General features: G+C 43.4%; 3 protein-coding genes across 4 annotated transcripts; all 3 read right to left on the bottom strand.

Annotated features, from left to right (window-relative positions):
* Positions 1-33,423: 33,423 nt before the first annotated feature.
* Positions 33,424-118,805, bottom strand: LOC129824415 (MORN repeat-containing protein 1-like). The gene is made up of 15 exons (XM_055884052.1): positions 114,414-118,805; positions 114,195-114,266; positions 113,680-113,778; positions 112,056-112,166; positions 111,442-111,532; positions 111,038-111,125; positions 105,693-105,789; positions 91,757-91,867; positions 91,416-91,542; positions 90,450-90,661; positions 83,850-83,921; positions 64,826-64,968; positions 64,479-64,555; positions 40,300-40,370; positions 33,424-36,720 (listed from the first exon to the last, which is right to left on the bottom strand). The coding sequence occupies exons 1-15, from the start codon at positions 114,484-114,486 to the stop codon at positions 36,578-36,580; spliced, it is 1,587 nt and encodes a 528-aa protein (XP_055740027.1). The 5' UTR covers positions 114,487-118,805; the 3' UTR covers positions 33,424-36,577.
* Positions 118,806-121,814: 3,009 nt separating this feature from the next.
* LOC129824420 (probable glutamate receptor) lies at positions 121,815-129,504 on the bottom strand. Its single transcript, XM_055884066.1, has 10 exons — positions 129,227-129,504; positions 128,133-128,213; positions 126,697-126,728; positions 125,984-126,163; positions 125,529-125,755; positions 125,044-125,141; positions 123,638-123,855; positions 123,176-123,395; positions 122,645-122,892; positions 121,815-122,349 (listed from the first exon to the last, which is right to left on the bottom strand). The coding sequence occupies exons 2-10, from the start codon at positions 128,194-128,196 to the stop codon at positions 122,251-122,253; spliced, it is 1,386 nt and encodes a 461-aa protein (XP_055740041.1). The 5' UTR covers positions 128,197-128,213; positions 129,227-129,504; the 3' UTR covers positions 121,815-122,250.
* A 3,874-nt stretch (positions 129,505-133,378) lies between these two features.
* On the bottom strand, positions 133,379-282,691 carry plch2a (phospholipase C, eta 2a). Of its 2 annotated transcripts, none has more exons than XM_055884038.1 (22): positions 282,111-282,691; positions 194,848-194,994; positions 191,333-191,576; positions 190,357-190,486; positions 180,480-180,650; positions 171,907-172,000; positions 170,999-171,202; positions 170,550-170,670; positions 169,044-169,215; positions 166,596-166,703; positions 162,094-162,246; positions 161,065-161,163; positions 155,910-156,010; positions 153,651-153,739; positions 153,258-153,443; positions 152,721-152,828; positions 152,352-152,476; positions 152,062-152,146; positions 151,364-151,510; positions 147,663-147,742; positions 143,471-143,855; positions 133,379-137,082 (listed from the first exon to the last, which is right to left on the bottom strand). In XM_055884038.1, the coding sequence occupies exons 1-22, from the start codon at positions 282,235-282,237 to the stop codon at positions 135,329-135,331; spliced, it is 4,830 nt and encodes a 1,609-aa protein (XP_055740013.1). In that variant the 5' UTR covers positions 282,238-282,691; the 3' UTR covers positions 133,379-135,328. The 2 variants fall into 2 exon arrangements, with proteins under 2 accessions (XP_055740013.1, XP_055740003.1); XM_055884028.1 differs by lacking the exon at positions 282,111-282,691 and adding an exon at positions 204,098-205,139.
* Between the last annotated feature and the right edge of the window lie 5,667 nt (positions 282,692-288,358).

Raw genomic sequence — 288,358 nt, 5'->3', positions numbered from 1 at the left:
ATCCATAGCTGGGACGCTTTGGATTACAAATCAAAGGAAGAATTTCAAAAAGTGAATATTTAATTGTTATATGTGAATGTATGAAACCTGTGCCGGTGGAAAAATATTTTGATGTTGTCACGTTCGCTGGAATAATTATCGGACCAAGCTGCTGCGTGATCTGGGTTCCACATCTTTTTTATTTAACTTCTTTGGGGTAGGGGGCAGTATTTTCACGAAAAGCATGCCCAGACTAAATGGCCTGCTACAAATCCATAAAAGCTAGAATATGCATAGTATTAGTAGATTTGGATAGAAAACACTCTGAAGTTTCTAAAACTGTTTGAATGATGTCTGTGAGTGCAGGCAGGCAAAAAGGCAGGCAAAAACCTGAGAAAAAATCCAACCAGGAAGTGAGAAATCTGAGGTTGGTCGATTTTCAACTCAGCTCCTATTGAAGATACAGTGGGATATTGGTAATGTTGCACTTCCTAAGGCTTTCACTAGATGTCAACAGTCGTTAGAACCTTGTCTGATGCCTCTACTGTTTAGTGGGGCCGAAGGAGAGAGGAATGAGTCAGGTCTGCCATGACCTGAACATGCTCTGACCATGCGCGTTCACGTGAGAGCGAGCTCTGTTTCATCGCAATTCTGAAGACACAGGAATATTTCGGTTGGAACATTATTGAAGAATTATGTTAAAAACATCCTAAAGTTTGATTCAATACTTCGTTTGTCATGTTTTTACGGATTATAATAACTTTTTTAACTTTTCGTCCGTACTTTCCGCTGGACCTGCCCGCGCGTCGTGAGTTTGGAAAGTGTACTGAACGCTAGAACAACGAGGAATTTGGACATAAATGATGGACATTATCGAACAAAACTAACATTTATTGTGGAACTGGGATTCCTGGGAGTGCATTCTGATGAAGATCATCAAAGGTAAGTGAATGTTTATATTGTTACTTCTGACTTTTGTTGACTGCATAATATGGCGCTATATTTGTCTTGATTGGGTTCTGAGCGCCGACTCAGATTATTGCATGGTTTGCTTTTTCCGTAAAGCTTTTTTGAAATCTGACACAGCGGTTCCATTAAGGAGAAGTGCATCTAAAATTCTATGCATAACTGTTGTATCTTTTAGCAATGTTTATTATGAGTATTCCTGTAAATTGATGTGGCTCTCTGCAAAATCAAAAGGACGTTTTGTGACTTCTGAACGTAAGGCGCCAATGTAAACTCAGATTTTTGGATATAAATGAACTTTACTGAACAAAACATACATGTATTGTGTAACATGAAGTCCTATGAGTATCATTTGATGAAGATCATCAAAGGTTAGTGATTAATTTTATCTATATTTCTGCTTTTTGTGAATCCTCTCTTTGGCTGGAAAAATGGCTGTGTTCTGTGAATAGGCACTCACCTAACATAATCGTTTGGTTTGCTTTCGTCGTAAAGCTTTTTTGAAATCGGACACCGTGGCTGGATTTACAACAAGTGTATCTTTAAAATGGTGTAAAATACATGTATGTTTGAGGAATTTTAATTATGGGATTTCTGTTGTTTTGAATTTTGTGCCCTGCACTTTCACTGGCTGTTGAAGAGGTGGGACGCTAACGTCTCACGTACCCTAGAGAGGTTAAAGTAAGTGAACCACACAACAAAACAATAAAGAATGAACGAAACAAACAACGAACCGTAACAAAGAGGTGTAACATACACTAACTCAAAACAATATCCCATAAAACACAGGTGGAAAAAATGCTACTTAAATATGATCCCCAATTAGAAACAACAATAGCCAGCTGCCTCCAATTGGGAATCATACCAAATACCAACATAGAAAAACTAAACTAGAACCCCACATAGAAAATAATAACTAGAATAACCCCAGTCACGCCCTGACCTACTATACCATAGAAAAACAAAGGCTCTCTATGGTCAGGGCGTGACAGATGTGGGGCGCCGTCCTCAAACAATCGCATGGCATGTATTCGCTTTAGTAGTTACTGTAAATTGGACAGTGCAGTTAAATTAACAAGAATTTAAGCTTCAGCCAATATAAGACACTTCTATGTATCTAAATGTTTAAAATCCATAATATTTATGATTATTTATTTGAAGTGCTCACCCTCCAGTTTCACCGGAAGTTGTCCCGCTAGCGGGACACTGATCCTTAGGTATATTTTCAGCAGTTCTAAATGCTGGCAAATCATTTATAAATGTTCAAAGGGCTGTCACTTTAAAATAAGGTATACTTTAAGCAGCTATACATGTTTGTAAATTGTTTATAGACGATTTGGGAGTTTCAGAGCTTAGATATACTTATAGGCAGTAGTTGGGGTACTCATCACTACATTCAGAAGTATTCAGACCCCTTTGACTTTTTCCACATTTTGTTACTTTACAGCCTTATTCTAATATATATATTTTTAAAATCCTCTCATCAATCTACACACAATAACCCATAATGACAAAGCAAAAACTGTTTTTTAGAATTGTTTGCAAATGTATAAAAAAATGTAAACTTTAATATGACATTTACAAAAGTATTCAGATATTTAATTCACTTAGCTAGCTACAGTATGTCAAGTTACCTAACTAGCGAACATCATGTTAGCAGCTCACTTGAGTTAGCCTTCACATTAAGTTTATGTAGCAAGCTAGCTTGCGAATAATACATTGATCATTTTCTAAATATATTTACTTACTTGAATAAGTTCTCCCACTGCCTACATTTTCTGGGTCCTTAGAGAAACTAAATAATGGGCAATCTTCCCAAAGTTTCCGGTGGAAAATGCAGCCAGCCATGTAGACATTCGGAGGACTTCCAACAGACCGGCTTCGGTCTTCCAACATGGCGCATGGTGCGGTTGCTAAGGGATTTGTGACGCAACTGCAAGCCCTTTATAGTAAACCGCTTTTGTTGCTTGTGCCTGGGGACAGGCCTGCATAAGGGGTCAGGGCAGCGGGGGACGAAAGGCTGAGGCTGTGGTGGGATTTCGCTAATGTGCACCAGGCAGGCAGGAAACAGGAGAAAGGCATATCGACCTAGAAACGGTTTCCCTAAATCACACGGGCAAGGCCGCCGAGTGATAACCTTGAGGTCGACGCTAATGCCCAACCCCCTTTCCTCTCAAACAAGGCCATTATACGACTCCAGTCAAGTTTATGCATCTCCACGGAAAGGCAGCTACATGTCTTTCCTTAGTTACATAACGGTGGTTGTGTTGACAGACCAAATATTTTCAATAATTGGTATTTTTGACCAACCAGATCAGTTCTGAAAAAGATCTAACCTGAAAAGATCTGATGTGATTGATCAAAAATGTGAATGCAGAGATGCTCCTAACTCGCAGCTCCCTGTAAGGCATCCCTCCTTTCTAATTTAGTATCTCCCCAAAACCAGACGGCAGAAAAATGACTGTGATGCCTTTTTCAAAAATAGAAAGATGTTTTGTAACCAGAATCACAAACATAGCACTACTCCTTATGTTGTTTTCGGGTGCTTTTTTAACCGTTGAGAACTTTGTCCAATCAACTTGCCAGAGAGGTTAGCATTTGCATGTATAGAAAAAACACAGCACTTTGCTCTGGGTGTGCCCCCTCTATTTTCTCCACTTGGAGACACGGCTGTAACGGCTTGTTTAAGGATAATAACAAGGGAAGACTTTGAGAAGCCCTACACCGCAAACGCCAGCCTTGAGGGGAACGCCGCAACCGCAGTGCATAGGGGGAAGAGGAGAGGTGAGGAAAGGCAAACTGGGGTAGTTATTATGGGCTTATTATCCTGCTGACTCGAGTGCATCTGCACTCCTCTCACCTGCTCAGGGGGATGTGTTGGCTCGCCTACTGCAAGAATAACAGAGTGTGTGTGCATCTGTCTCTGTGAGTGTGTGTGTGTGTTTTAATGGAATGTGGGGCTGGAAGCCAGAGCATACAGCAGGCAGACCCGACAAAGACAAGGGGGAGAAAGCAGGAAGGTAATTAAATTAGGGGTGGCACACCGGGAACCCAGAGCTTAAACGAGGCTCCAGGGATTGCGGGAGATCTGAGGCATTCAGTGTTTCCCTTATCTGAGAAACATAGGGGAAGACGGCTACGCAGGGGCTCTGTGGCATACATACATACACAATACAGTAAATGCGCCACAATTGAAAAGCAAATCATCATACTGCTTACAATCAGTGTGTGCTGCTTGCACTTTGGCACACAATTGCTGGGTTGACAAGCATAAGGTAATGTTAATTTGTTGGGTTGTCGACCACCAGTGATATGGAGCGACTTGTCAGGGAAAACTTTGTCAGGAGACTCGCAGAGGTGAACATTTTTCTGAACACATTTTTCCATTTCAACTAATCAACTGATCATCAAGCCTTTTAATAGCTACAGTGCATTTGGAAAGTGTTCCGACCACTTGACCTTTTGCAAATTTTGTTACGTTACAGCCTTATTCTAAAATGGATAAAAAAACATTTTTACAAATGTATTCAAAATTAAAACAGAAATACCTTATTTACATAAGTATTCAGACCCTTTGCTATGAGACTCAAAATTGAGCTGAGGTGCATCCTGTTTCCATTGATCATCCTTTAGATGTTTCTACAACTTGATTGGAGTCCACCTGTGGTAAATTAAATTGATTGGACATGATTTGGAAAATAACCTGATGGTCACTGACAGAGCTCCAGAGTTCCTCTGTGTATATGGAAGAACTTTCCAGAAGCACAACCATCTCTCCAGCACTCCACCAGTCAGGCCTTTATGATAGAGTGGCCAGACGGAAGCCACTCCTCAGTAAAAGGCACATGACAGTCCGCTTGGAGTTTACCAAAAGGCACTTAAAAGACACCTCAAACCATAAGAAACAAGATTCTCCGGTGTGATGAAACCAAGATTGAACTCTTTGGCCTGAATGCCAAGCGTAACGCCTGGAGGAAACCTTGCACCATCCCTACGCTGAAGCATGGTGGTGGCAGAATCATGCTGTGGGGATGTTTTTCAGGGACTGGGAGACTAGACGGGATCGGGGGAAAGATGATCGGAGCAAAGTGATGAAAACCTCCTCCAGAGCGCTCAGGACCTCAGACTGGGGCGAAGGTTTACCTTCCAACAGGACAATGACCCTAAGGACATAGAAAAACCAATGCAGGAGTGGTTTTGGGACAAGTCTATGAATGTCCTTGAGTTGCCCAGCCAGAGCCCGGACTTGAACCCGATCGAACATCTCTGGAGAGACCTGAAAATAGCTGTGCAGCGACGCTCCCCATCCAACCTGACAGAGGTTGAATGGGAGAAACTCCCCATTTCACTTAATTCACTGTATCACAATTCCAGTGGGTCAGAAGTGTACATACACTAAGTTGACTGTGCCTTTAAACAGCTTGGAAAATTCCAGAAAATTATGTCATTGCTTTAGAAGCTTCTGATAGGCTAATTGACATCATTTGAGTCAAATGGAGGTGTACCTGTGGATGTATTTCAAGGCCTACCTTCATACTCAGTGACATCATGGGAAAATCAAAAGAAATCAGCCAAGACCTCAGAAAAAAATTGTAGACCTCCACAATTCGGGTTCATCCTTGTGAGAAATTTCCAAATGCCTGAAGGTACCACGTTCATCTGTAAAAAACAATAGTACACAAGTATAAACACCATGGGACCACGCAGCCGTCATACCGCTCAGGAAGGAGATGCGTTCTGTCTCCTGGAGATGAACGTACTTTGGTGCGAAAAGTGCAAATCAATCCCAGAACAACAGCAAAAGTGAAGATGCTGGAGGAAACACGTACAAAAGTATCTGTATCCAAAGTAAAACGAGTCCTATATCGACATAACCTGGAAGGCCGCTCAGCAAGGAAGAAGCCACTTCTCCAATACCACCATAAAAAAGCCAGACTACGGTCTGCAACTGCACATGCGGACAAAGATCGTAATTTTTTGGAGAAATTGTCCTCTGGTCTGATGAAACAAAAATAGAACTGTTTGGCCATAATGACCATCGTTATGTTTGGAGGAAAAAGGGGGAGGCTTGCAAGCCGAAGAACACCATCCCAACCGTGAAGCACGGGGGTGGCAGCATCATGTTGTGGGGGTGCTTTGCTGCAGGAGGGACTGTTGCACTTCACAAAATAGATGGCATCATGAGGTAGGAAAATTATGTGGATATATTGAAGCAACATCTCAAGACATCAGTCAGGAAGATAAAGCTTTGTTGCAAATGGGTCTTCCAAATGGACAATGACCCCAAGCATACTTCCAAAGTTGTGGCAAAATGGCTTAAGGACAACAAGGTCAAGGTATTGGAGTGGCCATCACAAAGCCCTGACCTCAATCCTATAGAACATTTGTGGGCAGAACTGAAAAAGTGTGTGTGAGCAAGGAGGCCTACAAATCTCACTCAGTTACACCAGCTCTGTCAGGAAGAATGGGCCAGAATTCACTCAACTTATTGTGGGAAGCTTGTGGAAGGCTACCTGAAACATTTGACCCAAGTTAAACAATTTAAAGGCAATGCTACCAAATACTAATTGAGTGTATGCAAATGTCTGACCCACTGGGAATGTGATGAAAGAAATGAAAGCTGATGATTCTCTCTACTATTATTCTGACATTTCACATTCTTAAAATAAAGTGGTGATCCTCCCTGACCTAAGACATGGGAGTTTTACTAGGATTAAATGTAGGGAATTGTGAAAACCTGAGTTTAAATGTATTTGGCTAAGGTGTATGTAAACTTCCGACTTCAACTGTACTTGCCAAAGATGTTGTGGCGCCTTCCTCTCTTTCCTTCCTCAAATAACTCGGCAGAACGTCTTCGTTTTTACGACAACACCGCCACTTGACAATACCACCGCTTGACGCAGATGCCGCTGAAAAAACAGGGGAGACTGAAGAACTAACTCTAATTGCCTAGCAGAGGTGAGACACCTCCCACACAAAAAGGCCTGAAATCTAAGTCTACAACGACAGTCACACGTACTGAGCAATCAGATATTTCAAACAGCAATGATTAAGTAGGCTACTATTCAAAAGACAGCACTTAAATCCAATTACACTAGCAAGACAATACCAACAGCTACTTATTGAATCAAAAAATAAACATGCTCCTCTTGTAGGAGCTGATGACGCATTAAGACTGGGGCCAAGTCAGGCTCCTTAAATAGTCAGGGCAAACAGGTAAGGTCACTCCCTCTTAAAACACTCAACAGTTACAAGACAATACCAACAGCTATTTATTGAATCAGAAAATATACGTTCTACTTTGTAGAGTTGATGTGCTTCCAAACTATAGATGACCCTCAATATTTATTGTAAAGGAGCATCACGCTTATCACTGTACACTTTCACCACCATGTGAAGTTCATTATAACTTATTTAATCTGTAGCCTAATAAACTGCATGGTTTCCCGAGTCATAGTGGGAGGACGACACACTATTAAAGAACAAGAAGGCCCGCACACTGTTAAAGAGCCCAATTCCCCACTTTATTGACAACGTTTCGATACGAAAGGGATCTTTGTCAGGTCAAACAGACAGAGTGCTCACATCCCAGGATACATTTCACCTCACATGACCAATGCGGACATGACACATGGTGGGTGCTAACACAATTTGTGTATCTCTAATTTGATATCAATGAGATGGGCAAATGTAGTAGTTACAGAAAAATATATATATTTAAAAAATGACCAAGTAGGTGACCTGGAAGGCAAGACAATTCAAAGTGACATATTCATGTAAGAAAGGGTCTGATATCAAACTCTTGGTTCAGGACTACACACCATATTATCGTGTGACTCCAAGTTTACTTTGATATGATGGTTATTATATCAATATTTGCATTAAAGGCAATGACTTTACTCAGCTGGATGGAAATATAGTTCCAGTTTATTTTATGTGCATTTTACATTTACTGTATTTTTCTGTTGATGACGAAATCTGAACTCTGGATACATTCAATAACATGATAAGAATATTCCTGTAAAATGTGGGGTAGGTGCAACATAGGGGAGAGTGGGGTAAGTTGAGCCAAGGGGTTAGTTGAGCTACCCCTTGTTTCTAGGAAAAAAGTAATCATGTGACCAAATATTTTGGAAGAGGTCATCATTTCATGGAATCTGTGATTGAAGAAACCACATGGAAAAAGTGGTAAGTAACTAAGTTAGGTTCTAAAGACTGATTTTCACAAAGTCAAATGAATGTATTGTGTTACAGATTTTATGATGCTTGTATCTAAATGCATTCAAACTTAATTTGCCACGTGCGCCGAATACAACAAGTGTAGACTTGCTGAAAATGCTTACTGAAAAGCCCTTAACCAACAGTGCAGTTCAAGAAGAAGAAAATATTTACAAGGTAGGCTAAAATAATAAAAAGTAATACAATAACGAGGCTATATACAGGGGGCACCGGTACCGAGTCAGTGTGCAAGGGGTACAGGCTAGTTGAGGTAATCTGTACATGTAGGTGGGGGCAAAGTGACTATGCATAGGTAACAAACACACAGTGAGTAGCAGCAGTGTACAAGAGGAGGGGGGGGGGGGGGTGTCAATGTAAATTGTCCGGTGGCGATTTTTATGAATTGTTCAGCAGTCTAATGGTTTGGGGGTAGAAGCTGTTGAGGAGCCTTTTGGTCCTAGACTTGGCGCTCCGGTACCGCTTGTCGTGTGGTAGCAGAGAAAACAGTCTATAACTTGGGTGACTGGAGTCTCTGACAATTTTATGAGCTTTCCTCTGCTACACCGGTTCTGACGGTGTGCCTATTATGTAGGTCCTGGATGGCAGGAAGCTTGGCCCCAGTAATGTACTGGGCCGTTTGCACTACCCTCTGTAGAGCCTTACGGTCAGATGCCGAGCAGTTGCCATACCAGGCGGTGATGCAACCGGCTCTCGATGGTGCAGCAGTTGTAGAACCTTTTGAGGATCTGAGGGCCCATGCCAAATCTTTTCAGTCTCCTGAGGGGGAAAAGCTTTTGTCGTGCCCTCTTCACGACTGTCTTGGTATGTTTGGACTATGATAGTTCGTTGGTGATGTGGACACCAAAGAACTTAACTCTCAACCCGCTCCACTACAGCGATGTTAATGGGGGTGTGGAGTGCGATTGAGATTGCGTCATCTGTGGATCTGTTGGGGCGGTATGCGAATTGAAGTGGGTCTAGGGTGTCCGGGAGGATGCTGTTGATGTGAGCCATGACCAGACTTTCAAAACACTTCATGGCTACCGACGTGAGTGCCACGGGACGGCTAATCACTTAGACAGGTTACCTTCGCTCCCTTGGGCACAGGGACTATGGTGGTCTGCTTGAAACATGTAGGTATTACAGACTCGGTCAGGAAGAGGTTGAAAATGTCAGTGAAGACACTTGACAGTTGGTCCGAGCATGCTTTGAGTACACGTCCTGGTAATCCGTCTGGCCCAGTGGATTTGTGAATCTTGACCTGTTTAAAGGTTTTGTTCACATCGGCTACCGAGAGCGTTATCACAGTCATCCAGAACAGCTGGTGCTCTCGTACATGCTTCAGTGTTGCTTGTCTCGAAGCGAGCATAAAAGACATTTAGCTCGTCTGGTAGGCTCGCGTCACTGGGCAGCTCGCATCTGAGTTCCCTTTGTAGTGCTTATTAGTTTTCAAGCCCTGCAACATCCGAGCGTCAGAACCGGTGTAGTAGGATTCATTCTTAATCCTGCATTGACGATTTGCTTGTTTTAATGGGTCGTCTGAGGGCATAGCGGGACTTCTTATAAGTGTCCGGATTAGTCTCCCGCTCCTTGAAAGCGGCAGCTGTAACCTTTAGCTCGATGCGGATGTTGCCTGTAATCCATGGCTTCTGGTTGGGATATGTATGTACAGTCACTGTGGGAACGACTTCGCCAATGCACTTATTGGTGAAGCCAATGACTGAGGTGGTGTATTACTCAATGCCATTGGATGAATCCCGGGAACATATTCCAGTCTGTGCTAGCAAAACAGTCCTATAGTGTGCATCTGCATCATCTAACCTGTTCCCTATTGAGCGAGTCACTGGTTTTTCCTGCTTTAGTTTTTGCTTGTAAGCAGGAATCAGGAGGATAGAATTATGGTCAAATTTGCCAAATGGAGGGCGGGGGAGAGCTTTGTATGCATCTCTGTCTGTGGAGTAAAGGTGGTCTAGGATTTTCTTTCCCCTGGTTGCACATGTGACATGCTGGTAAAAACCTGGTAAAACTGATTTAAGTTTGCCTGCATTAAAGTCCCCGGCCACTAGGAGCGCCACTTCTGGGTGAGCATTTTCTTCTTTGCTTCTTTGTTTCTTTGCTCTAAACTAGATTAGATTGTTTATACTTTAGTTGGGGTCTCTTTAAGCTACAATATGAGGTCCTAAACCTAGCATGAAAGTGCATCCTTATAGCTGTGTGGTCTAATATAGTCAAAATGTTTGCCGTGGGGTCAGTTGAGCGAATGGCCATGGGGTAAGTTGAGCCAATGGCCAACATACCCATACAAATTATTATTACATTTGTTCAGTTTTATTCATAGTATTTTTGCAATGTGTCATGCATATGAACTCAAGATAGTATTTGTATTGCTTGAGAGCAGACATCAGCCCCCCTTGAGGTTTTTGAGTAAGCAGCCAAGGAAGTGAGAGAAGGGAAGATGTCCATTCAAGCAGCAGAAAGGGAGGAAAAAATAAAGTGAATGACACTGAAGAGGTACAAAAAAAGAAAACGAACATGTACCTATGTGAAAGTGAAGGATATGATAGAGTAGCAGAGAAACACAAGGTCTTATCTGTTGGCATAGAGACTGAGCTTGCTAAACATATCAAGAATTTTGCGGACGAGTTTCAAGGGCTTAGTAGCCCAGCTTACAAATTGGCACACCAAAACAACATCCCTGTCCCAGACAACTGGAAGTGGAAGTGATATTGAACAGAGATCTATATCTAAAAGTAGGCGTACATTTAAGATATACAGAATATAATACCCCCATTCCATGAATTAAACTTTCACCTACCAGCACCATCATCCCAGTGGCGGTCAGTGCCGTTTAAGATGAGGGAGCATTATTTATTTTTTTATGAGTGTAACCGATGTGAAATGGCTAGCTAGTTAGCGGGGTGCCCGCTAATAGCGTTTCAATCGGTGACGTCACTCGCTGTGAGACCTTGAAGTAGTTGTTCCCCATGCACTGCAAAGGCTGTGGCTTTTTTGGAGCGGTGGGTAACAATGCTTCGAGGGTGGCTGTTGTCGATGTGTGCAGAGGGTCCCTGGTTCGAGCCCAGGTAGGGGCGAGGAGAGGGACGGAAGCTAAACTGTTAGATTGATGCTGTTGACCCGGATCACTTGTTGCTGCGGAAAAGGAGGAGGTCAAAAGGGGGGTGAGTGTAACCGATGTGAAATGGCTAGCTAGTTAGCCACATAAAAACAGCATGCTCACTTTGCTCATTGAATATATAATTCCATCACGCAACTAACTACACGCTCTTCTCCTCTCACCTTTTCTCTTCGCTTGAAGACTTCAGGGCACAACACATCAGCTATCTGTGACCAGGCGAAAAACCTTTCCAAGCCAAAGCTTCATATCATGACCGCTAACCGCTACACTTAGCCTACATCATTGTCACATCATAGTCAACATCGCTACTAGAACTAACGTGTTAGTAATCCCACTACAATCATGCAGTACAGTGTACAGTCAGAAAGCAGTTTAGCAGTTACACTGGCCGGCCCCGGTGGCAATAAATTAATAAAACTAAAAGCTTACCTTGACTTGGAAGAGTTCCAGTGTTGGATATCATAGCATCTCTTTTTGTTTGAGCCGGGTGTTGTAGTAGGCTAAACTAGCTAGCTGCATTCGCTAGCTAAGTGAAAGTAAAAAAATACAACCAAATATAAGTAGCTCTCTCTTCCTTTCCTTAATTTTCAAAGAAATTAATTACTCACCACATTTTATGCACTGCAGTGCTAGCTAGGTGTAGCTTATGCTTTCAGTACTAGATACATTTTCTGATCCTTAGGGTAGATAACATGTCAGTTCATGCTGCAAGAGCATTGAAAGGTTGGAGGAGGTCCTCCGGAAGTTGTCATAATTACTGTGTAAATCTATGGAAGGGGGTGAGAACCATGAGCCTCCTAGATTTTGTATTGAAGTCAATGTACCCAGAAGAGGACATAAGCTAGCTGTCATCTGGCTACACCATGGTTCTACCCTACAGAGTGCTGCTGAGGCTACTGTAGACCTTCATTGCAAAACAGTGTTTTAATACCTTTTTTGGTGATGTGAATATATTTAGTATAGTTTTATCTAAAAATAGTAACTTTTTAATGTTTCACTATTTGTATTTTTATGAAATTCACTGAAGAGGATGGTCGTCGCCTTCCTCCTCACCCACCTACCCCAAGGCGGCTCAACTTACCCTGTCCCTAAGCTCAACATACCCCACACCCGAAGTAAGATGTGACAAGAGACAACTTAAAAAATAAAAATAAAACTTTTATGTTTATTTCCAGGGATACACCATGTTAAATATATGTTGATATCTTTGTTAGAAAGAATACTATATTTTCCATGATGTAGGGATGCTAAATATAAAAAAATTATTAAACTTACTCCATTCTCCCCTAAGACCAAAAAATTACAAGGGTTTGAGTAAGAGGATTAACTGTTGTCTCCAGTGTGCACAGTTCCTAAGTAATTTCAATGCACTTTTATGACTCAAAGAAGAGTTCAACTATAAGATGCTTATTTGAGCTCTCCTAGCTGTGCTGTTGAGGAACTAGAGTAAGCACACTTGTTTTTCAAATCAAATCAAGCTTTATTTATACAGCACATTTCAGACATCGAATGCAACGCAATGTGCTTCATAATTTTGGTGCTCCTAGAAAGGAGACGTGTGGAGGCTGCTGCGTAGATGCAGGTGCGTGTTCCGCTTCGAATTTCCTTCACAATAGACAAACTGGGTAATTCTGGTCAGAACAACCCATGGTACTTCGTCATGTCATCTTGTACATCAAACATAGTGATCATAAACATTGACACTGTATATGACATGAGTTTTATGATATGGATATGTGAAGTGCAAATTTGGACTGTTTGGCTTGCTTGTATGACATCAAGGCAGTATTTATTATAATCCTCAACATCTCATCTTTCAAAATACATAGAGCCCTCTTAATTTACAGCATTTCTCTCACTCAGAACATTTACAAAAGTTGCCAAATGATCAGTGTCCAAATCTGCCATTTTCAACCCGTATACAGGTATGAGCGTGAAATGCTACATAATGGGTTTTTTTCAAAAAATTATAACAGTTTTACAACCCTGTTTGTAAGCTTTTAAATTAAATCAATCTCAACCGTTTGTCTTTTCCAGTGATGAAGTAGGGTATGCAAAATAGGTCAACTTTGAGCACCTTTATCTCTTGAATGTTTTGGCATTCAGGTCCAAAAAGTCACTCACTTTCTGAGCACTTCTACGATCGGAAAATATGTATGGAAGGTTTTGTTCAAATCAAAAAGGGGTGCTGTCAAAAAGTGACTGAATTCAGATGGATTTACCCATAGTGAAGCATCTCAAGGCTGTACTTATAGTTAGCAACAGACGTTGTGATCAGCCGATCCACCACTGTATCGCAATGCAGAATCGAGCACAGAAACACAGCAGTGCAACCCGTCTTAGCCAGCCCCAGAGGACACCAACCAACCTGTGCGGCGGCCATAGTTAATAAATTAGCCATATAATTCCATCTGACTGCCGTACTGCACACTTGGGAATGAGGGTCCGGTATCCTCCCACCCAGTGGGGCCTTCTTAGCTGTGTGTCTCCCAGGGGCCACGGCCGCCACGCTATATCAAACCTTTGATCAGCGGTGGGTGGTGACGGTGATGGCCGTTGGAGCAGGTGTGTCCTTGTGCAGATGCCAGTCCACCATCCCCTCCCAAGCCAGTCCAACCGTTCTACCGCCTCAACCACTGCCCTTGAATACACAGGGAGGCCCCCTATTAATCCTGTTATGAAAATGGTAGTGATAAATCACACCGTTTTTTTGTTCCATCCACACTATTCACAAAGCCTCCACACAGGGCTTTCCTGGTAGTCAATTAAGACAGAGGAGCGGGGAGAGGAGGAGGAGGGGTCGGTGTCCAGTGTTGGAGAGAGCTCAAAGGCGTCTCAGACATCTGGAGATTAGTCAAACCTGTGCTGCAGAGGGGATCATTTGGCACCGACACCAACCATTCCTCTTCAGAACACCATGCTCTGTGGTGGTGTGGAGCAATACGGCCCATAGCGTATTGCTTTCAAAATGGATGGCATTAGAGTTTGTCCAAAGTATCCTTCCTGAATGTCGTTGACTAAGATCAATGCAGTCGGCCGTTGATGATGATGGCACCGGAGGTGATGGCTGCCGTTTTACGGGCTCGTAACCACTTGTGTTATTTTGTGCGTTTTTCTCGTTATTTGTAATTTAGTTTGTACATAATGCTTTTGCCACCATCTCTTATGACCAAAATTAACTTCTAGATATCAGGACAGCGATTACTCACCTCGTACTGGACAAAGATTTTTTCTTGAACGAGTCAGACGCAAAGGATTTATTTCAGACACCCAACAATGCCCAAATCACCATCATTCTCATGAAGAAGAGACGGGGACGTATGTCGGGTTGCCTTGTAAGGATCCGACGACGAGTGTGTAATCCGCCTTTACCATCAGTCCTATTAGCCAATGTGCAATCATTTAATAATAAAATGGACAAGTTCCGATCAAGATTATCCTATCAATGACCTTTTAAGGCCTTTAAACAGGTCAACATTCACAAGGTCGCAGGGCCAGACGGATTACCTGGACATGTACTCCAAGCGTGCGCTGACCAACTAGCAACCTGTCCCTGACCTGGTCTGTAATACCAACATGTTTCATGAAGACCACCATAGTCCCTGTGCCCAAGAACACCAAGGTAACCTGCCTAAATGACTACCGACCCGACAGCCTGTAGGCAGAGACCTGCCAGTGTGGTGCCAGGATAACAACCTCCCACTCAACTTGATCAAGACAAAGGAGATGATTGTGGACTACAGGAAAAAGAGGACCGAGCACACCCCCATTCTCATCGACGGGGTTGTAGTGGAGCAGGTTGAGAGCTTTAAGTTCCTTGGTGTCCACATCACCAACAAACTATCATGGTCGAAACACACCAAGACAGTCATGAAGAGGGAACGTCAACGCCTATTCCACCTCAGGAGACTGAAAAGATTTGTCATGGGTCCTCAGATCCTCAAAAAGTTATACAGCTGCACTATCACGAGCATCCTGACTGTTTACATCAACACCTGGTATGGCAACTGTTCAACCTCCAACCGCAAGGCACTACAGAGGGTAGTGCGTACGAACCAGTACACCACTGGGGCCAAGCATCCTGCCATCCAGGACCTCTATACCAGGGAGTGTCAGAGGAAGGCCCTAATAATTGCCAAAGACTCCAGCCACCCTAGTCACAGACTGTTCTCTCTGCTACTACACGGCAAAAGGTACCGGAGCGCCAAGTATAGGTCAAAAAGGTTTCTTAATAACCTCTTGGCGCACAGATCCCTTGAGCGGGATAATTTTCGTAAACATCCGCTCAAATGCAAGGTGCCAAATTATTATTCTTTTTTTTTAAATGTTTTATTTCATGAAATCACAAGTGCAATATACCAAAACACAGCTTAGCTTGTTGTTAATCCACCTGTCGTGTCAGATTTTGAAAATATGCTTTACAGCTAAAGCAAAATAATCGTTTGTGTGAGTTTATCGATCAGTAGACAAAACATTACATACAGCTAGCAGCATTGGTCACGAAAGTCAGAAAAGCAATAAAATGAACCGTTTACCTTTGATGATCTTCGGATGTTTGCACTCACGAGACTCCCAGTTACACAATAAATGTTCCTTTTGTTCGATAAAGATTATTTTTATATCCAAAAACCTCCATTTGGTTGGCGCGTTATGTTCAGTAATCCACAGGCTCGTGCAGGTCATGAAGGGCAGACGAAAATTCCAAATAGTATCCGTAAAGTTCGTAGAAACATGTCAAACATTGTTTATAAATCAATCCCCAGGTTGTTTTTAACATAAATAATCGATAATATTTCAACCGGACGGTAAACTATTCAATACAAGAGAGAAAGAAAATGTTGAGCTACCACTTTCGCGCGCATGAACTAATCGAATGACATTTTTCTCGCTCATTTTTCTTCTCGCTAAATCTCGATCATTTTTCAGAATAAAAGCTTGAAACTATGTCTAAAGACTGTTCACACCCTGTGGAAGCCATTGGAAACGGAATCTGGTTGATATCCCTTTAAATGGAGGAAAGGCAGGCATTGGAACAGGGATTTTTCAAAATAAGAGGCACTTCCTGGTTGGATTTCCTCTGTTTTTTGCCTGCAAAATCAGTTCTGTTATACTCACAGACAATATTTTGACAGTTTTGGAAACTTTAGAGTATTTACTATCCTAATCTGTCAATTATATGCATATTCTAGCATCTGGGCCTGAGAAATAGGCCGTTTACTTTGGGAACGTTATTTTCCAAACATTAAAATACTGCTCCCTAGCGTCAAAAGGTTTTAACAGCTTCTACCCTCAAGCCATAACACTCCTGAACAGCTATTAAAATGGCTATTCGGACTATTTGCATTGCCCCTCCCACCACCCACTCCCATTTTTACACTGCTGCTACTCTCTGTTTATTGTACTTGTAATCTGTTGTACTCACTTCGCCTCCATGGCCTTTTTATATTTTTATTTATTTATACATATATCTGTTTGCCTTCACCTCCCTTATCTCACCTCACTTGCTCACATTGTATATAGACTTATTTTTTTTCACTGTATTATTGACTATATGTTTGTTTTTACTCCATGTGTAACTATGTGTTGTTGTATGTGTCGAACTGCTTTGCTTTATCTTGGCCAGGTCGCAATTGTAAATGAGAACGTGTTCTCAATTTGCCTACCTGGTTAAATAAAGGTTAAATAAAAAATAAAAAAAAAAATAAAAATTACTGAAGTTTTTTAATACTATATCTCTTGACACATTGATTAAAATAATCATGGCCTCTAAACCTTCAAGCTGCATACTGGACCCTATTCCAACTAAACTACTGAAAGAGCTGCTTCCTGTGCTTGGCCCTCCCTTTGTTGAACATAACAAACGGCTCTCTATCCACCGGATGTGTACCAAACTCACTAAAAGTGGCAGTAATAAAGTCTCTCCTGAAAAAGCCAAACCTTGACCCAGAAAATATAAAAAACTATCAGCCTATATCGAATCTCCAATTCCTATATCGAATCTCCAAAAATTCCTTAAAAAAAAAAGTTGTTGCACTGCAACTCACTGCCTTCCTGAAGATAAACAATGTATATGAAATGCTTCAGTCTAGTTTTTGACCCCATCATAGCAATGAGACTGCACTTGTGAAGGTGGTAAATTACCTTTTAATGGCATCAGACCGAGGCTCTGCATCTGTTCTCGTGCTCCTAGATCTTAGCGCTGCTTTTGATTACATCGATCACCACATTCTTTTGGAGAGATTGGAAGCCCAAATGGGTCTACATGGACAAGTTCTGGCCTGGTTTAGATCTTATCTGTCAGAAAGATATCAGTTTGTCTCTGTAGATGGTTTGTCCTCTGAAAAATCAACTGTAAATTTCGGTGTTCCTCTAGGCTCCGTTTTAGGACCACTATTTTCACTATATATTTTACCTCTTGGTGATGTCATTCGGAAACCTAATGTTAACTTTCACTGCTATGCGGATGACACACAGCTGTACATTTCAATGATGATTGAACATGAACATGGTGAAGCCCCAAAATTGCCCTCCCTGGAAGTCTGTGTTTCAGACATAAGGAAGTGGATGGCGGCAAATGTTCTACTTTTAAACTCGGACAAAACAGAGATGCTTGTTCTAGGTCCCAAGAAACAAAGAAATCTTCTGTTGAATCTGACAATTAATCTTGATGGTTGTACAGTCATCTCAAATAAAACTGTAAGGGACCTCGACGTTACTCTGGACCCTGATCTCATTTTTGACGAACATATCAAGACTGTTTCAAGGACAGCTTTTTCCCATCTACGTAACATTGCAAAAATCAGAAAATTTCTGTCCAAAAATGATACACAAACATTTATCCATGCTTTTGTCACTTCTAGGTTAGACTACTGCAATGCTCTACTAAACTTCAGTTAGTGCTAAACACGACTGCTAGAATCTTGACTAGAACCAAAATATTTGATCATAATACTCCAGTGCTGCTAGCCTCTCTACACTGGATTCTTGTTAAGGCTAGGGCTGATTTCAAGGTTTTACTGCTAACCTACAAAGCATTACATGGGCTTGCTCCTACCTATATTTCCGCTACACGTACGCTACGGTCACAAGACGCAAGCCTCCTTACTGTCCCTAGAAACATAGTCAGGTCCCCTACATAGTCAGGTCAGGTCTCCTACATAGTGAGGTCTCCTATATAGGGCTTTCTCCTATAGAGCAACATTTTTATGGAATGGTCTGCCTATCCATGTGAGAGACGCAGACTCGGTCTCGATCTTTAAGTCTTATTGAAGACTCATCTCTTCAGTAGGTCCTATGAATGAGTGTAGTCTGGACCAGGAGTGTGAAGGTGAAGGGCACTGGAGCAACGAACCGCCCTTGCTGTCTCTGCCTGGCCGGTTCCCCTCTCTCCACTGTGATTCTCTGCCTTAAACCCTATTACAGGGGCTGAGCCACTGGCTTACTGGTGCAATTCCATGCCGTCCCTAGGAGCGGTGTGCCACTTGAGTGATCTTCTTGTCCGGGTTGGCGCCCCCTCCTAGGTTTGTGCCGTGGGGGAGATCTTCGTGGGCTATACTCAGCCTTGTCTCAGGATAGAAAGTTAGTGGTTGAAAATATACCTCTAGTGGTGTGGGGGCTGTGCTTTGGCAAAGTGAGTGGGGTTATATCCTGCCTGTTTGGCCCGGTTCGGGGGTATCGTCGGACGTGGCCACAGTGTCTCCTGACCCCTCCTGTCTCAGCTGTAATAGTTTGTGTCGGGGGGCTAGGGTCAGTCTGTTATATTTGGAGTATTTCCCCTGTCTTATCCGGTGTCCTGTGTGAACGTAAGTGTGCTCTCTCTAATTCTCTCGCTCTCTTTTTTTCTCTCTCTGTCTCTCTCTCTCTCTCGCTCAGAGGACCTGAGCCCTAGGACCATGCCTCAGGACTACCTGGCCTGATGACTCCTTGCTGTCCCCAGTCCACCTGGTCGTGTTGCTGCTCCAGTTTCAACTGTTCTGCCTGCGGCTATGGAACCCTGACCTGTTAACCGGACGTGCTACCTTGTTCCAGACCTACTGTTTTCAACTCTCAAGAGACAGAAAGAGCGGTAGAGATACTCTGAATGATCGATTATGAAAAGCCAACTGACATTTACTCCTGAGGTGCTGACCTGTTGCACCTTCTACAACTACTGTGATTATTATTATCTGACTCTGCAGGTCATCTATAAACATTTGAACATCTTGGCCATGTTGTGTTATAATCTCCACCCGGCACAGCCAGAAGAGGACTGGCCACCCCTCATAGCCTGGTTCCTCTCTAGGTTTCTTCCTAAGTTCCAGCCTTTCTAGGGAATTTTTCCTAGCCACCATGCTTCTACACTTGCATTGCTTGCTGTTTGGGGTTTTAGGCTGGGTTTCTGTACAGCACTTTGTGACATCAGCTGATGTAAGAAGGGCTATATATATACACATTTGATTGATTTATTATCCATGCATAGTCACTTTACCTACATGTACATATTACCCGCGACTAACCTGTGCCCTTGCACATTGACTCTGTACCGGTACCCCCTGTATATAAAGATTTTTTTAAGTTTTTAAGTCTACACCTGTTGTATTAGGTGCATGTGACAAATAACATTTTATTTCTTTGAAAAATGACTTACCGAAAGTTAAAAGAAACAAGAACTAAGGTAGGGAAGCATCAAAAAAGCGCACAGAGAACACTTATCAGACTTGCTTTCAATGAGAATGCCAGATCAATAACTCACATGTCTATGTGAATTTTGTCGGATTTTCGTAGACATTTGCATATTGCACCTTTAAGTCACTGTTAGAATATGAATACACATAATTATAGACGACCATAGTCATACCATTCCATCACTGCCTCTTCATTTCATGACCTAAACAAGATGGATGATGAACTTTTTCTCCAATCTGTGGCCTACGTCTTTGTGCCAACAGTAGATGAAGCGATACAATGAAGTAAGCGCCGCTCTAGTCTTGCTATCCTGCTCCAATACATTAGTCAGTGGAGGATGACAGCACCCTAGTCAAGCTGGTCTGGAGAAGGCAGTCTGGTTGCACTGAGTCACGTCAGTGTTTGCATCCCAAATGGCACCCTATTCCCTACATATTACTTTTGACATTGTATCAACCGTGCGTACATTTCTCACTAAATTCTGGCGTACGTGGAGATTAGAGGATTTGCGTATGCAAATAATTATTGGGATTTATCTAACTGCCGCATGCAACATATACACGCTTTCATTGCTAAATCAAAGCAATACTATATGCGCTAATAAACAAGCATTATAACCTCACCTGGAAAACAGTCCCTTCCATTCACCTTTTTGGTGACAAGAATGCCTGATTTCCTGTATGATTTGGGGACGTTGGAAGTGGGACATGACAGTTCCTAAAAGAAAGCACAATTTCATCTTCTCACTTTTCTGTAGAAGTATGGGCAGAATGTTTTCATATTTCTCAGTGACTTTTTCAAACAAAAAATGCACATAGCGAGTGCCAAACACTGGCAGCGCATTCCGCAGTTCGAGCAAAACCTAACTTTTCCACAAAATAACAATATTTTCTTGCCAAACAGTTGATCAACCACTAGAAGTTATGCTTACGCATGGTCTGAGATTTGCGTGGAGATACTTACACTTTCCTCTCAAGTTAAATATTTATACATTTTGCGGGAAAACTGGTGCCTGCAAGGTTTAAAGCATTTGTTGATAAATGAGGCCTCAGACACCTTAGGGTCCGGGTCAAAAGTAGTGCAATAAGGCTGCGTTTACACAGGTAGCCCAATTCTGATAGTTCTTTCTCTAATTGGTCTTTTGACCAATCAGATAATCTCTGGAAAAATCTGATGTGAAAGATCTGATTGGTTAAAAGACCAATTAGTTGGGAAATGATCAGAATTGGGCTTCCTGTGTAAACGCAGCCTATATAGGAAATATGGTGCCATTTGGGACACACTCATTCTGGGTTGAAGTGAGAGTCCATCACAATCCAGGGGAGAGAGAACTTTGATAGACTGCAGAGTGACAAAATAATGCTGGCTTCCCAAGTGACCATGGGGAAAAATACAGTGGAGCAGACATCCATTCAGCAAGCCATACAGACAGACAGACAGACAGAGGGTAGAATGGGGGAGGGGAACATCTATTACAGGAAATATTAAATGTGCACCACCTTGCTCTACCGCCATCTACCCCTTCTCCATTTCCCTATTTCTCCCTGTATCTGAGGGCAGCATAATGGGGAGTTATTTTACCGCAGTTTGGCACAGCATGGAGCATTCAGCTCCCCAGATGGTCCTCCTGGTGATTCACTTTGCCGCCTTGTCTGTTGCTGGGCAGCATGGAGGGCTATGATAACATCACACACTTTTCAGGCCAGACTTGAATAAATGAGGCACATTTGTGTGTACATTTTAACAAGCATGTTCTCAAAAAAATATCCCCTCATCTGTGGGCTGTCATCCTATACTGGTACAGCCACATAGCATTATGAAAGGTAATCTCTTAACAAGTTTAATGACGGTCTGGATTTAAAAGCACTACAAATCTCAGTCAGAAAATAAATTGTAATAATTATAGCACGGCTGGGCTGGGGCTTATAGATTGCTGCAAGCCAGAAAAGCACACAACTCTTACTAGCCTCCACTAATTTATTAGGCCAGGAATATGCAACTCAAATCCAGATTGGTATTACACTTCTCTCCCAGCCCTACAGCTAACACACTAATTGCATTCTAAAATGAAGACCATGATTAGTTGATTATTGGAGTCACGTGTGGGACTGGGGCAAAGGTGTGGCCCCCGAGGACTGGAATTCACCATCCCTGCATTAGGCTATGTCACTAGTCTGGGCTAGCATGCTACAGTGCTAGACATGCTGCTCTTCCAGCCAAGTGAGCATGCTGTCCAGCTTGCCTACTCTAACTCTTAACTACTCCACTAACATTGGCTCACGCCCCACAGCTAAACATGCTGCTAACATAACGCTGTCCTAGCAGCTACTGTACCTAGCCTATGATAACAGTCCTCTATGCTAGCTAGTGTGGGACTAACAGGCCTCTCAGCTAGCCAGGCTAACATAACGTTGTCCTAGCAGCTACTGTACCTAGCCTATGATAACAGTCCTCTATGCTAGCTAGTGTGGGACTAACAGGCCTCTCAGCTAGCCAGGCTAACATGCCATTTCCTGAGTCAGTGTGAGTTTGGCAGGCTCTGGCAGGGGCACCTCCTGCCCTTTGCAATGTGGGCCAGTGGGGGTGCGAGAGCAGACCTTGGCCCGGTATCACCTCCGTCCGATCCAGCGATAGTACGGCCAGGAGCCAGGAGATGACAGCATCTCATTGCTGCCATCTCTGGGACCGATAAATCTTCCCCAGGCTCTGGATTTGTGCAGGCATGTTTGAGAATACACCATTGTCTCTAACTCTGCCACAGCTGTTCAACTCATAACACCAAGTTTAAACCATGCAGGCCAAAGTAAGAGTCGAGCCTGCAAAGTTCGGGGAGAAGTCAGACGTGCCAACTATAGCGCGTTTGACAATGGAGATTTTGTACACACAAATCAGCCATTTCTAAACGATGCATGGCATAGAGAGGTCTCTTAATGGCTATTAGCAATGCGGTTAAATACTTCAGAACCGAGCCTGTGTGATTCCTTTGATTTTGCCTTTGCACCGCACTGCATGTTTTTCAGATAAGCACATCCCCCGTTTCCATGGCAAAGCAGTAAACTGTGGCTGCACTGGATTTTCCACCTGGTCATGTTAACCTGATTCCACACTGCACATACTCCACAGAGAATAGTTTCATAAACTATAGACCCATTTTATATATACACACACACACACACACGCATCCCACAGTAGAAATGTAGCATATAGTAATTTCTGAACATACTCTCTGTAAAGAGTGGTACCCATAGCCAACGCAGCACCACAGAGAAGACATATCTTTGTTGTCAGGTAGAGTTAGGCCTGTTTTGTGTCCACTTACCAGCTAGGACGCTAGCTAGATGACTAATGAATACAAATGTTCTAAATTGATCCTACGAGCCAGACAGCTTTCATTGTTCCATACTAAGAACATTTCCTTCTCTCAGAAGCAAAATAAGGACACTGCAGTCGACTGAGTTAGCTTCTCTGTCTCGCGATGGGGTTGCCATGTTGAGATCTGCATACCCGGGCAATGGGCACAGACCGCATTCATTGAAACTGGCTGGTGGTAGTGAGGCTAGCAGGGGTGGGAGTGAGAGTGAGGAAGGCTGTTGAGAGTGAGCCTCTGCCCGCCCCCCTTGCGCTCTGGGCGGCTGTCTAGGACAGATTATGCTGGCAGCCGGCCAAGCCAGTGCCAGCCCCTTTCTTCTAGTGTTCCTGATCAACAGAGCACGCTTTGTGCTGAAATGACAAACCACAAAGTCAAGCCAACATCTGCAGGATGAAGGGGGGGGGGGGGGGGGAAGGATAAAGGGCTAGGGGGGGCTGCAGGAAGGGCCAGACATGAGTGAAAAATCATTTCAGATTCAGCCGGTTGTAGTCGGTGGATGTGATACATACTCAAAATATCTGTTGCATTGCCATACAAAATGTTTGATAAAAGAAGGGTGGGAAAAATGGTATTTAAGCAAAGACATTAATGTACAGTGATTAATATGTTACCTATACAACAATATGACAAAGGATTAAGTTAAATCCGACCGCTGAGACTTAAGACTTGTTCACACTACAGGCCTTAATGCTCAAATCAGTTTCGTTTTTTAAATCAGTTTTGGAATACTGCCTGTCCAAATCAGATTGGTAGCAATTTGCTGACATGGCCACGCTAGTTGTCATGCTAATTGTGTGTGTGTGCAGTGGCGTAGCATGATTGGTGATGGTGCTCGTGTTTCCTCTCACTCAGAAGTTGTTGTGTAGCAACTAGCAAGCTAAGGTGACAACAATTCCTATGAAGGTGGTTTGAAATGTGGCTTGAAATATCCGATTCCATGTGCTTTTTGGCTGCAGGAAAAAGATCTGATTCAGATATGCATTTTTTATTTTATTTGAGTCACTTCAAACTGCCAGTGTGAACAAAGCTTTAATGTACCTTTGGGGCTTGACATCTAGAGCGATTGTATAGAATCCACGTCTAAATGCAGATATAATTTGAGGCAAGTTGCTGATTGTATATAATGGCTGTACACAAGGCTACACTCTAAATGTGACAGAGTGAATGTGGTGTGAAAGCTTAGCCATCCACGACTACACAGAGACCTTTCCAAGAGGATTTAGATTTGAGCAAAAAAAAACAGATATGAAGAATTTGTAATTATGTGTACTACCTAGTACCTTTCCAACAGGGGGTGTTGTCTGTGCTCCTTAAAGTAAGCAGGCCTGATCTTTACTGAAACGAGCATCTAACACATAATCGTTAGATCCAAGACAGAACACAACAACCAAATGTCAAAACCACACAGCAACAGGCTTCAAAAGAAACCAAGCAGCAGCATACACCACAGCTAATAATAATAATAATAACACATTGAATTTGAAGCGTCTTTTTAAAAAAACACAGTACTGGAAAAAATGTGCAGCAGCTAACAAGCCCATAGCCAAAGGTACTCCCAATGCTCCAAAGTAGTGGCGGTCGGTGCCGTTTAAGATGAGGGAGGATGATTATTTTTTTATGGGCATGGGCTTATTTCTATTGCAGCATATTGGATGGCTGTTATTCATATTCCATTCACCCATCATGAGGTTGCTACAACCTAGCCTATGAAAGAAAGTTTACAAAGCAGGTGCACAGGTCAAAATAATTTTGAGCAATCAAGGTGACAGACAGTGACACATTCAATACCGCCTTGCACACTCTTGCCTGCATCTAGCTGATCTAGGGTGTAATCATTAGTCCAAAAGTTGCAAATGAGAGTTTCCATTGGACAAATTCAGGTATGTTTATCCCCATTTTGTTCCGTTTCTTCTGTTTAAGAAACGTTTTTCAAAAGAATCGCCGGACTGAATTCACCCTGATCACAAGCAAACACTACACTTTCATAGCAGCCACATAAAAACAGCATGATACATTTGCTCGTTGTATATATAATTCATTTTTGCAACTATCTACGTGGTCTCTTCACCTTTTCCCTTGCTTGTGGACTTCAGTGCAAAACTTTCCAAGCCAAACCTTCATATCCTGACCGCTACACAGAGCCTACATTGTTGTCATGTCATAGTCAACTAGAACCACTAGAACTAACGCATTAGTAAACCCACTACAATCATACAGTGCAATAGGTACAGTCAGAAAGCAGTTTAGCAGTTACACCGGTGGGCCCTGGTGGCAATAAATTAATAAAACCAAAATATTACCCTGACTTGGAAGAGTTCCAGTGTTGAGTAGCCATAGCCAGCTAGCTAACATAGCACCCCTCTCTGTTTGAGTAGGGTAAACTAGCTAGCTGCATTAGCAGTTTAGCAGTTTTTTAAAAATGTAACCTTTATTTAACTAGGCAAGTCAGTTAAGAACAAATTCTTATTTACAATGACGGCCTACCGGGGAACAGTGGGTTAACTGCCTTGTTCAGGGGCAGAACGACAGATTTTTACCTTGTCAGCTCGAGGATTCGATCCAGCAACCTTTCGGTTACTGGCCCAACGCTCTGACCACTAGGATACCTGCCACCCCGTAGTTACACCGGTTGGCCCCAGTGGCAATAGATTAATAAAATCTAAATCTTACCTTGACTTGGAAGAGTTCCAGTGTTGGAAAGCCGTAGCCAGCTAGCTAACACAGCATCCCTCTCTGTTCAAGTAGGCTAAACTAGCTAAGTGAAAGTGAAAAAAAAACTACAACCAAATATACTGTAGCTAGCTCTCTCTCTCTCCTGCTTCTCCTTAATGTTGTAAGTAAATAATTTGTTCAAAACTGTTCAACTATTGTATTTCTCTCTCTTTGAGTCAACTACTTATCTACAATTTATTAACTTCAGTGCTAGCTAGCTGTAGCTTGTGCGATCAGTACTAGATTCATGCTTTGATCCTTTGATTGGGTGGAAAACATGTCAGTTTATGCTGCAAGAGCTCTGATAACTTCCGGAAGAGGTCCCCCAACCTGTCATAATTACTGTGTATGTCTATGGAAGGGGGTGAGAACCATGAGCCTTCTAGGTTTTGTATTGAAGTCGAATTACCCAGAAGAGGACAGCATCTAGCTGTCCTCCGGCTAGACCATGGTGCTAACGTACAGAGTGCTGCTGAGGTTACTGTAAACCTTCATTGCAAAACAATATATTTTAATCAATTATTTGGTGACGTGAATATATTTACTATAGTTTTACATAAAAATGTTAACTTTTTTAATGTTCACTAATTCACTGAGGAGGATGGTCCTCCCCTTCCTCCTCTGAGGAGCCTCCACTACTCCCAAGCCATGTAAAACATTGTCAAACACATTAATGCAAACTTGCATATGCATGCATATGAAACACATTCAAAGAAGCATGCATCTAATCATAGGACATGGTAAAACATTTGGGATGTAACGGTACACGTATTCGTACTGAACCGTTCATTACGGGGACCTCGGTTCGGTACGCACTGTGAACCCGAATGAATACGTCAAATATATACACTGCATTCGGAAAGCATGACCCCTTCACTGTTTCCGCATTTTGTTACGTTACAGCCTTTATTCTAAAATGTATTATATAGTTTTTCCCCCCTCATCAATCTACACACAATACCCCATTATGACAAATGTTTTTTTTTTTACAAATGTATAAAAAAATACAAAACTGAAACATTTGCAGAACTATTCAGACCCTTTACTCATTACTTTGTTGAAGCACCTTTGGCAGCGATTACAGCCTCTCTTCTTGGGTATGACGCTACAAAATTGGCACACCTGTATTCGGAGAGTTTCTCCCATTCTTCTCTGCAGATCCTCTCAAGCTCTGTCAGGTTGGATGGGGAGGATTGCTGCTCAGCTATATTCAGGTCTCTCCAGAGATGTTCGATCGGATTCAAGTCCGGGCTCTGGCTGGGCCACTCAAGAACATTCAGAGACTTATCAGAAAAGCCAATCCTGCGATGTCTTGGCTGTGTGCTTAGGGTTGTTGTCCTGTTGGAAGGTGAAACGTCGCCCTAGTCTGAGGTCCTGAGTGCTCTGGAGCAGGTTTTCATCAAGGATCTCTCTGCACTTGGCTCTGTTCATCTTTCCCTCTATCCTGACATGTTTCCCAGTCTCTGCCGCTGAAAAACATCCCCAAAGCATGATGCTGCCTCCACCACGCTTCACCGTAGGGATGGAATTCAATCTTGGTTTCATCAGACCAGAGAATCTTGTTTCCCATGCTCTGAGAGTCCTTTAGGTGCCTTTTGGCAAACTCCAAGCGGACTACCATGTGCCTTTTACTGAGGAGTGGCTTCCATCTGGCCACTCTACCATAAAGGCCTGATTGGTGGGGTGCTGCAGAGATGGTTGTCCTTCTGGAAGGTTCTCCCATCTCTACAGAGAAACTTTGGAACTCTGTCAGTGACGATCGGGTCACCTCCCTGACCAAGGTCTATCTCCCCCGATTGCTCAGTTTGGCCGTGCGGCCAGCTCTAGGTGGTTCCAAACTTCTTCCATTTAAGATGAGGCCACTGTGTTCTTGGGGACCTTCAATGCTGCAAAAATGTTTTGGTACCCCAGATCTGTGCCTCAACACAATCCTGTCTCGGAGCTCTACGGACAATTCCTTGGACCTCATGGCTTGGTTTTTGCTCTGACAACTGTGGGACCTCATATAGACAGGTGTGTGTCTTTCCAAATCATGTCCAATCAATTGAATTTACCACAGGTGGACTTCAATCAAGTTGTAGAAACATCCAGGATACATTTCTTTCTGGCTATTCCGTTAAAACAAATAGAGCCTATGTGCATGCTGTAATCAAAATGTAAACATCATTTGCTGCATTTCAAACTGAGGCGCAGCCGGGAACTAGTTCTCTATGATGGCGAGGGGTGGGGTCGATAAACCAGTAGGATTCTCCGTTATCTATTAAATCTCCAGTTTGGGAATATTTTGGCTTCCCAGTAGATTACAACGACGACGGAAAGAGAGTGTATGTCGCCAGCGCTCAATGAGAATAGCCTACGCAGCTGCCAACACTTTAAACATCTTGACACATTTAGGGGCCAGCTGAGTGGCTACGTGGTCTAAGGCACTGCAGATCAGGGTTTGATTCCAGGCTGTATCGCAGCAGGCCGCGACCGGGAGACCCATGAGGCGGTGCACAATTTGCCCAGCGTCGTCCGGGTTAAGGGAAGGTTTGGCAGGCTGGGATGTCCTTGTCTCATCGCGCTCTAGCAACTCCTTGTGGCGGCCGGGCACATGCACGCTGACTTCAGTTGCCAGCTGTATGGCGTTTCCTCCAACACGACTGGCTTCCGGATTAAGCGAGCAGTGTGTCAAGAAGCAGTGCGGCTTGGCAGGGTCGTGTTTTGGAGGACGCATGGCTCTCGACCTTCGCCTCCCCCGAGTCTGTACGGAAGTTACAGCGATGGGACAAGACTTTGACTACCAATTGGATATGATGAAATTTGGGAGGAAAAAGGGGTACATTTGTTTTTAATAAATAATAATAATTACACATTTAAACCAAGTATTCCTACCACTGGAGCAAGACCAAATCCTCCACTCTTCATTCAGCCCTTTGCAGATGACTCTGAATTCAAGCTGCCCTTCGCAGCTGATTACAAGAGCGATAGGCATGTTTATAGCTGTGGATATGTGCTCATTATGGGTGGTTGAGAAGAATAGGGGGTTTCAGCACCTTGTGAAAGTGCTCGAGCCACGTTATGAACCAAGTTCAGGTAGTACCCGCTTTATGTAGGCAAGCTAAAAGGCGAAGTTGTCAATGAATTGGCCAATGCACCCTGTGTCGCACTTACTACAGATGGATGGCCCTCCGGGGCTACAGCGAGTTAGCAGTGACAGCCCATCACATTACCCCAGAGTGGTACCATGCTACAGACACGCCCCCTTTATGAGTCACCGAAGTGGGCATACTTTTCTCTTTGTAAGAAGACATTATAGGCCTATACAATGTCTGAGCCATGTTTACATATTGATTTCACACGCATATTGCACTTTATTTTAGTGTTGTTGAGTAATCGGGTTTTCATTTAAGAAATCATCTTCTCATCAGGCATTATATCATGATATATATGGAATCAGGTAAACCAATAAATTGTAATTTCTTAAATAAACAAAAATCAACTACAGTAACTCATGGCATTTCATTTTCCCGCTGTACCGAAACCTAGCCTAACCGTGACCCCAAAACCACGTACCTAACCATGGGTTTGGTGAACCATACTGGTATTTACTGTTATTACAGTACACACGAGGACAAACCCTGGGGCTGGGTATTTCACACATGTCTGTTCTGTGAAACCAAGTCAAAATGCAGAGGAACACAGACGGGTAGCTAATTTCAGAAAAGCATGGGTACTATCTAGCTACGTACGTAGTATACCCAGAGTGCCAATTACACCATGATATTCGGGGGTCTCTATTGGGTGAAATTTGTTTAAGTGTAAAAATGTAATTTAACGGTAAATGAATTACCTTTTAATATGGCATGAACACAACCAGTCATGATGCTTTCATCTGATTGTCAAATAAATCACTGCAAAAAGTACCTGTGCATGTTAGTCTACTCCAAAATAATCCAAACAGTGCAATGCATGTACACTCGCGCCATTTGATGGATGGAAATAGACATCTGTTTACAAAACCAGAAAGTGTGCCTAATGACATTTGGCGATTGCCATTAATTGATGCGTCTTGCTGATAAATGTATCTTTCTTGTAGCTTGAAAAGTCGGGACACCTGAAATGGGGCTGACCTGAAATTGACACATTGTCAATTTACTACATATTGTAGCCCTATTAACATGAACTTCAAATAGCCCAAATAGCCCGGTAACCAGTGATGTAGTGGTGAAAAAAATAGGTGGGCAAACTCTGATTGCCGGTTGCGGTGAAAAGTAAAGCTCACCATCCTTTCGATGCATTTTTCTGAAAAAGGTGGCTAAACTGCGTTTTGTTGCGTTTACCCTCCACTAGGCCCACCCCACTTCACTGACACAAACCACGGTCTTTCTTTCCTTACATTAATTACATTTCACAGTATTATTTGTAATTACTAAATATTTAACAATTGAATTAGAAGATTGAACTTAAACCCTGTATGATTCCTGGATCTTGGAGATCTCGGAAAATGCCCTGTACGTAGTGAAAACAGTTCTCATGGGCACACAAATCCAAAATAATGTAGGCCTATGCCAATGCAAAATCAAACGCTTCTAACCCGAAAGAGTCAACTACAGGTCTACTGTCATTAATGTTGGATGGATTGGATATGCATTGGTGTTTAGCTGTTGTCTAGTGATATTGGAGACAGTCATCAGCTGATCCAGGAGAGAAAACAAAATGATAGAAAAGAATCAAGCTAAATAAATGGTCTACTCTTCTGGCCACGGACGGCACAGAGAACATCAATAAAGCAATGAAAACAATGCAATGAGTGCCCTAAACAGCTGACTGACTAGATCAAACAACGATAAAACAACGGATAAATTGAATGCATTGGAATAATGGCATTGGTTATTGTTATCAAGGGCACATGGCAAACAATTGGCAAAAATGACCAAGTACAAAGAAAAATCTACTCGTTAATTAAAGGAGCTCAGTTGAGGCCGAAATTCAGCCCTACTGAGTGGACAGCGCCTTGGACAGGGAGATGGTTTGTGCAGGGAAACAGCGCCCCTCTTTCTCAGTATGTGTAGCACACGTATCTGATGCTGTCTGGAACTTGTGTTGATATCCTGTAGTAGCTAGTTTGCTAAATTGGCCCTTAAGCCATGGATGGGGATTTGAACTTCTGTATAATTCTCTGTACAGGCCCATGATTAGGACGGCGATTCTGATCCAACAATAAATTAATATATTGTGCCACTGGCCTGAGACTATTGAAGTTCATTATGTAGCCTAGTTAACTAGCTAGCTCTCTAACTTAGCTGGTTCATTGTTGCCCATGCGAGGAAGTTAGGCTAGCAAGCATTTTAGCTAAGTAGCCTATGACAACAAAAACAAAAAGTGTACTGTATGACAGAGCCATAGACCGTTTTGCCAACATGAAATGGAGGATGGCATTGGCATTCAACTAGTCTACAAGTAGGGTGAGTCAACTTTTTAAAGTTTTACTTGCGCACATATACATACATACATACATACATACATACATACATGCATACATACATACACACATACATAGACATACAAAAATAAGTGCCATGGACAGCCACATGATATTTAGCAATATTGATGGACTAAATGGTTTTTGGTATCTTTAAGTGTGTTTTCAGTGTAATAAACGAAGCATATATAGCCTTGTTGATTTGATGATGTTTAAATGTTTAACTCGAAATGCTGCTGAAATAGTGGAGGCAGTGCTCCTGTCTTTGTGCGGACTTGCGGTAACTCCGTTGTTGTTTAGTAAACTGTCCAAAACATTAACTTGCTTGACCGTGCTGCAGGTCATATAACTGTTTGTTACATGCAATATTTGCTTTGTGGACTTCACTAGACAGATGTTGCTCTCCGGTTTTATGATGAAACAAATGTATGTATAGTTACATTTATTCCGCCACTGTGTGACTTGTCTTTTTGTTGTTAGGGCCTTATTGTAGGCCAATGTCACGCTGGCGTATGAACGAATGGGTTATAGAGCAAACAACGCAAATATCACAACATAGGTTGTAATGTGGCTTTTTTACTGGCTTCCCTAGTGTTTTTACACACACCGCTACTTACTTTTGTTGTATTTAGGGGAGCTAATGCCTCGTTCAGGGAAGCTGAACCCCCCCCCCCCCCCACAATACGCACCCTGAGTATACCCCTCTGTACATTGCAGTAGGATGATGCAAAAGCAGGCAAGTGATGCACATAATTGGAATCATTGGTCAAGCGGCTCCAACTTACAAGTCTCAGGCAGGTTCTTCATGTAGGGATCTTTCATTGAAGTAAGAGCGTGCAACTGTTTAAGTCGCATTTAGCTTGGACCATGAAGAGCATCCACTTCCATTACATTGAACCTGGCATGGTTATCTTTAATGTTAAGTTGTGGATGGATGACAATATACACTGAGTGTACAAAACATTAGGAACACCTTTTGTCCACCCACTTGTCATCAGAACAGCCTCAATTCGTCGGGGCACGGATTCTACAAGGTGTCGACAGATGCTGGCCCATGTTGACTCCAATGCTTCCCATAGTTGTGTCAAGTCGGCTGGATGTCCTTTGGGTGGTGGACCTTGATACACACGGGAAACTGATGCAGTTTCCAGCGTTGCAGTTCTTGACACACTCAAAGCGGTGCGCCTTGCACCTACTACCATACCCCGTTCAAAGGCACTTACATTTTTCTTGCCCATTCACAGCTAAATGGCATACATACACAATCCATGTATCAATTGTCTCAAGACTTACAAATCCTTCTTTAACCCGTCTCCTCCCCTTCTTCTACGCTGATTAAAGTGGATTTTACAAGTGACATCAATAAGGGATCAAAGCTTTCACCTGGATTCACCTGGTCAGGTGTTCCTAATGTTTTGTACACGAAGTGTATATTTGCCTAGTCTCACAAAGACATGACAAGAACATAATACCTGATTGGAAAGCTAATAAACTATGATGATCAGCTGGTGCCACAATATGGCTTTTCTAGCCCCTCTTTGGGCTAATCAATCAATGTGCAGTCTGATTGGCTACACATTAAACAGGTGACTAATCCACCGCCAACTATTGTGCGGTTTGATTGGCTACTCAATAATCACATGATTGATCCACTTCTGGATTTGAGGCAATCTGTAACATGTCTCGACTGAAATTAAATTGAAAAGCTCGTCTCTGATGCAGTGCCAATATAATTATCTAACTATTGTCAGATGTTTAATTGAATTTAGATTACTCAACACCCTTTTTATACAATAATACATGATATCTACGTAGGAGTTGTACATTTAATTTCACAATTATGGTTTACCATGTCATGGCTTATGCTCAATTATTTATCCGAATGCATGTATAAATAAATGAATAGATAAGAGGGAAGGATGAATACATTTTATTTAAGTATTGCAAAAAACTGAGCCAGGATAACTTCTGCTGTTGTACCTTGGGGGCACAAGTCATGTGGGAACACTGAAAACTTAATTACTAAACATGTTGTTGTTTTCTAAGCAGTGAAGTGCACATGTTAGTTATCCTTGTGTTTCATTACGGTGCATTATTAAACTTTTAAATCTAATTGAGTCCAATTACTTTCATTAGAGCCGAACGCTTGAACTGAGGCAGGGGCTCAAATGCAGTCTGTTATAAGCTATTGCTGTTCCTTTGGAGAGAAACACAGGGGAGAATTCCAGCACAAGGTTAATGTCAGCCGTGATTTAGGTTCTCAGCTCGACCCAACGTTAATGAGCTGCACATGACACAGTCCAGGAGTGGAACAACAATATACAGGCCTACCTTGAGAACAGAATTGGGTAACACTTCCATAAATGTTTCCTCCCATTAGCTTGTAAATAGCTGGTACAAGGTTAAATTACTTATACTGAGTGAAAGATATTTTTTAAGTACTTATGGTGTTATCCCCCTTCCTCTCATGCCAATTATTATCACATACTTCATTTTTCATTGACTGTAGTAGTCTGACATCCTGGCCTTTCAAACATACTAAAATGAACATTTCTCAGGAATGACACCGTTCAGCACATGTATAACGAGTGAAAATAAACACACAGCCCTGGAATAACCTCAATCGCTCGCAGCGTAAGGTTAGGGTTGGTAGTTAAGGTTAGGGGAAGGGTTAGCTAACATGCTAAGTTGCAAAGTAGCTAAAAAATAGTAACTAGTTGCAATGTTGCTAATTAGCTAAAACGCTAAAGTTGTCTGTTGTGTGATTCGAACACGCAACTTTTGGGTTCCAAGACGCTTGCGTTATATGCCCACCTATCCTCCACGACTAACCTCCCTCCTTTGGTTTTCAAGTCATTAAAAAAATAAACATTTTGACATAAAGAGCACATATTCAACTTCAGGAAAAAAAAACATTTTCACATCTCAAGAGGTTAAATAAAAAAATGACTATAGTAATTGCATATTAACTGCCAAATAAAGTAACAGTGTAGACCGTAACAGGGTAGATGTAACAACGTTGACGATTTCATCTTAAATCAGCCATAAATCCTCATCTGACAGGGGATATGGAAGCTTGTTGTGTGCAACAAGGTGTGGCAATTGAATGCAAGCTTCAGATTTTTTTTTTTATTGCTAACCTGTCTCTCTTTGGGTAACAGAGGTTGAAGTGTTATGCTTGACCCACTCAGTTTTTAAGCATAAAACATCAGAAAAGTTACAAAAAGAGTAGAACTAACTATGTTCAACATTTCTTTAGAATATTTTTTTTCAAAAGGAATATTTTCGCCATATTAAAATGAGAGTTTGGTTCACCTAACAGGGTTGAACTTAAAATGAGGAACAGATGTGAATCACTAATCACATAAAATAAATAATAATCAAAGTAACAAAATAACTAGGGCTTTGCAATGACGGTGGAAAAAATTTGAATTTTTGGGGATGAGTGGGTTAAAATCTTCCTAGACGGTTCATAGAGGGACATGTCAAAATGCTGAATTTGAGCACTTTAGCAAGTCTTTATTTATATATAAAAATTCCCCATGTGATCTACATTAAAGGGCACTTCATTTAACAAAACAGGCTTTTATTTTATTTTAATATGAGTTCCAAATATCTCTAACGGTCGCCCCAGCGTGAGTTGTTTTATGCACGTGATGTCAGAATGCACTCACTGTTCTAAAATGTGATTGTTACGGAACAGGACAGTTAACCCAGGCTGCCCTCACACCAAGGCACGCTGCCTGCTAATTATTCATAGGCTGTTTTTCAACCTGTCGATTTCAAATTATTTTCTAACAAGTTTTACTTCCTAAGAACAGTTTGAATTGAGGTGTGTTCCACCTCCTCATGAATTCACAAAGAAGTAGCCCATTCCACTTCAAAAGTAGCCCATTTCACGGACAATTTACGTTTGAGGCATTACTGAGCCAGATAAACTTCTCTCTTCAAGGAGAACCCAAGCACTTCCCCAGATCAAGTATGCAGACATTTGCACATCTCCAGTCAGAACATAATTTGCATGAACTTTTCCGCATGAACCTCAGTTAGCGCTACGACTAATGTAGCCTACAATTTGCAGTTTGGAAGAGAATTGTGTTATGCTGTCTCTACTTCTGTGAATGTCTGAACATTTGAGGACATAACATTGTAAAGACTGTGTTTGTGCCAAAACAATTCTGTGAAAAAACAGTGTAACCAGCTCAAACGCTGACTGTTGTATCAATCGTAACGTTCTAAATAAGTGTTCTAATCACACCGGTTTGAGCGTACGCTGCAGCGACCACTGTAGAATGGTCACCCGTGTGTTCGTATTTGTCAAAGGGTTAAAGGTCTACTTTGGTCAAACCCTGCAAAAATAAAGCCTTTAAACTGTATAACTAATCAATGCACCATCATACCAGGTCATTTAATGTTTAAAAACAAACAAAAAGATATTTGGCTACAGAAGTGCCCTTTCTTACCAATCTCTACAGCTCAACGAATCCTGTGAAATGACGTCAACACATACTGGGGGAGTTACTGGCTAGCTTAGCTGACGAACTAGCTACGTCGTTTGTGGCGCGCATGACCAGAATGACACAGACAAACCACCAAAGGCACACCCTATTTCTGTTTGAATATTGAGAAAGGGGTGGAGTTGGCCAGTTTTTCGTGCCCAAAGTCGACCTTAAAAATATCAAAAAGGCACTCATTCCCCGGAACGACCCTTTTGGCTTAAGTAACCTTCTGTCATACCAAATGTAACATATCATACTAATTGGCGGGTCAGAGATTTACATTTACTATGTTATGTCTATTCTTTGAGGCCATGCTGGTCGTTGAGTAATTGTCATTCACCAGTCATTTTTATTTCACTCATTTTTATTTGAGGTTAAATGAGGCTGAAAATCTGACCATGTATAAACAATTTGAAGTAATAAATGCCAAAGTTGATGTGACAGTTGATGCTAGAACAAACATGTTTATGTCCCATTGAAGAGTTTATTGTGAGGTTCTGAGTGCTGAAGGTCGTGTCGTGCTTCTCTTCTAAAGTCTTCTATGAAAGTCTCTGACGTGTTGAAGGACGTCACTTACTCTTGGTTTTGTCCATCTGGCTGTTTTTACTTTTGGTCTTGGCAGGAAACAAGCGCAGCAGGGCAAATGCTGGGGGTAAGGTCTGGCCTTGAAATGGTGGGTTGGTGACATCTTTCACCATAATCACATATTCACCTATGGCAGAGAGAAAAAAGCAATTCAAATGTAAATATTAAGTGACATTGTACACCCAACTCACAAAGGTTGAGGAAATATGGGTCTAGTCGTCAATGGGTTAACAGGTTGGCTGGTGGCTTCAGACTCAGTGCTCCCTGGGGTCAAAGGGACTTTGTTTGATACAGAAGGTTGGCGTTGGCTGCTGCAGTGATATGACCTTGTCTGAGTTACATTTCAGTTACATTTCCATAATGTTTAACACTATCAACACAATCATTTTGATCTGGATTAAATAGTATTTAGTCCCTGAAGAAAATGATGGAGCTAATGCTAACTATAGCTGGTTGAGTTCATGCTTTATGCTGGATTCCTGGTACATAGCACCATGAATGAAATCAAACCATGAATGACAGCACATAGGCAATGCAGTACCACAGCAATTGCACAGATAGAAAGGCTGTTCAGAAGCAAATGGTTCGCCACATGTGCAGAAAGATCAAATCTGAGTTCACTTTCTTTCTTCCTTTGTCCTCTGGTAATAGGGCGGCGCACAATTGGCCCAGCGTCGTCCAAGTTTGGCAGGGGTAGGCCGTCATTGTAAATAAGAATTTGTTCTTAACTGACTAGCCTAGCCTATAAAAAAAATATTAAATGGTCAATCCGCCTTGCATATATAGTCACCAGAAAGAGAGAGGCGGAGAGAGAGGCGAAGAAAGGGAGGACTATCACAGCTGACAGGGCATATCCCATGACATCACACTGTGCCCTGTAAATCCGCTGGGTTAACATGGCACAAAGACATCAGAGCCCTGGCCCTCTAGGCCGATAGGTTCCTCAGCTGTTGTCCTCTGGCCAACTGCTCGAGTCCACAGAGAGCTCAGCAGCAGTGGCAGCCAGGCGATCGTTTTACCGTGGGGCAGGCATTCTTCCTCCGGGCTATCACTTCATCATGGGTTGCATCCCAAATACCACCCTAGTCCCTATGTAGTGTATTACTTTTGACCAGGGCACTATATAGCCCCCATAGGGCTCTGGTAAAAAAAATTGTGCACTAGGTAAAAGGGTGCAATTTGGGACGTATACCATGCCTCCACACACAGAGGCACAGGTAGTGTTATGGGATGGAGGAATTAGGTCTGTAAGCTTAGGGGGTATAGTATCTATAGCGGGTAGGCTTCCCCGAACATAAGCCCCACTTCCTGAGTTATGGGCCCGCCACACATGTCCCCTGACGTATGAAATATCACTGTCGCGGGCTGAATGATTTGCTGAAGGAGAGGTTTGTGTTTGTTGTGTGTCTTGTGTGTGCGTGTAAGAGGGTATAAAAGGCTACATCTAAAACAGTTCGGAGAATATTCTTAACTTAAAGTGCAAGTCAAATTATTTTGCATTGTATATTTCGTATAGATATACATGGTATATGAGTTGTACATAGTATAAGTAACTAGGGGAACATCTAAATGTCACTTTTTTTGTTCACAATTGGTTGAACGTGCAAATGTGTGCATGTGTTTGCACGCAGACAGTATGCTAGTTAAACATAATGCAGAGTGAGATTTCTCACATTTTGTATTGTTTTTGATCCTCCATCTTAGATAACGTGTCCTTAGGCAAGGCTGGAAATATCATAAAGGCAAAATAAATCTACAAAAAACTGAAAAGAGAGCATCTTTAGTTCCAAAAGCAGGAGGAATGCAAAATTACAGAGCTGCTGCCTGTTCCCTGCTCCTCGCCGAAATGCTCCCAGAGCACTCATTGAAGGGAGAAGACCATGGAAAACATCCACAGAGGTCGACACCACTGGAAATAAAACGCCAGCATGCAGGTTACTTCAGAGGGGAAGGGATATTTGCGGACAGGTGCTCAGTTTCTGCATGGTCGTCACCAGGCACAATCTATTTTCATATCCCAACATATATTTATATAATGAGTCTTTTTATACACGAAACACTGTGAAAGGAGAGGGTAATGGAATTGCTGTAATAAGTTCCGCTCTGTTATTATCTGTTAAACACTTGCTTTATACTTGTTTCATTTTTGTTTTTTGATTTCCTTTCCGCTTTGTTGCCAGGGGTCTTCAAGTTTCAATTCTTGAAAATGGGCAAAAGGCTTTACCTTGACCATAGGGCAGATCTGACTCAATCTCACTTGGCAGAAGAGTCATGCCCATAGGGCACGTGCCCCCTCACATTTTTCAGATGTTAAAGGGCAATTCCACCACTTTTCAACTTCATTTTCATTATCTCCAGCACAATACCAGTCAAGTCTAGGTCCAAAAGGCTTCTAAACAGCTTCTACCCCCAAGCCACAAGACTCCTGAACAGCTCATCAAAGGGCTACCCAGACCCCTCTTTTACACTGCTGCTACACTCTGTTTTATCTATGCATAGTCACTTTACCTCTACCTACATGTACATATTACCTCAATTACCTCAACTAACCTGTGCCCCCACACGTTGACTCTGTACCGGTACCCCCTGTTTATTTATTTATTTAACCAGGAAGGGCTCATTGAGATTTGAAATCTCTTTTTCCAAGAGCGTCCTGCCAATGATAGGCAGCACCATGTCATTACACAATTACAGACAGACAACATGAAAAACTACAAGTAATCTAGTAAAAACCATTGAATTCACAAGAGTATAACAAAATCATAAAACAGCAACTTAAAAACATTGACAGGTCAAGGAATCAGCCTCAAAATATAGCCTCGCTTGTTATTTTACTGCTGCTGTTGAATTATTTGTTTTATTTTCAATTTTGTTTTACTTAACACCCAATAATATAACTAATATATAATATAATTAATATTAATTAATAATCCATATAACTAATATTAATATAATTTAACTTTTAAAAGCATTGTTGGTTAAGGGCTTGTAAGTAAGCATTTCACTGTAAGGTCTACTGGCTTGGGGAGCAATAAAACGTCCTCCCTCTTACTTTCTAATCCTACCCTGGGATGTCACAGAGAAGCATTTTTTAAGACCTTTATTCTTATCTTTTTAACCAGAGATCATAGAAACACACCATTTTCACATATCTAGACAGTGGTATGGAGCTGGAAATAATGAATTTGAGGTTAAAAAGTGGCGGAATTAGCCTTTAAATTAATTACTAAACTTCATTTTCAAGCTCACGTTTTATCATAATTATTTAGAAAAATATCTGTCATCTGTACTTTGTGGAGGGGGCACACTGACTGGACCACGCAAAGAGTACCCCCCCCATTCTCCCTAGTAAGCGGTTCACTCCAAGGTGCACCACAGAGCAAAAGATATGCTACGGTAGTGGAGGAGAAGAAAGAGTTTTGAATGACACACACAACGTTTGATTTTCGCTGCCGGTGATGGGCAGGACTCACAGGAGGTATGTTTGTAAATTAATTTGATCAAGCTATTGATTCCTTCTTGATGAATAAATAAAACAAAAAGGTTTTGTTGTTTCTTTGTAATACTAGCCACCTAGCAATTTTATGAAGTTGGCTTTAGCTAGCCAGCTAGATACAGTTGAAGTCTCAGACTTCCGGAGCCCCCTCCCCATCCTCACGTACTTCGTGCCCCCTCTAAAATAATGGGTGCAAGACGCCTGTGTCACCTGGCCTCACACTCCTGCTGTCAATGGAGCTTTTCTTTATGTTGCTGGTAAAACAAGACCCCGTGCTTGACCTGCAGAGAGAGAGAGAAAGAAGAGCTTGATCAATTAATTTAAAGAACATCACGGAATCGGGGCCTACAAATCAATCGATTAAACATGGCACAGAGCCCATTCTATCCACTGTTATCCATTGCCACAAAAAACCCATAGTGTACCTTCACAAATATTTTAGCATGGGAAAGATAGAATCAAACAGTACATACTATGTTTTGGGCGGAGTACGGAAGAGCGGAAAGCGATCTTACAGTGTAGTTAGGGTCTTGCTATCTCGACTGCATCCATACATACATGTATATGAACGCTGCATGAGATCAAAAATATATTGAGAGGGCCATAAGAGAGGATTATAGACCTCACCAGTTTGTAGTCCTAAAATCCGGAAATGAGTTACCTCTGTTCGTTCAGCTATTCCTATGGCAAAAATGAACGGGGAAAGAATAGGTTTTTGGGTAAACACTGACAATAAGGTCTGAGGTTAACACACGCTTAGGAGATCTTATAGGTTTTGTTCAATGAAATAATATCCGTCAGTTAACATGACCTTTATGAAGCCTTTATGTGCTTTTTTAAGTTACATAAATGTTTGAAATTTTAAGTTTGCTGATGAAGATGATCTCATAGAACAAAACGTATCAGATCTCCTAAGCCTACGTTTACCACAGACCTTATTTTCTGAGTTCATCCAAAAACCCAGGTGGCTTTCACTGGGGATGGGGGGGGGGGGGGGGGGGGGCATGATCCGCACACATTCTAAAATTGCTTTATCATTGCACAGTGATACAAAAAGCACCTCAGAGTAGTTGGGTAGGCTGTTTGGCGTGCAAAGCTTCTGAAAGGCTGGCTTATAAGACCAGCACAGTGCTGCTGTCTGCAGCTACTGTCTGTGTACGTGTTGCGCCTTTTCTCCAAGTTGTAAAAGCAAACAGAGCAGAAACTGGCTACTCTTTATTTGATTGATGTAGCCGGCAAGGTAACTGCTGTTTGACTTAAAATGTTAAAAAGCATTTATTCCCAGGGCTGAGTATTGTAACTGACATGTACTGTTAGCTAATGTTTCATCCCCTCTCAACTGAAGTTCTGTCTGAAGGGAATGAACTAGCTAGCTAGCTAGCATTTACGGTAGCTACTACAGCCAGTTCAGCTCTGTTAGGCAGCAGTATCTAACAGCTGTTGTGTGTATGGAAAAGTTTTGTAGTCGTTTTTTTTAATGTACCATTAGCTAACTTTAGCTATTATTTTTTTGTCTCAATCACACTAGACCTGAATCAAACGATGAAACCAGCAGCCAAACAATTGAAGACTGATTTTCTGATGTTTTTTGACAGCCCAATGTGAGTTTTTATTAGAGTCAGTATAGCAATGTAACGTTATTGATCTGTCAATTTCCCTAGCTATTTCCCTATCTTTTCACAATGACACGGTATAAACAGCACTACAGGCTACACTGTCATGGTGCACAGTCAGTACACAACACTATACTCATCATGTCTTAGCAGGATCAGATGGTGACAGGTGTCCCAGCAGGGTCATACAGCCAGGGAAGACCAGTCTACGGAACTCAGTTGAAATTTGCTGTATATTATAACAATCAGTGAATGGATACAAAGTTCCACACAATACCCTATAATGAAAATGTAAATAGGTTTTCAGACATGTTTGCAAATATATAAAAAATGTTTCAACTGAAATATTCTATTTACATAAATATTCAGACCCTTTACTCAGTACTTTGTTAAAACATCTTTGGCAGTGATTACAACCTTGAGTCTGCTTGGTTATGATGCTACAAGCTTGGCACAACTGTATTTTGGGAGTTTCTCCCATTCTTCTCTGCAGATCCTCTCAAGCTCTGATAGGTTGGATGGGGAGCGTCGCTGCACAGCTATTTTCAGGTTTTTCTAGAGATGTTCGATCGGCATCAAGTCCGGGCTCTGGCTGGGCCCCTCAAGGACATTCAGAGACCTGCGTTGTCTTGGCTGTGTGCTTAGGGTCGTTGTCCTGTTGGAAGGTGAACCTTTGCCCCAGTCTGAGGTCCTGAGCGATCTGGAGCAGGTTTTCATCAAGGATCTATCTTTCCCTCAATCCTGACTATTCTCCCAGTCCCTGCCGCTGAAAAACATCCCCATAGCATGCTGCCACCACCATACATGACGCTTGGCATTCAGGCCAAATAGTTTTATCTTGGTTTCCTCAGACCAGAAGATCTTGTTTCTCATGGTCTGAGAGTCCTTTAGGTCCCTTTTGGCAAACTCCAAGCGGGCTGTCATGTACCTTTTACTGTGGCGTCCGTCTGGCCACTCTACCATAAAGACCTGATTGGTGGAGTGCTGTAGAGATGGTTGTTCTTCTAGAAGGTTCTCCCATCTCCACAGAGGAACTCTGGAGCTCTGTCAGAGTGACCATCGAGTTCTTGGTCACCTCCCTGACTGAGGCCCATCTCCCCTGATTGCTCAGTTTGGCCGTGCGGCCAGCTCTAGGTGGTTCTAAACTTCTTCCATTTAAGATGATGAGGCCACTGTGTTCTTGGGGACCTTCAATGCTGCAGAAATGTTTTGGTACCCCAGATCTGTGCCTCAACACAATCCTGTCTTGGCTTGGTTTTTGCTCTGTCATGCACTGTCAACTGTGGGACCTTATATTAGACAGGTGGGTACCTTTCCAAATCATATCCAATCAATTGAATTTACACAGGTGGACTCCAATCAAGTTGTAGAAACATTTCAAGGATGATTTGGACTCTCATAGCAACGGGTCTGAATATTTATGTAAATAAGGTATTTCTGTTTATTTTTAATACATTTACAAACATTTCTCAAAGAAGGGGTCTGAATACTTTCCGAATGCACTGTAAGTGTAGCTATGACAGCAGTCAGAAAGAGTAAACTATTGTCAGCTCATGCGTACATTGTGTGCGTCTTCACGCAATAACATTAGTTGGATTTAATTTAGCTGTTATCCCTCGTTGACAAATCTTCATAACTTTCACTTGCTTGACACACGGTGACATACACATTTTTTTGGTTGTAGTGTGTAATAGTTTCCGGTTTTCTGTCTATTGTGTCCCTGTTGTCTTGTCATTCTTCAGCACTGTTGTGGAATACAATGGCTGTGCAGGTTCCTTATTTTGAGCAGAGGGTGGGAGCTCCCGTCTCACTTTGTGGCTTGTTTTCTTTGCAAGCATCTTGTTCACCAATGACAGTGAAGTGAACAAATTGTCCACGGTGGCATTTCTCTCCTTGCCAATGTGAGGCTCCACAAGCCTCATCACCACATTTTACGACACTGCTGCCTGATATGAACCTTTTCCCAGATATTGAAAGCTGTTCAGCATGCACGATTACGCACGCTCTCAATGTGTAGCCTACTTCAAGTAGGCCAAGAGTAGACTGATAAGACTGCTTGGATTCTGTTGACTGATATAGGGTTCATACCATTTTGAGATTATAATTACGCTGAACAAAAATATAAACGCGACATGCAACCATTTAAAAATCTTACTGAGTTACAGTTCATATAAGAAAATCAGTTAATTGACATAAATTTATGAGGCCCTAATCTGTGGATTTCACTGGAAATACAGAAATGCAACTGTTGGGTCAAAGATACTGTACCGTATAAAATAAAAGTAGGGGCGTGGATCAGAAAAGCAGTCAGTATCTGGTGTGACCACTATTTGCCTCATGAAGCGCGACACATCTCCTTCGCATAGAGTTAATCAGTCTGTTGATTGTGGCTTATGGAATGTTGCCCCACTCCTCTTCAATGGCTGTGCGAAGTTGCTGGATAATGGCGGGAACTGGAACACGCTGTCGTAAAGGTCGATCCAGAGCATCCCAAACATGCTCAACGGGTGACATGTCTGGTGAGTATGCAGGCCATGAAAGAACTGGGACATTTTCAGCTTGCAGGAATGGTAGACTTGCGACATGGGGCCATGATTTATCATGCTGAATCATGAGGTGATGGCTGCAGATGAATGGCACGATACTGGATCGGATACAGGATCTCATCACGGTATCTCTGTGTATTCAAATTGCCATCGATAAAATGCAATTGTGTTAGTTGTCCGAAGCTTATGCCTGTCAATATCATAACCCCCCCCCGCCACCACGGGGCACTCTGTTCACAACGTTCACATCAGCAAACTGCTCACCCACACGACACCATACGTCTGCCATCTGCCTGGTACAGTTGAAAGCGGGATTTATCTATGAAGATCACACTTCTCCAGCATGCCAGTGGTCATCGAAGGTGAGCATTTGCCCACTGAAGTTGGTAAAGGCCCCGAACTGCAGTCAAGTCAAGAATCTGGTGAGGACGACGAGCAAACAGATGCGCTTCACTGAGATGGTTTCTGACAGTTTTTGCAGAAATTCTTCAGTTGTGCCAACCCACAGTTTGTCCAGGTGGCTGGTCTCAGATGATCCCACAGGTGAAGAAGCTGGATGTGGAGTACTTGGGCTGGCGTGGGTACACGTGGTCTGCGGTCTGCCATATTCTCTAAAACAACTTTATGCTAGAGAAATGAACATTAAATTCTCCGGCAACAGCGCTGATGTGACAAAACCGCACAACTAGTCTAAAGAAGGCCAGTTTTATTGCTTCTTTAGTCAGAACAACATTTTCAGCTGTGCTAACATAATTGCAAAAGGGTTTTCTAATGATCAATTATCCTTTTAAAATGAAAAACTTGGATTAGCTAACACAATGTGCCATTGGAACACAGGAGTGATGGTTGCTGATAATGGGCCTCTATACGCCTATCTAGATATTCCATAATAATAAATCAGCCGTTTCAAGCTACAATAGTCATTTACAACATTAACAATGTCTACAGTGTATTTCTGATCAATTTGATGCTATTTGAATGGATTTTTGTTTCTTCTTTTCTTGACCCCAAACTTTTTCAACCAGGTTCCATTATTTTCTCGAGCTATGCTTATAATTGAGGGATGGTTGATCCCTTGGTCATGCCGGGACCTACCAAAAAGAGCAAAGGTGGGTATCAAATCATGCCCAGCAATATGATTGGAATCGTTAAGCCACCTCAAAAAATAATTTCATTAACTGATCCCTTGCTATTTTCACAGCTTGTCAGGCAAGACCTCAGAATAAACGTGTGTCATGTGACATAAGTACCCTTACTGTAACGTTCGTCTGGTGGTGTATTAACGGACCAAGGCGCAGCGGGTGATGAATACATACTGACTTTAATGAACAGACGAAAACACTGACAAAAAACTAGAACAAACTACAAAACAATAAACGAAGGCAACAGACCTGAAACAAACAAACTTACATATAGACGAAGGACGCAAGAACAGGAACAGACTACCTAAAACGAACGAACGAACGAAACAGTCCCATGTGGATTACACAGACACAGGAACAATCACCCACAAACAAACAGTGAGAACAACCTACCTTAATATGGCTCTCAATCAGAGGAAACGCCAAACACCTGCCTCTAATTGAGAGCCATACCAGGCAACCCATTAACCCAACATAGAAAACACATAACATAGACTACCCACCCCAACTCACGCCCTGACCAATAAAACACATACCAAACAGAAAACAGGTCAGGAACGTGACACTTACGACACCTCCTCCATTGTTGCCAGAGTCTCCCTCGACTCCTATGAAAAGGATACGCCATCGTGAGGCCTCCGATAGTGCTCCGAGTTACTGCCCAGATAGCACAGACGGCTTCCTCAACAACGACAGGTAATGTATGTTGTGTGAAATCTGAAGAGTTGTATACACGGCTTGACAAAATAGGAGGCTAATTCCCCAGCCAAGCAGATACAATTAGTAGACTCATTTTGGTTGTGAAGTGCATTAGCAAAAAGCTTTGTCCTTTCTTGAGAACAAAATGCAATTTTGTTCATGGAGACTTGCAAGATGCTGTGAAGTCCAGACTGACAGGCTTGATACTGATGTCTCTGATTGGAGAGAGACCTGGAACTCTGCATAAAACATTTTCTAGACACAACTTTTAATTGTATTGTCTTCTGCACTAGGATCAGGGAACTCCTGTTGTATACAGGACACCACACAGGAAGATATGACCACTCTGACATGTTTGCCAAGGTAACCCCTTTACCACCAGACAAAATGCCGACAGGCACAATATCTGTATCGGGTGGAAATGACAATGAACGATGAAATGTGCACATTGTTACATTAGCAGAACACTGATGCTATGGTATTAGGTAAAGTGTTGTTTATTCTATACATGGACCTCACTACATTTGAAAGGTATCAAAACACTTCATTTAGAATATCTACGTAAATTCAGCAATTGCATTCTCATGTTACTCTGAAGGCTACTGACCTATTCAAAGCTTCCTCCAGCATCTCCTCATACATCTGCCTGTAGTTATTGAACTCAACCTGCAGGAGGTTTGTTTGTGGTTATTGAGTGGGGGGGAAACAGCTGCAGGCAAGTTTCTGACAGATGGGTGTGTCTTAGTGGTGGCAAGGACACAGCCAAGAAACACCCACATCAAACCACACCACCAAGCCAACTGAAGTTTGGCTTCTGTCATGGCCACCACCATTTCTTGAGGAGCAAGCCAAAAAATGAAGCCAAGTTCCCCTTTAAGTGTCCCGAATACACCCATGTTACACATGTAACTTATTTTGCCGATTTCAAGATACATTTAAGGACATTGAGTTGTAATAAGGCGAGGTTACATTCTTTCCATTCCTTTTGGAAATGAAGACTGTTGAGGTTTTGGGCGGATATGCAATACATGCCTTGGAAATCAGGCTGACTGGAGGACACTTTTACGATATGGAAATGACAGAAATGTTGATTTGAGCTGACCTATCTCTAGGTAACCCTCTAATAGTGACTTGTGATTTAACATTCTGTTCCTGCCCCCAACAGCATCGTTGGGCAAGTACATAACAATCCCAAGGCTGACATCTCCTAAAAAAAAAAAATATTCAGAACCTTTCTTTTGGTATTTAATGCCTCTATCATCAATATCAGCTTAATAGAAAAACAGAACAGTAATATAACAGTAACTAAACTTTTGAGAAGTACAGACACACTAAAGTAGCCAACATACATACTATATGTAATGAAATAGACAGGTAAAACTCTTCATTTCAAGAGCTCTACATACATTAACGCCCACTGTCCACATGGGGTTCATTAATATGGTGGACTTCGAGCTATTTCCTTCCAGCAGTGGAAAATCGTGTCAGAAGACAGATCCAAGCTAAGTTATATAACCCACTCAATTCAATAGGAAATAATTAACAGGACTCAAATCCTGTACGTAATAGGTTACTCAAGGTCCCTCATTTCAAACAAAGCCTTTTTACTTCGGCTCCAAGCTTACATTTTTTGTATTTTCTTTAACCTGAGATTGACTGAAAGGCTATGCAAGCCTATACTTTGGAGAGGAAGTTGAGGGGGAAGTCAAGGCATTGCTGAAGGTTGAAGAAAGAGCCACAGAAACTGAACCAAGATATAGAACACCGCCCCAAAGGCCACCGACTTTTCATACTATAATTCATATTGTCCATAAACAACCGATGTGACATTTTGGAGGGAACTGTCGGTGTGTGAATAATTATTTTCCCTCATTTAGGTTTTAGCATTGTAAATTTTAAAAAGCTCGGCAAGGATTTAAGGGACTGGGTTCTAATGATGGAATTACATTGGTTAGCAGTAGTCGTGCATGAGAGTGGTCTGGTTTTCCGAGGGAGTACAGCGATTATTGTGGGGCTGTTAGGCTTTGGAATCCGAGACTCTGTCGCATTATGAAGCCGTCACATAACGGCTTTCCTGTCACAAGGCTGTCTGTTGCCATTCATCTGCTTTTTCCGCAACATTCTCGGAGGCTCCGTCTATGGCATTATGCTGGCGTACCAATGTGAGAGATTTCACTATTGCGGTTGAAAAGCTTTCAAAAGATGAGAACGCTGCAGGACTAAAGGAATGGGAGGGTTCAAACCTGTGGTTTCAGACATGGGGCCTTCAAAATACGCAGTGGTGCCATTCTGAGGAAACTAGCCCTAGACCTACTTCTGTGAATAAGAACATGGAGATGGAGCTGGGGGTGTAAGGAGGGGGGGGGGGGGGCATTGTTAACGCCCACGTCAGCCACCTATGGTTCCTACAGCTGGAGAGCACATTCCAAAGATCTTTACGAAAAAAGACAGAGGGGGGAAAAATTAAGGTTACAAAGGACCCCCGGGAGATACAGTCTCTCCCCCCCCCCCCCCCCGGCTGTTCCTTTTCAATGAATACACAAGGTGATGGGTATGTCTTTGAGAGTGTGCTTCTCTGTCTGAAACTGCCCCTCGGGGGGGGGGGAGAGAGAGGATCCCTTTCCTTTACGTCTTGTCGAGACAGCGGCAGAAGACGAAAGAGACGGAGAAGCGGGAGAGTGAAAGAGCGAGAACCCATGGAGTGCAGAAGTTTATTGTAAACAGGATATGGAGCTGCCTTTTGAGAGGGGGACGTCACTCAAGGGGCGACCAATGATCCCTGTAAATCGCCTTTACTCAATTCACCTGATGCAACAAATCAAAGATGCACACTTCAGGTTCCACCATCTAGGTAGGATGTAACTTTTCACAGTTCCACCTGCAGGGTTTTACCTTTTCTACAGAGTCCAGATTTATATCTGAGAGTTGGGGGAACTTTTCTTCAACACTTCTCCTGCCGTTGCCTAATGGTTTACTGTGTTCTACCCTGGGTATGTCTCAGGCACGCATGCACGTACATACACACGCATGCACGTACCAAACATGCACACTCCATACAAGAGGCTTTTTTTATTCAGAGGGGGTTAGCTAGGTCCCCTTGCAATACTATACAATCCCCCCTCAATATGTTTGGCTATGAGTTTTTTTTCTTCAGCTCCCTCCCTGCATTACGTCACAGAAGAGCTATTCCAACAGAGCTGAGGGGATTAGGGAGTGAAGACAGTGAAACCCCAGAGTAAACCGAAGCTCCCCCCCAGCGCACATACTTTGAGTTATTATCCCCCACCGCCAATGGGAACAGAGCCTAGCTTTTCAGACCTATTCAGTAGGTGTATAAAAAGCCACTTTTTCTTCTCTGGTATTGTTAATGTACAATGTATTCTCCTGGCTGGTGCATAGAGAGTGGTGGGAGCTGTCTCGCTTGTGCCATTGTGTGTTTTCTTATGATTCAACCTTTGTGTGCAGCCTTTGGAGGAGGAGAATGTGTGTATGTGGGGTTGTCGTGCCCGCTGGTTTACCTCCTGCTACTGTAAATCACGTCAGTGAAAGACTGCGCGTAGAGATGGACCAACTGCAGAAGCAATAGGCCCTTCTGAGCCACACAGAAATATGGGGGGAAAAGTATAAAGTATCAATATTGATGACAGATTAAGTACATAGACTTGTGGTTCTGGTAGTGGACAGAGCATACAGCACAAACATACACTGAGTGTTCAAAACTTTCAAAACACTTTCCTAATACTGAGTTGCACCCCCGTTTTCCCTCAGACCAGTCTCAACTCTACAAGGTGTCGAAAGCGTTCCACAGGGATGCTGGCCCATGTTGACTCCAATGCTTCCCACAGTTGTGTCAAGTTGGCTGGATTTCCTTTGGGTGGTGGACCATTCTTGATACACATGGGAAACTGTTGAGCGTGAAAAACCCAGCAGCATTGCAGTTCTTGACACACTAAAACCAGTTGCACCTACTACCATACACCGTTCAAAGGCACTTCAATATTTTGTCTTGCCCATTCACCCTCTGAATGGCACACATAACAATCCATGTCTCAATTGTCTCAAGGCATAAAAATATGTTTTTAACCTGTCTCCTCCCCTTCATCTACACTTATTGAAGTGGATTTAACAAGTGACATCAATAAGGGATCATAGCGTTCACCTGGATTCACCTGGTCAGTCTATGTCATGGAAAGAGCAGGTTTTCCTAATGTTTTGTACACTCAGTGTACAGTGGGGTCTGAAATGATTTACACCCTTGCAAAAATAACTATAAAATAAATAATTGAAATAACGAACTGTATTGTACACTCAAAAGCATTGGGAAATTATATTATTTTAATTTACTACAATTGCTCAGAGAAAGAGAATTTGTGAAAAAGTGATAAAACATAAAAAATATGGAAGGAGTCAAAATGATTTGTAATACCTTCCAATGCCTCACCGTGCGAGGATAACAGCACTGAGCCTTTTTCTAAAATGTTTTATGAGTTAGAGAACAGTGGGAGGGATCTTAGACCCTTCATCCATACAGAACCCTTCCAGCTCCTTGATATCCTTCGTCTGCGCTGATGGACTGCCCTCTTCCATTCAAACCACAGATTTTTAATGGGTTTCAAATCCAGAGAGACTGAGACGGGCATAGAACAATTTTGATGTTGTGGCTAATTAACCATTTTTGTGGATTTTGATATGTGCTTGAGGTTATTGTCTTGTTTTAGCCTCCTGGCAGAGGCAGCCAGGTTTTTGGGGTAAAATGTCCTGGTACTGGGTAAAGTTCATGATGCCGTTGACCTTAAAGTGGAACTGCCTCCTAGAATCAACTTCTTGGTTACAAATGGCCTATGTGCCATCAGTATGAATCAGAAACATTAATTCTAGTGTCAAGATTTACTAGAAAGTGTAAATAGGAACATTTTGGTCATAACGTCAGTCGTGTCCAAAACAAGATGTGGAAGTGAGTGTGTCATGACGGGTATGGATGGATTACGTACATGCCCACCTTTGCCAATTACACTACTGTTCAAAAGTTTGGGGTCACTTAGAAATGTCCTTGTTTTTGAAAGAAAATTTTAAAAAATTGACCATTCAAATAACATCAAATTGATCAGAAACACAGTGTAAACATTGTTAATGTTGTAAATGACTATTGTAGCTGGAATGGTATATCTACATAGGCGTACAGAGGCCCATTATCAGCAACCATCACTCCTGTGTCCCAATGGCACGTTGTGTTAGCTAATCCAAGTTTATAAGGCAAGTAAAGAAATTTATACACAAAATTTAAAAGAAATAAGCTTTTTGTGCATATGGAAAATTTTGAGGATCTTTTGTTTTCAGCTCATGAAACATGGGAACAAAACTTTACATGTTACGTTTATAGTTTAAAGACATACTTACCAAATGTTTTATTACAGTGTGTATCATTCATTTTTGCTCATCTTTATCAAGGATGTCAATCATTTCAGACCCCACTATACATACAGCACAAACATTTATAGTCAGAGCAAAATGACCCTTGAAAATGACAATTTGCTGATGTACTCCATAATTTCCTACACTTAAAAAATACTAATCCAATACATTGCAACATCTCTTAAATTTTTTTACAACTTCCAACACCCTTGCTTTAGTTCAAGAAAACAAGTGAAATCTCAGCTGCCAACAACTCTGAACAGTAATACATGCAGCTGTATTCTATGGAATGGAATTTCACAATGGGAGTAATTACCAGACAGTGCTGCAGACCGCAGTGAGAGAGGGAATGTAGTATTTGATGGAGCGGCAGCCCAGCTCTCATTGTGTAGTTCATTAAAACAGAGCAGCAGCTGTACTGTAAAACATGAATACTCCCAGTAGTGGAGGCCGGGCGGGCGGTTAGCCTCCCCGTGGTTACACATTATTTATTTAGTGTTGATCATGTCGCCAGTGCCCGGGGCTCCATTACCTGAGTTCCAGACTACACTCTAAATGTTATTGTTTGCTTTAGTTCTCTTGTTAAAGTCTGAGTTTTTCAAGAATATTTGGGGGAAAACGGTTGGTGGTGTCACCATATCGTTAAGGGTGACATTTTTCTCTCGCAATGGCACCACACGCTGTGTGTGCGTGAATATTTTCAATATACAGAATGAGTCAAATCTATCCAATGTAACCTAGAGGGGTTGGGTTTAATGCACATTTCGGTTGAATGCATTCAGTTGTGCAACTGACTAGGTATCCCCCTTTCCCTTTATGCTGTAACTTTTCCTCTCTGCAAGGATCCATAAGGATCTTGCTCTTTCCCAACAACGCAGTAGTACTAGAAAACATTTACAAACAAGTCAAGTGGAACAAAAACACAAGAAATAGAAATAAGAACAACACAGGAAAGTAAGTGAGCTATATGCAGGGTCAGTGCCAATACCATATTTGCAGGGATACTGGAGTGGTAGGGTAAGGTAACTAGGTATGCGTGTGTATAGAGTCAGTATGAATGTGTGTGTGTGTGAGTGAGTGTGTGAGTGAGTGAGTGAGTGTGTGAGTGAGTGTGTGAGTGAGTGTGTGAGTGAGTGAGTGTGTGAGTGAGTGAGTGTGCATAGAGACAGTGCAAAAATAAAATAGAAGGGTTAATGCAGATAGTCCATGTCGCCAATTTACACAAAACATGTTATTCAATCATTTCATCCAAACTGCTCTTCGTAGCCAGGCACTAAAGTAGAACTTGGTTCTATTTTTGATGCTTGACGCGCTGCAAGTCCTGCCTCTTCCATCTCCTCATTGGTTTATAGGAGCATATGTGACTCACCACCTGGATTCGGTCTTATGTAGCAAAATTTGAAATTGTGTTCTTTACATTGCAGAAAAGTAGAGACTCAGAGCTACAAAATTGTATATCATACACTGCATTTTTGAGGAACAATGGGAAAGTAATTCTGCTTTGAAAGTTGATAAACTTGTAAAGTCACTTGAGAAAATGGCCTTTGAATGTTTTGTTATCTACTGAAGAGCTATTCTTTGTCTACACCCATTCAACATCGTTCACACCCTCTTAAGCTTTAGCCTCACCCATCTTGTTTCGCCCTTGGAGTGTTAAGAGCGCACACCAGACGCTCTGGCCAATGGTTTGTTTACCTCTGGATAACACGAAAACAGCCAAACCAGCTCTGCTGGCAACAATTTCATTACACTTTTTTGCAGACGTTTACTGACACCTGTAGCTTGTTAGCTAGGTAAACAATGAACCTAGCTAGGTAAACAACGTCACGTAACGTTAGCGAACGAGCCAGCCAGCTAATGTTAGCTAGTTAAACAACAATGAACATAGTGCCAAATCATGTCGTTACTACCCTGCATGAATCTGCTGGGAGCTAACCAACCAGGTTCAATGTTTGCTAGCTAACATTAAGCTCTAACTAGCAAAGCAAACGGTTCTGGGTTACGAATAATAATGTCATACACATTTCGTTAGCTAGGGAGCCTTGAAATGAAATGAAATGAAACAACTTTCTGTCAAAATTAGAAACGTGTAATATACCCACGTGGGTGATTGAAAGATGAACTGTGGTCCACACTCCAGTCCAGTTTGTGATGGTAATGCAATGGCGCACGTGGACGCTCGCACGCCCGTCTAGTCAGCATGTTATTGCTTGGGGATAGAAACTGTTCAGCAGCCTGTTGGTGTCAGACTTGATGCGCCGGTACCGCTTGCCGTGCGGAAGCAAAGAGAACAGTCTATTGCTTGGGTGGCTGGAGTCTAACAATTTTCTGGGCCTTCCTTTCACGTTGCCTGATATATGTCCTGGATAGAAGGGAGCTGTGCCCCAGTGATGTACTGGGCTGTCCGCACCCCCCACAATCAGCTCCTTGGTCTTACTGACATTGGGGGAGAGTATGTTGTCCTGGCACCACACTGCCAGGTCACTGACGACCTCCCTCCCTCCCTCCTCCCTCCCTCCCAATTGAGATTGCATCGTCTATGGATCTGTTGGTGCGGTATGCAAATTTGAGTGGGTCTAGATTGTCTGGGATGATGGAGTGCCATAACCAGCCTTTCAAAGCATTTCATGATTACAAATGTGAGTGCTAGATGGCGAAGCCCAAGATAGCACCGACAGAGATGGTCGCCTCGCTTCGAGTTCTTATGAAACTACGCAGTATTTAGTTTTTTAAATGTATTATTCCTTACATTGTTACCCCAGGAAATCTTAAGTGTTATTACATACAGCCGGGAAGAACTATTGGATATAAGAGCGACGTCAACTTACCAAGATTACGACCAGGAATAAGACCTTCCCGAAGCGGATCCTCTGTTCGGACCACCACCCAGGACAATGGATCTAATTCCAATAGTCGACCCAAAACAACGGCTCCGCAGAAGGGGCAGACAGCGGCGGCCACTTGGTCAGGCTCCGTAGACGTGCACATCGCCCACCGCTCCCGAGTATACTACTAGCCAATGTCCAGTCTCTTGACAACAAGGTAGACAAAATTGGAGCAAGGGTTGCCTTCCAGAGAGACATCAGAGATTGTAACATTCTCTGTTTCACAGAAACATGTCTCTCTCTGGATATGTTGCCATAATCGGTTCAGCCACCGGTCTTCTCCATGCAACGCGCCGACAGAGATAAACACCTCTCTGGGAAGAGGAAGGGCGGGGGGGCGTATGCTTCATGATTAACGACTCATGTTATAATCATAACAACATACAGGAACTCAAGTCCTTCTGCTCACCCCACCTAGATTACAATCAAACCATTTTACCTACCAAGAGAATTCTCATCTGTTATAGTCACAGCTGTGTACATTCCTCTTCAAGCAGACACCAAGACAGCCAATCAAGGACTATAACAAGGACTTCACTGGACTATATGCAAACTGGAAACCATACATCCTGAGGCTGCATTTATTGTAGCTGGGGATTTTAACAAAGAACATTTGAGAACAAGGCTACCTAAATTCTACCAGCATATTGATTGCGCTACGCACATGGGCAATACCCTCGACCCCTGCTACTCTAACTTCCACAATGGATACAAAACCCTCCCCCCCCTCCCTTCGGCAAATCCAACCACAACGCCATCTTGCTCCTACCATCTTTATAGGCAGAAACTCAAACAGGATGTATCAGTGACGAGAACCATTCAACGCTGGTCCGACCAATCGGAAGCCACGCTTCAAGATTGTTTTGATCACACGGACTGGGAAATGTTCCGGGAAGCATCAAGAGAACAACATATGCTGACTCGGTGAGTGTGTTTATAAAGAAGTGCATTGGAGATGTTGTACCCATTGTGACTATTAAAACTTACCCTAACCAGAAACCGTGGATGTATGGCGGGGACTACAGGAAATCAGGGACCACAAAAAGAAAAACAGCTATGTCCCGGACACTGACTTCACGCTTCCAGACAAACTAAACACCTTCTTTGCCCACTTTGAGGATAATAAAGTGCCACCGTTGCGGCACGCTAACAAACTGCACAACCCCCTCTTCTCCGATGTGAGAAAAACGTTTAAATATTTACATTTAAACGTGTCAACCCTCGCAAGGCTGCTGGCCCAGACGGCATCCCTAGCCGCGTCCTCAGACAATGCGCAAACCAGCTAGCTGGTGTGTTTACGGACATATTCAATCACTCCCTATCACAGTCTGTTGTCCCCACATGCTTCAAGATGGCTACCATTGTTGCTGTACCCAAGAAGGCAAAGATAGCTGAACTAAATGACTACCGCCCTGTAGCACTCACTTCTGTCATCATGAAGTGCTTTGAGAAACTAGTCAAGGATCATATCACCTCCACCTTACCTGCCACCCTAGACCCCCATCAGTTTGCATACCGCCCCAACAGGTCCACAGACGACGCAATCGCCATCACACTGCCCTATCCCATCTGGATAAAAGGAATACCTATGGGTCCTGGACTTTGATGGGCCACCCCCTGGTGGTGAAGGTAGGAAACAACATCACTTCGCTGACCCTCAACACTGGGGCCCCACAAGGGTGCATGCTCAGCCCCCTGCTGTACTCCCTGTTCCCCCCCGACTGCATGGCCATGCACGCCTCCAACTCAATCATCAAGTTTGCAGACGACACAACAGTAGTGGACTTGATTACCAATAATGACGAGACAGCCTACAGGGAGGAGGTGAGGGCACTCGGAGTGTGGTGTCAGGAAAACAACCTCTCACTCAACGTCAACAAAACAAAGAAGATGATCGTGGACTTCAGGAAACAGCAGAGGGAGCACCCCCCTATCCACATCGAAGGGACAGCAGTGGAGAAGGTAGAAAGTTAAGTTCCTCGGCGTACACCACAGACAAACTGAAATGGTCCACCCACACAGACAGTGCGGCGAAGAAGGTGCAACAGCGCCTCTTCAACCTTAGGAGGCTGAAGAAATTTGTCTTGTCATCCAAAACCCTGACAAACTTTTACAGATGCACAATCGAGACCATCCTGTCGAGCTGTATCACAGCCTGGTACGGCAACTGCACCGCCCTCAACCGCAAGGCTCTCCAGAGGGTGGTACGGTCTGCACAACGCATCACCGGGGCAAACTACCTACCCTCCATGATACTGAAGGGATTAAACCAAGGCCTTATACCTTTTAAAGGGTTAATAAAGTGTGTTATGATAAACTGTTATGTCCCCTCTCAGGAGACCTCTGTGTGTGTGTTAACACCTGTTTTGAGTGTTGTGCCCTTCAGACACTATCAGAAGGCGGAAATTGCCTACGCTCAGACTCCTCCTGTCTGGGCCCCACCGTGGCTATCTGAGGTTCTGAGAATACGACTGGTTTTCTGAGAACACAAGGCTGCAGCAGGCCTGATGAAAACAGCCACCTGTCAGAAGATGCTTAGACACGTTCACCTTGTTATGACCCTATACTTGTGATGAAAGGTCAATAAGATGGTTGCTGCTGCCAGGGGGAGGTTAGATTTATTAAAATGTTGTTTCCAGGGATAGTCACGCAAGGGGAACTGGGGATGCTATAAGTTACAGGATGTCTTAAGACACTTTGCAGAACCTGGGGAGAGCTATCATATACTGTACTCTGTACCAACTTCTGCCTACAATTGTATTGCTAAAGGATATATTTAATACTTAAACAAAGAGTCTGTTTCCTTTCCATTACTAATATATGTTTCATAATTATATAGATCTGATCATCTGTTGAAGAAATTGACCAACACCTACAGCACCCGATTACACAGGAAGGCCAAAAAGATCATCAAGGACATCAACTACCCAAGCCACTGCTGGGACCGAGAGACTGAAAAACAGCTTCTATCTCAAGGCCATCAGACTGCTAAACAGCAATCACTAATCAGAGGCTGCTGCCAACATTGAAACCCAATCACTGGCCACGTGAATAAAGGGATTACTAGTCACTTTATACAATGCCACTCTAAACAATGCCACTTTAATAATGTTTACATATCTTACATCACTTGTACGTATATACTGTATTTTATACCATCTATTGCACCTTGCCTATGCCGCTCGACCATTAGCACTTGTAAATGATGCCCAGTGTGTGCAGTCTAAGGCAAGAAACAGCATATGCATTTTTTTCAAATCATAGTCGCATGCACCATATAGCCTAACTCCTAGGCCTATATATTTTGATAAGGTTTGTATCACAACTGAAGGGGTTGCAGAGCCCATAGCCTATAGAACCTAGTAGTGAAACATGTTCCTATAAGCCCAGTAATTGCACATTTCCGTGTGAAAACAGAGTTTTAACTGGACACTATTTAAAAGAGGATCCTAACTTTCCGGTGCTGCTATATTTATTGCTCAATTCTTAGAATTAAGCACATTAATCTGCTTTACAACCGGTGTCCCATCAGCTTCTATAGGCTAGGCCTGTTACACCCTGATCTGTTTCACCTGTCTTTGTGCTTGTCTCCACCCCCCACCAGGTGTCTCCCATCTCCCCTCTTTAACCCCTGTGTATTTATACCTGGTTTTCTGTTAGCAGTTTGTCTTGTCCCGTCATGTCCTACCAGCGTGTTCCCATGTTCCCTGTGCACTAGTTTTTCTTAGTCTTCCCAGTTCTGACTTTTCTGCCTGTCCTGATCCTGCCTGCCGTCCTGTACCTGCCTGACTCTAATTTGGATTACGACCCTACCTTGACTTACCATTTGCCTGCCCCTTGAACTATAATAAACTCAGACTCGTACTATCTGCCTCCTGTGTTTGCATCTGGGTCTTAGCCTGAGCCTTGATAAGGCCTAATATATTTATTTCTTAACTTTCCTAATATTAAGCACATTGCTTCGCTTTAGAACCGGCGTAGCCTACTTGGCTGGCATATTATTTAAAAAACGTAAACGTGGGAAGAGCTTCCTCCATTCGCTTTCGAGTGCAGTCTATGGATGACATGTTTTTTTTTTGTGGCTGAAAATAATTCCACATATATATATATTAGTAGGATATATGTAAAGACCAGATTAAATTGAGAATAGTCTGCTGGTTGAGAATATTATCAAATGCTTGTCAAACTGTGAATGACATGCAACTTTTTCAAAAAAAGAATGTTTGTACCTTTATTTAACTAGGCAAGTCAGTTAAGAACAAATTCTTATTTACAATGACGGCTTAGGAATACTGGGTTAACTGCCTTGTTCAGAGGCAGAACGACAGATTTTTAGCTCAGGGATTCGAGCTAGCAACCTTTCGGTTACTGGCTCAACACTAACCACTAGGCTACCTGCCACCCCAAAAGAGTTGCATCGATCAGCCTTAGGCAACATGTTTTGAGTTCTAATACATTCTAAGGTTTGTATCACAACTAAAGTTGCATAAATAACTATACTAAGCATATAGGAGGACCTGTTTCAAAAGCACTTTGTTAAATGCTCAACACAGAATAGTTGCATGTGCACACTCCCTTGCACTGCTTCTTGACACACTGCTCGTTTAACCCGGAAGCCAGCCGCACCAATGTGTAGGAGGAAACACAGTACAACTCGCGACAGGGTCAGCATGCATGCGCCCGGCCCACCACAAGGTGTCGCTAGAGCGCGATAGGACAAGAACATCCCCTAACCCGGACGATGCTGGGCCAAAGGGTGCGTCGCCTCATGGGTTTCCCGGTCGCAGCTGGCTGTGACACAGCCCGGGATTGAACCTGGATCTGTAGTGACACCTCAAGCACTGCAGTGCCTTAGACCGCTGCGCCACTCTCAGGCCCTTACATTTTGACTTTTGATTGAGCCAGCAGCAAACCTTCACTGTGGGGACAATGTTGGCTATGCATTTCCTAATGAAGCCAATGAAAAAAGTGTTTAGCTCGTCGATGCTATCGGCGGAGTCCCAGAACATATTCCAATTACCGCTAGTTGTGTCTTTGCGAGAGGAAAGTGTCAGTTTATCAGAAATTGATAATTTTGTGTTTCTTCAAATACAAGAATATCATGCGCATTTGTTCCTTAGATAATGTACTGTATGTAATATTTTGAAAAACAAAATCACCAAAGTCATCGGACATGAATTGAGTCAGAACTTGCACACAAACAACAACAAATCTATGAGCATTAAAGCATTGGTTCAGTACTTTCCCCCCCAAACTGCTGAGAAGTCTTACAATTTGGCTGCATGATTTAGGCTGAATAGAGTAAAAAAAACCTTGAACATCATTCTCTCTGGGTCTGTTGGTTAATGGAACAAACAGATCCATACACTTCTGGACCTACTGTAGAGAAACTCAATGTTTCCCTTGTGGAGGGAGGTAAGAATGGTGCATAGAAATGCCAGGTGTCCACAGGAAAGAAAAACGTGGCTAATATGACAGGATTCTAAGCTCTGCAGTATGCAGTAAAAAAAAGGCCATTGGGGTTGTTTGAGTTAGTTGAATAATTGAGAACGTTTATTTGGCATAGAGACATGTTTAGCTCTTTCAGTGATTCCGCTCTCTCATTCCAACGTTCTATAACTTCATCCCCTATAATAGTGACCTGGCGCCGTTTTGGCACCGGTGTCAATCAAAAAAGTTGGTCGGTATGAAGTCACTCCTTTTGTAACAGTGTTCTTTCAGTGCTGGCCTTTCTTCTGGGGAGAGAGCGACAAGGTTGTCCAAATTAATTGGATCAATGATTAAGAGGGAGCCATCTCACTTGACTAGGCTTAGACAATAGGCGCAAAAATACTCTACATAGGAGCCAGTGGTAAATTTACACTTGAATTACATAAGGAAGAATAGGCAGGATAAAGCAGTGAATGCCTATCTGTGTGGGGTCTACATGGAGGTCCTTCGCCTTTGCTCACACATTGTTGTTGACACGAGGGACTTGAACCTCTTGGGATATTGATTAGGGGGAAGAGATGAATGTAGGACAATCTCAGTAAATGTGTTTTTCCCCTCATACAAATACTTAACAGGCTGCCTTTCCCAGTATTTCTAATGCTCAAGTCTTGTTACAAATTGCATAAAAAGTCATTTGTTTGAAATGCATGGGTTTCTGTTGTTTAAAACATGATATTTACATTCAGTGATTTGTCCCGAATGAACATGGTCTGACATCAGGCCTACAGATGTACTATCAGAAAAACATCTCGCTTTGAATGGGAAGGCAATCTCTGCAAACCAAATGTAACTGTATGCTTGAGATCGAAGGTTGTCGATATTTGCAGTAATGTCAATGGATAAAGTGCATGGACGCTTTGTGTTTCTCAATGAAGAACGCTGTCTTTAAAGTTTGCAACCTGGCAACTCGTACTACCATAGCCACTAAATCACTACCAGCTCCTACATCCTCTTGCTGTTGAGAGAATGCACTTTCAGTCAACCTAACTATGAAAAATAAAGGTATACAGAGAGGGCACTCACTGCCGGGTTTCTAAATGAGTACATTAATGGACTTCATAACAACATGATGAATGAAGAAATTCCACATCGCATTCCTTTGGGGGAAAGCATAAGTGATTTTTTTCTCTCTCAAAAGAACCACTCGTAATTGTATTTGAGTTGACTAGCTTAGACACAAAGATAATTCAGCAAAAAAGGGAAAAAAATGTTAAAGAAAATATCTGGTTTCAAATCACACGTTCATAAATCGGTGGGAATGTGTATTTCCTTGATACTAGTCACTATTTGATCGAGCTAGCTAATTGGGTGCATTCCACTAGGGAAGAATATATGATTAGACCAAAACAAACCAGTAAGGGGCATCTCTCGCAATTCTTCTAAAATATAAATACATCATTCTAAATTCTCAACCCCGTGGGGAAATGTCAAACCAAGCATCTGTTGGTATGGCAACAGAACCGCCCTCGACCGCATGGCACTACAGAGGGTGGTGCGGACAGCCCAGTACATCACTGGGGCAGAGCACCCTGCAATCCAGAACCTCTGTATCAGGTGGTGTGAAAAGAAGGCCCAGAAAATCGTCAAAGACCCCAACCACCCAAGCCAAAGACTATTTTCTCTGCTGCCGGTACCGGTGAATCAAGTCTGACACCAACAGGTTCTTGAACGTCTTCTACCTCCTATCAATACAACTAATAAATAGCTAACAAAATAGCTACACAGACTGAGTTTACCTTGTATTTTTATTGACCTTTGATCTCTGCACACTCACAGGGCCCTATACACTCGCACACATTGTCACTCCCACACACACACAAACACACCATCATTTGCTCACTCACACATACTATGCACATACATTTACACATACTATGCACATACATTTATACAGACTCTACACATCCGCACACCCACTCACATGAAAACTGTTGCTACTCTGTTTATCTTATAGCCTGTTGCCTAGTCCCCTTACGCCTATACACATCTACCTCTAACCCTCCAGTATGCCTGCACATGTAAATATGGAATTGGATATGACTTTTAAAATATTTTCTGTATACAGTATGCATACCTAATTACTTTGTGTATTTAATATTCTTATTTCTTGTGTGTTTCTTTCTTTCTAGCAACACATTGTTATTGATTATTCCATTGTTGGGTTTTGACTTTGCAGGAAAGGCATTGCACTGTAATTGTGCATGTGACATTAAAACTTAAAAAGGCACCCCTATTTCAACGCAATTCACGCCATCAAGCGGAAATGCTTGTTTAGGTTCCACCTCCGATGACGGTGATTTCCACGTGGAGTCCAGAAACATAAACAAATAGGGAGCTGACAGCTGCCAGTGAAATTAGCTAGCTTCCTAACCTTATCTAGCTAGCTAATTTCTTATTTGTCATAAGCATTTAGTGAAGACTTCACCACAGATGGAAACCAGTATCTTTGTCATCTATTGTTACCTTGGGTATCTTGTATAACAGACATACGTTTTTCTACATTGCAATGGACATGACGCAACCTTTGGTAGGTAGGCTGCTGGCAGGCTTCAGCTGCGGTACAGCAAAGCCAAGTCAGTCCTTGCTCATGGTTCTCACAGGGGAAGTGAAATGATAGACTACAATGACTTTGCACGTTGCAAATAACATGTAACGCCATGAGTGCACTGGACATGAAACACCAATACAAATGTAACAGCACAACAAAATAGATCAACAAGTTCCGTGAATTTTCTTCTGCGTGCACCTGTTCATTATAAGATAGACACTGTGGTTTCTAGCTGCACCAATCATAGTAAAGTGTGCAATGAAGCAAGACTTTAGTGGTCAAAACCAGTCATCTTGGAGCGACGGGGGGAGCAGGGTTGCAAAATGCAAACATATTACGCAATTATACCGTTTGTTAAATGGCCAGATATATATACATATATATGTTTTTAATACAGAATAGCTCAAACATAAGTGAAAATTTACACATTCGGAACATTTTCTGGTAAATAAAAATAGAGAGGTGCAAAAACATGAACTTGCACCCCATATTTTTATTTGTTCCATAGCTCAGGTGACCAAGTGGACGCAAGACTGTTTGGCTAAACTCAGTCGCGAAGAAGAATAACTTTGCCACTGTTTCTGATTAATAAACAATGCCATGCTGGTGGGTGGTAACATTCAAATAAACCCCAGCCTTGAAAAGAATCTGAAAAGTACTAGCCCTTCGGATTTCCCACTTCACGCCCAAATATATCATCATTTGACTAAAACTATGACTTATTGACTTCAATCGTTGTGCAACATCATGGGTAAGCTCTAGGCATTGTGTTTCAGCGGAAAACAATAGAATTTCTGCTCTTCCAAAAAATCTCTATAATAAAACATGTTTTTATTGTCAGTCAAAGAGGAGCTGGTTCCCCAATGGTTTGTACAGCTCTCAAAGTATGTGCAGATGGTGGAACACAGGAAGGAGGGACAACAAAGAGAAGTGGGCGGGATGGAGGGATGGGGAGTTGGAGAAATGAAAATGTATTGTGTATTAGTGTCAAATCTGCGGGAGAGAGCGCACAAAGGCCTCCTCAACCTCCATTGGCAGGCTAATTGAGTTAATGATGCACGTTCCCTATTCCAGTACCCCCAGCCATCTGTCCCTACAGTACATGATTCCATTAAGTAGCTGCAGGTGAGTGCGCTGCAATTACCTTAAATCCACCATTTTGAAATGCTAGCGCTACAGAGTGGCTGGTCATGGTCTACAACTAATTGTTCCATTACACAAAATGTTGAGTGCACAAAGGATAATCAGACGGCTCTGTTGGTTCTTTGCCGCCAAATAACATGCTACATAAATACTGTTTGTCTGTTTCGGGTGCTGATGTGTATATAGCATCAAACAATGTCAAAACACCTGCATGCTGGGTCATTGTGGGTCAGATGTGGGTCATTCCATGAAATTAGTCCCTTTGATATTTTAAGTAGAGAATTCAATAAATCGTTTTTTTAATATGAATATGCATTTTGACATGTCCATCCATCAATCCACTTTATTCACACATTTCTCCAAGTTTCACCATCATTGTAAAGCCCTAGTTTTTCTGTTGCTTTGACAGTCATTTCTGAAGATTATTATTGATTTAATATTGATTAGTGATTCATTTACGTCTGTCCCTCATTTTAAGGTCAACCCTGTTACGTGAACTGAACTCTCGTTTTAATATGGTAAAACTATTCCTTTTCAAATATTTTTCTCAAAGGAAACATTTAACATATAGTCAAACCATAGAGTAAAAGCAGGTGAGCTGCTTCTATTCTTTTTTGCAATTTTCTGGTGTTTTGTGGTGGGAAACTAAGCGGGTCGAGCATAACACATCAACCCTGTTACCCATAGACAGAAAGGCTAGAAATAGTTGACTAATTACATTTTTTGGGGTGAAGCTTGCATTCCCCCTGTCACAAGGCATATTTAAGCAGAAATCATCAACCCTGTCACAGTCAACCCTGTTACTTTATTTGCCATTTAATATGCAACTACTGTAGTCATTTAGTTATTTAACCTCTTGAGATTGGAAAACGTGTTTTTCAAGTTTTCAAGTGTGCATGCGTGGTACATACCTGCGCTCTGAGTTCTTGTCCTGGGAGAGGCCCGGTCTATCAGTTGGGGCTCTGTTGGACGGCTTCTTTATGTTTCTCTGTGAATAAAAATGTCATAGAAATGAACCATCTTGATCATCAACACTTTACATAAGTATAGAGACAACTACACTTGGTCATACAAAGAACTGCAATATCAGTGCAAGCTGTGGTTAATGATTATCTACCCCCCCAAAATGAACACCTCAGATTATTCAAAAAGAATTATGCAACGGATCATCTACAACTAATTCCTAATATGTGGCTGTCTGACTTTGATTGAAAGCTAGACAATAATTTGTGAGAAAGGTCATAGTAAAACCATTCACCTTCAGCTCATCCATCAGCTGATAAGGGATGAAGTCATGAGGGGGAGGGGCCAACAGTAGATTTTGGAATTTAGCTTGGCCTTCTTCCACCCTCTGATTGGCTGGAGGAGGGGTGGAGTCCTCCTCTTGTCCAGCATAGAGTCCTGTGATTGGGGGATATATTTTTTTTTGTACAAAAGCAGATGTGTAAGACACAAAGAGCATAAACCAATTAAATACGCAATGTGACATCATACATCCTTTTTATAATCCTTCTGTTCCTTTTCTATTATATTATAATTCATTGTAGCTAAACAGTTCAAGTGAAACCCTACAGTACAAGTCTGCCTTATACTTTGTCTCAGTCAGGCTGTTATTTATTTTCCTTTCGTTTTTTTGGTATTGCGTCTCCCTGGAAACCACGGGCACGGTGACTCCGTATGGCATCATTTAAGGAAGCGTTAAGTGGATGAGAGCCCTTTTCTGGCAGTGCTCAGGCAGCGCTTTCTCTGGTCGAGAGGCTCATTTACTTAATGCATCCGACGCTGAAATAGCGATGACTTCAGCTAGCTAGCTCACTGAGAGTGGTGGAGTGGAACCATTGGTACTGTACAATAAGGCACAAAAACACAAAGGGAGGGAAATAGCTCATTAGTGCAATTTGCCGTTGTTTTTAAGGAAAGAAAAGAACTCAAGAGGATACCATTTTGCAGAGAAAAATAAGATTTACCTTGATGGGGTTGGCGCTAAAATAGGGGCTGCATCTCCAGATATAGAAGACCACACGTATCTTCAGCAACTAACATCAAGTAATATCGTTACATGATGCTAGCTCACATGTACGACAACTGATGATATCCTAATATGAAAGCCAAACACATCCCATGTGTTTATTACTGATTGGATTTATATATCGCTTTTCTACCAAACGAGGTACTCAAAGCACTTTACATAGTAAGGGGAAAACGCACCTCATCCACCACCTGGATGATGCACAGCGACCGTTTTCTTGTGCCAGAACACTCACCACACATTAGCTACAGAGGTGAGGAGTGATATAACCAATTAAGGAATGAGGGGGATGATTAGGTGGCCATGATGGAATGGGGCCAGGTTGGGAATTTAGTCATGACACCAGAGTTATCATCCCTACTCTTACGATAAGTGCCATGGGATTTTAAATGACCACAGTCAGGACACATGTTTAACGTCCAATCCGAAAGACAGCACCCTACACAGCGCAATATCCACTTCACTGCCCTGGGATCTCCTTAGACCAGAGGAAAGAGTGCCCCCTACTGTCCCTCCGACACCACTTCCAGCAGCATCTGGTCTCCCATCCAGGAACTGACCAGGACCAACCCTACTTAGCTTCAGAGGCAAGCCATCCGTGGGATGCAGGGTGGTATGCTGCTGGCTAGGATCGTTTGACCTCCCGGCACTGCGCAGCCAGCGGCTAATTAGCATACTCTCCTGCACCCCAGGAGAGTGAACACTGAGGGAAGAGGCAGAGCGAGAAAGGAAGCGTGAGTGAGGGGAAAGAGAGACGAGAGGATAATGGAAGGGAGAGAGAAAGGGGTTGAGGAGGAGAGAGGGGTAGAGAGGACACTGAGGGAAGAGGGGCGGGGGTGTGGGGAAAGGGAGGGAGAGAGGATAATGGAAGGTCAAGAGAGAAAGGGGGTAAATACAGGGTTGTTGCCAAGAATCGGGGATGAAAGAGTAGGTACGGAGAGAACAATTGAGTTATGGAGAGAAGGTGAGAAAGGAGTAAGTAAACTAGAGGAAAATGAGAGATAAAAGATAGAAAAGTAGGAGAGAAGGAGTAATTAAGAGTTTACAGAAGCAGCACAATGGAGTACATTAGTGCCTGTAAAAAAACATATTGTTCAGACATAACATTTTTGAGCATTAGCTTTGATTATATCCCATTTCATGGGCTAGTCATCACATAAGAGGTGGGCATTCTCCTCAGAGAAAATTGATTGGCTTTATCGACCTAGCAGGCTGGATTTAACCATTTGAAATGAGGTTTACAGTTAAATATTACTCACGTCTATGTGTCAGCCACTCTGAATGTAACCAGCCCAAGTAGACAGATTTAGCTGCAATTTTTTTTTATATATATACTAAATGCTCACCCACCACCAATTTGCAGCTGTCATGCTCATTGCTCTTTGATGTCTGAAATACAACAAATCCTCACCACCCTCAATTCAAGTGTTCCGTCAACAAATACTGGGGAAGATGCCTTGAAGAGTGTTTGCTTCATAGTATGGGAAGTTGCCCTTTTGGTGAGAACGTGAACCATTTGACTTGTCACTAAAAATATTTTATGTCTTTTACACAAAGGTTATATACTGATATACTGTAAGATAAAATCATATCCAGATTCCCGACACTGCTCTTCCTTTATCCAAAGCATTGAAAAAGGCCATAATTTCACCTTATGAGGGAGTCTTTTTCCAATCAAGGAACAATATTCATGACCAAAAAGATGTTCGTTGCAATAATAGAAAATTGCATATGCCTACGCTTACTTTTTACCGGAACAGTAAAAAAATATTAGTCTACGTCCCGTAAGTTATTTTATATGACTTCAATAGAGTAACGTAACCACTGAATATTTGTGACCGAAAAGTTGTTCATTCTGATAACAGAAAATCGCACAAGCTTCCGCATAGCCTACTTTTTCCAGGAACAGCAAAAAAATAAATGCCTACTTTGAGAATAGCTACACGGGTGAAAATGTTTGAAGGACATACGTTTTCTGCAGAAGAAAAGCATCAGTCTCTGTACTGTAAGTTCTTTAATATGACTTCAATAGTTACAGGGGGGTTTGAAAGGGCTTCATTAAATGACCTGCCACATCAAGTCAAGTCAGAACAAAACAGACATTTAAGGACAGACAGTCTTACTTCAGGTGAGCTGCCATGTCATCTTGATAAGTCGTTTTTGTACTGAACTGTCATTACTTGCTGTTACTGAAGTTGAATAAGTCATGAAAATGAAATGTAAAGGGGTGATTAATTGATATCTGGATGTGAGTGTGAAAGAATTTTGTTTTCAATAGACACATGCCAATTATCATATAGTGATTTATCAACCTTGAAATTCGAGATTCACTCAGAGCCTCTATTGCTTTAATTATGCTGTGCGGTCTTGTCATCACTTATGTCACCAAACTGCTGTCTCTAACCTCTTCCTTTTCTTCAGTCAACAGTCAGTCAGTCGCTCCAAATCCATTCTCCAACATCCGCCCTTGTACTGACAGGCTATTGCGACTCAAATCTCTTTTCAAAACATTGTTTTTAGTGGGGTTGTGTACTCTGGCTGCTGGTGTCAGATTGTTTGGGTGTGAGAGCCCAGCAGGTCCTGTAACGGTTCAGTTCAAATGTAAGCGATAGGGTCGTGACCTCAACATCAAGGTGTCACTTTTAATAACACTGAAACCCAAGATGAAAGCCAGGTGAAGGACTATCGCACCGAGCTGTTTTGCCAGAGAAGAGCGTTCAAGACAGTCAAAGTCACCTAGAGCCTCAACTGATCTGCCCGTGATAATAAAACATCTATTCAGCTAGACTGACAACTCACGTTGGAAAAGGATCCATTAAAAGGTATCTGTTCTCAAAACTTTCATGCAATACCTTCCCTTTTAAAGGTTAGACAAAGCCTGATTGGTCAAAATACAGAGGCATACACAGCTGGGGTTTTACTTTTAAATTCAGACAAACCCATAAACCATGAACCCTAAAAATCCAACAGTTTGGTCTGCATGCACGACTCAATCAAAATCTGCCGGGCACCTCCCACTGCACTAGCAACAAGGACACACCAATATTTAATTAAATTAGCAGCGCTATAACTGCAAGGAGGGAGGAGGGACGTTGTGGCTGCAGAAGCAGTGTAGCACTTATTTCCCAATGCCAGAAATGCATATAACTTAGAGCACCCCAAAAAAACATTTCCAAATTACAAACTTTGAGGTTTACTTCAAATCAGCTCTAACTTCGGAAACAATCCCACAACGCCCTGCGGTCAGCGTCACATGGTGAATGAAAAACGTTGTAAAAAAAGTGGGATACATTTGTGAGAATGAGGTGGGTGAATTGGACGTCTCCTCGTCAATCTGCGAGGCAAATTTCATTCCTGAGAACTTCCACAGCTATCAATAATGGAAGGAAGGCTTCAGCAAGAAGTTGCTTCTCAAAGTAGATGCTGTCCCTACCATTAACATGGCTTCTAAAACATCTCAAACAGCCAGTAGCACCAGCAGTGACTGAGCATTGTCACTGGCATGGAAGTAAACCGGGTAAATGCAAGCAGCATTTCAGAGAAGCCCAGCAGCCAGGCTTTCTTTGGAGGTGTGGATTGTGGATTTTGGTCAATCTGGAAAGTTCATTTCTGGAGCTCACCGTGAATTGTGTTTTGGGAGCTGCTGGCTGTCTGTACTCGGGCTCTGTGTGTGTGTGTCTGTGTGTGTGGATGGTTCGTCAGATGGATCCACACAGGTTGATGGAGACCTCCAGCATCATTTTATTCTGCTATATCTGCTATGGGCTAGGGCATCTCGAATATATTGCCTACAGTCCAACAGATTTTAGGAATGGAATATGGAAACCATAGTTTTTAATGTGTTTGTGGGGGCTGCAAATTGCGATAATTCAGTCGTTCTGTGGCAGTTTTCTATACGGCCTTTCTGAGTGCGGGCTAAACTGAAATGCAATCCTTCGGGCCATGGATCTGATCGTGGATCGGGTAGCATTTCGGAGATGCCCCGGAGCCATGCTTTCTTTGGAGGGGTGGATTGTATATATATATTTTTTTTGTTGAAGCAGATGACGTTAGCTTGCCTCTTCCTCCATTTCTGAAGGAATTTGTGGCTATCCTTTTAGCTATCAAAATAAGTGAGCTAGATTTTGTTTGTGTACTGCCATATGTCAATAACATAGCTATGTTTGTCACTGGTATGGACTAGAAAATATCCCAAACCTATCCAGTTAGACAGTGATAGACACAAGCTAAAACCGTGGAGAGGAGGATAGAATTCACTTTGTTTCATCTGCTGCTGGCTTAATGTTCACTCATAACTTTTTACACATGTAATTGATGAAATTAGATTTTTATTCTATACATTTCGTAATTGTGTCAATATATTATACACACAACAATAATATGTTGTGAATATTGTAGAAACATCCTCACAGCCACTGGGTGAGCACCAGCTTGCCATGTACAGTAGGCTATAGGCAATATGTTCCTCCACCGTGTCATAGAAATTACCATCTTGCATTCGGGACTTTCCGGCAGTCTTCGTGGATTTTATATGCAGAGAGCATAAATTGTACAATTGTAAACTTACAAAATAATTGTTCAAGTTAGAACCCATGCAAATTAGTTAATATACAGCACCAACTACATATCTGATAAGGTCCGGTATCTACTACCTGGACTTGAAGCGGCAGAAGAGGGGGGGGAAACACGGCCCATTCATTTTCAAATCAAGCATTCCCTTCCGTGCACCAGTTTTGTCCTTAGCCGTAAAGGGATTGACATGGAGCATATGGTCCCTGTGTTTCAAATCCGAGGCCTTGTTTTACCAACTCCCCTCAGGTTTAATGCCTGTGTCTGGGTGTCTGTGCTGCGCTACAGCCAATTAACATGCTGGAGTAACAAGCTGCACCTCACAGCTTAGAATATGCCTGAGCCTGCTTCTCTGATTGCCGGGCTTTCTCATTAACTTAAGTATATAAGAGTGTTGGTGCAGGACAGCTCAGCGGGTGTGCATGTTTTCCCTTACACAGTGCAACCAGTTTTGTCAATAATTGAGGGGAATATGGATTGCTTACATGTGGACGAGAAATGTATTTTTGATGCGTTTTGACAGGGACATGCATAAAACGGGCATTTAGATTTGACTTTTTTAATTTTTTTTAATTTTTTTATTTTACCCCCTTTTCTCCCCAATTTTCGTGGTATCCAATCGCTAGTAATTACTATCTTGTCTCATCGCTACAACTCCCGTACGGGCTCGGGAGAGACTAAGGTCGAACGCCATGCGTCCTCCGAAGCACAACCCAACCAAGCCGCACTGCTTCTTAACACAGCGCGCCTCCAACCCGGAAGCCAGCCGCACCAATGTGTGCGGAGGAAACACCGTGCACCTGGCCCCCTTGGTTAGCGTGCACTGCGCCCGGCCCGCCACAGGAGTCGCTGGAGCGCGATGAGACAAGGATATCCCTACAGGCCAAACCCTCCCTAACCCGGACGACGCTAGGCCAATTTGCGTCGCCCCACGGACCTCCCGGTCGCGGCTGGCTGCGACAGAGCCTGGGCGCGAACCCAGAGACTCTGGTGGCACAGCTAGCGCTGTGACACAGCTAGCGCTGTGACCACCCTAGACCACTGCGCCACCCGGGAGGCCTGGATTTTACATTTTAGCAGACGCTCTGACTTACAGTAGTGAATGCATATATGTTCATCATACTGGTCCCTCCTGGGAATCGAACCCACAACCCTGGCGTTGCAAATGCCATGCTCTACCAACTGAGCCACACGGAACCCTTTTAGTTTTAAATTTTAGTTTGAGCATTTACTTTGTAACCATAATGAATGATGAGTGGAGCACAAATGGTGATGTGTTCCACTTTCAATGGATCAGAGTATGTGAGCAGAGCATGCCCAATATGACTGGAGTGAGGCCTTCTCGCCCGCTTCAATTTCGCTCCGGTACCGCTCAAGTACCGCTCACTTCACTTCGCGAGCTCAAGGCATGACCAGCCCAGCATGCATTTGTAGGCTACTTGTGTGCTGCTATAGACCCTTGCTTGAGCTACTGTCATGTAGTTTTCAGAAAGAAACTGTTAAAACAGGTGCATAATCAAGGTGACAAAGATGAGGAGGACCAAGAGCAAGAGCGGGAGTGCGGCGATGTAGTGTCCACAACTAAAGAATCATTCTAGAATCTGGAAAGTTATTTGCCTAAAAACCACTTTGGCCAACCACTCTGCCCAGCCTGGCAAGAGTCGCCTGAAGGGTGTTTAGCATCCTCAGTGTCTCAGCAAGGGCGGAGATGGTATTCTCTGATGCTGGCCTGATCTCCAGGCACCATCGCATGAGCCTGAAGTCACAGACTCTGGCCAAACTCGTGTTTCTAAAAGTGAACTGAAAGGTACTGAAGACTGAACCTGAGGTGAAGGTTCACCTTCCAACAGGACAACGACCCTAAGCACACAGCCAAGACAACGCAGGAATGGCTTCGGGACAAGTCTCTGAATGTTCTTGAATGGCCCAGCCAGAGCCCAGACTTGAACCCGATCTAACATCTCTGGAGAGACCTGAATATAGCTGTGCAGCGATGCTCCCCATCCAACCTGACTGTGCTTGAGAGATTCTGCAGAGAAGAATGGGAGAAACTTCCCAAATACAGGTGTGCAAAGCTTGTAATGCCAAAAGTGCTTCAACAAAGTACTGGGTAAAGGGTCTGAATACTTATATCAATGTAATATCAGGTTTTTATTTTTAATACATTCGCAAAAATGAAATAAAAAACTGTTTTTGCTTAGTCATTATGTGGTATTGTGTGTAGATTGATGAGGAAAATGTTTTATTTAATCCCTTTCAGAATAAGGCTGTCTCTAAAAACCATATTTGATAAATAATTGATCAAACTAGGAATTTTTATGAGTTTGTCCTTACCCAGGTCTCCTTTAAGACTCCATAATGTAGGTCGAGGTGCTACACTTAACAAAAATATAAATGCAACATGTAATGTTGTCACGCCCTGATCAGTTTCACCTGTCTTTGTGCTCGTCTCCACCCCCCTCCAGGTGTTGCCTATCTTCCCCATTATCCCGTGTACTTATACCTGTGTTTTCTGTTTGTCTCTTGCCAGTTGGTCTTGTTTGTCAAGCTTACCAGCGTTTGTCCTGTCAGCTCCGGTCTTTTCCCAGCCTGTCTTTTTCTCGCCCTCCTGGTTTTTGACCCTTGCCTGTCCTGAACCCTTGCCTGACCACTCTGCTTGCCCCTGACCGCCGTCCTGTGCCTTTGCCTCTGTTGCTGTAATAAACATTGTTACTGTCACGTTCTGACCATAGTTCTTGTGTGTTGTGCTTGTTTTAGTGTTGGTCAGGACGTGAGCTGGGTGGGCATTCTATGTTGTGTGTCTAGTTTGTCTGTTTCTGTGTTCGGCCTAATATGGTTCTCAATCAGAGGCAGCTGTCAATCGTTGTCCTTGATTGGGAATCATATATAGGTGGCTTGTTTTGTGTTGGGGATTTGTGGGTGGTTGTTTCCTGTCTTTGTGTTTTCTCTGCACCAGATAGGGCTGTATCGGTTTGCCACATTTTGTTATTTTGTATTTGTAAGTGTTCACTGTTTATCGTCATAATTAAACATGTTGAGCACTGGCTACGCTGCGTGTTGGTCCAATCCCTGCTACACCTCCTCTTCTCGTGAAGAGGAGGAAGGCTGCCGTTACAGTTACTTCGACACGGTCTGCATCTGGGTCTTACCTTATCCTGATAAAAGTGTTGGTCCCATGTTGCATGAGCTGAAATAAAACATCACGGAAATGTTCCATACGCACAAAAAGCTTATTTCTCTCAAATGTTGTGCTCAAATTTGTTTACATCCCTGTAAGTGAGCATTTCTCCTTTGCTAAGATAATCCATCCACCTGACAGGTGTGGCATATCAAGAAGCAGATTAAACAGCATGATCATTACACAGGTGCACCTTGTGCTGGGGAAAATAAAAGGCCACTCTAAAATGTGGAGTTCTGTCACACAACGCCACATATGTGAGAGACGGCGCCGGAGAAGATGGCTGACGTTTTACGTGCTCCTAACCGATTGTGTTTTTATTTTCACTTTTTGCAAGTAATTATTTTACTTATTTTGTACATAATGTTGCTGCTATGCATATATGTAAGGAACTCAATGAGCTGTATTCCGCCATAGGCAAACAGGAAAACGCTCATCCAAAACGCGCTCCTAGTGGCCGGGGATTTTAATACAGGGAAACTTAAATCTGATTTACCAAATTTCTATCAGCATGTTAGACCACCGTTACTCCACACACAGAGAAGCATACAAAGCTCTCCCTAACCTTATTTAGGCAAATCTGACCATAATTCTATCATCCTGGTTCCAGCTTACAAGCAAAAATTAAAGCAGGAAGCAGCAGTGACTCGGTCAATTAAGTGGTCAGATGAAGCAGATGCTATACTATAGGACTGTTTTGCTAGCACGGGCTGGGAAATGTTCTGGGATTCTTCCGATGGCATTGAGGAGTACACCACATCCGTCATTGGCTTCATCAATAAGTGCATCGATGACGTCGTCCCCACAGTGACCGTACGTACATACCCCAACCAGAAGCCATGGATTACAGGCAACATCCACACTGAGCTAAAGAGTAGAGCTGCCACTTCCAAGGAGCGGGACTCTAACCTGGAAGCTTATAAGAAATCCTGCTATGTCCTCCGACAAACCATCAAAATAGGCAAAGTGTCAATACAGGACTAAGATCGAATCGTACTACAACGGCTCCGACACTCGTCAGATGTGGCAGGGCTTGCAAATCATTACATACTACAAAGGGAAGCACAGCCGAGAGTTGCCCAGTGACACGAGCCTACCAGACAAGCTAAACTACTTCTATGCACGCTTCGAGGCAAATAACACTGAGCATGAGCGCATCAGCTGTTCCGGACAACTGTGTGATCGCGCTCTCCGCAGCCAATGTGAGTAAGACCTTTAAACAGGTCAATATTCACAAGGACGCAAGACCAGAAGGATTACCATGAAGTTTGCTGATGACACAACAGTGGTAGGCCTGATCACCGACAACTACGAGACAGCCTATAGGGAAGAGTTCAGAGACCTGGCCGTGTGGTGCCAGGACAACAACCTCTCACTCAACGTGATCAAGACCAAGGAGATGATTGTGGACTACAGGAAAAGGATAACCGAGCACGCCCCCATTCTCGTTGACGGGGCGGTTGTGGTGCAGAAGAAGAGCTTCAAGTTCCTTGATGTCCACATCAACAACAAACTAGAATGGTCCAAACACATTAAGACAGTCGTGAAGAGGGCACGACAAAGCCTATTCCCCCTCAGGAGACTGAAAAGATTTGGCATGGGTCCTCAGATCCTCAAAAGGTTTTACAGCTGCACCATTGAGCGCATTCTGACTGGTTGCATCACAGCCTGGTATGGCAACTACTCTGCAAGGCACTACATAGGGTAGTGCGTACGGCCCAGTACATCACTGGGGCCAAGCTTCCTGACATCCAGGACCTCTATACCAGGCGGTGTCAGAGGAAGGCCATAAAAATTGCCAAAGCCTCCAGCCACCCTAGTCATTGACTGTTCTCTCTGCTACCGTACGGCAAGCGGTACCAGAGCGCCAAGTCTAGGTCCAAGAAGCTTCTTAACAGCTTCTATCCCCAAGCCATAAGACTCCCCCCCTCTTTTACGCAGCTGCTACTCTGTTATTATCTATGCATACTCACTTTAATAACTCTACATACATGTACATATTACCTCAACTAACCAGTGCCCCCGCACCGGTACGCCCTGTATATAGTCTCGCTATTGTTATTTTACTGCTGCTCTTTAACTACTTATTACTTTTATTTCTTATTTTTATTTTTTAACCTGCATTGTTGGTTAGGAGCTTGTAAGAAAGCATTTCACTGTAAGGTCTACACCTGTTGTATTCGGCACGTGACTAATAACATTTGATGTCTCAAGTTATGAGGGAGCGTGCAATTGGCATCCTGGCTGCAGGAATGCCCACCAGAGCTGTTGCCAGATAATTAAATGTTTATTTCTCTACCATAAGCCACCTCCAACGTTGATTTAGATAATTTGGCAGTACGTCCAAACGGCCTCACAACACATGTAACCACGCCAGCCCAGGACCTCCACATCCGGCTTCTCCACCTGTGGGATCGTCTGAAATCAGCCATGAAACTGTGGGTTTCCACAATCGAAGAATTTCTGTACACACTGTCAGAAACAGTCTCAGGGAAGCTCATTTGAGTGCATGTTGTCCTCACCTGGGTCTTGACCTGACTGTCGTCGTAACCGACTTCAGTGGGCAAATTCTCACATTCGATGGCCCCTGAATTGCTGGAGAAGTGTGCTCTTCACGGATGAATCCAGGTTTCAACAGTACTGGGCAGATGGCGTTAGGTGGGCAAGCGGTTTGCTGAAGTCAACATTGTGAACAGAGTGCCCCATGGTAGCGGTGAGGTTATGGTATGGGCAGTCAAAAGCTACGGACAACAAACACAATTGCATTTTATCGATAGAGATCCTGAGGCCCATTGTCGTGCCATTCATCCGCCGCCATCATCTCATGTTTCAGCATGATAATTCACGGGCCCATGTCGCAAGGACCTGTATAAAATTCCTGGAAGCTGAAAATGTCTCAGTTCTTCCATGGCTTGCATACTCAGACATGTCACCCCAATGAGCATGTTTAGGATGCTCTGGATTGACGTGTACTACAGCGTGTTCCAGTCCCGCCAATATCCAGCAACTTCGCACAGCCATTGCAGAGGAGTGGGACAACATTCCACAGCCCACAATCGTCAACCTGATCAAGTCTATCCGAAGGAGCAGGTGCAAGGGGCTGCCATAATCGTCTTCGGCGCCCAGGGAATAGTGGTTAACTGGCTTGCTCAGGGGCAGAACGACAGATTTTTACCTTGTCAGCTTGAGGATTCTATCCAGCAACCTTTCGGTTACTGGCCCAACGCTCTAAACACTAGGCTACCTGCCACCCAGTCATGTGAAATCCATCGACTACGGCCTAATTAATTTATTTCAAATTGACTGATTTCCTTCGAACTGTAACTCAGTAAAATCTTTGAAATTGCTGCACGTTGCGTTTATATTTTTGTTCAGTGTACAAAGCAAACATTGGTGTCAAAGTTCTACCGCTTGCTCTGTAATACAGTATGAGTAGTATTTTAATTTCAATAAAATGTTGTTGTTTTTTTACATTGATCAAAATATTTAAAAATATAAAAATGAATATTGATAACACACCACTTTGGATTTTGCTAATTGTTCTAAATTGTTGAACATATTCTATGGGTATTTCAAAGTTTCAGAGTGGGATCTCTGCTAGTTTTAAAGTTATGGCCCATTTTATACAGAGAAATTGGAATAGAAGGCAATGTAACCAATCACAGCCCTTCTTTTACTTGTATCATTGCACATCCTGCAAATTACCAGCAGAGGGTGATCATTTTGAATCCATTTTCCCATTCACTCTGTTGTAATGCTTACAAATTGGATCATAACCCTTAAAGGAGCAGAGATCCCACTCTGGGACATTGATAGGCCTTTACCGTATATTAGCCAAATCCAAAATGTGTTTTTTCAATATTCATGTTTATATTTTACAATATTCATAAATTCATGTATTTTTTTTTCCTGAAATCAAAATACTACTCATATTACAAAGCAAGTGGTAAAGCTTAATTTGACAACAATTGTTTCTTTGTAGCACCTACAGATTAAATATTATGGAGTCTTAAAGGAGGCCAAGGTAAGGCCAAAATGTCAGAAATATGCCAACTTTGATACATTATTTCTCAATTATGCTTTTATATATAAATGTCATGAAAATCCCCCAAATCCTTGTCTTTTTTTGTCCTGGTTTCATATGGAATCACTCTAAACCACAATAACGACCGTTCGTCTTAAGCCACAGCCAGGAAAAAGCCATTACGGTAGAGTAAAGTACTGCTTCTTTAACATTACTAACCAGGTTCAACATCTATCAATGAAGGTATAAAAAGGATGAAGAATTTGGGGGGACATTTAAATGCATGTCTGTTTTCTGTTCCAGTCGACCGGGCACCCTTTAAGATATACATCATTTTCAAGGTATGGTCCCTAAGCGAACGCCATGATTAAATCATCAGAGAGAGGGTGAAAGAGAGAGGAATGGATGGATGGATGAAGGAGGTTGAGGCTCACCTCTACAAGCACCCCACCTCTGGAGGCCAACTGAAATTACCTTGATTTATCAGGTCTGAATCACGTCTGCACCCCACTCTCATAAATTCAAGGCCAAAGCTTCCAGATAGTTTTGATGATCAATAAAACGTAATTGGATTTTTCGCACATATTTGACCAGAAGTATTATAAAACCAGATGGAAAACTGTAAATTCGGTGTTTTAATGCCTGTCAATGGCACCTTCGGTAAATAAATCTCTCTGAAATGGCTATGGGCCTTTTATGTGTGATGTACTGTACCGATAAAAAGTTATAATTGTTTCAAATTGACACCTCCAATCTCTGGGTCTTTTCTATGGTGAGAGAAACATTCTCTCCTTGATACAGAAATAAATAAGCAGATGAAAAATAGAACACCCCTTACAAAAGGATCTCCATTTATGACATTTACAATCCACATTAAATCCCATTCAGATTTCAATAAAAGTGTTATGCGGTGTTGTACGCCATTAATCAAAAATGTATCCCAATCTTTAACAAGAGAAAACATACTCCTGAGCGTCGTAAAAGAAGTGGAGAGAGAGAACACTCCATTAAATCAATTATGTCTGCTGCCAGAGTCTAGGCGAGGGATAATTACTTAGGGAGGGCGATCAGAGACTAACCTAATGATGATGCCCTTTCGTATGCTCCTAGACTTGATGAAGCTGTAGCTCCTATGGGAGTGGCCTGATGGTGAAAACGCAGCAACCATATACAAAGATAGAGAGGAAGAGAGGGGGGTAAGAGAGAGGGGGAGAAAGAGTGGTAGACAGATAAAGAGAGGGGAGAGAGAGTGAAAGAGAGAGAAGGGAGAGAGAATGAAAGCGAGACAGTGAAAGAGGTATGAGAGAGAGAGAGGGGGGGCAGGTGGCAGCGGGGGGGAGGATTAGCCTTAGGGGTCAGTTGCTTTCTCACCTAGCTTAACTGCTGCGAAATGAACCGAGGCCGTCAGGAAATTAACGAGGCGAGTCGGAAGCAGCCTCGCCGGCGCTCTGACCTTCTCTCTTTTGACACGCACACGCACACAAACCTGTGCGTACAAACAAACACACGTCCTCGCAATTCATCTCGGTCTCTTGCACTGCCTCTCTCTTCCTCACACTCCCATTTCTATGTCCTGATACTTTATCAAAGTTAATACAATTTAAGCTCTGTTTTAGTAGTCACGAATGTACTCAGTTGTGCTGCTTCTGTAAACTCGTAATTACTCTCTCGCTCCTACTTCTCTGCCCTTCATCTCTCCTTTTCATCTCGTTTACTCACTCCTTTCTCTCCTCAGTTACTCCATTACTTACTTCATCCTTTCTCCCTCCCTCTTTCTCTCTCGCAGCATGGAGAGCAGTGAATTATCATCCCCTGTGCATTTCCACTTAACTGAAAGGGCTTCCTTTGAACTTTGCGGGCGAAGCCCTGCACAGTCCACTGTTGTTCAGTGCAAATGAATGGGAGATGCGCTTGGGGAGCAAGAAAGAGCGAGAGAGATGAAGTAAAAGAACTGCTCGTGCTGTCCGAAGAGAGCCTCGATGGATTTTCACTATCAGTGGCACTTTGAACAGAGATAAGCACAAGTTCTCGACTCGAAGTAGAGCTCAGGCTCGATCAAAGAGCATTGATCCTCAGAGCTTGGACAACAGAGAACAAAAATAACTGTAAAATCGGTCAAAAAACAAGGCCCGCAAAAGAGCCCCTTAAGAGGAAAATAAAATACACTAATATTGTGTACTTTCACTTAATTCCGAGAGAACATCTTAATGCTGTCAATAACAACTTAACAAGAGGACTAAGCGACCATAGGGAGGAACATTGTTCAGACTAAAAATTGGATTTCATTGGTGGTGAGGTTGAGAAAGGACTCTCCTCAGAATTCTGCTGTCTATCAAAATGTACCCATATAATTGGATAGAGGGCACCAGGCCTCGAATTTCCCGGTGGCAACGACGGCTATGGCCGCCGATGACCCCTTGTGTGGATGTAATGTCCCCAAAAACAATCCATGCCTTGCAGAAGAAGTGGCCATTGTGCCCTTGGGCTGAATATAATAACTATAATTCCCTTCTCCCGGCTGCTAATCGCAGTGCTCCAAAGCACCTATCACTCAGGTGGCTCACTCAGATATCTCAATTCTTATTAGCCAATGCCATCATATGATCGGTTCCTTTCCACAGGCCTAGCAGCTCCGAAGTAGGCTACAAGTGAAGACAGAAACATCGGGGATGCAACGGCACACGTCCTTATCGAATTCCAAGGTGCATCTTGAAGATGTTAGAAGAACTGTCCACATTTACTTTTTGTCAGGCAACAGGATAAGTAACGAACAGCAAAAGCACAAACCTACTGTATGTCAATCTACTATCCTCCATAGTACAAAAGTTGACCTATTCTATTGGTCAGCTTGTCATTCTGTGAGATAAATAAATAACAGACTCAACTGGGACAGTTGTGGGATGATAGATCCCAAATGAATACAACAGCTGTACATAAACTACAACTTTTAAAAGCAAATGAGGCTGCTGCTACAGATCAAAACGTTTAACTTCACATTTTGATAAACTATTAGGCTTTCTTCACATTATGAATGCAGCAATGTGCGCACGGCAGTTGTCTATAAGCGCAAATGTTCCAAAATTAAATGATTGAAAAGCGCACGGCAAATGCAAGCGGTTTCATATGGCAGATGAAAATATCCTTTAGAAATGTAGAAAGAGATAAGATCTAAAGATGGGTTGTTAATATGACTCGGATTGTGTCTTTGGCTGCTGGACAACAAAAGACAGTAGAGAACATGACAGATATTCTGGGTTCAATGGCATATGAGGAACTGTTTATAAAATAATCCTTTTACCATTCCTAAGGTCCGAACACAGAAAAATGATGACAAAAACAGTACAGTTAAAAAAAAAAAATACTTTTATGGTTTCAAAATGTTGACTGACCGCTCAGATTGCAAGATGACTGAGGTTGCAGTGCGCAACAGGCACTGGCCTTTCTCTCCTATCTGAATGAACAGTGCCTCGAGTATGTCAACAGAAGCCTTTAGATGGGGAGCGCCAATGTAGGCTTTCACCATTTAAAAACATTTAGTCCCCTATTTCAAAATCCAAAAAAATATAATTTGTCACATGCGCCAAATAGAACAGGTGTAGACCTTACAGTGAAATGCTTACTTACAAACCCTTAGACAACAATGCAGTTAAGAAAAATAAGTGCTAAAGTATTTACTCAAATAAACTGATGTAAAAAATAAATAACTTTTTTTTGGTGAAAAATAAATAATTTATGAGCAACAATAAAATAACAGTAGTGAGGCTATATACAGAGGATACCGGTACAGATTCAATGTGGGGGGCACAGATTAGTCGAGGTATTATGTACATGTAGCTAGAGGTAAGGTGACTATGCATAGATAAATAGAGAATAGCAGCAGCGTAAAAATGGGGGGGGGGTTCAATGAAAATAGTCTGAGAGGCCATTTCATTAGCTGTTCAGGAGTCTTATGGCTTGGGAGCCATAAGCCTTTTGGACCTAGACTTGGAGCTCCGGTACTGCTTGCCGTGCGGTAGCAGAGAACAGTCTATGACTAGGGTGGCTGGAGTCTTTGGCAATTTTTAGGGCCTTCCTCTGACACCGCCTGGTATAGAGGTCCTGAATGGCAGGAAGTTTGGCCCCAGTGATGTACTGGGCAGTACGCACTACCCTCTGTAGTGCCTTGCAGTCGGAGGCCGAGCAGTTGCCACACCAGGCGGTGATGCAACCAGTCAGGATGCTCTTGATAGTGCAGAGGTATAACTTTTTGAGGATCTGAGGACTCTTAGCCAAATCTTTTCAGTCTCCTGAGGGGGAATAGGCGTTGTCGTGCCCTCTTCACGACTGTCTTAGTGTGTTTCGACCATGATAGTTTGTTGGTGATGTGGACACCAAGGAACTTAAAGCTCTCAACCTGCTCCACTACAGCCTTGTCGATGAGAATGGGGGCGTGCTCAGCCCTCCTTTTTCTGTAGTCCACGATCATCTCCTTTGTCTTAATCACGTGGAGGGAGAGGTTGTTATCCTGGCACCACACTGCCAGGTCTCTGACCTCCCTATAGGCTGTCTCATCGTTGTCGGTGATCAGGCCTACCACTGTTGTGTCGTCGGAAAACTTATTGATGGTGTTGGAGTCGTGCCTGTTCATGCAGTCATGAGTGAACAGGGAGTACAGGAGGGGACTGAGCACTCACACCTTAGGGGCCCCCGTGTTAAGGATCAGCGTGGCGGATGTGTTGTTACCTACCCTTACTACCTGGGGGTGGCCCGTCAGGAAGTCCAGGATCCAGTTGCAGAAGGAGGTGTTTAGTCCCAGAGTCCTTAGCTTAGCAATGAACTTTGACTGCACTATGATGTTGAACGCTGAGCTGTAGTCAATGAACAGCATTCTCACGTAGATGTTCATTTTGTCCAGGTGTGAAAGGGCAGTGTGGCGTGCAATAGAGATTGCGTCATCTGTAGATCTGTTGGGCGGTATGCAAATTAGGGTGGGTCTGGGATAAACTGTGTTGATGTGAGCCATGACCAGCCTTTCAAAGCACTTCATGGCTACAGACGTGAGTGCCTTGGGTCGGTAGTCATTTAGGCAGTTTACCTTGGGGTTCTTGGGCACAGGGACTATAGTGGTCTGCTTGAAACATGTTTGTGTTACAGGGACAGGTTGAAAATGTCAGTGAAGACACGTCCAGGTGATCCGTCTGGCCCTGCAGCCTTGTGAATGTTGACCTGTTTAAAGGTCTTACACACATCGGCTACGGAGAGTGTGATCACACAATCGTCCGGAACAGCTGGTGCTCTCATGCATGCTTCAGTGTTGCTTGCCTCGAAGCGAGCATAGAAGTCATGTAGCTCGTCTTGTAGGCTCGTGTCACTGGGCAGCTCGTGGACGTGCCTTCCTTTGGAGTCCGTAATAGTTTGCAAGCCATGCCACATGCGACAAGCGTCGTTGCACTTATTGACGAAACCAAATCAAATGTTATTGGTCACATACACATGGTTAGCGGATGTTAATGCGAGTTTAGCGAAATGCCTGTGCTTCTAGCCAGTGACTGATGTTGTGTACTTCTCAATACCATCGGAAGAATCCCGGAACATATTCCAGTCTGTGGTCTACAGCTTATCATGAGATACTCTACCTCAGGCGAGCAAAACCTTGAGACTTCCTTAATATTAGATTTTGTGCACCAGCTGTTATTTACAAATAGACACGTACTGCCACCCCTTATCTTACCGGAGGCAGCTGTTCTATCTTCCCGATGCACGAAAAACCCAAGCAGCTGTATGTTATTCATGTCGTCGTTTAGCCACGACTCGGTGAAACACAAGATATTACAGTTTTTAATGTCCCATTGGTAGGTTCGTTTTGATCGGAAAAAATACAAAATAATTTTGTAGAAGACCACTTTCTCTTGGTAACGAGTCAGCAGGCAATTGAATGGCGTCTGTGCTTCGCTCAGAGGACGCTGGGCAGAAATACTCGGTCATCAGTTATATGAAATGGTGCCAATGTTGTACTATCACTAAGTATGATCATATTTATTTTACAGTTATAAGAAAGGTGAAATGTTTTAAGTAGTTTATCATTTGATTGTTACTATATTTAGAAAGCATTTCAAATCAGTTCAAGTCCTATTCCCATATAATTTTTCAGATTTTTATCATATTTGTACTGTGTACTTGAGCTTGTCCTTAAATGTGACTACATCTCAGCAATTTATAACTATGTTTTACCAGAAAGGTGAGATTTTAATCTTTCAGACAGTATAAGCATTACTAGGTATTGTTGATGGCCCTCTCAGTAAATAATTACTTTTGGGTACGTCTATTTAGGTGTAAATCTACATTTTGACAATTACATTTAAAAGGTTTTAAAGGTAGTGAACTTGATGGACCCTCTTGCCAACTCTAGCCTATAACTTATTTGGCAATCCAAATCTCCAAACCATTTTCATGAATCTTGAAGAAGTTAAAGACACAGATGTGTTAACGAGAGGCATAATTACCTGAGAAGAACTCGGTGATGGTGGTCGATTCCACTTCTCCTGACTGATTCTGCTCCCCACTCACTTCCTTTCCTGAGCAGAGAAAGCACACTCAACTCTAATCATGGTCCTGACATACAATATAATACACTACTAGACAGTATATCGATAAGGCTCTGGTATATATGATATAATGCATCATGTCCAGATAGTATATCGTCATTATCTTCCTAATTCAGAAGAACACAGAATCAGAACTCTGCAGGCCATAGAGTGACAGTGTCTCAGTTTGGTTAGGGAAATGGAATGTGTAGGGTCGGCTATAATATTATGGATACTAGTAATGGAATTTGAATACACTTCCCTCACAAAACAAAAAACAACCAAGCAGTACAGAGTGTAGGGAGGAACAATGGCAGACTGAAGACAGCGGAACAGAATGCCTCAAGATAAAAATGTAATATTCAATATCTGTAAATCCGACTAAATATTAGCACTTCACTCCACATACTCGTGGGCAATAAGCTTCAATCTGGATAACAACACAAAACAATGTATACGTGTAGAGACCGTCTTGCTAAAGACGATGAATGATACGTTGGGCATACTTGAACTAGTCGGTAAAGATCTAAAGGAGTTAAAGTCGAGCCTCGAGATGAGTGACGAAAAATCTACGACAATGGAGAAAGAAACAAAAAATCTAAACGCTACAGTCCATAGTATTGAAACGGATGTTAAAGAACATGTTTCTGAGAGGAGCCTTACTTGAAATACAGACTAGATCTATGAGAGAAAATATGGTACTAACGGTATTAAAGAGAATGAGGGTTTAGATCCAGAGAGTGTTACAGATTCCAGGCAATACTGTCAACAAAATCAAAAGTGTACATCTTTTCGGACAGAGAAACGAGCACCCGATTGTTGCCAGATTTGCATTCTTTAAGGATAAAAATAATGGTTAAAAACCTGGGCAAATTGCAGAACGGCGCAAAGTTCTGTACCCACTCTTCAAAGCGAATAGACTAAAAGGGAAACGTGTAGCTCTCGCAGTAGATAAACTGTACATTGATAACCAGCTGTTCTGAGACACCAAGACTACTCCATGGCTATTCTAAATAACACCAAGTTCCCATAGAGGAGTCGAATAATGGAACACCCAATACTATCCATGGTACGAATTGTAATAAAAAAAACGGAAAATAATCAAATACATAAATAGATGAAGAAATAAACCACAAATACACTATACCATTCAAGATAGGGAATGTTGTAAAATAATTTAGAGTATTTAGAAACAGATTAAAGATAGCATTAGAAGAATGGATCATTATTGAAATAATAACAATAATAATCTTCAAATATAAGGCACTGGAACACAAAAGTACTCAAAAGCCCAAAATTAAGTAGGAATCAACATAGTAGGGATAAAAACACAGCAAACAGAGGACATAGACGGCACAGTGTGGGTATGTGCGGGTGTATATGTGGGGGAGAGTTATTGTAATGGAAGATGGGGTGTGTGTTTTAGTGATTGGAAAAGTGTGGCAAGTGACTGAAAAAGGAAAATGGTTGCAAATGCCAGAGCCCCTGTGTGTCTGCGAACAGGAGTTGTGACAGTGAGAGTTTTACAGTTTGTGCAGATATGGGATACACATTTAAAAATAAATTACAAATAGTCTATTTATTTATTGTCCTATCATGATGGAACGGTCCCGAACCCTATACCCTAGACACCCATCTGAGCGACCGACACACTAAGGAGAAGTCTTTATCTGTTTTATAGGCTACTGCAAGCAGCCTATACAGAAAGATAAACGTGGTCAGAGGCCCACTAAAGCAGAATCCTCAAGAGTCTGAGCCTGCCTGGCAGTGTTGGTCCAACAAAGCCAAAGTGCCCGGGTGGGTAAGCATAATATACAAGGATTTCTCAAAGCTGCTAATGAGAACCTTGACGACCTTGTACCTAACCGGTGGGAATTCCGGTGGAAACCCCCACGCAGGTAGTGGCAGGGCTGGCAACACTAGCTGCAGTAACCCATGGGGAGGGGGTCACACTCAGACAATCAGAGAAGGGGCAAATTATTGTGACCCGAGCGGCACAAAATAATCCAAAGGTCTGACTACTCAGAGACACTTGGGAAAATGGTCACAACGGGGGACCAGCGTGTGTTTGTGTTTCAGGGGAAAGGGGTGTATCTGAGCTCCATCGGCTAGGACTTGACATTGGTTAAGCAAATCTCCCCATTCTTGCTCAAATTTGCATGCAATCTCAAACAGCTGCAACTGTATATGCATTCACACATCAAGTCTTCTGTTGAGTTGGGCTCGGGGATTGAACAACTGTTGAACATCTGAGCTTGTGGTTGTTTGTGGGGGAAGGGTGTGTATGTACCCCACATCTGTTGCTAAGGGGTAATGATGTCAGGGACAGAATAGGATGAATCACAATAATTGTTTCCCCCCAAAAATATATTTTTGTAATGCCGGTTCTGGTTATAGATAACAATCCTTCGTATGAAGTGCCTACATATTAGTGTTTGTTAATTGTGGAAATAATTTAAGATATGCACAATTTCTTTACATATATATATTTTTTAATAACAGTATACAATACAATGGAGGTGAGTGCGTTGGAAATGCTTTGGCAGTTAAACTGCTTCTGTTCTGTAGGTGGCACTGTGTGCTCTTTTTAAAGGATGGGCCCTAGGATACAGGTGGACAGGGGTGGTCTGTCAGTCACTGGGACGACAACCCGTGTGGTCTTTTTAAAGGACGGGTCTGTGATTCCTGGGATTCCTGGGAGTGCATTCTGATGAAGATCAAAGGTAAGTGAATATTTATATTGCCATTTCTGACTTCTGTTGATTCCACAACATGGCGGGTATCTGTATGGCTTGTTTTGGTCTCTGAGCGTTGTACTCAGATTATTGCATGGTGTGCTTTTTCCGTAAAGCTTTTTTGAAATCTGACAGCGGTTGCATTAAGGAAAAGTTTATCTATAATCCCATGCATAACACTTGTATCCTTTTAGCAATGTTTATTATGAGTATTTCTGTAAATTGACGTGGCCCTGCAAAATCACCGGATGTTTTGAAAGCAAAACATTACTGAACATAGCGCGCCAATGTAAACTTTGCTTCACGGTTGGGATGGTGTTCTTTGGCTTGCAAGCGTCCTCCTTTTTCCTCCAAACATAACGATGGTCATTATGGCCAAACAGTTCTATTTTTGTTTCATCAGACCAGAGGACATTTCTCCAAAAAGTACGAGCTTTGTCCCCATGTGCAGTTGCAAACCGTAGTCTGGCTTTTTTTATGGCTGTTTTGGAACAGTGGCTTCTTCCTTGCTGAGTGGCCTTTCAGGTTATGTTGATATAGGACTCGTTTTACTGTGGATATAGATACTTTTGAACCGGTTTCCTCCAGCATCTTCATAAGGTCCTTTGCTGTTGTTCTGGGATTGCTTTGCACATTTCGCACCAAAGTACATTCATCTCTAGGAGACAGAACACGTCTCCTTCCTGAGCGGTATGTGTCGCGACGGCTTGAATAATTGAATAATCTATTGGTTAAAACAGTGTTGATGACACATGGTATGGTAGTGAGTGGATATGACGAATATGATTATTATACATCCACAGGTACACCTCCATTTGACTCAAATTATGTCAATTAGCCTATCAGAAGCTTCTAAAGCCATGATATCATTTTCTGGAATTTTCCAAGCTGTTTAAAGGCACAGTCAACTTAGTGGGTGTAAACTTCTGACCCACTGGAATTATGATACAGTGAATTATAAGTGAAATAATCTGTCTGTAAACAAATGTTGGAAAAATTACTTGTGTCATGCACAAAGTAGATGTCCTAATCGACTTGCCAAAACTATAGTTGGTTAACAAGAAATTTGTGGAGTGGTTGAAAAATTTGTTTTAATGACTCCAACCAAAGTGTATGTAAACTTCATACTTTCAACTGCATGTATATATGGGGGATTTGAAATTATGCAGGCAATTTCATTGATAGAAGCCACAATCTATTTGCAATATTAAAGCTGATCCACCCCCTAAAAACAAAACAAAAACTACCAAGCACCCAGAACACTGACAAGAACAATGGAGTGTACCAAACAGCACAACACAAATTAACTTTAAAAAAAACAACATCTGTTTGAAATATCACTGATCCCCCGCCTTCTCCCTTCAAACCCTCCTACACACACACACACACACACACACCCTTCTACCCCTGCACTACACAATCATTAACATTCTAGACAGCGGGATGCCTGGCCTCTCATCTCGATGAAGAGGAGCCTCTTGTGTCTTTAATGGACGCCCGTATGAAAAATGTATCACCCCTACATCCGGCCTGCCAAGGTAATTGTCTCAAGAATTCTAATGGTAAACGAAGGGCGGCACGCTAGCTCCCGGAGTCAGGGTGATGGGCTGGTAGCATGGTGAGTGGGGTGGAACAGCAGCTTAAGTTTAAAGTGGCATTTAGCTGAGATTAATGCTGTTGATCAAACAGCGTCTGAATTGGCGTCTGAATTGCGGAGAGCCTTTTTTGAAACTGGGGCAACTTAGACGTGATAGGTCGCATGTGTCGCGATGGCTTGAATAATTGAATAATCTATTGGTTAAAACAGTGTCGATGACACATGGTATGGTAGTGAGTGGATATGACGAATATGATTATTTGCGTTTGTTCACAAGCTTTTCTAAATAAAAGACAAAGTCTATTATGTGTTTGCGATTAATTAAACAAATTAAGACATTTCATTTTTGATTCATCAAACACAACATTTTACTGCCAAGACCTCTGTAGCTGATTGAGATGTCTGGACTTGAAACGCTCCATAAAATGGGACCTCCCTGAGGAAAATCCTAAGTAAAGTACATTACAGCAGCCAAAACATTAAAGACATCTTTATAGGCACAGCTACTGATAGAGACTCTGCTCTGCAGGCATCTCCTATAACTTCTTATGGCTAGGGGTTCCGCTCGAAAACATTCCGCTGAAAAGGCAGAGTGCGAAATTCAAAAATATTATTTTGAAATATGTAACTTTCATACATTCACAAGTGCAATACACCAAATTAAAGCTCAACTTCTTATTAATCTACCCGTCGTGTCCGGTTTCAAAAAGGCTTTACAGCGAAAGCACATCATATGATTATGTTGGGTCAGAGCCTAGTCACAAAAACACATACAGCCATTTTCCAGCCAAAGAGAGGAGTCACAAAAAGCAGAAAGACATAAAATTAATCACTAACCTTTGATGATCTTCATCAGATGGCACTCATAGGACTTCATGTTACACAAATCATTTATGTTTTGTTCGATAAAGTTCATATTTATATCCAGAAATCTCAGTTTACATTGGCGCGTTATGGTCAGTAATGTTGTGCCTCGAAAACATCCGGCGAATTTTCAGAGAGCCACATCAATTTACAGAAATACTCATCATAAACTTTGATAAAAGATACAACTGTTATGCACAGAATTAAAGATATACTTCTCCTTAATGCAACCGCTGTGTCAGATTTAAAAAAACTTTACGGAAAAGCACACCATGCAATAATCTGAGTACGGCGCTCAGACACAAAAACAAGCCATACAGGTACACGCCATGTTGTGGAGTCAACAGAAGTCAGAAATAGCATTATAAATATTCACCTACCTTTGATGATCTTCATCAGAATGCACTCCCAGGAATTCCAGTTCCACAATAAATGTTTGTTTTGTTCAATAAAGTCCATAATTTATGTCCAAATACCTCCTTTTTGTTAGCACGTTCAGTTCACAATCTAAACTCACGAGGCGCGGGCAAGTCCAGGCGAAAGTTCAGACGAAAAGTTCAAAAAGTTATATAACAGTTCGTAGAAACGTGTCAAATGATGTATAGAATCAATCTTTAGGATGTTTTTAACATAAATCTTCCATAATGTTTCAACCGGAGAATTCCTTTGTCTTTAGAAATGCAATGGAATGCAGGTCGCTCTCACGGCCATGCGCCTAACCAGCTTATGGCATTCTGCCAGACACCTGGTTGAAACAGCTTTCATTCACTCCTCCTTCACAGTAGAAGCCTCAAACAAGGTTCTAAAGACTGTTGACATCTAGTCAACAGCCTTAGGAAGTGCAATATGACCCCATAGACACTGTATATTAGAAAGGCAATGAGTTGAAAAACTACAGAGCTCAGATTTCCCACTTCCTGGTTGGATATTTCTCAGGTTTTCGCCTGCCATATGCGTTCTGTTATACTCACAGATATCATTCAAACAGTTTTACAAACTTCAGAATGTTTTCTATCCAAATCTACTAATAATATGCATATATTAGTTTCTGGGCCTGAGTAGCAGGACGTTTACTCTGGGCACGCTTTTCATCCGAATGTGAAAATGCTGCCCACTATCCCAAACAGGATAAAGAAGCCATGTTTTTTTTAAAGAGAGAAAGAAAGAGAAAGCAAGAGAAATAGATAGAGAAAAATAGAGACAGAGTGAGAGAGAAAAAGAGAGAGAGAGTGAGTAAATAACAGAAGGCCCAGTAAACAGTGTGAGAGAAAATAAAGGGCGGCGTGGCGAATGACTTGCCGTGACTATCGCGCTATCCCTTACCATCCAGGTAGCTGGGGGTACCCCCCACGAGTGGCGGCCCGTCTGATCCGCTTCCAGACTCCCACTCGCCCTCGGGAAGCAGTGGCGAGACAGCCTGCGCTGAGCCTGATTTAGCCGCCACCGCAGCCACGGCTAGGGGGGCTGCAGTGTCTATGAAGACCTGGCTTCCAAAGGCTCTCTCCATCAAAGGGTAGCTGACAACCTGAAAGCCACTGAGTGGGGGGAGAAAAATAGATATAAAATAGGAAGAGGGGGAGACGGTGAGAAAAAGAGAGAAGAAATAAGGAGAAATAGGTAGAGAGAAAGGCATAGAAGGGGTAGAAAAATAGTGTGACAGAGCGAGTGAATGAAAAAGAATGAAAACAGCGAATTCGAGATATGACACATCCGTGTAATCCACACAGCTCCCAATCTCTAGACTATGCCAAGAGAACTAGAGACCATGCAATTCAAACACAGCACATCCTGCCAACCATGGGACAAAAAAAAAAGATGAACAAACATGGGCATGGCGGAAGGAGTGGAAACATGGAACTACGTTGGAATAAAGTTCCGTCATAGAGATTATACTGGAGCGGATAATGTCATTGACCTGCATAGCTCTAAAACAGGGATAGGCAACATCAAGGCTCGAGGACTACACCGAGACTTGGAAATTGAACATAGTGACGCAAAAACAAATGTGGACCGATTTGTTTGTAAAAATGTATTTGCAGTCTGGAAAAAAAAGGACAGTTATTTCAAAATACATCGGCCCATTCAAAAAATTATTATAATCAGGTTTTAGAAGTTCAAGTGTTGTTTCCCCAATTTATTTATTTTTACTAAATTGACCGCCGGCTGTATTTAAATCGGCTTTCCGGCCGCATCCACCTGTTGCCCATCCCTGCTCTTATGTGCTGATAAAGGCAGCCATCTTGGTCAGGGATACATTTTCTATTTAATTATATGATCGACATATCCTACAATGGCGTGGGGATGGGTGTTTCCTTGATGTCTTCCATCATCTTCAGCAGGCTCGCTGGAGTTGTTGACGGGGAGAGATCACAGAGTCTGATAGCAGTGGATATTTGTAAGACTCTGCCATTTTCACCTGGAAAAAGAAGAGAAATTGTACATGGTTTACAGTTCACACTTCTCAATCAAATGTAAACGTTGTATTTTTAAAAACGGCATTTTTGTGTAACAGTCAGTTTAGAATTTTCCTCAATTTACTGAATTGAAATGGAATTGACCCAATCCCCAACCCTGGTAACCGTAAAGTAAACTCTGTGATATTCCTATCTGGCGTCCATTTTGTGTCTCACCCGTTGCCTTCTCTCCCGCCTCCGTCTGCAGTTGCACTTCCACACAAAATGGAGTCTCTTGGAAGACCTCCAAGACATCTCCTCCCTCTATTACAACTTTCGAAGCGCCACCTGCCGTGGTATACAAATGGGCTTCAATGAATAATCAAGGCCATTCAGTTTTCCATGCACCACATCACCAAAGAGACTTCTTTTCAATACCACTCGACATCCAAAACCACGCTCTCATTAAAACCCCTTGATCGGAGCTACGCTAAGACAGGTCAACGTGTTAGTGTATAACAAAAGGAAACTAGCTCTCTCACTCTTTCACTCTCTCTCCCCTCACTCTCTAGTTTGAGTAAACTATTTTTCTTTCTCTCCCTCTGTTGGTTTCTCGCTCTCCCGTTCTCTCTCTCTCTCTGCCCTCAGTAGGATAGGTAATTAGCATATGTCACTGTTCTGAGTCGTCTCGAAGCGCCTGCCAGGTCCCACCTCATGAATAGATCCCCAACTACATCCCATCCCCACCCATTAGTTGGCATGCAGATCAGACGACTCCATTAACAAACCTTGTCATGACATGTCAAGGAAGTCATCACGCCACGTCATGTACACTCATGTACCGCCGCTTCAAATCTACCAAGAACAAAAACAGACGCCAAAAGTCGAAGAGCTGGGCCTGTACTCAGAAAGCATCTCGGAGTAGGAGTGCTTATCTAGGAACAGCGTTGCCTTCCCACAGTTGTGACCATAATGAACACGATTACATGGGCCTGATCCTAGATCAGCACTCTGAGACGTTATTAATATGGGCACAAGAAGTTGTGTGTGGTGCATTGCCATGCAGGACGGTACACTGGCTTAGCATTCAGTAGTGGGCAGCACTATGAAATCATAAATCTGCCATCTCCTAGTGCCAAGAAGCACTATGTGTTCTATCTACGATGGGCATTAGCATTCAACGCCGGGCGCGATGCATAGTAGTCTTATGATTGGAGATGATCACCCCTGTGTTGTGCGCCTGGTGAAAACAACGGGCAGAGAAGAGTGGTAGATCAATAACGTTGGGAGCGATGGCGCCTCGTTGACAGCAGGCATTACCGATGAAGAGTAAACAGATGCCACAATCCTCAGAATCCTAATCAGAGCAATTTACAACCTTGTCAGCTCAGCGCTGGTTCAAATGAATCAGGTGTAAGTAGCCTGTCTCCTCCAACATGTGCATGTTTGCATGTACTCATGCACAGGAAATCCCCCCGATGGGAGTGATCCCCCCACCTTCACTCCACACCTGCCTCACCCTGGGCAGCAGCAGCCTGCCAAGGAGAGGAGACGTCAGGCCTGCTTGGAAAAAAACGGCTACCTAGAGCTGGTCTGAGCAGTTGGCTGGATATGCCCTCACCGGCTAGAACTTAATAATGCTGATCAGTTTTGGTTCTGCCCACTTTACTGCTGTCCGGTTAGAACGTGATGTTGAGGCCCATTACTGTAACTTGGTCACCACCACACACACTGCTGGTTCCATTTGAAGATGTTTTATATGCATGGTGTGTGGTGGTGACCAAGTTACAGTAATGGGCCTCAACATTGCGTTCTAACAGGGAAAGGCAGAGTAAAACAATCATTAGGCTCCATTTCTAAGAGACTACCGAGATAAATATACATCATGCAATAGTAAATGTGGACTCTACATAATTAAGAATGCAATAACAATATGTGCAAACAGAAAGTATGATGCTCTAACAAGGCCTGCTATAGTGTAACATATTCACACATCAGCAATGTAAACTTATTGCCAGTGAGGGGGAGAGAACTGAGCCTAGGGTTATTAAGATTTATGGTTCTTGCTCAGGCCTGGCAACAGATTTTATCTGATGGCTTGGCTACTGCACATGTTCTAGAGCACGAGAGCAGGCTGGATACAGTCGGAAAGCTACAGACATTATGCAACAACAGCCTGCTAACAGTACCATAAAAAAAACGATAGAAATCACTGAGGTAGCATGTGATATCGACACTACAAATATAACAGTTAAATGGCCACACTCAACACAGGTAGCAATGCAGTAGGCAAATGATAATATGGAAATACAAAAGGCATGCATGAACAAACAATAAATAAACCTAACAACTCGGCCTAATCCTGCTAGGGTCAGACATTGCACACACCAATATACATATATACACTAGATGACCAAATGTATGTGGACACCTGCTCGTTGAACATCTCATTCCAAAATCATGGCCATTAATATGGAGTTGGTCCCCCTTTTGCTGCTATAACAGCCTGATAATAAATAGTCCCCACTAGCTGGCCTCCGCCCAGTACCCTGCCCTGAAATTGAGTCACTGTTACTAGGCAGCTATCACCCGGCACCTTAGAGACTGCTGCCCTACATAGTCATTGAACACTGGTCACTTTAACAATGTTTACATACTGTTTAACCCACTGCATACAGTGGCAAGAAAAGTATGTGAACCCTTTGGAAATACCTGGATTTCTGCATAAATTGGTCCTAAAATTTGATCTGATCTTCATCTAGATCACAACAATAGACACAAACAATTTTACGTTTTCACGTCTTTATTGAACACGCCGTGTAAACATTCACAGTGCAGGGTGGGAAAAGTATGTGAACCCTTGGATTTAATAACTGGTTGACCCTCCTTTGGCAGCAATAACCTCAACCAAATGTTTTCTGTAGATACGGATCAGACCTGCACAACGTTCAGGAGGAATTTTGGACAATTCCTCTTTACAAAACTGTTTCAGTTCAGCAATATTCTTGGGATGTCTGGTGTGAACTATTCTCTTGAGGTCATGCCACAGCATCTCAAAATTGTGTTGAAGTCAGGACTCTGACCGGGCCAATTCAGAAGGCGTATTTTCTTCTGTTGAAGCCATTCTGTTGTTGATTTACTTCTGCGTTTTGGGTTGTTGTCCTGTTGCATCACCCAACTTCTGCTGAGGTTCTATTGGCGGACAGATAGCCTAACATTCTCCTGCAAACAGTCTTGATAAACTTGGGAATACATTTTTCCGTTGATTAGAGCAAGCTGTCCAGGCCCTGAGGAAGCAAAGCAGCCCCAAACCATGATGCTCCCTCCACCATACTTTACAGTTGGGATGAGGTTTTGATGTTGGTGTGCTGTGCCTTTTTTTCTCCACACATAGTGTTGTGTGTTCCTTCCAAACAACTCAACTGTAGTTTCATATGTCCACAGAATATTTTGCCAGTAGCGCTGTGGAACATCCAGGTGCACTTTTGCAAACTTCAACATGCAGAAATGCTTTTTTATGGACACCAGTGGCATCTTCTGTGGTGTCCTCCCATGAACACCATTCTTGTTTAGTGTGTTACGTATTGTAGACCCGTCAACAGAGATGTTAGCATCTTCCAGAGATTTCTGTAAGTCTTTAACTGACACTCTAGGATTCTTCTTAACCTCATTGAGCATTCTGCGCTGTGCTCTTGCAGTCATCTTTGCAGGATGGCCACTACTAGGGAGAGTAGCAACAGTGCTGAACTTTCTCCATTTATAGACAATTTGTCTTACTGTGGACTGATGAACATCAAGGCTTTTAGAGATACTTTTGTAACCCTTTCCAGCTTTATGCAAGTCAACCATTCTTAACCTCAGGTCTTCTGAGATCTCCTTTGTTTGAGGTATGGTTCACATCAGGCAATGCTTCTTGTGAATAGCAAACTCAAATTTTGTGAGTGTTTTTATATAGGGCAAGGCAGCTCTAACCAACATCTCCAATCTCATCTCATTGATTGGACTCCAGGCTCCATTTAACTTTTGGAGAAGTCATTAGCCTAGGGTTTCACAAACTTTTTCCAACCTACACGGTGAATGTTTAAATTAAGTATTCAATATAGACAAGGAAAATACAATAATTTGTGTTATTAGTATAAGCACACTGTTTGTCTATTGTTGTGACTTAAAGGAAGATCAGATCACATTTTATGACCAATTTATGTAGAAATCCAGGTAATTCTTAATTAAAGGGTTCACATTCTTTTTCTTGCCACTGTATGTATATACTGTATTCTAGTCACACCTTTTCTATTCATATACAGTCCATAATGTCTATCATATACTATTTATATTCCGGCCTCTAACATTGATTATTCTAATATTTCTATATTTCTTAATTCCTTTCGTTTTATTTTGGGATTTGCGTGAATTGTTTTGTATTGTCGGGTATTACTGCACTGTTGGAGCTATGAACACCCGCGATAACATCTGCAAAATTTGTGTACGTAACCTGACAGGGACAACTGACTCTGGACCTGACAGGGACAACTGACTCTGGACCTGACAGGGACAACTGACTCTGGACCTGACAGGGACAACTGACTCTGGACCTGACAGGGACAACTGACTCTGGACCTGACAGGGACAACTGACTCTGGACCTGACAGGGAGAACGACTGAGAGGAACTGGTAACTCTGAACCTAGCCGGGCAGGACCCTGATGACCCATCTGAGCTAGGGTCTGAGGGCCGATTAGTGTTGGCGACAGCAGACCAACAGTTGTACAGCTGGAGACTGAGGACCTAGTGCTAGGGACTAAGGGTAGATGATAGACTGGGCCTACCAGGAAGGCAAGGAACTTAAACCTACAGCAGGGGCAGGATACACTGGACCTACTTGAGGGGCAAGACATTCAAAGCCTGGACACTTTACACCTGGCAGGAAGGCAGGAACTGAAAATCAGGGCTTGAACTATCACAGTGAATGCAGGCGGGGATGGAGAGGCCCCAACGTCCTGACAGCACTTGAAATCTGTAGTAGATGCAGGCTGTGGCTCCATCCTAGGAGCAGGTGAATAATCCACCACTGGCTTCGTGGTTGAACGTTCCAGGACAGCAGAAAGTCGAACCTTGGGCACCCGAGCGTCTGCCTCAACTAGCAGGGGATCCCACCTGGGAGGAGAGGATGACTCCGCAAATGGCAACTTGAATGGACCCCATGGCAGCAACTGCGTGTGGCTCCACTATTGGAGCTGGGGCATCCTTAAATATGGCTAGTAAGGCTCTAGCTGAGTGGGGTGCAGATCTCGATGTGGTGGACTGTGTTGTCATCTGATGGGGAGCTGGGCCGCTCTGGAGAGCAGAAGCGGACCCGGCTCTCTGGTGGCTCATGCCCGGGGTGGCAGCAGCTCCCGATGTTCTGGTAGATATGGAGTATGCTCCAACCGGGAGGGCCTGGAGTGCCGTCAATCTGGTGAGTAGCTAGGCTACCTTGGGATATAGTGGAAGTCCCAACAGTACCGTGGAGATGGTGAACGCTCAGGCCGGGGGCCCCGGTGTAGTGTTTCTCAGGGGAGTAGCCTAGCCGACTCAGGGAGTAGAGGCGGTGATGGTGCTCCCGTGGCGTTGACGATGGTTCTAAGCAGGGGGGGGGGGGGGGGGCAGAGCGGTGGTAGTCAGGAGATTAGTGGCGGTGCTCCCGGGGTGGTGACTCTGACTGGGAGGTCCTAGACAATGCGCGCCTGATCTCTTCCCTCTCAAAGAGCAGCTCCTCATAGTCTCTCTGCATCTCGCAACAGGAGAGGGTGTGATCACTCCACTCAATGATCACTGAGGAGGCCTGATGCAGGGCTTGTAGTATCTTGGATGAAAGAGAGGTGAGAGGCCTCGAAGGGGTGAATGAGGCCTCGCAGTTCATCTGGTGCGTGACGGCGTCTTGTGGCAGTGTGGGCTGAGGTGGGTGGTGACAGGTGTCTCGTGGTGAGACGCACAAAGTCCTCGTCGGGGTACCTCAACATCAAAATCATAGCAGGTCAGAATCAGGCTATATGAAGGACCATGAAAAACACAGTTGGATGCTAAATCAGGCTCGAAGGACCATGAAAAATGGCTAGCTGGAGCTCGTCTTAGCGGTCAGCTGTGAATGCCCTCACCCACTAGTACACTTGAACTGATTCACTAAAATCTGCCCACTATAGTGCTGTCCAGTTAGAACGTGATGTTGAGGCCCCTTACTGTAACTTGGTCACCACCACACACACACTCACGCGTGGACACAGGTAGCAATGCAGTCGGCTAATGATAATATGGCAATACAAAAGGCATACATGAACAAACAAGAGGGCCAGCCTTTTTTTACAATGCTTAAGTACCAGATCCCTACCTGCCTGCTTCCCAGAGGAGGAATACCATTTCCTCTCAGCCCCAGAGGACGTGGGCGGAGAGGAGCGGAGCGTGTGTAGTTTGGCTGGATTTTCCAAAAATTGGAGCTTTGGCCTTCTCTCTCGCTCCAATTTCGCTCAGCCACCAGCTTTGGTCATGCTTGGCCCAGCATTTTCCATTTCCTTCATCATTGTTCTTTTAATTATGCCTATTCTGATGTATTTATTTAGCCTACCACACCATTAATGCGCAGAGATGTTGATATGAATCGACCAAGAAATAGGTCAAACAGCCTATGGACCTGAGCCCTAGGACCACATGTCAGGACTACCGGGCATGATGACTCCTTGCTGTCCCCAGTCCACCTGGCCTTGCTGCTATTCCAGTTTCAACTGTTCTGCCTGCAGTTATGGAACCCCTACCTGTCCCAGACCTGCTGTTTTCAAATCTTAATGATCGGCTATGAAAAGCCAACTGACATTTATTCCTGATTATTATTTGACCATGCTTGTCACTTATGAACATTTTGAACATCTTGGCCATGTTCTGTTATAATCTCCACCCGGCACAGCCAGAAGAGGACTGGCCACCCCTCATAGCCTGGTTCCTCTCTAGGTTTCTTCCTAGGTTTTGGCCTTTCTAGGGAGTTTTTCCTAGCCACCGTGCTTCTACACCTGCATTGCTTGCTGTTTGGGGTTTTAGGCTGGGTTTCTGTACAGTACTTCGAGATATTAGCTGATGTACGAAGGGCTATATAAAATAAACTTGATTTGATTTGATGTAATTGATAGCAAGACAATGAATGAGTGCATTCCGCAGCTCCAGAAATGTATAAAAGAAGAGGAGTCTAAGTTTGTAACAGTGCTAAAGTTGTCTATAAACACAACAGAGCCACAGTGACAACTGAATTAGCTGATCATTAATAGATTAGAGAAAAAGCAAGTAGTTGTTGAAATGTTTAAGCACAATATGTTTATTGTTGTGACTTAGATGAAGATCAGATACATTTTGATGTCCAATTTATGCAGAAATCCAAGTAATTACAAAGGTTTTACATACCTTTTCTTGCCACTGTAGCAATGCTCTCTTGGGTAAATAAATGAAACAAGATCCAGTTAAGCTTCTTACGATAGTCTACTTCAAAACCAACTGGTACATGATATCTTTTTTATTTTTTATTTGGAGTGACACTTTTTTTTCCTGTGAGTGATGATTGATTTTTTGGCAGAGCAGGAGAAAGGCCGTTGAGCCCGTAGCGGTGTGCAAAGACCGCTCCATAAACGATGAGTGGGTTTTCCTACCGTGCAACTTCATCTCACATGCTCTGCTCCCCCCTAAGCCTCAACCCCCATCCTCCTCATACACCACCCCCCTCTCCTAGTCCCAGTCCAACCCCTGTCCGGGTCTTGCAACTAGCCCAACACCGACCAGAGGGGGATCAACCTGTGGATGTCTGCAGCAGGCAGGACTATGGAATGTCTTAAAACAGCCCCCCCTCCCCCGCTGCTAGTAGGCACACTCATCCCTCCCGAAGGACCATCAATAATGCAATACGAATCCCTCCCTCCCTTGTCCCTTCCCTGTGTGATTTATACGCTACTAGGGTCCCGGATAGCGGCCGGCCTGTCCCGCTTAATATTTCCCCACCTCAACCATGAGTCATCCAGCCAGTCAGTCATCCAGCCAGCCAGTTAACCACTCAGCCAGTTAATTAGCCAGAAATTCAGCCTGCCAGCCAGAGAAAAAAGACAAAGGGCTGAGCCTAACTAGACGTATTACTGTATACATTCTTGTTGTGTGTTTCCGGAGGGTCGCTTCGAAGTCATTCATAATGACAAAGTATTTTCTACATTATGTATTTATAGCTAAACTTTCTGTAACGTTCCGCCCTCCTAAATAAGCCTCAGGTTCGACCTGTGACAACGACAATGTGATCCACTCCACAGTCTGAGTGGTGTGTAATATGGTGGTTTGTGAAATGGCTGAGGACAGAGTAACCATTAGGAGGACGCTTTATTTATTGTACGAATTCTAAGTACGAATATGAAGGATGCAGAGCGTCGAGATGTAACAATGGTATAGTTATAGTTGTCATTGAAAAACCAATCAGGAGACGCACATCATGGACGCTCCTTCGATTTTTCTGGATGAAAAAAGGCATAGACTGATCATAATTCAAGGCCAAAAAACAGCTAAATCAATGACCTACTCAGTCTACTATACAAGGTGCAGTGTATGTTAGACAGGCTCGTGTCTGTCATGTACGGGATAGGTTAGCCTAGGTAGGTAACATACTGTTCCTGCTTTGTCACTGGCTATCACAAATGGCACCCCATTCCCTATATAGTGCACTACTTTTCACCAGAGCCCGCACTAAATACAACAGCCGAAAATCTGGTGTTTCGATTTCAAACGGTTTTGTTATATTTCAATCCTTTGTGATGTACAGTGAACAAAAACATAAATGCAACATGTAAAGTGTTGGTCCCATGCTTATTTCTCTCAAATGTTGTGCACACATTTGTTTACATTACTGTTCGTGAGCATTTCTCCTTTCCCAAGATAATCCATCCACATGACAGGTTTGGTATATCAAGAAGCTGATTAAACCTTGTGCTGGGGACAATAAAAGGCCACTAAAATGTGCAGTTTTGTCACAGCACAATGCCAAGATGTCTCAAGCTTTGATGGATTGTGCAATTGGCATGCTGACTGCAGGAATGTCCACCAGAGCTGTTTCTAAAGATTGTAATTTTCCATTTCCATTTCTAAGCCGCTCCAATGTCGTTTTAGAGAATTTAACATTACGTCCAACTGGCCTCACAACCCCAGATGCACATGTAACCCAGTCCAGGACCTCCGCAAACCAGCTTCTTCACCTGCGGGACCATCTGACACCAGCCACCCGGACAGTTGATATAACTGTGGGTTTGCACAACCGAAGAATTTATGCACAAACTGCTAGAAACCGTCTCAGGGAAGCTCATCTGCATGCTCGTCATCCTCACCAGGGTCTTGACCTGACTGCAGTTCGGTGTCGTAACCGACTTCAATGGGGAAGTGCTCACCTTCGACGATCACTGGTACGCTGGAGAAGTGTGCTCTTCATGGATGAATCCCGGTTTCAACTGTACCGGGCAGATGGTACCGGGCAGATGGCCTGCCCATACTATAACCCTGACACCACCATAGCGCAGGCACTCTGTTCACAACGTTCACATCAGCAAACCGCTCGCCTACACGGCACCATATAGTTGCCGTGTAGGCGAGCGGTTTGCTGATGCGAACGTAGTGAACAGAGTGCCTGCCCTATGGTGGTGTCAGGGTTATAGTATGGGCAGGCATAGGCTATGGATAACGAACACAATAGCATTTAATCAATGGCAATTTGAATGCAGCGATACCGTGACGAGGTCCTGAGCTCATTGTCGTGCCATTCATCCGTTCACCATCACCTCATGTTTCAGCATGATAATGCACGTCGCAAGGATCTGTCCCAGTTCTTCCATGGCCTGCATTCTCAGACAGGACACCCATTGAGCATGTTTGGGATGCTCTGGATCAACGTGTACGACAGCGTGTTCAAGGTTACGCCAATTTTCAGCAACTTTGCACAGCCATTGAAGAGGAGTGAGACAACATTCCACAATCAACAGCCTGATCAACTCTATGCGAAAGAGATGTGTTGTGTCCAAGATAATTGTGTAGTCTAGAGTAATTGTCGAGGTTACCTAGCCAGTTAGAGGTTACCTAGCCAGCTACACTTTCAAACAAAGTCAACAACGCAGCCACTGCTAGCTAGCCTATTTCACCAGCCAGCAGTACTATATCATTTTAGTCAATAAGATTTTTTGCAACGTAAGCTTAACTTTCTGAACATTCGAAACGTGTAGTCCACTTGTCATTCCAATCTCCTTTGCATTAGCGTAGCCTCTTCTGTAGCCTGTCAACTATGTGTCTGTCTATCCCTGTTCTCTCCTCTCTGCACAGACCATGCAAACGCTTCACACCGCGTGGCCGCTGCTACTCTAACCTGGTGGTCCCAGCGCGCACGACCCACGTGGAGTTCCAGGTCTCAGGCAGCCTCTGGAACTGCCGATCTGCGGCCAACAAGGCAGAGTTCATCTCAGCCTATGCTTCCCTCCAGTCCCTCGACTTCTTGGCACTGACGGAAACATGGATTACCACTGATAACACTGCTACTCCTACTGCTCTCTCCTCGTCTGCCCACGTGTTCTCGCACACCCCGAGAGCTTCTGGTCAGCGGGGTGGTGGCACTGGGATCCTCATCTCTCCCAAGTGGACATTCTCTCTTTCTCCCCTGACCCATCTGTCTATCGCCTCCTTTGAATTCCATGCTGTCACAGTTACCAGCCCTTTCAAGCTTAACATCCTTATCATTTATCGCCCTCCAGGTTCCCTTGGAGAGTTCATCAATGAGCTTGACGCCCTGATAAGTTCCTTTCCTGAGGATGGCTCACCTCTCACAGTTCTGGGTGACTTTAACCTCCCCACGTCTACCTTTGACTCATTCCTCTCTGCCTCCTTCTTTCCACTCCTCTCCTCTTTTGACCTCACCCTCTCACCTTCCCCCCCTACTCACAAGGCAGGCAATACGCTTGACCTCATCTTTACTAGATGCTCTTCTTCCACTAATCTCATTGCAACTCCCCTCCAAGTCTCCGACCACTACCTTGTATCCTTTTCCCTCTCGCTCTCATCCAACACTTCCCACACTGCCCCTACTCGGATGGTATCGCGCCGTCCCAACCTTCGCTCTCTCTCCCCCGCTACTCTCTCCTCTTCCATCCTATCATCTCTTCCCTCTGCTCAAACCTTCTCCAACCTATCTCCTGATTCTGCCTCCTCAACCCTCCTCTCCTCCCTTTCTGCATCCTTTGACTCTCTATGTCCCCTATCCTCCAGGCCAGCTCGGTCCTCCCCTCCTGCTCCGTGGCTCAACGACTCATTGCGAGCTCACAGAACAGGGCTCCGGGCAGCCGAGCGGAAATGGAGGAAAACTCGCCTCCCTGCGGACCTGGCATCCTTTCACTCCCTCCTCTCTACATTCTCCTCTTCTGTCTCTGCTGCTAAAGCCAATTTCTACCACTCTAAATTCCAAGCATCTGCCTCTAACCCTAGGAAGCTCTTTGCCACCTTCTCCTCCCTCCTGAATCGTCCTCCCCCTCCTCCCCCCTCCTCCCTCTCTGCTGATGACTTCGTCAACCATTTTGAAAAGAAGGTCGACGACATCCGATCCTCGTTTGCTAAGTCAAACGACACCGCTGGTTCTGCTTACACTGCCCTACCCTGTGCTTTGACCTCTTTCTCCCCTCTCTCTCCAGATGAAATCTCGCGTCTTGTGACGGCCGGCCGCCCAACAACCTGCCCGCTTGACCCTATCCCCTCCTCTCTTCTCCAGACCATTTCCGGAGACCTTCTCCCTTACCTCACCTCGCTCATCAACTCATCCTTGACCGCTGGCTACGTCCCTTCCGTCTTCAAGAGAGCGAGAGTTGCACCCCTTCTGAAAAAACCTACACTCGATCCCTCCGATGTCAACAACTACAGACCAGTATCCCTTCTTTCTTTTCTCTCCAAAACTCTTGAACGTGCCGTCCTTGGCCAGCTCTCCTGCTATCTCTCTCAGAATGATCTTCTTGATCCAAATCAGTCAGGTTTCAAGACTAGTCATTCAACTGAGACTGCTCTTCTCTGTGTCACGGAGGCGCTCCGCACTGCTAAAGCTAACTCTCTCTCCTCTGCTCTCATCCTTCTAGACCTATCGGCTGCCTTTGATACTGTGAACCATCAGATCCTCCTCTCCACCCTCTCCGAGCTGGGCATCTCCGGCGCGGCCCACGCTTGGATTGCGTCCTACCTGACAGGTCGCTCCTACCAGGTGGCGTGGCGAGAATCTGTCTCCGCACCACGTGCTCTCACCACTGGTGTCCCCCAGGGCTCTGTTCTAGGCCCTCTCCTATTCTCGCTATACACCAAGTCACTTGGCTCTGTCATATCCTCACATGGTCTCTCCTATCATTGCTATGCAGACGACACACAATTAATCTTCTCCTTTCCCCCCTCTGATAACCAGGTGGTGAATCGCATCTCTGCATGTCTGGCAGACATTTCAGTGTGGATGACGGATCACCACCTCAAGCTGAACCTCGGCAAGACGGAGCTGCTCTTCCTCCCGGGGAAGGACTGCCCGTTCCATGATCTCGCCATCACGGTTGACAACTCCATTGTGTCCTCCTCCCAGAGTGCTAAGAACCTTGGCGTGATCCTGGACAACACCCTGTCGTTCTCAACTAACATCAAGGCGGTGACCCGTTCCTGTAGGTTCATGCTCTACAACATTCGCAGAGTACGACCCTCCCTCACGCAGGAAGCGGCGCAGGTCCTAATCCAGGCACTTGTCATCTCCCGTCTGGATTACTGCAACTCGCTGTTGGCTGGGCTCCCTGCCTGTGCCATTAAACCCCTACAACTCATCCAGAACGCCGCAGCCCGTCTGGTGTTCAACTTTCCCAAGTTCTCTCACGTCACCCCGCTCCTCCGCTCTCTCCACTGGCTTCCAGTTGAAGCTCGCATCCGCTACAAGACCATGGTGCTTGCCTACGGAGCTGTGAGGGGAACGGCACCTCCGTACCTTCAGGCTCTGATCAGGCCCTACACCCAAACAAGGGCACTGCGTTCATCCACCTCTGGCCTGCTCGCCTCCCTACCTCTGAGGAAGTACAGTTCCCGCTCAGCCCAGTCAAAACTGTTCGCTGCTCTGGCACCCCAATGGTGGAACAAACTCCCTCACGACGCCAGGTCAGCGGAGTCAATCACCACCTTCCGGAGACACCTGAAACCCCACCTCTTTAAGGAATACCTAGGATAGGATAAAGTAATCCTTCTAACCCCCCCCCCCCCCCCCCCCTTAAAAGAGTTAGATGCACTATTGTAAAGTGGTTGTTCCACTGGATATCATAAGGTGAATGCACCAATTTGTAAGTCGCTCTGGATAAGAGCGTCTGCTAAATGACTTAAATGTAAATGTTAAATGTTGTGCTGCATGAGGCAAATGGTGGTCACACCAGATACTGACTGGTTTTCCGATCCACACCCCTACCTTTTTTTTTTAAGATATCTGTGACTAACAGATGCATATCTCTATTCCCAGTCATATGAAATCCATTGATAAGGGCCTAATGAATCTATTTCAATTGACTGATTTCCTTGTATGAACTGTAAGCCTTTGAAATTGTTGCGTTTATATTTTTGTTCAGTGTATATTAAGTGTAATATTGGGATGCAAACTCAAAATTGAATACACTCTATATCTGAGAGGGTACAGATGTCTTTTTTTTTAAGCCCATAACCATGTGTGTGAGGTGTATACTTTTGATTCAAAGTAGATTTGTTTAAGACTACCAAGAAACACTGTGTGACCCTGATTTAGCACACTGCAGTAAAAGGTTAAAATTGCATCACAAATGGCACCCTATGCCCTTTTCAGTGCACTACTTTTGACCAGGGCCCATAGTGTTATTGTCAAAAGTAGTGCACTAAATAGGGAATAGGGTATAATCTGGGATGCAGTCCACTGTCTTCTTGGACTGGGCCAGAGCCATTAGTCTAGTCTTGTTAAAAGGCCAATAAGCTTACGCACATTTTATCCTTACAGATCTATTAGATGGGCCTTTAGGGGTAGAGTCTAGGGGTTGATTTGGGACTTGGCAAACCGCCTGACACTCAGGCTGTGTGTGTGAAGTTGCGTGCATATGTTCGTAGGTACAGTATATTGCAGTCCTACTTACCTAGCGGTCTGCCGTTTGTCCACACCCCCTCATAGATAATCCCAGAACAGTGGATCATGGTCCCCTGGCCGTTGAAGAGGTTATTACGCCATTGGCCCTTTAAAGGAGATTTTATTTTAGGTTTGAGGCATTATATTTATACTACTGTACTATTCTTAGTGTACAACTTGTTAAGAAACAAAGAAGACATGTACATCAGGAGACGCTGAAAGCCATACTTCTGAGATAAGAGGGGAGGAGTGTGTGTGTGCATGCATGCATGTATGCGTGTGAGTGTGTGTGTGTGTTTGAGAGAGAGAGAGACAGAGGGGGGAGAGTGAGTGAGAGAGAAAGAAAGAAAGTAAGAGCGAGAGAGAGAGAGGGGAAAGGGAGACAGAGAAAGAGACTGTCAAAGTCAAACATATTCAGGGGGATCAATGCACAGACTTTGCCTGGCAGATCCAAGGGAGCTCCAGACTCAAAGCTCTCGAACACTACTTCAAAGTGGTGACACGTCCATTAGAATTTCTAATTCTGATCGCATCGACAGGCCTAAGGCTATGGCACAGGCAGAAATGCGCAGAGAAAAACTAGGCCACTGCTCAGTGAGAGAGGGAAACAGAGACTACCATGGGTATTCTACAGTATGCACCGTTTCCTTTAACTAATCTAAAGAAAAGAGTCACGATTTACATCAATCATAACCTTTGAATGTCTTGAGGCCTTGAGAGGTGGTGTAGATAGAAAGTTGTACAACAGGATACAGTACAGTAAAGAAATAAAGCTTTAATTGCTGCTGGACCATGTTCAGTGGGAATTCTGATGACCTACAGTACCAAGGGGAAGAACTGGAGGTTTGACTGCAACCTTGCAATTTTAACGTTTGCGTCTTTTGGACAACCGTCACATATATCAATGAGTTCATGTTGGTGAACTACGTTGATCGTTATCTTTCCAAATGAAAAATGATCTTCACCCCTATGCTTTCAGTTGACAGCATATAAGGCTAGATCATTTCAAAGCAGATAATATTTCCACATTCATAATCATCAATAATACGACTTTTAATGTCCTAGGTGAAATCGACTGGGATTATGGCTTCATCTGCTTAGGCAATCTCTCTCTCTTCCTCTCTGGTTGGAAGCTTAGTGCAGCTGTCAAGAAGCTGTGTGGTGAATAGTCAATACTTGTCTTTCCTGGGTCTCTACCCCCTGGCTCCCCATAGCCACAGCCTGCTGCCAGTTCTAAATCAATGAGTCCTGCAACTCATTACAAAGTTCAAGTTCAGGTCACAGAGGAGAGATATGTTTCCTTTAGATTTTAATAGAAACACTGGATCGAGGGTTAGGTGGGGGTAAATATCCAAACAACTGTAGTTAAGTTTACTGTGAAAGTAGGTAGTTACTGTAGGGTACAAGGCTATTTTCAATGTACAAATCTACATCATATCGCCAAGTCTACCTTTAAACCCTCATACCTGCTGTCCCATTTGACCTAGAGACTCAAAACTTTGTATGTAGGCGTCTTCCCTCATGCTGAACAAATTTTCCGTGAGGACCCATAAGGTCCATCAGGTTCGATTGTCCTCCATCTTGACCATTTTTGAAAACCTTTGAAAAACGTATTGTCATGGGCCATAAATCCAAATTCGGTATGTATGCCCATGGTACATATGTTTTTTTTATACGATTTTATTTGATAAACAATACAAAATATACACATACAAATGACAAACAAACTACCTCTCCCCCTACTGTATTTATTTATTTATTTTGCTCCTTTGCACCCCATTATTTCTCTCTACTTTGCACATTCTTCCACTGCAAATATACCATTCCAGTGTTTTACTTGCTATATTGTATTTACTTCGTCACCATGGCCTTTTTTTTCTCTTTTTTTTTGCCTTTACCTCCCTTATCTCAACTCATTTGCTCACATTGTATATAGACTTATTTTTCTACTGTATTATTGACTGTATGTTTGTTAAACTCCATGTGTAACTCTGTGTTGTTGTATGTGTCGAACTGCTTTGCTTTATCTTGGCCAGGTCGCAATTGTAAATGAAAACTTGTTCTCAACTTGCCTAACTGGTTAAATAAAGGTGAAATAAATATAATAAAAAACATCAACTACATCACACCCCCATCTCCAGCGCCCGCATCACTTTACACCACACGGCCCGAAACTGCACCATTTTATTTCTCTTTGTGGTACATATCTTAACTTACTTTGAAAAAAGCTAAGGGATTGGATAAGAGTTATTGATAAATCAGAAAATCTGATTTTACGTGTGCATTTAAATCCTTTGTAAATCCACTTCACAATGGCCTATCAACTTGTTAGGGTCAACAGTGACATTACCATAATGAACCATGTTAAGTTTGGCATTGATATCTTAAAAAATAAGGAACCTATTAACAATTAACTTTGACTATGTAACGCTAATGCTTAAAATAATCATACTTTTTTTTCTCAAGGACTGAAAGTCAGATTCGCTTCAAATTTGGTCTTTGGACTCATCACAATAGTCCCTAAAGAGTTTGAGAAAATAAAGTTGATGCATTCAAAGATGGCCACACTATACCTGTAGATCAAGGTTTTCCCAACTCGGTCCTCGGGACACCAAGGTGTGCACATTTAGGTTTTTGCCCTAGCACTACACAACTGATTCAAATAATCAACTAATCAAGTTTGATCATTTTAATCAGCTGTGTAGTGTTAGGGCAAAAACTAAAACATGCACCCCTTGGGGTCCCGAGGACCGAGTTGGGGAAACGCTGCAGTAGATGCATATTAGCACATAGGCTAATATGTTAAAATAGGCAAAAAATACTTTGCTTCTGGTGCAAGACATGTATTTTGGGGTAATCTCAGTTACCCAGAAGTAAATTCTTGTGAAAGTGTGTCACTCTGTATACAAGATATTTTTTTTTCTGAGAAGCTGGGTTATCGCATATTCGGTCGCAAAATCTTGTTTTGTAGGATACCCGGAGGCAAAGTCATTAATATCCATCAGGTGATTGGTTGAGGCTTCTTCGTTACGTGACGTCACTCTGAGCCCTTACCAAAACACAAAACATGGCAGACCGTTTCTCTCGCCTCAGATCTGAAACCAGTAGCAACAAACCAACTTAAATGACAGTTAACTTAAAATGAAAAGATCTAACATTCCTGCGCTCCAATAGCATTGTCGCCAAGGAAGGCACGCTAACTAGCTACAGTGTTTGAGTCATCTCAACCATTTTCTTTTAAACAGCTCAGCTAACTAGTGAAATGCTCATTTGCAATGCTAGCCAGCTTACGCATTAGCTAGACGGCTTCTAGACTCTGGAGTTCATGGGGGCTTCAGGAGTCAGCGGGCTAGATGATTCCACCATGGGCAACAACAACCGGCTACTGGAACTGAACCAATGGACATGGAGCAATGACATTTGATATGTAAATCTTCTGTACAGTATTTGTCCTTAGAAGCTGTGTGAATATAAAGTCACTGCAACCTTAGATGGCTGGACCAGACTAGTTGGTGGCACTAGAGATGTCATTGGCACCAGTGGCACTATAGGATAAAATTGCTCTCGAGAACCCAAGGCATTAACAAGGAATTCTGCCTTATCCCAAGGGTTCTCAGACACTGCTTACCGGTGTGAACTACATTCCCAATGCTCTGTTTTAACATTTAGAAATGTCAATAATCATAGCTTGCGATATGGTTTCCGAAACATTTTACCTTTATAGATAGATCTTTCCTATCAGCGAGAAAGAATCTTTCAAATAAAAAAATATACACTTACTGTAGCAGGTTTGCACAGATCAATATGGCTGTGTGTGCCTCCAGTGATTAACTACACTTCCATTACACTTCCCAGTTACGCTTACACACAGGTGTTCAAGCACGCTAGATATCTAATTAGCACAGTTGGACGCCTCTGTCTTCTGTCTGACTTCCGTAAAGAAGCACGGTAACATGGAGACATGGCCGTGTAGGAACCCTAACCCTATGAAGTTGTGCTGTAATTTAAGTGCGTTTTAACGTTCAGACCAAGCATCGGGGCTCTTAAACTCCCCTGGCCAGAAGATACCTTAATGAATCCTTAAATGAATAGATGCTGGAGGTACAGTAGTTAGTGTCTATGAATGAGCTAAGGATACTAGAGCAATAACTACTGATCAAGTGGGCTTTGTCTTTTGCAAATTAATGTTAGATATAAAATATGCAGATGAACAATGTGAAATATCGTGATTAGTATAATCACATACTGTTGCCCTATTATGTGGTCTGAACGTAGTGAAATGTGTATTTTAGTTGGCAAAATTAAAAAAACGGAAGTCCTGCCATTTGTGCAGTCAGCGTATTGCAGCTGTGTGTGTATTGAAGTGTTTTGTAACGCTGATGTACTTTAAAATGACTAAAACCAAATCTAAACTGTGTAGAAATGATACTGGACTTACAATCATACATTTTCTTGACTGTGTTCAGCTCGCTAATAATCACTGAAATGAAAGCTAGACAGTCAAGGAGCATCCACATCTTCCAAAAGGACTGCACATGTGCACAGCTAGGAAATATAACACATTTTCAGTGTGGCCCTCCGGACCTCGTTGAAGACCGAATGCGGCCCCCGGGGGCAAAATTAGTTTGGCACTCCTGTCCTAGGATGTAGTGCAAATTACGGTATGCTTGACATACTATCTGATCCTCAGTAGAAATACAATGGTGACCCGCAGTGGCAATTTGGATGAACAGCAGCTAAATATTGGTTCTAATTATGATGAACAGCAGCTAAATATATGTTCTAATTATGATGAACAGCAGCTAAATATATGTTCTAATTATGATGAACAGCAGCTAAATATATGTTCTAATTATGATGAACAGCAGCTAAATATATGTTCTAATTATGATGAACAGCAGCTAAATATATGTTCTAATTATGATGAACAGCAGCTAAATATATGTTCTAATTATGATGAACAGCAGCTAAATATATGTTCTAATTATGATGAACAGCAGCTAAATATATGTTCTAATTATGATGAACAGCAGCTAAATATATGTTCTAATTATGATGAACAGCAGCTAAATATATGTTCTAATTATGATGAACAGCAGCTAAATATATGTTCTAATTAGGAGGCGCTCAAAACAGCAACATGTTTATTTGTGGCCAGCTTGAGGACAAATCAAATCTTCTTTTTGGGAATAAAAGTTTGAGGACGCGAATAGTACACCCCAATAAAAACTGTGTCATCTGGACATTATATCACATCGAAGAAAGAAATAAAAATAAACCACGCATGTATCGATCATATGATTTGACTGAACATACATGCATTGTGAAGAAATTGAAATCAAAATGGACACCCACCTCGTACACTGATCCATCCCCAAAGTGCATCACTCCGTGGCCTTGTTGTTGGTCCAGAAGCCAACCTCCTTCATATTGATCCCCATTCCTGTCAAATTAAGCAAAGTTCATCTCGAGGTCATCTGAACAACAACCGGACATTTCCAACAGGATGGCTCATTGGGTTTGGCATACTTCTGTCCGTGAACATGTTCAAACTTAATCTGGGTATGTTTTCAGTTTGAAACAACTTCGCCCAGCCTATAGGGTTCAAATTTCCAGTGTGATGAAAAATGCGTAATCTAATGAATACTATTGACTGGTATGAACAACATTTAGTACTTGCAATACATTCTTGAGACAGTAATATCTAACTCAGAACTCTGGTCCTTTGCAACGTAATCAAGAGGGGGACAACGTTGTACCTGTAATGCATTTGTCCTTCACCATGCCGCTTGTTTTGATGAAATGATCCCTCGTATGTTTGTCCATCCTTATCCAACAGAAACCCATTGCCTGGGTGATAGGAGTATGCAAAATATAATTGAATGACACAATCTTGACGTTTGACTTCACATATCAAGGTCAGACAGAAGTCCTGGCTACATCTGAAATGGTACAGTGCTATTGGTGCTGTCATTCTGTTACCAAACGTTGCATCTGCACTGTTCTTCAAGTAAATGTGTTTTTGTAAAATAGTCAGTGGAAATTGTTAAGTCGTCCTTGTGCACATAGTTGTATGGTTTGTTTAACTTTGCAATCATTGGTCTTTGTTTGGCATATATTTTAAAATGAAAAATCTGATCTCAGCATCACTCTGTTACAATGGCATTTTCCTGCACTACATAAAAGGTGCCATTGCAGACACACCCAAAGAAGTCCTATAGATATTTTCCTTTACGCTACAGTAGATGATATTTTCCTTTACGCTGCAGTAGATGCAGATTAGCACATAGGCTAATATGTCAAAATATGCAAAAAATACTTTGCTTCCGGTGCAGGACATGTCTTTTTGGGACATAGGTCTAGTATTACCCACCATCTCGGAGTCCGTAGGAGAACTCTCCCTTGTATCTCTCTCCATTGCCTTTCTGCATCACACCACATCCATGAAGCTCCCCTCCACTGAACTGGCCAGAATAGGATACACCTGAGAGATTCATAAATACTTTGTTCATTGAAACCACTTGATATTACATTTTAGGCTACAAGTCTGATGCTTTATACATATATTCTAGCACTGAATTCTTAATGAATTTAGGAAGTGGACTGACCAGAGTGTGTGTGTGGTACACACACTAATGGATAAAAGTATGTGGACACCTGCTTGTCGAACATCTTATTCCAAAATCATGGGCATTAATATGAAGTTGGTCCCCCTTTGCTGCTATAACAGCCTCCACTCTTCTGGGAAGGCTTTCCACTAGGGACTTGCTTCCATTCAGCCACAAGAGCATTAATGAGATCGGGCACTGATGTTGGACGTCCAAAGGTGTTTGATGGGGTTGAGGTCAGGGCTCTGTGCAGGCCAGTCAAGTTCTTCCACAACGATCTCGACAAACCATTTCTGTATGGATCTCGCTTTGTGCACGGGGGCATTGTCATGCTGAAACAGGGAAGGGCCTTCCCCAAACTGTTGCCACAAAGTTGGAAGAACAGAATGGTCTAGAATGTCATTGTATGCTGTAGCGTTAAGATTTCCCTTCACTGGAACTAAGGGGCCTAGCCCGAACCATGAAAAACAACCCCAGACCATTATTGCTCCTCCAAAAACTTTACAGTGGGCACTATGCATTCGGGCAGGTAGAGTTCTCCTGGCATCCGCCAAACCCAGATATGTCAGTTGGACTGCCAGATGGTGAAGCGTGATTCATCACTCCAGAGAACATGTTTCCACTGAGTCCAATGGCAGCGAGCTTTGCGCATGGTGATCTTAGGCTTGTGTGCGGCTGCAGTTTGGAAATCGGCAGTGAGTGTTGCAACCGAGGACAGACGATTTTTACAGGCTTCAGCACTCGGCGGTCCCGTTCTGTGAGCTTGTGTGGCCTACCACTTCGCGGCTGAGACATTGTTGCTCCTAGATGTTTTCATTTCACAATAAAAGCACTTACAGTTGACCAGGGCAGATCTAGTGTAACCGATGTGAAATGGCTAGCTAGGTAGCGGTGGTGCGCGCTAGCAGCCTTTCAGTCGGTGACGTCACTTGCTCTGAAACCTTGAAGTAGTGGTTCCCCTTGCTCGTGGGTGACTGTTGTTGATGTGTGCAGAGGGTCCCTGGTTCGCGCCCGGGTCGGGGCGAGGGGACGGCCATAAAGTTATACTGTTACACTAGCAGGGAAGAAATTTGACGAACTGACTTGTTGGAAAGGTGGCATCCAATGGCAGTGCCACGTTGAAAGTCACTGAGCTCTTCTACTGCCAATGTTTGTCTATGGAGACTGCATGGCTGTGTGGTCAATTTTATACACCGGTCAGCAACGGGTGTGGATGAAATAGCCAAATCCACAAATTTGAAGGGGTGTCCATATACTTTTGGCCATGTTGTGTACATATGGCTCTGGGACTGACTAACCTAGGTGAGTGCTAGCTTCGATGCAACCAAGAGAGTCCAGCACAATGTGAAAACTCTCTTGGTTCCATTGAAGCTAGGTGAGTGCATGTACCTGTTTTTGCCCAGAACCTTGACCCATTCCCCTCTATTTCCCCATGAGCAAACTCTCCCTCGTAGTAACTTCCATCTTTCATCAAGAGTTTTCCATGCCCTGGATAAAACAGTAGGAGTTTCATTCAAGTGCATAGCCTAGCCTAGCTTCAATGCAACCAATATAGTTTACCTCCAACACAATGTAAAAACTCTGTAAAAACGATCTTGTTTGCATCAAAGCTAAGTCTTTCCCTCCCTTATACAACATTATATAATTGTGTTTAATTAGCTATGTCAAACGGTGATTAGCTAGATAGCATAGGCTAAACATATAGTTTGCATTTCATTATAATATAACAAGCAAACATGGTGGCAAAGTCACACTATGCGACATAAGGTTCAGCTATGTTTTTCATTTATTGTTGTTTCTCATTTCATCAGCAATCATATTGTCAGCAACATAGCTAAGTGTAACCTTCTGCTATTACCAAAAGAACGTAGTTAGTTACTACCAAAGGCATAGGGCATACACACCATGTTTTTCGCCCTTACTCCACTCTCCCTCATAGCGAAAAAAGCTGTTTGGATACACATACACGCCAAACCCTGCATGGTGGTGGGGATAGATAAACAGACAGATTCACGCACCTGCTGATAATACGCTTTTTATAGCAAATATTTGACGGGTTGTCATTACTTAAATCATGAAGAAAATCAAAAGTGTTCTTCTGAGCGTATACTGTCTAAACTTACCGTTCCGGGTAAGATTTGTTACTTCTCCGACATAGTAGCGAGAGTTTCTTATTTGTTTTTTGACAGCAGCCATCTTGCTTGGGAAATGCGTCCTTAGCAACAGTCATCTCTGGCGGGGCAGGGCTCAAGCATAAATTTAAAGGGCACGTTCAACACAAATGGGTTTCGGGGGAAAAAACGGGATTAAATCATGATATAAGCGATCTTCAGGTCGGAAATTTTGAGCTCTAGAAAGCTCTTGACCGTTCTAAAGAGGTTTCCCAGCTGGAGCTCGTTTCTATGAGTTCCCAGTTGTCTTGGACGCACTGTACTCGGAAGTCGTTGATTTCAGATTTCCCAGTTGTTTTGAACGCGGCAATAGTTCACAGACGCTAAAACGCGATAGTCCGATTTCCAATTTGTGACATACCTACCAAACGTGCATCTCCCCAATAAGGCGGCTCCAGTACGAAATAACAACACAAATACAGGTAGCCTAGTCAAATAATTAACATCCAATCATATGAACCATTACTCTCTCACGGAAATTCCACTAACAGTCCGTAAGTAGCTAAACGTAGCTGTTGCTCATGTTGGTATCTGTACTGATGGCGCAAAAGCCATGACAGGGAGACATAGTGGAGTGGTAATGCTTGCTCCCAATGACACGTCAGTGCACTGCAGCATCCGCCCGACTTCATGCCAAGAGAATGCCTGACAGCTTGAAAGATGTTTTGGACACTTCAGTGAAAATGGGTAACTTTGTTAAAGCAAGGCCCCTGAACTCTGGTGTATTTTCTGCACTATGCAATGATATGGGCAGCAACCATGTAATGCTTTTACAACATACAGAAGTGCGCTGGTTATCAAGGGGCAAAGTATTTACATTTTTTTTTTAATTGTGAGACAAGTTTAAAGTTTTCTTTACTGACCATAATTTTCACTTGTCTGACCGCTTGCATGATGATGAGTTTCTCACATGACTGGCCTATCTGGGTGATGTTTTTTCTCGCCTGAATGATCTGAATCTAGGATTACAGGGACTCTCTGTGCGGGACAAATTTGAGGCTATGATTAAGAAGCTGGAGCTCTTCTCTGTCTGCATTAACAAGGACAACACACAGGTCTTTCCATCATTGTATGATTTTTTGTGTGCAAATTAACTCTAGCTTATGGACAATGTCAAATGTGATATTGCAAAGCACCTGAGTGAGTTGGGTGCGCAAATACGCAGGTACTTAACTGAAACGGATGACACAAACAACTGGATTCCTTATCCCTTTCATGCCCTGCCTCCAGTCCACTGAACAAGAGAGCCTCATCGAAATTGCAACAAGCGGTTCTGTGATATTTAATCAGAAGCCACTGTCAGATTTCTGGATTGGGCTGAGCTCAGAGTATCCTGCCTTGGCAAATTGTGCTGTTAAGACACTGATGCCCTTTGCAACCAGGTACCTATGTGAGAGTGGATTCTCGTCCCTCACTAGCATGAAAACTAAATACAGGCACAGACTGTGTGTGGAAAATGATTTAAGACTGAGACTCTCTCCAATACAACCCAACATTGCAGAGTTATGTGCATCCTTTCAAGCACACCCTTCTCATTAACCTGTGGTGAGTTATTCACATTTTTCGATGAACAAATAAAGTTTTATATGTAAAATAGCTAAATAAAGAGCAACATTTTTGATTATTATATTATTATTTGTGCCCTGGTCCTATAAGTGCTCTTTGTCACTTCCCATGAGCCGGGATGTGACAAAAACTCACACTCATTCTTATGTTTAATAAATGTATAGTGTGGCAGGCTTACAATGATTGCAAAAAACAACATTTGAGAGTGCGCTGACCCTGGTGCTGGAGGGGGGACTCAGCTGGAGGTTGAATGTTTGAAGGTGTACAGGACTATAAAAAGTTTGGGAACCACTGTATAGAACATTGCTGTGCATACACATACATGTTTTGGACTAAGATAGAAGCTTCAGAAAGGACATGCCTCAACCAATGGGTTGCGTTCCATGTCATCAACTGTGTCATCAACTGACAGATTGCGATAACATTTTGGTCATGTTCCTCTGCCCAGAGGTTGCTGACGCCTGCCAGATCTTACAACGCCTGGATAAGATATTTTACATTTCAGATAACCGCAATCTGTCAGTCAATGACACAGTCGGTGACGTGGCACGCAATCATTGGTTGATGCATGCAACGTCTGAGCAGGGGAAGGCGACCATGATGTGGTTAGCTGATATGTAAAATAGCTATCCAGGCGTTGTAATATCTGGCAGGGGAATGTGCCCAGTCTCTCGAGTCCATTGTGAAATAAAATAATCCTTGAGAGTTGATAGCCTGGTGTCCCATAGGAACGCAGACGTTCCATTGTCCAGATTGGCGCACAATCAACAAATGTGGTCTAACAAAGCGGGTATCTGTCAAATCTGTCATGATTTATGTAATGTAACAGGCCCGCAATGTGCATACTTAAATCTGTTTTCACTGCATAGAAGAAGTGACTGCTAAATGCTAACTCCTGTTATTATAACTGGTTAGCATAGCTAGCATAAAGAAATTGTTGATGGTAGTCAAAGTAGTTTTTAACTGTAATGCAGTTGATTGGTAACAATGACGTGATGAACATTTGTTGGGGTTGACATCCATGCAAGCGTTATACTTAGATTTTTACCTCAAAATGGTGTGAAATAAACATATAAAACAATAGCCTAAATGTAGGCAAATTTTGCTGGGGGGCAATGAGGAGACTCTGGATCTTTCACCTCGACCCTTTCCCCCACGTGTTTCCATGCCAATTCCATTGTTATGGTCAAGTTAGATTGACCTCTTTAGAACATCAGCAGGGACTTATAGCCCGAATACCCACCTCCCCACAATTCCCAACCAATGTGTCTCTATGCCTGACTCAACACAGGCATTAGAAATTGAGAAGTTTTTAGCTCATGTGAAAAGTCACTCCCATTGCCACCCAGTTACAGTGAGTGCACAACAACCCTTACGAAAAAGACTGCAATCAGAGTGCATGTTAACTGCAGTTATTCTGAAATTACTGTGTCCAAAATACCAGTTGACTGCAGTTACTGCACTTTTACTGCAGTTTCAAAACTGCAATATTTTATCGAACATTGGCTTGCGAATAACTTTTTATTTTTGTGTTGACAACAACTGTAAAGTTTAGTCATGGTGTGGTGCTCAGTACCTGCATGTGCAAACTAAAAGCAAACGTAGGGTAACATTTCATCAGTTACCTTACTAAGAAGAAGTCGGACAGACGTAACATAGCTAAATTAGCTAGCGAACTCCATTTGTTTACCTAAACCAAAATCTAGCCAGCTTTCATAATACACTGGTTAGACATTCCAAAGCAAATCAATATTGTAGCGACCCGCACAGACAGCTGTGTGTTATGTGTTAGGCTAGTAGGTGGTTGTGTTCGCGGGGTCCGACATGTCAATCAACCTGCTATCTGCCAATCACGGGAATGCCTGGAATGTTCTGATGCCGGGCATCCTGGCGGTTGGCGGAGTGGCGTGGAGGGGGGTTGGGCAGGGGGATGGAGCATTGGAAGTTAAGACCGGGTTTTGCCTTTGTTCTCTCTCTTACGTCTGGGCTTCACAAGAGAAGGTCACGATTGGCTTGTGGGTTATCTTTCATTTATTTGGCGTGGGCTACGGCCAAACAGTAGCCTGTGTAAAGTTGGTTTAATAAACCGTCCATTCGTAAACTCAATCCTCTGTCTGGACAGTTGTTCTTTTATGATCTAGTCAGGTCATTACATTGGTGTCAGAAGTAAAAACGGTGATAAAAGTTAGCCAGCTAGCTAGCTGACTTCTGTGGCTAGCTACCGTAGGTGAGAACGGGGGTGAAAATGCTTCGAGGGAATCCGAAAGTGAAGGTGGAGGTAGGGGACGATTATGGCCAAGGAGGTGCGTGTGCATGGACGTCGGGGGTTCTGGCTGAGGAGATCGCTAGGGCGTCGGAGCCCAGAGGCCGCTTGAGGGAGGACGTTAGAGTGATGGCGGCTGAAGCGGGCATGAGTGCTTCGTCGACTGTGTTTCACGCGGATTCTGGTGGGCGGGCCGAAGTGGTGACGTCGACGCGGCGGGACGAGGAATCTGGGGCTCAGGATGTAAACAAACATGGGGGCGCCCAGTCCCCGGCTGCGTCCGTATCTGTTAAGACCCCGAAGTATTCCGGTAAGGCGGATTGGGAAGCTTTTCATGCTCAGTTTGAACTGTTAGCTCATTTTAGGGGGTGGTCGGATGAAGAAAGGGCACTGCAGTTGGCTTTATGCCTCACGGATGAGGCTCTGGCCTGTTTGATATTGATTAGCCCCGAGGACAGACATGATTATGGTGCTTTAGTGGGAGCACTGAGGAGGCGCTATGGACAGTGTGTACAGCCCGGGCTACTGCGCTCCGAACTGAGTAATAGACACAGGCAGCCTGGAGAGCCTCTACGGGTGCTAGCTAATGACATTGAGAGCCTCTCTCGGCGGGCATATGCTCACATGCCCCCCTCCGTGCAGAGCGAGCTAGCACGGGAACAGTTCATACAGGCGCTCTCTCCTACGGAGCTGCGCATACAGACCCAGCTGGCTCATCCTGAGTCATTGCAGATAGCCTTGGAGATGGCTTTGGAGAGGGAGCTGGTGTGGGCTGGGGCTTTGGTGGGGGTGCAGGGAGACACACCCTCTGTGCAAGCTGGGGGGCAGAGCAGCCCGGAGCCGGAAAAGCCTGCATGGGTGGCTGAAATGACAGAACTCATTCGTGCTGTGTCGCTACAGGCGGCACGAAACACACACCCTGGTCCCAGGGTCTGCTGGGGTTGTGGCCAGCCAGGCCATCTGCGCCGAAATTGCCCCATGTCCCCCAGAGCTCAGGGAAACGGCTCGGGGTCCGCATAGACCGGGTAGTGCGGACCCCTGGCTTTCTATCCCAACCACCATCATCTTCAGGAGGAGCCCACCGGCACAGACGGGGAAGCAAGGCTCCACTTCCCCCAGAAGCAGACGAGAGCAAGCGGATGGAGCCTGTTGTTGTGGTGGGCCGGACCTGTGTTGGGGACTTTTGTCATGTCCCTGTCACTGTGGAGGGGGTGCCCTGCTCCGCCCTGGTGGACACTGGGTCCACAGTAACCCTGGTGAGGCCGGATATTGTGCCAGGTTGGACTCAGTGTGAGCCTACAACTGTGCAGCTCCGCACAGTCACAGGTGAGCTGGCACCCATGAAAGGGAAGGGAATAATGACTCTGACAGTAGGGGGCAGGACTGTGCGTCATCTTGTGTGGGTGGCGGCTGTGCAGGACCCTTGTATCCTGGGGTTGGACTTTCTTAGGAGCACAGGCTGCCAGTTAGACCTAAATAGGGGCACACTGAGCTTCCAGGGAGGGCCGGAAGTCACCATGGCCCCCCCTAATGTCACAATCACTCAACCCAACAAACCCTTTACTCCAACAGTTAAAGCAGCAGAGACTCATGGCTGCCCCCCCCTCCCCCACAGATGTGTGTGACTTTTCCCCAGCCCCCCTGAGTTTAAAATTGTGTTAAAATCCACCCCACAGATAAGAGTGCCAGAGGTTTCTGTGGCAATTAAATCAAACACCTTCCCGTAGAAGACCATATCACTCCCTGGGGGTGCGTATACATTAAATAATGTAACTTCCTTGTTATACAGTTTAGATTTAACAAGTATAAATCTACCCTCATTGTCTTTTATTTCTGACAAACTCAAAATTAACTGAATTTGGGATCAAGATCGCAACTCCCCTTCTACCCATTTTGTAAGAAGAAAAAAACTATTCCTGTATCCCATTTTCTTGAGTTTTTCGTGTTCACGTGTGGATAAGTGAGTTTCCTGCCAGAATAGTATGTCACCTCTCTCCCGTTTCATCTTTGCTATTACCTTAGTTCTCTTGATGGCACTCCCCAGTCCGTTTACATTGAGACTTATGACCTTACATTCCCGATGATGGCATCGATATCAATAGAAAAACCTGTGCACCATATCTGTGATAGGAGAAAAATGATGGATCAACAACATTAGTTACTCCACAATACTAACCTAAATGACAGAGTGAAAAGAAGGAAGCTTGTACAGATTAAAAAATATTCCAAAACATGCATCCTGTTTGCAACAAGGCACTAAAGTAATACAGAAAAAAATGTGGCAAAGCAATTCATTTTTTTCCTGAATACGAAGTGTTATGTTTGGGGCAAATCCAACACAAAACACCACTGAGACAGCAGTGGGGTCAAATTGTAGAACCAAGTTCCTACATTTGAATATAAAAATGGATTTTATCAAACAAAACTATGCTACATTTTTATCTCTGGGACCCTCAGGAGGACAGTTTAGAGCAAGATTACTAAATGTAAGTACATGATTTACCTTCAGAGGTGAATGTATCAAACCAGTTGCTGTAATAAAAGTGTTTTGTTGTGCACTATCCTCAAATAATAGCATGGTATTTTTTTTGCTGTAATAGCTACTGTAAATTGGACACTGCATTAGATAAACAAGAATGTAAGCTTTCTGCCCATATAAGACAATTCTATGTCCCAGATGGTAGGCTGTTTACAACATCATTCTAGTCACATTATTGAATATTGACCAAGAACTGTCCATAGAGGTTAATTGCATTGTTGGTTAAGGGCTTGTACTTAACATTTCATGGTAAGGTCTACCTGTTGTATTCGCATGTGACAAATACAGTTTGATTTGAAATTCACCTTTCAGCAGGACAGTAACCTAAAACACCAGGCCAAAAGTACACTGGAGGCTTACCAAGACGACATTGAATGTCCCTGAGTGGCCTAGTTACAGTTTGGACTTAAATTGGCTTGAGAATCAATGGCAAGACTTGACAATGTCTGACTAGTAATGATCAACAACCGACTTGACAGCTTGAAGAAGTCTTTAAAGAATAATGTGCAAATATTGAACAATCCATGTGTGCAAAGCTCTTAAAGTAATTTTGTAGTTATTACTCAAACCGATAGAGTCACTGTTTCAAACAAAATGACTCCACCCTAAATGTATGTAAACTTCCGACTTCAACTGTATTTGCTAGAATCTCCTTTGGCAGTGATTTACAGCTGTGAGTCTTTCTGGGTAAGTCTCTTAAGTGACTGTACTCAGATATATTATGTACAATGGGTTTCCTGAAAAGTTTTGACTAATGACAGCACATTGGGGTTTACAGTGTATGCATTGCAGCGCCATCTTACTTCCATCTTGCTTCGCGAGACAACACGCCAAGGGGGATGGAGAATGAGCCCATTCGTGGAATTTGGTAGATCTTATTTGACCCCACAATGCAACAAAAAAATGTACTGATCAGTTATCACAATAACTACCTCTAACCCACAGTGCCTGTTCACTCCTGGAAAGCAACCATTTTACAAATCCATAAAAAAATCTATTGTATTTATTTCTATCCATCCAAAACACATGAGAGAGCTTAGGTGTGAAACTTAACAAAACTAACAAAAAATCTATGCATTTGGGACGTCTAGGGATTTAATTTGGTTAAAGTAAAACATATAGAACGGTTAATGAAACAACTCATAAGCCACCAGATTTAGTAGCACATGAGATATTTTGGCAGTACATATCAACAAAAAAAACAATTGAAAATACAGTTGCCAAAAGAATTTATCTGGAGGTTAGTTGCAAAGCCTGTATCAACTTAATATATATAAAATACAAACTGTTAGTAGTCTATTTCTACTAGGATGCGGAAGATACTGCTGCTCCCAAGGACAGGTCCAGGGTCCCTCACACATGGTTAATATGCGTATCAAACTATATGGTGCTTTTCGGAGCCAATCAGTAAAACAGATCCTTTACGCTTTGCTCTTCTCTGATGTCTCTGTGCCTGCATTCGCCCTGCCCGATCTGAAACGTTGACTCAGCTCTGCCGACAATACTGAGCAGCAGGATTTCTTTGAGGAGAGAAAAAGGAGACAGAAGAGAGGATAGGAGAGAAGAAGAAATGTGAGTAGTAGGGGGAATTATAGGAAGATAAATCATTCTCTACTATTATTCTGAAATTTAACATTCTTAAAATAAAGTGGTGATCCTAATTGACCTAAGACAGGGAATTTGTACTGGGATTAAATGTCAGCAATTGTGAAAGACTGAGTTTAAATGTATTTGGCTAAGGTGTATGTAAACTTCCAACTTCACCTGTATATATTTTTTAAGTCCATTCAATATCCCCTCCTCATGTTCCCTTACCTTCTGGTCCTTGGCTTGGTTGCGGGCCTTGGAGGCAAGCTCCAGGAGGGCAATGAGGAGGCCCAGGCCACACCCCAGGGCCAGCAGCATGAAGAGGCCCCTCAGGAGGTGGGCCTGGAGGGCCTGTGGGGCTTGGCCCCCCTCTGGCATACAGCTATTGGCCCACCACTTACTCTGCAGGTACGCCAATTCCCCAGACTCACTCAGCTGCAGTATGGCCACCGTTATGTTCTTCATCATAGGGGAGCCTGGCAGGGAATGAGAGGGAGGGAGGATACAGAGGGAAGGAGGAGGGAGATGGAGGGACAGCAAGTGAGAAAGGGGAGTTATTTTTTGTCTTGAGAGAGAAGGGTGTCAGTGTGTATGTGTTTGGGTGCATATCAAGTAATGCACTGAATTTGGAATACTTGAGATATTCATCACCACAGCAGACCACCCATAAAAACACATAGACAATGTTCCCAATGTTGCCTATTGATATATCAGGCCCATCTATGTGGTGTACTGTGGATCCAGCTGCTCGGGGCTCACCTAGGGGTGCTGCAATGCTGTACCCTCTCATGGCAACGAGTTCACTGCTGCGGACCAGGTTGCAGTAGCGAGCCACAGCCAGGTCCAGAGCCGCTACCTCGCCAATGAAGGCGAAGTTGCCTTCCTGGGCACGTCGATTGCCCTCTTCCACAGAAGGCACACAACTCTTCTTCCTCTCCATGTGCTGGAAGATGCGTCGGTAGGTGGGGTTGTTGGAGTTCTAGAAATGGGAGCGAAAAGGGAATCTTAGAAATGCAAAGTTGGTCAGATGATTTTCGGCCATAGTTGTTGAGACATTAGCGATTCTAGTTGTACGTGTACGTTTTTATCCGAAACTCACTATGGAAGGAAATGTAAATGTAAAGAAATATGTGCAGGTACAGACAATTTAGCATTTTTGTACATCGATTGACGTTTACTAATTAATACATTTGTGCGGTTTCTTTTTAAAGCGACACGTACTTTGAAGAAATTGAACGTGGAGCCGCCTTCCACTGTTCCATAGTCAATGACGTCCTGTCTGGCCAGCTCATCGAAGGTCATCACCGAGCCGTGTTTGGTGTCCGAGCGTAGCATGGTGTTGAAGTTGCTGAAGTAGCAGGCCAGGAGCACCACCGCAAACACCCACCAGATGGCGCTGATAATGCGGCCAGACAGGCCTTTAGGGTGTGGGCCAGCACCTGAGAACGCAAACCATAGAGAACGCAAACTTCATACTCCTACCCGTATACGGGTTGGAAATTGCAGATCTGGACACTATGCCACTTTATGTTTATATACCCTACATTACTCATCTCATATGTATATACTGTACTCTATACCATCTACTGCATCTTGCCTATGCCGTTCTGTACCATCACTCATTCATATATCTTTATGTACATATTCTTTATCCCTTTACACTTGTGTGTATAAGGTAGTAGTTGTGGAATTGTTAGGTTAGATTACTCGATGGATATTACTGCATTGTCGGTACACTCGCATTAACATCTGCTAACCATGTGTATGTGACAAATAAAATTTGATTTGATAAGCGCCTAAATTAGAACACAGTGGCCGTACAGTAACATGCTATGCATGACGTCAGAGCTCCGGGTCTCCGCTTCACAGATCCGAATGTTTTTTTGTATGTTTTAGTATTTTCTCGTTAATACCTGCGTTCTGTTTTGTATGATGTAACAATGTAAATTGTTGATCTGTATTTTAAATTTTAAAAAAATGTTTTAAAGTTCTGAATGGGTTTTGTCTGACAGCGGTTCTGAATTTGAGCACCGGGCGCGACAAGAACGACCCTGGGTTTATAAGCGGGGAAATCGACTCTGCCGCATGAGCACGCTTTTGTGGCACAGTCGGTAGCGCGCCGGACCTCGGGCTAGAAGGTCGAGGGTTCGAGACCTGCCCCCTGCTGTTTCATTAGAGTATCGTTTGGTGTTGGCTTGGGCATGTATCTGAAATGTTATTGTTTTCATGTATTTACTAGTTTTTTGTTAAATCTCATTTGCATGTTGGCATCCCTACCTTGCGTTTTCATCGTCTTTGCGTGTATTACATACACACGCACACTCACATACATGTACCCATTCACACATTCACACACGTGTCCATCCACACCCGTCCACTTAATACATGTTAATTTTATCTCCTGTTAGGCCTATAAATATTTCATAATATAATGTCAGTCTTCGTATTTTTTATAATTTAGCTAGTCATGTTGCAATAGAACAAGCTTTCAAATTATGCCCACCTGACCCAGATTGCGATTTATTAAGGACCATTTTCTATATTTGTGTAAAGGAGGGGATGCAGGGCTATGTTAAAATTTAAAAAAAACACACAAGTTCGGGCGATTTGGCTCATAGCTGCTTTACCTTGCAGTGTCAGGGCTCCGGTGATGTACCAGAAGCTGTGCAGGAGGGTGAAACTGTGTTCGTCTGTCTCGGGGTCAGCCCACTCACAGGGGCTTATCCTAAGGGGGTGAAGTGAGCATTGAGATGTCTTTCTTTACAGAACTTCATTCTCTGGACAGTGGCCAAACCAGATTCTTAGAAGGATGAAATAGCAGTGTAGTTTCTACTTCCATTGACGTACTCTATTATCAACCACCCCTGTCTCCCACGCTAGAGTTGTACACTAGACATCCCGTAGCCTATATGTTTCACAGCATTACGCATTATTTGTATGTTGACATCTTTGAATGCAAAGATTCTAACTTCTACATATTTTTACTTAGTCTCGTTGACTTTAATGGATGACTGACAGACTTAAGTGGAAGTTAGGATTCTAGGGTTTATGACTAGGGTTTATAGCTAGGGGCTAGATTAGGAATGGGGCCGAGTGGATGATGATATCTCACCTGGCCACCAGATAAATGCAGAGGCCAGTCACCAGGAAGGCCACGAGGACACCCACCCACATCTCCGTGGAGAAGGGGAAGAGGAAGCTGACGAAGTGGCTCTCCTCGGAGCTCAGGTCCCTGCTCAGGATGAAGCCAATACCGATCTGCATGAAGGGAGTGCTCATGTCCACCGAGAGCTCCCTGGTCGCAGTGAGGGTCAGAGCGGCGACCGCCAGGTCGGCCTCCTGATAAACAGGAGCAGGCAAGAGCAGACACACACATCACACAGTGACACACACACATGAGCAGGAACACACAGACACAGGGCCAAACAAACAGGAATAGGGACCCACGCACACAAGTGTGAGTGAGTATAGCCATGCACGGCCTACTGAACACAAGTCTGAATGACTTAACCAATCTCCCAGCGTAGCGTATACCACCACCTGCTACTTTCTGCCCAGGTCACTCACCCCTCGGACCACCTCCCCGATCATCCCGAGCCAGTTTCCGCTCTCGTCCTGTCGCCCGTATTTGCCGTCCTTCACCAGGTGCACTTCATACTTGAAGCCCAACTTCTTAGCGATCTCCGCAAGCAGGTCAATGCAATACCCCTCCAGCTCAGACCCTTGGGTCATGGTATATGGCTCTTGCTGGTGGGAGAGAATCCGACAAGTGGATCATAAGTTAAAACATGCATTCCATCATAGCGTTACATTAAAGTGACACACCGGTCTCCTTTTCACCACATTTAACTTCTGATTGACTTAACAAAAGGCACATCTAAATAGGAGGTCTGTGTATGTCATGACAGATCAGAATCATGTGGCCTATGGAATCACAGCCATGGAATCTAATCTGATTGTTCAAAAGAACAATAATTGGGCAAAATATCAGAATTGGGCACTTTATGTTGTTTTTCCTGTTTACACATTTGGTGGAAAATCTGATAGGTATCAGATATTTCATCACATCGGAATTGGGCTGCATGTGTAAAAGAAGCCACAGTGTCATTCGAACAGGTGTGCCCAAATAAATGCATTGGATCAGAAGAGTCATTATGATAAATATGAATTTGAAATATAAAAATGAATGTTAGCCATATGTCTGATGATATGCATAACAAACAATTTACAGTATGATAATATGAATGCGATAAGTATTAGTATGATGTGTAATACCTTACCAATATAGTGGTGATGGATAACGCTGCAGGCCCTGGAACAACAAAAACCAAACACGTCAATGTATACATACTGCTCTTTAGTCTGTCTGTGTAATGAAATATAATGTGAGGGATTAATAGGATTCAACGTTAATCCCTTCCCTTGCATTGGTTCATTTGCTTTGTCTGGTTGAAAACTAGTAGAAGTTGCTTCTTGAGGGCTTCTAATGTAAGCGTATCATCATACCATGTTATGCTCTGTCCTCTCTTCCAACTTCAGGAGTTAAGACCCAAGAGCCAGGATAGAGAAGAATGGCTGTATTGTACTGCAGCTTTCTAACGAGACACTTTTCTCTCCAGTGATAAGGAGTCCATTTTGGGGGCAATGTAGCGGGACATTAATGGGGTACAACAGGACTGTTTTGAACCTCCTGTGGTGAGACTAAAGTGGGCTCCTACCCACCCCGCTCTTCCCTAAAGGCATGTTCTGGATCCAAAAACCCCTCCATCAAACGTCTCCAGCAGAAGAAGCAAACAGTCCCCCCTTCCAATCCCACTCCATTATGCATGACACTGAAAATAGTTTTCCTTGCCGTAGACTGACTGTGACCAATGCCATTTCAGCATGTCCGTCTCAAGAACTAACAAGCCCTGCCAGGGTTAGAGACGGGGAAGCGGAGGTGCTGGGGCGCAATCGCTCCACATACAGTGGTGGGCCCAGTCGGGGGTGCTCCCTCGATATCGTATGGTGTCATACTGACACACATCAACAGTAATTTGTAAAAGACCTTTGGCATCGACCTACAAGCCCACTGAGATGTCTGTCATTTCACGGGCCTGCCCCGAGCCATTGTCTGCAAGCTCAATTGATTTATCACACTCTTTTGTTGGCCGTGGCAGGCATCCTCTCGGACGGCTCGTGAGAAATGATCTGATGAGGCCCCGGGGTTTGTTAGGGCTCCAGCCGTCCAGCCTCGGTCAATGGGCAGAGTCAGATGTCGAGACACTAACCATTTTAGGGCACCCTCCCATAGGCTAGGGCATGCTGGGATGCTGGAGGAATTTCAAAGGCTGACCTCCAGGCTGGTTTTATTAAGGCAGCACTGGAGAGCCATTGCCTGCCACAGCTTGGTGGCTCAGTATGTTTTCTAAATGTATTTTCAAACCTTATTCCCCAAATTCCTATAGATAACCTAAGATACTTCAGAGGTGTCTTGACCACTTATACATTATACCACAAGGGGTCAGTGTAATAAAAGGTTATGGGTACCCTCGACCATAGCAGGGAAGAAGTAATACTGGGAGATTAAGGTAGAAATTGCCCTCAAACACAGATCTGTGATCAGATTACCCAACCCCAAATCCTAACCGTACCTTTAGGAGGATTATGAAATATTTGAACCTGGACCAGTGGCAGCATTCCTTGGAAACCTTATGATATATATGTATGTATTTACCAGCAGTGCAACACCCAGGTAGCAGTGCCACGGCACACACGACCAATCCAATCAACGCTTTCATGTTGTCACCTTCTGAACCTGAGAATTATAAGAGGTGACAACTCATTTTCAATGACCAAGGTGACCTTACATTTGTATTTATTTTTGATGATTAGATGCTCATGGATTTCAGTTTATATTGACCTCAATATGAGTGTTCAACATTGTAAGCTATGGGTCAAATTCAACAAAATTACTACAAACTGATAATTATTGTAGAAATAATAATAATATAAATGCAGAGGTATTTTTCTATAATTTGAGGGCAGTAATTCTGGCTATACTATACCTTATAGTGCTCTTGTTAATGTGAAATGATTCCTGCTACACGGTAACATGTATTATAATGACTCATTATTACATGTTTCTAAAACTGTACACAAGGTTACTCCAGGTCAGGGTTAGGGCTAATGTTAAAATACAGTGTACTAATAATAGAATACTTGTTAACCTAATTACACGAGTACACAGTAATAAGGGCACTGTAGTGTAAAGTGTTATAGTACTTCCCTGCACAAAAAAAACGAGAAAAGCATATTAGCCTTTCACTTAAAAATACAAATATATATATTGGCTCAGGGGATAACAATGAGATTTGATGTATAATTTTTTAACAAATGCATTTTTAGCACTATGTGCTAACCAAGGACAATGCTTTCCAAATGGTGGGTTGAGACTGACGGACCATGCCTACAGACTGGGTCATAGCTCAACACATAGTTTAGTCTATTTGATTAGTCACACGGTTCAAATTCAACTTTATTTCTTATAAAAACATTGGAAATCCTAAACCAGAATTTCACATTGCAATTCAAATGTGGGGGTTATAATGCAAATGTGGGGGTTATAATGCAAATGTGGGGGTTATAATGCAAAGAAACTATAATAAACCATGCCTCGTGGCACATGCATACGTTCATTAATATATCACAAATGGAAGAGAATAAAAAAAAAAATGCTATTAGGAACAACATCAATAAGAGGCTGCAATCAAAATTAGCTGTAAAAGTGAATAGCACTGTCTGATGAGATAATCAATAAGGTTTCCTTACCTTAGATATTCCGTCGTAGTAAAGAAGCAACTCTGGTGGAGTGGAAGGACGCAAACAAAGTAGTTAATGGAGAGGGAGGGATGGTTGTGTGCAGTGCAAGAGGGTCAGATATCCCACCCACACCAACCCGAAATTATAAAGGGGTTGGACAGTAGATGTGGAGGACTCTAAAGCATGTGGGTTGCGTCCCAATAATCTAATCTCCTTTCTCCCGAAGTGTGCACTTGTTCACTTCCCTTGGTGCACAATAGCAGCTATAGAGGGACGCACATCAAGATGGACATTTTTTGTTTTTGTCAAGTTAAGTAAGAGAGCCCCAACCTCTCATCCCCCCCCCACCTAAAAAAAAGGAGAAGAAAAAATAAGTTCCTAGTAGCCAATGGAGAAAGGGGAGTTGGGTGCAGTAGCACGCCCATACAACGCAGGAGATTTTGGTGGTTTGAATTGAAGAGGGCAGTCCATAAGCGTAGACTAAGGATATCAAGGATCTGGAAGGATTCTATATGGAGGAATGGTATATGATCCCTCCCAATGTGTTCGCTTTCAGCTAGTCAACTTCCTTACAACATAATAATAGGGGGAGTCACACTCGCGACTTCGGTTGGAGAATATAAAATCACCCCTGACAAGGCCAATGAAATCCACACCTCGCTGGAATCCCTGCCTTCCTCAGGTGATAAGCATGAGGCTCGGATGAATTCCTTCAATTGTTCCGCTCTTTACCTCAGTGTGAACAGGAATGATTTACGCTACTAAAACAAACAAATGGAACATGAGACTGTCTTACGTTGTGCCGACTAAGTCTGTATGGTTCTCATAGTTTCCTAATCACAAACTATTAGTTATTCTTCAGATTGTTTGGCCTGGCTTTAGTAATGATTAAGATGGCAAAAGATGCGACCTAGATGACGAAGGCTAAGCCGGGTTCGGGTTCGGGCCTGTGCCCAAATGTTGTCTTGTATGTATCGGTGCATGCTCTGCCGTGCCCTCGTTCAAATCAGTTTGTGTGCAGGACTAGGGGACGGCTGGCACTGAGCCCATACTAGTCCACACGCAGGTTCTCTTGACAATCGTGTAGCATTTTTTAGGTGGCTTGGTGTTTCCTATAGTGACTTCCTCTCCCGGGTGGCCGTACCTCGGCTGTATTGGAGTTGTGGGAAGCGGAGATGGATTGGATCTTTGGTTGAATCAAATGTCTTGTCTGCCTGGGCGTGGTGTGTGCAGTGGCTGCCCAAGCTCAATCCGGCTCCTGTGCACTCTATCGTTGGTTACGGGATGCTACTCGAAGAGAGAGGGCCGACAGGTTCAATAGGTACCCGCCCGCCGCTTGTCTCAGTCAAGCACTGCTTTACTCTCTTCCCAGACTTGTCGATGAAGGGTCTGGTCCCACCTCGTTGATATGGTCCTATATAGACTTTTGAGACCATGCTGGCTAACAAGCGCTGCATAGCGTGCTAGTCAGGTTAGCTAATTCACCAAGGCGAGTTAGCTACTACTAGCTATTCTGGCCTCCCCAAGGTGGAGTTGCTTGGGTAACTCTTGTTTCATATACATAGCGTTAAAGTCGCTTGGTTATTCTAAATGGACTGTGCTGCGGTCAGAGTCTAGCTAGCCTAACTAAAGAGCCTCCTGACTAATGTCGGCTAGTATAACATAACTTCCGTTAGCATAACTTCCGTTCAATGAAGCTTACTAGCGTTCCCCCGGCTTTATGGCAACCCACTTTCCTATTTTCAATTCCCGGAGTTGGAGGGAGTGGAGAAAGCGGGACTTGCATTCACCTCCGATGAGGAAGCTGCCCCCATGCACACCCCCGGAGTGAGGGGCCTTAGCACGGGTCTGAGCGAACAGTGCGCCGCTCCACAAACAAATCACTGTGACGACAGTGCCCTCACATTTTATTATGGCAAACAGGGTACTACATCAACCATTTCCGAAGCCCTCTGTGCCTATTAAGGGGCCGGGCTATACAGTCTCACAGAAGAACAACATGTGTTGGAAGCTTGTGTAACCCGTGTGAAATGGCTAGCTAGTTAGCGGGGTGCGCGCTAACAGCGTTTCAAATCGGTGACGTCACTGGCTCTGAGACCTTGAAGTTGTTGTTTCCCTTGCTCCGCAAGGGTCGCGGCTTGGAAGGAACAATACGGATGGAAGTCGTATTGTTGATGCAGCCCTTCCAGCGCTGAGTTCTAGCCACTCACCTGGACGCATCGCGCAGCCTAAGCCGGTCGCTTCAGATGTCTGTCAGGCCTACCGACCATGGCCCAGGGATGGCGTTATGGACAGTGGTGCGGAGCGCACTGCATATCAATTACCCGGAGCTCCTAATGGTGTATCTGGCTCTCAGCCGTTTCCCCTAGTTTTTGTCGGGCTGGCTTGTGCGGGTCAGAACCGACAATATGTCAGTGGTGGCGTGCATCAAAAGACAGGGAGAGGAATTTTGTCAGGGCTGACATAGATCTTTACCCATCGCGAGAAAATGCGTATTGAAAATAAGGCCCCGTTTGAACCACTGGAGTCTGTGGATCTGAAGATCCTCCGTTATAAAACCTCCTTGCTAGTGGCTTTGTACACCCTTCCTGTTCTCAGTTCGCCCCGGGCGACTCTAAGGTTGAGTCCAAATGCGGCCTTTGCCCCGAATGTCATGGCTACATCCTAGAAGTCCTCAGCGTTTGAGTCATTTCCCTTTTCGCCTCTCCCTTTTGTTTCTGAAGAGCAGCAGAGGTTACATGCCCTGTGTCCGTGGCAAGCTTTGCACACGTACATTGACCGGACCTAGGTTAAGCATTTATCTGACCAGCTTTTGTCTGTTTTGCTATTCCAGCTCGCGACAGGGCTCTGCAGCGTAATTTAGTATCCATTGGGGTCACCTTGGGTTATGATTCTATTTCCCCATTTTATGTTGTACCGAAGTTGACTGACTGAAAGGGAATGTAACTTTATGACTAACACACTAGCAGCTTACAGTGATGCACATCAAGATGGCAAGGCTTGTATTGTCTGGTTACATAAGAGAGCCCCTAACTAATCATCCTCCTTCCCTCTCAAAAAAATAAAAATAAAATATAAAAAGAAGTTCCTGGCTAACCAAAGGAACAGACACAGTTCCTGGGAGCCAGGGGGAGGAATCATGAAATGAGGAGCAGAATTTTGACCCTGACGAATCCTTTGGGAATCATCAGGAGGAGAGTTGGAACCAGAGGGAAGATAATGTGGTCACTGAAAACAAGCGTCCTATTCTTGAAGCTAACTCTAAAGGAGCTTATTGGCAAAAGAACAGTGCTAGAGAGAGAGAGAGAACTGTTTATAGAACAATCCTTTTGAGGAAGTGGCCAGAGTTAGTGCACAAGGCAGAAAAAAAGATTTAAAAACAGGGGACTATGATATTTATAATTCGTTGATTTTGTCCTAGAAGTTCATTGAGCCACATGAAGGTTCCGCCTGTTAATTTTTGTATTGGCTGCATTGATACTTTAAGTTAATCCCCATGATACCATCGAAGAGGGACTTGACTCCACTATTCAATAAATCAGAGAAATACTTATTTGGTACCCAAGCAAAAGACACCCCCTGTTCAAATGAACTAAAGAGACGAACACATTGCAATTAACTCATCTTTTCAATGTTGTATACTTTGGAGGAGTGCCTAGATCTCTGGCAACATAATGTTAATTCATACAGAGTTCAGTCTTAAAAACGTTATTTACTTAATTCCATAAATCTCAATTTCCTCCAGAGAAGTTGTGAGCTTGGAGTCATGTGGGGCTGGAGTTTGATGGGGTAAGAAAAGCATTCAAGCTCCTGTGACAACATCATTCCCTCAGTTCAGTAGTGACTCAATAGAGCTCCAGATTTTGGTTGGAGGGCTGAGCCATGGCCAATCGACTGGATAAATAGGGTTTGAAGAGGGGAGTCGAAATGCTCTCGGAATCCTAATGAAGCTGTCTTTTGCATGTGTGACAGCAGGGCACAGTCTGTGGCGCTAAAAGGAGCATGTCGCGCTTCAGAACCCTCTCCCAGTACAGAATAAGAGGCCTGGCTTTAGCCAACAGCTTCACCAGAGGTGGCCGTCATCTTGGCAACCGCAGACTCAAAAACACTGTTGGCAGACCGTTGATTGATAGGTCAGTACAGGGAAAATATAAACAAGGCTTTAACGGGCTTACCGGTTTTAATCATCATTAAACGTTGTCATGATGCAGGCTTTATAGAGCAGTCATAAAGCATTCATAAGCACTACACAAATGCTTGCCGAAATGAGTTATAAGCGATGTCATACATAAAGGGTTATATAAAATACCCTTACATCTGGTGCTTTGCCAAGCATGGCAAGTTCCTGGAAGACTTTTGAAGCCACTATATCTAGGCCTTATGAGGGGTTTATGAGGGCTTTAAGCCTTAAAAGTTGTAGTTTACTAAAAGTGTGACCACAACATTTTATCTTCCAAAATCTTGGATGGCAAATGTAACGGAAAGCATGTTCTTCTGTTTTCTTTTCTTGGCTGGGCATGTATTGTGGCCAGAGACATTGTTCTGCAACATTTCTCCCCATCAGGGAGTCTTGTGAACTACGCCAATGAGGTTGGGAGAGGTGATGGCTGGTCAATACAACCCAGCCAGGAGGTCCATAATTAGGGCAGCTAGGGGAGCCGCCGTGCCAAGGCCGAGTGCTTTTACATGTCAACTTCTGTAAAGATCATTTCATCTGGCTGCCCATTTTGTTCCAAGATAAATCTTTGGTCCGAACATTGAGACAAGAGTCCAATGTCTGAACAAGAGTCCAATCCGACTGAATAAAGATAAAAAGAAATATGCTTGTGTAATATACAGAAGAGATATTTATTCAGTTCATAATGACATCTGGTTTTTACTTCAAAAATGATGGTTCCTAAAAAGTTGCAGGGAACTGACATGGCAGTACAAACGGTACAGTACAAACGTGACCAATCACATCATTCAACAGCCTGAACACAGAAATAAAAGTCACAATATCAGGTCCCATTGAACTTTTTTTTTGTATAATAAAATAATTAGACATATGATACTGTGCTTAAAATACATGCAGTCAAATAAAAAAATAGGATAACATGGTAAAAACAAAAAACTTGCTAAATCATGGGCAGCTCACTCAAATCACACTTCACTGTACGCACAGAATAAAAAAAAGTTGGGTTAAAAAGACATGTTTTGGATTTTGTTGTTATTGTCTTTTTACTTACTTTGTTGTTTTTAGTAAAGATTCTGCATGGGCCCTTGGCTAAACAACCTTGAAGAAAATCCGTCATCTACATTATCTGCAATACAATACACTAATAGCTGTTTTTAAAATATTGCTTGCACATGGCTGGGCTACTGGTGATATATATTGAGTTAACAGTTTATTATTCAATCTTAAGGTTTAAAAGTACAGTATATATCATTCAATTTCAAGTTTAAAAAAGGTTTTCTAATCAGACTCTTGTAGGCCGTTATTGTAAATAAGAATTTGTTCTTAGCTGACATGCCTAGTTAAATAAAGTTTAAATAAAAAATAAAAAAAATTATAAAAAAAACTCCACTAATGTTTGTCTATTGCTACTTTGGGATCAGCTCAACTCACAATGAATACTCAAAACGTGGAAGTCACTGAACAGTCAAGCATATAAAAACTATTGTAGAGATTTGTTTTTCCAATTACATTTCAGTATTCCTAATTTGGTGCAAACAAATGACTGTATTGGTAAAGGACGCTTTCATAAGACAGCTCACCACTGTTTCTATTATTTGTGTGTACGTGTGGTCACTTTGTTGGAAAAATTACTTGCACATCCTTTGTGACCAGCTTGGCGTATAGTTGTTCAAAGTTTATAGGTGAGTTACTGAGCAGTGAAAATAAAACATTGACCAGAGTAAAACTGTGCTTGTGACTGTATCTGTAAGTTTCTGGAAGAAGTAGCATTATTCAGGGCTTGATTAAACACATTTAAAAATGCATCCTGTCAATATATACAGAATTCCCTTTCTTTATAAATGACAATTTCCCCTTCCTAGAAAGCTGGATGGAATTCTAAATTAGTTTTGCTTCAGTGTCTCTCACGGTCCGGTCCAAAATAAATCTGATTCTCAGAGCTTGAGCATGAAAAAGACCTCATTGTTGTCAGAGTTCGGGGAGGTCTGGGACTGTGTCTGGGACTGTCTGTTGGGGGGCGGCCCCGGGGGGCTGAGCTGGCTTAACAGGTCCAAGCTAGTGCAGGGGCTCTGGGCTACGCAGCACGCCCCCTCCGGGTTACCCCGCTCTTCAATAGGGCTACCGCCTCCGAAAATGCTAATGCTAGTGGCGCCGGCAGCTAGTTGGGGCTGGTTGAGACCTTGCAGCCTCTTCCTTTCCTGGGCCTCCTTGGCCCTGTTGGCGATGTAGCGCACCCTGCTCTGACTCCGGGAGGACATTCTCCGTAGTGGGGGTTCCTCCTCAGCCTCCTCCGGGGACTCCTGCTGTGCCTGGGTGGCGAAGTCACGTGCCGTCAGGGGCTCCACATCCGTCAGCCTTCTCAGCTGCTCTGTCAGGTCGCTTGGCGGCCGGGGCCTCTGGAGACCTCGTCGAGGATCGTTCCTGGAGGGCCTGACGATGAAGCTGCGGCTGATGCTGCGGTACTTGCTGTCAAAATTGCAAGCGATGTCATCCGAAGTCAAGTCCCCCAGGCTCTTGGACATAGAGGCTCCGGTATCCAGGGGGCTGGCAGCTGCAGCAGCAAGGACTGCTGCTGCAGAGGGCTTCTTGGCTGGGGAGGAGGACTGTTTCAGCCCTTCCATATAGAGGCGGCTCCAGGTGTGCCTCCTCTGGGTAATTCTACTGGGTGAGTCCACTGGAGGCTCCCTGGGGGCTCCGAGGGGTCTGGGCTGCAGCTCGTCCTCTGGCTCCCCCGGGTGGCCCTGCCGGAGGTTGGGGTTGGACTTGCTCTTGCTGACCCGCAGCGTGTCAAAAGAGGTGATGGCCGAGCGTGGCCTGGTGACCCAGGAGGGTGGGTCCTGGAAGGTGTTGTCAGATGGGGAGGGCCCGCTGTTCAGGCAGGCGAGGCTCTTCCTGGCCAGGTTGGGCAGGGACAGATCAATGACGGTGTCGTTGGACGAGATACTGGAGGACGAGGACACGCTGTCTCGGTGGTTGCCCGGCTCGGGCTCCAGCTTGCTCCACAGACGGTCATTCAGGGTGGCGTCTGTGCACACCTCCGGCACGGCAGATGCCTGCTGCTGCCCCCCAGCCGCTGACCGCACGTAGCCCTCGCTTTTGGTCCTTCTGACGGGCGTGCGTGACGGGTTGCCGCCGAACATCGTTCTCAGGACCTGGACTTTCTGAGGGCTGGAGACAGAGTGGTCGGCGAGAAGAGCAGGAGACTCTGCCCTTGTCTCAGTCTTCCGCTCGGCATCGTCCTTTGTGTGGTCTGTCGGAGTATACAGTGCTTCCGTTCGGTTTGGAGCGTGCTCCATGGGTGACGAGGCGCCGTTGTTGACCCGGGGGTCTCTGCAGGACTGTGAGGGGGTCAGGTCTTTGGGGTCCGGTCTCTTCCCCGGGACGGGTACGACAGGAGATGAGGTGGTCCTGTGAAGGATAGGGGGTATTTTGCTGACCCCCCTTCCCTTGACGGGACTCTCCTCCCCCCTACCGTTGACGGGACTGTCCGCCTCACTATTAGAAGCAGGGGATGGAGTGGTGGTGGTTATTGCTGTGGCTGGAGGGAGGGGCGGAAGTGGGGAGTGACGTGTTGATGAGTGGTCTGCTGGAGTAGAAGCGGAGCGAGTGAGATGTCTGTCACCCAGTTCTTCAGCGATTGGCCTGAACAGTGAACGAGGGGGAGCTGGTCTCTGCCCTGTGGAATGGTCTGGAGAGGGAGAAGAGAAGAATCAGATCAGTAACTACAGGACGACATTTGTCAAAATGGTTACTACCAGTAGCATACTTATAGTATCGTTATGTGAGCCTTATGACTTATACAGTATATGGGTGATTCTACAGAAGTGGTGCAAATTGCAGTCCCACCCCAAAATAACTATTTAGAAAAAAAACAGTTAGGTCTCCAAACTTAGGACAGTTACAGTACCAGTCAAAAGTTTAGACACACCCACTCATTACAGGGTTTTTCTTTATTTTCTACATTGTAGAACAATAGTTAGTACATCAACACTATGAAATAACATATATGGAATCATGTGGTAACCAAACAAGTGTTAAACAAATTAAAATATATTTTATATTTGAGATTCTACAAAGTAGCCACTCTTTGCCACAGCTTTGCACACTCTTGGCATTCTCTCAACAAGCTTCATGAGGTAGTCACCTGGAATGCATTTCAACTAACAGGTGTGTCAATAAACAGGTGTGAATTTCTTTCCTTCTTAATGCATTTGAGCCAATCAGTTGTGTTGTGACAAGGTAGAGGTGGAATACATAAGATATCCCTATTTGGTAAAAGACCAAGTCCATATTATGGCAAGAACAGCTCAAATAAGCAAAGAGAAACGACAGTTCATCATTACTTTAAGATATGAAGATCAGTCAATCTGGAAAATGTCAAGAACTTTTCAAGTTTCTTCAAGTGCAGTCCCCCCCCCCCCCCTCACCCAGCAGTCTGTTTGGTGCTTAGTGAATACGACCCTGACCTTAAACACGTCACGGTGCTAACGGGGCAGTGTGAGTGAGTGAGTGAGTGAGTGAGTGAGTGAGTGAGTGAGTGAGTGAGTGAGTGAGTGAGTGAAGGGAGTGAAGGAGGATTATGAAGACAGGCAAGGCACAGTGAGCGAGTAGAAAATAGTGGGTGAGCGTGCAGACATTCAAGGGTTCTCTTTACCTGGCTTTGGTCATCCCCTCAATTCTGCACTAGGAACAGAGAGAGCGTGCAAGAAGGAAAAAATAGGTTTAGCACAACTGGAGGGAAAATAGGAAATAAGAGGGAGGACAGTACAGAGGAGAGTGCTTAAGGAAGACAACATACAATGCATTCGGAAAGTATTCAGACCCCTTCCACATTTTGTGGACTGCCTTATTCTAAAATTAATTCAATTGTTTTTTTCCCTCATCAATCTACACACAATATCCCATAATGACCAAGCAAAAACAGGTTTTTATATTGTTTTGCAAAAAAATGAATAACTGAAATATTGCATTTACATAGGTATTCAGACCCTTTACTCAGTACTTTGTTGAAGCACCTTTGGCAGTTATTACAGCCTCGAGTCTTCTTGGGTATGACGCTACAAGCTTGGCACACCTGTATTTGGGGAGTTTCTCCGATTCTTCTTTGCAGATCTTCTCAAGCTCTGTCAGGTTGGATGGGGAGTGTCGCTGCACAGCTATTTTCAGGTCTCTCCAGAAATGTCAGATTGGGTTCAAGTCCGAGCTCTAGCTGGACCACTCAGGGATCTTAAGAGACGTGTCCTGAAGCCACCCCTGCATTGTCTTGGCTGTGTGCTTAGGATCGTTGTCCTGTTGGAAGGTGAACCTTAGCCCCAGTCTGAGGTCCTGAGCGCTCTGGAGCAGGTTTTCATCAAGGATCTCTCTGTACTTTGCTCCTTTCATCTTTCCCTCGATCCTGACTAGTCTCCCAGTCCCTGCCGCTGAAAAACATCCCCACAGCATGATCCTACCACCACCATGCTTCACCGTCGGGATGGTGCCAGGTTTAGTGCTGCAGAGATGGGAGAACCTTCCAGAAGGACAACCATCTCCACAGAGGAACTCTGGAGCTATGTCAAAGTGACCATCGGGTTCTTGGTCACCTCTCTGACCAAGGCCCTTCTCACCCGATTACTCAGTTTGGCTGGGCGGCCAGCTCTAGGAAGAGTCTTTGTTTGTTCCAAACTTCTTCCATTTAGAATGATGGAGGCCACTGTGTTGTTGGGGACCTTCAATTCTGCAGAGATTTTTTGGTGCCCTTCCCCATATCTGTGCCGACATAATCCTGTCTCGGAGCTCTACATACAATGCCTTAGACCTCGTGGCTTGGTTTTTGCTCTGACATGCACTGTCAACTGTGGGACCTTATATAGATAGGTGTGTGCCTTTCCAAATCATGTCCAATCAATTGAATTGACCACAGGTGGACTCCAATCAAGTTGTAGAATCATCTCAAGGATGATCAATGGAAACAGGATGCACCTGAGCTCAATTTCAAATCTCATAGCAAAGGGTCTGAATACTTATGTACATAAGGTATCTGTTTTTTTTTCATATAAAATTTGCTAAAAAAAACTAAAATCCAGTTTTTGCTTTGTCATTATATGGTATGGTGTGTAGATTGATGAGGAAACACTTTTATTTAATCAATTGTAGAATACCGTAACAAAATGTGGAAAAAGTCAAGGGGTCTAAATACTTTCCGAATGCACAGTACAGTTGTACCAAGTGCACAGATAGTTTGTCCTTAGAAATGAGTAGTATTCAACTTATCAACTTCACAATATCACGTTTCTTAACTATTTAAAACCATGTCTACACTAGATAGTCCACTGATATATTATACTGTGTTGTGAACATAGAGCACACCATAACACAACAGAGCCATTGTTAAGTGTGGACCCCAAGAAGAGTAGCGGCTGATTTCGCAACAGCTAATGGGGATCCTGATAAAATATATATATTAAACCCTGCTCAAGCACGGTCGAAGAGGAAAAACATGATATATTCTCTGAGGAGTGATAGGATGTTGTGTTAAATGTTTGGCAAACATCCTTCATTGCAACATAAATCTCAGACCCAAAGGGATAAACATAAACCCTACCCCACCTCTCTTTTCCCCCAAAAGGAACAACTCGTGATTTCCTCTGATGTAATGCAGTGAGTGGGAGATGCTAAGCAGGGGAGAGAGGACAGCTGGTGTTTATCATGTTGTGAACCGGGGGTCAAAGGGTGAAGGGCTCCTCAAGGTCAAATCATATAATGGTTTGGCTCTTTCGTTGATGGGGGAAGTTTTCTGTTCAGTGTTACCAAGGAGGTTTGAGTTCAAGAATGGGGCCTTTCTGCAGTCCAACAAAGTGGTCTACATTCCATAGAATGATGGTGAATTGAGCTCAGTTTTTTGCATTTCGATTTCACACCAGTTACAGGTATGTTTGCAAAGCTACCGGTAATTTCCTAAAGTTGATAGTTGATCATTTGCCATATAATTTTTGTTAATTATTCGGAACTTTGGTCATTTATACTTAAATATCAAACAAAAAAAATATTCAGATATAGTATTCATTTTTTAAATATATTTGTATATATTTTTATACATATTGTCCATGAGTTTCTAGTAGATAGACCATAGTTAAAGAGAAAATAGCCATCCAATCAACGGCATTATTTTCAATGAACTCTTCCAACTATTCACTTTTTTCACAACTGCCACCAGTTTGGCGCCAAAACGTTGGCAACAAATACATATTTACATAGTATAAGAAATAAGTGTGTTGATGGTTTATATTTAGGACAATGTTTTACAGGTTTGTCATCATTTTTAAATAATCAAATGTAATTATTTAATACACTGAAAAAATATATAAATGCAGCAATTTCAAAGATTTTACTGAGTTACAGCTCATATAAGGAAATCAATCAATTCAAATAAATAAGGCCCTAATCTATTGATTTAACATGCCTGGGAATAGAGATATGCATCTGTTGGTCACAGATACCTTTAAAAAAAAGGTAGGGGCGTGGATCAGAAAACCGGTCAGTATCTGGTGTGACCACCATTTGCCACATGCAACGCGACATATATCCTTTGCATACAGTTGATCAGGCTGTTGATTGCGGTCTGTGAAATGTTGTCCCAGTCTTCTTCAATGGCTGTGCGAAGTTGCTGGATATTGGTGGGAACACACTGTTGTACAGGTTGAACCAGAGCATCCCAAACATGCTCAATGAGTGACATGTCTGGTGAGTATGCAGGCCATGGAAGAAAATTGACATTTTCAGCTTCCAGGAATTGTGTCCTTGCGACATGGGGCCGTGCATTATCATGCTGAAACATGAGGTGATGTGGCGGATGAATGGCACGACAATGGGCATCAGGTTATCTCTGTGCATTCAAATTGCAATATATAAAATTAAATTGTGTTCGTTGTCCGTAGCTTATGCTTGTCCATACAATAACCCCACCGCCACCATAGGGCACTCTGTTCGCAATGTCGACATCAGCAAACCGCTCACCCACACGACGCCATACACGCTGTCTGCCATCTGCCCGGTACAGTCAGGTCAAGACGACGAGCACGCAGATGAGCATTCTTGAGACGGTTTCTGACAGTTTGTGCAGAAATTCTTCAGTTGTGCAAACCCACAGTTTCATCAGCTGTCCAGTGGCTGGTCTCAGACGATCCCGCAGGGGAAGAAGCCGGATGTGGAGGTCCTGGGCTGGCAGGGTTACACGTGGTCTGGTGGACATTCCTGCAGTCAGCATGCTAATTGCACACTCCCTCAAAACTTGAGACAGCTGTGGCATTGTGTTGTGTGACAAAACTACACATTTTACAGCCTTTTATTGTCTCTAGCACAAGGTGCACCTGTGTAATGATCCTGCTGTTTAATTAGCTTCTTGATATGCCACACCTGTCAGGTGGCTGGATTATATTGACAAAGGAGAAATGCTCACTAACAGGGATGTAAACACATTTTTGCACAAAATCAGAGAAATAAGCTTGTTGTGCGTATAGAACATTTCTGGGATCTTTTATTTCAGCTCATGAAACATGTCGACCAAAACTTTACATGTTGCGTTTATATTTTTGTACTGTATATATTTCACATGGGATAAGGCCAGAGGGTCTGAGATAATAATTACAGTGAAGTACCTTAAAAGGACCACTAGATGTCTTGTGATATATTACATAAAATCCTTCAAAGTGACCAGAATTCTGGTAGTTTACTCTTAAACTTCGAAAGTCTCCAGCAATATACCCTCCCTTTACAACCCTAGTTACATGTCCTTCACTTACCAGTTGTTCTTTCATCTGTTGGACACACAGCATGTTTTTTGTCAGACAAAGAAATAATTAAAATAACACATTACTAGTTTGCTACACATTAGTACAATTATGCACTGCCTTCGACTATCAATTTAGTCACAATGGATATTTAGTGGGGATTTTGGTGCTAATGAACTAAAGGAGATTTTGATTGGTCAGGGGACCGGAGGTCTAGACTAAAGGGAGATTGTGATTGGTGAGGGGTCCTGGGTTATAGACTGTAGAACACCCAGGGAACTACAAGCCCAATGATGTTGGCTCTCTAAAGTCCTCTGGGGGATCAGGGGATCAGCACTACACAATGGGCTCACTATGGCCACTATGGCAGCTGTAAGGGACTGCTATAGGTGTCTCTATGGGACCTCTATGGGTACTACAGTGGGCACTACGATGGCTGCTCCACCTTACCGGCGAAGAACATGGGCGATTTACTGCGCAGCTCTTCCATCTTCTGAGCGAAGAGGAGGTTCATCTCACGCTGCAAGGTGCCCACGGCGCGCCTGCGGCTGTCAAGGACCTCTCTTGGGGGCAGCATAGGGGCCAGCTCAAGGCTGCACAGGCTCTCGCAGCTGCTGCAACAACGGTCGCTGATCGACCAGCTGTCGCAGTCGGCGCTTGTGATGGTAGCGCGAGGGGCCTTAGTGGGACCACAAGCACTGCCGTAGTTGGGTGGCGGGACACACTGCCAGCGCAGGCTGTTCCGGCAGTCAGGGGTGAGCATGGGCACCGGGGTGGGGGCAGGGGTGAGGAAGCGCCTGCGGGGTACGCTGCAGGAGCGGGCGTTCCTCTCAGAGGGGTCAGGACGAGGCTCAGTGTGTTGGGTGCCCAGAGTTTGTCTGGCTTTGGCCCGGGACCTGGGGAAGGGGATAGGCCGGAAGAAAGCCTGGGGCTGAAGTAGGGGCAGTGCCTCAACTTTAGGCTTGGTCTGGGCTTGGGGCTCATCAGGGTGAGCTGTGGCCAGGGTCTGTGGTTTGGGCATTGGCTCGGGTTGAACTTGTCTGGAGAGAGTGGGGCAACAGGCGGCTTTCTCAGGCCTCTCTCCCCATTTCTCCTCATCCTTGAACTTCCTCTCCATCTCGGGGCTTTCTTTGGAGCTAATTACACAGTTGATGCAGTTGGAGGACACCCCCATCCTGCCACTGCTGTTTAGGGCCATGCGGGCAAACACTCCCGGTTTCTCATTCAGGGGGTCGTGACAGCGCAGCCGATTGACCCGCTTGAGGGGCTCACTCATGGGGTATCGGAGGAAGCGAGGCGAGCCCTTACCTTTGCCCTCATCAGGGTTGAAAGCCCCGTTGGTGCTGTGGTGCCCGTTGGTGCCTTGGCGTGGCGTGGCGGGAGCAGCTGCGTCCGTGGCGTCTCCGTTGCGCTGGTGGAGCTGCGGGGGCTGGGATGAGGCGCTGAGATCCCTGTCCTCTGACTCCCGGTCCTCGCTGGCCCCTTCCGAGCTGTAGTCTTTGGTGTCGATGGCGATCTCTGGGAAACCCTTCTTGACCTTGGGCTCGCCCTTGGTGGGCTCGCTGGCCGTGCGGCGCAGCAGGTGGGCTCCGAACGGGTGCTTACGGCTGAGCTGTGCAGCAACATGGCTGTCGAGAGAAGCCTGCTTTGGGTTTCTGTGAAACAGCCCTTTTATGCCGCTGGCCACCTTGCCCTGAGAACAAGAGACGAGACAAAAGGAAACAAACATCATGAACAGGTTCACAGTAAGCGTTCACCAGAACATACAGTACTGAACTTCTGGATCTTTATACCTAGTCTAATGCAAGTCATTACTTTGGTGTCATTGCATTTGCATTACTAGATGTTGAATGAGGGTAGATTAATAGTTAGACATGCTCCAACATACAATATTGACACTAACACTGGCTATGTCCAAAATGGCACCCTATTCCCTATATAGTGCACACTCTTGTTGGAGCCTCATGGGCTCTGGCCAATACTAATGCACATTATAGGGAACAGAAAGTCATTTTGGATGCAGCCACTGGATTCCCGACCACGCGACAATTAGTTCCCGTCTGTAGAACAAGTTCCACTATGAAAACCATATATTATTGGACAGCGTTGGTTTGCCTTGTTCGACTGTACGGATGACCACACATTCTATCAGTGTTTGTTTGATAGAATGTCACACTACTACATCATAACAATGGTTTTTTCTTCAATTGAAACCCATGCCAACACCTTGTGTTACAGGCATCTGTATTCATATTGGAAAGCAAATCTCTGTTACTATACATGTCTGCTGCCAAAACCACAACAGTCATTTTATCCATGCGTATATATTAGCATGTATATTGTTAAACATGCATACAGTGCATACTGTATTTGGACAGTGACACGTGTTTTTGTTTTTTTGGCTCTGTACTCCAGCACTTTGAAATGATGCAATGACTATGTGGTTAAAGTGCGGACTAGCTTTGTTTTGAGGGTATTTTCATCCATATCGGGTAAACCGTTTAGATATTTCAACCCTTTTTGTAGGTAGTCCCCACATATTCCCGAGCACGCAATGACTACATCAAGCTTGTGACTCTTTATTGATTCATTTGCAGTTTGCTTTGGTTGTGTTTCAGATTACTTTGTACAAATGACTGGTAAACAATGTATTTTGTCATTTCGGAGTCACTTGAATTGTAACTAAGAATGTTTCTCAACACTTCTACATTAAATGTGGACGCTACCGTGATTACGGACAATCATGAACGAATGAGTTGTGAGAAAGTTAAATGCATAAATATCATACCATTGGATCATTTCAAATCCAATGTGCTAAAGTATTGAGCCAAAACATAAACAACAACATTCCCTGTATATACTGTATTTTCATGAGGGTTATAAATTCTGGTAAGCTCCCTGAACAAAACGAAACATATGTTGAGCATCACAAACGATATTAGTAAGTTAGAGAAAGCAGATAGGCCTAATACCCAACCCAGACAACAGGTGACAGAAATAAATCAGCGTTCATCTCCAAAGTCCATTCACTTATTACACAAAGACCTATCAGTTTGACCCCGCATCGTAAACAACAACATACACTATGGTAACCACTGTAATGGGACCGTTATGCTCACGTCACAAACACACACAGTAGTGTGCGGACGGACACATGCTGTGTCCACATGTACAGTGTGGGGGGTGAGAGGTTACGATGAAAGTGACAATGGGGGGACAGTGTGATTGATCCATGAACACCCTGACAGGGGGACATGACGGTGAAGACACAATTTGACAGCCACTGATCTAAATGACACTGGGTTATCTGCTGTTACACTCCTGGCACTGTGTGTGGATATGTGTTCATTGAAAAATACTTGCCTTTCAGCACATGATATGCAACAACCCAATGTCATTTCTTAAACCATGAAGTAGATCCAAGTGGAATTACATCAGGACTGACTGAGTGCCCAGGCATTACAGTACACATGATGCAGATCGACTAAAGTAAAAATCACAATACCATGAACACCAAGGGCCTGATACATTCTGTCTACATGTTATGGACAGAAAGGTGATGGCAGACTGAACACACATTATCCAGAACACATTTGAAAACGGAGACTGGTTCCTCTCAAGGGTTCTTATCTAGGGAATGTTTCCTTGCCACTTTCCTCCAACCGTTTTTACATTTGTTAGCTGGTTGTTTAGCAACAGCCAGAATCTCATGACTAGCAATAAGGTAGCACTTCTAGTGGAAATAGATTGCACCTGTTAGCAGTGCATTCAAACGCATGGGGAAAGTGCTCTGCTTTACACAGTGGTGATTGGGTACCCTTTCCTTTCGCCATACATGGGAACTGTTTCCCCACCTCTAGGTAATATGATGACAAGGTCAGGACTAAAACAAGCCGACACAGGGGACAGTGTCCTCAAAAAGCAGGAACTGTATACCCCTGCAGTGCATCAAACTGAGAATGTCCTGAGTAAGGGGAAAATACTGTCCAGAAAATACCATTGTCACTCTCCACTTAGCAGGCCCCTAGTCCCCTGTTTTTGTGGCTCTCTCCCCCCTTTCTGTCTCTCGCTCCCTTTCTGTCTCTGTCTCCCTCCCTCCCTTCCCCCAGCGCAGGTTAGTGACATTGGATCTACTTTGGGTTGATGGAGGATGCTGGCATGTTCACAACTCATGGTCAGCATGAGTTGGCCTCTACGGGTGGACGCAATTGGCTTGCGGGGGCGGAATCACTGGGGTGGCAGGGGAGGGGCATGTGGTGCATGCAGTATGCTGATTGGATCCCACTACACCTGGGTTATGAGTGGCGCCTTCAGGGCTCCTAACAATTTCCTGCCTCTAAAAGCGGCGTTTGGACAAAGAGGGGTCCACTGAAATCACAAAGAGACAGAGGAGAGAGAGTTCAGAGAGGAGGAGACAAAGGGAGGGAGCGAGAGGGAGGGGGAAGGGAGAGTACAGCAGATGCACATTCAGTCACAGTTGACAGAGAAGATCTAGAAACAGGAAGAGAGATGAACAACAGTGTGGTAATTTCAAGTATGACTGAAGACAAAATGCAGTATAGAAATAAACAGAGAATGACATTAGGAGATAGCCAAGCTATGGGAAAAAACTGTTCTCCTGTTGATAGTAAATTGTTTCATTTGATCCAACGTGTTAACTGACTCCTGATAACTAACTCTGGGTAACTGCAAACTAAAGCACCATATGCTTACAATTTCCAATACCTATTTAATGAATCCCATCCTTTTTAACGGCTTCTGATAATGTTCTGGTTTAGTGCAAGATATCACAACATTTCCAAGCCGTTCAATTTATCAAAAATCAACTCAGTGTCTTGACTGAGTAATGAAAAAAATACAAAATATATAATATAAGAAATACAATTGCATATCTCTGCATGGATACAGGAAGAGTATAATCTGTCTTAAAAACAATGAAATAAACACGATTGAGACAATTCTACTATAAGTGTCTCAATTTCAACATCCCAATTGTCAGAGTGGTGGCGTCCGCAGCAGCTGCCACTCAACTGCAACGCACAGATCCCACTGGTAGGCTCTCTGGGCCACGGTTGGCTGCTGCTAATGACACTTTAATGCCTTAATTACTTAATTAGCTGTCTCTCAGATTAATTCTTACTGATTGAGCTGCAACCGGGGCAATTAGCGAGAGTTCCTAATTGAATAAAAATTTTTTTATTATATTTATTTCCAGCTTTGGCACTCAATCCTTCATCTGCATAATGATGGAGATTTTGAATTCCAACATATTTGTCCCTTCAATAATCACCATCGATTGATGACTAAGGGGGAAAGTAATTTCAATTCTATCTAAAGTATTGTGTTGAAAAGTATTTTGGAGCTAAATAGTGTTTTGACAGGAATCATATTTAGAAGCCCAATGTTAAATTATTAAGAGAAGAACAGTTCATGTTTTCCAATACTAAGGACAAACCCTCATTTCGAAAACAAAAGGCCTAGTACCTCCCTTTGTACCTACCTTACCAGTGATGTCATGTACAGACACATGAACAAAGATGGAAGCCTCCTCCATACCTTCCAAATACACGTGGCGAAAACCTAAAATAAAACAAAGACATTATGACAATGAGCCCGGCGACAAGGAAACAGCGCAATGTTCCGTCTCTCAGTTAGAACACACACAGCCAACGCTGCTGTCCCATGTCACACTGAGTATTTAAATACGGTAACAGTTTACTTGACACCCAGTGTCATTACACAGTATGACGTGGTCATACTTGTCATAACCTGCCATAATATGGTCATAACACTGTCATGACCCATATCTAGACCTGCTGTGACATATATTGTGTTATTTTATGGCTGTTATGACAACTAAATAAAAGTGTCAAAACCCACATTTATTCAAATTAAGCATTATGACCATCCTGTGTCACTTTAGTTGGACGAAGAAAATACACTTTATGACACTGTCAAGAAACATTATGACCGGGGCCTCCCGAGTGGCGCAGTGGTCTAAGGCACTGCATCTCAGTGCTAGCTGTGCCACTAGAGATTCTGGGTTCGAGTTCAGGCTCTGTCGAGGCCGGCCGCGAGCGGGAGACCCATGGGGCGGCGCACAATCGGCCGGTAGGGATGTCCTTGTCCCATCGCGCACTAGCGACTCCTCTGGCGGGCCGGGTGCAGTGCACGCCGTTGCCTCCAACACATTGGTGCGGCTGGCGTCCGGGTTAAGTGGGCATTGTGTCAAGAAGCAGCTTGGCTTGGTTGTGTTTTGGAGGACACACGGTTCTCGGCCTTCGCCTCTCCAGAGTCTGCACGGAAGTTGCAGCGATCGGACTGTAACTGTAAGACTGTAACTGGATACCACAACGTCGGGGAGAAACAGGGGTTAAAAAATAAACATTATGACCACCATAAACATAAGCCCGATAGGCCTATCAAGTACAGGCACTTATACACTATATATACAAAAGTATGTGGACACACCTTCAAATGAGTGGATTTGGCAATTTCAGCCACACCCGATGCTGACAGGTGGATAAAAATCGAGCATACAGTCAAGAAATCTAAATAGACAAACATTGGCAGTAGAATGGTCTAAACTGGAGAGCTCAGTGATTTTCAACGTGGGCCGTCATCACATTTCCAACAGGTCAGTTTGTCAAATTCCTGCCCTGCAAGTGCTGTCCCAGTCAACTGTAAGTGCTGTTATTGTGAAGTGGCAACGTCTAGGAGTAACAACGGCTCTGCCCCGAAGTGGTAGGCCACACAAGCTCACAGAACGGGACCACCGAGTGCTGAAGCGTGTAGCGTGTAAAAATCGTTTGTCCTCAGTTGCAACACTCACTACCGAGTTCCAAACTGCCTCTGGAGGCAACATCAGCACAAGAACTGTTCGTCAGGAGCTTCATGAAATGGGTTTCCATGGCCGAGCAGCCGCACACAAGCCTAAGATCACCATGCGCAATGCCAAGCGTTGGCTGGAGTGATGTAAAGCTCACCGCCATTGGACTCTGGAGCAGTGGAAACGTGTTCTCTGGAGTGATGAATCACGCTTCACCATCTGGCAGTCCGATGGACGAATCTGGCCCTTTCCTGTTTCAGCATGACAATGCCCCCTGTGCAAGTCACTCAGCCACTCAGCTCCATCATATCCTCATATGGTCTCTCCCATCACTGCTATGAGGATGGACCTCTCCTCTTCTCTCTATACACCAAGTCAATCAGCTCCGTCATATCCTCATATGGTCTCTCCTATCACTGCTATGAGGATGGACCTCTCCTCTTCTCTCTATACACCAAGTCACTCAGCTCCGTCATATCCTCATATGGTCTCTCCTATCACTGCTATGAGGATGGACCTCTCCTCTTCTCTCTATACACCAAGTCACTCAGCTCCGTCATATCCTCATATGGTCTCTCCTATCACTGCTATGAGGATGGACCTCTCCTCTTCTCTCTATACACCAAGTCACTCAGGTCCGTCATATCCTCATATCGCCAGCAGCATACCACCCTGCATACCACTACTGGCTTGCTTCTGAAGCTAAGCAGGGTTGGTCCTGGTCAGTCCCTGGATGGGAGACCAGATGCTGCTGGAAGTGGTGTTGGAGGGCCAGTAGGAGGCACTCTTTCCTCTGGTCTAAAAAATATCCCAATGCCCCAGGGCAGTGATTTGGGACACTGCCCTGTGTAGGGTGCCGTCTTTCGGATGGGACGTTAAACGGGTGTCCTGACTCTCTGAGGTCATTAAAGATCCCATGGCACTTATCGTAAGAGTAGGGGTGTTAACCCCGGTGTCCTGGCTAAGTTCCCAATCTGGCCCTCAAACCATCATGGTCACCTAATAATCCCCACTTTACAATTGGCTCATTCATCCCCCTCCTCTCCCCTGTAACTATTCCCCAGGTCGTTGCTGCAAATGAGAACGTGTTCTCAGTCAACTTACCTGGTAAAATAACGGTAAAATAATAAATAAATATGGTCTCTCCTATTACTGCTGTGACTACTTTTCTCCTTTCCCCTTTCTGACACCAAGGTGGCGACACGCATCTCTGCACGCCTGGCAGATATCTCAGCTTGGATGTCGTCCCACCACCTCATGCTCAATCTCGACAAGACGGAGATGCTCTTCCTCCCGAGGAAGGCCTGCCTGCTTAAAGACCTCTTCATCACAGTTGACAATTCCATAGTGTCACCCTCCCAGAGTGCAAAGAACCTTCATGTGACCCCGGACAACACCATGTCGTTCTCTGCAAACATCAAGGCATTGACTCGCTCCTGCAGGTTCATGCTCTACAACAGGAAGCGGCACAGGTCCTAATCCAGGCACTTGTCATCTCCCGTCTGGACTGCTGCAACTCGTTGTTGGCTGGTCTCCCCACTTGTGCCATCAAACCCCTGCAATTTATCCAGAACGCCGCAGCCCACCTGGTTTTCAACCAGCCAAACTACCATTCATGTCACCCCGCTCCTCCTCACACTCCACTGGCTTCCAGTCGAAGCTCGCATCTACTACAAGACCATGGTGCTTATCTAAGGAGCAGCAAGAGGAACTGCCCCTCCCTACCTTCAGGCTATTCTGAATGCAGAAGACACATTTCTGTTTAATGCATTCAGTTGTACAACTGACTAGGTATGCCCCTTTCCCATTTCTGTATACTTAAGCAATAAGGCTTAAGTATAAAGGATATATGGCCAACATACCATCACTAATGGCTGTTCTTATGCACAAGTGCCTGGATACAGCCATTGGCCGTGGTATATTGGCCATATACCACAAACCCCCGAGGTACCTTGCTGTTATTTTAAACTATTTTGGGTTAGAACAGTAACAAGTATTGTTTTGTCATACCCGTGGTATACGCTCTGACATACCACAGCTTTCAGCCAATCCGCATTCAGGGCTCAATCCACCCAGTTTATAATAACAAACGCATAACATACATAGCCTATACTAACACAATAGGCCAGACAAATTCTTATTTACAATGACGGCCTACACCGGCCAAACACCGACGACGCTGTGGCCAATTGTGCGCCGCCCTATGGGACTCCCAATCCCGGCCGGTTGTGATACAGCCTGGAATCGAACCAGGGTGTCTGTATTGACGCCTCCAGCACTGAGATGCGGTGCCTTAGACCGCTGCGCCACTCGGGAGCCCTGAGCAGCGGTTGGGGGTTTGGTGGAGTGCAGAAGGAGGACGACGTAGGTACCTGGTATCATGCTGTTGAAGGCAATGGTGCGCTGGCCAATGAAGTCCTGGCCGATTGGGTCGTGGTCCCACACCAGGAAACGGACCAGCGCCAGCTCGGGCATGTGCAGCGTGAACACCAGTGTCTCCTCCCACATGGGGTTAAAGCCTGGAGAGGAGAGAGAGATAGAGAGGGAGGGAGGGAGAGAGGGGAAGGGAGAGGGGGGAGGAGAGGGATGAAGCAAGAGAATGTGTGGGGAAGAAGTAAAGTGTGAGGGAAAATATAGAAATAGACAGAGAGAGCGAGAAAGAGGTAGAGAAAGAGGGAGAGCGGTGAAGATACGGATTGAGATGGGCAGAGAGTGGGAGAGATATGGACAGTGAAAAAGAGCAGGAGAGAGGGCGTGAGAGAGATAGAGAGAGACGAGTTAGAGCGCTGGCTCAGCAGTCATGAATAATTCAGGGTTGTGTGTGTGTGTGTGTGTGTGTGTGTGTGTGTGTGTGTGTGTGTGTGTGTGTGTGTGTGTGTGTGTGTGTGTATAGACCCAGTGGTGCTGTAAAGTGCACTGCTTCGGTGCCAACCTCATCAATTATCCATGACACACACACACGCCGAGACAAGTGCAACCAAAAAAATGAAACGCCCGACTTAACCCAACGTAAAGGACAAGTAGCGGGTGCGATGCACATTTAGCCAACTTTTTATCCAAGCGTACTCACCATTGTCATCCACCACCCTGGTTTGTTCCTTACAGCAGTCCACTGGCAGACCAATGATCTCCACCTCCACAAAGGGGTCGATAATCTGACCCATAGACAGACAGGGACAGATATACAGAAGTTAAGAGGCTTCACCAAAACAGCCAATGTAGTAGCAGTATTAGTAATAGGGACATTGTGTAATTTTGGTCCAAATATATGATCTTCCTCAAATTAAATCGATAAAAAGGTCCTTTGGAGGATGGATTTTCGGGATATATTTGAACTCTGTATCTAAAATAAATCATCACCTCTCCTCTGTCCCCCAGCATGGAGTCTTTGGGCTTGGGCAGCTGTTGTCCGCTGATGATCTTCAGGACCAGTTGTTTCTTCATCTGCCCCGGCAACGGGTCCTCCATCATAGGGTTAAAGACACCTACAGGAGGGACGGAGGTACAAAGACCCTCTTACTCTTTCCTCTGTTCGATACCTGGGTTGTACTCACGAGGCACCAAATGAAAGAAAACAGACTGAAACAGGGAGAGACAACCTAAACTTGTCCAATAAGAAATGCTTATTTTTATGTTTCTGTTGCAAAACGCTTTGCTACGGTGTGCACTTGTGAATACGGCTCTGTAGTTGTTTTGCTATGAAATCAATGGGAGGATGCTGCTGCCCACCTTCACACATGCAGGCCGGCTTTAGGATGTAACCACAGTTGCCGTTGCTGTTGAACTTGGCTCGGTTCAGCTGGAGCACTCTCCCCTCCGACTGGTAGTTCAACGCCACTGAAAATCACACAAACCAAAACATTTTCAATTAAACTTAGAAACTAAAAAAATCTGGAGGCAAACGGAACCATGTTATGTCCACATGAGCAGCCATTGGAGTATTCAACTAGATCAAATCAAACTTTATTTGCCACATGCACCGAATACAACAAGTGTAGACTTTACCGTAAAATGCTTACTTACAAGCCCTTAACCAACAGTGCAGTTCAAGAAGAAAATATTTACCAAGTAGGCTAAAATAAAAAAGTCATAATAAAAGTAACATAATAAGAATAACAATAACGAGGCTATATACAGGGTGCACCAGTACCGAGTCAGTGTGCTGGGGTACAGTAAGTTGAGGTAATCTGTACATGTAGGTGGGGCGAAGTCCAAATCTACATTATCAAACAAGGTTTTTCATATGGAAATGGAACCCCCCCATACCCAGATGGCATCCAGCATTCCAGAAGGGCTGTGGGTTGAAGTTGGAAGAGTCCACACGATAGGAGGAGGGGTAGATGCGTGAGAGCTGCCGCTGGTTGAAGTGGATGAAGGTGGCGGCTTTCTGTTGCATGATCTGGTGGGCCTTGGTCTCGCTTAGAGAAGACACCTGCCAACTGGAGCTCGTGACTGGAAGACACACACACAGTACACAAATATAAGACACACAGACAACTAAATCCTTTATGTTGGCTTGGTGATAAAACAAATCAACACACAAAAATAAATACTTTGTCTGAAATGGACATTCCATTCTTCTCTATTCCTACTCCTGTCTCTGGAGTCAGTATCCGTATAGTAAAGCAGTTTCCGCTAGGGTTTGTTATCCCTGCTCACCTTGTGTCTCTATGTCAGAGACGCCCACTGACTTGGTGTATTTGACCAGGTCTGACAGAGCCCTGGACAGCTTCATGGTTTTCTTCTTCCTGTAGGAAAACAACGAGTGAGCCAGTGGGACAGTGCTATGGTACGTCTAGGCTTACAGTATGGTTGTACAGAGCGTTTCAATGGTAACCTGCTATGTAGTACATGCTGCCATGTACCTGCTGTGGTGCAGGTGTAACATGTCACAATGGTAACAGCCCATGTCTCTGTGGTAACAGCCCATGTCTCTGTGGTAACAGCCCATGTCTCTGTGGTAACAGCCCATGTCTCTGTGGTAACAGCCAATGGCCATGTCCGAAATCTGGCTTACCTGCTAAACTGTTAAAGCATTGTTGGTTAATGGCATGTCGTAAGTAAGCAGCATTTCATTGTAAGGTTTACACCTGTTGTATTCGGCGCATGTGACAAATAACATTTGATTGGATTTGATTTAATTTTAGAGACATGAAATGTTCCCATGTAGACATGGGCCATGTCCTAATACCCATAACTAGATAGTAGGCCATTTGAGTATTTCATATTTTATGAAATTTCAAAAATCAAGTATACTTTAAATGCCTGGATGTCATACTGATTTAGACTTTTCATCTAGTGGAATTCACTGCATAATTGACGAAGAGAATATTTTTTTCACACCCACGTGAGTTCGTTAACAGCTGATTATCAGAATAGGGGGGCTCTACAAAAATGAACAAGTTGTGGGGAATAAGCACGATTGGGCATTCAATGATGCCTTCTAAGTATGAATGAGTAGTACCATGTTGATATTTGTTGCTTACTGTATGCGTTTTTTACTAAACAGTATGTTCTATATACTGTAGTATGCAGTATGATTACGACACAGTATGTAGTTTAAGTAAAAAATAGAAAAATAAAAGTAACAAATAATTACACAGCAGCAGTAAAATAACAATAGTGAGGCTATAAACAGAGGGTACCGGTACAGAGTCAATGTACGGGGGTACCGGTTAGTCGAGGTAATTGAGGTAATATGTACGTACGTGTATGTAGGTAGAGTTAAAGTGACTATGCATAGATAATAAACAGAGAGTAGCAGCAGCGTAAAAGAGGGGTCTGGGTAGCCCTTTGATTAGCTGTTCAGGAGTCTTATGGCTTGGGGGTAGAAGCTGTTAAGAAGCCTTTTGGACCTAGACTTGGCGCTCCGGTACCGCTTGCCGTACGGTAGCAGAGAGAACAGTCTATGACTAGGGTGGCTGGAGTCTTTGACAATTTTTAGGGCCTTCCTCTGACACCACCTGGTACAGAGGTTCTGGATGGCAGGAAGCTTGGCCCCAGTGATGTACTGGGCCGTACACACTACCCTCTGTACTGCCTTGCGGTCTGAAGCCAAGCAGTTGCCATACCAGGCGGTGATGCAACCAGTCAGGATGCTCTTGATGGTGCAGCTGTAGAACCATTTGAGGATCTGAGGACCCATGCCAAATCTTTTCAGTGTCCTGAGGGGGAATAGGCTCTGTCGTGCCCTCTTCACGACTGTCTTGGTGTGTTTGGGCCATGATAGTTTGTTGGTGATGTGGACACCAAGGAACTTGAAGCTCTCAACCTGCTCCACTGCAGCCCCGTCGACGAGAATGGGGGCATGCTCAGTGCTCATTTTTCTGTAGTCCACAATCCTCTCCTTTGTCTTCATCACGTTGAGGGAGAGGTTGTTGTCCTGGCACCACACGACCAGGTCTCTGACCTCCTCCCTATAAGCTGTCTCATCGTTGTTGGTCATCAGGCCAACCACTGTTGTGTCATCTGCAAACTTGATGATGGTGTTGAAGTCGTACCTGGCCATGCAGTCATGAGTGAACAGGGAGTACAGGAGCACGCAGCCCTGAGAGTGCACCCCTCAGTGTTGAGGATCAGCATTGCGGATGTGTTGTTACCTACCCTTACCACCTGGGGGCGGCCCGTCAGGAAGTCCAGGATCCAGTTGCAGAGGGAGGTGTTTAGTCTCAGGGTCCTTAGCTTAGCGATGAGCTTTGAGGGCACTATGGTGTTGAACGCAAGCCCTGCCACACGGTGGCAGCAACATTATGTACAAAATAAGTTACAAATAACGCAAAAAAAAACATACACAATAGCACAATTGGTTACGGGATCGTAAAACAGCAGCCATTTCCTTCGGCGCCACTCTCTCCTAAGTCTCTATGGTAACAGTTCATGTCTCTATGGAAACAGTCCGTGCCTCTACGGTAACAGTACCTGCTGTGGTGTAAGGGAGCGCGGGAGGCCATGCTGGTGCTCTCCTGGTCCGTGTCAGTGTCCTCGAGGCTGTTGGTCTTCTTCAGCTTGGCCGCCTTTTTCTGGAGGGGAGAAGGTCACAATACAGTCACAACAGCACCAATGCACTAAAGTGTCTAGGGATGAGCTTAAGTGGTGGGCCAAAGCAAACTATCTGCTTTAGTTTTCAAGATGATCGATCTCTGTCGAGGGAGGAGCTGGTTTTTACATATTGTGTATATTTATTCTGAACACATTTCCGTTAGTTGGCAATGTCAATTCTTGATTTTTTTTAAAACGTTCGCTAGCTGGACAGGCTAATGCCGCCCCAATTCCCCGGAGTACCCGGCTAGGGTAAAGGAGTATGTAGTGGCAAGGGTCAGGGATATAGAGCAGGTCTCCTACACAGATGCACGTGAACTAGTTTAAGGAGCGAGGGGAGCTGAAGATATGGCGGTGGATGCTCAGCAGACTGTGGAGATTCAGAGTGTTGTTCAACAGTTGAGGGAAACTGATATACTGATGTGAAGAAGGTGGATTTTATGGTGTCCAAGAACCTGGACATAATAGTATTTACGGCTGAAAAGTTTTTGAGTTTCTAGGACTTCACTGCCGAAACATTGCAAAGAATACTGTCCAAAGATGGTCTTCCCTCTCAGGCCCCAGAGCCTGTAGGGATGGGTGTTGGCATTTGAATCTGAATAAAGGTTTTGTTTAGTTTAGATTTATTTTGTTAATTATTTGGGCTGATATACAGCCAAAACAGTAGGTGCCAGCATGCAGCTATTGCATTTGTTTGTAGACTGCAATAATATCAAAGAAGAACACACTGCACAGTAGGTGGTGGCAATACACCAATAGCTGCAGTCTGCCATAAAACTTTAAAGAAGAAGAAAAGGCAAACGCCGTCGAGTACTAAACTGTAAACCCATCAAAAATGGTGTGTCATCCATGGTACTATCTCTGCTGATCACGTCTGCCAATCACGTAATCCTTACCTAAAGTAGTAGACAGCTGGTGACATCTTGAGAAAGACCTCCGTCCGACAAACTTCTATCAAATCTTTTTTATTTATAATCTGACCATTTAGTGATAGAAACGTGATACCATCAATACGAGTAAAATGTAAAATGACTCAAAATGGAATCAAATCAACTTCGAACACGTAATGTAGTTAGTTATCTTGCTAGTTGGCTAGCTAGTTACAACAAGTATATATGTTGCTAGCTAGCAGGAGCAGATAGCTTTATCACTAGCTAGCATTTCATTTAGCTATTAGTTTATTCCAAGTAATAATTTAAGACAACATAAATCTGCAGGACAAGTAGTGTAACTCTAAAACAGTCATCAAGGCAGGACCCACTAATTTCATTCATACGGACAAATAAGAAATGCCACATATCCCTGTCAATAGTTGGAGTAGGACGATTGCAGAGCACCCTGCCTCAGACTGTCAGATGTCCATTTTCTAGCTCACAAACTCCATCCCTTTTCTGTGGTGATTTATTTGTTTGTCTTTCACCTTTGTCTCACATAATCTATTCAGCTCTCCTGTGTCCAGCTCCCAGAGATCAACCAAGTGCTTTTGACCAAGCATGGGCTGAGTCTCTCACCTGTGAGGAGAACTAGCCCTGCCGTCACCATTTAGACATTGGGACCACGTATGCATCTGCCCGTTGTCTTTTCGTTGGGGGTTTTGTCTTGCACAGTGTAGTGCATTATAGAGTTAAAGATACACATGCTTGTTTGAGCATCTCGAAGACTAATGTAGAATCAGTTTTAAAAACATCTACAGGTTTGGTGTCCCCGTCCCCCACGCGAGACGGTTGAGCTAACGTAGGCTAATGTGATTAGCATGAGGTTGTAAGTAACAAGAACATTTCCCAGGACATAGACATATCTGATATGGGCAGAAATCTTAAATTCTTGTTAATCTAACTGCACTGTCCAATTTACAGTAGGTATTACAATGAAAGAATACCATGCTATTGTTTGAGGAGAGTGCACAGTTATGAACTTGAAAATGTATTCTTAAACCAATTAGGCACATTCGGACAGTCTCGATACAACATTTTGAACAGAAATGCAATGATTCCTTGGATTTAAAAAAAATACAGCAACAATTAAAGCAGGAAGCACCAGTGACTTGGTCAAAAAAAAAGTGGTCAGATGAAGCAGATGCTAAACGTCAGGACTGTTTTGCTAGCACAGACTGAAATATGTTCCGGGATTCTTCTGATGGCATTGAGGAGTACACCACATCAGTCACTAGCTTCATCAAAAAGTGCATCAATGACGTAATCCCCACAGTGACTGTACGCACATAACCCAACCAGAAGACATGGATTAAAGGCAATATTCGCACTGAGCTAAAGGGCAGAGCTGCCGCTTTCAAGGAGCAGGACTCTAAACTGGAAGCTTATAAGAAATCCCGCTATGCCCTCCGACGAACCATCAAACAGGCAAAGTGTCCATACAGGACTAAGATTGAATCGTACTACACCGGCTCTGACGCTTGCAAAGTATTACAGACTACAAAGGGAAACACAGCCGAGAGCTGCCCAGTGACACGGGTCTACCAGACGAGCTAAATAACAACTTCTATGCTCAGTAACTCCGAATCATCAGCAACAACATCAGCTGTTCCGGGCGACTGTGTGATCACGCTCTCCGCAGCCGATGCGAGTAAGACCTTTAAACAGGTCAACATTCACAAGGCCGCAGGGTCAGACGGATTACCAGGATGTGTACTCTGAGCATGCGCTGACCAACTGGCAAGTGTCTTCACTGACATTTTCAACCTCTCTCTGTCTTAGTCTGTAATACCAACATGTTTCAAGCAGACCACCATAGTCCCTGTGCCCAAGAACACTAAGGTGACTTGCCTAAATGACTACACTCACATCTGTAGCCATGAAATGCTTTGAAAGGCAGGTTATGGCTCACATCACCACCATTATCCTGGAAACCATAGACCCACTCCAAATTGCATACCACCCCAACAGATCCACAGATGATGCAAACTCTATTGCACTACACATTGCCCTTTCACACCGGGACAAAAGGAACACCTATGTGAGAATACTATTCATTGACTACAGCTCAGCGTTCAACACCATAGTGCCCTCAAAGCTCATCGCTAAGCTAAGGACCCTGGGACTAAACACCTCCCTGTGTAACTGGATCCTGGACTTCCTGACGGGCCGCCTCCAGGTGGTAAGGGTAGGTAACAACACATCCGCCACGTTGATCCTCAACACGGGGGCCCCTCAGGGATGCGTGCTCAGTCTCCTCCTGTTTTCCTGTTCACCCATGACTGCACGGCCAGGTATGACTCCAACGCCATCATTAAGTTTGTCGATGACACAACAGTGGTAGGCCAGAGACCTGGACCGTGTGGTGCAAGGACCAGAACCTCTCCCTCAACGTGATCAAGACAAAGGAAATGATTGTGGACTACAGGAAAAGGAAGACCGAGCACGCCCCCCTTCTCATCGACGGGGCTGTAGTGGAGCAGGTTGAGAGCTTCAAGTTCCTTGGCGTCCACATCACCAACAAACTAACATGGTACAAGCACACCAAGACAGTCGTGAAGAGGGTACCACAAAACCTATTCCCCCTCAGGAGACTGAAAAGATTTGGCATGGGTCCTCAGATCCTCAAAAGGTTTTACAGCTGACTAGACTATTTGCATTGCCCCACCCCCTCTTCTACGCTGCTGCTACTCTCTGTTTTTATCTATGCATAGTCACATTAATAACTCTACCTACATGTATATATTACCTCCATTACCTCAACACCGGTGCCCCTGCACATTGACTCTGTACCGGTACCCCCTGTATATAGCTCCGCTATTGTTATTTTACTGTTGCTCTTTAATTATTTGTTATTATTATCGCTTACTTTTATAGGTATTTTCTAAAAACTGCATTGTTGGTTAAGGGCTTGTAAGTAAGCATTTCACTGAAAGGTCTACACCTGTTGTATTCGGCGCATGTGACAAATAACATTTGATTTGATCCGTCTAAAACGTTCACATTCACTGCTGCCATCTAGTGGCCAAAACCTAAATTGCACCTATATTCCTAAATCATACATTGACCTTTCTCTTTGCCTTTCAAAGACTATCACACCAAAAATTATCACACAAAAAATTAAATGTTAAATTATTACAAACTCATGTTTTTTTCTTTGTATTATCTTTTGCCAGATTTAATGTGTTATATTCTCCTATATTAATTTCACATTTACACAAACTTCAAAGTGTTTCCTTTCAAATGGTATCAAGAATATGCATATCCTTGCTTCAGGACCTGAGCTACAGGCAGTTAGATTTGAGTATGTCATTTTAGGGGAAAATTGGAGGGGAAAAAAGGGTCCGATCCTCAGGTGACAGATTATTTTACTATTGTAACATGCAGTGGGGAGAATTATATTGTCCCCGTCAGGAGCTCAGGATTTTGCCATAGATGGTAGAGTTCTCGTCTTTGGAATACACACATTTTAGATTGCATTTTGCTAAGGCAGTGTTCCCCAACTCCAGTCCTCGAGTACCCTCAATTGTACACATTTTTGTTGTAGCCCTGGACAAGCACACCTGATTCAACTTATCAACTAATCATCAAGCCCTCAATGAGTTGAATGAGGTGTGTTTGTTATGGGCTACAATGAAACTGTGTGCTGTTGAGATTATTTGAGGACTGGAGTTGGGAAACACTGAGCTAAAGCACTGGTCTCCATCTACATCGGTCTTAAATGGGACATGATCCTGACCTGACATTCCTCAAAAGACTAATGAAATGGAATGGGATGGAATGAGAAGAGTGGTAAATTCAATCACGTTGAGATAACAACAGGAATTAAGGACAGGACTGGAGACCAGGGTGCAAAAACAGAAACGTTTCAAAATGCTTCTCAACGGAAGAAACAAAAATGAGCATCCTTATAAGACAAGTTCAGTTGGTACGGTAGCACCTCTGCTCCAAAGTGTTATCCATCAGTACTGTAACATTATGTTGATTCAAATCATTTCACTATGTTATGGCCTACTGAACACGACCCAAGAAAGATGACCTGGGAAGGTGGACAGGAGAGGAGAGAGTGAGGAAGAGGAGGTGGGGTGGCGAATGGAGCCCACCTTGCGTTTGGAGAAACTTCCCATGAAGCTCCTGCCTAGACGCTTGTTGGTGCTGGGGTTGGCTTCGTCCCCTGTGTCTGCATCATCATCACCTTTGCCCTGGAAGAGAAGGAGCACACAAACACACACAATTCAGCACCTCCTTTACACATATTTTGTTGCCACAAAGACAACTGTCCAGTTCCAAAGTGATATGTTTTTGGTCCCACTTTCAATGGACAATAACCTGTAGAGGCATTCTAAAACATTTATGAAGACACACACACACCTATTTTCTTCACCATGTTGATTGTCTTCACAGAAGCAATGCCTAGAGGCTAATTTGAATGCTAATGTCCTCCTTATTGAAATTGATTGGCGCTTGGCCTGAGTGTGTGTGTGCATATGCGTGTGTGGTTGCTTGCATGCGTGCATGTGAGTATATGTGTGTACTGTTGCTTGCATTAGACACCCTGGGTAGGAGGCATTGCCTCCTCAATCAGCCAAAGCCCTCCGCTGCTGCTAGGTCACACTACTTAATGTTAACCATGATCAGGAGAGCGAGAGAGAGACAGAGAGACAGGGCTCAATTACAATGCTAATGAAACATTCCACTAATAAATGGGCATCTCTGAGATAAGAGAAAGGGGAGGAACAGAACGATTGTCTCAGCAAAAACGTTTTCCCAGAATACTTATAAAAGTGTTATATAAGTGTGGCTTCTCAGGCTTACAGTGGTACTTAACGAAATGTCCCTTTATATTACTTACAGTGGTAGTCCAACCCTGACAGAATAAGTGTGCAGAGGCTCTCTTCTTCACTCCACTCACACCCCCGTTGGGTGTGCGTGCGGTAGCCTACATTTCTTCACTGTCTACAACAGACCTGGGGGTTCAAATACTATTTGAAATCATTTTAAATTCTGGATTTGTGCTTGATTTTGCATGCCTGTTGCAATGGAGCCAATAGAAAAAGTCCAGGCAGGTTAAAGCTAACACTCAAAGTATAGAATATGAACCCAGTTCTAGTCTACAGAGCCGTGGTTGTTACCTTGGAGGCTGACTGATCGGTGGGCTTGGTGGGGGACAGGGTGGCGATGGTGAAGCTGTCTGGGTCCTCGCGGTCACGGATCTTAGACTCCTTCAGCAGGTTGTCCAGCTTCTTCTTAGCCACGTTCTCTATCTGCTTCCTGGTCATGGATGTCTGGGAGGGAGAGGGGGGAGGGATGGGATGGGGGGGGAGAGAGAGAAAAGGGGAGGGAACAAGGGGAGAGATAAGAAGAGGGGGAGGAAGGTGAAGAAAGGGGGGGCGAGAGAGAATTACAGGGTCTAAGTACAACCATATATTGCAACAAATACAAAAATAAGATATTTTCATTTTGTTCTGATTGACAAAATAAATGGTTGGTCAATGGTCATGCAATATGTCAGAGAAAAGACAATATGTACACTACTGTAGAAAAACATTTTGTAGATACTTTTATGTGGAAAAACCCCTGATGTTATGCCTAAATGCCCCCTCGTAAGACTCAGGACAAAATTAGAGCACTATAGGAAACAGGGTGCCATTTAAAACCACAGAACATTTCAGCATATAACATTACTATTCCATTGGTTGAGAAGAAGATTAGTTTTATATGACAATCTGCAATATTGTAATGTACTGATATGTACTATTTGATAAAGAGTGAAGAAACAATTCTATGAGCACTGACGACATGCATATTGGATTCAAACTATTTTGTGTGCAATCCTTAGGCATTGTGTTATTGTTCGTTGTAATTTAATGTACACTGAGTATACAAAACATTAGGAACACCTTCCTAATATTCAGTTGCACCCCCCCTCCCTTTTGCCTTCAGAACAAACTCAATTCGTCAGGGAATAGACTCTACAAGGTGTTGAAAGCGTTCCACAGGGATGCTGGCCTATGTTGACTCCAATGCTTCCCACAATTGTGTCAAGTTGGCTCGATGTCCTTTGGGTGATGGACCGTTCTTGATACACACGGGAAACTGTTGAGTGTGAAAAACCCAGCAGCATTGCAGTTCTTGACACAAACCGGTGCACATGGCATACCCTGTTCAAAGCAACTTAAAACTGTTGTCTTGCCCATTCACCATCTGAACGGCACACATACACAACCCATGTCTCAATTGTCTCAAGGCTTAAAATCCTTCTTTCAACCTGTCTCCTCTCCTTCATCCAGTGGTTCCCAAACTTTTTATAGTCCTGTACCCCTTCAAACATTCAACCTCCAGCTGCGTACCCCCTCCAGCACCAGGGTCAGCGCACTCTCAAATGTTGTTTTTTGCCCTCATTGTAAGCCTGCCACACATACAATACATTTATTTAACATAAGAATGAGTGTGAGTTGGTGTCACAACCCGGCTCGTGGGAAGTGACAAAGAGCTCTTATAGGACCAGGGCACAAATAATAATATAATAATAATCAATCATTTTGCTCTTTATTTAGCCATCTTACATATAAAACTTTATTTGGTCATCAAAAATTGTGAAGGGTGTGCTTGAACGGATGAACATAACTCTGCAATGTTGGGTTGTATTGGAGAGAGTCTCAGTCTTAAATCATTTCCCACACACAGTATGTGACTGTATTTAGTTTTCATGCTGGTGAGAACCGAGAATCCACTCTCACATAGGTACGTGGTTGCAAAAGTCATCTTAACAGCGCGATTTGCCAAGGCAAGAAACTCTGGGCGCAGCCCTATCCAGAAATCTGACAGTGGCTTCTGATTAAATTCAATTTTCACAGAACAGCTTATTGCAATTTCGATGAGGCTCTCTTGTTCAGATATCGGTAAGTGGACTAGAGGTAGGGCATGAAAAGGATAACGAATCCAGATATTTGTGTTGACCGTTTCGGGAAAGTACCTGCGTAATTGCGCACCCAACTCACTCAGGTGCTTCGCTATATCACATTTGACATTGTCCATAAGCTTGAGTTCATTTGCACACAAAAAATCATACACTGATGGAAAGACCCATGTGTTGTCCTCCAACTTCTTAATCATAGCCTCAATTTTGTCCCGCACATTGAATATAGTTGCGGAGAGTCCCTGTAATCCTAGATTTAGATCATTCAGGCGAGAAAAAACATCACCCAGATAGGCCAGTCGTGTGAGAAACTCGTCATCATGCAAGCGGTCAGACAAGTGAAAATTATGGTCAGTAAAGAAAACTTTAAGCTTGTCTCTCAATTCAAAAAAATGTGTAAATACTTTGCCCCTTGATAACCAGCGCACTTCTGTATGTTGTAAAAGCTTTACATTGTCGCTGCCCATTTCATTGCATAATGCAGAAAATACACAAGTGTTCAGGGGCCTTGCTTTAACAAAGTTAACCATTTTCACTGTAGTGTCCAAAACGTCTTTCAAGCTGTCAGGCATTCCCTTGGCAACAAGAGCCTCTCGGTGGATGCTGCAGTGTAACCAAGAGGCATCAGGAGCAACTGCTTGCACGCGCGTTACCACGCGCGTTACCACTCCACTATGTCTCCCCGTCATGGCTTTTGCGCCATCAGTACAGATACAAACACATCTTGACCACCAAAGTCCATATGATGTCCCAAAGCTGTCCAGTACTTTTCCAGTGGTTTACAGAAGAGGATGTCTTCCTTAATTGACCCCCCATAAACGTAACGGACATACACCAGGAGCTATGCCAGGTCCGCCACGTCTGTTGACTCATGCAGCTGTAACGTAGATAATTCACTGGCTTGTATGCGAAGCAGTAATTGTTTCAAAACTTCTCCTGCCATGTCACTGATGCGTCGTGAAACAGTGTTGCTTAATGAAGACATTGTCTGTACAGTTTTTTGGGCCTTTTCCCCCAGCAATATCCGTGGCAGCAGGAATAATTAAGTCCTCCCCAATAGTATGGGGCTTGCCTGTCCTAGCCACTCGGTAGCTCACCATATAAGACACTTCTAGCCCCTTCTTGTTAATGGTATCTGTTGCTTTTATACATTTTATACATGTCTTACTACTCGATTGTCGTCTATATTGTCGCTCAAAAAACTCCTGTGGCTTGTTTTTCAAAGTGTCATGTTTCGTTTCTAAATGTCTGCGCAAGAGTGAACCCGCGAGAGAGTAACGATTAATGTGAATGTTAATTAGTTGGCTACCTGCATTTGACAATGTGTTATTTCGCTGAACACTAGATGGTTTAATTTTATTTTTAGCAGTGAAACGAGGTTACTCAGGCGAGAAAAAAACCTCACCCAAATGTATAGCCTAGTTGGAAAATATAAATGGACTGTTTGAAAATGTGAGTAAAAAAATAAATGTGAGTCACATTTTTATTTGGCGTACTCCCGACGGCATTATGCATACCCCAGTTTGGGATTACCTGGTCTACACTAATTTAAGTGGATTTAAGTGACATCAATAAGGGATCATAGCTTTCACCTGGTCAGTCTATGTCATGGAAATGTTTTGTATCCTCAGTGTATAGTGTCAAAAGAGAGCACTATGGAAGTTGGACCTGAAACCACTTGCATGCTTCTACCACTAGATGGGAGAGTTACACCACAAACAAATTCCTGTCATCGGTCTCAATATGTACATAGAAAACGTCCTGAGATACAAGTAACTAGCAAGTTTCTGCCTTTTTTTTTATCAAAAGAGATGTACAAAGCCAATAGCTATATTATCCAAGTAGTCTTAAATTGTTTCCTTCCACATAATATACATTCTATTTAGCACATATTTTCCTTCAGGACTACTGACTGGAATGGGCTTAACGACAACTATCTTGTCATATCAGGGAGGAGGGAAAGGAGACGAGGAGAAGCAACCATTGAGATATATTGGGACGTATCCTAAAAATTACACCATTGGTCATGGTAAAGCTTCTCACTTTGACTAAGGTTTCATACAAAAATAGAATGTCCATTCTAACGATTCTATTTCTATGGTTTTATAAATACCTCGGCACTGGCATTGGACAGCAGAGTCACAGGTGTAGTGTGCACAAATGTATGTTAAATAGCATATGATTGGGGCAGGGTGATGTTTAAAGAAGTCTGAGAATGACCACGTTTTATAGTACCTTCCACTTCAGAATGCATGGACGACAATGAACAGATAGAGAGGGAGAGGTAGAGAGAGAGATAGGAGAAGAGAGGGAGTAGATAAGAAAGAGACAGGTACACAGAGGGAACAACAGAGCTTTACGACAGAGAAGACGAGACATGAGGAGGGAGCCACAACGGACATGGGCTAATGCTTAACTGAGACATCATTCATTAAGTACAAACAGGAACGGAAAAGTTATCCCTGACATAAGCATGCATGCCCACAATCACGCACGCACATTTACCAGCACGGATAATGATACAATAACAACAGCGACAAACATACTTGGGTTGTTTCTAGACTCCAATTAGGAACAAACAACATCCTGCACAATATACAATACAGTATATTTCAGTCTGTATTATATATTGTATTATTTTCAATATAGAATAGATCGACCGCAGAGTTGGCGGGATTCAAATGGGTAAATGGAGGGAGGAGGAGGGGCCCTTACATCTCCGTTCATCAATTTGCAGTCGTCCTCCATCTCGTCTGCGCTGTCTTCATCCGTCACGTCGCCCTCCTCGTTGTCTTCGTCGATGTTCGGCGGGAGCTTCTTGCCCTGGTGGACAAAAGTGGCGTTAATATATGGGTCATATTTATTAGGCACCAAACAGAAGAAAAACATTCTGTATGAGGGATGGAATACCTGAATAGGATCAATAAGAATCGCACATTTTCATACTTCGTTGCAAATAGTTTTTCGATTGCATGCTCTAATGAACAGAGCCAAGTAGCACCATTTCATGAGTTTCTGGGTAGAAGTTACCCTTAGGCCAGGTCTAGAATCATGTAACCCGCCTCAATACTCTACCTGAACCATTAGGGACGGGTAAACAAAACTGACCTGTACTCCATTCTATGGCCTTTTCATCTGTATGCCAGTGTGTGGGTCAGTTCGGGTTTGAAGTTGACATTTTAGGTTGAACTAGATGTTAATATCATAATACTGTCTAATTCAGTGTAAACACTAAATGGGTTGTTATTGTTCAGAGGTGCTGAGTGCTATTAACATGGTGCGTATTAAAGGATGTAGCTTTTTGCACGATATTTCCCCAATCGAAACCATTAGGCTTTCCTCCTGAGTGCTAAAGGTGTCCCAGCCGTAACAGCTACAGCAGCCACTAGGGACTCTCCCCATACCAGTGTTTCTGGGGTAGTGTTCAGAATGGTGTCATGTTGTAGATAGAAATATCATACATAAAGCTGACACAAATGCCTATTCTCCTTGACAAAGAAGAATGTCTATTCTACACGATACGTTTCTATTTAGAAAATGACACCTTCTAAACATGCTGTTCACCAGTAACAGTTTGATTGAATGACACAAACGGCCCTGCTGAGTAGCAGCCTTACACCCTACGAGAGGGACACTTGAAAAGACAACGCTGATGGATAGAGGGGTAAAAATGTCAGGGATCGATGCAGCAGTAAAGGATCCGTCTCGATCTTGCCGGGCGCCGGCTTTCCAAGGTTCAACGAGGGGATGTTTTTTTGATTTTCTCAGCAGCAATCATCTTCAATAACTAGGTCCTAGGTCAATAACTAGGCACGGATTCTGTTCTGGCTTCAGGATTGGTCGAAAATCCATAAAGAAGCTACGGCTGCATTTAGTGTCATCGGACAGTTTCGCAAGCAGTGTCCACGTTGTGAGTGGAGTGGAATGAGTTAAAGGCCAATTCCACCCAAAAACTATCTTTTGGTATTTGTTTCTTTAGTCCATTGTTGATATAGTTCTAAAATGTTTTGCATGTCAGCAATCAAGTTTTCCAGACATATACAGAAGTCCAGCCGATATGATAAAAGAATTTGGGGGGAGTATTCCTTTAAGTGCTGTGTTAAACATGGCAGTGTGCTTCTGGTATGCAATGTTTTAGAACCATCATAAGAAGCAATCTCTTTCGGGGCCGCACGCGCGCGTGCGCACACACACTGTTGACAGTTAATTGAAACGCAGACAAAACTATAACGATCCACTATCAAATGAGAAAATCCAGCCAGTTCCAAACGATCATGTAGGAGTGATGCTATAGTACAATCACACGCAGCTCTACTGGACAGCTGCCACATGGCAGTGTGTGAATGCCAACCAGGCCTTGGTACTGGGCCTTCTTCCACTAAAGCACCTGGCATCAATAAACCCCCCTTAACTTCAAAACGGGCTGTTCTGTCTCGTCTGCTAATGTGGAGTTGATGGAGGCAACTCGGTTTGTTACAGACATGCATGTGTCTTAGCACTCTTAAAAGGTTTCCTCTCGTTGTCTCCTTTCTTTAGTGATGACGAAGAGAAAAAAGCTGGATAGCTGTCAGCCATATTGATTTGGCCAGTCACGTCCTTTCATGGTCAGAGGGCATGAAGGAGAGGACTACTTCCCAAGACCCACTAGGGCCAAATCAGAGTGATTTTTAAGCGGTCTGTCTGGGGAAGACGTGCGGAGTTGATTCTGTATTTAGAACAGCGTGGTAACGAGCGCTAGGAGTGCCCATTGACCCATAGCTGCCTGATGTGCCTAGAGTCAGCTACAGGTTGAACAATTTCCAACGATTTCCAGCGAGAAGGAAAGAACTCAGGCGCCTCACCTTTTTAGAAATGAATTTGCTTGTTTCTAATATGATGTATTGCTTTTGGCAATATTCCTCCCTTTCTGTAATGTGACAAGGGTTAGTGTCCAAGCCTGCAGGCATTTGTTCCAAACAAGGCTTCTATTTCAATAGTCTGCAGATCCACGATTCGTTGAATCAGGTGTATTACTGCTAGGAAGAAACAAAAGCCTGAACACCCAGTAGATCTCCTTTCTGGGACCGAGGGTGGAAAGACCCCTGGTCTATGACCGACTGCTAAGAACAATACTTCTGTGTGTGTGTCTGGGCGTGTGTGAATATGCGCATGCAAATTGTTTACCTTGACGAGGATCTTCCCTTTGAGGGTGTCTGGGGAGGGCAGGTGGCCCTGTTCGTCTGCCTTGACGGCTGAGAGGTCCAGCTTTTCTCCCATCACCTCCACCAGGTACTGGGCCATCTTCTTCTGCTGGGGGACGCTGCAGTGGTTCTCTATGGACAGGATCACTGGGTAGCTGACAGGGACAGACGTGGGTTATCACCACGTCTCAGACTTGAGGACAAAGACTCGGGTACAGCCAGAGATAAAGCCATCAATCTATATAGTGTCAGACATCTATGGCACAGCCTTGGCACTGGGTTATCACCAATGAGACAGTTGATGACAAAGACATGGGTTTTCAATTTGTGACTAGAGTTTCAGTCCAATGTCATCACCTTCAACCCTCTGAAATTTGATTTTGAAGTGCCTCAGAAAATTACAACATTCTTTGAAAGTTGAATACGTTCCTTGCTGTTCAAACAATTATCTACAAATAGTCTTGCACTAAAGATCACACAAATATGCATTGCAGACACGTGCATCTCTATTGGATTATCGCCTACAGTAGCACTGTGTGTGTGTGTGTGTGTGTGCGCGTGCGTGAGTGAGTGAATGAAGGAGTGAGAAAGCAGGTCATGTAGAAACACTTGCTTGTTCCAGTAAGCCTGTAGGCGTGTCAAGCCTGCATTTCTCTGTCTGCATTTCTAAGCACTAAGGCACACAACACAGCCCATCATAACCCAAGACATGATGGTCGCCGACGCTCCCTGTTCCGTCCTCTAAAACATGTGTGTGGGGTAGACTGCAACTGCTATGGGCACTACTCAAAACAATACACTGCCTTTCAACTATGATCCCAGGGACTCGTGGATGATAGATGCTAGTCTATGACAGTTGTGTATGATAAATTTCATTCTAGCGGCGCAACAATTTGTATGCTTGCTTTGTTCAAGAAAAACATTTCCTGAACAAAGCAAGAATTGGAAAGCATTGGAAAGAGACTGAGTCACTGAGAACCATCTATTTGTATTAGGAATATTAAGAGATAATTATATTTAATAGTTTGTGATTTATAAATGACTATAATAATTAAATAAATAAAAATGTTTTTACCATGAGCCTTGTTCATTGGTGTATCTAATGCATTACATACCCTACGGTAAAGTAGACTACATCTGAATGCCACAATGCAACCATTAGCATAAACGGACAATGTTGTTAGGCTCGCTATTGCGTGCATGACAAAAAGCTCTCATCAGACCCCTATCTCATGAAACACCATACTGACGGCAATTGAATCCAACGTCTCCTTCCCACGCATTCTCCTATATAGGCTCAGGATGAACGACGCGGCATAAAAGAGAGTTGTGAATTGAGATTATGTGCGAGCGAATGTCTCAGAACCTCATTTGCCATAAAAGTCCCACTTTCTGTCAGGGGGTTGAAACCTGGGAAACTAGCTGATGTGTCTATGGACAAAAGGAGATGAGAGAAAAGAGGTGAAATTCAAAGCAGCGACACACTTACTCGTTTTTCAAAAAGGCGTACTTGTTGATGGTCTCGATGACGTCTCTGAAGAGGATCTTGGAGGTGAGCGTGTAACCGTGGTGGACGATGGGCTCTCCGTCCTGCCCGTCCCAGCAGTCCACTTCAGTGGAGGGGAATAAAAAGAAAGGGGAGAGGAGCGACCATGAGAAGTGAAGGGCACTCAAAGCTAGTTAATTGCCCCGTGTTATTACTTTAACCATGCTCGTTTACTTACTAGGGACCCATTAACAGTCACTGACTGTGATGATAGACATAGCAAATATTTGTAACACTGTATGTAACATGTGTGTGTATATGTGCACGGGTACATGCTTTGTTGCAAACATGTATTTGGGTGCATGTGTTTGCTTGCATGTGCTTCTTTGCACACAAATGTTTGCGTGTCTGTGTGTGCGCTCATGAGGGAGAGAACAGCGTCTTTCACCGACCTTCCACGCAGCGGCAGCCGGCCTGCAGCACCCAGGCGTACATGTCGACGCGGGACTGGGACATGAGCTGGTCGCCCATCAGGTAGGTGTTGTGGGACGAGGCGACGAAGTAGTTGCAGAGCGGCTGCGACATGTCCTGGGTCACCTCGTAGTGCTCCGGGTTGAAGATGTCCCCCGCCGGGCTGCGCATGTAGCTGGTGAAACCTGGGTCACACACAAACAGAGCATTTTTTACAACTGAAAATGAAAATGAACGTTCCTTATTGGACAAGTCCAGGTAGTCCCCTCCCTGTTTCAGTCAATTTTCTTTCCTTTGGTGCCTAGTGAATGCAACCCCGAAGAGGACCACATGGGAGCAATTAATCATGATGTGTGGGAGACATCTTGTAGACAGGGGTGGGATTGAGGGGAATGGGGCAGATGTGTTGAACATGAAAGTGGATCTCGGGGTGATATGACCATGGTGAGTTCCTAGAGGGATTTCCTTTGATAAAGTATCAATATTGTAGATGTATTCTGAATAGAGAGAGACAATGACATGTTCATATGATAGAGATACAGACACGTGAATGTGGTCTGACAGTAAACTGACAGTACACAAATGTTAAGTATTCGCTCACTAAAATGACAAGTTCAGACAATGCTCAGAGTATGTCTGTGGGTTTAGGGATAGATCAACAACAACAACAAAAATTATTACAAGCCAACATTTCATGCATCCATTTGGATTTTAGATTTTTTTGGGAGATGAACAATAAACATATGTTTTTGTATAATCACTGGGGGGGGTTTCAGGGAGTCTATATGAATAGCCTGTTAGACAAGATCAATTTCAGAGCAAGGTGAGACATTCAACATTTGACTGATAAAAGGACAATCGAAAAGGGGACCAATAAGAGAGCTCTTACCATCAATACCCAGAACTCCCTGCTTCTGGTTCTCGGAGCAGGGCTCAAATTTGTTCACAATCTCAAGGCAATGGTCTTTGGTCACCTTGGTCATCTACAAAACGGAAAAATACAAAGACAAAAACACATAAGCAAACAGTAAGAAACGCAGATTGACTACAGTACCCATAATAAAATATGTCTCCTCAAATCCCCCCTCCATAACAGTAAACATTGGGAGGGTTGGGGGAAGTCCTGTTAATCCAATTTGGCGATGTCCTCACATGCGGCTTCTGCCCTCATCCCTGTGCTGGAATCCGATTGTCCGCCCAACAGCTGGCCCTTTTAAACCGGCTGACTGGTCGATCAGATTCCCATCCATGTTGATCATCGTCAGGCCGTTCCAAAATGGGTTGTTGAAGAAACAGACTGTCTCAGTGCCAGGTTTTTTTCCCAGTACAGGGCTGCACACTACTAGGCCAATATGTTTGTAGTTAGCGCTTAGCACTGGGAGAGAGAGGCTTTGGCTAAGTGGCTTGGTCTACTTGTTGAAGGGGTAAACAGGATTTTGACCACAGAATGAGAAGCTAGCCAGCAAAAAAGCTAATTCTCCCTTCTGTTGTGACACTTTCAACTGCTCACTCTCAAACATGAGGGATTTGACATCAAACTGCTTAGTGACTGTGGTTTTGCGCCAATACCCAATGCCTCATCATGAGAGGTTCAGGGGATTTTTAATAAGTGGGTAAATGTGGATAAATGGGTTCGGCTTACGAGTGTGTAGAGTGGACACATTTTGGGCAATGGTATTGAGGCAGAGATGGGAGAGTTAATATACACCACACACACAAAATGGTGCCTGATGAAGGCCCGCAGCATCATCAACGAACCCATACAATCCAGCTACAAGCTGTTCACTCCCTTACCGTCGGGCAGACCGTATCAGAGCATGAGGTCTGATACCAACAGTCTCAGAGACCGTTTCTATCGACAAGCCATCAGACTGCTGAAAACTTGAACTGGACTGACCACCTGCACATTAGCACACATGCACTCACACATGCACACACCCACACAGATATATACTCATTCACACACACACACACACACACACACACACACACACACACACACACACACACACACACACACACACACACACACACACACACATACTCTTATTATGTTTGCTAAATACTGCACAATTTAAACTTTCCCCCAATCCCCCCCTTCCTCAAAACACATATTGGACTATAAATTGTGCCTTCCTGTATTATACTTATGCAAAAACAAAAACCATTTTATTAAGCAATGTACTTTATATTCGTATTATTTACTTATTTCTTATTGTTGTTGCAATGTAGAGAAGGACAAACAAAAAAAGTGTAACGGTTCACATTAAAAAAAACACTTCATTCATTTTTTCTTTTTTTACTTCATTTTTTTTCTCACTGCATCAAGGATAGCGTACAAAGATGTTTCGGCTTTACAGCCTTCTTCAGTGTGTAGGTACACATGTCTTTTATTCATAGGCTAGGTTGTAGCAACCTCATGATGATTATAGGGAAAATGAAAGATCATGTAGTAGCCCAAACCTATCGATGTTACATTGAATTGGGTGAAACGAATGACAGTCATCAAATTAAAATATCCATGCTCCAGTAATCAAATATCCATGCAAAAAGAAAAAAATGGCCTCCCTCATCTTAAACGGCACTGACCACCACTGATACCATGTGTATCCAGTACATACGACTAATAAAACTTGAAACACACACACACACACACACACACACACACACACACACACACACACACACACACACACACACACACACACACACACACACACACACACACACACACACACACACACACACACACACACACACACACACACACACACACACACACACACACACACACACACACACACACACCAAGAGAGAGCTAGTAAACACAGTTAAAATGAGAAACCGAGGGGAGGCTGTAGCTAATGATGCCAGCAGAGAGAGGAGAGAAGAGCTAGAGACAGCCCAGCTGCATCCTGGCCCCATTTCAAATAAATCACCTCGCAAAACCGCCTCAATGCTTCCCAACGAAGTAGCGAGTAGTGGAACATCCAATTCCGTGCCCCAAAAATACGACAGATTGGATACAATTTCCTAATTACAGCTCCTTTTCTGTCTCTTTTTCACAGCAGAACCATATTGCATGTTATCCCCTGAAGCCTTTAGAAGTTCATTTGAAGTGATACTGCTAATTCTAATAGCCTTGTAGGGGCCTGCGTCTGCACTTAAGCACTATTAAGCATTTGCTTCAGAACCCAATGGCAAATCCATTAAACGACTGTCTGTCACCTAGCGCGGTCTCTACGGGGTGACTCACGGGGGAAGACACAGCACATCCCCATTTAGTTAGCTAGTGGGCTAAGTGTAATGTCAGCATAAACACTCCTCCATCTTGCTGTAGCAGGAGCTTTCCCCATTGGTTAGCTGAGCATTCTATACTGTAGATAAGGATATATTGGCTCGGTTACAATATTGCCACGAAACACAACACTTAAGCATTCCAAATAGGATGCATGTATACGATAGTGATTGTGGTGTTTTTCCATCAATTGTCTCTTCCATCCAGCTAGGGACAGATACAAATGTACTGGGGGGGTGGGGGGGCATAATATGGGAGGGTTGTCAAACTTTTTATTTTGCTTTGGGGAGGGTTTTGCGGTTTTTTATTGGGCACAGGGGAGGGTAGTGTGTTTTTTCCCTGGTTTACATGTGCTCTTCTGCTCGTAGTTTCCCTATAAACAATGGCTTGACTTACTTTTGATATTACCCTAATAAAGTTTAGAAACTTTTGTGAAGGTTTGGTGTGGCTATTATGAAGCTTCAGCTACTGCAGGCCTATGATATGAAGGCAGTGTGCCTCGGCGCTCCAACTGACTCCGACAGTTGAACTTGAGGAAGACTGTTTCAGGCCTACCAGAGTTACTGCTATAATCTAACAATATAATGCTCATCTTAATGCAAAATATTCTGATAGAAAATGAACAAATTAGCCTTCTTTTGTACGGCTATATCTGTACAGCAGACGCAGTAGCCATCTGACATAAAGAAACGCATGTCTGTGTCGTAGCACGCCACCGGCATATCTCTCTAACTCACTGGGGTTATGCCTAATCTTCCCTTCCTTAATAAAGGCTCTGTATATTTATACAAATGTTTAAATCATACAGTGGACACCTAAGCCTATAGGCCTATGCACGGAATATCCTGATACATGTTCAAATCTCTGACAGCTGAACCGCGAGCTGGAAAATTGTTGTTTTAGGAAAGTAGCCTAAAAACGAATAAAATATACAGTTTTGCATAGGCTACACTTCGAAACATAAGGAATAGTGTTTTTGTAATTTGTTATAGGCTTTTTTTAAGGAGACGTAAATGTGGCTCATTTAGCCAATATCCCTCGTTTATTGATGGAGCTGCCTGCGCCAGGTTGGACCTGAATGCATATGGATGTCCGATAAATTTCTCAAAATGTCCGGTACATTAAAATCTTCCATTTCCTAAAGAAAACTCTGAAATTACAAATTGTTTTTATGAAGATTTTAGAATATTCGCATGAAAATCTGTCACCAATTGGATGGAAACCTAGCTAGTGCGCTAATCCAGTGTCACTTTGATTATGCCTGCACATCGTGGTTCACCAGCAGCCCCAAACATCGAAAGAATAAGCTACCAGCTAAACAAGCTTGTAAGAATTGTACTTAAACACCCCCTCATACTCATCTCTGTAATGTGTCTCTATCTAAGTAATTGTATATGTAAAGTGGGGCAAAAAAGTATTTAGTCAGCCACCAATTGTGCAAGTTCTCCCACTTAAAAATATGAGAGAGGCCTGTAATTTTCATCATAGGTACAAAATCCAGAAAATCACATTGTAGATTTTTTATGAATTTATTTGCAAATTATGGTGGAAAATAAGTATTTGGTCAATAACAAAAGTTTCTCAATACTTTGTTATATACCCTTTGTTGGCAATGACAGAGGTCAAACGTTTTCTGTAAGTCTTCACAAGGTTTTCACACACTGTTGCTGGTATTTTGGCCCTTTCCTCCATGCAGATCTCCTCTAGAGCAGTGATGTTTTGGGGCTGTTGCTGGGCAACACGGACTTTCAACACCCTCCAAAGATTTTCTATGGGGTTGAGATCTGGAGACTGGCTAGGCCACTCCAGGACCTTGAAATGCTTCTTACGAAGCCACTCCTTCATTGCCCGGGCGGTGTGTTTGGGATCATTGTCATGCTGAAAGACCCAGCCACGTTTCATCTTCAATGCCCTTGCTGAAGGAAGGAGGTTTTCACTCAAAATCTCACGATACAAGGCCCCATTCATTCTGTCCTTTACACGGATCAGTCGTCCTGGTCCCTTTGCAGAAAAACAGCCCCAAAGCATGATGTTTCCACCCCCATGCTTCACAGTAGGTATGGTGTTCTTTGGATGCAACTCAGCATTCTTTGTCCTCCAAACACGACGATTTGAGTTTTTACCAAAAAGTTCTATTTTGGTTTCATCTGACCATATGACATTCTCCCAATCTTCTTCTGGATCATCCAAATGCTCTCTAGCAAACTTCAGACGGGCCTGGACATGTACTGGCTTAAGCAGGGGGACACGTCTGGCACTGCAGGATTTGAGTCCCTGGCGGCGTAGTGTGTTACTGATGGTAGGCTTTGTTACTTTGGTCCCAGCTCTCTGCAGGTCATTCACTAGGTCCCCCCGTGTGGTTCTGGGATTTTTGCTCACCGTTCTTGTGATCATTTTGACCCCACGGGGTGAGATCTTGCGTGGAGCCCCAGATCGAGGGAGATTATCAGTGGTCTTGTATGTCTTCCATTTCCTAATAATTGCTCCCACAGTTGATTTCTTCAAACCAAGCGGCTTACCTATTGCAGATTCAGTCTTCCCAGCCTGGTGCAGGTCTACAATTTTGTTTTTGGTGTCCTTTGACAGCTCTTTGGTCTTGGCCATAGTGGAGTTTGGAGTGTGACTGTTTGAGGTTGTGGACAGGTGTCTTTTATACTGATAACAAGTTCAAACAGGTGCCATTAATACAGGTAAAGTGTACCTATGATGAAAATTACAGGCCTCTCATCTTTTTAAGTGGGAGAACTTGCACAATTGGTGGCTGACTAAATACTTTTTTGCCCCACTGTATGTATGTAAAAAATAAAAACCACAATGGAAATAAGTCCCTGACTTTATTGTGCAATCCCGGTCACTTTTAAAAATCTTTGTGTATATACAGTTGAAGTCGGAAGTTTACATACACTTAGGTTGGAGTCATTAAAACTCGTTTTTCAACCACTCCACAAATTTCGGATTTTTCCAACAATTGTTTACAGACAGATTATTTCACTTATAATTCACTGTATCACACTTCCAGTGGGTCAGAAGTTTACATACACTAAGTTGACTGGTCCCGTGTGGCTCAGTTGGTAGAGCATGGCGCTTGCAACGCCAGGGTTGTGGGTTCATTCCCCACGGGGGGACCAGGATGAATATGTATGAACATTCCAATTTGTAAGTCGCTCTGGATAAGAGCGTCTGCTAAATGACTTAAATGTAATTGTAAATGTTAAACAGCTTGGAAAATTCCAGAATATTATGTCATGGCTTTAGAAGCTTCTGATAGGCTAATTGACATCATTTGAGTCAATTGGAGGTGTACCTGTGGATGAATTTCAAGGCCTACCTTCAAACTCAATGCCTCTTTGCTTGTCATCATGGGAAAATCAAAAGAAATCAGCCAAGACCTCAGAAAAACAATTGTAGACCACCACAAGTCTGGTTCATCCTTGGGAGCAATTTCTAAACGCCTAAAGGTACCACGTTCATCTGTACAAACAATAGTACGCAAGTATAAACACCATGGGACCACGCAGCGGTCATACCGCTCAGGAAGGAGACACGTTTTGTCTCCTAGAGATGAACGTACTTTCGTGCGAAAAGAGCAAATCAATCCCAGAACAGCAGCAAAGGACCTTGTGAAGATGCTGGAGGAAACAGGTACAAAAGTATCGATATTCACAGTAAAACAAGTCCTATATCGACATAACCTGAAAGACCGCTCAGCAAGGAAGAAGCCACTGCAAGCCAGACTAGTTTCCAACTGCACATGGGAACAAAGATCGTACTATTTGGAGAAATGTCCTCTGGTCTGATGAAACAGAAATAGAACTGTTTGGCCATAATGACCATTGTTATGTTTGGAGGAAAAAGGGGGAGGCTTGCAAGCCAAAGAACAGCATCCCAACCGTGAAGCACGGGGGTGGCAGCATCATGTTGTGGGGGTCCTTTGCTGCAGGAGGGACTACAAACCTGACTCAGTTACACCAGCTCTGTCAGGAGGAATGGGCCAAAATTCACCCAACTTATTGTGGGAAGCTTGTGGAAGGCTACCCGAAACGTTTGAAACCAAGTTAAACGACAATGCTACCAAATACTAATTCAGTGTATATCAACTTCTGACCCACTGGGAATGTGATGAAAGAAATAAAATCTGAAATAAATCATTCTCTATACTATTATTCTGACATTTCACATTCTTAGAATGAAGTGGTGATCCTAACTGACCTAAGACAGGGAATTCTTACTAGGATTAAATGTCAGGAATTGTGAAAAACTGAGTTTAAATGTATTTGGCTAAGGTGTATGTAAACTTCCGACTTCAACTGTATGTATTTTTTTTTACTGACAAATGAAATCAATCAATCCATCTAAATTGTGCAGTGGCCAATTGATGAATGGAAAGAGACATCTTTTACATAACAACAAAAAGTTTAATGACATTGTCAACCCGTCCCTTCTATACTGGGTAAGCCTACAAGGTAGAGAGGGATGCATTTTAGTTTTGTCAACAGAAAACCATGATATTGAATTGCTCGAAGTCGGTATGCTTTGTTGATTGGTTGTGTGGTGCATTGGCACAGAAACCTGTGGGTGGAAAATGAATTGCATATATTTTATGTAATTATAAACAAGGCATCAAAATGTTGAAAATCTGATTTTCCCCTAGCTGATCATTGTCCGCAGCCAGCTCTGATCATAGTGTAATGAACCAGGCAGAGAGAGTGAGCTCATCTGTGTTGGTCGGCGAAACCACAACCTAGCCTATAGCTCTGGGTGGCACCGATTGTGCCACAAAAGCATGCTGAAGTCAATGTCCACGTTTATAAACACAGAGTCGCTATAGTTATTGTTATTTGTGGTCGTAAACATTATTTTGAGTTAATTCTATGAGGGGGGAAGGTGTTCCATTTATTTTACTGTACAAGGGGATGGTCATGTGAAAATATTTGTAACATTGGGGAGGGGGATGCATTTCTTTTTTATAACACCTTGAGTTGAATAAGCCCCTCCCCCCCCAGTACATTTCGATCTGTCCCTTAATAATAACACGGAACCCAAACCGGCTGCGCGCGTGCGCCATCGTGCGCTATCGTGCATAAATGTATTTTGTCCCCCTACACCAAACGCGATCACGACACGCAGGTTAAAATATCAAAATAAACTCTGAACCAATAACATTAATTTGGGGACAGGTTTGCACTTGCTAGCTAACGTTAATTTGTCCTATTTGGCTTGCTGTTGCTAGCTAATTTGTCCTGGGATATAAACATTGAGTTGTTATTTTACCTGAAATGAACAAGGTCTTCTACTCCGACAATTAATCCACACACAAAACGACCAACCGAATCGTTTCTAGTCATCTCTCCTCCTTCCAGGCTTTTTTATCTTTGAACTTATATGGTGATCGCATTTAAACTTTCATTGTATTACCACGACAACCGGCAACAAAGTTCGTCTTTCAATCACCCACGTGGGTATAACCAATGAGGAGATGGCACGTGGGTACCTGCTTCTATAAACCAATGAGGAGATGACTTTCAGCGCGATCTGCGTCAGAAATAGGAACGACTTCTATTTTAGCCCTTGGCGTCGCAGATGCTCGTTGGCGCGCGCAAGCAGTGTGGGTGCAACAATTGAATAACATGGATTTCTAAATTTATTTTGCGACACTCGCGCACGCGACGTGTCCGGTCTGGTCAGCATGTTAATGGTTGAAACCTCTTTGTCAAAGCTTGGAGCGTCAGAATGTCAAACACATTTTCACTGCAATTAAACAGTAATATCCTGTGCCCCCCCCCCCTAATCTGTTGACCAACATATTTTTGACACATGAAAACAGGCAGGAGGGGGGGGGGGGGGGGGACTATACAATTGTCCAACAAGTGGATCATGTTCCTAACCATTATTGAAACTCAAATTTTCAGATGTTTGCCTCAGTCAAGCCATTACAAAAAAAGTCTGTCACAGAAATGCCTTAAAGGAGTACCTCCGTGTGAGTACCTCCGTGTGAGTACCTCCGTGTGTATATGCCAGCGTGCCTGCATGCTTGCACCTGTGTGTGCATCCGTGTACAGATGTGTGTGCCAGCACGGATGTGTGTGCCAGCACGCATGTCTACGTCTATGTGCCTATCTGCCTACCAGCCTGCCTGCATACGCTTCAACTCTGCTCCTGCATACCTTCTGCTCCACCTCCAGGAAGCGGGTCAGGTCGATGCTGTCCAGGTGGTCCTTGTGGTTGCTGTAGGTGAGCATGAGCAAGTAGAGATCGCGGCGTGTCGACATCATCTTGTAGAAGGAGCAGAACTCCTCGAAGTCCAGGGTGCCCTGGTTGTCATCTGTGTCTGCCTCCTGGGGAGAAGAGAAGTCACAATGCCATGTCAGTTCATTTAGACATAAGGAGTGGAATCCTAACTTCCACTGTAATGCAGTAGTTATTCAGTTCAGGGATGATTGTTATTGCACTCATCATGTGGCTAGCCTATAGATCCTAGACCAAATGATGTGTTGTTGTGAATGGAGCTGTGTTGTGTATAAGATCACATTATTAAAAGTTCGCCCGAAATAATATGCACAGCAATTAACAGCCACTCTAACACTCAGTTAGATAACTAGTCAGATGGAATATCGAGTTGTGTTTTGGTGATGTAGTGTGAATATGAGCATGCATATTGTAGTTTGGTATCTGCATGCCTGCCAACACTCATGGTTGAAATGGTTTTCTTGTGTATGGCCAGCTCCATATGTCTCGCATTGCTAGAGATGGACCTGCAGAGTGATGACGTGGGTGCTGGTGGGAGGTTGGCCTCCATGCACAACACACACACTTCAACCTGCCAGTTCTGATACCCGGCCAGCTCCCAGCTCTTGAAAACACACACACACACACACACAAACTTTCAAACTTCCAGTTCTCATAACTTTCAACCAGCCAGATCCCTGCTCTACACTGACGCACACACACACACACACACACGCACACAAAACACACACAGGTCACTGAGTGAATATGTTTTTGGCACAAGTGAGGAACTGACACTTATTTCTCAGTATGACTAGGCAGAGACAACTGAAACACACACTTCTTAAACATTGAGATTACACATAGAGTGTGTGTGTGGGGGGGGGGGGGGGGAGTTCACCAGCCACCAGGAGAGCTCCTGTTCTTCTAAACCAACAGAAAATATCAATCTAGTCTCATTCCCACCCATTCATTATGTAAAAGGGGGCCTGGGCACTAAAGCCGTTACTACGAGGTGGCACATTAGCCATGTGGCTAATATGAACTAATTCATCAGTGTGTGGTGATTCTCGCTTCTCTTCCTCATCTCCGGCGCGTTCAGCTGCGATAAATCATTGAGCAGCTTGTCTGAGTGGTGCTGCCTCCGGCCCGGGATAAAGAGTGCCTCACTGAAACAACGTACCTCTGTGTCTCAACACCAAACGGGCTCTCTGAAGTCAATCTTTCCAGGGTGAGAGGAGGAGAGAGACTCTTGATGCACTAGGCTAAGCTAGGCTACAGTACATCACCTCACCCCAGGTGGTGCTGGAAGGAGTCCTTTTGTAATAAAACGGGCAACCCCATTTCCTCAGCTTACTGCTTCCTGGGCAGGCAGGGGGTCAGACTGAGTGTGTGTCACAAATGCCACCCTGTTTTCTATAAAGTGCATTACTTTGACCAGAACCCCTATTCCCTATATAGTGCCCTAATTTTGACCAGGGCCCATGGGGGTTCCATTTGGGACTCAACCTAAGGATTGTTCTCAAAAGCTACAGAGCGGCCTCTGCTCATAGGCCCAGTGAATCGGAACCAATGAATGAGGAGAATGAGACGATAGTGAGTCAGAATGGAGGAGATGCTATCGGTGTGTGGAGCTCAAGGGACTTAGAGGGGAGTGTGGAAGTAAGATAAGCCAGTGCTCCGATCAGATTGACTGAATCAATAGGATCTACATTTACTGGAAAATTGTAAACATGGTCAGGCAAGGTGTTTTTTCTTTTCTCTTTTTAACCGTTTCATTTAACGTTGCCAGTGATGGTGAACTCAGAATATAAGTAACGATTTGCACCCAAACGGTAGCTGAAACATGAGAGCTAGTCTATGAGAGTTTAAAAGCTAACTGGAAAATTACAGCAATGCGGCATTTATCCTGAGTGGCGCAGCGGTCTAAGGCACTGCATCGCAGCGCTAGAGGCGTCATCACAGACGCGGGTTCGATCCCGGGCTGTATCAACACCAGCCGTGATCGGGAGTCCCATTGGGCGGCGCACAATTGATCCAGGGTTGTACCCGGGTTAAGGGAGGTTTTGGCCGGGGTAGGCCGTCATTGTAAATAAGAATTTGTTCTTAACTGACTTGCCTGGTTAAATAAAGGTTATTTAAAAAAACATATAACACAGACTATCTGACATGACCGTCTATGACTTTGCACACAATGTTGTGATTAGACAAATGTACCAAAAGTCATGTGCTAACCAGCCAAGAACTCTGTATACTGTAATATATATTGAAAGAGGGTCACTAATGCTTAATGCAATTGATGCACGTGTGCTGGTTATTATCCTCCTACTGGGTCAAGTCAACAGGGAAAATCACACACAGGTTCCTCCCAGGAGTAAGTAGGTTAAGCCAGCAGACCAGTCCACTGTCCCATAAACACACTCCTGTCTGACACACACACACACACACGTCCAGATTGGTCCCTGGTGTGTTTACCGTGTGTTACCATGTATTACACCAGAAGCCATCTGCGTCCCTGAGCACCATATGGGTGACCCCTCGGCGGGGCGCGAGGCTTAGCGCGCTTAGCTACGCCACAGGCTGGGGTAAAAGAACAGCCGCGGCCACCAGCGCTAACAACACATTAACACGATAACACAACGCTAACTTGCTAATCCTCGCAGGGTCATGCTGTCAAAGCACCCTCTGGCTTTACTAGGCTATGTCATGGCTGGGAGTTTGTAGCTACTAGCCGAACCCTAAGTAAAAAGTCATGTAGCAAGGGTTATATCTCCGTTCGTATTTCCTTGATCTTCTCACCGCCACTTTTTAGGATTTACGATTTTTATTAGGATCCCCATTAGCCAACGTCAATGGAGACAGCTAGTCTTCCTGCGATCTGACACATACCGGAAAATACGTTACAGACAAAAACACTTTACAATTTGCATACATTTAAAAGATTATCATAGACATTACAAGCTAGGTTTCCATCCAATTGGCCACATATTTTCATGATAATATCTCAAATCAGCATTAAAAAAAATATGCATATTTTCCAACAAATTGTTTTGTTGCAGATACACTATATATACAAAAGTATGTGGACACCTCTTCAAATTAGTGGATTCAGCTATTTCAGCCACACCCGTAGATGACAGGTGTATAAAATTGAGGACACATTGGTAGTAGAATGGCCTTACTGAGGTGCTCAGTGACTTTCAACGTGGCACCGTCATAGGATGCCACCTTTCCAACAAGTCAGTTCGTCAAATTTCTGCCCTGCTAGAGCTGCCCCGGTTCACTGTTAGTGCTGTGATTGTGAATTGTACAACGGTTGGGTCTAATCCTGAATGCTGATGGGTTAAAACCGCATTCCAGCTGGTGTCTATTCCCACAAGCTACCATCTGCTAAATATATGACATTAAAATGGCTATTTACTCTGTTCCATCTGACTGCGCAATCCACTGTCTCATTAGCCCAGCCAGGCAATTTATAAACTTGATCTCCACTATAAAAAGCATGTAGACATTATCTCACATTTCTTTAAACTAACATTTAGTTGTTTTCAAAATCGGAGATTTGTATAAACCTTGCCGTCTGTCTCTCTGACATTTGCAACATTGTTACAATATTCAAATTCAATCTCCAGCTGTCGCATAGTAATGAACGTGTCGGGACTCGGGATGAGACAGACAGGCAGGCAGCTTTTCTCAGCCATTCGAAATCATGAATCAGCATCATTTTTATACAAAGAATATACAAAGAAATATCAATAGCAAACAGGTCAAATGACATGCATCTAGTTTGCAGTCTTTCCAGCTTCAGTTTGAAGGGATCGTGTTGGCTAGCTCCTCTGAACAACAGTGTCCTGATGGGAGAGCACATTTTTTATGCCAGCTGAAATCGAGCATTATTGTGCATCATTAGATTATTGTTGTGGATGTTAGAAATACATTTCACTAGAAAACAGCTTAAACAAATGCAAATGCAGCTACTTTGTTGTTATTCTGGCTGCACTGTTTGACGTGACTGCAAGTCTGTTGTAGTTGGCTAGCTAGCATGCAAGGGATAAGAGCGTTGCCAGCCAGTATGGCAATAGAACACTTAGAACAAACAACTCGGTCGCGTCCATAGATACAGAACAAAAAGAGAACAAAAAAAACAACCCTAGATTTGTGTCGGGACTATATCTTGTGGAAGGATGAAAAAGTATGAAGAAATTCATCAAAATAAAGTTGAATGAAAATATGTAAATCATTATTTGAATATGTTGGTAACCCTGTTGTATAAAAGTGATAATACCCTCGAAGCCGGTGTTTGGAGGATATATTGGCCAATATATCCTCCAAACACCAGCTTCTCTGGCATTATCATTTAAGTGGAAAAGTCTAGGAGCAACAACTGTTCAGCCGCAAAGTGGTAGGCCACACAAGCTCACAGAACGGGACCGCCGAGTGCTGAAGCGTGTAGCCTGTAAAAATCATCAGTCCTCGGTTGCAACACTCAGTACCTCGTGCCAAACTGCCTCTGAATGCAACGTCAGCACAATAACTGTTAGTTGGGAGATTCATGAAATGGGTTTCCATGGCTGAGCAGCCGCACTGAAGTCTGAGTTCACCATGCGCAATGCCAAGCGTCAGCTAGAGTGGTGTAAAGCGCGCCACCATTGGACTCTGGAGCAGTGGAAATGCATTCTCTGGAGTGATGAATCACACTTCACCATCTGGCAGTCCAATGGACAAAACGCAACAAAGCTCCTATGCAAAGCCCTCACTCTGTCACTCAGAAACTTCCAGTGTCTGCCTGCAAGCTGAAAATCTTTGCCTGTGTGTGTTTAGGCTACCTGCCCCTCCCCCTCCATAGCACAGGCTACTGTACTGATGTTACAAGCTTGATTCAGATGATAGGGAGAGAGTTTTTAATTAGCTAGAGAAGAATGGATTAACTTTTTCAATGCTACACCGAACAAAAATATAAAATACAACATGTAAAGTGTTGGTCCAATGTTACATGAGATTAAAAAAAACTTTAAAAATACATACACACAAAAAGCCTATTTCTCTAAAATGTTTTGTACAAATATGTTTACATCCCTGTTAGTGAGAATTTATCCTTTGCCAAGATAATCTATCCACCTGACAGGTGTGGCATATCAAGAAGCTAATTAAACAGCATGATCATTACACAGGTGCACACTGTGCTGGGGACAATAAAAGGCCACTCCAAAATTAGCAGTTTTGACACACAACAAAATGCCACAGATGTCTCAAGTTGAGGGAGCGTGCAATTGGCATGTTGACTGAACGAATGTTAACCAGAGCTGTTGCCAGACAATTTAATGCTAATTTCTCTACCATAAGCTGACCCCAACATCGTTTTAGAGAATAAGGCAGTACGTCCAACCGGCCTCGCAACCGGAGACCACGTGTATGGCGTTGTGTGGGCGAGCGGTTTGCTGATGTCAATGTTGTGAACAGAGTGCCCCATGGTGGCGGTGGGGTTATGGTATGGGCAGGCATAAGCTACAGACATAGAACACAATTGCATTTTATCGATGGCTATTTGAATCCACAGAGATACCATGATGGGATCCTGAGGCCCATTAACGTGCCATTCATATGCCGCCATCACCTCATGTTTCAGCATGATAATACACGTCCCCATGTCACAAGGATCTGTACACAATTCCTGGAAGCTGAAAATGTCCCAGTTCTTCCATGGCCTGCATACTCACCAGACATGTCACCAATTGAGCATGTGTGGGATGCTCTGGGCCAACGTGTATGACAAAGTGTTCCAGTTCCTGCCAATATCCAGCAACTTCGCACAGCCATTGAATGGAACAACATTCCACAGGCCACAATCAACAGCCTGATCAACTCTATGCGAAGGAGATGTGTTGGGCTGCATGAGGCAAATTGTGGTCACACCAGATACTGACTGGTGTTCTGATCCACGCTCCTAGTAACGAACAAAGAAGCCCGCACATTGTTAAAGCTCCCAAGCTGATCCACACCCCTACCTTTTTTTTAAGGTATCTGTGACCAACAGATGCATATCTGTATTACAATTTATGTGGAATCCATAGATTATGGCCTAATTAATTCGTTTAAATTGACTGATTTCCTCATGTACTGTAACTCAGTAAAATCTTTAAAATTGTTGCATGTTGTGTTTATAATACTATAAGCATAGTTATCATGTTTCACGTTGGATTTAGTAACTACAAAAAGGTAAGACGGGTTTTTAATTCTGGTGCCACTCTGCACACACCAGCTTGTTAGCTAGCTAGCTCAAAGGACATTCAACGTTTCTCCAAAGAAGCCACTCCTCCTAGGTATAATTCTGTGGAACTAATTCATATAATGCTCCTCAACCCTCTCTCACTCTTTCCCTACCTGCACATTTTCACTCATCTTGTGCCATAGGCTACACTTGTCTGTCCACCACGCATGTAAACAAATAGCTTGCCTGCTCTATCCGCACTGATTGGTGAAGTAATTGAATTAGCTAAATCTAAAAAAACTGTTGACTTCACTGGTTAAAAAAAGGAACAGAAAGGAACGATATAGTACTGTACTTTAGTAAAGTACTTTACCAGTACTTTTTGGGGGTTGGAACCGGTTCAGGGCTTATTTAGACTTGCCATAAAATGTCTTGACTCAAGACATGTCGGCCTTTCATTTTTTGTTGAAAAAAATTATACAAACATAATTACACTTTGATATTATAGAGTAGGCCAGTGACAACATCTCAATTTTAAATTCAGGCAGTAACACAGCAAAATGTGGAAAAAGTCAAGGGGTGTGAATACTTTCTGATAGCATTGTACAGTATATGTAAACTGTTCATATAGACTTTTTGACAACACAAATGACACCCACCCTGTATTCAAAGGCATGCTGTGTCTCAACCGATGGCGGGCACAACACAAACACCTCAGATGATGTAGAATAAGTTTGAAGCTACAACATACGCACACATGTAAAACATCAGAGTTTACGCGTTTTAAGATAATTGACGTTAAAAAGGTATGCAAAATGGCTCATCTTTGTTTTGGCACTCCTCCCGAGTGGCGCAGCAGTCTAAGGCACTGCATCATGGCCGGGAGTCACATAGGATGGAGGACAATTGACCCAGCGTCGTCCAGGTTAGGGGAGGGTTTGGCCGGGGGGGGGGGGGGGGGGGGGGGGGGGGCTTTACTTTACTTGGGTCATCGAGCTCTAGCAACTCTTTGTGGAACTACTTCTGCAGGCTGACCCCGGTCGCCAGTTTAACTGTGTCCTCCGACACATGCGGTGCTGCTGGCTTCCGGGTTAATCTGGCGGGTGTTAAGGAGAGCAGTTAGGCGGGTCATGTTCCATAGGACTCATGACTCCACCTTCGCTTTTCCCGTGCCCGTTGGAGAGTTGCAGCGATGAGACAAGATCGAAATTGGGGAGACAAGGGGGGTAAAATACAAAAACATTTAGGGCATTCAGGACCACTTCTACCATAGCAAATATGTATGATAAGTTTTGCTCAAATCAAAAGGGGTGTGGTTAAAAAGGGATTGAAGGGCCTCCCGAGTGGCGCAGTGCTAGATGTGCGCGACTGGGAAACCCACGGGGCGGAGCACAATTGGCACAGCGTCGTCCGGGTTAGGGGAGGGTTTGGCCGGCCGGGATGTCCTTGTCCCATCGCGCTCTAGCGACTCCTGTGGTGGGCCGGGCAGATGCACGCTGACACGGTTGCCAGGTGTACGGTGATTCCTCCAACACCTGGTGGAGGAAACGGCTGGCTTCCGGGTTGGCATTGTGGGCATTGTGTCAAGAAGCAGTGCGGCTTGGCTGGATCGTGTCTCGTAGGACCTACAGCTCTCGACCTTAGCCTCTCCCAAGTCCATACGGGGGTTGCAGAAATGGGACAAGACTGTAACTACCAATTGAATAACACGAAATTGGGGAGAAAAGGGGTAAAAAAAAAATTATAATAAATGTAAAAAGTGATTGAAATCAAATGGAACGACACAATTGCCTTTCCTGTAATACAGTTTCCTGTGACAAATCTGTCCGAAATGTCATAACCATCATGATGACACATCCCCATTACCACTGAGTGAGTAATTCGAAATGGGTTTGGAAAAGGTCAAGTGTGAATGCGTACTTTTGCGACATTCTTGAATGAAGTTGTTGAATGAACTCAATTTAAAGTTGTGAAATAATCAAGACGTGAAAGCCCCAGCCCTTTCTATTTACCATGACTGGGTCATTTAGAAAAAGCTGCCTCGTCATTGCTAAACCATACAGGGAGAATAGGATGTGCATTCACACACAAACTGAGTTGAGATATCTAAGAAATCAAAGGTAATTGTCGTTTGCTTAGGCTTTATGGTTTCAATTAAGCATATTGGACACAAAGGGGCTGTCATCTCTTTCATAATATAAAGACCCCCAAAATATCATCTCAGAAATTAAAGTGCATCTCTGGTTTTGAACTTACTGTTTCAAAATATCCACAAAATCAAGTCAAATTGTATTTGTCACATGCGCCGAATACAACAGCTGTAGACCTTACAGTGATATGCTTACTTACAAGCCCTTAACCAACAATGCAGTTTTCAGAAAAAAAAGTGCTAAGAAAGTATTTACTAAAATAAATACACGTTGTATCAATTGCTTTGATCGGGGCGGCGCACAATTGGCCCCGTCATTGTAAATAAGAATTTGTTCTTAACTGACTTGCCTAGTTAAATAGGTTAAAGGTTAAATAAATAACCTTTATTTAACCGTTCGCATCCTGATTGGCACCATATTCCCTATGTAGCGCTTAGGGCTCTGGCCAAATGTAGTGCACTATATAATTTTATTTTATTTTTTAAAATAATTTCACCTTTATTTAACCAGGTAGGCCAGTTGAGAACAAGTTCTCATTTACAACTGCGACCTGGCCAAGATAAAGCAAAGCAGTGCGACAAAAACAACAACACAGAGTTACACATAAACAAACGTACAGACAATAACACAATAGAAAATTTAAATTGAAAAATCTATGTACAGTGTGTGCAAATGTAGAAGAGTAGGGAGGTAGGCAATAAATAGGCCGTAGAGGAGAAAATAATTACAATTTAGCATTAATACTGGAGTGATAGATGTGCAGATGATGATGTGGAAGTAGAGATACTGGGGTGTAAAAGAGCAAGAGGGAAAGTAATAATATGGGGATGAGGTAGTTGGGTGTGCTATTTACAGATTTGGGGTGCAAAAGAGCAAGAGGGTAAGTAATAATATGGGGCTGAGGTAGTTGGGTGTGCTATTTACAGATTGCCTGTGTACAGGTACAGTGATCGGTAAGCTGCTCAATCAGCTGATGCTTAAAGTTAGAGAGGGAGATAAAAGACTCCAGCTTCAGAGATTTTTGCAATTCGTTCCAGTCATTGGCAGCAGAGAACTGGAAGGAAAGGAGGCCAAAGGAAGTGTTGGCTTTGGGTATGACCAGTGCAATATACCCACTGGAGTGCGTGCTACGGGTGGGTGTTGCTATAGTGACCAGTGAGCTGAGATAAGGCGGGGCTTTACCTAGCAAAGACTTATAGATCAAATAGGGTGCCATTTGGGACCAACTCCATTGACAGACTTGTCTGTAAGATTGTTTGACTGCTCATTATTGAGAGAGTAGTGCGTCCCTACCACAACAAACCAATGAGACACACACATTGGTAAAAAAGGCCACTAAGCAGCCTTGCTGTCACTTATAACAGTCCTTCTCTCACTCTCATTTTGAGATTATCTTTGTAATTCAAAGTGCTATTAAAGCTACATTACTATTAACATAAAAATATGACTGTGGTGTACCTTGAACATCTGCTTGACTTTCTGGCGGGGTAGGTTGACGTTGAGTTTATGGAGGAGCTGCAGGACCTCGCTGATGCTCAGGCTGCCATCGCCGTTCTTATCCGCCTCCGCAAATGTCTGCTTCAGCCACGTACCAGTCAACCAGGTGTTGAGGATGGATAACACACATGTAAGCACAGACACGGACACGGGCACAGACACGGGCACAGACACGGGCACAGACACGGGCACAGACACGGGTACAGACACGGGTACTTGCCTGTTTAAATGCAGTCTAGGTGTTCTATTAACTATCCACAGGTGTTCACATCGATTGATTGATTGATTTATTTATTGATTAATCAAGTATTATCTGCAACAAAAAGTTTACAGCTAGGGTGGTTCAGAATATTTAGAGAAGGTGAATTGTGGTTCAGAGCCCAAACCGTTCTGAAACGAGCAAAACCTTTTGATCTCTCACACAGCTCTCACTCTCCGCAGCCGAGTCTAATTTTAGCGCAAACAGTCTGTGTGCGTCTCTGATCGAGACGATGTGATAGTTGCCTCCGGCAGCCTTCACCTGCCCTTCTTTTATCAGCACATCAGCCTTGCTGACATTCCAGCACGGAAGACTGTGTGTGTCAGTCTGCGTGTGGGGAGAGAGAAGGAACTTTAGTGTGTGTGCATGCGTGCTAGCATCCTTATTCCTTATCCACACTCCAATTCAAATATTGAAAAGTCCTCACCAAAAATGGTATTTGAATTCTTCTCCTGACCTGCACTGACTGAATAGAAATGTCATTGACCTGTGGGTCCTATTTATTAGGCAAAGGAAGAAAACAGATTGAAACCGGGAGGGACAAGCTAAACCTGTCCAATTACAAATGCTAATTTTCCGCAGCAAAACATTTTGCTAGTGTGCACTAATGAATAAGACCCGGCTGTCCAGTTACCCATGCCCAGAGACAGCCTAACATGCTAACATGAATAAGGATATTGATCACGGGTGCGCTGCCTCTTGGCCAGGCTGTCCTCGTCGCTGATGCCCGCCACCAGGTACTTGAGGCCAGTGATCCAGGTGCGTGCTTCCTCGCCTGTGCTGGACACTAGATCCAGGGACTCCAAGCGCTCGCCATAATACAGGCTGAAACAGCGGTTGGGGTCGAAGCTGCCCTCAGAGTAGCGCTGGAAGATCTCAGATTGCTTGCCCTCGCACACCTCTCGGATGGAGTCGATGGAGACTGGATAGAGCGAGGGCGGGAAGAGAGAGAAAAAGGGAGAGAAATAGGAAATAAAAGGTTAGTTCACCATCACGCTGGAAAAGTCAGGTGAAACAATGAAAAGCTGACTGTTGACGTTGAATTTGGGCCTTACATGACCCTTTTCACACCATTATGCCAATCGGAAACATACTGTTTTGGCTTAGTTACTTCCCTTTCAAATTGTCCATTTCAGCGCCTTAAAAAAATGCATAACCAGGCCCATTTCATTTAGCCCAGCTCAGTAGTGTGAAAAATCCACATGTTAAAAGAGGAACTATTCAAGGGAAACCTGAGGCACTTCCCATGTAGACCATTAAAACTTAATAGAGAATCAGGAAAAGTCACTCGATGAAGCAAATCCATTTATAACCCTCATATTCATATTATATTGACTTTATTCCATTGGGCGGGATTGGATTTACCCCCCCCCCCCCCCTGACGTATAACGAGGCTGAAACAGCAGCGGGCGGCTAAATTGTTGAGGTACAGGGAGGGATCGAAACTTAACTTAGAAGTCTGAATTACGAGGCTTAGGCAATATGGAATTGGAATTGTGATACAGTGAATTATAAGTGAAATAATCAGTCTGTAAACAATTGTTGGATAAATGACCTGTGTCATGCACAAAATAGATGTCCTAACCGACTTACCAAAACTGTAGTTTGTTAACAAGACATTTGTGGAGTGGTTGAAAAACGAGTTTTAATGACTCCAACCTAAGTGTATGTAAACTTCTGACTTCAACTGTATGTGGTGGCCATTTTGAGTTTACGTCAAGACCACTCAATGTTCTGAGACAGAAAAGGTGAGAAGTGTATGCTATCACGTTGGCCTGTTTTCGGGAAGATTGACTCAGTAACCTTTTGTGATGATCACCTAATTTGGGAGCTAATAAAATATATTCTGTCTGGTTTTCAGGTTGAGCTCTCTCCATGTCATTATTTCATATGCCAGCCCCTTGGGTCGCGGAGCTGTTGAACATGCATAATTCCCTTGAAAATACTAACTTGCTGACCTAGAGGCCATCCAACCTGAGCAAAACAATCCATTCCCATACAGTTAGTTCAAAAGCCTTTGTGCCTTTGATTAATGCTTGGAGGAGGTCCAGCCAATATGCCTTGATGGTTTATTTATTTGGATTTATTTAGCTTTTGCAGCCTATTCACCCTGGTTACTACATGATTCCATGTGTGTTATTCCATAGTTTTGATGTTTTGATTTCTACGATGTAGAAAATAGTAAAAATAAAGAAAAACCCTTGAATGAGTAGGTGTGTCCAAACTTTTGACTGGCACTGTATATCGCAACACTTCAAAGCATTTCTGTCTTTTCTGTAGATGTTATATCCTTGTATTGCTACTGCTGTATCAAAGGAATTATCTAAGAAAGTTTCTCGATGAAACTCCCTTAGATAATGGTAATTGATGAATCTATTAATATACTAATACAATAAATGCGTGTGGGTTGATTTCTGTTAAACACAGACAGAGTGTTAATTTAGGAATAGACACAGAGCATCGTTATAGGATCTATGCAATCTAAAAAAAATATATACAGTTTTCCACATTTTCAAAGTGAAAGAAAAACTACAGAAAGAATCCTATACACATGCATGCACACAGGTACAGTATGTGTCTCAGGTCGCACAGAAGCCTCCCAGTTGAATGGACACCTGACACCAGTTTGATTGGAGATTGTCAACACACACAAGACTACATGTCAAAGGTGAAGCCGACACGCTGAATAACAACAGCGCATGGGGCTTGTGTGCTCCCGGGTGGAGAGGGGGGGAAAGCATGAAGGGGTCCCTGAATAAGGCCTGTTCATAAATAATGCAGAAGTCTACCGTTATCTGGGGCCGGGAATGTGATGGTGGCCCTCTCAAGAACAGTCTTTCAAAAAAGATATGTATGCTTCTGTAGGGTCAGTGTGCTGTCATGTGGCCTGCTGTCTTTTAGTTTTGTGTTGACATGATTGGTGTTGCTGCATGGCAACACCCTCTACCTTTCTCACCCAGCTGTCTCAACTCCCCACCGCTAAAACCGCCCCGGCAAGGCAGGGTCGTGTTCTTTACAATAGACTTGTCCAATAAGAAATGCTGATTTTTGTTTTCCATCGCATCGCCTGAGACTGTGTTCATTAGGGTATCTCCCAATCCGATCCCATGTGACAGAATGGAAGATTCCGGGGTTCTTATTATAATTTCCTTTCCATTCGTCTCTCTGGAGGTCCCTGCGTTCCGCCTTTCCTGGTTCAATGTGTTGACTCAAGCGACGCTGGTCTGGCAGATTAAAGCCGATGAATAATTGAGGCTACTTAAGAAGCTTATTAACTCCCATGGCGGTGGTGGAGCTGGGCTAGAGGCTACGAAGCGAGCGGCAGGAAACTGAGCCTGGTGCCTCCTGTGAGACGGGGCCATTTTGTTTCTACACAAACAACTTTGAGGTGAATCCTCAATGATTCCTCTGCTGTTTGGGACTACGGTAATAAGCTTAGTGGGAGAGATGGAAGTGCTGATTGTTGATGTAAGACAGACTAAAGGGACATTCACGCAAACATGTTATATGTACTAATATGTACTATGAAACTAATCGTGGAGCTATAAATACTAGTCTAGATTCAATCTGTTCTGCCTTAACCTGCGATAACCGACAATCGCATATCAGTTTCATCATTTTTATTTAGGCGATGTCGGAGGTGTGTCAGAGTTGTAACTGCATTTGAGCTTCCGACGTTATACCCATCACGGACATTTCCATTGGACGTGCCGAGTCGCATTAGTAATAATCCCATGCAGCCCTGTTAATTTAGGCCGGTATAAATCCTTATTATTTTGTTTATTGATTTGAACGCGAGTGTCATTATTTTTTATATAGCCTTTCTCATTCTGAACTTCTAAAGCGAGTGGGATGGGTGTGGCTTCCTGACAATGACCACACGAGCAGCCGCTCACCGATTTGACAGCTCTAACGCAGTTACCCCTCCGGCTTAAACGCTGGATCTGATTGAATCTGGGCCATAATTCCTGTTACATCCATGTTCATTACAGAAGTAGGGAATCAAAACGTGAGACACTGGATGAGGGCCAGTCAGTCAGTCGTAAAGTCAAAGAGACTCCCTCTTGGCTTCGTCATTCTACTATTAAACAGACTGTGTGGCTACAGAGACTTAACTCCTGTTAATTCCAGGTCTAAGCAGGTCAGTCAATCATTCAGTCATGAAAAAAAAAAAAAAAAGTTAAACTACTCACTCTTGGCCTTCTCGTTCTTGCGAGAAGGCCGCCAGCGGATGCAGGACTTGTGTTGGTCCAGGTAGAAGTAGCGCACCAGTCCCTTGGAGCCGCCGCGGAGCTTCACCATCTGGGTCCCTGTCTGCATGGAGCTCATGCATTTCTCCACTGGAGAGAAAAACACAGAAAGCGTGAAGTTAGTGTGAGAGTAAGAGTGTGAGTGTGTGTATTTAAGTGATTATGTCTGGGATAACGAGGGAGGCTGTGTGTATTGCATTGGAGTGCGAGTAGGTTTCGTTGTCAAGCACCAATTCATTCATTCATTTCAGTCTGGAGCTCAAGGCAGATAAACATTTATTTACCACTTACTCACACAAGGTCGCGCTCACACATACTGCATTGGATATGGCTTTCACAGCAGCTTGTGTTTTACTTGGAGGGAGAGGGAGGAAGAGGGGGAGAGAGAGGGGGGAGAGAGAAGGGGAGAGTGAGCGGAGAGGGGGTAGAGAGTGAGAGGGGGAGAGAGTGAGAAGGGGATAATGGGGAGAGATGGGGAGATGGCTGGAGGGAGAGAGAAAGAGGGGGGAGAGGGTAGAGGGAGAGCGAAATGGGGGAGAGGGGGGGAGAGGGAGAGAAGGGGACATGGAGAGAGGGAGGGGGCAAGAGAGAGGGGTAGGGAGAGGGAGAGTGACAGAGAGAGGGGGAGGCAGAGAGAGGGAGGGAAGGGGAGATGAAGGGGGAGAGGGCAGAGCCAAGCAATTTCTTTTTAAATAATCCCCTGAACCAGACACCTATTTTACACCGTGTTAGGGCGGAAGAAAAAAAAATGGTTAGCTATTGTTAGCTACCCGAATCCATTTGGTTTGTGCAGAAGACATTGTTAAACACTGGTGCTGAGACGAGACCACTTCTCGCACAGCACCAAACATACCTCAAGAGGAAAATGGGTAAACAGAGCGGCACCAAAATATCGCTCCCACATTTATGGCATGATTTCGGTCATTCAGGTCATTATTTTGGTTTCAGTTTGACAGCTCTTCCACAGACAGCTCAGGTAATGGCATCCCTATTTAGCTTGTGCAGTGCCACTGTTTAGCCCGACACAACCCTGGGCTAAGTCTCCAATGGCAGATTCTCAACTGTCAGGTGTCAATAACATCCTATGAATTAATCATGTTTGACTAATATATAATTAATATATACTACCATTATGATTATTATCATAAACATCTCCATAAACATTATGTGTGGTGTATAAGTAGTACCAGCCTTAGCAGAGATGCCAACAACCGGATGCATTCAGGAATACAGCCATCTTTAACCTAGGTTCCTGTGGGAACTCCGCTCAGGCATTTATTTTACGCCTGCTATGTTAGGCTAAAGTAGTACAGACATCCCAGTGATAGATTGCCATTGATTTGGCTTCCCTGGGCTTTCATTGGTCAATAGTGAGAATGGGCCCAGAGGCCCTGGTTAATTCCATGCAGTCCCGAACCCCAAACTGCCTGTGGCAATTTACTCCAGGGCAGTGGTTCCCAAACTTTTTATAGTCCCGTACCCCTTCAAACATTCAACCTCCAGCTGCGTACCCTCTCCAGCACCAGGGTCAGCGCACTCTCAAATGTTGTTTTTTGCCATCATTGTAAGCATGCCACACACACACGATACAATACATTTATTTAACATAAGAATGAGTGTGAGTTTGTCACTTCCCTCAAGCCGGGTTGTGACAAAGAGCTCTTATAGGACCAGGGCACAAATAATAATATTATAATAATCAATCATTTTGCTCTTTATTTAACCATCTTACATATAAAACCTTATTTGTTCATCGAAAATTGTGAATAACTCACCACAGGTTGATGAGAAAGGTGTGCTTGAAAGGATGAACATAGAGTCTCAGTCTTAAATCATTTTCCACATACAGTCACAGACTGTATGTGGAAAGGCAGGAGCTTTGCCAAGGCAGGAGCTTGTGATTAAATTACATTTTCACAGAACCGCTTGTTGCAATTTCGAAAAGGCTGGAGGCAGGGCATGAAAGGGATAACTAATCCAGTGGTTTGTGTTATCCGTTTCGGGAAAGTACATGTGTAATTGCGCACCAAACTCACTCAGGTGCTTCACTATATCACATTTGACATTGTCCGTAAGCTTGAGTTCATTTGCACACAAAAAAACATACACTGATGGAAAGACCTGCGTGTTCCAACTTCTTAATCATAGCCTCAATTTTGTCCCGCACATTGAATATAGTTGCGGAGAGTCCCTGTAATCCTAGATTCAGATCATTCAGGTGAGAAAAAACATCACCCAGATAGGCCAGTCGTGTGAGAAACTCGTCATCATGCAAGCGGTCAGACAAGTGAAAATCATGGTCAGTAAAGAAAACTTTAAGCTCGTCTTGCAATTCAAAAAAATTTGTAAATACTTTGCCCCTTGATAACCAGCGCACTTCTGTATGTTGTAAAAGCGTTACATGGTCGCTGCCCATATCATTGCATAGTGCGGAAAATACACAAGTGTTCAGGGGCCTTGCTTTAACAAAGTTAACCATTTTCACTGTAGTGTTCAAAACGTCTTTCAAGCTGTCATGCATTCCCTTGGCAGCAAGAGCCTCTCTGTGGGTGGTGCAGTGTACCCAAGTGGCATCGGGAGCAACTGCTTGCGCGTGCGTTACCACTCCACTATGTCTCGCTGTCATGGCTTTTGCGCCATCAGTACAGATACCAACATGAGCAGCAGCTACGTTTAGCTACTTACGGATCGTTAGTGGAATTCCCGTGAGAGAGTAATGGTTAATGTGATTGGATGTTAATTATTTGACGAGACTACCTGTATTTAACATTGTGTTGTTATTCCGCTGAACACTAGATGGTTGAATTTTTGGGGGGGCAGTGAAACAAGGCTACTCAGGTGAGAAAAAAAACTCACCCAAATATATAGCCCCGTTGGAAAATATAAATGGACTGTTTGAAAATGTGAAGGAAAGAAATAGAAAAAAACATATAAATATTTTTTTAAATGTGAATCACATTTTTATTTGCCTTACCCTCGACGGCATTGCCCCAATTTGGGAATACCTGCTCCAGGGGATAATGCAGAATGTCAGTCCAATCCGGACCACTACTTACTTAAATTGCAATTCTACCAGCTACTGCTACGACGATGCTAATAATATAGGCTACAGTATGTGGCACTATAATGTTAGCCTCACGTGCCAGCAATAGGCTGACAAATTCTGACTAGACTACTAGTCATATGCCCAATTATTTATCTTCTGTCGTAGGCGGAGGCAATTGGGATCAATAGATTGGACTGTAAAGTAGGCTTGGGCGAAATACCGTTTATACAGTATACCGGGGTATTTCGAAATACCGACGGTATGATTTTCAACTGTTTAAAAAAAAATATATACATATATTTGTCATTTTTTGGTTGGGGGCGCCATTTCTAATAAGTATAAGTTAAGTATAACTATAAGAAATCAAAGATGTGTCAAATAAATGATATCCAGCTATGCATTTTGGTTAGCTAACTTGCTAGCTAAGTGGCAAGATCAAGCTTCTTGGTTACAGCAGAGACATTCAATCCACTCCTAGATCAAGATCCCTGTTGCCTAAATTGTTTTGTGCATGTATTTATATTTTTTGAAATAGCGCTCCTTGTGTGCACTTCTGGTAATACCGTATACCCCGTTATGGTACACAAACGGTATGACGGTATGAAAATCTGGATTCCACCCAACCCTACTGTAAAGTGTTTTGAGATATCATATGACAACATTGAGAAGCATTTCTATCAGGCACAAAAAATCCAAATCACGATAAATGTACTTAATTATCACGATAACGATAAATTGAACAATGTGTTTATATTATGACATTAATGTGCACCAGTTACTGTGTTATATTACCCTTAATAACCTGCTATAACCCCAGCCAGTGGGACAATTCATCTTAGTGTAATACTCACCCTTTTTAACTGCTAATAAATCAAGAAATGTACATAGCACACCTATGGTTCTTTTATAATTTGAAAGAGCATAAATGCAAGATTAAATATATGCCTTCACAACATTCCTAGGTCCATCCTACACACAAAATAATGTACAATTTAAACTTAAAAATAACAGAAATATACAAGTGAATGTTTCCTCCAAAGACAACCAAATTAAATTTGAAACTCTATTAAACACTATTCTTTGTCTTTAGCCACTAGATCAATAAAGTGCCATGCATAGCCCCACCAAATGTTTTCATGATTGGATGAATTATTCCGATTTTACAGCAATTTAGGTGGATGATAGTGTGCATGTCGCAATTCTGGGTGTTGTTGGCTAGCTTTCTTTTTAGTAGCGAAGCTAGCTAACATTGAAATTCAAGACAACATGTGTATATGATAACGGGGATGTTTTAAACTGTTAAATAGCTTGAATCCGTGTGATTTCAATGATGTAAAGATGATATGGCTACGATTGAAATAACCTGTGGAAGTTCATTTTACGTTCAGTTTCATTTTTTATTCGAGCCTTGAATGTGTACAGTGTAACTGGCTACACATGGAGTCTGACTGTAGTGCCAACAACAAGCTACTGTACATGCGTGAAACCTGTACAGTATGTCTTTTTCTGTCATAAAATCTACATTTAAAAGTTTGTTTTATTTCAGTAAGAATGCCAAATGTCATGGTATATCATTGTGTGTAGCGTAATGTGCGCGTGCTTTTCCCCTCCGACAAAACAACAGGGGGCGTGACAGATATCAAAACTCAAATACACATGACTATCCTCGATGAAAGGTGGGTATTGAGGAGGGACGGACACTCCTCCATTCGCCTAATAACGCCTCGACACTTTCCTCGATCAGTCTTCCACTTATCGGTTTCCAGGTCACGGAGGAGGACAGAGAGAGGACAGAAAATGAGAATCTCCATAGGTGTTCTGACGCATGCTGGCGTGTCTGTATTGTCCCAGTCTGTCTGCTGCCAGTAAAAAAACCAGTCTCTCCCTCAAGGGATCAATAATGTTTATTCATTTCATTCCCTTGAAAATAGGTGTTGAGTGAGTCGCTATGCATGGAATACACATTGTGAATATTGTTCACCGGAGACAACAGAGCTGATGCATACTGTAACTGTACTCTAGCTCATTCCAAATAGGCCTGGACATACTGTAACTGTATTCTAGCTCATTGCAAATAGGCCTGGACATACTGTAACTGTACTCTAGCTCATTCCAAATAGGCCTGGACATACTGTAACTGTACTCTAGCTCATTCCAAATAGGCCTGGACATACTGTAACTGTACTCTAGCTCATTCCAAATAGGCCTGGACATACTGTAACTGCACTCAGCCCAACAACAACATCAGTAAAACCCGCCGGGCTTTGCAAACAGTCCAGCTCATTTGTGTTCATTTTATCCTCAGGCTGTTTAAGCAATGCAAATAGACCACCCATCACCCACTCATTGACTTGAATGGGAATGCCTATTCAAGTAATTATATTTCTATGGCTTTGGGCATAGATGTTGAAGTCTTACATTATTGCGGCATAGAGACAGTACTTTATTTAGATATTTACAGTGAGGTCCGAAAATATCGACAGCCTTTATAAAGATGAGCAAAAATGACTATCAGATAAATAATTCAAACACTGAGCTATATTGTATGCAAAAAAAGGGAAATTATATTATTTTATACAATTGCTCAGAGAAATACATTTTGTTTAACAAGTAATACTTTTTTTTCCTCAAAAAATGTACTCTTAGAAAAAATGGTGCAATCTAGAACCTAAATGGTTCTTCGTCTGTGCCCATAGGAAAACCCTTTGAAGAATCCTTTTTGGTTCCAGGTAGAACCCTTTTGGGTTCAATGTAGTACCCTTTCCACAGAACCAAAAAGGGTTCTCCTATGGCGACAGACGAATAACCATTTTGAAACCCTTTTTTCTAAGAAACACATATCAAAATCTACAAAGAAATTGTTAATTGACCACAAAATCAACATATCGCAATGGCCATCTCAGTATCCAGACTTGAACCCCATTGAAAACCTGTGGTTTGAATTGAAGAGGGTAGTCCATAAGTGCATATGAAGGGTATCAAGGATCTGGAAGTATTCTGTATGGAGGAATGGTCTAAGATCCTACCCAATCTCATGAATCATTTAAGAAAAAGGCTCAGTGTCCTTATCCTCGCAGGGGGAGGGTGCTGGAGTATTGAAAACGGGGGATCATTTTGACACCTATTTTTTTGAATTACTTGTTAAACAAAATCGATTTCTAGGAGCAATTGTATTAGTATAAAATAATATAATCCCCCAAAATGTTTTGGCATACAATGTAGCTCAGTATTTGTATTATATATTTTGTATTCCCCCGTCCCTGAACTGTGCCAACAACTAAACTGTCCGCCTGCCTCTTCAGCGCCAAATCTGTGAAGAGCCATCCCAGATGTAATAAGGTAGGTGGTCCCCGGTGAAGACCAACATCTGCTACAGGACCATCACAACCCTTTAGAAGCGCAACACTGTATCACTGACTGCATCTATCCCTTATCTCATCTAAGCTCTTCATAGTCCATGATACGGACAGACAGCTCCTCCAGGAATCGACTCAACTGTGAGTGAGTGTGTGTGTGTTGGGTGGGTGGGAGTAGACTAATTGATTTCACTACAGCGACAAGAGGCAAAATCGAATCAAATCTAGTCTAACGAAACTCTGTTTAAAGTGGGCCAAGTGCTGATTGCAGCCAAAAAGAGAGGAGGGGGAAAAGGAGAGGAAAGAAAGGGGAGACAAAGGAAGGTAGATGGGAGAGATGATTGCTTCAAAGAGTTATGATATGAAAGGATGGATATCTGCAGTCTAAACTGGGGGAGATGGAATGTGAACTAATGGGTTGTTGGGTCATCTACAGTCTACTGTGAAGTGTACAGAACCCCACATCATTCTACAGGGTTGGGGTCACCTCAGTTAAATTCCTGTTTGTTAGCTTGGACATGGAGTTTCTCCATAGGAATGCAACTCAATTGTATTCAACGCGTTTCACTGGAATTTAGATGACCCCAACCCTGATATTCTGGAATGGGATAAATAAATACTGCATATTTTCCAAACGTATTTCGTCAATACGTTGGAAACGTCAAGGCTACTCACAGCCCATGGAAGCCCGATCAATCAAAGGACACTCAATTAGGCACCAGTCTAGTGCATGTTGGACTTTCCCCTCTCTCGGAGATATGCTGCCGCTCGCGGAAGTTGCAGCTGTTTGAATTGCTGCTAATAGAGCAATTAGGGACCAAGTCGTCAAACTGGGGTAGATACACATTGTAAAGAAGACTACACTTCAAGGAATCTGTAGGAAACTCTTCATAATATAAACCACACTGCACAGAAGAACTGGTGTGTGTTCTAGGAAGAAATTAGAGATGGAAAATAAAACCGTGTTCCAGCTGTGTGTGTAGTGCAGTGTTTCTCGATCAATTCCCCTTGGGATCACACAAGCGGGTCTACGTTTTTGTTTTAGCCCAGCAGCACCAACAAACCTGATGCCACTGATCAAGGGCTCAATGATTCAGGTGGGTAGAGGAAAAATGTGCACCGCCTTAAAAAAAAAGGTCCCTCAGGAAAGGACTGAGAATTGTATAATGAGCAAATGGTTTGGCATGACGTGAGACATTCATTTTTAGTGATAACAAGCAGACACAGCATGGCAAAGAAATACTGCAGGGGTACTGTAGCAAAGACTTAAACTAACAGCCGGAGGGAAATCTCAATGTTTGCCCAGAGACTGGCCACTTCAAACTAACTCTTTATTATTGGGTCCATAGCCGTTGCCATGGAAACATGCTCAGGGTTACACAGTATGGGGAGATGTAAAAACATATATAGACAATAAGACAGTCCAGCAGGATAAAATTGTCATAAAAAATACAGTATTGTATGTCATTACTGTGCTTGACTAGCTTACTGTATACAGATGCCAGTCATGGGAGATATGACCAACAACAAAATTACATTTGAGAGCTACTGAAAATAAATACATCAATTATAATGGTATTATCCTCGGCATGTCAACAAAGTCACCCTAAATTAACACTCATTTGATTTTTCCTGTAATTGATTGTAATAACGAGAGAACGTCAGAATCACTTGTGTGTAACAACGTGTCGGCTAATAAGGGAAACAATTACATCTCTGAATGGGAGAAATCACTTTGCCCCAAAAAGTCTGATTGAAACACACTAAAAGTGTCTTGTTTGTTTGTTTGAGTACAAGCTACTGGAATTCAACAAACGCAATTAATGATAAGAATCAGACCGAAAAAAAAATGCTTGCTTGAAAACGAATCAAACGTAATTACACTGACCGTCAACAACAATACAACAATCACCCAGACAAAATTCCCAACTTAGTCCATCTCCTAACTTTGTGTTGACTCTCAACATGATTTGAGTAAAACACATTACCCCATGATCTTGATTCATAACTACACTCTTCAGACGTCTACCCATCGTGTGAGGGCTTTACGACTATTTACATGGTTAAAAGAGAAGCCAGACGGCAGGTGATGGACACACAATCTGCCAGGAGGCAGCTGAGGATGAGGTAAGTTGGTGTCAACCTTAATGCTGTTAAATAAGCAGCGGCAGAAGTGCCGGGGGTAACCGCAGTGATGGCATGACCTGGTCATCCGGCGCTTCAGTGGGAGTGCAGTCTGGGTAGAAGAAGTGGGCCAGGAGAGCCAAAGGGGCGGAGTCACGTTGTCCTTCGCGCACTCGGTCAGAGCACTAGGCTAAGCTTTAGGGGATTGTCTGGAGTCCATATGTCACACACCCACACACACACAAGCGTGCACACACATACAGCAAACACACATACACACCTATAGACTGATGTTTCTGTAGTGAAGGTGTCTGTGTCACTGATGTAAAAAGCAGCAGAACAATAATGAGGTCATAGGACAAGTTGTTCCACCACAGTCCCACTGACACACTCCAGTCATCTGGTAGAACAGTACCTAGTACCACGTCTCACCAGAGCTACATAACAAATGTACTGTTCCTACAACGCATCCACTATCCAGACAGACCACACACACACACACACACACACACACACACACACACACACACACACACACACACACACACACACACACACATGACCAAGTTCCCATTCCGTTTCAACAACAAATGTACTCCAGAACACTAGTTATTGTAGTGGTCAATCTTTAACCTAGTCCAAATGCCATCCATCCATCCATCCTTACCCATGTCTCCCAGCCTCCACATGGAGAAGGACACAATTCTGCTGCCAATACAGAAGAACTCTTCCACCAGGTAGGATAGGGAGGCCTGCTGCTGGCTCTTACACACAACACTCTCCCCCTCTTTCTTCTTCTCGTTCACCGTCTCGCCGCTGTGGATGGGGGCCTGGTCCGTGGTAGGGCATGGCTCCTGGGCAGCCTCCGCGTACCGCATCAGCGCAGAGGACACGGGGAAGGACATGGGAAAAAGGCCACTTGTCATCACTGAGGCGCTCATGTCTGAAGGATTGTGGGTGCACGCCGCCGGTTCCCCGTTTGCTTCTCTCAATTGCGAAACGGCGATTGAATGCCCCGGCTACGTTTGCTCAGGTAGAGTTAGGTCTGTTTTCCCTCTGGCTGGCAAAGCCAATGCAAATGCGACATGGACATCTTAACGTATGACTGAGGTCAAAAGGGGGATTTTTGGGGGGGTTTCGATTTGGAAGGCTGCTTCTTCTAGAGCTGATAGAGCTGATTAGTGTACAGCTTCCTTGGTAGACTGCTGAGAGTTAGTCATCACAATATCTGCTGCTGGCTCCTTTCCAAAGCATTCTTTCAGAGCCTTTTCAGTAGGCAGTTCTCTCGGTGGGAGAGCGAGAATAAAATCCTCCTCTCCAAATGCTGTCAACAGTTAGTCAATAATCTGGCGCTGCTCACCACAGCAAACAACCTTCTCTTCTCTCAGCTCGCCTTCTCTTCAATATCCCTCCATCTCAGTTGACAACAAGGTGCGCCTGTATTATATGTCCTTTCTCTTCGTTCTTCGGCTAGAATTCAAAAGGCTGCCTCTCAGTGTCAGTCGGGAGCGTAAATCCTTCGGAATCTCTAATCCAGGTCGGGGGGATTTACTTAACGTGTGGCGAGAAAGAGAGAGAGAGAATGGGAGAGAGACACAGAGAGAGAGAAACACACTGAGAATGAGCCAGGCACCCTAATAGAGATGTAACAAGTCTTGTTTTTCCCGTCTCACCAATTAAAAAGTAGTTTTTTCATGCCTGAAAGTGTCTCCTGTGGGGCTACCAGAGGGTATCAAAATGACGACACACACAAGTCCGTGCACACAGACTCGCTTTCCCCGGGCCCAGGGGAACGTTTTTTTGAGAGACCTCAATCTCCAGTTACGTTCCATGGAGGGGAAAAATGATCTCCCTCTCCCTCGACCACCTGTATAATCTGGGTCTGGTTTGAACACATACAAACACTCAATTTTGGCTAATTAAATGGCATGCTGATATAGGTGCACGAAGATATGATTAGCTACTAGTGTGTCTTTGGCAGAGGTGCATATAAAACGACTTAAGCGCTGCAAAATCAAGTGGGAGGGTGAAAGAGGGGGTGCAAAGCCTTAAATCTGACAAAGCAAACACTGCAATAATGTCACACCTTCCACTGTAAAAATAGAGACAGAGTTGGAATCCTCTTCCCTTGTTATATAAGAAATCCCACAGTCCTTATTATAGTTAGAATTAAGAAACAGAAGACAAGTTGAATATTGAAGTGTTGTTTTGTAATCAAAATGCCTCGATGGTCACTCTGACAGAGCTCCAGAGTTCCTCTGTGGAGATGTGAGAACTTTCCAGATGGACAACCATCTATGCAGCACTCCACCAATCAGGCCTTTATGGAGTGGCCAGACGGAAGCCACTCCTCAGTAAAAGGCACATGACAGCTGTTTGGAGCTTGTAAAAAGGCACCTAAAGACTCTCAGACCATGAGAAACAAGATTATGTGGTCTGTTGAAACCAAGATTGAACTCTTTGGCCTGAATGCCAAGCGTCATGTCTGGAGGAAACCTGCCACCATCCCTACGGTGAAGCATGTTGGTGGCAGCATCATGCTGTGGAGATGTTTTTCAGCAGCAGGGACTGGGAGACTAGTCAGGATAGAGGGAAAGATGAACGGAGCAAAGTACAGAGAGAGATCCTTGATGAAAACCTGCTCCAGAGCGCTCAGGACCTCAGACTGGGGCGAAGGTTCACCTTTCAACAGGACAATCACCCTAAGCACAGCCAAGAGAATTCAGTGGTGGCTTTGGGACAAGTCTCTGAAAGTCCTGGAGTGGCCCAGCCAGAGCCCAGACTTGAACCAAATCGAACATCTCTGGAGAGACCTGAAAATAGCTGTGCAGCGACGCTCCCCATTCAACCTGTCAGAGCTTGAGAGGATCTGCAGAGAAGAATGGGAGAAACTCCCCAAATATAGAGGTGTGCCAAGCTTCTAGCGTCATACCCAAGAAGAATCGAGGCTGTAATTGCTGCCAAAGGTGCTTCAACAAAGTACATAGTAAAGGCTCTGAAAACTTATGTAAATGTGATATTTCCAGGTTTTTATATATTTATACATTTGCAAAAATGTATACAAACCTGTTTTTGCCTTGTCATTATGGGGTATTGTGTGTAAATTGATTAGGGAAAAAAGCTATTTAATCAATTTTAGAATAAAGCTGTAACGTAACAAAATGTGGGAAAAGACAAGGGGTCTGAATACTTTCTGAATGCAATGTAGGCCAAGGACTAGATATGTGTATTTTTGCTACTACTTTCACCACTTTTACTATTGAAAGCTTTGGTTGTTTGCTACACAACCTTACTCACTCTGTTAAGAACATGGCCTTACATGTGAATCCTTAAAGAGATGGATGGGGCTAAGGCTTAAGAGGGTGTAAAATATACCATTTTCTATACTTTTATCCAATGTAAATAACACAAGTTACAATTGATCCCCACAAAAAAAAGGCAGCTCATTCAATATTCACCAGACAACTTGAAACTAGCTTTTTTGGCTTGAGAACGAGATTTGAAGGGAAATTCTGTTTGACCTTTTTATTAGCTTCGACCGCAAACTGGATTCTGGCGGTAATTTGGGCTGATATAGAGATCCAATCTCTGCTGTAGTATTGTATAGGCACACTCACAGCCTGGATGGACTATAGTAGGCCTGACCTAACTGGGCATTTCAGCACCAAGGCTAGCACAACAGCAGTATCCAGCTTGTGCACACAGTACTAGCTTCAGCTTGTGTTCCAAGAGCCTCAGAATAGCTTCCTTTCCATGCTTCCTTTCCTAAAGACAGATCGTCATCTGTTACCAGATCTTAACATGACTTGATGGGATACAGCACTACCAGATCTGATTCAACGTGTCAGACCACCATCAACCTCGATTCATTGGATCAGGCGTGCTATTGCTGGGCTACATCAACACGTGCATTCCCAGGAGGGCCTCTCTGATTGAGAAACACTGACATCAGCTGTTCCAGAAGAGGCTCATGATGCTCCAACTACAGACTCTCTTTGTGACCTCAACACACGCTCGCCGTTATACTGTATCTGTGGAGAATGACAGTGAGATATCAGTGAGTTGTATAGAACCCAGCCTGTCAATAGAATTAGTGTGATGTTGCATTGTTTAAATTAAAACCGTGGCATTACAGCTGTGGGCTGCATTCTTACATTTGTGGGGATGGAGTACTGGGGTGTATTTATTATTGCAAAGCACATAGCAAAACATAGTGATTTGGAAGGGAAAACAAAAATGTGAGTTTCTTATTGGACAAGTTCAGGTAGTCCCTCCCTGTTTCAGTCCGTTTTATTCCGTTTGGTGCCTAATGAATATGACCCTGGTTAGGATGCAACATGTCTTTAAAAACAGACAGTGGCTTACTGTACTTAAATAGGCTACACTATGCAAAAATTACATGTTACTCAGTGGGATCATACATTTAATGTGTTAAACTATGTGGACAGATTGATAGGCTGAGTTGTGAATGGATATATCTCTCTCACTCTCTCGCCCTCTCTCTCTCTCTCTCTCTCTCTATACTATAGTGTAATCTAAAGCATGATGTTGCAATGCATCTGCCTGTTGACGATTCAATCTATCAATGTTTTAATTGTATCTGTCCCGCCTCACAAATAAATATGGTACATTATTACTATATTTATACCGCCTCCCTCTGTCTCTGTCAGGAGATAGGATGTCATTTTATATAGAATTTTACCACAAATTTCCCACAAGTTTGTCAGATTCGGTTCAGCTAATGCCGTGGGTTCACCCTACAATTCATAATAGCAATGCAGGATTTGAAACCGTTTTGAAACAGTTTTGGTGGGAGCTGGATAGGAACCCGTCCTCTCCCTCCATCCACACTCCCGGCTGCAGATTAGAACTTGGGCACTGGCGGAGAAATCCACTGGGCCAAATTGCATTATGTAAAGACTTGTAAAAAACGAGAAGGGACGCTCTTACCCACAGAGTGGAAGAAAATACACATCAGAATCTTGTCTGATTATTGTATGAATGAATCATTATCAGACTTTATTGTCCTGACACACACATAAAGAAATGCCTGCCAGGCGGTTTTTAACACCATGGGAGATCACTGAGCCCCCCCCCTTCTCCTCCTCCTTTCCATTATCCCTCCTCCCTCTAAGCCACCCTCCTCCTGAAGATACCAGGGAGAAGCATATTGCCACTCAGCCTGGGAGAGCCGAGGTCAATCTCATATCATGCAGCGTAACAAGAAGTGGTGCAGTTATGGAACGCAACACTACCTTAAAACACTTTAAAAAGCTCTGAACGAAAAGGGAAAACATGTGAAGTGAAATCACATTATTTTAACTCCAGTCGTGTTGACTCCGCACATGTCAAATGAAAATGACTAGGTGTAACAGATTGCCATCTGAGAGTGCAAAAACAGCACAGATCGTTTCTCAGCCTCTATGTTGAGATATGTTGAGATATTTTAATGGCAGCGCTCGGCCAACTGTGTCGGTTTTAGCGGCTGTTCAAGGAAGAGAACCGTTACATATGCTGTTCAACGGTACAAAGAAGGTTGAGAGAAACTGCACTAATTATCCTCTCTTTAAAAAAAAAAAGAAATCTCCATCCTGCATTGGGAGTATCCTATTGGTCATGGTTTGTAAGTGAGAATGATGTGTCAATTAACTTGATAACCAGGGGTGTATTCATTCGGCACCAAACGTAAGAAAACAGACTGAAACAGGGAGGAACTACAACTTGTCCAATTAGAAATAGTTGTTTTTGTTTCACGTTGCAAAATATTTGAGTGCGTCTTGCTGAATTGTGCTCGAATGAATATGGTAAATTGGTCATTTAAGTGTAAAACAAGTACATGTATTCCCACCGGATGGATCAAAGATCAGAGGCTCAGAGCAGCAAGGGCATCGTGAACCCTTATGTAGGGTTGCCATGCCAATGGAGAGCAGAGTTTTTGTCTGCCAGATGGCATGGTGGCATGGAGGATATGGAACCCTGCTGCTTAGCTTTCTGGGGGGATGAGCTTGGTGTGTGTGTGTGTGTGTGTTTGGGCAATCAGGGGTCCAGAGGATTCTGTCTTGGCTAATCTGAGGTGTTGACTGCCCAAACACCACACAATTTCACCTCAAAATCTGTCTCCAATCCTGTGGCCCCTGTCAATCTAGTTAAACTGGACCTGGTTGAACTGTGGTTAAACCTATGCAGAGGATATAGAACAGCTCAGTACCATGAACAGTTTCTGAAGTACCTAAACCACAAAGTCTTTAAACACTAACAAAAAGCCATGTCGGGACTCTTCTGTAGTGGATTTGAATTCAAACGTGGTGTGCATGCACTTGCACTTTTTGGAAACTGGTGTATGGGAGATTTTAGTAGCTGTACATTGTTCACTTAATGCACATTCTCAGCTTCCATGCCACGGTCTTGAAGGCGTACCAGCTTGTAAAAGGTTAACTAGACAGTCATCAGCGAAGAGAGGGCGGGCAGCGAGGATGAGAGAACACTGGGTACACTATGAGAGGTAAGTTGACCAGTCCCTCAAGTCATCCACTGGGGTAGCAATCATTAGAATAGGGTCTGTTGCTGGGGGAAATACAGGACCGGAATTATGATGTGCCAATCTTGCGATGTGGTACTGCTGGGCATCAAAACACAGACCAATCACAAAGCATGTTTGAAATGATAAAGCTTACATTTGGAGATAACACCTTGCCTGCTGTCTGGCTGCGACAATTAGCATGGAAAATGTGATGGCGATAGTGATTTCTTTCTGCAGTGCAGACCCCGTCATTCAAAAGGAGGTCGATACCCTCGTTAGTGAGACTGAACGACTAAGGAGAAATATCAATTCAACAAAGGATCTTTGCTGACTGAGTTTTTATAGCCGATAGTGTAAACCAGACTTTCCAAAGCAAACAAATGCTGAATAACTTCGATATCTGTGTCTTGGACTGAGATCCAATGGTTTACTCAACTTTGATCGAGAGGAGGGACATGAACCCACAGACACCTGTGCTGGTCACTGGGCGCGAACTTGCAACCTTCTGCTCCCAACAACACTTCCCCCTCACAAAGCAGTGTATTCGTCGCTGAGCCGCGGCTGTTGTAGGGCAAGGGAACCAACTACTTCTAGGTCTCAGAGCGGGTGACGTCACTTGCAATATGGACGCTACTAGCGCGTACATAGCTAACTAGTTAGTGAATACGCATGGGCTATTTTTACCCTCTTTTCACCTCCTCCTCTCTGCAGAGCCCAACTGTGTTATCAAGTCAAGTAGCACCACTGTAACAGAGTAGGTCCCTTACTGGGCGTGAATAGGGACCTTCTGTTCCCAACAACAACAAAACAGCTCCAGTATTCCCTAGTCCCGTGTCCATTTTCCCGTCCATTTCCTCTTACATGTCCTCACGGCAGCCTCTCTCTATTTTCTCAGTCTTTCTCTCACTCTCCGTCTTTGACTCTGTCTGTGTTGTCTTTCTATTTCTCTCTGTCTTAGTTCCCAGAGTTCTCAGCTCACGGGGGGGGGGGGGGCGGGGGGGGGCATTTATCATGCTCACACGCCATAAAAGCAGCGGGCGGCCCAATGATAAACAGCTTCCATCACTCGATGCGACACGGCACAATAACAGGCCCCGCGTCAGAGACAAACATAAAGCTGTCCACATCAGCCATGTTAGCGTCAAACTTAATCTCTCTGCAACTATAACTCACTCTGAAAGCTTGTCAGAAGAAGACAAATGTGAACGTGTATATTATTCGTGCCATCCTATAGAAGCTCCTGAGAGAGCATTATGCCGAAGCAGCTCAGCGAAAGCTGACTAGCTCCTGTTACTGTACACCGAGGTTGGGAATGAAGAGTCAATTGTCTGTGATCTGTTTACGCGCCGTACGTTCTCATTCAGCCAGGAGCTACAGTAATGGTTTGCTCTGTCAATTCCAATTTGCTGTTCTTTATGAGCAGGAGTTGCCATGGAAAATGCAGTTCCCTAATGGAGAAATAACTGTTTCCATATAACTGGCTCAAAGTGATTCATGACTTAATCTCTAGAGGAAATAAATGGTATATTCAGTGCAGTCAGGGAGGTGGTTAAATTGGGAAGTAAAGATGACCAAGTAAAGATGTGCATCCTCCATGATCTTCATTCGTTATCAGGCACAGACAAGTGACTATAGGCTGTCTGATGCACCTTTGGGTCAGCCAACAGAAAGTCGGTGCTCTGTCAGTGGCTTTCTGAAACAGACATAAACACATGGCATTCTGGGATAACACTGTGCTGGAATATACCGTGTCCAACGAAATACTTATTTTTCAAATAATCTGCTTATTGAAATATTCTGCTCTCTGAAATGATTCGACTAAATACTCTGCTTTCTGATGCTTCAGAGCACAGTGTTTCCAAACCGGGAAACATTAGCTTTGCTTGGCGTCCCACCAGAGGTTTAGCAAGGTGGACTGACCAGGGCGCTCAACACTACAAGAAATCCATGCAGGCGATTAAGAAAGCCCACAGTCCCGTTCAAACATCCATTCAAGACTGCACTCTCCTGTGGTTTCCTATAACCTCTATTGAGTTCACTCAAACAAACACATGCACACCTACACACACACACACCACTTGTACCTGTGCGGGTATTGACCACAGACAAGTGTTCATCCCTGTGCGCCAGTGGCTAGAACCAGAGGTCCTGATTGAGCGTGCGTGGGCGGCCTGTAAGAAGCCCTGGTTATTAGCGAGATAAGGTGCGCTGCAAGTACTCCTACACATCACCAGCGGTACCATTAAATCTATTAGTATAAAAATCTATAGCCAGCTGTGAATCCCCAGCACGGCGCCCCGAATAGTCTCAATGAACGTCGCTGAAGGACTGTACTGTATGAGGCTGGTAAAGGGCAATTCCACAATAACAGAGTGATGCGGAGACTCCGATTTGTCACTTTAATGACGGCAAAAGCTAAACAAACCAGACAAATCTCTGCCCAAAAACTACTTTTAACAATTTCCACAGAAATGTTTAGAAATACATTTTTACCTGCAGCTCACACACACATACACTTACATCCCCAGCACGGCGCCCAGAATAGTGTCATTGTACATTGCTGAAGTACTGAATGAGGTTGGTAAACAACAGCACTAGGACCAATCAAAACTGTTCCTGTCATGGTCATTGTCATTGGATATTAACACAAAAAGACACGTGTTGGTAGTTACAATACAGTGTAAACATTCTGAGGGAACCCGTACTGTAGTTTTCCTGTATACCTAATGATTGAATTGGGGCCTAGGTCTTGGGGTTCACGTTTCGAGATGCACTACATTACCACTGCATTACTCCTCGTCGAACATCTCATTCCAAAATCATGGCTATTAATATGGAGTTGGTCTCCGTTTTGCTGCTACAACAGTCTCCACTCTTCTGGGAAGGCTTTCCACAAGATGGTGGGCGATTAGGCCTGGCTCACAGCAGACGTTCCAATTCATGCCAAAGGTGTTCGATGGGGTTGAGGTCAGGGCTCTGTGCAGGCCAGTCAGGTTCTTCCACACCAATCTCGACAAACCATTTCTGTAAGGATCTCGCTTTTTGTACGAGGGCGTTGTCATGCTGAAACAGGAAAGGGCCCTCCCCAAACTGTTGCCACAAAGTTGGAAGCAAAGAATTGTCTAGAACGTCATTGTACGCTGTAGCGTTAAGATTTTCCTTCACTGGAACTATGGGGCCTAGCCTGAACCATGAAAAACAGCCCCAGACCATTATTCCTCTTCCACCAAACTTTACAGTTGGCACTATGCATTGGGGCTAGTAGCGTTCTCCATCCTGTCCGTCGGACTGCCAGATGGTGAAGCATGATTCATCACTCCAGAGAACACAGCTGCCCTGCTCCAGAGTGGCGACGAGCTTTACACGACTCCAGCCCATTTCACATGACGATCTTAGGCTTTTGTTTCCATGCTCGGGTATGGAAACCCATTTCATGAAGCTCTCGACGAACAGTTATTGTGCTGACGTGGCTTCCAAAGGTCGTTTGGAACTCGGTGGTGAGTGTTGCAACCGAGGACAGACGATTTACACGCTACACGCTTCAGCACTCGGCGGTCCTGTTCTGTGAGCTTGTGTGGACTACCACTTTGCGGCTGAGCTGTTGTTGCTCCTAGATGTTTCCACTTCACAATAACAGCACTTACAGTTGACCGGGGCAGCTCTAGCAGGGCAGGAATTTGACAAACTGACTTGTTGGAAAGGTGGCATCCTGTGACAGTGCCACGTTGAAATTCACTGAGCTCTTCAGTCATGTCATTCTACTGCCAATGTTTTTATACACCTGTCAGCAACAGGTGTGGCCTAAATAGCCAAATGCACTCATTTGAAGGGGTGTCCACATGTGTTTGTATATCTATAGTGTGTATGTTGATCATTTGGATAAGCTCCGACAGAGCTCTCTACTAGGGTTAAGTTAAGGGTAAGTTCTAAAGCCTGAGAAGGAGTCAAACTTATTCCTTAGAAACGTTCTCTGAACATAAGTCATTGGGTTCAACAAGCATCATCCTGCCTCTGAAAATGATCAAAGAATATTCCCGGAGAGAATTCTCTCAGGCCACTCTGTCGGACAGCTGGACTGAAAATACCAATTAAAATGTCCTACCTGAGAGAGATGTCTCCGCCATCTTGGTTTGCTCCTGACAAGGACACTTCAGACACGATTAGAGCCTTTCGGTGGGTTCATATCAGTGGACGGATGGACAGTCAGACACATAGTCTTTCTTCATTTTTCACCAGCACCTTGAAGGCAGAAGCCCTCCCTCGCACCTTTGTTAGCTCTGTTCGCTCCTCTCTCCTTGGGGTCTCGGCTAAGAAAGGTTCAATAATAGCTTGTTGCTTTTCTGTCATCCCTCTCACATTATCCATCTCCGTCTCACATCATCCAGCCCCCAGTGCTCTTGTGACCTATCCAAAGTGTTACGTAAAGCTGCCCGAGATGCCTGGTACTCCGCTGTGACATTCTTCTCACATAGCCTCTAATGAAACGCCGGGGTGAGGGCTTAGTGAGTTATTTTACCCAGGAATCAACTTACAATCCAGGCTGCTTGCCGATGCGCAGCAGAAGTGTTGCTAGTACCATAGAAAAGCATCTTATCACTCTAATTTTCCTACAGGAATTTAGAAATGTTCTGTGAAATGGATATTATGTTTTTCCCCACACAATGCTGTAAAATATTTGTGTGTGTGTGTGTGTGTGCGCAAGTCTTCCAAGCACAAATCAATTGACCTCGTTCATTGACACATAAGGCTCCCTTGAGCAAGTGGGAATAGCTAACAAGAGACGCAACAAATGTCCTTAGAAACCACTCTATTCCTGGCAACAACCGACCACAAAACGCACCGCCTCGGACACACTATACCTCTATCAGTTGTCTGCTTGGTCCATCTTTTTTCTTTTACTCACTTGCTGACAATCCATTCACCAATCTTGATCTGAAATGGTTTTGCTTTTCACTAGACATTATCCAATGAAATTATTCATTTTCATAGGCCAGGCTTATCTTATTGCCGTCTTAAAACTATCTACCTCAGTGTCTGTGCCTTGTATTCAATTTCTATTCCATCACAGTCAAATTCACAAGGGGTTCCTTTCGATAATTTGGAGCTTGCGTTAGGATGGGTCTCTCTGTGGTGATCCAGGATAAAAGTCTGCCTCACCTCAAAGTCTGTTGCAAAGAGAGGACTGTGGAGGAAGAGAGAGCGAGAAAGAATGAACATAGAAAGCCTTCTTTAGTGCTGCTGCTGCTTTGATTTTAAGGGAGGGCAAATGAGTAGCTCAGGCAAGAATTTCAGACAACCAGATGGTTGTCTAGTTAATTAACTAACACTTATTGAGACACAATATGCCACGAATGACAATCAGACACACCAATTTTCTGTACCATGCCTGCAGCCTCTATGTGCATCTAATATTAGGTATCAAACCTAGAGTTGCTTAGAGACACATGCAGGTGTTTTGTGACTAACTTAAACCAAAAAGGCTTGGTACTGTTCTAAAACTCAGAACTGTCAAAAGTCCCATCTATTGGAAGTATGCTTGTCAAACTCCATGATGTCACCGTTGGCAACGCCAGCAGCAGGTTACGTGGATGATTCCCAGTGTGAAATGTGGAGCTTGTGTTGCAACACATGTCTTGTAAAAGCCCAATAGCCAGCCAATAAGTCTAGCGGAATCGAGGTCGATAGGTGATGTCAGAGTAAGTGGTCATAAAACGATCAATCGGTAAGAGGCTATGTTCACAAGCAAGAGGTGACTAGCATAATTACTTTTCATTGACATTTAAAACACTCTCCAATAGACTTTCTTAATCTTTCAAATTGTCACACAAGCATTCCTTGGTGTTCTTTTAGATTTAAGATAAGCGCTTACAATCACACTTTTTTTTTTATCAAAGCCTACTGTTTGTAGCACTTAGGCTAGCACGTTCACTCTGTTAGCACATTCCCGCTAGCTATTAACTCCATTGTGTGAGCGCTGTACAGCTTTGTCTTACTGCGTGCAACTTCAAAATACTACTTCCCTAGCGTAGCATGAGCGCCACAGTTTCAAAGTCAGCTTAGGGAAAAATAGCACTTGCATCCCATTTTGACACTTTTTACATGTGGAGCGAGGAGCGTTAGCATTAGCGCACCATTTTGCTGTAGTTTTGGATCGCTGACTAGCGCTCGATTGTGTTAGTGCCATGTGCCTCTGTTGGCCTGCAATGCTGCTGCTGTTGTTGCCATACTGGATCCTCTGTGCCAGGGTGAGGTGGCGCTAATTATGCGATGGTTACCTGGGCTTGGGGGAGTAGGGAAGATAAGGTGGGGGAGGGTTGAGGGAAGAGCAAACCCCTGTTGGAGACAGAGTTGTCAAAAATAGAGTTGACCTCATTGCCCCTCCCTCTTTTTTCATTTTCCCTTTCATAATTCTCCTCCTACCATTGTGTATCCCTCGTTCTTTCGATGCGGGTGAAAAAGCGACTTACGCGTACTCAAGTAGTGCCTTAACACACTTCCTCCCAGGTGATCACCTTTAAAGGGGATATAGTGTCTTAACAAACCGAGCAGAAAGATCTTCAAAACCGCATACGATCATTAATGAAAGGACTTGAGCCCCACAACAGGAGAACCAAAGGACACGCATCTCAAAGAGCCATTCATCTGGGTCTGGAGACGATGAGGGCAACAACGCTCTTAAATCTGTCCCGAATCCCCAGTCCTCATCTCTCATTCCATCTCCATTCCTTCGGTACAGCAGCCCACCAGAACACACCGCAAAGAAACTGTGCTGTAGCCGAGAGAAATTACGGTACGGTCCTCTGAGGCATTCAAACCTGCTATTTTCAGCGTGGAACCCTTTAAAAGATTTATTCGGTGGCATCCCAAATGGAGGGCATGCACACAGATATTCATAGGAGGGCTGCCGTGCAAAAAAAAAAAAAAAAAAAGTGGCTTGTTGTCTGCCAAAAAGGAGAGCAAGTGGGCATAAGCACATTATCAAATAATAACAGGAAAGTGGAATAACAACAGAAAATCTATGGATTCTTTCTGAATTGTCTTGAGAGAAAGAGAGAGCATTCAACACACGATTGAGCTCCTCTCTGCCTCGTCCGCCCACCCCTCCTCCGAACCACAAGGAACTTCTTGCCGCATGTTGGCCTACTTTAGCCCGTGCGGAAGTATGAAATCGGAAAGGCTCCTCTTACCTTTCTCCGGGCTGAGGCTTCGGATATTGCCGGAATTATCCATGCTGTATTATCCCCTAAAGAACAGGCTCCAGGTGCTGCTAAAACCGAGATGGAAGGGCTGGGTTCTCCTGGCAGGAGGGCTGCTGATCTCAGGTAGGAGGAGGACAGGGGGAAGCCATGTCCCACGGGTGTCATCGCAGAGGTGTAAAAGCTTATATCCCTTGATCTCTCTCTTTCACTCTCTCTTTCACTTCCCAGTATAGTTTCCCCTCTTGTTCTCACAAGCTGTCTCCGTATCTCATCACTCACTCCCTCTCTCCCTCCCTTTATCTCCCTCTCTCGACCCTCAGAAGACTTGTGCAGGCAGTCAAGTAGGCAGGCAGGCTGTGGCTGAGATGCTGTGGTGTATTGTGTGCTATGGTTTAGTTCTGTACTGTACTGGCCGGGGGAGCGAGGAACGCCCGGAGAGCCTGGGGAGCGTGCTCAGTGCAGTCAGCCTCTCACAGCTCTTGTGTGCCAGAGAGCCCTCGCTCGGCTCACAGATCACCTGGGAGAAGAGGCGCTTTTAGAGAGAGAGGGGAGGGGGGCGAGAGAGAGAACAATAGCAAGAAAGAGCAACGGCAAGATAGGCGGGAACACGCGGGAAGAAGAGATAGAGGGAGACAGATTGAGAGAGAGCGAAAGACACAAAGCGTCTGTGATTTGCGGAGCGAGTTCTCTTCTACACATGTATAATTCAGGGAAGAGCTGCTGAAAGAGAGAGAGAGAGAGAGAGAGAGAGAGCGTGAGAGAGAGAGATAATGACATTTGAAATGTCTTTATTCTTTTGGAACTTGTGTGAGTGTAATATTTACTGTTCACTTTTGCTTATTTCACTTGCTTTGGCAATGTAAACATATGTTTCCCATGCCAATAAATCCCCTTGAATTGAATTGAGAGACAGAGAGAGAAAGAGTGTGGATGGATGCCTCCCAGGGCTGTGGCGTGGGGTGGGCAGGGGGAGAGAAAGGGAGAGAGGGGGCTGTCATGTAGGGAGGTGTGTTATCACTTAGTGACAACAAACTACAGCACATTAGCTAACTAATGAGAGGGAGTTGAAATGTGGCAGGACGTGGGCTGTATGTTTTGTCTCCAGATGTACTGTAATAGGAGTAGATTAAACTAGGTAAATTCTGATTATATCTGTCTCAGCCTGATCTGTTTCACCTGTCTTTGTGCTCGTCTCCACCCCCCTCCAGGTGTGGCCAATCTTCCGCATTATCCCTAGTGTATTTATACCTGTGTTGTCTGTTGCGAATTTGTTTTTCTTCGTGAAACCTACCAGCGTTTCCACCTTGCTCCCCGTCTGTTCTAGTTCCTGTTTTCTAGTTTTTCCTGGCTTTGACCTTTCTGCCTGCCCTGACCCTGAGCCTGCCTTCCGTTCTGTACCTTGCCACACCACACTGGATTATTGACCCCTGCCTGCTCTGACCCTGAGACTGCCTGCCGTTATGGAACTTTTGAATCCTATCTGGATTACTGACCTCTGCCTGCCCTTGACCTGTTGTTTTGCCTGCCCCTGTTCTAGTAATAAACGTGTGTTACTTCGACACTGTCTGCATCTGGGTCTTACCTGAAACCTGATAACATCATGGGAAAAGGGCATTATTTTGTGAAAAGGCCTAGGAGAAGAAAACGTATTGTAAATGTAACGTGCAACCATTAATTATGTTTACTGTATAGCTAGCTACTGTAGCTATATGATTCAAGTTCATTGTACATTACCCTGAAAAGTGAGACCAAGTGTCTGGGCCATTTCCAGCCTTGTTAAAAGCAATTCAGTAACACTTGCGAGATGACTGACACTTGTCAGAATTCAAATTTGCCTCAAATTGCTGGCATGGCATATGAACGAGCTAAAGGATAGAGAGCGGACACATTTCTGCAGTGAAATATACACAGAGAGACAGAAACCGCATCCCATAATAATAATAATAATAATAAAACGCTTTCCGCTATGAATAGTGAATAATACACGGCCTGACTAGCCTTGATCCATCCATGTTTCACAACTGCAGAAACACGAAACAATCTGAAGATGTATTATATTGGACAAATGTCCATTTGCGTTAAAAAAGGCATGCTTTCAAATACAGCATGTATTAAAAATGATCTATGTGCATAATGTATAATGAAATACACTGCTCAAAAAAATAAAGGGAACACTTAAACAACACAATGTAACTCCAAGTCAATCACACTTCTGTGAAATCAAACTGTCCACCTAGGAAGCAACACTGATTGACAATAAATTTCACAAGCTGTTGTGCAAATGGAATAGACAAAAGGTGGAAATTATAGGCAATTAGCAAGACACCCCCAAAAAAGGAGTGATTCTGCAGGTGGTGACCACAGACCACTTCTCAGTTCCTATGCTTCCTGGCTGATGTTTTGGTCACTTTTGAATGCTGGCGGTGCTCTCACTCTAGTGGTAGCGTGAGACGGAGTCTACAACCCACACAAGTGGCTCAGGTAGTGCAGTTCATCCAGGATGGCACATCAATGCGAGCTGTGGCAAAAAGGTTTGCTGTGTCTGTCAGCGTAGTGTCCAGAGCATGGAGGCGCTACCAGGAGACAGGCCAGTACACCAGGAGACGTGGAGGAGGCCGTAGGAGGGCAACAACCCAGCAGCAGGACCGCTACCTCCGCCTTTGTGCAAGGAGGTGCACTGCCAGCGCCCTGCAAAATGACCTCCAGCAGGCCACAAATGTGCATGTGTCTGCTCAAATGGTCAGAAACAGACTCCATGAGGGTGGTATGAGGGCCCGACGTCCACATGTGGGGGTTGTGCTTACAGCCCAACACCGTGCAGGACGTTTGGCATTTGCCAGAGAACACCAAGATTGGCAAATTCGCCACTGGCGCCCTGTGCTCTTCACAGATGAAAGCAGGTTCACACTGAGCACATGAGCACATGTGACAGACGTGACAGAGTCTGGAGACGCCGTGGAGAACGTTCTGCTGCCTGCAACATCCTCCAGCATGACCAGTTTGGCGGTGGGTCAGTCATGATGTGGGGTGGCATTTCTTTGTGGGGCCGCACAGCCCTCCATGTGCTCGCCAGAGGTAGCCTGACTGCCAATAGGTACCGAGATGAGATCCTCAGACCCCTTGTGAGACCATATGCTGACACATGCACATTTGTGGCCTGCTGGAGGTCATTTTGCAGGGCGCTGGCAGTGCACCTCCTTGCACAAAGGCGGAGGTAGCGGTCCTGCTGCTGGGTTGTTGCCCTCCTACGGCCTCCTCCACGTCTCCTGGTGTACTGGCCTGTCTCCTGGTAGCGCCTCCATGCTCTGGACACTACGCTGACAGACACAGCAAACCTTTTTGCCACAGCTCGCATTGATGTGCCATCCTGGATGAACTGCACTACCTGAGCCACTTGTGTGGGTTGTAGACTCCGTCTCACGCTACCACTAGAGTGAGAGCACCGCCAGCATTCAAAAGTGACCAAAACATCAGCCAGGAAGCATAGGAACTGAGAAGTGGTCTGTGGTCACCACCTGCAGAATCACTCCTTTTTTGGGGGTGTCTTGCTAATTGCCTATAATTTCCACCTTTTGTCTATTCCATTTGCACAACAGCATGTGAAATTTATTGTCAATCAGTGTTGCTTCCTAGGTGGACAGTTTGATTTCACAGAAGTGTGATTGACTTGGAGTTACATTGTGTTGTTTAAGTGTTCCCTTTATTTTTTTGAGCAGTGTATATGATGTCTTTATACGTAAGGATTTCAAACACACATCACATACATAATCTAGATCTGTAAATGCAAACACACACACACTCCCTGGTCCTAATACACTGTCATTCCCTGAGTTGTGATTATTATTATTTCCCTCAAAGGTTGGACCGGCTCAACACAGACCAGACGCTGATCACAGCTGTTAACTGACAATGGCCTTGGCTTGATAGGCCTATCCCTGCTGGCACCCTGCAAGGCTCAGCTCAGGCAGCCACAGCCACATTTCTAACATTTGTATTCCACATCAAGAGAGCTATCACACCCCTTTGAGGTCTCTGTTATTGATTAATCATTCATGGCTTCCGGCTCTGTTCTGGTCGGGTGTGGAGATGGAGAGTGATGGTCAGAAGAAGTGTGTTGCCATGATCTGACCTCTCCCACTCAGCCGACTTCAAAGTAAATCCGGGTCAAGCTCAGCTCAGCCCCTTTGTTAAAGTCTTTAAGGAAGTACATTTGTCTTTATCTCTAGAGTGTTGTTCACATCGCCGAAGTTTGATGTTATCTGGACATAACGACAAGGTCGTTGGACACAGAGTGATCGATACCTCCCGAGCACAGATACCAGCGATGTGATGTGACAAAAGCCACAGTACCGGCCTATAGCTGATAAGAAACTATGGACGGAGTGGCTCGGAAAGCGCAGATAACATGGCAGATCGACAAAAACATCACAGTGCTTTATACGCTCGATCGGCGCAGGCGGGTCTAAAAGTCGCAGTGTGGGCGATGTGTCGAAACATCACAATGATTGAAGTCAGGTTTGCCTTTTGTGTGACGTGAAAACACTGGAAAAACTCATTGACAACCTGAAAAACATCTTAGTCTTTGGTTTACAAGAAAATGGCTGGAAATGGCTGCTTGTGAACTGTGAGGTGTTATCTGTTCTCAGAGTAGATGGGAGCCGGTGTTTCGGTGGAAGCTCGTAGAAGAGGTTAATAACCTTTCTCTGTGGAGAGGAAGATCCAGCTGTGGCCATTGACTTTCTCATCATCAGACCTGTGTGTGTGTGTGTTTCTCATCAGACCTGTGGCCTTGTAGCACTGGGGCAATGGAATAAGGAAGAGGCCCTTCCCTCACCATGGTGAGAGAGGTTAGGTTAGAGAATGGGCTGGACAAAGCATGGACCTCTAATGTAAAGATAAGGATTGATTTCACCCACTGGTGGACACACGCATACACAGACGCATGCACGCACGGACACACACACACACCGAAGCCATGAAAAAAGCCTTTAAGGTGCATACTACTGGATTGATGTGGCTTTATCATTATGCTGGGCATTTCACAGTAAAGGTTTTCCAGGGTGGGTCAAAAATAGGGTTGCACATTTTGGGGAATATTCAGAGGTGGAAACTTTCCGTGGCAATTGACGGGAATATATGGGAATTACCGGGAATATGGGAATTAACGGAAATATGCAATTAATATTAATACCATTTAAATGTAGATGTTTTTTGCATTGGATATATTTACCATATCATATGTAGACAGAAACAAACATTTTACCTTATCATAAGTAGACATAATTGCAAATGATTAAATCCTTCCAATTGAAAAACAAAAATTGTTGCTACGAATTTAACTTTACATGAGTTGACTCTTCACATGGGATAATTTCACTGAACAACAAAATAAAGGGAATATTGAATGATCCCAAATGATCCATTACATCTCCCAAAAATGTTGTGAACATGCATCTGTAAAATGATAGTATAGAAACTAAAACTTCTATGTCTTCCATGTCTTTGACCTCCTCGATGTCCACCTCTTAAACATCAGACTCTGAGACCTCATCATCACTGTCACTTTCCAACCTTGTTGAGGATGGCTCGTTGTCAGGCTCAAAAAGCTTCAAATATGCCCAGATGGCAACCAACTTGTATTGCTCAGCCTGTAGCGTGCTTTGGTGTATGTGTTCCCAAAGAAGGACTAGTTGCACTGAGGCGTCTGATGTTGGTGGGATTTGAAGGATGATGGAGGCAACGGGGAAAGAGCTTCAGATCCACAAAGTCCCTTCCACCAGGTGGCTGATGAGATATGTTGGCACGACTGCCATATTGCTTCTCCATCCCAAAACCCTTGCTTGGAAGTGTACATCGCCAGACTGCCAAGACTGCCCTCATCCAGGCCAAGGTGGCGAGACACGATAGTGATGACACCATAGGCCTTGTTGATCTCTGCACCAGTCAGGATGCTCTTGCCAGCATACTTGGGGTCCAACATGTACGCTGTGGCGTGTATGGTCTTCAAGCAGAAGTCTTCACGCTTTTTGATGTATTTCAGAATTGCAGTTTCCTCTGCTTGGAGCAACAGTGAAGTGGGCAGGGTAGTACAAATTTCTTCTCTTATATCTGCAAGCAGAGTCTGAACATCAGACAGGATGGCATTGTCTCCCTTAATCCGGGCAATGGCTACTGCTATAGGTTTCAGGAGTTTCCGGCTGCTTACCACTCTTTTCCAAAATACATCATCCAGAAGGATCCTCTTGATGGGGCATTCGATATCGGCAGAGTGTGATATGGCCATTTCTTGGAGAGATTCCTTCCCCTCCAGGAGACTGTCAAACATGATGACAATACCACCCCAACGGGTGTTGCTGGGCAGCTTCAATGTGGTGCTCTTCTTCTTCTCACTTTGCTTGGTGAGGTAGATTGCTGCTACAACTTGATGACCCTTCACATACCTAACCATTTCCTTGGCTCTCTTGTAGAGTGTATCCATTGTTTTCAGTGCCATGATGTCCTTGAGGAGCAGATTCAATGTATGAGCAGCACAGCCAATGGGTGTGATATGAGGGTAGGACTCCTCCACTTTAGACCAAGCAGCCTTCATGTTCGCAGCATTGTCTATCACCAGTGCAAATACTTTCTGTGGTCCAAGGTCATTGATGACTGCCTTCAGCTCATCTGCAATGTAGAGACCGGTGTGTCTGTTGTCCCTTGTGTCTGTGCTCTTGTAGAATACTGGTTGAGGGGTGAAGATGATGTACCGTAATTTCCGGACTATAAGCCGCTACTTTTTTCCCACGCTATGAACCTTGCGCTTTATACAATGACGCGGCTAATTTATGGATTTTTCCCGCTTTCACAAATTCATGCCGCCAAAAACCTGAGCACCGTCACATAATGTGAAGTAAATCGAGCGCGCTCAAACTTTCCATCATTCTGATTACGGTAGTCATTTTGTCACCCTCATCATGGCAAAGACACGGAGAAATGCATATGATGCAGCTTTCAATTTGAAGGCGATCGATCTGGCTGTTTGAAAAGTAAATAGAGCTGCTGCACGGGAGCTTGGCCTTAATGAGTCGATTAAAAGACGTTGGAAACAGCAGCGTGAGAAACTGACTTAGTGCAAAAAGACAACAAAAGCTTTCAGAGGAAAGAAAAGCAGATGGCCCGAACTAGAAAATGAGGCTTGGGTGACAAGTGGGGAGAAATCCTTCACTAAAACGGGCCGCATTCGAAGAGCGATTTATGGTCAAGTCTGCCAGTGGGTCCTGACAGCGTGGAGCTGCTGCGTATTGAAGAGGGCAGCATAAGCTCAGCGGGGAATTTGCCTCCGGATGAAAGTGAGGAGAGCACAATGAAAACGATCCAACATCGGATGAAGCAATTCTGAGACTATTCAACTCCGACACCAAAGGAGATGACAGTGGTTTCAGTGCACAGGAGGAAGATAGTGACCAAGGACTTTCTTGGTAGGCTACTGTTTACTGCTATTTAAAAAAAAAAAAATGTTACAAGCCTGTTTCGTTAAAGCCTATTTATTTTTGTTACAAGACGTGTTTCGTTAAAGCCTATTTATTTTTGTTACAAGCCGTGTTTCGTTTAAAGGCTGTGTAAAGTTCATTTGTTTCAATGTACCGGTAGGCACCTGCGGCTTATAGACACGTGCGGCTTATTTATGTACAAAATACATTTTTTTTTTAAATTCAGTGGGTGCGGCTTATTTTCAGGTGCGCTTAATAGTCCAGCAATTACGGTAGTTAATTATTCCTAGCTGACGAACATTTGACCACTCATCAGAGATGATTGCAATACAGTCTGCTTTCTCTATGATTTGCTTGACCTTCACTTGAACTCTGCATCTAGCAAATGAATAGATAAAGCATATCTGGTTGGAGGGGTGTATGCTGGGAGAAGAACATTCAGAAATCTCTTCCAATACACATTGCCTGTGAGCATCAGAGGTGAACCAGGTGCATGCACAGCTCGAGCAAGACATTCATCAGCATTTCTCTGACTACATTCCTTCATTGAGTCAAACAACCTGATTCCAGGAGGACCAGAAGCTGTTGCTATCGATAAGGTGTCTGATTCATCATTTTCACCTCGAATAGAAGTAGAGGGACTTTTGTCAGCGGTTGCTTGTTGTGAGCGCTGAGGGAACTTTATGCACTTGGTCAGATGATTCTGCATCTTGGTTGCATTCTTCACATATGATTTGGCACAGTATTTGCAAATGTACACAGTTTTTCCTTCTACATTAGCTGCAGTGAAATGTCTCCACACATCAGACATTTTCCTGTAAAGATGAGAAAAAACTGACTAAAAAAACAAAACAATAACAATTCCATGTACTGATAAATAGTTAAGCAGTTAAATTAAACAACTCTTTCATAAGATAAATGTTTTCAAATGAAACGTATAGAAACAGGTGAATTAACACTCCTCAGTTAGCAGGCTCAAGCAAGCTAAAATCCACATGGTAGCAAAAACTAACTAGCAGAAATTGTTAACAAGTTAGAAATGATTTAAACACACTTTGCTGTAGGCTACTATTTACTAGTTAACAAAAAATCATGTATGTCATATAAAATATATTCACCCCACCCAGTATTGTAATCAGAACTTACCAGAAAGCATGTAGTCCTTGGCTCAGACAGTGTAGTAATGTGGGCTCAATAGCATCTCATTAGTGTGCTGGTTCTTGAGAATCAGCTGTACATGTGATGGAAGAATGCACTGTGCATGCAGAGGGTTGCAATTCCATTGAGTTGGGGATAGTTTAACCAAAATAAGCCACAATACCTAGAATTGCCTTGTGTACCCCTCCCCCCCCCAAACTAATAACTGTTATAAGCTAACTTTTTTTATGAATTTAAGCAAACTTCCCTAAATTCCCGGGCTTAACTTCCCATGGAAAATTTCAGGGAAAGTTACCAGAAAGTTTCAGACCCTTTGAAACCCTAGTCAAAAACAACATTGACGTTCTCAGCAAGAAAATTCATGGAGTGAAACTCAACAGCATACCATAACAAATATGCTTTCTCATTGCGTCGGAGGAGGAATGTTGTTTTGGTAACTTAGTTAGAATAGGTTAGCAGACTGGATTGAACAAGGCCCCAAGTCTTTCTCTGCTGCAATAGGACTGCGTCTCTTACTACTGTACCACTGTGGGTTATAGAATAAAGATAACTGCTCATAAGTCGAGCTGCCAGAAATATTTCATGCCCGACGTAACTTTGACAGTCCATTTTTTTAAAAGACAATACGTTATGACAGAAGACAGCAACTTACAGGTAGCATGCACAACCATCTGCTCTGCCGTGTAAGACAGACATAGCCATTTGGGAAATGTTTTACTTGGAAACGCATATAAGATGCACAACCATGCTAATAGCATATGGTGGCTCAGCTATAGTTATGAGTCATTTTTAAATACAGTGTTTGGTAAATGTGTTGTTGCTTGTATACAGTTTAAGCATAATATACATCATTAATTATATAAAACAGATTCACCAATATTACTCAGTCAAAGTTATCACAATCAAGCAAAGTCTTCTCAGTTGATAAAAATGGTAGTAGTAAAATACACTGCTATTTCACCAGTGACTTTATATTCTGCAACCCCAAACAAAATGTCATACCCTTTGGCGTTTTCCCAAAAAATATATTGTTTCCGAAGATTATTCACCAGCCCTGTATAACGCAATGATTTCTACCTGACTTTTGAATGCAATTTGCATTTCCATTCACATCAATGGAGGGAGTATTAATATCAGAGACGAGTGGAGATGAGGATTCTCAGTCCTAATACCATAGTCTATGCGCCCTTCTGTCGTTCTGTCTGTACAATGCCAAATGTTCTCTTAATCTCTATACGCAGCGCCCTCTAGTGAACTAACACTCCTCTCACAAATTGTTTTGATAGAGAGGACCGTTCGTCAGTGGAGGCTGCTGAGGGGAGGACGGCTCATAATAATGGCTGGCAATGGGCAAATAGAATGGCATCAAACACCTGGAAACCATGTGTTTGATATCATATTCCCCTCCAGCTATTCCTATAAGCCCGTCCTCCCCACCAACCTCCTGTGTGTTTCATATGCCACTTAATGTTTTGTAACTAAATTATGAGTAGTGTTGCCTTTATTGGCGTGCGCGTGTGTGTGTGCGTGCGTGCGTGCGTGCGTGCGCGCATTAACTCCTGTTTATGTAGCGGGTGTGTCAGCATCCACCTGGCAGAGACCGTGAAAGGAGAGGATTCTAGTCATGACTATTGATGGACAGGAACTCACTAAGAGAACTCTACTGGGATCTCTCTATTCGCCTTGTTGTTATCCCAACCCTGAGCCACACACTGACGCACAGCGGTACCCACCCAGAAATATCTCCTTACAGCTGCTAAAATGAGGGAGAGAAAAATGGAGAAGGCAGAAATGATGGGGGGACGTTAAATAATGATAAGCCACATATATAAAAGTGCTTTCGCTACATCTTTCCTTTCAAGTGAGGTAATGTACGGTAAGCCATGCCTCGGGTCTTTCTTTCTTTCTCCCTGTGTCTCTCGCTCTTTCACTCTCGCTCGCTTTCCTTTGTCTCGCTCTCTCTCCCCTCGCTTTGTCTTCCTCTCTCCCGTGAGTGAAGCAAGGGCAGCTAACCCCAGACCTCCAGGAGACCTCGATCACATCAAGCTTGACCTTGGCTCACAACCAAGTCATCCGTCCCCATACCATTCCTCAAGAGGGTTACGCCACTAAACATCCATGAGTTAATCCAATATACAGTTTCACCAGTGGAAGAGATTCTGAGGTATGTCTAATGGACCACATACACACACACGGTATATCAGCAAATGTAAAGGCAACGTCGAAGCAACAAACGCTCTCACGTCGCCAGCTCTAAGTCCAATTGCACAGATGTGTTACATGGTTGTTGTTATGTAACGCTGGGGAAACGTTGAGTGAACTCACTCAAAATAACCCCTGCTTCCAGACCGGCTGGCTGCTCACGGACCGCAAATCCGATCATCCATGTGATTTAATCCAAATGTAATTCTAGGGGAAATAATGAATCTATTCTCTTTAGGGAAACGCTTATGTAACGGTCAAACACGGCTAAAGGTAGTTCTGTAGTTTCCTCTGTGTGGGATTGGTGGCCTTTGGTTGAAATTCTCTCTGGTACTGGACGTCAGGAAGGAAGGACGACTTTGGGCATCCAGGTTTATGGTTCGGTGTGTGTGTGTGTGTGTGTATTTCTACACTGGGACTTACCTCCGCAGTCTTCCATAGACACTCTGTAATAGCGTCAGTTTGGATAGACTTTTTGTTCGGAAACTACTCAAACACTAATAACCAATGCTTTTGACCATTAGTCACGCCCGGTTGTCCATATCCGTTCGGATTATAAGTAAAACAATATTATACTGTGGATTTCTCAGTTTGACAAACAAGTCAGGAATGACTAATAACCCAACAGCAAAAGGGTTTTCATATACACGGAGTACACTAAACATTAGGAACACCTCCCCCCTTAAGCCCTCAGAACAGCCTCAATTCGTCGGGGCATGCACTCTACAAGGTGTCCAAAGCGTTCCACAGGGATGCTGACCCGTGTTGACTCCAGTGCTTCCCACAGTTGCGTCAAGTTGGCTGGATGCCCTTTTGGGTGGTGGACCATTCTTGACACACCAAAAAATGTTGCTAAGCTATTTCTTCACATTATAAGCGCAGCTACGCGCACACGGCAAAGTGCGAATGTTCCAGTAGCGGGAAAACAACAGTATCCAAAGAGACCGCAAATGTGATTATGCATAAGATGCTTTTATTATAAAGGTGCATTTTTAATGGTGAAAATGATCTTCCCGAAACTCACGCGCTGCTTATATATATATATATATATATATATATATACACATATACATACATACCAGTTAGGCTCTACACCTCTTGTAAAGCTGATTAATGTGCTTACTTTTAACAAGTTATTTGGCCACTCTAGTTGCGATACAAACCTTATCAAAACAGAAAGGCCTATGGGCATGAGTCAGACTATTCTTGATTTAATCTCGTCTTTACATACACTAAATAATATGTGTGAAATTTAGAATGGATCATTATCATCCACCCGTCTCGAAAATAGGGGCAGCGGGAAAAATACATGTAATCTATGCACTTAAATAGCGAATGGAGGACGCTTTTCCTGTGGTTCATTTTCATGCCAGACAGGCAGGCTAAACTCCTGTTGTAAAGTGCTTAATACTGTGTGGCGGTAATACAGTCACCGTAACAGCCCTTCACCTGGCGCCTACTACAACACCCCTACCACGGCACTTCAAACTTTTATCATGCCCATTCACCCGCTGAATGGCACACCACACACAATCCATGTCTCAATTGTCACAGGGCTTAAAAAAAAAACTCTTTAACCTGTCTCCTCCCCTTCATCTACACTGATTGAAGTGGATTTAACAAGTGACATCGATAAGAGATCATAGCAATCACCTGGAATCACCTTTTAGTTGTGGGCCAAAAGGAAATTACAGCCAGGCATGAAACAAAGCTGTAACTCTTTCCAATAAGGTACAGCATGGCACACATGCCGTTAAGCTACGCCTGTACACGAAATCAACCAAATGGTAGCATTTACCAGAGCACCTTCAGTCCACAATGAAACCAAACCAGAGAGGAAGCATGTTCAAACATACACGCAATCAACTTGTTTCTGTTTCTCGCATCACAAGCCTCATTAGGGACATCAATCTGAAATGTGGAAAAGGGCCCACTGTCCAACCTCACACGGCGGGGTAGACAGAGAGCTCATCCCGATCTTCCTTCAAGTGGAGGAAAATGAAAGAGGAAAAGTCATCCCTTCTTTCCCACGTCCCACAGAGAGAGAGAGACGTCATCTGGATGAGGAATCCGACAGGCTCTTACCGGGCATCACCTCATCAGTGAATACAAACGGAGCGAAGGAACGGAGCAAAGCCTCCCAGAGTCCCAAACAAACTGGATTGTGTCCCAAACGACAACCTATTCCCTTTATAGTGCTCTACCTTTGACCAGGACCCATAGGGAATAGGGGGCCATTTGGGACGCAGCCCTGGTCTCACTGGCCTCATGTGGTCACTCAAGGAGACCATTAGGGCTGTAGCTGATCCTATGTCTCCCAGACACTAACCTAGCTTAGCAGTCATGGTCGTGATGAGAGAAAAAAAAGACTGTCGGGGGGAGGTTCTCTTCTGCACTGGTGAACCAATCCAGACAATGTGGAGGAGGAGTTAAGATGGAGTGTCGCCTTCTTAACATCCAAAAGCGGAAGTCGTGTCACAGGCTCCCTTTCCATTTCCCCTGAAAACTGGATGCATTTGTGCTTTGAGGTGGTGCAGTGGGAAACTGGGTGACTCCTTGGGGAGACCAGGGGAAGTAGGATTGGGGTCAACAACACAGCCAGAGACCCTAATGAAATATATTGTAATTTGTAACCCAATGGGCCAATCAGAAGGGTGCTGGATGGGACATACTCCCATAAACGTTATGTTCAAGGTGAACCACAATTCGAGAATCGTGAATTAAAAATCTACCCTATGATTCAACTTACTTCCTGGATTGACTGAATTGAAAACTGAATTGACCCTATCCCTGGCTGAAATGGAATAGAGTTAGGAGTGGGGCTTGCGTCCTTCCACAGGATGCATTGTAAGTTATACCCATCACCAAATGGCCGTTCTGTCGGTCTTACTTCAGCAGAAAGATAGCAGACAGATAGTCCTCTTGAAGAGTACTCTAATGTACTTACTAATGCAAAAGGTTAGCACAGCAGTCAACCCACATTTACATATCCACAACTACTGCATACAGTGAAATGGAGATTTGACATGGTAATGATTGTTGAATGCATGTACATCTCCTAACCTAACAAGACCCCCAGATCGCATTTCAGACCTACTCACTCTGTACTGTATCATTATGACATTAGTCCAAATGGCCATTCAGTATCTATGTGGTGTGCATGTGTGCGTGCGTGTCTGTATATATATATATATATATGTGTGTGTATTTGTTACTGTAAATGCCCCCTCCCTCCACTCAGTACCTGGACTTGGTTTTGAGGGACCCAAGGGAAGAACATTAATAATTAGGGACGGATCGAAATGTACCTAGAGGAAAATGGGGGAGGGTCATGCTTTTTCAATTTCAGTCAAGGGGAGATTTTAGTATTTTTTATTTTATTTTTTAATCTAGTCCAGGGGAGGGTCATGTAATTTGTAATTTCGATATTTTTTAGTGTTTTAGAACTAGTTGCTTATTAGACTATATATCAATGTGTGCCTGATGCCGCCCCTCATCTATGATTCTCCGCTGGGCGCGCAATATCAATTGAGCCTATAGGCTATTTAGCGTGGTCTCAATCAAATGATCCATAGCCTATATGATATTAGGCTACGAAGTGCATGCTCGGAGAAGCACAGAGCAAAGTTATATTTCCAAGATAGCTGCCGTGATGGAGTGAATAAAACTAGGCTGCGTTAGACACGGCAGTGGATATTCTAACCCTGAACCCCGGCCTACAGTGAGCCTGCTCTGCTCTTGCTGATCAAACCTTTTTTGGTGCTGAACCAACGGCTGTGCTGTGAAGGGCTACGGTGGCAGGTCAGGAGGAGAATCAAAGGTTTTTTTGAAAATCATTTTTGATTCGGCCTAGTACAATATATATATATATATATATATATATATATATATATATATATATATATCGCACGGACTAGCCTATAGCCTATCCTCTACTCAGTTTGAGAAGGAGAGTGTGAAGATGAGAAAGAGGACCAGATAGCTTGCTACTACTATAATTGATGTGAATAAAAACAATGTTTCTTGCTTATGATGTATTCGTCAGAGTTACTGACCTCACAATAAGCCAGATTCGAGTAACTTACATTGTGGTGCTGAAACGTGAAGCAGCAGCTGCGGCACAATCAACCAGAAATAGACAGCTCATGGTGCTGAAAGTAGGCAAATTCCAGTAGGCATTATTCATTTCAACATTTACATTTTTATTAGACGAACAACAAGAGGGCTTTGTGTCGGAGCCTATTTCTTCCTATTTAAGAAATAATAGGTAGGCCTACCTGTTTGACAGATTAAATTAGGCGATAGGCTGCTATAGACATAGATTTGTCAGTCCATTCCTCCACCCATCATGCACTCTTTAAATAGCCTACCTCCGTGTCAGTGAAGGGCTGTTAAGTTAAAACCAAGACTCAAATTGTGGTGGAATGCGATAGGCCTACATTTTATTAAAGAAAATGACTAAATGCACAGGCCTACCCCTTGTTAGTTTAAGATTTGGAAGAACATAAAACGGATCAGATTATATAAAGTGATCTATAACAGGGATTTGGTCCGCGATGCTTTATGCTAGAAACAACCTGTAAAATACCCTGGAAAGATGCAACTCTGATGCATATGTGGATATCATTGTTTTGTTTATTTGACATTCAGAGGCTGACTTTGCTTGGGAAGTAATCTAATTCTGTCACTGTCAATTGATTAAGCTATTCACTTTCTGTACAATAGTAGATGTTTAAACCCAGACAGCCTTTAGGGAAACACTTGTGACCTTCTCTCGTTGAATTAAGCCACGGAAGAAGAGTAGCTAACAGAGTGTGTGTGTGTGTGTGTGTGTGTGTGTGTGTGTGTGTGTGTGTGTGTGTGTGAGAGAGAGAGGGGGGGAGGGGGGTAAGTTCGTACCACGACCATAACCACACCTGTGGGTGCCAGTACGGAGTTATGCTTTACAAACCTCAGTGCTGGCCGCGTTCTATTTTATGAATGAAACCCTTACTGTGCAGTGGCACATTGATCTCAAGCATACTGTACCTCAATCTCCGTCAGCTCATGGAAAATCAATAGCGCCACAGCCTCAGGGTATAGCTCCACATTTCAGGCCATCCTTTCCAGGGGAACCTGGAGGTCAAGGTCTCCCCATCTGCACTTCTCATTACTTTTAAAGAGATCGAGTCAATCCACCAGCCAGAGTCTAACAATGAAGCCTAATCTGTATCGAGTTGGTTCAACTTGTGTCATCGGGTGTCTTCAGTGCATTCGTATGTCTTCATAAAGTACTTGGGTAGTTGTGCATTGGTTTGTACACATGAGAACCATTTGCTCGTAGGGGATCTGGTCAGGGACCTCCTGAGCTGTTGCGGCCAGGGTGGGTGAAGATTGAATCTCACCGTTGTGCATCAGGCCAAAATAACAGTGTGTAGAGTTATGTGGACACTTGAGAATAATACACTCTTAGAAAAAAGGGTTCTTCGGCTGTCCCCATAAGAGAACCCTTTTTGATTCCAGGTAGAACGCTTTTTTTGTTCCATGTAGAACCCAAAAGGGTTTTACCTGGAACCAAAAGGTTTCTATCTGGAACCATAAAGGTTTCTTCAAAGGGTTCACCTATGGGGACAGGCGAAGAACCCTTTAAGGTTCTAGATAGGACCTTTTTTTTCATATATATGCTATTCTGTAGATACTGAATGATATCGTCTAACATTTACCCCACCACGTTTTTTTGGACCACACAGAATTACGTTAAGGGACACTAGTTTAGATGTATTTTAAAGGCAAAACGTGTCAAATTAATATTATTGGAAAGGCCAAATAAAAAAGCTATTAAAATGCTAATCACGTCTTTTATGGAAAGTAGTTAACTTTAGTGACATTGGCATTTATATTGATGGCCACACATTCACAGTGTCTCTGGTCAAGTCAGATACATGGACTGATGATGGCAGGGGGTGCTGGAAATTATTCAGACTTTTAAATCTGAAACGAATGAGTTTCAGATTTGAGAAACTAATGCTGAAAAACAAAAACGGTGGCTTGAGGGACTCCAACCTGACCAGGTGAACGTGTCGGCATCGAAGAGCTGGCGAAAAGTGATTGATTAGTGTCAATACACAGTGTAGACAACGTTTGTGTCATGTTGATTTTGGCCACTGTTGGTTTCTTTTTTTTCTTTTCTTTTCTACAGCGGTATGGATTGGCCTAGTCTTCTAGATCTTTCCACTCGTAGAGGGGTTGCCTGCAATGAAGTGTCATTCGTTAAATACCGGACACGGTTATAGAGTAATGAAGTGAATTGACTCAGCTGTCTCAACTTAAATGAATGGGCTATCAATCAAAGCCATTGTGGAAGACAGAATTCCTTCTGTGCCACTGACTTCTGAAAGCTTGACTGCTTCACTTTAAATCGTGTTAAGATGAATAAATACTAATTTTGTAGAATTTAATGACAATTTCAATGTGAGAACTAGAGAATTAGAGCGTAACAGCTGTACCACAGAAACTGCCGCTTCAGTTCACATTGGATTCTTCCAAAGCTTTCTCTCAATGATTTTCTCTCAGTGGCTATCTGTAGCAGCCTTTAGCTGTTGTGCTGCAGGCCGTGTCCCAGTGTCACTCTTCAAAAGAAGAGAACACCACTACAGCAGCTGCCACTGAACCACTTCATTATTGATGTCGGCTTCCAAACAGCGGTTGGCGTCTAATCTGAGGAATGTCAAACATCTGACATTGCCGTTGTATGGTCGATCCCCCGAGAAGATAAAACATTGCCTTGGCATTTATTTCACAGACCGTAGTTCCTTTTTAACGTATCATAGCAGCGTGCGCTGGTTAATTCTAACTTTCAAAAGGTGCGAAGCCACATCATGTGGCGCTATACCCACTTCATCTCCCAAACTCTGCAGGCTATTACACCATGTTAATGACTTCATAGCTGACGCTACAAATCACTTATTTTTGTCATTGCCAGTATGTGGGAGCTGCCGACAGCCTCGGCAGAGTAGCTAGCTTTAGCATTATGTATTTATTTCTGAATAGAGTTCAAAGATAATGTAAATGCAATTTTCAAATTATTAATCAAGGTGGCAAATGAGGAGGTGTATAATGGACATTATTGTATTTTGCCAGTATCACCCTGCATTACTTTATAATGGACATTATTTTTCATATAAAATACACTAAGGAAGCAGAAAAGTCTTATCATGTCACTCTGTTGCAATGGCCCTTTGAGTAATTTGAATGGTTTTTCATAAGACTCTGCATCACTGAGGAAGGAAACGGATGATGTATGAATTAAACAAGATTAGTTCCTCAACGGGCTTCAAAGACCTGTGTCAAGGTCAAATAGTGACGAGTTCCTAAAGGCTGACAACATCCAGGGTTGGTTGGTATGCCCAAGAAAGCGAAAGCATGCGCAGACCAGCTGGCTGGTGTGTTTACGGACATATTCAATCAATGCCTATCCCAGTCTGCTGTTCCCACATGCTTCAAGAGGGCCACCATTGTTCCTGTTCCCAAGAAAGCTAAGGTAACTGAGCTAAACGACTATCGACCCGTAGCACTTACTTTCGTCATCATGAAGTGCTTTGAGAGACTAGTCAAGGATCATATCAACTCCACCCTATCTGTCTCCCTAGACCCACTCCAATTTGCTCACCGCCCCAATAGGTCCACAGACGATGCAATCGCAATCACACTGCCCTAACCCATCTGGACAAGAGGAATACCTATGTAAGAATGCTGTTCGTCGACTACAGCTCAGCATTTAACACCATAGTACCCTCCAAACTCATCATTAAGCTCGAGACCCTGGGTCTCGACCCCACACTGTGCAACTCGGTCCCGGACTTCCTGTCGGGCCGCCCCAAGGTGGTGAGGGTAGGAAACCACATCTCCACCCCGCTGATCCTCAACACTGGGGCCCCACAAGGGTGCGTTCTCAGCCCCCTCCTGTACTCCCTGTTCACCCATGACTGCGTGGCCATGCACGCCTCCAACTCAATCATCAAGTTTGCAGACGACACTACAGTGGTAGGCTTGATTACCAACAACGACGAGACAGCCTATAGGGAGGAGGTCAGAGACCTGGCAGTCCCGTGCAAGGACAACAACCTCTCCCTCAATGTGAGCTAGACAAAGGAGCTGATCGTGGAACTTTTTTATTCCTCAAAAAGTTCTACAACTCCACCAGAGAGCATCGTGGCCGGTTGCATCACTGCCTGGTACGGCAACTGCTCGGCATCTGACCATAAGGCGCTACAGAGGGAGGTGCGTATGGCCCAGTACATCACTGGGACCCAGCTTCCTGCCATTCAGGACCTATATACTAGTGTCAGAGTTAGGCCCAAAAAATTGTCAAAGACTCCAGTCAGATGGCAAGCGGTACCGGAGCGCCAAGTCTAGGTCCAAAAGGCTCCTTCACAGCTTCTACCCCCAAACCATAAGGAGTGAACAATTAATCAAATGGCCACCCAGACTATTTGCATTGAAAAAGTTATTTTGAACTCCTCTTGAACTCTTACCAACCCAATGTTTATATTCCATTAAAAATTAGCTAGCAACAGCAAGCTATCTAGCTAAATTGCCATAAATGTTTCATGCTTTTCGACTTGTCCCCGAATTAATATAGTTGGTTCAGAGTTGGTTTTGATATTTCAACCTGTGTGTCCTGATCGTGTCTGGTGTGGGGGTACAAAATCTACATGCGCGCGAGCGTTTTGGTCAGCATGTTAGACTTAAGTTCCTCCGTACGTTTCCCCTATCCTCTTTCCCCAACTAGATGAGGGACTTTTATTTTGCCAGTGTCACCCTGTGTTCCTTTTAAAGGATTCACTCCTGGGACTTCCCATCAAGGGCTTTTTTACTAAGTGACTCAAAGTCCATTGTGAATAATGCAAAAGGAGTGCCTGTATCCTCAAGTTTCCCCTTCTCTCATCCTGTAGTTTGTGAACAGGAGATTACGCGTGGAAGGACTCTATCCACTCTGATTGGATAAGTGAGTTCCCTTCCCATAAGCACCACTTTGGCGGCGCTGCGACTCGAGTGCATCAATAACGTTGGGGACTTGGGGGACTTGTATTTTTTATTTGATTTATGTAACCTTTAACTAGTTAAGAACAAATTCTTATTTACAATGACAGCCTACCAAAAGGCAAAAGGCCTCCTGCGGGGGAGGCTGGAATTAAAATAAAAAATAAAATACAAATATAGAACACACAGCACGACAAGAGAGACACCACAACATTACATAAACAGAGACCTAAGACGACAACATAGTATGGCAGCAACACAACAACAACATGGCAGCAGCACAACATAGTAGCAGCACAAAACATGGTACAATCATTATTTGGCACAGCCAAAAGCACCAAGGGCAAGAAGGTAGAGACAACAATACATCACGCAAAGCAGCCACAACTGTCTTCTCTGTGCCTCTTCTCTCACTGTTCCCCTGGCTCACATGGTTTACGTCGCTCACTTTGATTGATCTTCATTTGGTCTGCTTTGTTCTTTGTCTCTTTTTTTATGCTGAGTAATGCTGTGCTCGTTACCAAACCGATTGGCCACGCAGGAGTCAGCGGTTCTGCTAATGAATGGAGCGGGTTGCGCTGAGGTAATTGCGGCCCCAGTGTGGTCGTTGCTGTCACAGGGATATTGAAAGTAGGTATGTGAGGAAGAATGAAATTGGTTGCCAATGTGGAAAGTTTCACTTTTGACCTTGGTGTATTTAGATTTGTGTGATTTCCAAGAAGTTCATATAGGAAGGGGGTCTCCATCTCCGGTTCTGGAGCACCACAGGCTTTTGTTCCAATCCAGCACTATTCCGAATAATCAATTTTAATGACGGTCTTCAATGTGGCCCACTGTTAGCTGAATCAGATGTGTTAGTGCCCGGCTTAAACACCCTGTAGGTCTTAGAAGACCCAGGAGTCAGAAACAAATCAAGATTTCCTTCTTTTAATGTTAAGTTGACTTTTTGATATTTCCCCTTGAACATAAATCAGAGTAATGATGTTTGTGCAGAGCGTGGATGGATAACTCTGGTCCACAGTTGGTACAGTGTCTACTGGTTGTTTTTTCACTCTAGAAGTGAATTAATTCATGTCACTGACTATGCACAAGCCTGGAAGAAACTACGAAAGATACAAAAACCAGCACAGCATCCACATGTTTAGTAAACTGTAGAAGGCAGTTCATGGAGTCAAACAGCACCAAAAGAAAATGGTTTAATAGTATTGATGCTGATAAGTTTTCGAAAGAGCAGATCTTGGCAAAGTGTCAGATAGCTTACTTAAAGTAATTGAGAAACAGTTTGTTGGCGCTAATCTGTATTCTATCACATTATGTTGATAAGCCATTAATTAAATGTCACCTAGATAACCTTAGACGTGTTTCAATTAAAAGTTTCTTTGTCACAGCACAAACCTCTCTGGTCCTTTCGCTCACATTTTCTTGGCGAGTGTACAGTATATTAAATCAGTAATCTGTTTATGCCATGATAAACAAGAACATTTAGTTCACTGACAGAGTGTTTCTGATGAAGGAAATGAAAAATGACAGCAGGAGAGGAATACAAAAATACTCACTCTTTCTCCCTCCACATCTCTCCATTTTGTTTTGGAATCAATCTTTTTTGCAGAACTCTTTAAAAAAGTAACATCTTTCTTCAAAATCATAGTTTTTATGTGTGACTGTGAATCTTTTGCATCAGTGAAAACTGAACCTTTCAGTGGAACCGCTCACTTTGTACATAACATACAATTTGTCCTCTATTGTTCTCTAACCTTTATCTAACTAGGCAAGTCAGTTAAGAACAAATTCTTATTTACAATGACGGCCTGCGCTGGCCAAACCCGGGCGACGCTGGGCCAATTGTGTGCCGCCCTATGGGACTCTCAATCACGGCCAGTTGTAATACAGCCTGGAATCGAACCAGTGTCTGTAGTGACACCTCTAGCACTGAGAAACAGTGCCTTAGACCGCTGCGCCACTCGGGAGCCACTTAACATAGCCCCCATAAACTGAAATGTGTTTGGCAAAATGACAATATCTTGGGAAAAACACACTAAGATTCTTAAACTCTGAAGACATGCCACACAAACAACATCTGTTCCCCACACACAGTGGAATTTTACAGCACCAGAAATGGTTACTATTCAGACCCCTTGACTTTTCCCAAATGTTGTTACGTTACAGCCTTATTCTAAAATTCATTCAATCGTTTTTTCTCCTCAATCTACAAACAATACCCTATGATGACAAAGCAAACAGTTTTTTGGAAATTTTTGCAAATGTATATAAAAAATTATATATTTCACATTTATGTAAGTATTCAGACCCTTTACTCAGTATTTTGTTGAAGCACCATTGGCAACAAATTACAGCCTCGAGTCTTCTTTTGTAAGAAGCTACAAGCTTGTCAATCCTGTATTTGGGGAGATTCTCCCAAGATCCTGTCAGCTCTGACAAGCTCTGTGAGGTTGGATGGGTAGTGTCGCTGCACAGCTGTTTTCAGGTCTCTCCAGAGATGTTCGATTGGGTTCAAGTCCAGGCTCTGGCTGGGCCACTCAAGGACATTCAGAGACTTGTCCTGAAGCCACTCCTGCGTTGTCTTGGCTGTGTGCTTAGGGTTGTTGTGCTGTTGGAAGGTGAACCTTCGACCCAGTCTGAAGTCCTGAGCGCTCTGGAGCAGGTTTTCATCAAGGATCTCTGTACTTTGCTCTGTTCATCTTTCCCTCAATCCTGACCAGTCTCCCAGTCCCTGCTGCTGAAAAACATCCCCACAGAATGACGCCGTCACTGTAACGGATGTGAAATGGCTAGCTAGTTAGCGGTGGTGTGCGCTAATATCGTTTCAATCGGTTACGTCACTCGCTTTGAGACCTTGAGTTGAAGTAGTGGTTCCCCTTGCTCTGCAAGGGCCGCGGCTTTTGTGGAGCTATGGGTAACAATGCTTCGTGGGTGTCAGTTATTGATGTATGCAGAGGGTCCCTGGCCCGGGTCGGGGCGAGGGGACGCCATAAAGTTATACTGTTACACCACCACCATGCTTCACCGCAGTGATGGTGCCAGGTTTCCTCCAGACGTGACACTTGGCATTCAGGCCAAAGAGTTCAATCTTGGTGTCATCAGACCAACGAATCTTGTTTCTCATTGTCTAAGAGTCGTTTAGGTGCCTCTTGTCAAATTCCAAGTGAGCTGTCATGCACCTTTTACTGAGGAGTGGCTACCGTCTGGCCACTTTACCATAAAGGCCTGATTGGCGGAGCGCTGAAGAGATGGTCGTCCTTCTGGAAGGTTCTCCCATCTCTGCAGAGGAACTCTGGAGCTTTGTCAGAGTAACCATCGGGTTCTTGGTCACCTCCCTGACCAAGGCACTTCTTGCTCAGTTTGGTCGGGCGGCCAGCTCTAGGAAGAGTCTTGGTGGTTCCAAACTTCTTCCATTTAAGAATGATGGAGACCACTGTGTTCTTGGGCTCCTTCAATGCTGCAGACATTTTTTGTTACCCTTCCCCGGATCTGTGCCTCGACACAATCCTGTCTCGGAGCTCTACTGACAATTCCTTCAACCTCATGGCTTGGTTTTGCACTGACATGCACTGTCAACTGTGGGACCTTATATAGACAGGTGTGTGCCTTTCCAAACCATGTCCAATCAATTGAATTTACCACAGGTGGACTCCAATCAAGTTGTAGAAATATCTAAAGGATGATCAATTGAAACTGGATGCACCTGAGCTCAATTTTGAGGTATTTCTGTTGAATTTCTTGGTTTTGTCATTATTGGTTTTTGTTTGTAGATTGATGATGGGAAAAAAAACAATTTAATCAATTTTAGAATAAGGCGGTAATGTAACAAAATGTGGAAAAAGTAAAGGGGTCTGAATACTTTCTGAATGTACTGTATACCTTCAATATTCTCTGGGAAAACATTCCAACCAAATATATTAAGTACATTGGTACCAAATGTCTCTTTTTCAGCAAATATACATAAATAAAGAAAACAAAAATAGGGTGATAAACTTACCTAAATACATAAATACTTGAAACAAGGCTAATAGTGTAAAAATAAGTATTTTTACTCTTCCAACAATTGTATGCTGTTCTCTCCAGTCCCTTGATGAACTGAGCCAGTGACGTAATCGCTCAGTGAGTCAATAGCCTGAACGTTTAACAGTCTAGGTCATATTAACCCTCATGATTCATAGAACACCATAGCCCTTTACACCCGTATCTGTATACGAGTTGAAAATGGCAGATCTGGACACTGATAAGTTCCTAAATTGGAATGCAGTGACTGTACAGTAACATGCTATACATCACATCAGAGTTCGAATTAGGGTTGAAGTCAAGTTCAGAAAGGTTTTGACTGACAGACATTCTGAACTTGAGAACCGCTCGCGACAAATAGTTGCCCTCCGCCCTCCTGCTAATTGTGCAACTTTTGAAAAATGTTTGTTGTCTGAGTGAGGGTAATGCTTTAAATTAAGAGGACTCAATGTATTTTGGAAGATGAGACGTTGAGGATGATAATAAATACCACTTTGTACAAGTAAGCCAAACACCCGTGAGTCCAAATGTGCACTTCAAATTTCCATATCGTAAAATGCATTTAACACACAGCGTGAACATTTACAATCACTAAATTTGATGTACAGTTACAAGATTACATGGCATTTTACCCCGTGTTGTCCTGAACAGAATGAGCCTTGGTTTTCTGTAATGTGAAGAAAATTTGCAGCGGACCATGCATCTGAATGCACACATGACTCCATTCTATGCGCACCAAAATGATTATCTGCTTCTCTGAATTGCCTTGTGAAAGCCTAACACTGTAAAATCTATTTTATAATTTAGCTAGTCATGTTGGCAATAGAACAAGCTTTGAAATGCTGCCTACCTGACACAGATTGTGATTTATAATGGACGATTTCTGTATTTCAAAAACAACAACAGTAATTGTGTGATGGCGGGGATTCAGGGCTGTGTTCCAACCAAAACAACTATAAATGTGCTTGCTCTAGTTCCTCATGTCACGCCCTGACCGTAGAGAGCTTTTTATGTCTCTATTTTGGTTTGGTCAGGGTGTGATTTGGGTGGGCATTCTATGTTCTTTTTTCTATGATTTGTATTTCTGTGTGTTTGGCCGGGTGTGGTTCTCAATCAGAGGCAGCTGTCTATCGTTGTCTCTGATTGAGAACCATACTTAGGTTGCCTTTTCCCACCTGTCTGTGTGGGTAATTGTCTATGTGTAGTTGCATGTCAGCACTCTTGTTATATCTTCACGTTCATTTTGTTGTTTTTGTTAGTTTGTTTAAGTGTTAGTTTTATTAAAGAAGAATGTATTCACATCACGCTGCGCCTTGGTCTCCTCACTACGACGAACGTGACACCTCAACAGCACAGCTAGGAGAGCTTTAAAAAAAAAAATCACCTCACAGTTGAAGACTGAGTCATAAAAGTGTATTGAAATTACTTAGGAACTGTGCACATTTGGAGACACCTCTCACTCAAACCTTGGTCCTTTTTTTGTCTTATATTTTCCAAAAAATGTTATTATCATGCATGCAGAGTATTTTCAGATTTCGTTATCAACAAATGCAGCGGAAAGTTCAGTAAATGTGAAATGCCCATAATATCAACAGTGTAATGTCGTGTTGTGTCGAAAAATGTTCCCTTCATCTTCAAACTGTTCCCTGTTATTTGCTATCACGGTTATGCATAATGCTTCCCATATTTGTTACGTAAGAAACATTTCAATGTAGTCCTATCCATATATGCATATTCCCACAAGCGTAAAGAGTTAGCCTGTTCAGGTAAAATGGAGTTTTTGGCCCAGATCATGACATGACAATCCAATCAGATTATTTTGACCAATGTCCAGTCATCTTTTATTTGCATATGTATCCTCCTACTTTGAAGGTAAGCGGGGTAGGCCCTACAGTCTATTTACATACAGAGCCCTAATTTGGTGGATAAAATTAGGGCTCTCAATTTTTGGGGACCTGTTTTGGCTGGTGATCGCTACTTGCAAAACTACTGGCTGAAATGATACAGAAACCTTTATAACACATCTTTAATAGCCTGGATGCACAGGCCACTGGGCGAGTGGGGCCTGATGACTTAGTCAGTTGGAACATGGTGCCAGTAACACCATGGATGTTCAAACCCAGCAGTTAAACACCGCATATGCCACATATGTAGTCTCCCAATTTGACTGTAGTTCAATATCTACAGCACAGTAGTTCAGGGTAGGGCGGTTTCGAGATACACAGAGGTAACTTAGCGACACACCATTGTTCTCTATTGTCTTGACATTGACCTGTCGGTGTCCCTACTGAGTACCTCTTTTTGGGAACCACTTCAATCAATCAAATTTTATTTTTTGACAATGTTTGATGTCTGACATTTAAAATCTCAGACTTCTTTGAAAACCAGACTAAGTGAAATATGATTAGGCCTACAATGTGTAGATGGGCTATATTGGTTATTCAGCTGAAGTAGATACATGATTGAGTTTATATTACATGTATGCTATGTTAAAAAAGGCTTTTATTGGATGAAAAGAATAAGAACAAGAATTTATTAAAAAAATAAATAGAGGAGCTCCTTATGTCCAACCACCCCTCGCAATGACTAATAATTACTGGGGCACTCTCGAAACCATTGTGAAGTCTGCTGCTAATCTGTTCCCATTGACTGGACCTGAGAGAGCAAATTAAGTATCTAATGAGCGCCGTGACATAATTCATAACAGTAGTTAGCAACCAGCCATGCCCTTCTTTACCCTCCGCTCCCTCCCTCCCTCCATCCACACACATACAAACAAACATACCAGGCACGCACGCATATCAGACCATAAACGGACACACTGTCTCTTTTCATGCTTTCTCTCTCACACACACACACCGCCCCCCCCCCCCCCACCCACCCTTCCACACACACACCACCCCCCCACCCACCCCTCCACACACACAACAATACCATTACTGCTCACTGTGCTCATCTATGTGACCAAGCTCTCTCTCTCCTTCCCTTCCTCCTTGTCATACAGATTCATTGAATTAGGGCCGGGGCTCAGTAGCATTAGCGCTCCAGGATCAGTCTCAACTGGGAGGAGTGTGGATGTCTGCACTCAGCATAGTGCTGACAGGCTCGAAGATAACAGCCCCTCATATTTTACTACCAGGCTCTGGCTCTCACAGACTGAGCAATTACCATGAGTGGATATAACCCTCGCTTGGAGTGTAGAACTCTGACGGCTTTATCTCAATGTGATGACTGCACTGAATCGGTTATACCTCAGGGTAAATGGCTAATGCGTAATATATGGTAACAGTGATGTATCATAGCAATTCAATGCATGTAAAGCATCTGTTATTGCTTTTAGTGAGTCTATGAGCTCTCGGTGATGTGGCGCGACATAACAGCTGTTTTGAATGCGGTTAATAATTATAAATTCATGCTTGATGTGAAATGTAGCTGTGGTGTTACGACTACGCATGCCTTGACAGATATGTACAGGTTATTACATAGGTATATGAAGTATGTCACAAGCTGTGTCACGTGTTTATGAAGTATACTTTAGCACTAGATTGGAGGGCATTGAGGCTGGTTTCTTGAGGGATTGTGAGATATTGCTTGCATTGGAATGAGTTACGCAATGAATATACAGACTCAGTCCCTGCGGAATGCCTCATTGCCATTCAAATGCCATTAATCACCCTTCATAGCTTTCAAAGTTAGGCTTATTTTCCATGCTGGATGCGAGTGTGCAAAGACAAGTGGAAAATGTTTGCCATAGTGTTTGAAAAAAGGTCTGTATCATGGTACTGCCGTGACAACTGAGAAGTAGGGCTGTAGCTACGCATGCCTCTCTGTCAGTCCTATACATACAACATTCATACCATATGATATAGCGTTCCACCCGGTCTGTTGCTTACACTATGTTAGGACATGACAGAGTGCAATATTAACCCCCTAAAAACTTCTCAGTCGAAGATGATAATAATAATAATTCAGGTTGGGTGGTATCCAGATTTTTATATCGTCATACCGTCCTTCTCTCATCCCGGGATTTAAGGTATTACAGCTTAGTACACAAGCCCCCCCCCCCCAAAAAAGCCCAATGGCTCTGTAGCAGCATGTGTATACTGTACGTTGTGTCAGTGTGGATTCTGTAGTCACTAGGGCAATGGGCCTGCCTGCTCTGCTCAAAGGGGGGAGGGCAGATGGCCGAGAACGGAGAGGAGAAAAAACGTAAAGCGGAATGAAATCAAAATAGCAGTGGTAGCTGTACAGATTTCTCAAACATGGCAGACAGCTAGCACTATATGATTCCCCCGTCACTTTATTATTTCAGCCACTTACTCAAATAATGAGCAAGTTAAACTTAGGGGTCGCGTTAATGCAGAATTCTGCTTTTATTTGTTTTATTTTTTAATCACAGAAAAAAAATAAGTAAACCCCAAATCTCGCTGCGTTTTGTAAACGCTGATGTAAAATGCTTCTTATTGTCAATTCTGCTCGGCATCAGACAAATCTTGTGCTTCAGTTGCACTTCTTTACTGGGATGAGAATTCACGAACAGGCATTCTATCAGCAGACTGCGCTCTGACTAATGTGTAGCTACTTTTCGATGTAGCATACCTTTCTCCAGTAAAACGCAAGATTAACTTTAACCAAAACATTAGGAAATGTGGCTGGCTTCGGTCTTACTATGATAAACATTTGAAATAGGATGGCCATGCTTCATTTTTGCAACAACAAAAAAACGCTCTCCCGGGTGGCGCAGTGGTCTAAGGCACTGCATTGCAGTGTGCCACCAGAGATTCTGGGTTTGAGCCCAGGCTCTGTCGCAGCCGGCCGAGACTGGGAGGCCCATGGGGCGGCGCACAATTGGCCCAGCGTCGTCCGGGTTAGGGAGGGGTTTGGCCGGCAGGGATATCCTTGTCTCAACGCGCACTAGCGACTCCTGTTGCGGGCTGGGCGCAGTGCACGCTGACCAGGTTGCCAGGTGTACGGTGTTTCCTCTGACACATTGGTGCGGCTGGCTTCCGGGTTGGATGTGCATTGTGTCAAGAAGCAGTGTGGCTTGTGTTTCGGAGGAAGCATGGCTCTCGACCTTCGCCTCTACCGAGTCCGTACGGGTGTTGCAGAGATGAGACAAGGCTGTAACTACTACCAATTGGATACCACGAAATTGGGGGGAGAAAAAAGGGGTTAAATTTTAAAAAACACGTTTTTTTTCATTGTAAGCTCATTTACTTGTGTGGCTGCCAGCCAAATAGCTTTCTGATGAAAATGAAGCTATTTTCTGCCGAAATGTGTTGCACTAATGTATTTTCTGTGAAGAAAAACTATAGTTGCACGCCCCTGATCATTCTATTGAAGCAAAAAAACACTGACTTAAAACGTGACCCCTGTCAATACACAGTTGGAGTCACCTGCTCCCACTTTCTCCCGTTGTGCTATTTACAAACCAACACATGAGACTGGCTCAACTATTCTGGGGAGCTACGGTAAGCTTCATAACATATTGCACAATTTGACTGCAGGTATTTACTTAAAAAGTAGCTACAAATATAACTGATTTTAAAACTTTAAATAAATGGTTTCAACGGTATTGAAAAAACATCCCATGACTATTTCCTAACACCTCGATATACGGTATCCCGCCCAAGCACTATTAATAAGAACCATTTGTGAGTGTCATTCAGAGTGCAAAAATGTACTGCATGTCCAGTTCACAGTATAGGAGACGGTCCAGGAGTCAGGGACATAACATTCTTTCTCTTTCTGTCTCTCTTTCCGCCAGAGGGACTTTTAATTTCTCATCACTGCAACTATAATGGGGAGTCAGTGGGTATATCTCAAATGGCACCCTTTATAGTTAAAAGTAGTGCACTAAATAGGGAATAGGGTGCCATTTGAGATGCTCACGAGTGGCGCAGCGGTCTAAGGCACTGCATCTCAGTGCTAGAGGCGTCACTACAGTCCCTGGTTCGATTCCAGGCTGTGATTGGGAGTCCTATAGTGCGATGCACAATTGGACCAGCGTCGTCCGAGTTAGGGTTTGGCCGGGGTAGGCCGTCGTTGTAAATGAACATTTGTTCTTAACTGATGAATAAAAATTGCATCCTGGGATTGTGGAACATGTGGACTTTGGTTGAAAGTGAGGCAGCAACTATAGGATTTATTTATCATGGGGCCAGTTGGACAGCCAAGCATACTTCTTTGGCATTGCTCCCCGGGAGAGACTGTCATTGTCAAGACCGCCTCGTATAGGAATGAATGCACACTGAAAGGCACACACACACACACATACACGCACTCAGTCTCTTATATAACTAACCATGTGGGGGATACCATTCAGTCCCTTTCAAAGTCTTATTTTTCCTAGCTCCTAAACCTAACCCGAACACTCACACTAAGCCTAGCTCCTAACCCTAAACCTAACACTCACACTAAGCCTAGCTCCTAACCCTAAACCTAACACTCACACTAAGCCTAGCTCCTAACCCTAAACCTAACCCAAAACACTCACACTAAGCCTAGCTCCTAACACTAATTTTAACCGTAACACTAATTCTAACCTTAACCCTAAAAATAACCTTAAACCTAGAAAAAGCATTTGACCTTGTAGGGACTAAAAAATGTCCCCAGTGGGTAAATGTTTTAAATTTATTTTACTATTCTTGTCGGGACTTCTGGTCCCCACAAGTATAGTTAAATACGCCCGCACACACACACACAGCACATTCAAATGATTTTCTCTGGAGTTGCTTGTGCTGCACCTGAGGTGTCAACTGCATTATGGCTGAACAGCCTTGAATTATTTCTTGCAGTTTCTAATTTCCTTCCAAATGTTATTAGTTTAGCCTCTCCTGTGCAGCATTCCTCCGACTTGCCTTTGGGTATCTTGAACGGTGTAAAATAAAATGTCATTTAATAGAGAGAGAAAAAAATTGGACAGTGTCCTAACTGTCACTCCCCAAAAGAGTACTAAGGTAAAAGAGGAAAGTGTCAAATAAGGACACCGACCAATCGAACCCATTTGAGACCTCATAACAAATAACTCCATGACTGATAACAAGATCCATGATTTGGCATGAATGCTGCTTCCGGGCCATGTGTGGAAGAGCAAGGAGAGCAATGCAAAGAAACCGCAGACAGAACCACCCACACATGTCAACATGGCAGCATGAGGGAGAGCGAGATAAGAGTAGTGAGCCTACAGTCAGTGTGACAGTCAGTGTGACAGTCAGTGTGACAATGAGTGTTAGGCCTGACATTTTCTTGTCACCACCACTATCTTAACGCTAGTCATTCAATAAAAAATGGCCACCCGGATGTCCTTTCACAATAGTGTTCGCAATGGGGTTCTCTTTCGAAAATATGAACTGCCCACACAGGTCAACAGGGCAGAAGGAGATGAGGGAAAGAGACAGGTTGAGGAGAGATTAGCCTAAGCTCAGTTCCTGGAGCGGTCTTCACATGCGGCGGTAGCTGCTGTGCTGTTCTCACACTAATCACTACACACACACACACACACACGACTAGCTATCACAATAACACACACACAAACATGCACACACTCACACGTCCGCCACCCTGCCCACTTACTGTACAGCTGCAGGGCACAATTAGGGCAGCCGTCTGCAGTGGGCAGCCTGGCACTGACATTTCACCACACACAGTCATGAGTGAAGGCATGAGGGAAACATATGTAAATGAATGTCTTCTTGATATTTTCTTGCAATTCTATGCATTTTCTCATGGCGAATGCGGTGTTATTTTGCTCAAACATAATAACAAAATCAATACCGACTAGTCTCCCAGTTCCTGCCGCTGAAAAACATCCCCACAGCATGATGCTGCCACCAGCATGCTTCATCATAGAGATGGTGCAAGGTTTTTTCCTCCAGACGTGACGCTTGGCATTCAGGCCAAACAGTTCAATCTTGGTGTCGTCAGACCAGAGAACATTGTTTCTCATGGGCAGAGTCCTTTAGGTGCCTTTTGGCAAACTCCAAGCAGGCTGTCGTGTGCCTTTTACTGAGGAGTGGCTTCCGTCTGGCCCCTCTACCATAAAGGCCTGATTGGTAGAGTGCTGAAGAGATGGTTGTCCTTCTGGAAGGTTCTCCCATCTCCACAGAGAAACTCTGGAGCTCTGCCAGAGTGACCATCGGGTTCTTGGTCACCTTCCTGACCAAGGCCCTTCTCCCCCGATTCCTAAGTTTGACCGGATGGCCAGCTCTAAGAAGAGTCTTGGTGGTTCCAAACTTCTTCCATTTAAGAATGATGGAGGCCACTGTGTTCTTGGGGACCTTCAATGATGCAAAATATTTTTGGTACCCTTCCCTGTATCTGTGCCTCGACACAATCCTGTCTCGGAGCTCTACGGACAATTCCTTCAACCTCATGGCTTGGTTTTCGCTCTGACATGCACGGTCAACTGTTGGACCTTATATAGATAGGTGTGTGCCTTTCCAAATCATGTCCAATCATTTGAATTTACCACAGGTGGACTTCAATCAAGTTGTAGAAACATCTCAAGGATGATCAATGGAAACAGGATGCATCTGGGCTCAATTTTGAGTCTCATAGCAAAGGGTCTGAATACTTAAATAAGATGTTTAAAAAAATATATATCTTTTTACATTTGCTAACATTTCTAAAAACATGTTTTCACTTTTTCATTATGGGTATTGTGTAGATTGATGAGGGAACATTTTTATTTGATCCTTTTTAGAATAAGGCTGTAACGTAACAAAATGTGGATAAAGTCAAGGTCTGTCTGAAGACTTTCCAAATGCCCTGTATACATGGTGTTAATCATTTATTATGTATTTATATTTTTCTTATTAATATGTTCTATTGTGGATTGTGATGTGCCAATGGAAAGTCTACAAACTTTAAGCAAACCAGCCTATGTATTGAGTACATGGTATTGGATTGTGATGATACTGATGAATGAATCTTGCACACACAATGTGCAACAACAAAAAAGAAATCCCCCCCCAAAAAATCTGGTATAATATTTGTTTTGATGTGTATGACATTGTTTGGTGAAATATGCATTAAAAAAGGAGTGCAATCCCTATAATTCTGCACTTTTGGATAGTTGTACTTTAAATTTTGATCATTGTGATTTAATGACTGCAAAGGAAATGTATGGATCTACTGGGATTTTTGAAAGACAGACTAACTTTCTGTTTGGTCTGCTTGGACTGCTTGGAGATAAGTAACGTTGCGTTAATGTTTATACGGGCAGTCGTGTTCTTTTGATGTTTGTGAGTTTGAGTCAGGGCAGGAGCCCAGTGGGCATACATACGGCGTCCTGGAGGAAAATCATTCAAGGAAATTGTTCCAGTTCCAGATGTGGATGCACAGCAATGAGTGTGAACCCATACAGGAGTTTTACATAAATCAACAGGAGTTTTACATAAATGACAGTTGGCCTGGTTACAATCAGCGTCTGTGATGGCCATTACATAATTTATGCCGCGCAATTTTTTTTTTTAACCACATTTTATACTGTTATTCATCAAACGCATTGTTATATAAGATAGATACTGAAGGAGTTTGATATAAGAACCAGTAGGATGGGACAGGAATGAACGAGTGGGGAAAGTTATATCCCGTGAGGTCTAAGAGTCATAATAATATCAATAATACATTCCATCTAGGAAATGCTTTTACACTAAGCGACTTACGGTCATGCATGCACACATTTTTTTTACCCACTATCCTGGCGTTGCAACTGCTATGCTCTAGCAACTGAGCTACAGAGGACCACAACAATCATACCTGGCTGTTATCATATGAGGTGGCAGCAAATGAACAGGCCTGTGCTACCTTGAACAGCTAATTACAGCACCAAGCACACTCAGAGACTATGGTGTAATGGTTTAGATGTGTTCATTTCCCAAAGTTTACACTTCATTCAGAGCGAAGGGAAAGAGGGAGCGAGAGAGCGACAGAGAGTGGTTGTGTAAGCAAAAGCGACAGGGTTTTTATGAGGACTGCAGGGAGAGACATTCACACACACACACAACTGCTAGGTTTACTTGTGGACAGCAAAGTAGAATTAGGCCTACTTTCTTCAGAAACCAACCTCTGTTTCACTACTGCTGCACATTATCAAATTCATTTTTCCTTCGAATAAATGTCTCTCCACACACAAACACGTACACCAAAGGTATGGTAATTCCACTACAAAGCTGAATAAGCCACAGATCTGTAGTAGGTGGACTGATGCACCACCACCTCAATGAATAAAGTCAGCTTGGGCCCTTATTCATCACTATTAGGATACATTCTCACTGCCTCTCCCAGGCATAAGAGAGGCACTCAGGAGGCTGCTGGCTGCTTTTGAGAGAGCGAGAGAGCGAGAGCAAGAGCGAGAGAGAGCAAGAGCGAGAGAGAGCAAGAGCGAGAGAGAGCAAGAGCGAGAGAGCAAGAGCGAGAGAGAGAGCGAGAGAGAGAGCGAGAGAGAGAGCGAGACTCGTGCTCAGAGGCTAATGAAGAACCCAATCCCCCACACACTGTATTATTCATAGTGATCTCCCTCAATCACAGACCCACGTAGCACAAGCATACGCAAAGTGCAGTGTGCACAAACACATGGGCGAACGAACGTGCGCACACATGCAATTACACACACACACACACACACACACACACACGCGCACCAACACACACCTACACAGAGCATGTGCAAAAGCAGAGTGCAGTGCAACCACATACAGTATAGCCACAAGCACATGTAGATGAGCGTGTACACGCGCACACACACACACACACACACAAACAGGGACCACCTATCCATCTGACAATGCCTCATTAAAGATGGATGACATTAGCCAATGGTTTTCGTCTCTTCGTCTCTCTTCTTCCTCTCTCTGCTCCGCTCTTCCTCCCCTTCTCTTTTATTCTTCTCCTCCCCATCTCCTCTCCCATTCTTGACCCGCTTCCTCTCCTGCCTTCCCCACCCTCCTCCTTTCTTCAATATTATTCACACAACGCGAAGCCCATGAGTTTATGAATGCATTACGTTAAATTTGTGATTTTAAGACGGGCGCTTGCTACAGCCTTTCAAGTTCTCCTATAATATCCTAAATCTGTGCCAGCGAAGCAAGAATAAACCCACCTCAGCCCACAGTGAAGATCAACAAGGTGAAGGGAAAGGGAAGACACAAATGGCAGCGTTTTGAATCCTCCGAAAACTCAATTTGACAGGAAGCTAACTGCATTCTGCCCCATGGCATCTGATGGGAACAAGCAGCAGAGCTAGAAACACTCCAGGAGCAGAGAGTCGAGAAAACACACACACACACACACACACACACACACACACACACACACACACACACACACACACACACACACACACATGCCAGCACAGAAATACACTGCATAGCCTACACGGTATTAAAGAAACACACATACACACTGCATAGCCTACACGGTATTACAGAACACACATATACACTGCATAGCCTACACGGTATTAAAGAAACACACATATGACACTGCATAGCCTACACGGTATTACAGAAACACACATATGACACTGCATAGCCTACACGGTATTACAGAAACACACATATACACTGCATAGCCTACACGGTATTACAGAAACACACATATACACTGCATAGCCTACACGGTATTACAGAAACACACATATGACACTGCATAGCCTACACGGTATTACAGAACACACATATGACACTGCATAGCCTACACGGTATTACAGAACACACATATACACTGCATAGCCTACACGGTATTACAGAAACACACATATGACACTGCATAGCCTACACGGTATTACAGAACACACATATGACACTGCATAGCCTACACGGTATTAAAGAAACACACATATGACACTGCATAGCCTACACGGTATTACAGAACACACATATGACACTGCATAGCCTACACGGTATTACAGAAACACACATATGACACTGCATAGCCTACACGGTATTACAGAAACACACATATACACTGCATAGCCTACACGGTATTACAGAAACACACATATGACACTGCATAGCCTACACGGTATTACAGAACACACATATACACTGCATAGCCTACACGGTATTAAAGAAACACACATATGACACTGCATAGCCTACACGGTATTACAGAAACACACATATGACACTGCATAGCCTACACGGTATTACAGAACACACATATACACTGCATAGCCTACACGGTATTAAAGAAACACACATATGACACTGCATAGCCTACACGGTATTACAGAAACACACATATGACACTGCATAGCCTACACGGTATTACAGAAACACACATATGACACTGCATAGCCTACACGGTATTACAGAAACACATACACTGAGTATACCTAACATTAGGAACACCATCCTAATATTGAGCTCATTCTTTTTGTTTGCAATGGTAAGAATGTTGTTCTCAACTTCAGAAGTTTTGTTTGATATTAAATGGCACAGAAGTAACACCATTACTACATTAAAAAGTGTTTAAAGCAGCAATCCTTAATTGAAACATTAACAAAGTGTTCTTTCTGACAGTTTCAGTAAAATGCTGATGGATGGGGCTGGAGAAATGGAACCACTCTCAAATCCATAGACTACGCTGACCATCCATGATAGAAAAATTATATATATTTTTTTGTTTGTTTACGTTTATTTTGTTTGCAAACATTGGAGTAAATGTGGAGTTTTCTTACATGTGAAACTGCAAATTAGATCGTTCACACTTTCACATGTGAAAACGATCCCATGTGAAAATGTAATTTGCAGTTGAATATGTGAAAAACTTTTACGTGAAAAACTCACTTTCACATGTGGAATTGCAAGTTCACATGTGAAAAACAATCACATGTGAAAGTGAGATTTTCACATGTGGAGTTGTTTGACATGTGAAACGGCCAATGTGATTTTCACATGTGAAAGTGAGATTTTAATGTGAAACGGCAAATTTAAAACTTCAATTCGCATTTCAGGTAAAAACATGTTATTCTCCTCACGTGAAAAGTAATCTCAACATGTGAAAATAACAATTTGACATGTTTTTTTAAGGGAAACAACTCAACTGAGCTGCTTTCTTAGGATTACTCTCCAAGGTTGAGGCAGAGGAGAATACAAAGCAGTCACATTCACATGACAACGAGGCTACTGCATGTTTCTCTGTTGATACACGTCATCCAAATACCAAAAACACTAGGATAGCCACTAACGCTAAATTAGCTGCTAAAACTAACCTAGCTAAAAGGCTAATCTCTGTAAAAGCAAAGATCTGCACACAACCCCAAAACATGGCTACAATAGATTAACCATCAGTCAGAATTTACAAAATGAGCGAGAACATCTTTCATAAGAGGGAGTACAGACACTACGGTGTCTGGAACTTGAGGGGCATGTCAAAGCGAAACTGGGATGGCCCTTTAATGAACTTGGTGTCAGGCAGCCATTGTGATGTAGTCCTAAAGATGACACCTGTTTTAACCCCGTGAACGCTCATTACAAGTCATGATAAATGACCCCTTGAAGCAATGACACAGAGGCATTTATTTTAATAACATAATGTAATTGGATACTTGTGTTATATATCAAGTGTAGCGTCCCATGTCATGATCCCAAGTCATCGATTTTTATAGTAAACAAATGAATATGAGTACTTATTAGGTATACATCATATTTTGATGGGACTGCATTGTCGTTTACAGTCACTTGGGTGGGCTATTCAATTTTGTGAGGCAGAATTTACCAGACAGTTTTATGTTCACACAAGCATTTCGCTACACCCGCAGTAACATCTGATAAATATGTGTATGTGACCAATAAAATTTGATTAGGCATCTCGTACTCCTTGTTCTTTGTGCATTTGCGGCTCAGCATGAATCGTACACATTTCATCCTCATAAATGAGACTGTGGCAGCTCTTGGGTTATTTAACATGAAAAATAAAATGTCAAACTCTCACAAGGCACTTGCTTAAAACCACTGTAGTTTGCTTCCCACAGCTCTGGTAGTAATACTTTATCCTGAATGAATTAAGAACAAAATACATACGGTAAATTATATCTAACTGTAAGAGGCAGCTAAGAATAATTATTGGAACAAACCTAAGCTTCTGAAAGCTTTGACCAATTAGAGTAATCTTTATAGAGTACACTTATTCATTGTTAAGAACAATGGCAGAGATCTGCATGAGCAGGGACTTGGAAGGAGTACCTACAACTATAACCGTGTTTATATTGTAAAAAGGATTGCTGTGTTCAAACAATGTAAATAGCAATGACAAATTGAATCCGTTACAATAATGACAGGTTGTGTCAGAACAATGACACTCTGGTGTTATGACAATGACACTGTCAATCAAATGACAGGATATGCGCAAAGGTGACAGGATTATGAAATGCTCAGGCATTAAAGTGTGGCTTTGACAAACTCCTCGGGATACAATGTAGCACTAATCTCCGATGCGGTGTCTGATGGTCTTACGTTGATGTCTGTTGAAAGTATCTGAGACACATGTACCGTAAATACCGCAAACACTTCCACACAAAACGTGCCATTTTGCCTCTGTAAGACACAGTGGCAGGGTTGTTCGAGAAGCTCAACAGGCAAAACATGAAGGATGTGCTGACAGGCAGACAAAGGAAATCTGGAACAGAGTTAATAGAAAAGCGGGAGAAATAGGACTTAAGGGAGTCCAAATCATCAGAGCTGTGGTCGGCTGCCAGTAAATTGGTGCGCTGTCAAAAATACTGATTTGTAAAGTCTTATCGGCCTTAACCTGTAACTGCAGCAAGGCCATTTCCTGCTAGGGACCTGAGAGATAATGAAAGCGATCCACAGACCAGATACCTTTATTTACTCTCGGCATCCAGCGTCACAGAGCAACTCTTACAAGAGTGGCAAATTGATTTGACGGAATCAATCGTTTTTTTGTTTTTTTTTATCTCTTCCATTTTTGGGAACTCATTTGATCTTGGTGATGTGCATGTGGCGGATGAAGTTGGCTGTACACCAAGCATTTGGGAATAAAACATGCAATATTGTTTATTCTAATTACAATCTTCTACCCCATTTCAATCTGAGCAGAGATATTGTATTGCAGTCTGTGCACAGAGTATCTGGCACCTCAGTGATGTAAGCATACCATTAATCCAGTCAGGCAGATGCACCACCTTTTGGATTCCGCCACACCAGGGGCTCTGGTTCCTGTGGCGCTCTGTGACAGATCCTTTTGCAGAGGAAATGGGACAGGCCCTCTGATCACAGTGACTAGTGATAACTGCCGGCCATGTGAATGGAGTCTGCACACGTCGTGTCCACAAAGCAACGGTTGCCCTCCGCCATTCCCAACAGCGCACACTACACAGTACACACACCTCCCTTACACTCCCCCCTTGTCTCGCAACATGGCTGTCTCTAATTCCCACGCTCCCTCCGGGCAACTTTATGGCTCGTCGACTGCAAAGGGATGGTTTGATTTTGTTTGGCGTCTGGAACCAACAAAGGGCGGCATGACATTTTCCAACACCGTAATGCGGCTGACCTTTCCTGGTTGCGAAGTAAAGGGGGTCAAGACCGGTACAGAAGCAGAGGAGAAGGAGAGGGCGACATCATCACTCATCCGACAGAAAGGTCAGGCGAGGTGGAGTCATGGTGGGCAGCTCCAAGGCAGGTATGGAGCTGGGCACTCTCTCAAAGAAGAGACGAAAGAAGGAAGGGAGGTAAGGATGGATGGAGGGAAGGGCTGCAAGAGTATGATAGGGAGTCCTTCAGTTGTCTTGTTTTGTGAGCACATACTGAATGGAATTTTTATAACATTTATGAATGGATGGACATGAGCAGCTCTAATTTCCATTCCTCGTAGAATGCCATTACTTTGGGACTTTCAGTCAAACATGGCATTCACCAAAAAAATTGGCATTTCAAAGTGAGTTTGCCCAGCTCTCTGGCCCTCGCTTCCTTCCTCGGTCTCTGCAGCTCTCAGTGTCCAGGGAGGGTTGAAGAATGGCTGTGAACACCCAAATTAGATTTGCCTCGTCTCATCTGAGAGAATCTCTGAAAAGAGGAGCTTCCCATGAATTCATTGTGAGTCTTAGTGACTCATCTGTTCCTGGGTTAAAGGACAGATGGAGACAAGGGGAAGAGTGCAGCACAAGGGCTTTCAGAGAACCGTGACCCGTCGACAATTACAGCAGTCAAGCAGCGCAGACTGTCTTCTCCATTTAGAGATGGAAATGCCTGGCCATGTCTTGCATACTATACGGCAGATTTAAAAACTCGGAGATTAATGAGGAGGAAGACAGGGTTTGCGTCTCTTTAAATGGTTTGGGAAATTTGTCTGGCAGCTCCAGCGAGATGGAGTCGGCGAGATGGTATTTTTATTTATCTAACTAGGCAAGTCAGTTAAGAACAAATTCTTATTTACAATGACTGCCTACCCCGGCCAAACCCGGACGACGCTGGGCCAATTGTGCGCAGCCCTATGGGACTTCCAATCACAGCCGGATGCAATTCAGCCTGGATTCAAACCAGGGACTGTAGTGACGCCTCTTGCACTAAGATGCATTGACTTAGACCGCTGCGCCACTCAGGAGCCCTGATTTGCATCTCGTCCTTGTCTTTAAATGAAAGCTCGGCGATGGAGACGTTCTTCGTCTTTTGTGAAATCATGCAACGGGATAATTAAGAGGAAGGAACAAAGTGGAGGAAGGTTGTGTGTCTGTCTGTTCTCCAAGACAGATAAATGCTTGTGCTGGGATTCCAACACTGTCACCTTTTTACATATCTGTTGTTTGAATGTTAAAGTGGTGGCATTCTTGGATTTCCATGGGTCCGTTTTTCTGTTGTTGTGTTTAACACAGATCACAGATGTGGATGACATTTTAAGGGAAATACCAACCAGATACAGTGCATTGATACCACGTCATACACTATAAATCAGGTTGAAGTTTGAAGGGGGAATATGAGCTAATGGGGGGAATAGAATCTGAGACAACACAGAATCATTTGGACCTGGATTAAATATTCTGAGCTGGATCTTGGCTCATTATCCAAACAATTAGGGGATAAAGATGTAAAAGGATTTGGCTACTGTAATGTGTTCCCTCGAGTGAAACGCCACTTCCTAATTATCTTAAAGCTCTCTAATGTCTATCTGGCTTACTGACATGATCAGATTCACTGGTTCCCATTGGATGGCTTACTGACATGATCAGATTCACTGGTTCCCATTGGATGGCTTACTGACATGATCAGATTCGCTGGTTCCCATTGGACGGTTACTATTTGAAAAAACACTAAAAACAGGGAATCATAGGCTGAAGACAGCCACAAGCAAGAGAACGGTCCACTAACTCTGTGCTCACTCAACTAAAAGGGGGTTTCATACATGCAGAAAGCTACTGCAATGTCTTCAAATAAGAGCTATCTACTCTGTCAATCAACTCAGGTTGTTGAATCTGTGAAAAACCTTGTTTGCAGCGTAATTTAAAATACAATTCCCAAACCTACCAAAGTTTTGAAATACCCCATGAGGAAAGAGCACTCCAAATGATTACATCTCATCTGAGGGTTAACTCCAATTGCCTTTTGATTGGTTTGGAGCTGCTGCTGCTTCCCCTGCAGTTTGAAAATGCCAAGAAATGTGCTTCACTTTGAACTGCGAGAACCTCCCTAGCTTATTAAAACTATTGTTGTTGTTTTTTTGTGTGTGTGCCTCTTTTTCACCTAGGGTGACTTGGATAACAGCCCGGGGTTCGAATTTATCCACATCTGCTCTCACTCACTCACAGACACGCATGCACACACACAGTTGAGTAAGAGCCTTTATATGCGAAAACTTGCATACAACGGCAGACAAATAGGAGTGGAGGATCTGCAAGATGAGCGCTTTATGAAATATAATCTCTTTCTCTCCCTCTCTGTTTGTGTTGATGAGATAGCGCTGGGAGGTATGTATCTGCCTTTGCATTACTATTTACCGTACAGGCACAGTGTTCCTACATCCAGCTTTGGTATAATACAGCACGCCACACCCTCCGAAAATGCCTTCTTCGTGGGAGGGTTGTGAAGTCCTGTTGCAATCTCTGCTGAAGTTTCAGTTAGCATAAAAACATTGCGCTAATTAGCAATAGCACTGAGTGCTGTGAATCAGGGTGGAATCTCAAATGATCCTGTTCATACATGTGCATGCTATAAATATCTGAAGCGCAACCAAGCATAACTACTTGCATACTGCTTCTACTTTCTTTAGGAGGCAGACAATGTCTGATCCTTTGATCTCTGCGGGATTAACCATTTGTTTGAGGATCAGATTTACAGAGTACTTTATGTCATGATTATATAATCTAGTCGCCAAAATATGGAGAGAGGTGCAGTAACACAATAGGGAGAGAGCACAACCTTGCCTAGGAGAGCTGCTAACATGCACCTGGAAACAAGAAGTCCTTCAAACTTTGCCCTGAGGGCGTCAGTCTTCGACGTTAATCATTGGTTCCCATTCGATCAGGACATCAAACAGGTCCTCCCGTACGCTCAATCAAATGTCCACCGCCATGTCTCTTCCTGATAGTGAAAGGGTGACAAGGTGGTGAGCTTCAAGGAAGAGCACTTTCCAAACCCGACTCTGGCACTAAATGCGGTGTTTGTCATGACATTCCTTGAGGACCCCTGCAATTCAAGGGTGTATCAATTCAATTAGCCCAGCACTTACACAACTCATTCAACGAATCAAGGGCTATGTGATCAGTTAAATCAGGTGTGTTAGAGCTGGGATAGAACACATTCAACGAATCAAGGGCTATGTGATCAGTTAAATCAGGTGTGTTAGAGCTGGGATAGAACACATTCAACGAATCAAGGGCTATGTGATCAGTTAAATCAAGTGTGTTAGAGCTGGGATAGAACACATATGTAGTAGTATTTACTATAGAACTTTGTAGTATACTGTTGAATACGATAGTGATTGGGGGGGAATCGATAGTTACATATCGGGATATAATTTTGGACAATATATTGTATCGTTTTGACAATATCGCAATATTAATTTTGCACTAGTTGACTGTACCTGACCCCAAACTCTTGTTTTCAGCACTTATATCTCCATGACTGATCAAAACATTTCTCATGGCTCTCTTGTCTCTCTGCAGCAGACATATGATGGGCAATATGTTTGGAACATTGAACTGTAATAAAATCACTGTATCGAATTGCAATACATATCCCATCGGCAACTAAGTATTGTGATAATATCGTATCGTGTGGTCCCTGGCAATTCCCAGCCCTAATAGTAAATACTACAGTATTACCCCCCCCCCCCCCCCCAAAAAAAAACACTGGAGTAAATACTAGTAATGTCTGCAAAAACAATACAGTCCACAAAAACACTACACGTATTTTTTTACTTTAGTAAATACCACAGTATTTAGTTTGCATATACTGTATCCTGCCCCTCCCCCAACTGCCCATGTGTGACACCCATAAGTGAGAAACCTACATGCCAAGTATAGACCATATGACGTGTTCCATACAGGTTATAGATCCCAGTCCCTTCTACAGTACCTACCGGTTATGGAAAATGTGCTATTTTAGTATTTCTCCAGGAGGTTTCCTCAAGGATAAAGCCTCCACTTCTATGCTAAAGATAATGAAACAAAAACACTATTGTAAATACTTCAGTAATGTCCACACAAAAACCACTACAGTAGCCACAACAGTATAAATCATATGGGATATGCACTCCCTGGGGCTCCAGCGGGAATGTTATGTGAAGTACAAGGGGGCTATAAACAAAGGGGCTCTTTCCTGATTACAGTGACAAGGCTGTACATCCAGATGATGGCTCTGTTTACCCTGTCACTGACTTGTAATCAATGGTCAAAAGCATATTAACTAATCACTGAGGGGATATATTTGAAATATTTTGTCATTTTCCCAACACAATAACAACCCATTGTGTGTGTGTGTGTGTGTGTGTGTGTGTGTGTGTGTGTGTGTGTGTGTGTGTGTGTGTGTGTGTGTGTGTGTGTGTGTGTGTGTGTGTGTGTGTGTGATTCATACAGTCTTTAACCTTCAGAAAATAATTCTCACCGTCTAATGATCTGGTATAGTGGCCTCAAACTGTTGCATTGTTTCCCAACCTGCAGTTTTATGGTTATAAATATCTCCTCGAATAGGATGGGCTTAGATACCGCACTGCAGGTATATACCCATGTGGGTCACTGCTGTGACAGAGGAAGATGTAACGCCACAAAGACCAAGGTAGAATTTCAATTGCTCTACTCGCCTCCTTCTCAATAAAGTCTTTCCATGTCATTTCAGCAAGCCATGACACCCACATTGTTCCGGAATATGTTCTGTAGTTTAGAAACAGGTAAGACTGGCATTCCTGAAACATTATTTTGTTGAAATGTAATTGTATCTTGGAGAAATTAAACTAATTGGTTGCACCCAAATTAGCCATGATAATTTATAGAATTCAGATAATATTCAACAAATATAGTACCCAACATCCGATTTGGACCATACTTCTTCCGACCAATGAGTAAGAAATTGTCAAGTCACATGGAGATAAGCACAGGCAGAATCCTAGAGGAAAACCTGCTTCAGTCTGCTTTACACCAGACACTGGGAGAGGAATTCACCTTTCAGCAGGACAATAACCTACAACAAAAGGCCAAATCTACACTGGAGTTGCTTACCAAGAAGACAGCGAATTTTCCTAAGTGGCCAAGTTACAGTTGACATAAATCTGCTTGAAAATATATGGTAAGACTTACTGTCTAGGCATGATCCCCAACACCTTAACAGAGCTTGAAAAATTTTGAAGAGTAAATGGACAAATATTGCACAATCCAGGTTTGCAAATCTCATAGCGACTTACCCAAGAAGTCACAGCTACAGTATAATTGCTGCCAAAGGTGTTTCTAGCATGTATTGAATCAGGGTGGTGAATACTTGTCTAATCAAGGTCTGTTAGTGTTTTATTTTTCATGAAAGGGTAGGAAGCATGAGTTTTTACTCACCAATGTAACAACACAGTGTGGTTAAAGACTTAATAACTTAGTTGTAGTCACGATCTGGTTAGCTATAAGTACAAACATATTTATGTTTTGGGGTTATTACATATTTTGTAACTTATATCTGGATATATCTTCTAAACTACCCACTTTGCACGATGTCTCAACGTCATATGGAGAACCTACTCTGTGCTACCGAGTTCGTATGCTAGCTCGGTAGCAAGATCAAGCTGGCTAACGTTAGCCACTAGCCATGCTAGCATGTCATTATATTCCAGACCAAGTGTTGATGGTGGTGAGCTTCAATCCACCAATGTGATGTAAACTAGGAGGCAACCTCATGCTCTTCACAGACTTTGTGGCTGTGTTATCTAGTGGGAACCTGATAGGACGGCAGGCTCTGGTGCCTTCTTGTCATGGGTTCAAAATGACAGAGAAAAATCATACCTGCTTGCTCTAATTGTGTAGTAACTCATCTGCTCTCCTTTTTGTTTCGTAAACTTTTCGGCATGTCCTCTGTGAAGTAGGCTACGGGAGTTTTGTAACTTTTTCCACCTTGGATTAGTGCTAGCTCCCTTACAAAAAAAGATGAGTGTAGTAACTGCACAATAACTACAGTTACACTGCACAGTAACTGCAGTAAAACACTGTTATTTTGGACGCAGTATTTGTAGCGTACTGCGGTTATACTGCACTCTAACTGCCATTATACTCTGACTGCAATCTTGCAATCTTTTTCATGAGGGCTGAGTGATATCTGGAATCTATCTATTTTGATAACTGTTTATACTGTAGCTTGCATTCTTTGATAACTGGTTAGATGGCATTATGTATTTCCAAAACTTTGGTGCTTTTGTATTTATTATGGATCCCCATTCCTGGTGTCCAGCAAAATTAAGAAAGTTATACAGTTTAAAAACTTAATACATTCATAAAAGATTACACAACATATTAAGTGTGTAATGTAGTTTTAAGCTAGGTGTTGATAGCAACTGGCTGACTCATTCAGTGCTAATGTAACATTAGCAGGCTGGTAGGGCTAATGTTAGCAGGCTAATTGGTTAACAATCTTGACGTTGATTTGTAAAATACATTAAATCAAGTATTTGCTTGTAAGTTGGCTGAACATTTTATTGAAACCAGTAGTCATGAGCGCAAACAATTTGGTTTACTTTGAAGTTATTTCTGTTGGAGTTTACACTATATGGAATAGGCTGGCTTGCCGGGTCCTCCATATTACATCACACCCTGGAAAAATATTTTCCAACATGATTTCGGCATTCGGATCATTCTGGTTTTATGTAATAACTCAAAAAATAGAAACGTTAGGTGTAACTTTGCATTGGGACTTTTGAGGCGTATACTAATGCAAATCCATAAGTTACATGTGATTACGTTTATGCTATCTACCTTTTTTTATATTCAAATTGTTCTTCCACTTTGACAGAGTATTTTGTGTAGATCATTGACCAAAGAAAAGACAATTCAATGAATTTCAATCTCACATTATAATGCAACAAAGTGTGAAAAAAATTGACACTGCCATGCTGATCTGAGAGTTGCTGTTGGAAAACCACTACAGTGTTTGACCTTTGGCTGTCACAGATGCACCTACAGTTAGCTTTACTGCTCGAAGACACCCATTCACAAGCTAAAAAAATGCTGGCCGCATTTACCCACCAGGTTCAGTAGCTTGAAACACCCCAAAAGCTTGAAAATCCCATTTTAAAAAATCTGAATTTCACCCAAAGTTTAGAAAAAAATGGAACAAAACTGAACAAAATGTATAATTGTTTTTATTTAATTTAGGAGTAAAAGATACATTTTAGTTTTTCAAACAGGTTTGTTAATTAGTTGACTAAATAGTTTTTCATGATTAGTTTCAGTTAACTATAATAACCTTGGGTCTTACAGATCTAAGGGGTGAAAGGAGGGATTGGAAGCCCACTGCATACGGTAAGCCTCAGACACGTTTCCCTAAACCTGGGAGCTGTTCACATGCAGTGGTGCTGAAAGCGGCAGAGGGTATAGGCAAACAAGAAGACTCGAGTCTCATTGGAAAACCTGTCAACGTCCATGGGAAATAAGCACTGTGGGAAAGTGTTCTCTCTCTCCTCATTACTGATAGTGTAACACTTACCACAAAACCATACTGCTGATTTAGAATGTCTTTCACATTACGAAGCTTGTGCTTTGGTTATCGAGAATATCCGCTCATGACAGAATTACACGTGTTATCAGTGTGTTATAATGTTCATCATATCAAATCTCTTGCCAATTAAAATGTCAAAGAAAGGGGTAGTTAAAGAAAATATGACATTTTCCCATAAAGCATCCAAGCTGATGGATGAGTTCAATAAGTCTATTCCATCAAGAAACATTTGGAAGCAGATAATTAGGATGACAACATGGTAACCTCTCAAGATAAATTAAATGTAAAAACTAAAATTAAATGTAAAAAAACAAAAATAAAATGTAGACACAATAATGACACAGAACATCTTTCCCCTCTGGTTCATCAAATCACATTAAAATGACTAAACTGAAGCTCTGGGTCATATCAATAGAATACACATGTCATCAATCCACAGTGACTGCATCACAGTTAACAATAGTGTAATGCAATTACGCACACGCACAGAAACAGTGGTAGAGGGGTGAACTGTGTAGCCTTCAATGCAGCATAAAACTGCCTTTGTTGGGATATTCATCGAGTTACAAAATCACCATTCAGGTGAGAGACAAACAGGAGACATTTTCGGGAAAGACCGCAGCAGCAGGCTTTTCACCCAGTCCTTCACATTACACCTACAAAATGATTTACCACACATTTTGGATTTTTACATGGAATAACACACAGCTATGATCCATAGCAATAGGAAAAAGACACCATATTTAGAAAAAAAAACATTAAATGACAACAATCTACCCAACAAACAGCTGTTTAACATCCAGAAACACATATTCATATATTCCTCCAAAGCCTCCTCTCCCTACGGGCTTCAGAGAAAATGCTTGAGAACACCACGGCAGCCTTGGTTGGAGTCAAACTTCGAGATGGTCTTTGTTATCAAGCCACTTCGCTCTGCATTCACACGTCTCGAACTCCTCGCTCTCACTTTGTGAAGTGTGACAGCGGAACGTTATTAGCTCTGGCGCTGTGGGCTACCAGCTACACACAGTAGCTAGACGCTCTCTCTCGCACATTCCCATCTCTCTAAAGTTAGCCCTATTAGTGTTCTGCTAGCCGAGATAGATACGTACTACTACCTACTTGGCTAATGGTACCGTCACCGGGGCGGATCACAAAAGTCTGTCCATGCTTTGGATCGGATAGCCTATGTCTGGGTCTATGTCTCACAGATCTTCCTTCCATCTGTTTCTCTCGGGATTCTACATCTTTCTCTGCCTCTCTCATTCAGATTTCTGTGTATCTATTTATCAAATGTTTCACTCTTCTATCGCACGCTCTCTCAATTCCATGTAATCTAATAAAGCTTTATTGGCAGGGAATACATGGGTAAATATTGCCATTCTATTCCTCTGTGTGTGTGTGTGTGTGTGTACATGCATAGTTGTGTACACACACACACACTCCCACCAACTCCCCTCTCCAGGTAGCAGTGAGAGGAATGAAGGGGATAAGGCTGCCACCTCCTAAGCCACCTTGGGAAAGAAAACACAGAGGAATGACAATGACAAGCCTGGGAAGAAAACATTTACATTTGCTCAACTTGCCATTGGCTCAAACATTTTGACTATATTAGCCGACACAGCTACAAGGATGCACTTTCATGCTAGGTTAAAGACCTCATATTGAAGCTTATTAGAGACCCCCAACTGATCTATAGAACAAACTTAAAATGACCCTCTACTTTGGTTTAGATACAAGCAGCATGGAATTTGAATTGGAGAAAGTCTTGCTTACCACTTTTTCCATGTGGTCTCTTCCTTCACAGACTCCATGAAATGATGACCTCTTCCTAAATATTTGCTCAAATTATTAATTATGTTTATTGTTACATAGAAAGACTGGCTCAACTTACCCCACTCTTACCTACATACGAAATGCCATAAAATACCCTTTTCCAAAGTGAACAAACCAAGTGTGTCATAACAACACCTGTCTGGTCAGCTCTTTCATCTCATCCTTCTTGCGGCTTTCTCCAGACATTGATCTACTACACGGGAAGGTGTGTGCCACGGTCTTCCCGCACATCCCCATTCACGCATAAACTCAGACATGCAGCCCAGGTGCATACAGGTGCTTCACGTATAATGTTGCACGAACCCCCTAACAAAACATCGGATAAAAAAAAAGACAACCTGCCACAGCAAAGTACTGTTTGACAACCAACGGCAGGCAAAGGTGCCGGCACCTTAGTACTGAAACAACTTTAATTTCACTGCAGAACACTCCCTCTAAAAGATAGCATAAAAATGTATCAAAAGCATCCCCATTCATGAAATGTAAATCACAAGAAAAACACATCAATATTAGAAAAAAAGGAGGGGAAAAAGGGAAGAAAAGAGAGCAGGTACGTACTGTATCCCTGGGGCAACACGGCCACTCCGGCCAGCTCCATGCTGAAAGTCTTGCAGAGTACTGAGAGGTGTGGAGAGAAAGAGAGTGACAGCGAGAGAGAAAGAGAAAGAGAAGAAAAGGGCAGCTCCTGCCAGCAGATATGTGATGCGCACACTGAAGGGAGCGTCTGGCTCCGTGTGCACTCTGCTCTTCAGCCCAGCAGAGACGTGCAGCGTGTGTGTGTGTGTGTGTGTGTGTGTGTGTGTGTGTGTGTGTGTGTGTGTGTGTGTGTGTGTGTGTGTGTGTGTGTGTGTGTGTGTGTGTGTGTGTGTGTGTGAGAGAGAGAGAAAGAGAGGAGTCTATGCATGTGTGTGGGGGGGGAACAGTATGTGTTCGTGAGAGAGTTTGCATTTTATTACTGGATGAATGGATGGAAAAAGACGGGAGAGGTGGAAAAAGACGGGAGAGGTGGAAAAAGACGGGAGAGGTGGAAAAAAGGGAGGAAGGTTGTGGACAGATGGAGAGAGAAAGTGAGAAAGAGGGAGCCAAATAGAGAAAGAAAGGGGGCAGTGAGAAAACAAGGGGAAATTAAATAAGGACTAGAAATGTAAATAAGGGATGAGAGAGAGAGAGAGAGACAGCACGTGTGTTTGTTTGTGTGTTAGCAGGAAAAAGGGAGGGGGGAGGGAGATAGAGAGAAAATGTATGTTTGCATTGGAGATGGTTTATTAGCAGAGCGTTGGCCCTATCACACTTTGGAGAGCTACGCTCCCCTCTTCTTTATTGCTCATGCACTGATTCCAAATCAACTGGAGCGCTGAGAGCATGTGTGTGTGTGTGTGTGTGTGTGTGTGTGTGTGTGTGTGTGTGTGTGTGTGTGTGTGTGTGTGTGTGTGTGTGTGTGTGAGACAGAGCAGCTAAAGTAACAGGGCAGTGGGCTGGGCAGAGCCATCACTGTTCCAATAGCACTCCCACTTCCTCGACCTCCTCTCCTCATGGTAGTGTTCCCTGAGAGCCCTTATACTCTCAGAGCTGGACTCAGTTCAAAGCTTCTAAGACTGATTAACAACCTCTAACTGAACATGTTTGTTCATTCAACCATGCTCTACATTAGCTCAGCAGAGGCAGCTTTGAAAACAATAGATATGTCCCCGCCCCCCCCCCAGAGGGAAAACAGATCGATGGGTAGAGGAGGAACAGAAGTTACAGAACCCACAGTTATCTGCCGTTTCACTCGAATTGTTCCCCGAACAACGCTCGTTTTTTTCCCCCCCACAGCTCGGCACACCTCAATTACGCTCTTGTTGTCGCAGGCAAACCCCTTGCTTTCTCACATCTGTGTTCAAACCTCCAGCTATCGTCTGTTAATCAAAACACAGGCAAAATCAAAACCAAGTTCGATTGCAGCGACTCTGGTTCAAATGACACACGGCAAGAAATACTTTTCCATTGACGGTGGAAAGGGAAATCAAGAAAATCTATTTGGAATTGTTCTACTATGTTTGTCAACAACGTGATCTCACAGGCTCACTGGCACATCGTCTCCTGACGTATAACTACCTTGGAAAAACAGCAGTTGGATGCTTGCGACCTGCCTGACATTAAAGCAGGCTTAGCGAGCACAGAAAGTGCTTACATGGACAATGGCAGCTAACCTCTAAATCTTGAACCTTGAAATCTGGGCTTTGCCAATCTACCAAACACACACCCGGGATTTGCTAAAGCCACCACACCCCTTGCCTGCCATGTGCCAATGTGTATTTAGAGCAAGAATACTTCAAGAAGGGCATCTCCAATCTCCATTGCATCACACTTCAAACACACCACTTGTTCCTCTGAGACTGCTGCACCCAAAGCCATCCACTTAAAGGGGATTTGACCTGTGTTGACTCACTTGGCTTGGCTGGCTCAAATGTATGTGTGTGTGTCAATGCGTGTTTGTGTGTGTGTGTGTGTGTGTGTGTGTGTGTGTGTGTGTGTGCGCGTGGCTGCGTATAGTTTGAGTGTGCGCGTGTGCTTGAGCATATAGTGTGTTTGACAGAGTGTTTTCAAAATGTGTGTGTGTGCACCCAAGCAAATGTATCCCTGTTTTAAGTGGTTTCCAACAGCTTGCATTAGTCGGCAATGACATGCTACAGTACCTGATGTGCAAACTTATGGTTAGCAGATTAGCAGGCTATTCAGTGCTGCATTGGAATGGAGGCCTGTTCTTTGGTATCCCCGGGACAGCGTCCATCACATTCTCAGCAGCGCCTCATTATCTGTCCAAGGAAAATAGCACTGATATCAATTTGGCTCAGGCCACCAGGATCATCATTTGCAAACTGCCACGTGAAGGTAATGCATAATATAGCAGGCAATGGCAAATACTCCTGGATGTGTGTACAATGGACGAGAGCGGAATCCATTTGAATGTGGAGGATAAAGATAGGAAAGCATGGAATATTGGATAAGAAATTCTCTTGCCCTCTCGCCAATTATATATATATATATACATATATATAGATGTATATATATATATCTACATATATTATATAGAGAGAGAGAGAGTTCACATATTAACACCACCATTTCACATGTGAGGAGAATAACATGTTTTCATTTCACGTGTGGAAAACCCATTTGCAGTTACACATCAAATAAAACTCCACATGTGGATGTCGTACTTTGCCGTGCGGAAGCAAAGCGAACAGTCTGTGGCTGGAGTCTTTGACAATTGTTTGTTTGATTCTTACATTTGGGAACTTTACAGTTCTATTGATCAAACAGCCATGAAAAGGTAGGCTCTCTCCCTCAGTTATGCACATCAACATCTAATGCTAGCCACAGCTAAAAATCTAACGAAGGAACATTAGATAAACCCTCTCAAACTTTTTCAGCTAGTTGGCCGTCAAAATTGCTCTGATAAAGAATGGCGAATTATAGCCTCCTCGTCCTTCTGCAGCTTCCCTGCCAATGCATAATTGTCGAAACAAAGTACCCAAGCTAACTGGCTAAAGTTGGCTAGCTAGCTACTTCCAGACACAAATGAGAGAACATCTCACTCTGACCATTTTACTCGCCATAGCAGAGCTGGTTAGGCAGATGACATATTATCTGGAGAGTTCATGACTATCTATTACTTTATTGCCTACGTTTACGGACACCGGTCATATTCAGCTGGTGTTGTGCATTTGTAAATTCATCAGTTGTTCCGCGTTCTGACGCACAGATGAGTGCGCTCTGAAATCGGAGTAGATAGACAGAGGGAAACTTGTGACACAAGAGAGATGCTAACTGGAGAACAGTCGTTCAAGTTCTTGCTAGCTAACCAAATGACACCTGCATCTTTAGCTGTGTAAAGCCACTGAAAAACAATAAGAGGGGAAAAAGTCAGTGACTCCTCCAATGGCTTGACATGACATCCTCATTTTTTATTTTTATTTTATTTTAAATTTGATCCCCTTTTCTCCCCAATTTTCGTGGTATCCAATCGCTAGTAATTACTATATTGTCTCATCGCTACAACTCCCGTACGGGCTCGGGAGAGACGAAGGTCGAAAGCCATGCGTCCTCCGAAGCACAACCCAACCAAGCCGCACTGCTTAACACAGCGCGCCTCCAACCCGGAAGCCAGCCGCACCAATGTGTCGGAGGAAACAGTGTACCTGGCCCCCTTGGTTAGCGCGCATTGCGCCCGGCCCGCCACAGGAGTCGCTGGAGCGCGATGAGACAAGGATATCCCTACCGGCCAAACCCTCCCTAAACCGGACGACACTCGGCCAATTGTGCGTCGCTCCACAGACCTCCCGGTCGCGGCCGGCTGCGACAGAGCCTGGGCGCGAACCCAGAGACTCTGGTGGCGCAGCTAGCACTGCGATGCAGTGCCCTAGACCACTGCCCCACCCGGGAGGCCGACATCCTCATTTAAAAAAAAAAAAAAAAAAAAAAAAAAAAAAAAAACTTTACAGCCTTGTTCTAAAATGGATTAAATTGTTTTACCCTCACCAATCTACACACAACACCTAATAAAACAAAGCAAACCATTTTTTTTTAAACATTTTTGCAAATGTATAAAAAAAAAAAAAAAAAATGAAATATATTTGCATAAGTATTCAGACCCTTTACTCAGTACTTTGTTGAGGCACCTTTGTCAGTGATTACAGCCTCGAGTCTTCTTGGGTATGAAGCTACAAGCTTGGCAAACCTGTATTTGGGGAGTTTCTCCTATTCTTCTCTGCAGGTCCTCTCAAGCTCTGTCAGGTTGGATGGGAAGAGTCGCTGCACAACTATTTTCAGGTCTCTCCAGAGATGTTTGATCGGGTTCAAGTCCGGGCTCTGGCTGGGCCACTTAAGGACATTTAGAGACTTGTCCCGAAACCACTCCTGCGTTGGCTTGGCTGTGTGCTTAGGGTTGTAGTCCTGTTGGAAGTTGAACCTTCGCCCCAGTCTGAGGTCCTGGGCGATCTGGAGCAGGTTTTTAAAAATCGGGACCTTTCTGTACTTTGCTTTGTTAATCTTTCTATCGATCCTGACTAGTCTCCCGTCCCTGCCACTGAAAAAAAAACATCATGATGCTGCCACCATCATGCTTCACCGTAGGGATGGTGCAAGGTTTCCTCCAGACGTGACGCTTGGAATTCAAGCCAAAGTTCAATCTTGATTTCATCAGACCAGAGAATCTTGATTCCCATGGTCTGAGAGTCCTTTAGGTGCCTTTTGGCAAACTCCAAGCGGGCTGTCATGTGCCTTTTACTGAGGAGTGGCTTCCGTCTTGCCACTCTATCAATAAAGGCCTGATTGGTGGAGTGCTGCAGAGATGGTTGTCCTTCTGAAAGATTCCCCCATCTCCACAGAGGAAGTCTGGATCTTTGTCAGAGTGACCATCAGGTTCTTGGTCACATCCCTGACCAAGGCGCTTCTTGCTCAGTTTGGTCGGGCATCCAGCTCTAGGAAGAGTCTTGGTGGTTCCAGACTTCTTTCATTTAAGAATGAGGGAGACCACTGTGTTCTTAGGGACCTTCAATCCTGCAGACATTTTTTGGTACCCTTCCCCGTATCTGTGCCTCGACACAATCCTGTCTCAGAGCTCTACTGACAATTCCTTCTTCCTCATGGCTTGGTTTTTGCTCTGACATGCACGGTCAACTGTGGGACCTTATATAGACAGGTGTGTGTGCCTTTCCAAATCATGTCAAATCAATTGATTTTACCACAGGTGGACTCCAATTAAATTGTAGAAACATCTCAAGGATGATCAATGGAAACAGGACGCACCGGAACTCAATTTCGAGTCTCATAGCAAAGGGTCTGAATACTTATGTAAATAAGAAATGTGTTTTTTATTTTTTGTACATTTGCAGAAATTTCTAAAAACCTGTTTTCGCTTGGTCTTTATGGGGCATTGGGTGTAGATTGATGAGGATATTCTTTTTATTTATTCCATTTTAGAATAAGGCTGTAACGTAACAAAATGTAGAAAAAGTAATTGGGTCTGAATACTTTCCTAATGCACTGTCTAGCTAACGTTAGGCTCTGTGTTTTTAACTCCGAAGAAATTACGAGTCCTCACTGTCTGAGACAGAGTACAAATTTACCCGAGACAGAGACACTCAATATGTGGTCTCAAGACCGGACTCGACTACTACAACACTGGTATGAACTTTCTGTACAAAAAAAGTTACGATAAACACGATAATAGTCACAAAACTCATAAGCCGACGCGCTTCTCGGTCGGCGCCATCTTCGAGAGGGAGCGAGAGAAGTTTATAGTCGATCCAATGGCGTGGGCCATTCTACTCTGTGTGTCACGTTCGTTTGTAGAAACGGACCAAGGCGCAGCGAATGTTGAGTTCCACATAATTTATTAATAGTGAAACTTTACAAAAACAATAAACGAACCGTGACTACAGAGGTGCTACATACACTTACTCAAAATACAATATCCCACAAACACAGGTGGGAAAAACAACTACTTAAATATGATCCGCAATTAGAGACAATGATTACCAACTGCCTCTAATTGGGAATCATACAAATTCACCAACATAGAAAAACAAACCTAGAACCCCACATAGAAATAATAAACTCGACTAACCCCCCAGTCACGCCCTGACCTGCTCCACCATAGAAAATAAGGACTCTTTATGGTCAGGACGTGACACAGTGAGGATGAGCGGTGACGTTTCTCTACCCATAGACAATGGTTAGGTTACCTAATTACGAACAAAGCACTATTTTTGGCATACCATAAAATAGTGGTATGACTGAGTAACATTCTAAGATACCTATCAGAGATTCTAAGATACCTATTATAGATTACCTACACTCTCCGTTCTCCATCTGTTTATATGAATATAACATACAGGTGGCGTGGACTAAAAGAAGCCTAATCTAGCACGCTCCAGTTCATCACCAAACCTAAATTGAGAGCTGACATTAAACAATGCAAGACGGAAGACTAATTTCAACGATGAGCATACAGATCTTCTCGCCTGGGAAGGTGCACACACAGGCAGAGAAAATGAAAAAAGACAGCTAGGCACATTGCTAAGCCCAAAAGGCATGATCTAAGAGCCGTAAACACATTATCATGGGAGATGGGGGAAACAGAAGCAGATCCGCAAGGCGGGAACGAGGAGGCGTTTTCTGCTGGATTCGGGGATGCTGCATATGCAAGTGGAGCAGAGCAAACTGATTTGTCCACCGAGTTGCACAACGGGGTTTGCCTGCAGTGGCGAAATGTGTTTCCTCCACAGCTTGGACAAGTCTTTTGTTCCTCCTTCCTGTCTCTCTCTCTGTGCGTGAGTTTGTGTGTGTGTGTGTGTGTTTTTGAATGGAGTCAAAGTGTTTAAATGACCATCCCTCCCTCCATTGGAATACATAAACGTTAACAAGTTCTGTTTTGCCTTCAGGAGGTGGTATTAGTTCAGACAAGGCCATTTTGCTGTTCTGTCATTCTGTCCCGACCAGCAGATCCCCCACGCAGTGGAGATACAACTACTTGAAATGAGTGATGCATGACACAGGTCGGGACAACACAATCCTTTATGGGCTTCAGTGATAACATGCATTAGATCACATCTGCGTAAGAAGATAAGGGGAGAAGGAGACTCCATGTTTTATGTGTCTGTATCACCAAGATTTATCCGCTAACCCACGAGGATGGGAGGTCCTGCTACGTTAGATAAGTATAGGCCTATTTGTGTTAAGTACAGTAGGTAGCTACAGTAGGATCTGTTAATTGATAGGCAGGGCTATGTAATTTGAGATCAAATGTTTTAATAGAGGCAACAGTACAGAATGTCACCTTTTATTTGAGGGTATTTCATACTGTTTTACCATAAAGACAAATAAGTATTTGGACAAATTCACTTATAGTGTATTCAATTTAGACCAAAGTTTAGTATTTTCATATTCCTAGCATGCAATAACTACATCATGCGTGTGTGAGACTACAAACTTTGTGGATGCATCTGCAGATTGTGCCATTTTGGAGTCACTCAAATAAAAAGATGACGATCTGTACTGTCACCTCATATAAAACATGATCTCAAATCCAAAATCCTGGAGTACAGAGCGAAATTAAACGTTTTAGCAAAACATTTTTGGACAAAGGGAGCTACATTAAATTACATTTAAAGTGAATTAAAGTTCAAATTAAGAGAGTCACAAAAGTTCCAAAGAGAGACAGTTTAGGAATATGTTTAGCAATGAATAGAAGAAATGAAAGAAAGAGATTGAAGGTATTGCTGATAGGTAGTGGAATATAATTAATCTTGTTGGTTATCTGGAGAATAGATAGTTCTCAGACTTAAGGTGTGTGTGTGTGTTCTTAAAAAAAGCTTATCACCACTTGAATAATAAATCAATCGTTTAACGATTTTCCTAATATAGCGTGCAGGCTCACCAATCAAAGCAATAGCTAATGAAATCAAGAAGACTGCTCAGTCAATGTCCCTTTTCCAACAGAGACATCAAAGCTAACCTTGAAGAGATGTGAAGGCACGACCCCAGGGGTGAAAGAACAAGGTGTATTATTTGATTACTGCAAATCATTCCACGACGATGAAGACATTGAACTAAAACGCCACCTTGAAAAACAGCGACAAGAAACAAAAATGAGCCTGCACAAAGAGAGAAACAAAACGATCCCTCAAGAATTACCGCCCTATATACAAAAATATCCCGCAGATGAAATGGGCTCCCTGTGTGCGAGCCATACAGGTAACAGCCGAGGATAGTAGCCCAGTTGTGTAGTCTACAAAATGATTGATTATGCACCTAGTTCGCAGGAGAGAAAAGACAGAAGAGACAACCATTGAGCATAACATTTGTCTAGAGGCTGAGCCTGTTTCAAATGCAATTGAGCACAGCCCACCGACACCAAGTAAATCCTTAATTCAAGCATTTTATCAGCGCAACATTAGCACGAGCTGAAGACACAACGTTCCACGGCAGCTGCTGCCACGCATTTCGTTGTGGCACTTGCGTGGCACACAGTATAATCAGCCACATGGCATCAGAAAGCACGCTACATTTAAGTGATAACGCCCAAGAAGCCGGTGTTTGGAGGATATATTGGCATGGTGTTGTTAGGCCTGAGACAAAGTCATGTTTAAATAATGATTGACATATTTTCATTAAAAACGTTATTTTGAAGAATTTATTAAAACAAGATATAGTCCCGAAACAAAATCTAGGGTGGCTACTCAAGCCGGCTGGTCGTTTGTTCGCCAGAGACGCGACCCAGTCGTTCAATCTTTTTGTTCTGTTTCTATGGACGCGACCCAGTCGTTCTAAATGTTCCATTGTCATACTGGCTGGCAACGTTCTTATCCCTTGCTTGCTAACTAACCAACTACGGCTAATTTACAGTCACGTCAAAAAGTGCAGCCAGAATAACAACAGTAGCTGCATTTGCATTTGTTGAAGCTGTTTTCTTGTGACATTTAGTTTGGATACATCCATAAGAATGCGCGACTTCGCCTGGCATAGAAAATGTGCTCACACCTCAGGACACTGCTGTTCAGAGGAGCTAGCTAACAACACAGCTAACACAATCACTTCAAACGGAAGCTGGAAAGACTGTCAACTAACTACCTTCTTTCAAATCAACATTTCTTTGTATATATCCATAATAATTATGCCAGCTGATTCATGATTTCGACTGGCTGAGATACACTGCCTGCCTGTCTGTCTCGCCCTGACTCCCGACCCCGACACGTTCATCACTATGTGACAGCTGGAGATCGAATTTGACTATTGAAACTAGAGGTCGACCGATTAATCGGAATAGCCGATTAATTAGGGCCGATTTCAAGTTTTCATAAATCGGAAATCGGTATTTTTGGACACCGATTAGGCCGATTAAAAAAATTATATATTTTTTTACACCTTTATTTAACTAGGCAAGTCAGTTAAGAACACATTCTTATTTTCAATGACGGCCTAGGAACGGTGGGTTAACTGCCTTGTTCAGGGGCAGAACGACAGATTTTTACCTTGTCAGCTCAGGGATTCAATCTTGCAACCTTACGGTTAACTCGTCCAATGCTCTAACCACCTTCCTCACGAGGAGCCCGCCTGTTACGCTGTTATGCAGTAAGAAGCCAAGGTAAGTTGCTAGCTAGCATTAAACTTATCTTATAAAAAACAATCAATCAATCATAATCACTAGTTAACTACACATGGTTGACGATATTACTAGTTTATCTAGCGTGTCCTGCGTTGCATATAATCGATGCGGTGCGCATTCGTGAAAAAGGTACCTAACCATAAACATCAATGCGTTTCTTAAAATCAATATACAAGTATATCTTTTTAAACCTGCATATTTAGTTAATATTGCCTGCTAACATGAATTTCTGTGTCACTTCTCTTGCAACAGAATCAGGGTATCTGCAGCAGTTTGGTCCGCCTGGCTCGTTGCGAACTGTGTGAAGACTATTTCTTCCTAACAAAGACAGCCAACTTCGCCAAACGGGGGATGATTTAACAAAAGCGCATTTGCGAAAAAAGCACAATCGTTGCACGACTGTACCTAACCATAAACATCAATGCATTTCTTAAAATCAATACACAGAAGTATATATTTTTAAGCATATTTAGCTAAAAGAAATCCAGGTTAGCAGGCAATATTAACCAGGTAAAATTGTGTCACTTCTCTTGCGTTCATTGCACGCAGAGTCAGGGTATATGCAACAGTTTGAGCCGCCTGGCTCGTTGCGAACTAATTTGCCAGAATTCTACGTAATTATGACATAACATTGAAAGTTGTGCAATGTAACAGGAATATTTAGACTTATGCATGCCACCCGTTAGATAAAATACGTAACGGTTCCGTATTTGACTGAAAGAATAAACGTCTTGTTTTCAAGATGATAGTTTCCGGATTCGACCATATTAATGACCTAAGGCTCGTATTTCTGTGTGTTATTATGTTATAATTAAGTCTATGATTTGATAGAGCAGTCTGACTGAGCGATGGTAAGCACCAGCAGGCTCGTAAGCATTCATTCAAACAGCACTTTTGTGCGTTTTGCCAGCAGCTCTGCTGTTTATGACTTCAAGCCTATCAACTCCCGAGATTAGGATGGTGTAACCGATGTGAAATGGCTAGCTAGTTAGCGGGGTGCGCGCTAATAGCATTTCAAACGTCACTCGCTCTGAGACTTGGAGTGGTTGTTCCCCTTGCTCTGCATGGGTAACGCTGCTTCGAGGGTGGCTGTTGTCGATGTGTTCCTCGTTCGAGCCCAGCGAGGAGAGGGACGGAAGCTATACTGTCACACTGGCAATACTAAAGTGCCTATAAGAACATCCAATAGTCAAAGGTATATGAAAAACAAATGGTATAGAGAGAAATAGTCCTATAATTCCTATAATAACTACAACCTAAAACTTCTTACCTGGGAATATTGAAGACTCATGTTAAAAGGAACCACCAGCTTTCATATGTTCTCATGTTCTGAGCAAGGAACTTAAACGTTAGCTTTCTTACATGGCACATATTGCACTTTTTACTTTCTTCTCAAACACTTTGTTTTTGCATTATTTAAACCAAATTGAACATGTTTCATTATTTATTTGAGGCTAAATTGATTTTATTGATGTATTATATTATTGTATTGTTGTAATTGTCATTATTACAAATAAATATATATATATTTTTTAAATTATTATTATTATTATTTTTATGTAAAATCGGCCGATTAATCGGTATCGGCTTTTTTGGTCATCCAATAAATCGGTATCGGCTATGAAAAATCATAAATCGGTCGACCTCTAATTGAAACAATATTGCAAAGTTTACAAATTGCTTGGCTGAGCTAATGAGACAGTGGATTGTGCAGTTTTAACATCATAGATTTAGCCGGTGGTAACTTGTGGAATAGACACCGGCTGGAATGCAGTTTTACCCAATAAGCATTCAGAATTAGACCCACCCGTTGTATAATGCTACATCTTCACTTAAAAAGTTTCTTTGTAGGCCTTTCCACTTCCTTCAAAATATAACGTCACCCTGCCCACCGCTCATCATCGCATAACACCACATCTACCTGTCTCTATCCATCCATCATTTCTCCACGTTCAGCATCCATCCAGGTATCAATTGCAGCTCTCTTTCTTCACTCTGATCCTCCCATCACAATTCAATCCACAATCATTGATTGCTTATCAGATCGGAAAAGGAACAATTAGGTTATTGAGGGGGGGGGGGGGGGGGGGGTCTGCTGGTTTAAGACTAGCCCGGAATAGCCGTGGGAGGAACGCAGTCAACAATGAATTAATTATCACGTCTCAGGTTTGATACAGATGATATTTATTAGGTGCAAAGGTGGCTCCCATGAGATAAAAGGAATTATACTGACCTCTGCTGGCAGTTAGAGACTGCCTGAAAAGGTTTTAGTGTGTGTGTGTGTAGACCCATTGACAATTCACTGTGATGAGTAAATAACACTAGACTTTAAGAGTACTCAAAGCACTACATTTTACCTACCACGCCAATTGGAAAGGAATACTGACAGACACAAGCCCTTAACAGATGGGCCTTAATTGTCTCTCACCCTATTCACTATATAGTGCACTACGTTTGACCAAAACCATATAGGCACGGGTCAACACTTGTGCACTAAATAGGGAATAAGCTGCCATTTGGGACGCAAACCCTGTCTTGTTGCTGTGCCAGTGAGTGACTGTGATTGACAGCTGGTTAGTGCTTGGGAGCTGAACCTGATGTGAATGGGTTGTCAAACAGACATCACAGATGTACACGTAAACAGATAATCCTGTGAGTGAGCCAGTATACTGGTGTTACGGATGAGACAGGGTGGTACAAATGGTGAGAGAGAAAGCGAGCGAGAGGAAAGAGGGTGAGAGAGACGTTGGGTTTGGGCTTATTATCAAAACTTTAGCCACACATCAGTTAATCCTGAAACACAGTCCCAGACATTATTTAGAAGAGTCACACAAGCATCATCGATCTAAGCCGTGGTCTGAGCCAATCAAATCTCTACCTCCAGCAGAACACCAATTTGCCTCTCAGCCCCTACTAGTAATTACCCATAATCCTCCTCTCTGTGGGCTTCAGAGCATGTATGCCGAGTTAAACCGTCACACGAAAGGAATCCAAGGCATGTCAACACCACAGCTGTTAGCATGGCTAACTGAACGCCCCTGAACCAGGGCCGCGTAGAAGAAGAGGTGCTAGAATGTAACCATAGAAAAGAGAGTGTCTATCCACCTCGCCCTCGGGTTATTCTACAGACAGATGCCCTGTTATTAACAGAATCAGCTTAGGGCATATGGCCTTCATTCACTGGTGAGTATTGAGAAAGACTCTCACAACTAACACATTCAGGCTAGACATGGTTCAAATATGGTTCCCGGTTGCATGATGCTTGAAAGACGTGATTTGGCTGCCGAGTGACGACAGGCCTGAATGCACAAAGGAGCGGGAGTTAGAGCAATTATATTGTACTAGAAGAGGATTTCAGAAGTCCTTATATGCCTCAACCTACTTTTCCTCGTTCGCATGGAAATGGGAGGCTGTTAATTAGCATGAACATCCCCAGAGCCTCCTCAGAGGTGGACGAGGGCATCTTGTAGAGAATCTTAGTGCGATGACACCTCCCTTGTAGAAATTACATGACCTTTGTCATAAAGTGGAATACCCTGGGTTTATGCTAAATATACATTTACCTGGCTCGACAGCTGAATTGCGTGCAGGTGTGGAACCAAAATGGTTTGTGGGTATTGGTTCTGTGCATGAAGTGCATGCGGGCTACCAATGTTCTTTCAACAGAAGTACAATCTAATCACATAACATTTATGTTTTTTGGGCCGATTCGTTGAAACAAGCACTACTATCCTGTGTCCGCTGACAAACTGCGAAGTAAAGAACCTAAAAATAGGCTACACATTATGTTACCAGGTCATTTTATTATTCCGCATAACCTAGGAACACACCAGCTGGAGTTGGAGTACGAAAACAGAACATAGCGTTATCTAATTCTGAAAAGATTTGTCTTGTAATGTGCCCTGGTAGGGTACCTTTTTCTATTGTCTGACTAAAGCAAGGAGAAAGTGTATTGTTCACCAAAGCATCTGCCGTCTGACTGAGTGACGTCTGTGTCCTTTTCAGAATGCATATAAATACAAAACCAATGCGCCTCGCTAACCCTGTTGCGCTGCTTCGGGACAATGTATCGAGCTGAATTTGGTGCATATGCTCACTTCAAATCCTCCCGTGACCTTTTCGATGAGTTCGCTCATTCCACAGGGAACATTGCAACTCCCAGGGCATACAGCTATCACGAGGCAGTGGAGACTTACGAATTGACTTTAGAACAAACCTGAGAAATTCATTGCCCGTAAAGCTAGAGGAAAAATGTATTGACTGGAAAACTAGATGGAAAAAGTAATTGACTGTGTAAACAAGGCTTTAGAGCAAAATATCCCAATCATCTCTATTCACTCTAGGAATGTGGGCAAATAAGGAGAGTATTATTTCTCCTCCTGCTTGAAAGAATGTCCTTCGGGGACTACGACAAAGCACAACTCTATTTGAGTCATTGTTTCTTACACAACTGCTGTTGACAAATTAATACAAAGAAATGAGTCACTTCTGGAAAGCAATAGTTGAACATACATGAATATAGGGAAAACACTGCTTGTTGTAACAGCGGCGGGGCGCTGCTGCTAAATTGTGGCCGTTTTCAACTTAAATGACTAAACACAGATATAACGTATGTAGAAAAGATAATGGAGCTATACATTTTTAAATAAGATCCTCTTTGAGAACTAACAACCACCTGAATAAAAACTAGACAGGAGAATCAAACCTTTAAAATGTAATGGTATAGGGTACCCATTGATTTTGTTAGAGTCACTCAGATAGCATAAGAACACAACATACCCTAAGCCATTGCAAAATGTGTAGAATTGCAGAAAAATAGCTTTAAAACCAAAAATGTCTCTCCGTCCCTTGGCAAAATGTGGAGAATTGCAGGAAATTAGCATTAAAGTAATTCCCCAGTGAAAATCGCATATCTCATATTCTGTTAACTCATACCCAAATCATGCTGTTGACTCGTCCTATATGTGTGGCCAAAGCATAAGTTGGAGAGAAAAAAAAACCTTCAAAAACCTCACCTCAAACTTTCAAGAACGCTTGTTATTTCCTCAAAGAGTATGATGTAATACTCCTCAGGAGGATGAGCTGGCCAATCAGCGGTCGAAAGGAGGATGAGCTGGCCAATCACCAGTCTACTCGCATTCATAGTTTTAATGACCGGTACAGTATATGCTCACACCATTCTGTTGTTGGGGTGTGCCAACACCATTCCAACACAGAAAAGCTGCTTTTCCACTTTTTGGAAGGAAAATTATTTATTTTCACTCATTGTCATTATAGGTCATATTTCATAGAAATCTGGAAACACGGAGCAGTTAACTTTTAATTAAAATCTCTACACTAATTTTGCCACAGCTGCTGAAAAAAAAATAGGAGAAACACTGAACGAGCCTATAATTATCCAGCTGGCAATTTCTGTTCAATTCACCAACTGAACAATAACACATCATTCATTCATGGTGAATCAAATTCCTGAACTAGGCCTGAATTGAATTGGTATTGAATAGACCCCGTTACAGCAGCTATACCACGTTGTATAAACTGTGCCTAGACTACAGGTAAATTACATAACTAAAGAAAGAGCCATATAACAGTCAGACTACAGGATGCTTGGCATATAGCTTGGGAATGTGTGGGCTTTAAGTTGTCTTTCGCTCTCTTTCTCTGCCTCACTCTGTCTCAGGCAGGTATACTGGAACAAAGCAGGCTCAGTAGTATGGTGTCTGACTCTCTGTTATGTCTGTCTGAAATACTCCGTATCTCAAGGGTGGAGATGTGGAGATGATCAACCCCAAAACAGCAAAAAAAAACGTACACACAGCACACACACACACTCACTCTCTCACACTTGTTATATAAGTAAACCAACCAAAAGCCATGTACCAAAGCCAGAAACTCTCACTCGTACAGCAGCCAACTGGGCAGTTTATGAAGGAAACAGGAAATGGTTTGACTTACCAACGTTGAGGACATTGGCGGACAGGAAGTGGCAGCAGGGGAGGCTGGCCGTGCTCATGTAGGAGTCGTCGTCCGTCATCATGGTAACTCTGGACCTCAGGGATGGGTTGGGAGAGTCTGTCGCCATGGCGACTCACGCTTCAGCTTCGAGGACCAGGATACAGGAAACTTGGTGTGTATTCCTTTAGAAAAGTGTGCTCTCAAATCAGGAGATATGGCTTAGGTTGTTAGTTTCAATAGACTGATCAAGGGTAAAAGGGACAGCTGTCTGTTTAGTCTAAGCTTGCTTCGAAACATCAACACAACTAGGAGGCCTAAAAATGTGTCAACAATGTTTCCAGAACGTTTCCAAAATTATGCAGAGCGGAGATATGCCACCTCATCGCCTGGAGCACAGAACACAGGTCCCAGTTCAAAGGTCAAGGATCAAACAGAAGAGGGTCACCACAGTAGTCAGTCCCGCATTTCACTTTCCACTGAGATGGAGGAGACAGGAAAGCAGGGATGAGCAGTGATGACATCCATCTGATTACAGCACTGTTGCAGCCCTGAATACTAAGTGGCTCTGGGCTGCGTGACAAACCCAATGTGAAGAGGCTTAGGAGCCAGGGGATGAGACAGGAGACACAGAGAACAAGTAGCACCTGTTGACCAGAGACAGACGGGCGACGTTAGTAAGAGCTCTTGAGACGAAACAACCAAACACAAAATAACAGATTGCATGATTATCAAATGAGTCACATGAAATGAATACGTAGACCACACCATAGACAGCAAACTGCTATACCTTTATTGTGCATGGTCCCTGACAAATGAAAAAACTATAAAGATTACATTAATATACTTTGCTATTTCGTTTCCTTGGTGTGGGTGCACATGGAGCAAAAAATGAAATACAAATGGGATTCGGGAAGGTATAAAACGTTTTAAGACAGCTACATGGAATATCACACTCATGGAGACTGAATACCAGTTTCCACTGTTTCTGCCTGCTTACGGGCCACTGAGCTCCTTTTGGAAAAGACCCCCTCAAAAATGTGCTTTTAAACTCAAATCATATGCCATGCCACAAACCTAATTTAGCGGTGTTGCAAACGCTTTCAAGTTTTATTCAGGACACATCATGTGAGCAGATTTGGCCAGACAGAAGACCTAGACAAGGAAGAAAATTCAGTTAGACCTAAGTGAAAGATACTTCTATTTCCAAGATGGCGTAGCAGTGCAGTCGTTGTTTGTCCTTCTCCTGTGTAAATTTAGTCTTTTTAGTCTTTTTTGTATATATTTCAATATTTTCCATCTCTTTTCCATTTTTTAAATTAAATATACCTTCCGGCAACCCGCCTCACCCAATGTGATACGGATCTGCTATTTTTAGACTTTATAGCTAGAACCTCCATCAGAAGCTAGCCAACAGAAGCTAACCAGCTAATTAGCTACTAGCTATTTAGTCATTGTTAGCCACTGCTAGCGGCCTTTACCTTTAGCACAGACACCAGCCACTTTTAGCCTGGATAATACTTGCCAGCCTGCCAGTCTGCACAGGCTGTTATCAACCCTGAGCATATTGGACTGTTTTTCTCCACTACTTCACCGGATTCGTGCCATAAGCACTGGAACATTACTCCTGATCATTGCAGCTAGCTAGCTGCCACCGAGTTGCCCAGCCCCGAAGCTAGCCTTGAGCCATGCCCATCTCCCGGCCTGCTCAGTGGAACCTATGATCACTCGGCTACACAGCTGATGCCTCCCAGACTCTTCACTAACACGATAGGAATAAACTACACCACCGGATTCTTGCTGTAAGCTCTGGACGAGTGGCTATAGTGGCTAATGCCCTTGTCCCGAAGCTAGCACCAGTTAGCCACGAGCCAGGCGCATCTCCCGGCTAGCAAACAAAATTACTCCAGCTACAATACCTCTTTTGCCAACTGGCCTGGACCCTTTGTCAACACTGAGCCCCCCCCGTTCCATCACTACTGGTCTGCCGACGTAATTACATCCGTTTTGCCCTCAACCGGCTAGCAGAAGCGTCGGAGCAGACGCTTCTGTTAGCCGCGGCCTGCTAACTTTTTTTTGAACGCCGTGTCTCCCGCTTGGTACGTAGTAACGACTACCTAGTGGCTTCCCTGTTTCATCTATTGCTGTTCACTGGATCCTATGATCACTTGGCTACATAGCTGATGCTAGCTGGCAGTACTCCATTTTGTTTATTTTGTTTATCTGTCGACCCTAGCCCCGAACTCAGGTCCTGTGTGTAGTTAACTGACCCTCTCTGCCCATTCATCACCATTTTGCCTGTTGTTGTTGTCTTAGCTGATTGTCTTAGTTGTCTTAGCTGATTGTCTTAGTTGTCTTAGCTGATTAGCTGTTGTTCTCTTCCCGTCTTAGCTAGCTCTCCCAATCAACACTTGTGATTGCTTTATGCCTCGCTTTATGTCTCTCTCTAATGTCAATATGCCTTGTATACTGTTGTTTAGGATAGTTATCATTGTTTTATTTTACTGGGGAGCCCCTAGTCCCACTCAACATGCCTCCAGATATCTCTTTTGTCCCACTTTCCACATATGCAGTGACCTCACCCAGCATAACGAGTGCGTCCAGAGATGCAACCTCTCTTATAGTTACTCAATGTTTACCTCCACTGTACCCGCACCCTACCATACCCGTCTGTACATTATGCCCTGAATCTATCCTACCATGCACAGACATCTGCTCCTTTTATTCTCTGTCCCCAGCGCACTAGACAACCAGTTTTGATAGCCTTTAGTTGTACCCTCATCCTGCTCCTCCTCTGTTCCTCGGGTGATGTGGAGGTTAACCCAGGCCCTGCGTGTCCTCAGGTGCTCTCATTTAATGACTTCTGTAACCGTAAAAGCCTTGGTTTCAGGCATGTTAACATCAGAAGCCTCCTCCCTAAGTTGTTTTACTCACTGCTTTAGCACACTCCGCCAACCCTGATGTCCTTGCCATTTCTGAATCCTGGCTTAGGAAGGCCACCAAAAATTCTGAGATTTCCATACCCAACTATAACACTTTCCGTCAAGATAGAACTGCCAAAGGGGGAGGAGTTGCAATCTACTGCAGAGATAGCCTGCAAAGTTGTGTCATACTTTCCAGGACTATGCCCAAACAGAAATAAGTCTCTCGCTGTTGCCAACTGTTATAGACCCCACTCAGTTACCAGCTGTGCCCTGGACACCATATGTGAATTGATTGCCCCCCATCTATCTTCAGAGTTCGTTCTGTTAGGTGACCTAAACTGGGATATGCTTAACACCCCGGCCGTCCTACAATCTAAGCTAGATGCCCTCAATCTCACACAAATCATCAAGGAACCCACCAGGTACAACCTTAAATCCGTAAACATGGGCACCCTCATAGATATTATCCTGACCAACTTGTGCTCCAAATACACCTCTGCTGTTTTCAATCAGGATCTCAGCGATCACTGCCTCATTGCCTGCATCCGCTATGGGTCCACGGTCAAACGACCACCACTCATCACTGTCAAACGCTCCCTAAAACCCTTCTGCGAGCAGGCCTTTCTAATCGACCTGGCCCGGGTATCCTGGAAGGATATTGACCACATCCCGTATTTAGAGGATGCCTGGCCGTTCTTTAAAAGTAATTTCCTCACCATCTTAAATAAGCATGCCCCTTTCAAAAAATGTAGAACTAAGAACAGATATAGCCCTTGGTTCACTCCAGACCTGACTGCCCTCAACCAGCACAAAAACATCCTTTGGCGTACTGCCCTAGCATCGAATAGTCCCTGCGATATGCAACGTTTCAGGGAAGTCAGGAACCAATACACACAGTCAGTTAGTAAAGCAGAAATTTGCATCCTGTAGCTCTAACTCCAAAAAGTTTTGGGACACTAAAGTCCATGGGAGAATAAGAGCACCTCCTCCCAGCTGCCCACTGCACTGAGGCTAGGAAACACAGTCACCACCGATAAAGCCACGATAGTCGAGAACTTCAATAAGCATTTCTCTACGGCTGGCCATGCTTTCCTCCTGGCTACCCCAACCAACAGCTCCGCACCACCCGCAGCTGCTTGCCCAAGCTTCCCCAGCTTCTTCTTCACCCAAATCCAGATAGCAGATGTTCTGAACGAGCTGGAAAATTTGGACCCGTACAAATCAGCAGGGCTAGACAATCTGGACCCTCTCTTTCTAGAATTATCCGCCGTCATTGTTGCAACCCCTATTACCAGTCTGTTCAACCTCTTTCGTATCGTCTGAGATCCCTAAAGATTGGAAAGCTGCCGCGGTCATCCCCCTCTTCAAGGGGGTGACACACTAGACCCAAACTGTTACAGACCTATATCCATTCTGCCCTGCCTTTCTAAAGTCTTCGAAAGCCAAGTTAACAGATCACTGCCCATTTCGAATCCCACCGTACCTTCTCTGCTGTGCAATCCGGTTTCCGAGCTGGCCACGGGTGCACCTCAGCCACGCTCAAGGTACTAAACGATATCATAACAGCCATCGATAAAAGACAGTACTGCGCAGTCGTCTTCATCGACCTGGCCAATGCTTTTGACTCCGTCAATCACCGTATTCTTATCGGCAGCCTTGGTCTCTTAAATGACTGCCTCGCCTGGTTCACCAACTACTTCTCAAATAGAATTCAGTGTGTCAAATCGGAGGGCCTGTTGTCCAGACCTCTGGCAGTCTCTATGGGGGTACCACAGTGTTAAATTCTAGGGCCGACTCTTCTCTGTATATATCAACGATGTCGCTCTTGCTGCGGGTGATTCCCTGATCCACCTCTACGCAGACGACACCATTCTGTATACATCTGGCCCTTCTTTGGACACTGTGTTAACAAACCTCCAAACAAGCTTCAATGATATACAACACTCCTCCGTGGCCTCCAACTGCTCTTAAACACTAGTAAAACTAAATACATGCTCTTCAAACGATCGCTGCCCGCACCCGCCCACCTGACTAGCATCACTACTCTGGACGGTTCTGACTTAGAATATGTGGGCAACTACAAATACCTAGGTGTCTGGCTAGACTGTAAACTCACCTTCCAGACTCATAGTAAACATCTCAAATCCAAAATTAAATCTAGAATCGGCTTCCTATTTCGAAACAAAGCCTCCTTCACTCACGCTGCCAAACATACCCTTGTAAAACTGACTATCCTACTGATCCTCGACTTCAGCGATGTCATTTACAAAATAGCCTCCAACAATCTACTCAGAAAACTGGATGAGGTCTATCACAGTGCCATCTGTTTTGTCACCAAAGCCCATATACCACTGCGACCTGTATGCTCTCATCGGCTGGCCCTCGCTACATATTCGTCGCTAGACCCACTGGTTCCAGGTCATCTATAAGTCTTTGCTAGGTAAAGCTCCGCCTTATCTCAGCTCACTGGTCACCATAACAACACCCACCCGTAGCACACGCTCCAGCAGGTATATCTCACTGGTCATCCCCAAAGCCAACACCTACTTTGGCCGTGTTTCCTTCCAGTTCTCTGCTGCCAATGACTGGAATGAATTGCAAAAAAAAACGCTGAAGTTTGAGACTTATATCTCCCTCACTAACTTTAAGCATCAGCTATCTGAGCAGCTTATCGATTGCTGCAGCTGTACACAGCCCATCTGTAAATAGCCAATCCAATCTACCTACCTCATCCCCATATTGTTTTTATTTGCTTTTATTCACACCAGTATTTCTACTTGCACATCATCATCTGCACATCTATCACTCGTGTTAATTTGCTAAATGGTAATTACGTGCTACTATGGCCTATTTATTGCCTTACCTCCTCACGCCATTTGCACACACTGTATATAGACTTTTTATATTGTGTTATTGACTGTACGTTTGTTTATTCCATGTGTAACTCTGTGTTGTTGTTTGTCGCACTGCTTTGCTTTATCTTGGCCAGGTCGCAGTTGTAAATGAGAAATTGTTCTCAACTGGCCTACCTGATTAAATAAAGGTGAAATAAAATAAAAAAACATCATAGGGTATTTTGATACAAATGTGGATGCATATCAATGAAAGGTAATGATAATATATAATAACAAATGCCATTTAATAGACGCTTTTATCCAAAGAGACTTACAGTCATGCGTGCATACATTTTAAGTATGGGTGGTCCCGGGAACCAAACCCCCTATCCTGGCGTGGCAAGCGCCATGCTCTACCAATAGAGCTACAGAGGACCACAATATGAGAGAGAGAGAGAAAGAGAAAGCGAGCGACTTGTAAATTCACAAGTTA

The sequence above is a fragment of the Salvelinus fontinalis genome, chromosome 2, assembly GCF_029448725.1.
Source record: "Salvelinus fontinalis isolate EN_2023a chromosome 2, ASM2944872v1, whole genome shotgun sequence".
Lineage (NCBI taxonomy): Eukaryota > Metazoa > Chordata > Actinopteri > Salmoniformes > Salmonidae > Salvelinus > Salvelinus fontinalis.
This window is presented reverse-complemented; position numbering and strand designations above follow the sequence as displayed.

Coding starts and splice junctions, on each gene's coding strand:
- LOC129824415 (XM_055884052.1), bottom strand. CDS start 114,486: ATGGCTGCTGTCAAAAAACAAATAAGAAACTCTCGCTACTATGTCGGA. Junction 90,662..91,415: donor ACACCCATCCCCACGCCATT/GTAGGATATGTC, acceptor CCCCCCACTCAG/TGGCTTTCAGGTTGTCAGCT. Junction 36,721..40,299: donor CAGCAGGAGTGTGAGGCCAG/GTGACACAGGCG, acceptor TCTCTGCCATAG/GTGAATATGTGATTATGGTG.
- LOC129824420 (XM_055884066.1), bottom strand. CDS start 128,196: ATGAAAGCGTTGATTGGATTGGTCGTGTGTGCCGTGGCACTGCTACCT. Junction 126,164..126,696: donor TATCCATCACCACTATATTG/GTAAGGTATTAC, acceptor CTCTCCCACCAG/CAAGAGCCATATACCATGAC. Junction 125,142..125,528: donor TGCATTTATCTGGTGGCCAG/GTGAGATATCAT, acceptor TCACCCCCTTAG/GATAAGCCCCTGTGAGTGGG.
- plch2a (XM_055884028.1), bottom strand. CDS start 204,371: ATGAGCGCCTCAGTGATGACAAGTGGCCTTTTTCCCATGTCCTTCCCC. Junction 169,216..170,549: donor TACGCCTTTTTGAAAAACGA/GTAAGTGTGTCG, acceptor TGTCCCTGTCAG/CTACCCAGTGATCCTGTCCA. Junction 162,247..166,595: donor GCAAATTGATGAACGGAGAT/GTAAGGGCCCCT, acceptor TCTCCCTCCCAG/ACATCCATGACCAGGAAGCA.